This window comes from Lutra lutra, chromosome 16 (assembly GCF_902655055.1).
Source record: "Lutra lutra chromosome 16, mLutLut1.2, whole genome shotgun sequence".
NCBI classification, from domain to species: Eukaryota; Metazoa; Chordata; class Mammalia; order Carnivora; family Mustelidae; genus Lutra; species Lutra lutra.
Genome location: NC_062293.1, coordinates 37,069,506 through 37,310,681, shown reverse-complemented (window position 1 = coordinate 37,310,681; position 241,176 = coordinate 37,069,506). Strand labels below are relative to the sequence as shown.

Sequence of the window (241,176 nt, the reverse complement as noted above, 5' to 3'; positions counted from 1 at the left end):
GATGTTCCTAATGTAAAGTCCCAGGTGGGGTTGGAGAGCCCGTTGTTTATAGAAGGTCCACATCTCTTCTGTATTTTCATCTCTTAACCTGCTTCAGAATCCACATGTAATGGGTATCAGAGTGATGGTCTGCTTCAGAGCTCTGGGAAAGAGGTAGGCAAAAAGGCTACAAAGAAAATTCACCAAGCTCAGACCTCATCTTGGCCAAACTTCCTTCCCATCTGTGAAGCTCTCTGACAACGTTCCTGACCACGGGTAAGCCAGTCTTCATGCTTGAACCTCTGCAGTGACAAAGAGCTACCCACCTCCCCAGTAACAACACCAGTAGTAACCACGAGCCACTTGGAGTGAGTCCTCTCCACGTGCCTGGAGCTCTTCTCAGCCCTTTACATGTATTGACTCACCGCAAGTCCGCTCGATCCAAATTTGGACAGATCTGTCTGCAGAAAGTTCAGATGGGGCTCCCCAGTTTCCCTCTGATCCTCATGAAGTCTCTTAACTGAGGGGGAATGAGGAGTTCCACGTTGGAACAGGTTGCCACGGAGACCGCAGGGGAAGACAGATGGGTGTGCAATGGGCTTCATGCTTATCGTCGTAAGCCCAGTCTATCCCGGGCTCTCAAGTCATGGCAGTAGTCATAGTAATAGTTAACAGTTATTGAAGCACGTGCTTGCTTTACATGCATTTGCCTCATTTAATCCATAGAACAACCCTCTTTTTCTACAGATGGGCCAACCAATGCTTTGAAATGTTAAGTCACCTTCTGAAGGCCCCAGAGCTGGTTGCTAGCGTTCTAGCCCCGGCTGTCTGGCCAGAGGCCGGGCTGTTAGCTATACCCGTCGGTACAAGTTTTCAAAGTTAATGTGTTTCTGAGAAGAGTGTGATAGAAAAATCGCTGAACAATGTGAGAAGGCTGGGGCTCTGCTCCCCCTTCTGCTACCACTCTGTGAGCCTGAGCAAACTGCTCTCCCCTGTTCCTTCAGTATGAAACATGCGAGCGGTGTCAGATGACCCTGAAAGCCAGGCCTCACTCTGATAATCTGTGTTCTAAACTGTAGGTGTCTACAGTTCTTTTCCGTCGGGAGTGTGTCCTGAGACACACTCTAGTTAACTAATGTCTAGTTAACATATGGAGATGAGGAGGAAGAGACGTGTGAATGAATGAATGAGTGGTCAGATGGAGTAGAATCTAGCATTTTCCTTTGCAGAAGGCTGTTCCTGGTCAGCTGATCCTGGAGAAAAAAAAAAAAAAAGAGGGTCCTGATCTCACTTTTCAGTTTCATTGCTTTTCTCCAGTCAGCTTCAAATCTTGGCTGATGAATAAAGCCCGCTTCAAACCCAGGGCTTTCTCTCAAGGCCCAGCTGTAGACTAGAAGCAGAAAGTGAATATGCACAGAGTCGCCAATTAGTTCACTCACTGCCCTCATGACCTCTGACCCCTGCTGGGCCACCCCATCCATTAGCTGTCCTCTTCCCCTCTGCCCTCCTCTCTCCCAGTTTGAGCGGTTGTCGGGCCATTCTCTTTCAGCAAAGAAACATGCTCAGGCATTCAGCCAGCCGTTTCCACTTGTTGTTCCTTTGTCTCCTCCCTCTGTTGCCCTTGTTGCTAACCTGGTCACCACTCCTTGACCCTTGGCTGGGCTCTCGCCCCTCCTGGGTACAGGGAGGGGCAGTATTGCAAGGCAGGGCTCGCTGGGAAGAAGAAGGCAAGTCCTTGCTTTTCTTTTTTGGATTTCATTCCACATGCTTGAGGTTTTTTGTTTTGTTGTTTTAAAGAATTTATTTATTTATTTGACAGACAGAGATCACAAGCAGGCAGAGAGGCAGGCAGAGACAGAGAAGCAGTCTCCCTGCCGAGCAGAGAGCCCGACTCAGGACTCAATCCCAGGACCCTGGGATCATGACCCGAGCCGAAGGCAGAGGCTTTAACCTACTAAGCCACCCAGACACCCTCACATGCTTGAGTTTTAATCCTAGTCCTCCTCACAAGAGAATCCCTGTAATGCTTTCCCTGGGATGATGGTTTCTTTTAAAGGTAAGTGTTTTGAAGGTTTCTGTGAGTTGGGAAGTCAGCAGTATGTTCCTTTGAGATGCTGGCTATTCTATGAGTTTGGGGGAAAAAAAAACTATATTAAATACACACACACACACACACACACACACACACATATATAAAATTTATGTGTATATGCATATATATAGATATGACATATATATAGTTGATTAGGACAGGAAAGCCTAGTTCAAGATTATGGGTGTGTGAATACCTATTTGTGAAATAAGGTAAAGCAGTCATCAAAAGAGGAATATAAACCCATTTTATTGCACTTGAGAAAAGCCTTCTAAATGTTCATTGCATCTGTTAATTCTTTAGAATTCTAGCTCAGACAGCGAGGGAGCTGGTAGTGAGTTTATTAGAAAAGCCCAAGGTTGGGGGAGTCCAACTCATTGCATTTAAATCCAGGTCCTGCCACTTGTCATCTGGGTGACTTTTGGTGAAAAATAGTGGCTTTCAATTTTCTGAGAGCATCCCATGTGCCAAGCTCTTCACATCCATCATCTCCTTTAATCCTCATAATATAAGCAGTGGGACGGATGTTCGAAGTCACCATTGTCATCACTGCACAAACAAAGAAATGAAGGCTAAGAAAAATGAAATGATTTGCCTCAGGGTTGTCTACATCGTAAATGGCAGGAAAAGAATGTGAGAGAGCAGGGCCATACTTCCTCCCCATTATAATGCAGCTAAGTTATCGAAGCTTCATGAGCTTTGGTTTCCTCACCTGTGAAGCACCTAACAGTAATGACGAACTACTCCCAAATGCTTCTTATTATATTCCAGGCACTTTTTTTTTTTTAAGATTTTATTTATTTATCAGAGAGAGAGAGAGGAGAGAGAGCGAGCACAGGCAGACAGAATAGCAGGCAGAGGGAGAAGCAGGCTCCCTGCAGAGCAAGGAGCCTGATGTGGGACTCGATCCCAGGACACCGGGATCATGACCTGAGCTGAAGGCAGCTGCTTAACCAACTGAGCCACCCAGGCGTCCCTCCAGGCACTTTTCTAAATAGCGATACGCCGTATCTCGTTTCATCGTCACAAAGTTCTAAACATAGGAACTAGTTTTATTCCCATTTTACAGAGGAGGTAAGTGAGTCTTAGAGAGGTTGAGAAACTAACCCAGATTGCACGCGGCTGATAAGTCGTGGAGCCAGGATTCTATTTTGAGCCCGTTTGGCTCCAAGCCCAGGCTCTTTCTACTTTCTGCCCTAGGATGGTGACCTCCAAAAGGCCTGCTGATGGAGATACGGTATGTACGCAAAGAGAGGATGACAGGAATGTGAGGGAGGAGGAAACGAATTCCAACCGAGAGGAACACAGATGGCTTTATGGAGAATGTAGAGGAGAATCGCTGGATGGAAATTGACTTTAATGAGGTAGGGCTCAGAAGTCCATCTGTTTTACAAAGGGAGGCACACCCTCATTATGGACCAGTGTTTATGCTAAGGGCTGGACAGAGTCCTTGCCATAGACATGTCTAATAAATACTAAGACAGGTCCTGTATCTTATCCATCTCGGTCCTACGTCCCCCCTCCTTCCCACCTCCCCACCCCAATAGCATCTAGCATGGGTGCTTGGACTGTAGTACATACTACACAGTGGAGATGTCCTTGTCCGTATCTACATTCCCTAAATGAATAAATGAATAACCTCAGGAAGGATTTGGTTGGGAGCAAGTGGCTCTCCCGGTTTGGGGGACGCTGCCGCCCCACAGTGGGAAGACCCTATCCCTCTTCTCTTTCTTCCTGTAGCTCCTCTGACAAGAAGCCTACAGGCTGAATGATAGGGGCTCACTGCACCAGAGATGATTTACAGTTCTTTGTTCTACTAACCCTTTCACATTCCTCTCCATCCTCTTTTTGCAACCAATTCATCATGACATTTAAATGAAACTTTGGATGGGGAACTATGGCTCAGTCCTGAGATAATTGTTCAAGACACCTGATCAACAATAGGTCTAGCATTTGAATCTATAAAAGATCACTTCTCCATTGGGATTATCTTAGACTTCCCTGCTTTCCCCAAGGACCCAGGGAAATGCCTTTCTTTCTATCCTAAAGAATCCCAGGTACTCAATCTGGACAGTGAAAAGAAAGGGGCGACATGGAGCTAAGTGGCTGTCGAAGGCAAGATTCTATAGTTTCTCCATAATTAGAATAAAGGAGGCCCCAAGGAAGATCTCAGTCTGGGCTGCAGAATAGCTTTGCAAAGATGCTTCGGAGTTCTTTTACTCAGTGCTCTGGGAACCCCAGGCTTGTTGGGTCAATCTGCCATCAAAATGACGATGGCCCAGTGAAGCGAAACTTCCTTGGTTCTTCATGCTATTAATACACTCTGATGTCACACTAATCAAAGTAAACCCGTTATCATGGCTCTAGGAGTGATCTAACAGTGAGCATTTCGCTCCTCTGTCATTTGGCATACGTCAGTCACATCATTCATGGGATACCCAAGTCTAGTGTTACTTTGACTATGTCAGCATAGTCAGAATCAAGAGTTAAATTATTGAGCAAAAAAACCCACATATACTGAGTTTAATAGAAAAATCATTGTAAAAATGGGCATTTAAAATTTTATTGATTGTTTCATATCATTGCCTTATTGTGAAAAGAACTATGATGGTTAGAGACTAAGATCCTAACATGATTTTTTATAACACAGATGAGTAGGTGATGCCTTCTAATTTTTTACTGCGTGATGCTCAACTCTTCTTCTCTGTGTCTCATTTTCTCTTTTTTGTACACAATTAGGAGACAAATGTTTGCTTCCTGTCCTCCTCAAGACGAAACTCAAATGCAATGCAAACAAGATATTTTCTATAATAATGTGTTCAAAAAAGTTAAAATACATCTTAAGTTCAGGGAACCACATCAGACTTTAAATGCACCAAGGAATGTCAGGGCACCTGGGTGGCTCAGTTGGTTAAGTGTCTGCCTTCAGCTCAGGTCATGATCCCGGGTCCCAGAATCAAGCCGCGCCCCGCCCACCCACCCCCACTCCCGGTGCACCCTCCTAGCCCCAACTGTCAGGCTCAGCAGGGAGTCTGCTTCTCCCTTTCCCTCTGCCCCTCCCCCTGCTCATGCGCAGGTGCACTCTTAAATAAATAAATAAATAAATAAATAAAATCTTTTTTAAAAATATAAGTAAAGGGGCGCCTGGGTGGCTCAGTGGGTTGGGGCCTCTGCCTTCGGCTCGGGTCATGATCCCAGGGTCCTGGGATCGAGCCCCGCATCGGGCTCTCTGCTTGGCAGGGAGCCTGCTTCCTCCTCTCTCTCTGCCTGCCTCTGCCTACTTGTGATCTCTCTCTCTGTCAAATAAATAAATAAAATGTTTAAAAAAAATAAAAATAAAAATATAAGTAAATAAATGAATAAAAATCCTAACTTCATATACAATTTGTTAACATTCACACTAAGTAATATAAAATATGAGAACTGGGTTTTATTTTTCCTCAAGAGTTTTGTCCCTCAAAATAATTGTCCCTGAAAATAATTCTGTGTTAGAGCCATAGTTCTCAAACTGTGTCCCAAGGCACCACAGGGTACCATAGCAGCAAGCCTATGGAGGAAGATATAATATTTTATTTATTTATTTTTATTTTTAAAAAATAATATAGTTAACATACAGTGTTATATTTGTTTCATATGTACAATATAGCAATTCAATAATTCCATAGATAAGCCAGTGCTCATCATGACAAGTACACTCCTTGATTTCTATCACCTATTTCACCCATCCCTCTACCCACTTCCTCTCTGGTAATCAACAATTTGTTCTCTATAGTTAAGAGTCTATTTCTATTTGCTCATTTGTTTTGTTTCTTAAATTCCACATATGAGTGAAATCATATGGTATTTGACTTTCTCTTATGGACTTATTTCACTTAGCATTATATTCTCTAGTTCCATCCATGTTGTTGCAAATGTCAAGATTTCATTCTTTTTCATGGGTGCATAATATTCCATTGCATTTGTAACCATCCCGGCATCTTTATCCATTCATCTATCAATGGACAGCTGAGCTGCTCCCATATTTTGGCTGTTGTAAATAATGCTCCTATAATCATAGAGGTGTATGTATCTCTTTGAATTAATGTTTTTGTATTTGGGGGGTAAATACTCAGTAGTGTGATTACAGGATTTTAGGGTAGGTAATTCTATTTTAATTTTTTGAGGAACCCCCATACTATTTTCCAGAGTGGCTGCACCAGTTTGCCTTCCCACCAACAGTGCAAGAAGGTTCTTTTTTCTCCACATTCTCACCAACACTTGTTTTGGTTTTGATTTTAGCCATTCTGACAGGTGTGAGGTGATATCTCACTGTGGTTTTGATTTGCATTTCCCCAATGATGAGTGACATTGAACATCTTTTCACATGTCTGTTGGCCATCTGGATGTCTTCTTTGGAGAAATGTCTATTCATGTCTTCTGCCCATTTCTTATTTGGATTCCTTGTTTTTCAGGTGTTGAGTTGTATAAGTTCTTTATATATTTTAGATACTAATCTTTTATTGGATATGTCATTTGCCTCGGAGACATATCTAGAAAAATGTTGCTACAACCAATATCAGAGACATTACTGCCTGTGCACTCTTCTAGGGTTTTTATGGTTTCAGGTCTCACATGTAGATCTTTAATCCATTTTTAGTTTATTTTTGCGCATGGTGTAAGAAAGTGGTCTAGTTCCATTCTTTTGCATGCTGCTGATCAGTTTTCCCAACACCATTTGTTGAAGAGACTATCTTTTCCCATTGGATATTCTTTCCTGCTTTGTCAAAGATTAATTGATCATATAATTGTAGGTTTATTTCTGGGCTTTCTATTCCACTGATCTATGTGTCCATTTTTGTATCATTACCATACTGTACTGATTACTACCACTTTGTAATATAAGTTGGACGTCTAGAATTGTGATACCTCTGGCTTTGCTTTTTTTTTTTTTAAACTGCTTTGGCTATTCAGGGTCTTTTGTGGTTCCCCACAAATTTTAGGATTGTTAGTTCTAGTTCTGTGAAAAATGTGTTGGTGTTTCATAGGGATTACATTAAATCTGTAGATTGCCTTGGGTAGTATAGACATTTTAACTATACGTGTTCTTCCAGTCCATAAGCATGGAATAGCTTTCCATTTCTTTGTGTCATCTTCAGGTTTTTTTCACCAATGTTTTATAGGTTTCAGAATACAGGTCTTTCACCTCTTTGGTTAGGTATATTCCTAGGTATCTTATTATTTTTGGTGCAAGTGTAAATGGGATTGTTTTCTTAATTTCTCTTTCTGCTGCTTCATTATTAGTGTATAGAATATGCAACAGATTTCTGTACATTGATTTTATTTTTTTATAAGTTAAAAAAAATTTTTATAAACCTATAATGTATTATTAGCCCCAGGGGTACAGGTCTGTGAATCGCCAGGTTTACACAGTTCACAGCACTCACCATAGCATACCCTCCCCAATGTCCATAACCCCACCACCCTCTCCCTACCCCCCTCCCCTGGCAACCCTCAGTTTGTTTTGTGAGATTAATAGTCTCTTATGATTTGTCTCCCTCCCGATCCCATCTTGTTTCATTTATTCTTTTCCTACCCCCCAAGCCCCCCACGTTGCATCTCAACTTCCTCATATCAGGGAGATCATATGATAGTTGCTTTCTCTGATTGACTTATTTCGCTAAGCATAATACCTTCTAGTTCCACCCACGTTGTCAAAAATGGCAAGATTTCATTTCTTTTGATAGCTACATAGTATTCCATTGTATATATATACCATATCTTCTTTATCCATTCATCTGTTGATGGACATCTAGGTTCTTTCCATAGTTTGGCTATTGTGGGCATTGCTGCTATAAACATTCGGTGCAGGTGTGCCTTCGGATCACTATGTTTGTATCTTTAGGGTAAATACCCAGTAGTGCAATTGCTAGGTCGTAGGGTAAGCTCTATTTTCAACTTTTTGAGGAACCTCCATGCTGTTTTCCAGAGTGGCTGCACCAGCTTGCATTCCCACCAACAGTGTAGGAGGGTTCCCCTTTCTCTGCATCCTCGCCAGCATCTGTCATTTCCTGACTTGTTAATTTTAGCCATTCTGATTGGTGTGAGGTGGTATCTCATTGTGGTTTTGATTTGTATTTCCCTGATGCCAAGTGATGTGGAGCTCTTTTTCATGTGTCTGTTGGCCATCTGGATGTCTTCTTTGCAGAAATATCTGTTCCTGTCCTCTGCCCATTTCTTGATTGGATTATTTGTTCTTTGGGTGTTGAGTTTGCTAAGCTCTTTATAGATTTTGGATACTAGCCCTTTATCTGATATGTCATTTGCAAATATCTTCTCCCATTCTGTCAGTTGTCTTTTGGTTTTGTTGACTGTTTCCTTTGCTGTGCAAAAGGTTTTGATCTTGATGAAGTTCCAATAGTTCATTTTTGCCCTTGCTTCCCTTGCCTTTGGCGATGTTCCTAATAAAAAGTTGCTGCAGCTGAGGTCGAAGAGGTTGCTGCCTGTGTTCTCCTCCAGGATTTTGATGGATTCCTTTCTCACATTGAGGTCCTTCATCCATTTTGAGTCTATTTTCGTTTGTGGTGTAAGGAAATGGTCCAATTTCATTTTTCTGCATGTGGTTGTCCAATTTTCCAAACACCATTTGTTGAAGAGGCTGTCTTTTTTCCACTGGACATTATTTCCTACTTTGTCAAAAATTAGTTGACCATAGAATTGAGGGCCTATTTCTGGGCTCTCTATTCTGTTCCATTGATCTATGTACATTGATTTTATATCCTATGGCTTTACTGAATTCACTTATCAGTTCTAGTAGCTTTTTGGTGGAGTCTTCTGGGGTTTCCTATGTATAGTATCATGTCATCTGCAAATAGTGAAAGTTTTACTTCTTCCTTACCTGTTTGGATGCCTTTTATTTCTTTTTGTCATCTGACTGCTGTGGCTAGGACTTCTAGTATATTCCGAATAACAGTGGTGAGAGTGGACATCCTTGTCTTGTTCCTGATCTTTGGGGGAAAGCTCTCAGGTGTTTCCCCATTGAGTATGATATTTATTGGGGTTTTTCATAGATGTCCTTTATTAGAAACATAGAATATTTTAAAATTTTAAGGGCATCACAGTGAAACTCAACATCTGTTAGAAATTATGTGAACTTATGGGGTGGGGTGCCTGGGTCTTACAGTCAGTTGGAGGTCCAACTCTTGGCTTTGGCTCAGTTCCTGATCTTGAGATTGTGAGATTGTGCCCCATGTTGGGCTCTGTGCTCAGCATAGAGTCTGCCTAAGACTCTCTCTCCTCTGTCCCTGGCCCCCACTCTCTCTCTCTCTCTCAAATAAATAAATCTTTCTTTTTAAGATTTATTCATTTGAAAGAAACAGAGAGAGAGAGAGAGAGAGAGAGCACACAAGCAGGGAGGCAGCAGGCAGAGGCAGAGGGAGAAGAAGTCTCCCCACTGAGCAGGGAGCCCAATGTGGGGCTCGATCCCAGGACCCTGGGATCATGACCAGAGCTGAAGGCAGATGCTTAATTGACTGAGCCACCCAGGCACCCCAATAAATAAATCTTTTTTTTTAATTATGTGAACTTCTTTAATAAAAAAGAGTTTAAAAAAGGGGGGGGGTGTGCCCAGCTGGCTTAGTCAGTAAGAGCATATGACTCCTGATCTTGGGGTTGTAAATTCAAGCCCCACATTGGGTGTAGAGATTACTTAAAAATAAAATCTTTAAAAAAAAAAAGAAATTATGTCACCTTCTAGTATGAGGTGGATCATGGTTTTGGTGTCATATCTTTGCAAAGCTGGGTTCCCTGCAGTTGCTCTGATGAAATCAAGAACTGCATGCATATCGGGACAGAGCAGGAAATGAGAGTGACACTGTCTAATCTGAGCTCTGAAGCTGTGCAGCAGGCTCACATACCCCATTAGCAAGTAATTTGATTATTTAAAAATGAAATACTATTTGCTCTTTTAGCTTGTATTTTTAATGGCTACTAAATCGTGAAATCATAATTATATGTTAAGATATTTGGATCTAACAGGGCACCTGGGTGGCTCAGTTGGTTGAACAACCAACTCTTGATTTCAGCTCAGGTCATGATCTCAGGGTTCTGAGATCAAGCCCTGTGACGGACTCCTCGCCGAGCATGGAGCCTGCTTGAGATTCTATCTCTCCTTCTCTCACTATCCCTTCTCCGGCTTGCACATGCTCTCTCTCAAAAAAAAAAAAAAAGTTATTTGGATCTAACAATGTATGAATGAAATTATTAAGTATTTCTTTTGGTGTCAATTACCATGAAAAAATTGCTGAGCCACTAAGACCACAGTGAATCAAGAAAGTTTGAGAACCTTGATTTTCTCAACTGTACATGGAGTCTAATAACAGTATCTACTACACAGGGTCACAGTGAGATTAAATGGATTAATATACGCAAATCACAAATAGAATTTAGAATATAGAATAGACTATAGAATTTAGAATAGTATCTGGTGGGGATGCCAGGCTGGCTTAGTTGATAAAACATGCAGCTCTTGATCTCAGGGTTGTGAGTTGAAACCCCACGTTGGATGTAGAGATTACTTAAAAAAACAATAAAATCTTTTTTTTTTAAGATTTTATTTACTTATTTGACAGAGACACAGAGAGAAAGAGAGGGAACAGAAGCAGGGGGAGTGGGAGAGGGAGAAGCAGGCTTCCCGCTAAGCAGGGAGCCCAATGCGGGGCTCAATCCCAGGAGGCTGGGATCATGACCTGAGCCAAAGGCAGATGCTTAATGACTGAGCCACCCAGGTGCCCCGAAAAAACAAACAAACAAACAATAAAATCTTAAAAAAAAAAAAGAAGAAGAAGAAGAATATCTAGCAAGTTGTCACAGTAGTATTAGTACCTCATTACCAAGTTACCAAGATGGTTCTCTTTTTCTTTTCTTTCTTTCTTTCCTTTTTTCTTTTTTTTTTTTTTACGTTCACATCTTTTCATCTATTATCAGCATTTAAAAACAAGGAGGCTTGAGGCACCTGAGTGGCTCAGTTGGTTAAGTGTCTGTCTTTGGCTCAGGTCATGATCACAGGGTCCTAGGATCAAGCCCCACATCAGGCTCCCTGCTTGGTGAGGAGCCTGCTTCTCCCTCTCCCTCGCCCCTCCACCTGCTTGTGCTCTCTCACTCTCTCTCAAATAAATAAAATCTTAAGAACAAACAAAAACCAAGGAGGCTTAAAACAAAACAAAAACCAACAAGGAGGCTTAATAAACATAAGCAGAGAAACTATTTTCTGTTCTTTCTCAAACCCCCAAGACATAAGGAATAAGGCCTAATGGGTCCCTCATCCCAGCAAGTCTAGGATCACTCAGACAGGCAACCCTACACAAAGCACAATGATGAAGCATATGAACAGAAGCCATGAGTATATTTTTCTGTCACCTTTTCTTAGGGTGTCAATGCATTTCAAGAATCTCCTGTTTTCCTTGCAATGATTCGAAATCCCTAGAAGACAAATGGACATTTGCAGCAAAAATGTGCTCCATGTGCCAAGCTTCCACACTATGTCCCTTTTTTTATTTTTTCAACCTCAGAGCTTGCCAATGCAAGAACCTTGTCTCCAGAGCCAAGGTCTGGAGAGACTTTCTCAAACTGGCTGAGTAGAGCACCTGCATTCGCTGACAAGAAGGCCTCGTCATCTGCACTCAGCTTCCCTCCACGTGTCCTGAGAGCTGTTAGTATCTCCCCTTTCTGTTGAGAGTAGAGGCCTCTTTCCATCTTTACCACCACGAGATCTCTATCCATTTCTGCTAACCTTGTCTGAAGCTGACCTGTTTGTTTCTTTCAAGTAATCTGATGACCTCTGGGGTTTAAAAGGCCTGGCTCATAGAGGCCTGGTTAACCAGTTGCATTCAGGTTGGCTCATCTCCCAAAGTCATATTTCCAGGCATAATTTTCTTCAGTAAATCATTAAATTCACTTAGTTGCTGCAGTTTCCTTTTTGGTTTCTTCATAGTCATCTGTATCAAGTTTCTCTCTGCATTTCCGCCAAATTTTGTAATTGCTGTCCAACTATTCTTCTAAATTCTCCTTTAATTTGCTTGTGTCTGTCTGTCCTCTGGAAGCCATTTGGATCTCTTGTCTCCTAGCACTTTGAACTCTGCACAGTGTTGACTGGTCCCAAAGTGCGTAAACCTCCGACTGTTGAAGTTTCGAGTGTCATAAACCTGAGGAAAGTGAAATTGTTCTTCAAGACTACAAGAGGCTCAAAGTTCAAACCGTTTGGAAGTGCAGTTGCCTCCCCAGGCCCTCAGGGTCCCCTGTCCCAGGAAAGTTCTTTTTAATGATCTTATATTTACTAATATGTAATAGAATAATATGTAATAGAAAAAAAAATAGAAAAAAAAACAGTTTGGGAGTATGTCTATACATCAGTCACATGAAGACTTTATAACTGCCATAATAATCATAAATTTCTATTTAAATTTACCATGTTGGAGGAGAACAGAAATTACTCCATTCCTTTACTGTTTGATATCTTTGATTTTTAGGTCTCCTGGGATTGAAGTCTTCATCCAACTGTTTTTTTTTTTTTAATAACTAGAAATAAATTTGTGCCTGGTACATAACAGGGAGTTTTAAAAATTGCTATCAAAAACTCTTTTCCAACAGACTTACATCTTTTTAAAAACAAAATATTTTTAAGGACGCCGGGCTGGCTCAGTCAATAGACCATGCAACTCTTGATCTCGGGGTTGTAATTTCAACCCATGTTAGGTGTAGGTAGAGGCTACTTAAAAAATATAGTAAAAATATAAAATATATTAAAAATATAAAATATAAAATATAGGGCGCCTGGGTGGCTCAGTGGGTTAAGCCGCTGCCTTCGGCTCAGGTCATGATCTCAGGGTCCTGGGATCGAGTCCCGCATCGGGCTCTCTGCTCAGCAGGGAGCCTGCTTCCCTTCCTCTCTCTCTGCCTGCCTCTCTGTCTGCTTGTGATCTCTCTCTCTCTCTGTCAAATAAATAAATAAAATCTTTAAAAAAATATATATATATATTTATATAATATATTTATATAATATATACTATATATTTAAATATAAATTTATATTTATATTATATATTATATATTATATTATTATATATTATATATTATTTATATTATTTATATATAATATAATATATATATTTATATAAAATATAAAATATATTTTTAAAATATAGTAAAAACTTTTTTAAAAAGAAAAAAATTTTAATTTTGTTCAGGAAACATCTAATAGGGTTTTTGACCTCGCACTACTCCCTTCCCCCCAAATGATGGCTTTTCATAAGCTATTCTGCTAAGGAGGCAGGCAGAATCAACTCACTATACATCGATGACAGTTTTGTCTTGGGTAGCTTAGGAAACTCCTTAAAAACCACTTCTTTTTAATTTTTAATTTTTATATAATTAAAAATTTTATAGGGACGCCTGGGTGGCTCAGTTGGTTAAGCAGCTGCCTTCGGCTCAGGTCATGATCCCAGCATCCTGGGATCGAGTCCTGCATCGGGCTCCTTGCTCGGTGGGGAGCCTGCTTCTCCCTCTGCCTCTGCCTGCCATTCTGTCTGCCTGTGCTCACTCTCTCTCCCTCTCTCTCTCTGACAAATAAATAAATAAAATCTTTAAAAAAAAAATTTTATATAATCTCAAACTTAGCAAAAATTGTAAAAATAGCACAAAAGTATTCTTGTACACCTCTCCCCAAGATTTCCCATTCATATTTGACCACTGTATAATTTACTACTTTTCTCTTTGTTATTAATAAATATCTTGTGAGAACATACTTTGTGACTATGTATATATCCTGTTTCTCACCCAAATTTCACCCACTAGCTTGGCAAAGCTAAAAATCATCCAGTAATGATTCAATTATTACAATGATAGTTGCCAAATCATGATTTTCTTTTTTAAAAAATATTTTGTTTATTTATTTGACAGAGAGTGAGAGACACAGCGAGAAAGGGAACACAAGCAGAGGAATGGGAGTGGGAGAAGCAGATTTCCTGCCAAGCAGGGAGCACGATACGGGGCTCAATCCCAGGCCCCTAGGATCATGACCTTAGCTTAAGGCAGAAGCTTAACAACTGAGCCACCCAGGCACTCTGCCAAATAGTGATTTTCTAATCCCATCATTCCTTATACATTTATTAGCTGACATTCTAGTGCTCGCTTCGGCAGCACATATATTAGCTGACATTCTACTGTAAAGACTTAATTTCCCTTCTCACACATTTCTTATTTATTTGTTTATATATTTTTATTTTATTCCATGGGTTATAATGCATTACTATCACTTTTATTTTTATGCTTAATTGTCCCAGATTAGGCTGGTAGGAGACTTTCAGTATGACTCTTTTTTTTTTTAATTTTATTTATTTATTTGATAGACAGAAATCACAAGTAGGTGGCGGGGTGGTGGGGGGAGCAGGCTCCCTGCTGAGCTGAAAGCCTGATGCTGAGCTTGATCCCAGGACCCTGGGATCATGACCTGAGCCAAAGGCAGAGGCTTTAACCCACTGAGCCGCCCAGGAGCCCCTCAGTATGACTCTTTATCATCTGGATATATCCCACCATTCTTCGAGCATTTGCTAACTTAGTAGCTTAATATGAGGCATAATATGACATTAAACTTATTCTTTTCCAGCTCTAGCTCTGGAATCAGCCAATTCACCAAAGAGCAAATGAAATTTAGAAACCATGTTCTGGGCGCTAGGTATGCTTATTGCTCCTGGGGTATCATTGCTTCTGCGCTTTCTCAGTAGACAGAACTAAAAATTATATGCATATATACACACACCCATATCTATATATATATTAAAAGCCACAAGTTCAGGGGCACTTGGGTGGCTCAGTGGGTTAAAACCTCTGCCTTCAGCTCAGGTCATGATCCCAGGGTCCTGGGATCGAGCCCCGCATTGGGCTCTCTGCTCAGCGAGGAGCCTGCCTCCCCCTCTCCCTCTGCCTGCCTCTCTGCCTACTTGTGATCTCTCTCTCTGTCAAATAAATAGATAAAATCTTTTTTAAAAAAGCCATGAGTTCATACTGTCTTGTCCAATTCTAATCCAGTACTATAGGATATATTCCACTCTTCTCTCTCTTCCTATTTGTACCTCTTTTCTTTCAGTGAGAAGTTTGAATCCCATATTATATATTTTATTTAATATATATATTTAATTTAATATATATAATTTAATATATATATTAAATCCCATTTATCCCATAATCCCAATATTTTTACTTATTTACCCAACCCCAGAATACACAGAAAGTAGTTTTAGAATTGCTACCAAAAACAAAGACAAAAAACAACCATTGTTGATTTTATAGTTCTTTTTTTTTCCTTTAGTTTGAGAGTATATAGTTTAAAAAAATTATATTCTCAAGTTATTTGGATTGAGTTAGCTCCCCTTCCCTCCCACCACACCTGCATTTCAGTGTGATTATATTATTCATTCAAAACTTAGGTTGATTTTTTCATATTCCATTATTAGGATTTTCCCCTAGTTGTGTGTGTATATGTGTTTTTTTTTAATATATGCATCATTAATATGGCTCTAAAAGATAGAACTGTACAAAAAGTAACATGCAGGAAAAACATCACTTTCCAACTTCTGCTCAGTACCCACCCCCTTCACACTTTCAGCCACATTCCCACCCACCTCCTGTAAATAACCAGTCTCTTACTCTCTGGTTTATCTTTCCTGTTTTCCTTTTTGGTCAAAAAGCAAGCTCATGTGTACTTTCTCACTTCCCTTCCCCCAAACCTTTTTTTCCTTACAGAAAAGGTAGCATACTATATTCTTCTGTTCTTTGCTTTTTTCATTAAACAGTATATCCCTGGAAATCATTCCATATCAGTTTGCAGACATGTATCTCATTCTTTCTCACATTGGTGCTCGGCTATGTGCTTGTACCAAAGTTGATTCAACCACTCTCTTCTACATGGGCATTTAGATGGTCCCCAATATTTTGCAAATACAAACAATGTAGCAATAATTGACCTTGTGCCCATGTATTTCCATATTGTTGGAGGTATAAATTTAGGGTGAATTCTTAGAAGTAGGATTACTAGGCCAAAAGTAAACATTTTTGAAGTTTTTAGATAGCTAATAAGTTTTTAATGTAGAGATTTAAAGTCATTTTTGTGATAATATTCATTATGTACTTATCCATATAGATATTCTTATGTTAGATTCTGGGCTACTAGACTTTTATGCCCTTTATGCTGCACAATTATATCTTAACAAAGATATCTTAACAAAGAACACTCTGGTGATTATAAGCAATTGAATGACAACATTCTTCTTAAGTAGTATTAGATTTTGTATGTGTGTATTTAATTAGACTTTTAGCACCAAGGGTAGTATCAAAAATAATCAAGGAAAAAATCCCTTAGATCTGAAAAACAATAGGTATATAAGGATAGATCATATTCTGTCGATGGGGGTGACAATATTTTTACATCACTAAGGAGGAGGGGTTTCCTCCCAGCAGAGTTGATGATCTGAAGTCACTGGGAACATGATGAATCGCGAGGGGAGCCAGTTTGCTGGTGCTGCAAGGCTGGTTAATTACACTGTAAATCATGCAAACACCGACATTTCGAACAAAAAGCTCTCCAGACACCATTTCCTTCTCACTAGAAGAATAGTTCTTTTAAAAGTAGGCAGATTGGTAATTATCTTAGACTGAGAATATACAAAATGTGGACATGAATGCTTTGAGATGCAGAGAAGCTTTACGGCTTTGAAGTCTGTAAGGCATTTTAAAAATGCTTTATAAATATGATTTGATACTCTTGATTAAGCACTGTAAAAGTCAGGACAACCAACTCCCACCTCTGTAGTCTATGGTCAGTATAAAACCATTATTCTGGAGTTTTATTATTTATGTCTTTCTTTTGGGAGTCTTCCTTTATATAGAGTCTAGGATTCCCCAATAATTCTCTACCCCTTAAAAAGGTAAATGTTTCATTTGGAAACCTTTGTGGGATCTGAGCTTTCACAGATGAAGATCAAAGATAGAAATTAGTCCTCTGCTCCACTGCTGACTGATGTCAACAAATCCTCCCTTGTCCCCCCTCTTTTTTTCCACTATAAAAGGAAAAGAATTTCTTTATGGCACAAAAGAAATCTTTACCACATTTGCTGAATCATTTATACTTTTATGGTTTTGTTGACGTAGTGTCCACAAGGATTCTCCACAGTAAATTTATCGTTTGTCTTTTTGTAATTAATAAGTACTTTGTGGGACACACGTGTGACTCTAAATATCCTTGTATGTTTCTCATATGTGGGGAAGAGTTTCACGAAGAGGCTTCAGATTCACAACAGGGGTCCTCACCAGACCCCCTTAAATAAGGTATTCCTGAAATCACCTCATGCCAAACATCTATACCCAAAGAAAACCACGTTTCATTTGTTATTGCTCTTATCTTGGCATCACTAAGATGAAGGAATGCAGACTTGCTTAAAGAGCTCAGGTTTTGGAATCACACAGATTGGGTTCAGATCTGGCTGCATACTATCTATAAAATTTCAGATGCCAACCGCTTAATGTCTTCGAGCCTCAGTTTCTTCTTCAGAAAAACAAGAATAATTATTAATCTCATAGGGTTGTTGTGAGGCTTCAGTGAGCTCTTCTAATATGAAAAGTACCAGAACTGTGTGCAGCCTACAATAGGCACGGATCAATGGTAGCTATTTAAAACGGATAATGTGGATATTATTTTGCTTTGTCGTAAGGTCTGATGGAATTTCTGTTTTTGATGGCTACCTTCTGCTACAAGGTAGCAGATTCAACCTGCTATTGATTCAACCTCTGGTCAGAGCTGATTTAAAACCAGAAAAGCAGGGGTGCCTGGATGGCTCAGTCTGCCTTTGGCTCAGGTCATGAACACAGGGTTCTGGGGTCAGACTCCCTGCTCAGTGGGGAGTCTGCTTCTCCTTTGCACCACCCCTCGATCGTGCTCTCTCTCTCTCTCTTTCAATTACTCTCTTTCTCTCAAATAAATAAAATCTTAAAATCAGAAAAGCATATCCTCCCCTGTAAATTCTCCCCAGGAAGTTTGACTGGGGAGTCTATGGACCTAGTGTTTATGCCAACTCTTGACTTCAGTGGGGACTGTCCATTTACATGTTAGTGACGTGATTCCAGAGGCCTTTATTCTGATAAGTCTGGAGTGCCACCGTGAGGTCAGCTTTGGTCCTGGTGATATTTACTTGAATTCTGTCCTGCTTACAAGAATATTTGAGTGGTTGCATTTACATCGCATTATACTTGCATTAAAGACTGAAAAGTCACTCCGTTGACCCTTGATGGTAAAAAAAAAAAAAAGTACAAAAAGTATAAAAATTTGGATTTCTTACAGTACTTGATTTGGATTTCCTTCCTTCCTTCCTCTTCCTCCCTCCTTCTCTCCCTCCCTCCGTTCCTTCCTCCCTTCCTTCCTTTCAACTAGGCTTCAGTCCCAGCTTGGGGTTTGAACTCACAGCCCTGAGGTCCATGCTCTACCAAGTGAACCAGCCAGGTACCCCCTTGATTTGGATCTCTAACCTGCTATAGTATTGTTGAATCTTGAGAATTGGACATTGAAAATTTAGCTCCAGCGAAAGTGAGATTTTCATCTAAGTGTGAGTGGCTGCTGATTTGTTATCTTTGTCCAATCACCATCTCCCTAACTTTTATTTTATTTTTTTCTCCCCCCACCCCAACTTATGTTTTAATTAAGACCCTGAAGCTGTGATTTAGAAGTCTCTAGTTCCCTTTGCAAAGAAATAATTCCCATTTCCACATGACCTTTAGAAACTCCACTCAGGTATCCCACAAAAATCTCAAACTCAGCCTACTCAAAATTAAACTGATTATATTGTCCTTACACAAACCTAGCCCTCCAATGAATATTTCCACAAACAGAACCATCCTCACTCAGTCACAGAAGTTTGAGACATGGAAGTTATCTTAGGTTTTTCCCTCTACCCATCTTCCTACATCCAGTCACTAAGGGATTCCTATCAATGTTACCCTCTTATTGTCCCTTAGTTCTGCCCCTTTAACCTCTTCCCTTTTGCTACTGCGTTAGCCCTTCACTAGACTAACTATAGCAATATTCTTCTGGTCTCCGACTTCAGATTTGCCTCCCTTCCGTGTTGCTGCTGGAGTGATCTTGTAAAATTAAAAATCATTTATATCACTTGCTTAACATCCTTTAATGGCTCAGTGGCTACAAGATCAAGTCAACACTCCTTGGTATCCTATAATGGGTATGGAACCAAGTCCTTACCCACCATCCAACTCCATCTTTTGCTGCATTATCTGCTTCCACCTTTTTTACTTAAATTAATACAAATGCATGCAAATTATTCATATGAACTTCTTCATTATTAGAATTTATAGCCTCATGTCAATAAGTGACATATGTCATGTGTCTTTCCATCCAGAAGTAGGGCAATTTAATATATTTTATATTGATAGCAAAAAAGACTTGTTATTTGTTTTATTTTGGTCCCAACTATGAAATTTCTGTGAAGGATGTAAAGAATGAAACGACTTCTAGGATAGCCCTACACTTGAGGTTCATGGGAAGAGGAGTATTAGAAAGTAAGAGGCTGATCACTTTCTTCTGTTTGACAAACACTAGATCTCTGCACTAAGCTTCTATTTTTTATTCCAGTATAATTAACATACAGTGTTATATTAATTTCAGGTATACAATATAATGATTCAACAACTTTATATGTTACTCAATGCTCATTATGATAGTGTAGTCCTCCCATTCACCCATCCCCCAACCCACCTCCCCTCAGGCAACCACTAGTTTGTTCACTGTTTTTTATTCACTTCTGGCTTTGTTGAACCACTAGCAGATCCCCAAACACAACAGGCTTTTTTTTTTCATACCTCTTTATATTTGTTGCTTCTGTTCCCCTTACTTAAAATAACTTGACCTGTCTTGTCTAAGGGTAAGCCAACTTTATCTCCTCTATAAACCTTTCCTAACTTTCCAGAAAACCCATCCCATCCTGCCACAACAGAGAGGCTATTCCCTTACCTGCTATAACTTACACTACTGTACCTACAGAATCTTCTTGCTTTGTCTGAAAAGAGCTCTCTACCCTTAGCAGACTTGAAGCTACTGGAGAGCAAGGACTGTGTCCAATCCTTCTGTGTATTATAAGCCCTCGTACATGCCAAGCACATTGAAAACAACAACCACAAAGTTTGGGGGTATGATAGGTGGGGAGTGGAGAAGAAAAAAAATATTTTTAAAAACATAATTTTAAGGCATGGTGTGATCACGCTGTTCATAAAAACAAGATATCCCAAGTAGCTCCCACTATAGTGCTGTCCAGACTTCATGTTCTCACTTGCTACAGTTGAGAAACCATGTGTGTCTACCAGTCAGACCATACTGGTTTTTGGAGAAATTCCAGTTATACAAAACATGATTCAATTTCCTTGCCACTTTTATTGACAATGGTTCTAAATTGCTTTGTTTTGTTTTTTTCCCAAGAGGAAATGGTCCCTTAATGAGTCACCTGGACATGTCAAGATCAGAATTGATAGAAGTCCAACAATTTCCATTTGACTTTATTTATTCAACCCCAATTTATTACGAAGCACCAAGCAAAAGACATAGGTCCACTCGTAAATCCACAAGGTTGGCAATTTCAGGGATGTTTGTCTGTTTTATTTCATCTCATTAACTCAACAAGATTTATTGGGTACTTACTATGAAATAGGCTGCATGCCAAGCAAACATAATATGAGAATAACTGAGATACAGGCCCAGTCCCCCCAAAAGCTTAAAGTCTGGTGTGGGATAGATGTGGAAGCATAACTACAATGCAACAAGAAAAGAGCTAAAATAGAGGTATTTATGAAGTAGCATGAGAACTTCTGGAAAGAAGATAGACTATGTCAAGGAGGGGACATTCAGGGTAAGCTTCACAGAGGGGAGGAGATATAAAAGTGAGTTTTGTTTTAGATATAAAACAAAGAGTTTGTCAGGGAGGAAAAGGAGAGAGGACATTCCAAAAGGAAAGAAAAAATATGTACAAAGGTTCTGAGTTAGAAGAAGCAAAGCCAAAATAAGAAGATAAAGTTAAAACTTAGAGAGGATAACTTGCCTAAGGACATATTGCTGGTAAGTAAAGGGGGGGGAGGGAGGGAGCTGAACCCAAGCTGAAATTATTTATGGGAGTGTGTCCTATTTCTTGAGAGTATGGAGAAGCATTGCTCAGGGCCTGGCATACAAGTTACAGGAGTACAGACTACATTCAGTAGACAATGGGCAATTATGAGAGGTTTTTAAGCGGAGAAACAACATGGTTGGGGCACTTGGGTGGCTCAGGTTATGATCTCAGGGTCCTGGGATTGAGCCCTCCATCAGGCTTCCTGATTGGCGGGGAGTCTGCTTGTCCCTCTCCCTCTGCCCTTCCACCTGCTCATGCTCGCTCTCTCAAACAAACAAATAAATAAATAAATAAAATCTTAAAAAATAAAAGGAAACAACATGGTCCCATTTGGGCTTCAAGAAGATAATTCTAGCAGTGATTATTTTTTCAAACATTAAATGTAAATTTATTCATTAATTTTTTTGAACAGTGCTATTATGAACTTGCATGTACATGTATATATTTGAGTAGCTGTTTGAGTACCTGTTTTCAGTTACTTTAGCTATGTATCTAGGGGTAGGACTTCTGGGTCATATGGTAATTCTATGTTTAGTGTTTGGAGGAACCAACAAATTTTTTTCCACAGTGGCTGAATCATTTTTATGTTTTTATCTTTAAGATTTTATTTATTTATTTGACAGAGAGAGAGAGATCACAAGCAGGCAGAGAGGCAGGCAAGCGGGGGTGGGGGGTGGGAAACAGCCTCCCCACTGAGCAGAGAACCCAATGCGGGACTCAATCCCAGGACCCTGAGATCATGACCTGAGCCGAAGGCAGAGGTTTAACCCACTGAGCCACCCAGTCGCCCCCATTTTTATGTTTTTAACACAAATTCCTATATTTTCAACACAGTGCATGAGAGTTCCTATTTCTCCACGTTCACTAGTTTGGCAAATACATACTGATTACTTTAAATGTTCGGAATAAAGTGTGGGGCTATAAAGAGAAAAGAAGTGGAACTGGTATTTTAAGACATAATGAGACCAGATGTTATCTACTTGATTGAATTATGAATATATAAGGTATTCGATTATATTACATATATTAATATTTCTTTAGATATTTTAATATATGTTACACATAAATATATATATATTAAATTCTTCACATCTCATGATTTTAAAAAAATCTCTTGAAAATAGTTGACACGCAATGTTATGTTAGTTTCAGGTATAAAACATAGTGATTCCACAAATTTATGTGTTACCCTGTGCTCACCACAAGAGAATCTGCCGTCTGTCATCATACAGCACTGTTACAGTATCATTGATTATATTCCCTATGCTGTACATTTTATTCCCATGACTTATTCATTCCATAACTGTAAGCCTGTATCTCCCACCTCCTTTCATGCCTTGTGCCCATTCCCTCCACCCCAGCAATGAGTCTTAACCCTGACTGCAATTAGAATCATTTGAGGAGAGGGGAACCTGGGTTGCTCAGTGGGTTAAGCCTTTGCCTTTGGCTCAGGTCATGATCTTAGGGTCCTGGGATCAAGCCCCGCATCGGGCTCTCTGCTCAGCCGGGAGCCTGCTTAACCCCCCACCTTTCTCTGCCTGCCTCTCTGCCTACTTGTGATCTCTCTCTCTCTCTCTAACAACAACAACAAAAAAAATCACTTGAGAAACTTTCAGAGATTATAGACCTGCTATACTAAAACAATTAAACCAGAACTTCTGGGACCTAGTTTTCTTTTGTTTTTCCTTTTCCTTCTTTTTTTTTTTTTTTTTTAAGTAGGCTCCCAGTGAAGCCCATTGTGGGGCTTGAACTCATCACTCCAAGAACAAAAGTCCAATGTTCAACCAACTGAGGCACCCAGGCACCCCATCATTTTTTTTGTTTTTTAAGTCCCTCAGTGGATTCTAATGTGCAGTGAGGGTCAAGAGCTACTCAACTAGGAGAATGGGCCAAAAGATGGGAAAGAACTAATATTTAATACTAAACACCTACTGTATATGAGATTTTGTTCCAAATGCTTTATTCAATGGCTATAATCTCTCTATATTAGGAAATGTATATATACAGAATCCTGACCCACTTCTACCATTTTGAGCCCTGTGTGGTGAACAGTCATATTATTCCTAGCCTTCAAGGTAGATATTATAATTGTATAATCCCTATTTTACCAATGAGGAAACTGAGGCACAGACCAGTGAAATAACTTGTCTAAGATTATCACATCAGTAGGTACAACTGGATTCACCTATAAGTCTTTCTGATACTCCCAGTTCATGCTCTTTGCACTATACACCATTGCCTAGTAGCCTAGCTTAATTCTAAAATAATCCTGAAGTAAGTCTCATGATCCTCATTTAACAGATGAGGAAATGAGTTCTGGACAGGTTAATTTGAATAAGTCACAGCTATTAGGTGGAGAGGCGGGGAGGTCTTTAAACTCAGACTTGTTTAACACCAACTACATGCTCATGAAAGTAAAATATATAGCATACACTCAACATTCAATACAATTCTTTGCTCTGCAAGAACAGAGGTGTGAAGGATTATTAATATAATCCAGAATAATATTCTTTTTAAAAAAAGATTTATTTGTTTGTTTGTTTGATAGAGAGAGGGACAAAGAGAATGGGGGAGGAGCAGAGGGAGAGAGAGTCTTAAGCAGACTCTGGTTGTGGACCTTGACACTGGGCGTGATCCTACGACCCTAGATCATGACCTGAGCGGAAACTGAGAGTTGGAGGCTTAATGATTGAGCCACCCAGGTGCCCTCAGCTAAACCTTTGTAAAGAGTTGGCTTCATCACAGTCTCCCCCCACCACCGTTATCAATTCAATCATCTCCATCAACCATGCCATTAAAACTGATATTATCAGGGTCACTAGTAACCTTCTCAGCCTCTCAACAGTGTTTGAAACACCTTATCACTACCTTCTTCCTGAAATTTCTTCTGGCTTTGGTAACACAATATTCCTTGTCTTCTGTCGCTGATTCCTTCTTCTCAGACTTTTGTTTTATAGGTTTATCCTCCTCTACCTAATCTCTAAATATTGGAGTACTCTTTTTTTTTTTTAAAGATTTTATTTATTTATTTGACAGACAGAGATCACAAGTAGGCAGAGAGGCAGGCAGAGAGAGAGGAAGGGAAGCAGGCTCCCTGCTGAGCAGAGAGCCCGATGTGGGACTCGATCCCAGGACCCTGAGATCATGACCTGAGCCGAAGGCAGCGGCTTAACCCACTGAGCCACCCAGGCGCCCATATTGGAGTACTCTTAAGGGTCAGTCCTGAGTCCCTTCCTCTTCTCTATTCACACCGTCTCTCTAAGTGATTGCCTTTTCATGATTATGCTTTTTTATGTTTTATTTTATTTTTTCATCATGACAAGTTTACTCTTTAATCCCCATCCCCTATTTGTGCCATCCCCCTCAACCAACTCCCCTGTGGTAACATCAGTTTGTTCTCTATAGTTAAGAGTCTGTTGGGGTGCCTGACTGGCTCAGTTGGTAGAGCATGCAACTCTTTTTAATTAAAAAAATATACCCCCAAATTTAAAATAATAGAGTCTGTTTCCTGGCTTATCTCTCTGATTTTTTTTCCTTTGCTCATTTGCTTTTTAAAATCTAGCATATAAGTGAGATCATATAGTATTTGTCTTTCTCTGACTGACTTATTTTGCTCAGCATTATACTCCCTAGCTCCATCCATGTTGTTGTAAATGGCAAGATTTTTTTATGCCTGAATAATATTCCTGTCTGTGCGTGTGTGGTGTGTGTGTGTGTGTGTGTGTGTGTATCCACATCTTCTTTATCCATTCTTCTATCAATGGACACTCAGACTGCTTCCATACTTTGGCTATTGTAAGGGGGTTTTTAAAAGATTTTATTTATTTGACAGACTGAGATCACAAGTAGGCAGAGAGGCAGGTGGGGGGAGGGGATATAGGCTCCCTTCTGAGCAGAGAGCCCCATGCGGGGCTTGATACCAGGACCCTGGGATCATGACCTGACCTGAAGGCAGAGGCTTTAACCCACTGAGCCACCCAGGCACCCCAATACTTTATCTATTGTAAATAATGCTGCTATAAACAGGTGCGTGTATCCCTTTGAGTTAGTGTTTTTGTATTTTGGGGGTCAATACCCAGTAGTGTATTCCTGGATCATAGGGTAGTTCTATTTTTAATTTTTTGAGGAACCTCCATACAGTTTTCCACAATGACTGCACCAATTTGCATTTCTACCAAAAGTGCAAGAGGGTTCCTTTTTCTCCACATCCTTACCAACACTTCATTTCTTGTGTTTTCTATTTTAGGCATTCTGACAGGTATAAGGTAGTATCTCACTGTAGTTTTGATTTGCATATCCCTGATGATGAGTGATGTTGAGCATCTTTTCATGTGTCCGTTGGCCACATGACCATGCTTTTAGATATGTCACCACTGACATAGGGATTGGGTTCCGAAGTCAGCGCATAAAGAGAAGAAAACTCATGAAGCAGAATTATTCTTGGAAATTCCTTAAATCACCTACAAAGTCTGGTAGTTGTGGTTTCAAACATGTTGATTTTATACATGATTGTGGCCATATTTATGTGCTGAACTGCCAACACTTCATCTCCTAATAAGCTTTAAGTCAATTCTTTTCCTCTCATGTTGAGATAAGCTGTTTTTATGAAGCAACGGGTGAAGTACTTGGGGCTTTCACTTAGGGACTGTGTCTCATGAAAAATACTTATTCTTCAAGAGTGGACACAAACGGAACAGCAAGATTCTCCCAGTAGGAGAGGGAATCAGGAGTTGAATCCATCTGAGAATACAAGAGATTTACATTTCCCATCCTGTGCTTACTCCAAACTTTTCTTGAATGTAAAGGAATTACACACACTATTTAGAGTATTTCTAAATTAAATGCTTTTTAGATCGTATTCCATTGTACCATTTATATTTTGACAGCTCCTAAATTTATTTCTCCAGACTTGACGTTTTCCCTTGGGATTCAGACTTATAGAACAAACTGCCTCCTTGGACTTCTCCATATAACATCAGCTAGGCATCTTCACATGTCCAAAACATAGCAATCGATTCCTCACCACCACCATCACCACTCCCGTGCCTCATCCTTACCAAAAAGCTGTTCTTCCATGATGGTTCCTAGCGCAGTAAATGGCATACCATCTACCCAGAGTTTTAAGCAAAAAACCTAGGAGCAGTCTGTGTGATTCCTGCCTTTCCCTCACCTCCACTTAAAATCAATCTGGTGCATTTAGCTCTACCTCCAAATATTATCCCAAATCCATCCCTTCATTTCCATCAGCACAGAGACCCACCCTAATCCAAGCCAACATCATAATTTTCTACTTTGACTAGCTTCCCTCTTTCCGCTCTTAGCCTTTCTATGATTCATAGCCTTTCTACGATTCATTCTCCAAATAGCCAGAGTAAACTTTTATAAAACATTCTCTCATTCAGTCACCAAATACTTATGGAAGAGTGCACAGAAACTGGGAATACAGCAGTGAAGCAAATTAGATCCCTGTGCTCATAAACTTTCATTCTAGAATGGGGAAAGGCGATGCCTAAGTGAATAATTTTTTACAGTTACAAATACAATGAAGAAAATAAGTATATAGTGATATGCTAAATCATGTTGTTCTCTCAGTACAAAAAAAATTAATACCTTCATAGTGAGCTTAGATTAAAATCCAAATTCCTTACCATGACCTTGTTATTAGATTCTATGAGATCTGATTTCTATTTGCCCCTTCCACCTTATCTGTACCACACTTCCTCATTAGAACTTGGCTCCGGTAACCTTGGCCTTCTTTCTATTTTCTCACTGTTCCAAACTTTTCCCCCTCTTATGTGTTTCCTCTTTGTGGAATGCCATTTCCCAGATCTGGGAAAGGCTGCCTTCTCTTAGCTCAAATATCACTTCTCCAGAATGAACCTGACTAATCAACCTCAAAGTGGATCCCCATCCTTTCTCTATCAATAACACCGTTATTTGTTTCAAAGCGCTTTCCACTTTCAGAAATGATCTTGCTTATTTAACAGTATCTTTGTCTCCACTAAAATGTTAAGTTTCCTCAGGCGAGGAATCTTAAGGTGTTGTTCACCGCAGTACCAGTCCAGAATAGTGCCGGGCATAAGAGGATCTTGATAAATATTTCTTGAAAGAACAAATAACAACAGGGTAAAACCATCCGGTTTCTCACAGCCGCCAGACTCCGCCCCCCAGAACCACTTCCGCCCACGGTCCCGCCCCAGACCTTCTGGGGGAGGAAGTCCTCTGCGCAGGCGCCGTGGGACCGCGGTGTTTTCTGGGTAAAAATGGATGCTCACGATCTCTTTCGCCGGCTTGGCGTGGGGGCCAAATTCGACGTGAAACGTTTCTCTGCGGACGCCGCGCGATTCCAGGTACTGTACGTAGGAAGTCAGAAGCCCGAGTAACTGCGAGGCGCAGGAGCCAGAGAATGACTCGGCTACGGGGAGAGCCGGCACTGGGAGACTGTGGCCTAGTCGTGGGACATGTTCCTCTGCGGTTGGGCTCGTGCGCAGACCTACCATACCAAGTCCTGCCCTGCCTTTGAACTGAGCAATTATCTTGTTTTGTAGACTTCGGTGGGCCTAGCACAGAAATTCTTCTCCCTGCCCGCTTTTTAGTTTATTCAAAGCACAGTTAGAATTCTTTCGAAAAGTGCCTTTTTCTCCGAAACAGGTAGGAAGGAATCTCGAAAACAGAATGAACCCAAAATGAAGAGAACAGATTCTTTCACTGTAGTGTACCCAGGTTGGCTTGGCATATACATATACCTTTAGTGGGCATAGGTCTTTTTATTCCTGTAACTTCCTGACATATTAAGTAACCAATGAGAAGAGCGACTTAGAAATGGGGACTCTTATATAGGAAAATAGTGGGTGAATGATAAATCGGGAGTAGTTGGGGCCCAGTTATGGAAAAATCTTCAATATCAACCCTGATACTGAGCAACACATCTGTTTCTCCTTTCTCTGGCGGTAGGTATAGTTAAGAGTCTGAACTCTGGAGCCGGATTATTTGGGTCCAAATACTGGGTCTGTCAGTTACAACTTTGGAGACCTTAGACAAGTTATTTGACCTTCTAATGCCTTGATTTTTTTCATCTGTAATATCCCTTTTTTTTTTTTACTTTTTTTTTGAAATTTTTTTTTCAGTGTTCCAAGTTTCATTGTTTATGTACCACACCCAGTGCCCCATGCAATGCTAACCCACCACCAGGCTCACCCAACCACCCCCCCCACCCCCCCACCCCCCACCACCGCCCAAAATCCTCAGTTTGTTTCTCAGAGTACACAGCCTCTCATGGTTCCTCTCCCCCTCTGATTTCCCCTAACTCACTTCTCTCCTTCTCCCAATGTCCTCCGTGTAATATCGCTATTTACCCCTTACCACTGTTGAAGGACGAAGTAATTAAGTATATATAAGCAAGCTTAGAAGTCTGCCTGACAGCTTGTAGGTGTTACGCTAATAAGCATATCGATGGTAATTGCTTTCATGATTATTACTACTTTGAAAGGGTCAGAAAAGTTGTCGTCTTGTATTTCATTTACTCAAACACACTTGGCAGTTCAACAAATACTTGGTGAAAGGGTTAAAAAAAAGGTGAGGAGTTATTAGATCCATGCCCTTACTGCCAGTACTGCTTGCGTAAAAGCAATGTCAGTCTGTCAGTAGATTGCATTTTAAATTTTTTGGGTTTTTAGGTAGGAAAAAGGAAACATGATTTTGATTCTTCAGAGATTCTGCAGGGACTGGACTTCTTTGGAAACAAGAAGTCTGTCCCAGGTGAGTGTGGATTATCAAGCACTCATCAGGAGCTTCAAGATGAAGAGAAAAAAGAAGAGAGTCTAACTGAAAAGAAGAGGGAACAGAACAAGAAAAAGAGGAAAATGATGTTATCAGGTTTGTTCTTGGTTTTTTTTTCCTTTTTATTTCTTTTTCAATTACAAAAATAATACAGGCTTAAGGTTACAAATCAGACAGTATTCTGTCATTCATTAGTTAATGGCATTCAGATTGTTTCTAGATATTTGCCATTACAAATATAGCTACAATAAAGATATTTGTGTATATATCCTTTTGTACAGGTCCTCTTATTTCTGTAATTAGCATCCCCAAAGTGGAATCACTGGGTGAAAGGGTATGCACACTTCTGTCTTTGAACAGATAATGAAAAATGACTTCCCACGCCTGTCAATGCTGGATAGTACTGGTCTTAAATTCTTCGTCAACCTAATGAATGAAACTAATTTTTGTTTATATTTTCTTGATAACTGGTGAGGTTGAGCATGTTTTCATATGCTTTAGTGGATATTTACATCTCAGCATTTGTGAATTGTATATTCTTACTCTTTACCTATTTTTCACAGGATTTTTTTTCTGTACTTTAGGGATATTGATCTTTTACTTTGTTTTATCTATTAAGTTTCCATTTACCATTTTCAGTAAAGTAAATACTTACACCTGGTTTTTAAGTTATAAAGTGGTGAAAAGCAAGTTTTCTTCCTACTACTTCTAGTCCCTTTTTTCTCCAGAGGCTACTGCTGTTAATCATTTTCTTAAATATTTTTAGAAAGATACCTATTCACGTATTTATACCTCCCTTAAAAATCCTGAACAATAGCATACTGTATGTGTTGTTCTATTCTGAACCTTCCCTCCTCCTCCACTACACACACACACACACACACACACACACTCACACATACACATACATATACCTTGGAGATTGTTTGGAATCAGTAGGCAGTGCCCTGCCTTTTTCATCTTAACGCAAAATATATCCCATTATACATTCCATAATGGATTTAACAAGTTCCTTTGTGATGGACATTTAGTTTGTTTCCTCACTTTTGCTATTACAGTGTTGCAGTAAATGCCATTCCATTTATCTTTGTGTGTATGAGGGGTATACCTGATAAATTCTTAGAAATGGAATTTCAGAGTTAACCAATAAGTTTATTTTAAGTTTAGGTATTTTAGAACTGTCCATCAGGAACATTGTATCAGTAGGAAGTCCAGTGCTTTTTTCATTGAATCATAGTGTAGTATACCATTACACATTATAGAAATGTTCTGTAATTGACTTGACAAGTCCATGTGTTATGGACATTGACTTCAGTTCCACACTTTTGCTGTTACAGTGTTTCACATTTTACTTCCCTGACTTTGATAAAGCCTTCCACCAAGATTAGGAAAAACAAAACAAAACAAAAACCTGCCACAAACTCGGGAAAAGGATTCAACTGTTGGGCAACCAGAAACACAGATATGTACTATAATATAGCACATATGTGGCATAGAACAGAGTAATGTGGCATACCATGTTTTGATTGGTCAACTTTTCTCTCTAACGTGATCTATAGAATCAGTGCAAATCAAACTCAATTAAAATTCCAGAGGCTTTCAGAGTAGAAATTGACAAAGGATTTTTTTTTAAGTTAAGACATACACCTACCATAAAACCCATGTATTCCATAAGAATGTACCTAAGAGAAAGGAAAACCTGTGTCCTCACAAAGACTTCTACACAGGTGTTCATAGCAGCTTTATTCTCAGTAGCAAAAACTGGAAATGACCCAAATGTCCTTCAGTAGGTGAAGGGTAAACAATGTATATATCCATACAGTAGAATACTACCTTTAAATTAAAAGTTAACTATTGATACATGGTCCAACATGGATGAATCTCAAAATAGTTATTCTGAGTGAAAGAAGCCAAACTTAATTTAGTACATACTACATGATTCCATTTATATAAAATTCCAGAAAAAGCGAATTGATCTACAGTGACAAAAAGCAGATAGGTGGTTGCTTAGGGATGGAGAAGTGCATTACAAGGGGCCACAAGGAGATTTTGGGTGGTGATGATATAATAGATGTGTACATACGTCAAAATTCCTCAAGCTGTATGCTTTAAATAAATGCAGTATATTGTATATCAGGGGTACCTCCATGAAGTGAAAGAAAATTTAAAGAAATACCAGAAGTGGTCTTGCTTATTGCTCTTCTTAGAATTTTTAAGGTTATTCTTACATATTTACTTTGCTGCTTGAACTTTATTTTTTTTTTATTTTTTTTTTTTAAAGATTTTATTTATTTATTTGACGGAGAGAGATCACAAGTAGGCAGAGAGGCAGGCAGAGAGAGAGAAAGGGAAGCAGGCTTCCTGCTGAGCAGCGAGCCCGATGCGGGACTCGATCCCAGGACCCTGGGATCATGACCTGAGCCGAAGGCAGCGGCCTAACCCACTGAGCCACCCAGGCGCCCTGAACTTTATTTTTTTTTTAAGATTTTATTTTACCCATTTTAGAGAGAGAGGAAAAAAGAGAGAAAAGTGTGAGTGGGGAGGGGCAAAGGGAGAGGGACAAAGAACCTGAAGCAGACTCCATACTGAGTGCGGAGCCTAACTTGGGTTTCAGTCCCACAACCGTGATATCATGATCTGAGCTAAGACCAAGAGTTGGATGCTCAACCGACTGAGCCACCCAGGCACCCACTCCATGTGTACTTTTCAAGTCAGCTAGTCTGGTTTCCAAAACAATCCTGCCATGACTTTTCATTGAACTAATTTTATAGCTTAGTGAAAATTGCTATCTTTATATTAGTGACTAGTCCTTAAGTACTGTGCTATGTTTATCACTATTATAAGTGATATATATTCTTTCATCATATTTATTTTATAACTGGTTGAGTATAGAAAAGCCAACTGTCTTATTGAAATCTATTAAGTATTTTCAATTTAATCTGTTACTGTTTTCAAGTACACAGTCATCTATCTACATATCACACAGCTGAAATAACGGACGAAAAGAAGAGAATGAGCTTCAGAGCTTTGATTTTACCAACAGGGAACTTGCCTCTCCTTTTCCAATTGTTATTCCTCCTATTATTTTCTTTTCTGTGTTGTATTAGTTAGTACTTTACTTTTGTTTAGTGTGATGATATGGCCTGTTTGCTACTCTCAAGAATGTTGCACTTAAAAATCTTTTAATTTTTTAATATATATTTTAGAAACTACTTCTCAAGAAGAAGGTTCTACTATACAGTGGATATCATCTGTGGAAGCAAAGATTGAAGATAAAAAAATTAAGAGAGAAAAGAAGCTAACTTCAGGAAAGTTGGAGAATCTTAGAAAAGAAAAGGTTAGAAAAATGTCTTAGCCCCAGTTGCTTTTCTGACCTACTGAATTTTTCCTTGTCCTTTGGCTATTCTTTTGGTAAAAGTGAATATAGTTTTGTGAAGATAGAAGATTAATTAATTAGTTTAGATATCACTTTAATGAAAAATTAGGTATTTGTGCTGTAGCTAAAAATTTTTAAGTTTAAAAAATTTTTTCTTAAAGATTACTTATTTATTTGAGAGAGTGAGTGAGAGAGAGAGCACAGGAGTCGGGGCAGAGAGAGAGGGAGAAGCAGACTCCCCTGCTTAGCAGGGAGCCCAATGCGGGGCTCAATCCTAGGACCAGGATCATGACCTGAGCCGAAGGCAGATGCTTAACCAACTGAGGCACCCCTAAAGTTTAAAGTTCTTGAAAGTATCTTAAAACTTGAACAGGCCAAAAGAGATGTGTGTGTGTATATGCACACAATTCTCATATACTATATATTGTGAATTTTTGACCTGTTCAAATTCCAAGATTGATGATTTACTTGGAATGAAATTTTTAAAATAATCATATCCTCTTTGATAAACATAAAATTTGCCCCTTTTCTCCTCTTTGTTAAGCTCACTTGTTCATTTATTTATTTTTTTAAACAATTTTATTTATTTGACAGCACAGGCAGTGGGAGCAGCAGCACAGAGAGAAGGAGAAGCAGGCTCCCTGCTGAGCAGGTTGCTTATTGGTTTAGAAAGATTTCCTCTGACAGGGATTTGAGAGTTAGAATTCTTTTTTTTTTTTTTCTTTAAAGATTTTAATTATTTATTTGAGAGAGCGGGAGCAGAAGCCAGGTAGAGGGGGAAAGGGAGAAACAGACTCCCTGTTGATCAAGGAGCCTGACTCTGGGCTCCATCCCAGGACCCGGAGATCATGACCTAAGCCAAAGGCAGATGCTTAATAGACTGAGCCACCCAGGTGCCCCAAGACTTACAATTCTTAAGAAATCTATGTTATACCTTGGGGGAGTAGAATACAGAAGAAATAACAAACACATCATTGTCATGTCTGCTGCACACCTGCTGTGTTGCAGATGGAAAGTATTGTTCAGCTCACTTCAGTAACCCTGAATCCAGAATTTGGCTGTCATTCACACAGAATGGGAAAACAAACCATATCAGCAGCACTTGACTCTGCTTTCGGCCCTCAATTTTATTTTATTTTTTTTTTTTTTTTTTTTTTTAAAGATTTTATTTATTTATTTGGCAGACAGAGATCACAAGTAGGTAGAGAGGCAGGCAGAGAGAGAGGAAGGGAAGCAGGCTCCACGCTGAGCAGAGAGCCCGATGCGGGACTCGATCCCAGGACCCTGAGATCATGACCTGAGCCGAAGGCAGCGGCTTAACCCACTGAGCCACCCAGGCGCCCCTCGGCCCTCAATTTTAATAAACAGAGTGTAGAGTAAATCATCAAAGAGTTTTGGCACTTGTGTGCTAAGTGTCATATAAAGAAAAAAACCAGATGGATTCAATGTCTGCCTTGTAGAAACTTATATAAAATTCTAAGTTATGATTATCATCGTGGCACATTAATATAAATAACCATTACTCGTGTTATTAACACATTAATACAAGAAAGTGGATAGATAGGTTTTATTGTTATGAAGGTCTTCTGTCTATGAAAGGGCATGAAGTGTATCTAATATCTGTACCTTTTAGGGCTTAGAATTTAACCAGAAAGTGTCATGTTATGAAAGCTTATCCTAGAAACTGCTACTTTTACCTTATAACATCTGACAATGTATGTGACCATATTTATGGTGACCTCTTAATCTCACTTTTCAGATAAACTTCTTCCGGAATAAACATAAAATTCACGTCCAAGGAACTGATCTTCCTGACCCAATTGCTACGTTTCAGCAACTTGACCAAGAATATAAAATCAGTTCTCGACTGCTTCAGAACATTCTGGATGCAGGCTTCCAGATGCCTACACCAATCCAAATGCAAGCCATTCCAGTTATGCTGCATGTGAGTATGAAGGTCTAGAATGCCTCTAACGTTCCTTCCTCTGTGGAGGAAGTTCCTTCTTTAGCTCATTCTCTTCCCTGTTTATGAAGTCTTCTTTTTTACCTTATCTCTCCCTATTGAAACCATTCTTTGCTTTTAAGGTCCATCTCAAATGCCTGGGGCCCCATATCACTACAATTAGATGTGATCTTTTTCTTTTACTAACATTCTTTTCTCTACTACCAGTTCTCCAAGGTATTTAGTGTGTTCCTTTGTTTGCAACATTTATCTAACACTTTGTACTACTGTGTAGTTAGACTAGTTGTGTTTACCTTTTAAATTTTACTAGCGTGTAAACCCTCTGAGGATAGGGACTATGTTCTGTTTATTCATCCGTGATTTAGCTTATTATTCCTAGGAACTATTTCAGAAATACAGAATTTTTGCACATAGCCTGACTTCCCCCTCCCAGTACTGTTTGTAATTGAAGTATGCCTTATATACAGTGAAATGCATAGAATGTAAGTTCACAGTTCAGTGAATTCCAGCAGTGCATACCCTATATAACCATCCCGCCAAAGGAGACATGTTACATTTCTGTCACCCCAGAATTCTGTTGTGCCCTTTCCATTCAGTCCTTACCTCACCCCTGTCCAGAGGAAACTGCTGGTCTGATTTCTATTGCCATACGTTAGTTTTGCCTTTTCTATAGAATGTCATGTAAGTGGTATCATCCATTATTTATTTTTTAATTTGTGGTTTCTCTCACACTGTGTATTTTTTTTGAGATTCATACATTTATAGTAGTTTGTCAGTGAGTAATATTCTCTTGTTTGAAAATACCAGAGTTTATCTACTGTTGGTAGAGGCATGGGTTAACTTAGAGTTTTTAGGCAAATATGAGAAAAGTTAGACAAGCAATGAGAATATGAAAGGTTACATTCATTATGATTATTTTGTTATTTCTGTGGCTTGTTGCATTACTTGACCAGGCTCTGAAAAGTTTAGGTACTTACCTTATACTTAACATACCTTGTTTTTAGGGTCGAGAACTTCTGGCTTCTGCTCCTACCGGATCTGGAAAGACTTTGGCTTTTAGTATTCCCATTTTGATGCAACTAAAACAACCCACAAATAAAGGCTTTAGAGCTCTGATTATATCACCAACACGAGAACTTGCCAACCAGGTATGACATGTAGCTTCGAAAAAGGAAGTATTTGATGTTTGCTTTAGTCATTTCTTATTTGAGGGTAGTAAAAGTGTCTCAAAAAGAGTAAGGCCCATGTATGGCCTAGGCAAATATTCTGTACTGTATCTTACTCTGTTCTGTAACTTACTGCACGTGGGCAAGTTTTTTGAATCATTTTATAGTTTCCAAAACAATGATTTAAACTTTAACGATGCTTCTTTGGCAAATGCTCTAAGATCTTTTAAGTTGAGGCTACTGAGGCTCCCGGAATATATAGTCCCTCTCTAAAGCATAACCTTATCTCAGTTTTTGAGAAAGAAGAACTAACACAGTGACTTACTCCACACTTCCAACGTGCTTAATAGAAAATACATGCCAAGCCTGAGACGGTTTTCTAATAGCACTGTATTCAAAAAACAGTATGTAACAGATTGCAAAATGCTGAGATTCCAGGTTAGTGCACATGGTATTATAGGTTTAATTTCAGTTATTCATGGGTTGGTAATAGGTTTATTTTAATAACGTAAACAAGATTATGCATCTTTTCTAAGTATCTTAGCAGCTAATATTTTTATCATTTGCCATTTTAGATTCACAGAGAGTTAGTAAAAATCTCAGAGGGAACAGGATTCAGGATACACATGATCCACAAAGCAGCAGTGGCAGCCAAGAAATTTGGACCTAAATCATCTAAGAAGTTTGGTAAGGGATTCATGCTTGACATACAGAGCATGTAAGGGATTTGCAAATTACAAGTATCCTTAACTGCCACCTAGGAGTTGTTAAAAGTGTAGTCATACACACAACTAATTTGGTTTTTAGAGAAACTGAAAGAGATCTCTCCACTCCCACTCAATACTTATTTAAATATATACCAGTGATTCTCATCCAGAGGCAGTTTTGCCCCCACCTCACTTACACCCCAGGGACATTTAGCAATATCTGGAGATACTTGAAGTTAGCAAAACTGGGGTGCTACTAGCCTGTGGTAGGAAGAGGTAACAGCATCCCACAATGCGCAAAACAGTTTGCTACAGCAAAATGTTATCTAGACCAAAATGGCGGTACTGCTAAGGCTGAGAAACCCTGCTTTATACTGTTGATTTTTAATCTGCCATGGAAATACTCTGCAGATAAGAATGGCTTACATCACTACCCTTATATCAATTAGGAAATCAGCTTTTACCTTTCATTTTGAGTTTCTGAGTAAAATTTCATTTAAAGAAAGTATTTCCCCCTCCCCAAAACTAAATACTTGAAAGTAACACTGTTGTATTATAATCTTCTTGCCTCTTAGAAGTTGAGAAGACAGATCAAACATAATAAAAAGAGAGTAAGCATATAGTAGTTTGTGCTATGATGGATTAAAAAATATGTACATATATTATGGGGCGCCTGGGTGGCTCAGTGGGTTAAGCCGCTGCCTTCGGCTCAGGTCATGATCCCAGGTCCTGGGTTCAAGCCCCACATCGGGCTTTCTGCTCAGCGGGGAGCCTGCTTCCTCCTCTCTCTCTGCCTGCCTCTCTGCTTACTTGTGATTTCTCTCTGTCAAATAAATAAATAAAATCTTAAAAAAAAAATATGTACATATATTAGCTTATGAATAAGAAAGAACTTTTGTGGGGTTGGTCTAGTAAAATAGCAAGTATATGACCTCCCCCTCCTCTCCCCTCTTCAGGTTCTTCACTGACATTCAGGAATTAATACCTTAATTCCCTTGTTTAAGAGAGATGAACCTTGCTTTTGCAATGTGTACCATTTGTTTTTCCTATAGATATTCTTGTGACTACTCCGAATCGACTAATCTATTTATTAAAGCAAGATCCTCCAGGAATAGATTTAACAAGGTACAGATAATATTTTAATCTCTTCTTTGTGTATTTTCATTTACTTGGTTCTGTTTTGTCCTTGACTGCTTGTGTTATGGCCCATTGCAGCTTGCTATCTGCCAGCTTTCAGTCAGTGTTGCTGCTAAGAATAATGGTTTTCATCAAATTCATAGGAATGTTACCATCTGGTCGGAAGAAAGTTACAGATTCTGATAAGCAGTTAGTACAGAATTCCCCTAGATGTTTTCATTTCTTTCAACAATGGTGATGGAGTTTATAAGGTTTATGTGAAACTGTTGTTGCTAATGGAACCTCATCTCTTTGAGGCTAAAGGAATAGAACATTGCCTTATGTTTATCTTGTTTTTACCTTTTCCTGCTGATTTTTCTTTTACCTTTTTCTGGTATAATGTGTAGATCTCAGAAGTAGCATAATGGTTTGACTACTACTTCATGTGTCTCCACAGTTCAGTGAAGTGTCTTGGGTCTTCCAGTTCAGTACCCACAAGTTGTTATGTTATTTCTCAGTGTAGAGTGGCTGGTAGTAGATGAATCAGACAAACTGTTTGAAGATGGCAAAACTGGGTTCAGAGACCAGCTGGCTTCCATTTTCCTGGCCTGCACATCCCATAAGGTCAGAAGAGCTATGTTCAGTGCAACTTTTGCATATGATGTTGAGCAGTGGTGCAAGCTCAACCTGGACAATGTCATTACGGTATCCATTGGAGCAAGGTAATTGTTCTTCTCTGTTATCCCCGATATTTTTTAATACAAGTCTTTTTTTTTTTTTTTTTAAACACTTAAGGAGATAGGTTGTTTTGGCCTTAGATTAATAACAGGGAAAGTTTTACTGAAAGACATGTATTCTTTAAAGTCACGATTGAGTAAGGATTTTCCATTTTATTTATTTTTTTTTAGAGAGGGAGAGAGAGAGAAAGGTGAGGGGGAAGGGCAGAGGGAGAGGGTGAATCTTAAGTAGGCTCCTTGCCCACAGCAGAGCCTGACCTGGGGCTCGATCTTACAACCTTGAGATCATCACTTGAGCTGAAATTAAGCGTTGGACACTTAACTGAGCCACGCAGGCACCCTAAGGATTTTCTATTTTAGAATAATCCAAAGGGAGATTTCTCAAATTGTCATGTTAGTATTTTTGTCATTATGTTTTCACCTGATTTTTCCCATCTATCCACAAAGTGACGTGAACTCTATAGCCACCCAGAAGATTTAGTTTCTTTGATGGCTTAATTAAGTAGGACCATAGAGGAAGAAGCTTATGTTACTGAGCCAGTTGATTTATAATCCTTTTTAAAAATTTTGGGGGAAGCATTTTATACTAAATGAATGTGCACTAGTAGAATAGTGTGTTAGGAAAGTATAATATAGCCACATGACAGAATAATATGAGACCCATGAAATGATAAGTATGACGACTATAGCTATATGAAAAAGTGCTTGTGGGCACCTGAGTGGCTCAGTCAGTTAAGTGTCTTCCTTTGTCTCAGGTCATGATCCCAGGGTCCTGGAATTGAGCTCCCTACTCAGCAGGGAGCCTGCTTCTCCCTCTCCCTCTGTGCTCCCTCTCTCTCTTTTCCTATCTCTCTCAAATAAATAATTTCTTTTTAAAAAGTGCTAGAAATACCATATTAAATTAAAAAAGAAGCCAAATGGAACAATAAAAAATACTTTAAACTCTTTAAACTTAAAACTCCTGTTTATAAACGGAAAGAACAAATACACCATAAATATGAAGACAGAAGGGAAAAAAATATTTATGGTACAGCGTGATGTACTATAACAACTTTTTTTTTTTAAGGATTTTGTTTATTTGAGACAGCACAAACGGGGTTTATTTGAGACAGAAAGCACAAACGGGGAGGAGGATCAGAGGGAGAGGGAGAAGCAGATGCCCTGCTGAGCAGGGAGCCTGACATGGGGCTCAAGCTCAGGACCCTGATATCATGACCTGAGCTGAAGACAGATGCTTAATTGACTGAGCCACCCAGGCACCCCTGTACTACAGCATCTTATTAGTGTTTATAAAAGCTCTTAAGGCTCACCCCCAACTGTCTATTAAAAAAAACTCTTATTAATCATTAAGAAAAACTCAGACCTGTAATAACCTTAAAAATATTCTCATTTTTTTATCCAGTAATTTTATTTTTAGAAACTTTTAAGTAAATAATTAGATACAGGAAAATGTATGACTTAGACTACAACAAAACATCACAATTTATTCTAAAATGGTAGAATTATGGACAACTTGCTTTACTATTTACATTTTTCCATATTTTTCAAATTTTCTTTAGATAGCGTTTTTATAATTAGAATAAAACATTTAAAAATAACTTTGGGGGGCACTTGGGTGGCTTAGTCAGTTGGGCATCTGATTCTTAGTTTCAGGTTGGGTCGTGGTCTCAGGGTTGTGGGGTCAAGCCCTGAGTCAGGCTCCTTGCGGAGTCTGCTTGTCCCTTTCCCTTTGTTCCTCCCCTTGCGCATGCGTGCACGTTCTCTCTCAGACAAATCTTTTTAAAAACAAATAAAAAATAAAAATAACTTTGGGGTGTCAGCCTGGCTCAGTCAGAATATGCGACTCTTCATCTCAGGGTGATGCGTTCAAGCCCCATGTTGGGTGTAGAGATTACTTAAATAAATTCAACTTTAAAATAAAGAAGTAACTTTGTCTTCATATTGAAGTATAAATGATTAAATGCTTATAATGACAATGGAAAACTTGATTCTGTTGGGGTTTTGTGTAAATTTTTTCATTTATTTAGAATTGGGGAGGAAAAGCAAAAATTGGCCCTTGCAATCTGCAAAGTATGTTTTCTTTTCAGGAATTCTGCAGTAGAAACTGTAGAACAAGAGCTTCTCTTTGTTGGGTCTGAGACTGGGAAACTTCTGGCCATGAGAGAACTTGTTAAAAAGGTATATTTGGGCTATCTTCTTAAATTTTGATGACGTTCATTAAATCTTATGTGACTGGTAGGAGGCTGAGCACTATTCCTATAGCATATGTAGTAATCTAGAGGTAAATTCTTGAAAACATTGAGTCATCTGTTGTCACAAGTGGAGAGACTCACCACTTAGATTATGGTAAGTTTTCTGTTCCAGCTCAGGGTAGGCTAGGAAAAAACCTACCTGATGCCCTAAAAGCCTCCTTTTTCCACATCTCCATCTGTATTGGTTCCCTTCGTCTCCCCCAATCCCTCTGCTGCTTTCTTTTAGAACTCTAGGAGCATTGTAGAGTAATTAGGACACCGAGTGTGGTTTTCTGGTTTTTTTATCCCTTAGGTGAATACTGAGTAGAAGCCATAATCAAAAAAGTTAACTGTGAGGGGTTAGGGCAGGGGAAAATAAAACAAATAGAAATCTTAAGCCCTGCCCCTAGAATTTAGTCTTTTTTAGGGGATAAAAGAAATAGACTTGTGTTAACATAGTTTTCAGTGACGTGTCATAAGAGGCTATAGAGTATTTCTCTTAAGCACCCACGTAGCGTAAGTTAATCGGTTGGGGAAAGCCTTCCGGAGGAGATGCTACTAATCTGGGCCTTGGAAGAATCTGTGGGAAGTTGATAGTTGGAGGAGCAGCTGGAATATTCCAGGCAGTAGAGGGAAACACAGTGGGTTTAGAGACTCATGAAGAGGTTACCTATCTAAGGCAAAGAGTTTATGGTGAGTTAAAGAAGATCAGGTTGGACAGGAAAGTTGGGGTCACGTTAAGAGAAACCACTGGACATCCGAAGAATTTTAAGGAAAATTACATAAAAAAATAAAATGTAATGGCAAGAGACTGAAAGTAAAGAAGCCAGTCAGTAGGTTGTCAAATTAGGCTGGTTAGAGATGAAGAGGAAATAAAAGAAATGAGGGTGACAGCCTCAATGGTGGAATGTTAAGAATATTTGGAGGATGAAAGGAAAAGGTGTTTGCAAGTACCTGGTGACTACAGAAGTGGTTAAGAGCTTGAACTTTGGAGCCAGACAACGTGTGTTGGAATTCTAGCTTCAGGCAAATTAACCTCATAGCTTCTCCTCATCTGTAAAATGGAAATAATATCTCTCTCATAGAATTGTTTTAGTATTAATGATTAATACAGACATAGTACTTAGAATAGTGCTTGGCACACAATGTCATGTACATTTGTTTCATTAATAGTCTTTTTTTTTTTTAAGATTTTATTTATTTACTTGACAGACAGAGATGACAAGTAGGCAGAGAAGCAGGCAGAGAGAGAGAGAGGAGGAAGCAGGCTCCCTGCTGAGCAGAGAGCCCGATGCGGGGCTCGATCCCAGGACCCTGGGATCATAACCTGAGCCGAGGCCAGAGGCTTTAACCCACTGAGCCACCCAGGCACCTTTGTTTCATTAATATTCTTAAAGGTGTCATTTGGCACTAGCAAATTTTAAGGCTTTTCACATGGATACTCACATGGAGATTATACATCAGGGATTTCTATCTAGCTTTAGGAGGTCTGTGAACCCTCTGAAGTTGTGTGTTAGATTTTGTGTGAATGAATGGTTGCCTATTAGGAAGCTTCACAGCTTTATTAGATTTCAAAAGGGGAGCTTGTGAACCAAGATTAAAAAGGTTAAACCCTAATAGAGCAGTTGAAAATAGAGAAAGCCCGTTTGAGGAAAAGGTGGGGTTTGATGATAGAAATGTAAAAATCATCTGCTTGGAGAGGGTAGTTGATAACTGAGATTATATTTAAAATATTAAGATAATGACTATATTGAGAGAACGGAGAACCAAAGACTAAGCTTTGGTGGAATATCCACAGTTAGGATAAACAGTGAATTAATAAAAGTTACTGCATTTTAGCGGAATGTAAAAATCTCAGGCACAGAAGCCAAGAGATGATTGTTCTAGGGACTGAGCATCTGTCATTATAGAAAGGTAAAGGGGATTAACTAGACATGGTTGTTGGAATTAGCAAGGTGGAAATTAGAGTCAAGTTGTGTAGAGAATGGATGGTGAAGAAGATGGAGGCAGATGTAGACCACTGAGAAATTTGGCAATAAAGATACACTAAATTGAATTGGGTTCTTTTATGAACTAAAATCATATGAAATACTGTGATTATATTCTTGATTATGGGTTATATGTGCTGATTTTTGCCTTCTTTCTTGTAGGGTTTCAATCCACCTGTTCTTGTTTTTGTTCAGTCCATCGAAAGGGCTAAAGAACTTTTTCATGAGCTCATATATGAAGGTATTAATGTAGATGTTATTCATGCAGACAGAACACAGCAACAGGTAAAGTCAAGTGTATATTTTCAAAGTGATAAAGAACTATTAAACTTTAAAATATTGGCATGGGATTTATGAAGTACTTGTTTTCTGTTCCCAGAGTAGTACTAAAATATTTAACATGTGTTTTATTAACCAGAGAGATAACACAGTCCACAGCTTCCGAGCTGGAAAAATCTGGGTTCTTATTTGTACAGCCTTGCTGGCCCGTGGGATTGATTTTAAAGGTGTGAACTTGGTGATCAACTATGATTTTCCAACCAGCTCAGTGGAATACATCCACAGGATAGGTGAGTTGTCTCTCCTGCTGCTTACCCCTCTGCCCGCTGACACCCCGGCACTACTCGTCTGTCTTGCACTTATTCCTTCCCTCCATACATGCTCATTTTGTAGTGCTCATTTTAGTGAGAAGCCAGTGACTTTTATGTGAATCTTGATGTTCCCTTTCCCCAGAAAAGTGTTTTTTATGGTCTGGGTTTTTTTTAGGTCGAACTGGAAGAGCAGGGCATAAAGGAAAAGCTGTTACATTTTTCACTGAAGATGATAAACCATTATTAAGAAGGTAAATTAGGGGGCACCTGGGTGGCTCAGGTCATGATCCTAGGTTCCTGGGATCGAGCCCCACACAGGCTTCCTGCTCAGCAGGATGCCTGCTTCCTCTTTCACACCCCTGGCTTGTGTTCCTCTCTCGCTGTCTCTCTCTCTCTCTCTAATAAATAAAATCTTTAAAAAAAAAAAAAAAAGGTAAATTAGGAAAAATAACTTAGCATTAAGATGGCAAGACCACTTCATGTTCTTGTATGCACACACAGTTAAAATGGACAAGTTCCAAATACTCTTACACCATTAGTCAACCAGATTTTAGCTGTGACGAAAGGAAAAATCAGAGGGCTTTGTTTTTGCCCTTTCATTACTAGAATTTGGAAGTATTCATAATGGAATGTTCATTATTAAATTTCAGACTCACAGGATTCTCCCAATAGCCATTGGTTAATATTACTCGCAGTGTAATAGTGAAGTTTTTGGATTGGTGAATAAAGTTAACCCGAGTCTCTTCAGCCCAGTCAAAATTACCCCTCACCGTGGTGCATCATTCTCTTTACTCTTTTGGGCAGATGGAGTTTTATATTTAGTTCTAGGAAATCTGTTTCAGTAACACACTCCCCATATTATTCAGTTGTAGCTCTTTGAAGCCTGGGTAACACATGCACTTTTAGAATCTTGGGTCTTAATTTAGCCCAGCATCATAGATCTTAAAATAAAAGCTGAGTTTCCTACATTTTGGCTGCCTACAGTAATTTTAAACTGGTGATAATTTATAGTACTTTGCATTTCTAACAAATGAAATTGAGTTATGGTCAAAGGCTGTTTGATGTGTTTATCAGTTTTGGCAAAGACTTTGATTTGTGCCTTCTGAACCTTGGCTTTGTCATCAGCCTTGGGTATCCTTTCAGCAGACTTTTACACGTTCATGTGTAGGGGAGTCTATTCCAAAAGCCTAGATTCACTTCCGTCTCCTCAGTAACTCCAAGCATGTGAATATGATGACCTCCATGTCAACATAACCATTACTCTCATGGTTTTTCCATCTGGGCAAGGGGGATAAGGATAGTATTTCATTAGTGAAGGGTTTTTGAGTGGATCGAGTAAGTCACTACACATAAAAAGCCTAAGACAGTGCCAGGTGCATAGTAAGCACTATCATCTAATAATTTCTGATCAGTGTCCTCATCCAAAATTGGGTTAGCTTTTCAGGGCTTGGTAAATGTTGAGCAGAAATAGCTGCTAGGTAAAATTACTCATCAGCAGGCACATCAATTTCAGTCTGGCAGACAGTCCTCTCAGCAATCCAGTGTTCTTACATCTGGTGATCATTTATAGCAGAACACTATACTGGATTACTTTCTCATATGTGTAGTTTTCATTCCTCTCGAATTTTACAGAGGGTTTAAGTGTGTAAACATCAATTTGATCAGATACAAATTGATGTTTATGGGTTCCTTTTCCAGTGTTGCCAATGTTATACAGCAGGCCGGATGTCCTGTGCCAGAATACATAAAAGGTTTCCAGAAACTACTAAGGTATAATCTTTAATTTATTTAGATCTCCCCCTCTCTTTCTCTCCCTTTCCCCCCACATATGTTTTCTTGCTTTCACACTCTTAAACTTACAGTTCTAGCAATACCACTACTTTTAGAAATTCTAAGATAAAAATTTTCCTTTTTAAATACTTGTGAATATGTCTTCCTTGTCAGTTTTTTCATTCTTGAAATGTTTAGTATTCAGATTTTTTAAAAAATTACTCAATATAAGTGAAATAAGCTTAGAATTTATTTTAGTTCATAAAACTGATAAAAAGCCGTTAACTGCCCCAAATCAAACCTTAATGCTTGTTGGCACAGGAGATAAGGGTGATACAGGACATATTTTAATTATAATTAATACTTTTTTTAAAAATTGATCAAATTTATAATCCCCTGGGGTTATCTCTAAATGCTATTGGGTAATCAGCATTTTAAAGTGGTTGTAGGGTCACCTAATTTTGTGATCAACACTCAAAACTAGTTTTAGCTTACACTCTTTTCAGGTAAGTTCTACTGAATTTCATTCTTTTCTCTTTTTATAACTTTCAGCAAACAAAAGAAAAAGATGATTAAGAAGCCATTGGAAAGGGAGAGCATTAGTACAACTCCAAAATATTTCTTAGAAAAGGCTAAGAATAAACGGTAGGTATATACAAGAAAAGTGACTGTTGACTCTGTCATATGATTATAGTAGGCTTTATTTCTCCTTAGGATGAATTTTTTGAGGTAGAATTGATAGGTTCAGTCAGTTATAGAATATAATAAAAGTAATATATTTTAGGTTGCTTGTGATTTGGGATCTTGTAATGATCTGTTTTTTTCCATCTTTGAAAGAATGATTTCAGTTCCTTTGAATTAATATTGCACTCCCCACCACCTCTACACAGCCTACATCAGGACATACTGCTGAGATGGTGAGGGCTCTTAACTCACATTGATGGAATCTTCCCTGAAGCACATTGTAATACCTCTAGAAAGTATGACTTGAGTAAATTTGTAGTTGTTTAGCTGAGTTTTAGGAGGATGTTAAAGCATTGATTTCTTTTTTTCTTTTTAGCATACACACAGGACTATCTTTTAATAGAGGTAATCAAGACCATGCTAACCTATACTGCTCTTTTACACTATTTAAGGAAAATAACACTCTTCAAATTCTACCAGTACCAGTTTGTATATAATATATATAAAATGTAGGCATTTACCAAGTACCTTTTCTCCTACCAGGTGCTTTGGTATGTGAATGAATCTAAAATGAGACCCCTTTAAAGTCAGGGAAAGGAGATTAGTATACATTAAAAAACATGAGAGAATAATTTTTAAATAAAAAATAAGTTTGGAGAGGACAAATATTCTGAATTGGTATAGTTACAAAAAGCTTCAAGGAGCTAGAACGATCTTTAAGTACAGGTAAATTTAGGCATATGGAGGGGACACAGTGAAGAAAGTCATGAAAACTGGCATGCACTTTCCTTCTAAGTGGAACAAGAGTCTTATTTGACATTTTGTATTGACTATGAGAAGTAACGTTTAGTTCAAGGATATAGAGTGTACACACTGTCCCAAAGTTTTAGTGCAGTTTTAAGCTTTAATAACTTGGGAAGAATAAATGCAACAGGCTTAAAAAATATCATTTGAAAGCTTAATTTTAATTGTGTCTATACATACTCATTTTTGTTAGTTCTTAATATTAAGAACATTCTTTATTTGAATTTTTTTGTGTGGCAACGGTTTCTGGCTGACACTTAAATCAGTAGATTGTTAAGAGATGGTCACCCTGCTTGGACACCTGATCTTTCTCATTAGACTTTTTCTTGTGGCTGTATCAGAACTGTTGTGTATTCATCAGAACCTTATTATGTGTGTGATCTTGAAGCTAGAATTGGAAGTATAATCTCCTCAGGCACTGACCAGCAGCTGATGAAAGTTTTAACAAAAAATCAGAAATCTTCTATAGTATTAAGATGGGGCTATGTTGAATTTTAATAAAAACAATATTTTAAAGAATTATACTTTGGATGTTGATTTTTATAAGTTTGTAGTATTTACACTTGAGGTGTTAAAACTTAGCTGCACTTAGACTTTGAAGACACTTGATATAAATCTTGTGACTTCAGCCCCCCACTTAAAATGCTGTGGTCATCTCCATTGTTTCACATTTAAAAGCCAGCCTTCTCAGGGCACATGGGTGGCTCAGTGGGTTAAGGCCCTGCCCTCAGCTCAGGTCGTGATCCCAGGGTCCTGGAATTGAGCCCCACATTGGCCTCTGCTCAGCAGGGGGCCTGCTTCCTCCTCCCTCTCTGCCTGCCTGTGATCTCTCTCTATCAAATTAAAAAAAAGCCAGCCTTCTCTATAGAGCACGTAAACAACACTTGATCCAACTCCAGCTTACTTTTTAACTCTAGATGGTCCTTTAATGGTCCTACCCATACCTTGCTGAGAACTCTGATGTCCATATGTCCAGGCCCGGCTTTCCATATAAACCTGAATCCTGTTGCCTGGTGGACCTCACATCAGTCACTTCAAACTCAGCTTGGTAGAATGGAGGGAAATATTGGATTTGAAGTCAGAAGGATTGGCTTTCATACCACCTTTTCCTGTGTGACTTTGGACAGGTCATTTCCCCTTGTGTGTAATAGAAATAAGTACATAAATCATGCCAACTCTGCTACCTGAAGGTTGGTTGAGGGTTAAATAAGTTAGTATACATCCAGGAACTTTGCCTTACTAAATTGTAGAACGCAAACATTATTTTCTCCCAACATTATTCCTTTTCCTCCGTTAACTTAATTAATGGCATTCACTAAACTCTAAAATCATACCGTTAGGGTTCATATCTCACATTTATTATCAGTGTGTGATGATCAGCAAGTTATTCAACTGCTCTGCCTCATTTTCCTCATCTGTCAAATAAGGGTAATGTTAGAATCTTCTCCCTAAGTTGGGAAGATTATCTGAGCTGATACATACGAAGCACTTATAACGGTATCTAGCACTTAATCAATGTGAGCTCTTACTATTAGTAATGTCAGAGTCAGACTCCATCTTTTATACCAGGTTGTAGTGAGTTTATGGTGATGTTTCTGTCTCACTTAGGTAATTGTGGTTTCCTAAAGGGCAGAAACCATGTCTAATGCATCCTCATGTTCCTAGTGCCTCATATACTTGATTAGACAGGTTTCAGGAAATGTTTTTTAAACTGGCAGAGCTTTAGAAAGTACATATATCTAGAATTTTGGATTCAACTTTCTTTAATTTTCTTGTCACAGGAAAAAGGTCCCTGGTCAGAACAGCAAGAAGAAAGTAGCTCTTGAAGACAAAAGTTAAAAGCAGACTTTTTAAAAGACTATATCAGAAATGGAACTTCATGACCCCAGCATGAATGTTGTTTTCATGAAATACTTGAAATCCTGTAATCACCTGTAACATTTGAAATCAACTACAAGAAAGTGGGACTGATGAAAAATGATTCTAAACTATCAATGCATCATGTCAAATTTTAATTTATAGGTGACTTTTAAATGATGACACAATGGAAATAACATTCATTCACATTTCTGTGGTGTGAATGCGAAGAGATACTTCTTATAGAAGAACAAAAGCTTATGCTAAAATTAACAACAGCCAAATGTGGTGAGCTCTGAAGGATTTTTCCCTTCAGTGTGAAGGAAGGTGTGATGTATGCTGTGGGGAGGCATCTGGAACCAAATTTTAAAATAAAGCCTTGAGATTAAATGCCCCTTTTCACCACCACCCTCACTTTTTTTTTTTTTTTTTTTTTTTTGAATGGACAAGAAGCAGCACAGGCTGTCTACCAAGAAGATACCTATTGCTCTCTTTATTTTACTATTTCTCAATTTGTTGATGGCCTTTTGTGGTATGAGTCACAACAAAGCCTCTTCTGTGGCTGGTTACTCAAATTCCCTAGGATTTTAAATTCTTTGGTCTATTAAATATCCTTAAACCTCATCGGTAAAAGAGCTCATCTCATACCCTACCTGTCCTAATGTTGCAGCTACAAGATTATGGTCAGCCTTTCCCTTTCTTACTTCCATTTTCCATCATTTAATCATGCTCTTTCCTGTCTCTTTCCATTCAAGATGACTTTGCTCAAAAACCGATAAACACTTTATCCTGATAAGAAAGAATGTTCCTGTTACTTGATACACCTGAGGCTGCATTCTCTTACAGCTTTTCTTTCCTGAGGCTTTATGGCCCTGCATCCATTTAGTAAACAGGTCTCTGCCAAAGGTAAAGAGTTACGCTTACACAGTGATGGAGACTATTCACTGTTAGCAGATTGTTCTTAGTTGCTAGTTTTTATACAGTTGGAATAAAAAATTGACTTGTGGGACACAGGGGTGGCTCAGTCAGTTAAGTGGCTGCCTTCAGCTCAGGTCATGATCCCAGCATCCTGGGACTGAGTCCCATATCGGTCTCCTTGCTCAGTGGGGAACCTGCTTCTCCCTCTGCCTCTGCCTGCCACTCTGCCTGCCTGTACTCGCTCGCTCTCTCTCTGACAAATAAGTAAAATCTTTAAAAAAAAAAAAAAAAGCCTGCCTTAAAAAAAAAAAAGTTTACTTCATACATGTAAGGTATTTAGAATGGCACCTGACATGAATGGTAGTTATTATCAATACTATTACAATACTGGGATATAAATCTTAGTTGCGTTTGAATTAAAACATATTAATTTCCTTTATTCTCATCCTTTTGTTCTAATGTCAAGGCAGATGGACTCCAACTTGAATATTTTAAATGAGACACATTGTTCATCTTCAGAATTTATGTAAAAGGAGACCGTTTGCTACATGGTGCAAAAAAACAAATACAAGCATGTGATTTTTTTTTGTTCTTGCAAACAGATCCTTGACTCTGTATATCCTGGAGGTAGTTGTGATGGTGCCACCTCTTGCAAGCTGTATGACTTTGAATAGGTTCTTTAACTTCTCAGAGCTTCTGTTTTTTCATGTGTGAGATTGGGAGTAATACCAACTATGTCCCAGTATCAGACGTGCCAACTCTGTGCCTGCCATGTTATAAATTAATGCCAAATATTCCTTAAACAAACATGATGTATTTGGTTAGGAATACAAGGCTTAATAACATAATCTGTGCCCTTAGAGCGTAGTGGTGGGTATAGAGTAAAGGAAAAAAGTGTGGCAGGCAAATGCTGTGTTAGACATAATGCCAAGATTTTGAAGCATCAGAGGACGGCACCTAACACCATGGAAGGCTGACCTCCTGTGCTGAGTCTAGCAGATGTAGGAATCCACAAGCAAAGGAGAACAAAGTATCATGACAGAAACGAGATCGCATCTTCTGTGATCCTGATAAAATATTCCCTTCATTTGACTTTATTTCTTTTGAGTATTTTCTCCTGTGTCACTACCCATCCTTAAATAACAGTGGCTATATACACCAGTATTAACTTGCCTTGTCAATGGATTAATACTGAATTTAGCACTTTTATATCAGTTGGGACTATATGCTACAGAAATTTCAGTTTCACCTAAAGAAATGAAATTAGTAGACTGTTGTGAAAAGAGAATACATAATAATTGAATTATTCACTAGCAGCTGCACTAGTGAAATGAGTAAGGACTTTTATGTGAAACACCTGCGTTTGAATCCTGGTGCTGCTGCTTTGCAACTCTATGACCCGAGCAAATTACAACTTCTTTTAACCTTGGTTTCCTCATCCGCAAAATGCCAATACTCACTCTTAGGGACACTGAAGATTTGAAAAAATTCGGTATGGCTCCTGACTAGTGATTTGTGCCCAATAAAAGATAACTATTATTACAAATGGTTTCCGTGTAAAAAGCCTTGGGGCAAGAGTGAAAGATAAAACTAATTATAATTAATCCACTACTCGCTAATAAGCAAACTGCTTGAAGGCTTGAAAAGGTTAACCTTGGACTTTTGTATTTTACTTACAGTAGTTCGAGTAAGGGAAGAAAGTAAAAATGTGCGCAGATTTTATATATATTATATGTGACATAATATATTGAGATAATATATATCGAGATAAGTTCAGAGTAATGAACTGTTTTCCAAACACCATTTTGCCCCTGCTTGCAAATATAGGAAAAGCAGGGATTACTGGGTAGCGTGGTGGCAGAACCAAACACATGAACGGTGCACGTTGAAGGTTTTGTATACGGGCTATAGGTTTACTTGAGCTAGGCTGCTTTACCGAATTTTAAACACCTTCATCTTCTGGGGTGGGTGCCGAGAGGAAGCTGCCGAGTTCTCGGGAAAAAGGTGATCACGGATCAGCTCTGTGAAGCTATCAAAGGAGGGTCCAGGATCCACCTATTCTTTACGTGTATAAAGAATAAATATCATTACATCATTCCAGTTTAAAAAGCAGGATTCGATCTCCTCTTTCCACCAGCCAACATGACGGTTTTTCAAACCGAAGGACATCGCTTTGCCGCTCGGCCCCCAGCCGGTCCCTCCGAGACCCTTGCCAGAGAATGAATCAGCTCTCCTGGGCCACCCGGGCAACCCCAGAACTAGAATCGCTCTCACAGTACCCTCGGCGGCGGTCGGGCCACGTGACGAGGGCGCGCCACTTTACCCCTCCCCGGGGCGCGGAGGGTCACGTGGGCGCACGGCTCCGCCCCGTCGCCCAGTCCGCGGCGTGGAGGGGCTGGCATTCGCCCCGGAAGTGGCTGTCTAAAGCTGACAGCTGCTTGTAAGGTGGCGGCGGCCGGCTCGGAGCAAGATGGCGCTGCGGCCGGGAGCGGGAGCTGGCGGCGGTGGGGCCTCGGGAGCCGGGGCTGGGGCCGCCGGGGGAGGCAGGTGAGTATCAAGAGCCGGGCCGGGCCCCAGGGCAGGCCCCGCGGGGCCGAGGGTTGTGTGAGGGTTATGGCGGTTTTCGCCCGCTTCGACCCCTTTTCGTTTGGTACTGGGTTACAGAAGAAGGGGGTCCTCCGGGGACCTAGGCCGAGGGGGTGGGGGAAACCCGGCGCCCGACTCCTGTCTCCCAGGCTCAGGGGCACTGGTGCGGGGACCGAGCAGCAAGCGAGAGCGTCCCAGTGCGGGGAGGAGAGGGTCCGCTTGGCTAGGCTGGCACCCGGCCGGGGCTGGGGAAAGCGACCTCTCGCTTCTAGCCCGAGCGACCAGACTTCCCTTTCCCAGGGCTTGACCAGGGTTAGGGTAGTGAAGGCTCTGAAAAATCTGGCCACAAAACTGAACAGCCGTCTGCAAGGTGTGTGTGTTTGTGTGTGTGCACTATTTGTCTTCCCCCGTTTAGAATGTCCTGTCCTTTTTATCACCTCAGCAACACAAAAGAAACAGCAGGAAAAGCTAGAGACCTTTGAATTAATAAAGTTCTTGTAGACGTAACTCTTAAGGCTTGTCACCTTATTAAAATCAAATCACTGTTAAACAACAATTACGCAGTTATTAGAACAAAGCTTCCAGACTTTTACTTAGTCCTTAAATGAATCTGTCCTCTGTCGTATAAAAATTGCCGTTGTTCTCATATCCAGAATGATAAAGAAGAACGTCTGCAACTTGGCAAGTTCATCATTTAAGGAAATCCTTTAGTCAGGGAAGTTTTCACCCCACTCCTGTAATGACCTAGTCTGCGTTTGTTTTGTTAACCAACACATAGTACATACACATTTGAAGATAAAATTAGCTTTTCATCTTAAGCATCCTAAATTATTTTTGGAAAGCAAAGTGATGGTGTTTCCATAGGCAGTGTTTTAATTTTGGAGTCAGGAACACTAAGAAGTGTAAAGTCTTTAAAGTTACCACCTCCTGCAAGTGCTTATATATATGCTAGGAAAAAAAGGGCTGTGGCTGTTGAATGAACCACCTGTGTGCTGCCCCATTTCCTTGACACATCTTTTACTTTAGATTTAAAACTTGTGTTTTCTAATCTACACTGTCTCATTAGAGTCTTTCACGAATACTTGATATAAGTCAATTTCTGGCTGCAGAAGACAAATATGTAATCTCTTTTCTCTATGTGATGACAGTTTCTAAAATGTTCTTGAGTGGCATTAATTTGATCAAGTATATGGTTAATTATGGCACTAAGTTCTGAAAAAATATAAATTTGGTATTTTAGGCCTGTGGATTTTCTTTCGGTGGTTTGGTTTGGTTTCTGTTTTTTGTGCGTGGGGAGGACCTCATGTGCAGAAGGTTGAGTGGATCTTTCCCCTTAGTTTATAGTGTTTTAATGTCACCAGTCCATGAACATTCTTTTTTTTTTTAAATAAGTGTGGCCTGAATTGTGATAGAAGTTAGAATGATTGATTTTAAAATTTCTTTCATCTATAAAAGTTGGTTGGAGTAACATCAAATTCTCAAACTCTAGAGGATAGGGACACCTGGGTGGTTCAGTAGGTTGGTAGCTGTCTTGGTCTTTGGTCATGATCCTGGGGTCCAGTCCTGCATTGGGCTACCCTCTCTGCAGGAGCCTACTTCTCCCTCTGCCTGCCGCTCCCCCTGCTTGTGTGCTTGCTCACTTGTGCTTTGACAAATAAGTAAAATCTTTAAAAAATAAATAAATAAAACTCTAGAGGATATACGGGAGAGAAGAGTGGTTTAAATGTTCCTTACCTTGCAAAATGTATGGTAAATGTTACATATATTGGAAACTTTCTGAGGCTGAAAAGCTGTATACTCAATACAGAAAGAATATTACAGTTTTTAGAGAGCAGTGGTGAGGGCCAAGGTTATTTTATAAGGAAGTTAACATTATGATAGCCTGGATATATTTTAAGGGAAGAGAAAGAAAGCCAGGCAACCTTTCTCAGTGTTTAATGGAGAAAATCCAGGAACTGTAAGTTACCATATTTCTTAGATACTGTTCCTGTTCTAAGAGACTAAACAAAAAGCAATGGCTTTTTCCAGCTTCATTAACATTAGCCTACTTTTGATTGATATCCTGGTTGGGCTACTTTCGAATAAATGATAGAGTTATATAAAGAATAAAATTTACCCAAGAGATGAGAAGTATAATTTTTTTTTTTGAGACAAGTACTGCAGAGAAGAGAGAATTGGAAGATCTTGATTAGTCTCTATCCTTCTGGGATATTCTCATTTGTGAGCTTGTCTATGTTTTTCCTTCTCTTTTCTAAGCTCCTGAGGACTTCCTCATCTTTGCCTCTCCCACTGCTTCTAGTACATTGTAACATAGAAAACATTCTATAAATATTTGTGGCTTTAAGCTATATTGAAAGCAAAGGAGGTATTTCAGCTAGGTCTCAGCTGAGAAGAGGAAGGGGTGAAGGGACTGTCATAAGAAATGTGAAGGCCTGCTGAACATTAAGGGAACAGTAGGTAAGGCCAGATGGATCGTGGCACTAAGTGGGAGATGAGTTTTGTGAGCCTAAACTGAGAAAGTTGTGCTAAAACTGGAGGGGGCCTTGGATATAAAGTAAGGCAATTCAACTTAAGGGGAAATCACTAAATAGTTTTAATACCAGGAGTGCCGTATCAGATGGGCCTTTAGGGGTGCCTGGGTGGCTCAGTGGGTTAAGCCTCTGCCTTCGGCTCAGGTCATGGTCTTAGGGTCCTGGGATTGAGCCCCTTATCAGGCTCTCTACTCAGCAGGGGGCCTACTCCCCACCCACTGACCCTCCGCACCTACTTGTGATCTCTGTCAAATTAATAAATAAATAAATCTTTAAAAAAAAAAAGACAAATGGTCCTTTAGGAAGACACACCTCACCTGTACTCTAATGAGCTATATTAGGAGTTTGAGAGTCTGGAGGAGGAAGATGCTTTAGATTTTGTTGGAGTCCATGCCTGCGAAGGGAAGTGTTAGCAAAGGTAACTGAAAGGGAAGGATGAACCAGATAGACGTGACAAGTAGACCTCCCGGTTCTGCTTTCATGCTCGCATATTGGTAATAAATAGTGGTTAAACCTTTGAAATTAAAGTATTGGTCGTCTTGCTGTCCAGTGTTTGGGTTTGGGGTTTTTTGTTTTGTTTTGTTTTTTGCCAAACTTTTGCTGTCTTAGCAGTGTCTAGCTGATTGTTGATGTTAGTTGTCTAAACATTCCGGAGAATCATATGAATGGTGCATAGGTCACTAGTTTGGGTTGCTTGCTGGAATAAATCATGTTTGTCAGCAGTGTTCTTAATTTAGTTTTTATTGGTTTTCAAGGTAGCCTTTATACATCCTATACATTTATTCTTGTCTATTTGGTTATCTTAGTTGGGACCTTGGCAAACTTACAGTTCTGTATCATTTGACAGAGGGGAAAATAGGACAGGGTAGTGAAGGGGTTTGCATAGAACTTTACACTTAATTTATGGCTGAACTGGAAAAAGAGAAAATATAACTTGAGTTTCTAGTTTTTATTTAGTCACCAAGCCATATTGGTAATTGTAATCTTTAAGACTATTTGGAGAAGTCTTGACAAGTTGATACATTGTGTGTGACTGGCTTTTTAAAAAATTGATACTACCAAATTTCAACTTGCAGTTTAAACATCTTATCCAGGTAACACAGCTTAGCTAATACATCTTGTGTGCAGTTCAGAAAAGCTCTTCATTATTGAAGCCTCTCTTTGGGTATGGGCCTCCTTGTCAGCAGTAGAATTGCTAATAGTTCAAATCCTCTACAGAGCTATAAATCACATATAACTAGATAGATATCCAACTAGAACTTTGTAAACCACCTTACACAGTTTTGTTTTGTTTTGGTTTTTTAATTAAAAATATTTCAGGGGCGCCTGGGTGGCTCTGGGTTAAGCCTCTGCCTTCGTCTCAGGTCATGATCTCAGGGTCCTGGGATCGAGCCCCGCATCGGGCTCTCTGCTCAGCGGGGAGCCTGCTTCCTTCCTCTCTCTCTGCCTGCCTCTCTGCCTGCTTGTGATCTCTCTCTGTCAAATAAATAAATAAAATCTTTAAAAAAAAAATAAAAAATAAAAATATTTCAGAGCTAAAAGACTCTAAAGTTTGGTTTTTAGCCTTTTTCCTGGGAAGGGGATATTAGGCAATAGAAAAATGCAAGAGCACATAAGTTTGGCATATAATTCCTGGATTTCACTAGATTCTTTAAAGATTATCCGAAACCCCCTTCAGATACTTACCTCCCAAGTTGAGTCTTTCCCACTCAGACTTTTTCTTCCTTGAATTGTCCCATTTTCTTTCCCTCCAGGCTCATAAAAAGAAGTCCCTCTTTTCAACGCAGATCCTTTTTGCTTCCCTCCTTTGTTAATCTCATTCCCTCAAAAACTTTGTTTTATCAATTACTAAGTATATCTTTTTTTTTTTTAAAGTAGGCAGAGAAGCAAGCGGGGGGGGGGGGGGGAAGCAGGCTCCCCGCTGAGCGGAGAGCCTGATGTGGGGCTCGATCCCAGGACCCTGGGATCATGACCTGAGCCGAAGGCAGAGGCTTTAACCCCCTGAGCCACCCAGGCGCCCTGGTAAGTATATCTTTTTTATCCTAAACCTTTCTCCCTGCAGAGTCCAAGAGCTTCTCTTCCTCTTGGCATTGTTTACTCAAAGATCAGCATTTCCGGGAAACAGCTTTTTTGTTAATCCTCATTCTGATCACCTTTTCTAAAGCATTAGATACTGATAACTACTTACTTCTTTCTGAAATGTGGTCCTTTCTTAGTTAGCAGTCAATTATTACTAACTCCCTTGGTTTTCAGTGGCCATTCCTTACTCAGTTTGCATCCTAAGAATTCTCCAAGTTGCCTTTTGGTGTCTTCTCCCTAAATATGCAAATTCCCTTAGCTATTTCATTCACAACCAGGGCATAATTTTATTATTATTATTTTTTAACCTTTGTTTAGAAGAACCTAGCTAGGGGCACCTGGGTGGCTCAGTCGGTTAAGTGTCTGCCTTTGGTTTCGGTCATCATCACAGGGATCCTGGATTGAGCACCACATAGGGCTCCCTGCTCAGCAGGGAGCCTGCTTCAGTCTCTTCTTCTGCCTGCCGTTCCTCCTGCTTGTACTCTCTCTTACAATAAATAAAACCTTTAAAAAAATAAAATCTTGGCTAGATTGATCTAAACCCTTCTCCTGAGCTTGAGTTACTTTTTTTTTTTTTAAGATTTTATTTATTTATTTGACAGAGAGATCACAAGCAGGCAGAGAGGCAGGCAGAGAGAGAGGAGGAAGCAGGCTCCCCGCTGAGCAGAGAGCCCGATGCGGGGCTCGATCCCAGGACTCCGAGATCATGACCTGAGCCGGAGGCAGCGGCTCAACCCACTGAGCCACCCAGGCGCCCCATTGAGTTACTTTTTTGATTGCCTGCTACATTGCTCCTCAAAGAGGTACTCACGCCTGCCTCCTTTCTCGCCAAACCTACTCAACAGTTCCTTCTTTTAGGAAACAATATCACCATCCTTGCCATTGCTCAGCCTCCAAATTCTCAGCATCATCTTCAGCTCTGTCTGCTTCTTCTCTTCTTTTCTCCATCCTGGCAATTGCCAAGTCCTCTTGTTTCTTCCTTTCAAATAGCTTTCATTCGCCACTTCTTTTCTAATCCCACCACTCTGGTTATGGCCGTTTTCCTCTTACTAAGTTTATTGTGGTAGTTTCTTAACTGATTCTTTTTGCTTCAAATCTTCTCTGCTTTGCCCTGATTCCTTGAAAAACCTAAACCACATTTCTGATGATTTCACTTAGAAATGATCCCTACTTGGAACCTCTGACATCAGGGAAATGCAGATCAAATGACGGTGAGCTAATACTTCATACTCCTTAGCATAACTATCGTTTTTAAAAAAATCCCACAAAATAACAAGTGTTGGTGAATATGTGGAGAAATTGGAGCCCCATGCATTGCCCGTGAGAATGTAAAATGGTGCCCCAGGTGTGGAAAACAGTTTGGCAGTTTCTCAGAAAATAAAAACACAATTACTGTATGACCCAGCAATTCCACCCCTAGGGGTGTGAGTGTGTGTGTGTGTGTATGTATGTGTGTATCCCCAAAAGAATTGAGGGGGGGCTCAAACAGATACTTGTAAACCAATGTTCATAGCATCATTATTCACAATAGCCAAAAGGTAGAAACAATGCCAGTGTCCATCAACAGATGAGTGGATTAACAAAATGTGGTATGTACATACAATGGAGTATTTATTATTCAGCCATAAAAAAGAAAGAAATGCTGACACCTGCTACAACTTGGATGAACCTTGAAAACATGTTAAGTGAAATAAGCCATATACAGAAAGGACAGGTATGGGACTCCTGGGTGGCTCAGTTGGTTGGGCATCTGCCTTCAGCTCGGGTCATTATCCCGGGGTCCTGGAATCGAGTCCTACATTGGGCTCCTTGCTCAGCCGGGAGCCTGCTTCTCCCTCTGCCTGCTCTGCCTGTTCTGCTCACAGCTCTCTGTGCTTCTGCTCTCTCTCTGACAAATAAATAAATAAAATCTTAAAAAAAATAGGACAGGCGTATTGGGGCGCCTGGGAGGCTCAGTCATTAAGCTTCTGCCTTTGGCTCAGGTCATGATCCCAGGGTCCTGGGTTGGAGCCTCACATGTGGCTCCCTGCTCAGCCAGGGAACCTGCTTCTCCCTCTCCCACTCCCCATTTGTGTTCCCTCTCTCACTGTCTCTCTCTCCCTCTCTATCCAATAAACAAGTAAAATTCTGGAAAAAATGGACAGAGTACCCTATGATTCTACTTAATCTGAGGTAGCTAAAAATAGGCAAATTCAAGACAAAAAGTAGTGACCACCAAGAGTTGAGGGAGGGAGTGATGGGGACTTATTCTTTAACGGGTATAGAGTCTTTATTAGGGATGATAAAAAAAAGTTTTGGAAATGGATAATGGTGATAGTTGTACAACATCGTGAGTGAACTTAATGCTACAAACTGTACACTTAAAAGTTAAAGTGGTAAAATTTGGGGATGTGTATTTTTCCACAGTTAATAATCTCTGCCTTCAGGGGAGGTGAACCATGAGAGACTATGGACTCTGAAAAACAATTTGAGGGGTTTGAAGGGGCAGGGGTGGGAGGTTGGAGGAACGAGGTGGTGGGTATTAGGGCACGGATTGAATGGAGCACTGGGTGTGGTGCAAAAACAATGAATACTGTTACGCTGAAAATAAACTTAAAAAATGATTTAAAAAATAATAATCTCTGCCTTCATAGAGTATTCAAAGGAAAATAAAAGGTCCTCCATAGTCTGCTTCTCTAATTCTATATCTTATAGTCAACCTTAAATCATTTCTCTAGACAGACAGCTCTGGCCTCAGCTTTTGCTCAAACTGCAGTGTGACTTTGAGGTTCAGCCTAAAAGATGCCTTCACAAAACTCCCTGAGCTATTGCCTTCCTTCTGGAAGGAAAAAGATTAATTTGATTATCAAATTAATCTTTTTCTTTTCATCTCTGTTAGTATTTTGGACTTCTCCCAGCACTTAGCATGTTCTCTCTGACATTAGAGTTAGTCGCCTACAAGCATGTCTTCAACAAGACCATAAGCTGATTCAATTCCTCCATGTAGGAGGTACTCAATAAATGTTTGCTGAATTGAATCTAATCTAGCCTTCTCATATTATGGATGCAGAAATTGGAATCTAGAGAAGCCACACAATGACAGGACTAGGACCAGTTTCAAGGTCTTCTGTTTTCTAGTTCAAAAATGTTCTCCCTGTGCATGCATGTGTCTTACAGATGTTCATTCTGTGTTGACACTCACTATCTTCTATAGAACAAATGGCAGGACCTTGTTTACATTTCTTTTGTTTATTTAAAAAATTACGTTTTATTTGAAATCCCTGTACATATTAAAATCCTGATATTTTTCTTCTGTTTTCAGCTTCATGTTTCCTGTTGCAGGTGGAATGAGACCCCCTCAAGGTATGTGAAAGCTGAAGTTTTAAACTTTGCACTGTCATGTTTCTGAACTTGGGAATAAAGTGGATAAAAAAGTCTTGTTGCTGCCAAATAGAGTAAAATTTTCCTACAGTTTTGAAAAAAAAAATATATATATGTGTGTGTGTGTATGTGTGTGTGTGTGTGTATATATATATATATATATTTGCTATTCTTAAAATTTCTAAAAAATTACCCCAAAATACAAAAAAAAAAAATTCTCAAAAATTGTGTAATTCTAGGGGCACCTGGGTGGCTCAGTGGGTTAAAGCCTCTGCCTTCGCCTCAGCGAACCTGCTTCCTCCTCTCTTTCTGCCTGCCTCTCTGCCCACTTGTCATCTCTGTCTGTCAAATAAATAAAATCTTAAAAAAAAAAAAAAATTATGTAATTCTAGATTGTTAGCTCCATAGGGCAGAAGCTTTGTCTGCCTTATGCTCATCAGTATCTGCAGCTCCCAACATACTGATAGAAGATTATAGGGTTTCTGTGGGTGTTTATTGAATAACTAAATGAACCCCTTTAATTATTTTATATTACCGTGTTTTCTCAATATGAATTTGGTCTTATGTTTGTAAGAAATCATATGTTCTGGTGCAGTATAAATTCTTTTTTTTTTTTAAGATATTATTTGTTTATTTGACAGAGCGAGAGATCACAAGTAGGCAGAGAGGTAGGCAGAGAGAGAAGCAGTCTCCCTGCTGAGCAGCCAGCCCGATGCGGGGCTCCATCCCAGGACCCTCAGACCATGACCTGAGCCGAAGGCAGAGGCTTTAACCCACTGAGCTACCCAGGCGTGCCAGTATAAATTATTTCTTAAGCCTCAGTTTTAGTCTTTTCAATTTCTTTACTGGGTCTATCCCTTCTCTCTGTTTCAGACAAGGGCCTACCAGTATCAATTCTAGCTGTATCTTTAGGGCAACTGTAGTGAAGTGATACAGTCTTGATTCATGCAGCTGTGCCATTGGGACACAGCACTGAAGAAAGAATATGTCTGCCTTTCTCTTCTTTCTGCTCACACCCTCTTCATTGTACCCCCGACACATACCAGTCTGCTTCTAACAACCGTCCCTTCTCACAAAGCCAGTGTTGATTGCTTATGGTAGAATTGCTAGAGAAACAGAGACTCCCAGGTCACCAATAGAGATGAAAGATAAAGAGCAGCTCAGTAGCAGGTGGTCAGTGGCTCATACTGACTTTGTCTCCATTCGGAATCAATGATGGAGGTTGAGTTTCAGGTAAATTTTTCCAAGGGTCAGTTGTATTATTTTCATTGTGCTGACATTTATGCATTATTTAAGCTATCTGTAATTAGATGTGTCCCAGATTTAGAGCGAGTGGTTTGAGAGCTTTTGTTCTTTAGGAGGGTGTTACAGAGTTATTCATTATTGTGGCTCAAGATTTTGCATTTTTATAAAACTTTCAAGTAAAAATCTTCATATGGAGCAAGAAGAGAGCCCAAAAGCTTGCCTAATATTTTTTCCTCTGGAATTTGGAATTGCTTTTGAGATTTTTTTCTTTGTACAAAGTATGTTAGCGTGGACTTTTTGATCATTAGAAGCCTTTAAATTATGCATGGATTAACTCTGAAAGCATATACAAGAAGCTGACAGCAAGATTAGCCACAAGATCATGAGTAGGAGGTGAACAGGAGACAAGAGAGAGACAAGAGTTTTCACTGTGCATACTTTCATGCCTTTAAATGTTGTACCAGATACCTGAGTTACCCATTGAAAAATTAAATAAAACTAATCCAGATGAACAAAGCTTTAGGTGCAAAGGGGCAAGAGGGAAAACATGTAAGTTCCATGAGGGTAAGGACCTGGTTTGTCCTAGAATGGTGCCTGATGAGGATTCGGCCCTCAAATCTTTGAATAAATGATTGAATGAATAAGTGAATGCTACTTCTAATGTACTTGTAAATATGGATGTTCATGCTTATGAGATTAAACTGTGTTTAAATAACCTTTAAGGTTCCCAGAACTCACAAGGTAAATGCAGTATACTTTACCGGACTTTTAATTTTTTAAAATCAAAATTTGATTTAAAGCTCCTTGTAGTAGAACCAACATAAATGTAACAAAGTGCAAAATTAGATTGAAATTTGTATTCGGGCCATGTAGGGATTTTGTTTTGTTCACATTTGTATACCAACTCTCTAGAACTGTGCCTAAAATATACTATATTTACTATAGCATTCAGTTTAACATTCAGTATTATTTATTAAATTATATACTTTCCATCCTGATGGTTATTTTGTGGTAAATGTTATATTAACTATTCATGTAAGGAAAGAGAAGAGGAATATCATTTCTTTAAGAATGTTAGGTGTTAAACAGCTTTCCAGATAGGAAACTGAGGCATGAAGTTAAGCATGTCCCAAAGGTACTAAGTGACATTTCTCATTGGCATCCACAATTCGTGCTATTAGTATATATGTTATTGTATAGTTATATGCTGCTGCATAAAAAAATACTCCAAAACTTTAAAAATACAAATTTTATTATTTCACATTGTATCCATTTATCAGGTATCTGGGAATGGCTTCACTGGGTGGTTTTGGCTCCAGACCAGAGAGATTGCAGTGAAGATGTCAACCATGTCTGCAAGCATCTTAAAGTTTGTTAGGGCTGGGTGATCTCCAAGATGGCTCGCTCATATAGATGACAAGTTTGTGCTGCCTTTTGGCAAGAGGTTTCAGTTCCATGCCACATGGATTCTTTATAGGACTGCTTGAGTATTCTTATGATGTGGCAGTAGCTTTGCCCAGAGCAAGTGATGGAAGAGAGCAAGGAGGAAGCTGCAGTGGCTTTTAAGAACCAGCCTTGGGGAGTGCCTGGGTGGCTCAGTGGGCTAAGCCTCTGCCTTCGGCTCTGGTCATGGTCTCAGGGTCCTGGGATTGAGCCCCTCATCAGGCTCTCTGCTCAGGGGGGAGCCTTCTTCCTCCTCTTTCTCTGCTTGCCTCTCTGCCTACCTGTGATATCTCTCTCTCTCTCTGTCAAATAAATAAATAAAGTCTTAAAGAAAAAAGAAAAGAAACCAGCCTTGGAAGTTACAAATGCTCATTTAACCATATCCTGTTGGTTGTACTGGTCAGCCCTATTCAGTATGGGAGGAATGACAAGGGAATGAGAACCAAAAGGCAGAAATTGCTGGGGTCCTTCTTGAAGGCCAAATACCACAATTAGGCCACCCTGTCCATTTTTTAAGTATGCACAAAAATTCTGTAAAAAGATTATTATCTTCACTTTACAGATGAAGTTTTACAACTTGCCCAAGATTGCATAGCTAACTAAATGATGGAACTGGAATTTGTTCTCAAGTCTGTCTCACGCCACAGCCTGTGCTTTTTCCACTAAACTGTGCTACCTCCCAAGTAACAAGTCCTTCATGTACTTACGGTTTTAAGAAAATAAACTTTAAGATACATTAACTTTACTGGCACCTGGGTGGCTCAATTGGTTAAGCATCTGATTCTTGATTACACCTCAGGTCGTGATCTTGGGCTCATCTGATCAAGCTCCGTGTTGGGCTTTGCACTGTGTGTGGAGCCCGCTTGGGATTCTCTCTCTCCCTCTGCCCCTGCCAAGAGCGTGTGCATGCGCACACTCTTTCTCAAAAAAAAAAAAAAAAAAAAAGTTTTTAAGTAAAAAATAAATACATTGACTTTAATGACACCTTTGTTTTTCAGCAGGACTGATGCCGATGCAGCAGCAAGGATTCCCTATGGTCTCTGTCATGCAGCCTAATATGCAAGGCATGATAGGAATGAATTATAGTTCTCAAATGTCCCAAGGACCAATTGCCATGCAGGTACTTGCCTCTTTAACCAATTGTTTACAAAGTTATTATTTGTTGTTATGTGTTACGTACTAACTACATACTAGGAGCTTAATGTTATATTTGGAAATAAATGGCTGCATCTCAGGTGGCTTCCTTCAAAATAAAATAAAGATATGTTCATAGGAGTTGAGGGAAAAAAACAAGATAAGTCATGTAAGGAAAATCTGGTGCCTACTTTATTTGATTACTGGCTTAGAAGAATTTTAGAATGACATTTTAGAATTTTAGAATGACATCTGATGCCATGAAGAAGCATTGTTAGAAATAACATTGTTCTCATGAAAAGGAGCAGTGTCATTGTTTGGAAGGCTTAGAGCCTTCTTTATATATTATGTAATCCTCATAATTTTTTAAAGAGGTGGTGTCTTCATTTTTCTGAGAAGGAATCTATAGGTTTGTGAAGATGCTCACAGAGCATCGGAAGCCAGAATTTGAACCTAAGTCTTGAGTAAGTCTGTTTTATACAAATTCTACATTGAATTCTCTCTCAGTTGAATAGTTTAAAGCAGTGGAATGATACAATCAGATTTGTATTTCAGAAAGGTTATCCTGACTACGGACTAGAGAAGGATTGGAGGGAGAGAGGAGGGCAAAAGTAGATAGAAGGAGAATCATTAGAGGGCTGATGAGTGAGAGCAGGTGAGATGTTGACTGATTAAAGCAAATAATGTTACATTTTAATTTTAGAATTGGTGAATGAAATTGATAATATCAGGATTTAGTAAGCACTAAGATAAGATGGGCTTCTTCCATTTTGGATCTCTCTTTGTAAATTATCTTCTCTAGCTACGATATCCATTTAAACCAAGTAGCCAAATAAACTGAATCCAGGAGTCAGGTCTTTGAATGGCTGAATCCAAAGTGCTACAGTATTTTTTTTTTTTTTTAATAAACATATTGGGGGCATCTTGGTGTCACAGTTGGTTAAGTGTCCAACACGGTTTCTGCTCAGGTTGTGATCTCAGAGTCGTGGAATCAAGCCCTGTATTGAGCTCCATGCTCAACATGGAGTGTGCTTAAGACTCTCTCTCCCCCTCTGCCTCTCTCCCCACGCTGGCTCTTTAGAATAAATGAATAAATCCTTAAAATAAATGTGTTCCTTCACAAATAAGCCAGAACCAAAAATGTTTGCTTACTGTTAATAAATATTATAATGGCATATATTTTGTTTTTGCCAATTATTTAGAATTTCCTATGACGATATTTATGTATACAGTATATTAGTACAGTAACACATTGTATTTGCAAAAATGCATATAATTTATAAATAAGTAATATTCAGCATTTATGATCAGAATTTAAGTTGAAACTATTGTCGTGTTGAAGTCATATAAGCAAATAAAGCTTCTGTTCTGTATGTAAAAATTGGAGAGAACTTCTGGAATCATTCTTCATTCATCTCCAGTAAAAGATTTGGGACTAAATTGAGCTTTTGTAGGTTTTAAATCCACGTTACCCAGCTTTTGCTAGGTTATGTTACATAACAGCAATCCCAAAATCTCTGCCTTAAGAAAAACAGTTTATTTTTCATTTGTGATGGGTGTCCTTTGTGGTTTGGCTGTGGCTCCAATCCATGTTCTCTTTATCCTGAGACCCTGAGATCCTAGGATGTCCCAGACCCTTGACATAGGGAAAAGAGATGGCCAGACCCTGTTACAATGTTTAGAGCGTCCTCTCAGAAGTGGCATTTATCAGTTACTTCTATTCACCTAAGTAATGTGTCCAAAACAAACAGCAGGGGAAGAATATACCAGGAAGAATATACTAGGGATGTATATCTTAGAGTAAAGACAGCAAATAGCTGGAAAGAATCTACCATAGAATGCAGTGTTGTTGTTTATTGACGTATAGTTAACACACAGTGTTATATTAGTTTTAGGTGTGCAATATAGTGTTTAACCAATTGTATACATTACCCAGTCCTTACCAAGATAAGTGTACTCTTTCCTTTTTTTTTTTTTTAAGATTTTATTTATTATTTGAGAGAGAGAGCACACGCAGGTAGGGAGAGAGAGCAGCAGGCAGAGGGAGAGGGAGGAAGCAGGCTCCCTGCTGAGCAGGGAGCCTTATGCGGGCTGGATCCCAGAACGCAGGGATCATGACCTGAGCTTGATGACTGAGCCACCCAATTGCCCTGATAAGTATACTCTTGGTCCCCTTTTTTTTCATCCACCTCCATCTGCACATGCTAGATCTCTTAAGAGTCTGTTTTTTGGTTTCTCTCTCTCTCTCTCTCTTTCTCTCTTTTTTTTTTTTCATTTGTTCCCTTATTTTGTTTCTTAAATTCCACATATGGGTGAAATCATACAGTATTTGTCTTTCTCTGAGTGACTTATTTCACTTAGAATTGTACTTATACATTATATATATATATAAATAAGTATTATTATAAGTATAATGAGTATTATATGTACTTATACATTATACACTTATACATTATACTCTCTAGGGTCTGTCTGTGTCATGGCAGATGGCAAGATCTCATTCTTTTTTATGGCTGAATCATAGTCCATTATGTATGTGTGTGTGTATATATATATATGGAGTACATTCATCTTTGGGTAGACACTTGGTTTGCTGCCATATCTTGGCTATTATAAATAATGCAGCAATAAACATAGGGGTGCATAGTGTTTTCATTTTCCTTTTTTTGTTGTTAAAGATTTTATTTGTTTATTTGAGAGATACCGCGAGAGAGACAGCATGGGCACAAGTTGGGGGCAGAGGGAGAGGGAGAAGCAGACTCCCTGCTGAGCGGGGGCCTGATGCGGATCTTGATCTCAGGACCCCAGGATGCTGACCTGAGCCAAAGGCAGACACTTAACTGACTGAACCACCCAGGTGCCCCATGTTTTCATCTTGTTCGGGTAAATACCCAGTAGTGGAATTACTGAATCATAATGAAATTCTATTTTTAATTTTTTGAGGAACCTCTATACTGTTTTCCACAGTAACTGTAGCAATTTTAATTCCACCAAAGATGCATGAGGGTTCCTTTTTCTCTACATCCTCACCCACACTTGTTATTTCTTGAGTTTTTTATTTTAGCCATTCTGACCAGTGTGAGGTGATAACATTGTAATATTGATTTCCATTTCCCTGATGATGAGTGATGTTGAGCATCTTTTCATGTGTCAATGGCCATCTGATGTCTTCCTTGTAAAAATGTCTATTCAGTTCCCATTTTTAATCGCCTTGTTTGTGTTTTGGTGTTACATTATATATACTGAATAGATACTGAATTATTTTGGATATTAACCCCTTGTCAGATATTATTTGCAAATACCTTCTCCCATTCAGTAGGTTGCCTCTTCATTTTGTTGATGATTTGCTTTGCTGTGCACGAGCTTTTTATTTTGGTGTAGTCCCAATAGTTTAATTTTGCTTTTGCTTCCCTTGTCTGAGGCAACATATCTAGAAAAATATTTCTATGGCCAGTGTCAAATTACAGCCTGTTTGTTTTCTTCTGGGAGTTTTATAATTTCAGGTCTCACATTTAGGTCTTTAATCCATTTTGAGTTTATTTTCGTGTATGGTGTAAGAAAGTGGCCCAGTTTCATTATTTTGCATGTAGTTGTCCAGTTATCCTAGCACCGTTAGTTAAAGAGGCTGTCTTCTCCCCCATTGTATGTTCTTGCCTTTTTATTGTAGGTTAATTGACCATATTTGCATGGATTTATTTCTAGGCTCTCTGTCCTGTTCCATTGATCTGGTTTTGTGCCAGTACATATTATTATTATTGTTGCTGCTGTTGTTGTTTTAGATTTTTATTTATTTATTAGAGAGAAAGAGAGCATGAGCAGGGGGAGGGGCAGAGGAAGAGGAAGAAGCAGACTCCCCACTGATCTGGGAGCCCAATGCCAGGCTCAATCCCAGGACCCTGAGATCATGACCTGAGCAGAAGGCAAACACTCAACCAACTGAGCCACCCAGATGCCCCAGTACCATATTGTTTTGATTACTACAGCTTTGTAGTATATCTTGAAATCTGGGGTTGTATACCACCAGCTTTCTGAAGGTTGCTTTGGCTATTCAAGCTCTTTTGTGGTTCCATACAAATTTTAGTATTATTTGTTCTAGTTCTGTGAAAAATGTTGTTAGTATTTCGATAGGGATTGCATTGAATATGTAGGTTGCTTTGGGTAGTATGAGTATTTTAACAATATTTTTCCAGTCCGTGAGCTGTCTTTCCATTTGTTTGTGTCATCTTCAGTCCCCTTCATCAATATCTTATAGTTTTCAGAGTATAGGTCTTCTGGCTCCATCATTCAGTTTATTCCTAGGTATTCTATGACTTTTGGTGTAATTGTAAATGGGATTTTTTTCTTAATCTCTGTTTCTGCTACTTCCATTACTAGTGTAGAGAAATACTACAGAGTTCTGTATATTAATTTTGTATCCTGAAACTTTACTGATTCATTTGTCAATTCTGACAGTCTTTTGGTTGAATCTTTAGGGTTTCCTATTTATAATATCATGTCATCTGCAAATACAGACAGTTTTACTTCTTCCTTATCATTTAGGATGCCTTTTATTTCTTTTTCTTGTCTGATGGCTGTGGCTGAGACTTAGAGTACATGGAATGTTGAAATGTTGAAAAAAAGTGGTGAGAATGGATGTCCTTGTCTTGTTCCTAGTGTTAGAGAAAAAGCTCTCGGTTTTTCACTATTGAGTATGTTAGTTGTGGGTTTTTAATATATGGATTTTACTGTATTGAGGTATGTTCCCTCTAAACCCATTTTGTTGAGTTTTTAATCATGAATGGATATTGTATTTTGTCAAATGATTTGTCCACATCTACTGAAATTATTACACAGTTTTTGTCCTTTCTCTTGTTAATGTGATTTATCAATGCTGATTGCAAATATTGAGCCACCCACTCTTGCATCCCTGAAATAAATCCCACTTGACCATGGTGAATGATTTTTTTAATGTATAGTTGGATTTGATTTGCTAATATTTTGTTGAGGATTTTTACGTCTATGTATCTCGGAGATTTTGGCCTATAGTTTTATTTTTTTGTAGTGTCTGTCTGGTTTTGGTATCAGGGTATGATGGCCTTGTGGAATGAATTTGGAAGCTTTCATTCCTGTTCTGTTTTTTGAACTAGTTTGAGAAGACTAGGCATTAACTTTTCCTTAAATGTTTGGTAAAATTCACCTGTGAAAGCATCTGGTCCTGGACTTCTGTTTTGGGGGAATTTTTTTGATTATTGATTCAATTTCATTGCTAGTAATCAGTGTGTATAAATTTTCTGTTTCTTCTTCATTCAGTTTTAGAATGTTACATATTCCTGGGAATTTATCCATTTTTTCTAGGTTGTCCAATTTGTTGGTATATAATTTTTCATTGTATTCTCTTAGAATCATTTGTATTTCTATGGTATTTGTTGTTATTTCTCCTTATTCATTTCTGGTTTTATTTATTTGAGTCCTTTTTTTCTTGACGGGTCTGGCTAAAGGTTTATCAATTTTGTTTTTCTTTACAAAGAACCAACTCCTGGTGTCATTGGGCTTTTTTTTTCCCCCAAGTTCCTTCAGGTGTAAGATTAGGTTCTTTATTTGAGATTTTTCTGAGATAGGACTGTATTGCTGTAATCTTCCCTCTTAGAACAACTTTTGCTGCATCTCAAAGATTTTGGACATTGTGTTTTCATTTTCATTTGGCTCCATGTATTTTGAGATTTCCTCTTTGATTTCTTGGTTGACCCATTCATTGTTTAGTATCATGTTATTTGTGTTCTTTCCAGATATTTTCTTTGGCTGATTTCTAGTTTCATACTGTTGTGGTTGAAAAAAATGCATAATACGATTTCAGTTTTCTTTAATTTGTTGAGACTTGTGGACTAAGATGTCATCCATCCTGGAGAATGTTGGATGTGCACTTGAAAAGAATGTGTAGTCGACGGTTTTGGGATGGAATTGTCTGAATATATCTGTTGGGTCCATCTGGTCTAAGTGTCATTCAAATATCTCTCCATTGATGTAAGTGGAGTGTTAAAGTCTTACTATTATTGTATTACTGTCAGTTTTTCTCTTTATGTCTATTAATGTTTGTTTTATGTATGTATCCTATGTTGGGTGTATAGATACTGATAATTTTTATATCCTCTTGTCCTTTTGTCTCTTGTTAGAGTCTGTTTTAATGTCTGATGTAAGTATTGCTACCCTGGCTTTCTTTTCACTTCCATTTGCATGGTAAATGTTTTTATATCCCTTACTACCTTTTTTTTTTTTAAGATTTTATTTATTTATTTGACAGAGAGAGAGAGATCACAAGCAGACAGAGAGGGGGAAGCAGGCTCCCCGCTGAGCAGAGAGCCGGATACGGGGCTCAGTCCCAGGACCCTGAGATCACGACCTGAGCTGAAGGCAGTAGCTTAACCCTCTGAGCCACCCAGGCACCCCTCCCTTATTACTTTCAATCTGCATGTGTCTTTAGCTCCAAAGAGAGTCTTTTGTAGGCAGCATATAGGTTGTGGGTCTTGTTTTTAATCCATTCAGTCACCCTATGTCTTATGATTTGAACATTTAGTCTATTTACATTTAAAGTAATTATGAAGGGACACCTGGCTGGCTCAGTCCTTAAAACATGTGACTCTTGATCGCCGGGTCATGAGTTCGAGCCCCACTTTGGGCATAGAGCTTACTTTTAAAAAAGTAAAAGAAAATAAATCTCTTAAATAAAGTAATTATTGATAATCGTGTTCTTTTTTCTTCTTTAAGATTTTATTTATTTGACAGATAGAGATCACAATTAGGCAGAGAAGCAGGCAAAGAGAGAGGAAGGGAAGCAGGCTCCCCGCTGAGCAGAGAGCCTGATGCTGGGCTTGATCCCAGGACCCTGGGACTACGACCTGAGCCGATGGCAGAGGCTTTAACCCACTGAACCACGCAGGTGCCCTGATAATCGTGTTCTTATTGCCATTTTGTTACTTCTTTATGGTTGTTTTTGTCATTATTTTTTGTTCCTTCTTGTCTTGCTGTCTTTCCTTGTGGTTTGATGGCTTCCTTTAGCATTATGTTTGAATTCCTCTCTCTTTATTTTTTTGTATCTATTACAGGTTTTTTTTTTAATTTTTTTATTTTTTCAGCATAACAGTATTCATTATTTTTGCACCACACCCAGTGCTCCATGCAATCCGTGCCCTCTACAATACCCACCACCTGGTGCCCCCAACCTCCCACCCCCCACCCCTTCAAAATTCTCAGATCGTTTTTCAGAGTCCATAGTCTCTCATGGTTCACCTCCCCTTCCAATTTCCCTCAACTCCCTTCTCCTCTCCATCTCCCCTTGTCCTCCATACTATTTGTTATGCTCCACAAATAAGTGAAACCATATGATAATTGACTCTCTCTGCTTGACTTATTTCACTCAGCATAATATCTTCAGTCCCGTCCATGTTGCTACAAAACTTGGGTATTCATCCTTTCTTTTTTCTTTTTACTTTTTATTTTTACAGCTTTATAAACATATATTTTTATCCCCAGGGGTACAGGTCTGCGAATCACCAGGTTTACACACTTCACAACACTCACCATAGCACATACCCTCCCCAATATCCATAACCCCACCCCCCTCTCCCAACCCCCTCCCCCCATCAACCCTCAGTTTGTTTTGTGAGATTAAGAGTCACTTATGGTTTGTCTCCCTCCCAATCCCATCTTGTTTCATTTACTCTTCTCCTACCCCCTCAACCCCCCATGTTGCATCTCCTCTCCCTCATATCAGGGAGATCATATGATAGTTGTCTTTCTCCGATTGACTTATTTCACTAAGCATGATACCCTCTAGTTCCATCCACGTCGTCGCAAATGGCAAGATTTCATTTCTTTTGATGGCTGCATAGTATTCCATTGTGTATATATACCACATCTTCTTTATCCATTCGTCTGTAGATGGACATCTAGGTTCTTTCCATAGTTTGGCTATTGTAGACATTGCTGCTATAAACATTTGGGTGCACATGCCCCTTCGGATCACTACGTTTGTATCTTTAGGGTAAATACCCAGCAGTGCAATTGCAGGGTCATAGGGTAGTTCTATTTTCAACATTTTGAGGAACCTCCATGCTGTTTTCCAGAGTGGTTGCACCAGCTTGCATTCCCACCAACAGTGTAGGAGGGTTCCCCTTTCTCCACATCCTCGCCAGCATCTGTCATTTCCTGACTTGTTAATTTTAGCCATTCTGACTGGTGTGAGGTGATATCTCATGGTGGTTTTGATTTGTATTTCCCTGATGCCGAGTGATATGGAGCACTTTTTCATGTGTCTGTTGGCCATCTGGATGTCTTCTTTGCAGAAATGTCTGTTCATGTCCTCTGCCCATTTCTTGATCGGATTATTTGTTCTTTGGGTGTTGAGTTTGCTAAGTTCTTTATAGATTTTGGACACTAGCCCTTTATCTGATATGTCATTTGCAAATATCTTCTCCCATTCTGTCAGTTGTCTTTTGGTTTTGTTCACTGTTTCCTTTGCTGTGCAAAAGCTTTTGATCTTGATAAAATCCCAAAAGTTCATTTTTGCCCTTGCTTCCCTTGCCTTTGGTGATGTTCCTAGGAAGATGTTGCTGCGGCTGAGGTCGAAGAGGTTGCTGCCTGTGTTCTCCTCGAGGATTTTGATGGATTCCTTTCTCACATTGAGATCCTTCATCCATTTTGAGTCTATTTTCGTGTGTGGTGTAAGGAAATGATCCAATTTCATTTTTCTGCATGTGGCTGTCCAATTTTCCCAACACCATTTATTGAAGAGGCTGTCTTTTTTCCATTGGACATTCTTTCCTGCTTTGTCGAGGATGAGTTGACCATAGAGTTGAGGGTCCATTTCTGGGCTCTCTATTCTGTTCCATTGATCTATGTGTCTGTTTTTGTGCCAGTACCATGCTCTCTTGATGATGACAGTTTTGTAATAGAGCTTGAAGTCCGGAATTGTGATGCCACCAACTTTGGCTTTCTTTTTCAATATTCCTTTGGCTATTCGAGGTCTTTTCTGGTTCCATATAAATTTGAGGATTATTTGTTCCATTTCTTTGAAAAAAATGGATGGTACTTTGATAGGAATTGCATTAAATGTGTAGATTGCTTTAGGTAGCATAGACATTTTCACAATATTTATTCTTCCAATCCAGGAGCATGGAACATTTTTCCATTTCTTTGTGTCTTCCTCAATTTCTTTCATGAGTACTTTATAGTTTTCTGAGTATAGATTCTTAGTCTCTTTGGTTAGGTTTATTCCTAGGTATCTTATAGTTTTGGGTGCAATTGTAAATGGGATGGACTCCTTAATTTCTCTTTCTTCTGTCTTGTTGTTGGTGTAGAGAAATGCAACTGATTTCTGTGCATTGATTTTATATCCTGACACTTTACTGAATTCCTGTACAAGTTCTAGCAGTTTTGGAGTGGAGTCTTTTGGGTTTTCCACATAGAGTATCATATCATCTGCAAAGAGTGATAGTTTGACTTCTTCTTTGCCGATTTGGATGCCTTTAATTTCCTTTTGTTGTCTGATTGCTGAGGCTAGGACTTCTAGTACTATGTTGAATAGCAGTGGTGATAACGGACATCCCTGCCGCATTCCTGACCTTAGCGGAAAAGCTTTCAGTTTTTCTCCATTGAGAATGATATTTGCGGTGGGTTTTTCATAGATGGCTTTGATAATATTGAGGTATGTGCCGTCTATCCCTACACTTTGGAGAGTTTTGATCAGGAAGGGATGCTGTACTTTGTCAAATGCTTTTTCAGCATCTATGGAGAGTATCCTATGGTTCTTGTTCTTTCTTTTATTAATGTGTTGTATCACATTGATTGATTTGCGGATGTTGAACCTACCTTGCAGCCCTGGAATAAATCCCACTTGGTCGTGGTGAATAATCCTTTTAACGTACTGTTGAATCCTATTGGCTAGTATTTTGGCGAGAATTTTTGCATCTGTGTTCATCAAGGATATTGGTCTGTAGTTCTCTTTTTTGTTGGGATCCTTGTCTGGTTTTGGGATCAAGGTGATGCTGGCCTCATAAAATGAGTTTGGAAGTTTTCCTTCTATTTCTATTTTTTGGAACAGTTTCAGGAGAATAGGAATTAGTTCTTCTTTAAATGTTTGGTAGAATTCCCCCGGGAAGCCGTCTGGCCCTGGGCTTTTGTTTGTTTGGAGATTTTTGATGACTGTTTCAATCTCCTTACTGGTTATGGGTCTGTTCAGGCTTTCTATTTCTTCCTGGTTCAGTTGTGGTAGTTTATATGTCTCTAGGAATGCATCCATTTCTTCCAGATTGTCAAATTTGTTGGCGTAGAGTTGCTCATAGTATGTTCTTATAATTGTCTGTATTTCTTTGGTGTTCGTTGTGATCTCTCCTCTTTCATTCATGATTTTATTTATTTGGGTCCTTTCTCTTTTCTTTTTGATAAGTCTGGCCAGGGGTTTATCAATCTTATTAATTCTTTCAAAGAACCAGCTCCTAGTTTTGTTGATTTGTTCTATTGTTTTTTGGTTTCTATTTCATTGATTTCTGCTCTAATCTTTATGATTTCTCTTCTCCTGCTGGGTTTAGGGTTTCTTTCTTGTTCTTTCTCCAGCTCCTTTAGGTGTAGGGTTAGGTTGTGTACCTGAGACCTTTCTTGTTTCTTGAGAAAGGCTTGTACCGCTATATATTTTCCTTTCAGGACTGCCTTTGTTGTGTCCCACAGATTCTGAACCGTTGTGTTTTCATTATCATTTGTTTCCATAAATTTTTTCAATTCTTCTTTAATTTCCTGGTTGACCCATTCATTCTTTAGAAGGATGCTGTTTAGTCTCCATGTATTTGGGTTCTTTCCAAATTTCCTCTTGTTATTGAGTTCTAGCTTTAGAGCATTGTGGTCTGAAAATATGCAGGGAATGATCCCAATCTTTTGATACCGGTTGAGACTTGATTTAGGACCAAGAATGTGATCTATTCTGGAGAACGTTCCATGTGCACTAGAGAAGAATGTGTATTCTGTTGCTTTGGGATGAAATGTTCTGAATATATCTGTGATGTCCATCTGGTCCAGTGTGTCATTTAAGGCCTTGATTTCCTTGTTGATCTTTTGCTTGGATGATCTGTCCATTTCAGTGAGGGGAGTGTTAAAATCCCCTACTATTATTGTATTCTTGTCGATGTGTTTCTTTGATTTTGTTATTAATTGGTTTATATAGTTGGCTGCTCCCACGTTAGGGGCATAGATATTTAAAATTGTTAGATCTTCTTGTTGGACAGTTCCTTTGAGTATGATATAGTGTCCTTCCTCATCTCTTATTATAGTCTTTGGCTTAAAATCTAATTGATCTGATATAAGGATTGCCACTCCTGCTTTCTTCTGATGTCCATTAGCATGGTAAATTCTTTTCAACCTCCTCACTTTAAACCTGGAGGTGTCTTCGGGTTTAAGATGAGTTTCTTGTAGGCAACATATAGATGGGTTTTGTTTTTTTATCCATTCTGATACCCTGTGTCTTTTGATTGGGGCATTTAGCCCATTAACATTCAGGGTAAGTATTGAGAGATATGAATTTAGTGCCATTGTCTTGCCTGTAAGGTGACTGTTATTGTATATTGTCTCTGTTTCTTTCCGATCTACTACTTTTAGGGTCTCTCTTTGCTTAGAGGACCCTTTTCAATATTTCCTGTAGAGCTGGTTTGGTATTTGCAAATTCTTTCAGTTTTTGTTTGTCCTAGAAGCTTTTAATCTCTCCTTCTATTTTCAATGATAGCCTAGCTGGATATAGTATTCTTGGCTGCATGTTTTTCTCATTTAGTACTCTGAATATATCATGCCAGCTGTTTCTGGCCTGCCAGGTCTCTGTGGATAAGTCTGCTGCCAATCTAATATTTTTACCATTGTACGTTACAGACTTCTTTTCCCGGGCTGCTTTCAGGATCTTTTCTTTGTCACTAAGACTTGTAAATTTTACTATTAGGTGACGGGGTGTGGACCTATTCTTATTGATTTTGAGGGGGGTTCTCTGAACCTCTTGAATTTTGATGCTTGTTCCCTTTGCCATATTGGGGAAATTCTCTCCAATAATTCTCTCCAATATACCTTCTGCTCCCCTCTCTGTTTCCTCTTCTTCTGGAATCCCAATTATTCTAATGTTGTTTCGTCTTATGGTGTCACTTATCTCTCGAATTGTCCCCTCGTGGTCCAGTAGATGTTTGTCCCTCTTCTGCTCAGCTTCTTTATTCTCTGTCATTTGGTCTTCTATATTGCTAATTCTTTCTTCTGCCTCATTTATCCTAGCAGTGAGAGCGTCCATTTTTGATTGCACCTCATTAATAGCTTTTTTGATTTCAACTTGGTTAGATTTTAGTTCTTTTATTTCTCCAGAAAGGGCTTTTATATCTCCCGAGAGGGTTGCTTTAATATCTTCCATGCCTTTTTCAAGCCCGGCTAGAACCTTGAGAATCGTCATTCTGAACTCTATATCTGACATATTACCAATGTCTGTATTGATTAGGTCCCTAGCCTTTGGTACTGCCTCTTGTTCTTTTTTTTGTTGTGAATTTTTCCGCCTTGTCATTTTGTCCAGATAAGAGTTTATGAAGGAGCAAGTAAAATACTAAAAGGGTGGCAACAACCCCAGGAAAATATGCTTTAGCCAAATCAGAAGAGATCCCAAATTGTGAGGGGGGAGAAAGGGGATAAAAAGGGGTTCAAAAAGAAAAAAAAAAAGAAACTATTTAAAAAAAGAAAGCCGATAAAGAAAAAATATAAAAAGAGGAAAAATATATATATATATTAGATAAACTATTTAAAAAACTTTAAAAAAGAAAACGGTAAAAGTTAAAATTTAGCAGAAGAAGAGAAAAAGAAAAAAAAATTGAAAAAGAAAAAAAAATTAAATTAACTGCAAGGCTAAAAAATCATGGGGAGAAAGCCATGAGTTCCGTGCTTTGCTTTCTTCTCCTCTGGAATTCCGCCGCTCTCCTTGGTATTGAAACTGCACTCCTCGGTAGGTGAACTTGGTCCTGGCTGGGTTTCCCGTTGATCTTCTGGGGGAGGGGCCTGTTGTAGTGATTCTCAAGTGTCTTTGCCCCAGGCGGAGTTGGACCGCCCTTACCCGGGCCGCGCTGAGTAATCCGCTAGGGTTTGCTTTCGGGAGCTTTTGTTCCCTGAGCGCTTTCCGTTGAGTTCCGGAGGACGGGAATGAAGATGGCGGCCTTCGGTCTCTGGCCCGGAGGAGCCGAGAGCCCGGGGCCCCACTCCTCAGTGCGCCCTCAGAGAACAGCGCCCAATGACTCCCGTCACCCTGGCCTCCGTCCGCGCTCCGAGCTGACCAAGCCTGTGACCGGTTCAAGGCAACCCCGAGCTGAGAGTCACTCCTCGGCTCTGTCTCTGTAGCCAGCTTCCCCGCTCCAATACCGGTAAGCTCTGCAACACTCAGACACCCCCGATCCTTCTGCGACCCTGCGGGACCTGAGGCCGCGCTGACCCCGCCTGGGCTTCACCCCAGTTAAGCCTCTGGAGCGTGTTCCTCAGCGGAACAGACTTTTAAAAGTCCTGATTTTGCTCCGTTGCTCCGCCGCTCGCTGGGAGCCGGCCCCTCCCCCCGCAGTCTATCTTCCAGTCGCTTTGGATTCACTTCTCCGCCAGTCCTACCTTTCAGATAGTGGTTGATTTTCTGTTTCTAGAATTGCTGTTCTTCTTCTCTTCAATCTCCCGTTGGATTTGTAGGTGTTTGCAATCTTTAGATAAGCTATTTGGCTGATCTCCCGCTACCCGAAGTAGTCTCAGCCTGCTACGACTCCGCCATCTTGACTCCTCCCTATTACAGGTTTTTTATTTGTAGTTACCATTAGGTTCATATATAATGTCTTATGCCTGTAGCAGTCTATTAAGTTGATAGTCACTTAAGTTTGAACTCGTTCTAATAGCACTAAATTTTTACTTCCTGCTCCCATATTTTATGTATATGATGTCATACTTTACATCCTTCTGTTTTGCAAATCCCTTGGCTAATTTTTATAGATATAATTGGTTTTACTGCTTTTGTGCTTTAACCTCCATGCTGGTTTTCTAAGTGACTAATCAACTACTTTTAATATATGTTTGCATTTTACCTGTGAGATTTTTTTTCCTTTCATCATTTTCTTATTCCTGATTGTGGCCTTTTCTTGCCAAAGAATTCCCTTTAACATTTCTTATAAGGCTGGTTTAGTGATGAACTCCTTTAACTTTTGTACATTTGGGAAATTCTTTATCTCTCCTATTATGAATGATAACCTTACAGGGTAGAGTATTCTTGTTTGCAGGATTTTTACTTTTAGCACTTTGAATATATCATGCCACTGCCTTCTGGCCTGCAGTCTCTCCTGAAAAGTCAGCTGATACCTTGTATCAGCTGTCCCTTGTACAAGGGAAATCCCATAAAGCTATCAGCTGACTTTTCTTCTTTCTTGCTGCTTTTAAAATTCTCTCTTTATCACTACTTCTTATTTATTGTATGTCTTGATATGGACTTCCTTGGGTTTATCTTGTTGGGGGCTCTCTGATTCCTGGATCTGGATGTCTGTTTCCTTCCCCAGATTAGGAAGTTTTCAGCTATTATTTCTTCAAATAAGTTTTCTGCTCCCTTCTCTCTCTCTTCTTCTGGGATCCCTATAAAATGAATATTGTTATGTTTGATGCTATTGCAGAGTTATCTTAACCTGTTCTCATTTATTATTATTCTTTTTGTTGTTGTTGCTGTTCAGGTTGGTTGCATTTCATTAAGCTGGCTTCCAGATTGCTGATCCATTCTTCTGCTTCCTCTAATCTGTTGTTGATTACACCTAGTGTATTTTTAAATTTTAGTTATTGAATTCTTTAGCCTTGCCTGGTTCTTTTTAATATTTTCTCTTTGTTGATGGTCTCACTGAGATCCTCCACTGTTTTCTCAAGTCCAGTGAGTATCTTTGTGACCATTACTGACCATGCCTGAACTCTTTATCAGGCATATTGCTTATCTCCATTTCATTTAGCTCCCCTCCCACACTTTCTGATGTGGGCTTTTCTCTGTAATTAGCTGTGGAAGGTCTATTCTGCCAGTCTTCAGGTTGTTTTCAGAGTTAGTCACATAGATGTAATTCCTTTCTCAGTGTGTCCATGGGAGGAGATGAGCTCAGGATCCTCCTACTCTGCCATCTTCCCCAGACTACCCTCATTCTGTTTTTTGTTTTTGCTTTTGTTCTCTTAAGTAGGCTGTACACCCAACATGGAGCTTGAACTCATGACCTGAGATCAAAAGTTGCATGCTCTAGCTCTACCAATTGAGCCAGCCAGGTGCCCCCTGTTTTTTTGGTAGTAGCTGTTTCAGTGGGTGTGAGGTAGTGTCTCATTGTAGTTTTGATTTACATATCTTCAAAATATGATGTTGAGTATCTTCTCATGTGGTTATTGGCCATTTATATATCTTTTTTAGAGAAATGTTTATTGAGGTCTGTTGTCAATTTTTGAATTTTTTGTTGTTGAATTGTAAGACTTCTCTATATATTTTAGATATTAATCCCTTATCAGATGTGTGATTTGCAAATATTGTCTTCCATTCTGTGGGCTCCTTTTTCTCTGTGGATAGTGTTTCTTGATTTAAGGTTTTCATGGAGTCAAGTTGTTTATTATTATTATTTTTTAATGTTTGTTAGAATTTACCAGCAAAGCCATCAGATCCAGGACTTTTCTTGTTGGGTGATTTTGATTACTCATTAAATCTCTGTGACTATATGATAAGCCTTCTCAAAATTATTTTAGCTATTCTAGTTCTTCTATCTTTCCATTCATGTTTTAGGATAATGTTGTCTGTATCTATGAAAAGTCTTCTTGGAGTTTTGATAGGAATTATGGTAAACCTTTTTTATCAATTTGGGGGAGATTGACATCTTTAATATGTGGATTCTTGCATTATATGAGCAGTATATTGTCTTTATTCAGGTCTTTGATTTCTGTCATCAGCATTGTATAGTTTTCACCATATAAATTCTTTTAATGTTTTGTTAGATTTACATCTAGGCATTTCATTCTTTTGAGTAATTATAAATGGCATTGTGTTTTTATTTCAGTGTCCTATTCAAGGCTAATATATAGAAATTATTGATTTGGGTATGTTCGTTTTGTAAAAATTAGAGGAATTTTTTTGTAGATTCCTCAGGGTTTTCTATGAAGATAGTCATATCCTTTTATCAAATTTTAACATACCATATTTGCCTTATATTTTTTTAAAGAATTGAACAAAACAGTTATAATTCCATTCTTCTACTTCCCCAGAGATGGTTATCACTATCAAAAATTCAATGCTTGGGGCGCCTGGGTGGCTCAGTGGGTTGGGGCCTCTGCCTTCGGCTCAGGTCAGGATCCCAGGGTGCTGGGATCGGGCCCCACATTGGGCTTTCTGCTCAGCGGGGAGTCTGCTTCCCTTCCTCTCTCTCTGCCTGCCTCTCTGCCTAGTTGTGGTTTCTGTCTGTCAAATAAAAAAACCTTAAAAAAAAAATTTCAATGCTTATTGTTTTCGTATGTATTCTTATACTTCTACTATTTTACATGTTTGAATATTCATGGACATTATATATTTTCTAGGTTTTGTGCCCTTCTGCATTTGATTTTTTTAATTGGACATTGTTTCTCCCCTAGATTTATCCCTGTTACAGAGTGAAGCCAAGTTTGTTCATATAGCTGCTGTATAGTATTCCAGTGCATGAGTATATATACTTCGGTTGATGGACATTTAAGTTGCTTCCAATTTTTTGCTATTTGTTCTAGTTTTATTGATTTCTAAGAGTTCATTGTATATTCTGGATTCTTGCCTTTGTGGTTATTTGTGTTGCTACTATCTCCTCCTATACTTTGGTTTGTCTTTTAATTTTGGTGGTAGTGTCCTGTGTTGTAAAAGTTAAGACAGATGGATAAATCATTTCTTTTATGGTTTTGAGTTTTATGTCTCATTAGATATAGTCCTACTCTGAGATCATAATATTATTCTCCTATATTTTCTTATTAAACCTATCTGGAGTTGATCTTTGGTATCAGTGTGAGTCTAAAGTTCTAATTTTATTATTTTCCGTTTGAGTAGACAGTTGTCTTCAAATCACTTATCAATAGCCCATTCTTTACTCATTGATTTCTTTTTTTTTTTTTAAAGATTTTTATTTATTTGTTTGACAGAGATCACAAGTAGGCAGAGAGGCAGGCAGAGAGGGAGAGAGAGAGAGAGGAGGAAGCAGGCTCCCTGCTTAAGCAGAGAGCCCGATGCGGGGCTCGATCCCAGGACTCCGAGATCATGACCTGAGCCGAAGGCAGAGGCTTTAACCCACTGAGCCACCCAGGCGCCCCTACTCATTGATTTCTAAGATTACTCCTATACTATCCAATTTCTTTATATGCTTTGGGTTAGTTTCTGAGCTCTTCTGTTTATCCCATTGCTATCTCTGTCTATCCCTGTGTCAGTAACTTAGTCTCCTAATTTTTCTAGCCCAAGATAAGCCTTAATAACTGCTTGTGTGGATCTTCTTTTATTTTATTTTTTTTAAAGATTTTATTTATTTATTTGACAGAGAGAAATCACAAGTAGGCAGAGAGGCAGGCAGAGAGAGAGGAGGAAGCAGGCTCCCTGCTGAGCAGAAAGCCCGATGTGGGGCTTGAACCCAGGACCTGGGATCATGACCTGAGCCGAAGGCAGCGGCTTAACCCACTGAGCCACCCAGGCGCCCCTGGATCTTCTTTTAAAGAATTTTAGCTATTCATATTTCTTTTCTCTTAAGTATGAATTTTAAAGATAATCTTGTGCAATTCCACATAAAATCTGTCGGGATTTTGATTGAAGTTGATATTTTTACTTTTTTAGTCTGTCCTGTCTCTCCAGTTACTCAAGTCTTCAGTAGCCTTCAGTATTCTACATCTATGAGTGAACTTCTTTATCTTTAGTGTTTTTAGCAGTTTTTTGGATATATCTCAGATTTCTGAGTTATTTCTTTTGTCATGTGATCCACCCAGTATATAACTAAAGTTTAGTATTTTTTAACCTTTTGGTATATCTAGATTTCAAAAGAATGAATTAAGAAACTGTATAAATGTATAAAGTAACTTTTCAGTACTAGGAGAAAGACAAAATATCATTTAGCAAGCTTGAATCTTCTTGAAGAACAGAATTTTGTAAATAGGAAGGCAATGTGCAAGAAAATGCCTTCTTTCATTCTTTATTATTTTTGTGGAATATCTGGTCTTTTGGCCTGTATGAGTTGAGTGGGGTTTTTGTGTGGGGGGGTTGCTTTTTATGTGCCTTGAGTAAACTAAGTCCATTTCTTTTTAAGATTTTTATTTATTTATTTGACAGACAGAGATCACAAATAGGCAGAGAGGCAGGGAGAGGGAGGGAAGCAAGCTCCCCGCTGAGCAGAGAGCCTGATGCAGGGCTCGATCCCAGGACCCTGGCATCATGACCTGAGCCGAAGGCAGAGGCCTTAGCCACTGAGCCACCCAGGCGCCCCAAACTAATGTCAATTTAAAAAGGAACTTAATTCCTCATCGCAAGAAAGAAATGATGAGGGGTGCCTGCGTGGCTCATTGAGTTAAGCCTCTATCTTCAGCTCAGGTCATGATCTCAGGGTCCTGGGATCAAGCCCCGCATCAGGCTCTCTGCTAGGCAGGGAGCCTGCTGCCCGCCCCCACTCTCTCTCTGCCTGCCTTTCTGCCTACTTGTGATCTCTGTCTGTCAAATAAATAAATAAAATCTTAAAAAAAAAAAAAGAAGAAAAATGGTGGTTATGTGACATGATGGAGGTGTTAATACTGCAGTGGTAATTATTTTGCAGTATGTAAGTGTATCACATCAACAGGTTGCATACCTTATAATTACACAGTGTTATGTCAGCGACATCTCAGTAAAGCTGGAAAAAATAGGGAATTGATTTAGTTATTATACTTAAGTAGATCTGGAAAAAAAAAATAAATGTAATCCTAGGACTACAGTGCTAATTTTTAGCAGCAAGAGAACCACACCATGACTAAAAGTAAGTATACATTGCCACCCCCACCCAAGATTTAGAATAGACAGTGTTAGTAATTTCAATATGAATTATTTGTAACTCCCATTGTAAGGTCCTAAAACCATTCATAAGCCTTCCAAGCTGCTACTCTTCATTGAGCAAGTATATGACTGATCATATGAATAAACACACAACAGAACACATTAAAATTGTTTTTAAGTCTAAATCTGTGGTAGCTAGTAATTGGAGAGGCAGCATGGCCTAATGGTGGAGAACATGGACTTTGGAACCAGACACTTCCTCGTTCTAATACTGGCTCTACCACTTAACCACAGTAAATAAGGTAGTTAACTATTTTGTACTTCAATTTCCTCATCTATAAAATGAGAATAATAGTAGCACCTACCGCCTCGTTTTGTTACAAGAATTAAGTGTATTAATATATGTAAAGCCCTTAGAAAAGTCCCTGGGACATATGAGGAGCTTTATAAGTGTTAATATTAAGGTATCCTTGTTGATTGTTATCAGAAATATCTCTAAGGATCTTACATATATTGAGAATAGTGTATGTAAGTGCCTACTTCTATAACTGGCATATGGCATGAACACAATAAAATGATACATATATTATAACTATGAAGTGTTCATTTTTCTTATTTAGTTGCTTTGACTTTGTGTTTGCCTGCAGAACCCTACTTTGTTCCAGAAAAAAAAATGGGGTCATCATTGTTTTTGAGAGTGTATTACTTCATCAGTATAATTATACTTCGTCAGTATAGTTTTTAATAATTATAATAACGGCTATTTACTCATATATGCCACACAGTGTTCTAGGTGCTTTACCCACATTATATTATTTCTAGGCCTTAAAACAATCCCCTACTGTTTCAATGAGATGCACTTTTTTCAAAGTTCAGAATGAGGGGATATTTTTGATAATTTCTAAAAGGAGTACTTTGAGGAAAACACTAACATGATTTCTTCAACAAAAAGATCAAGATCTTAAATCTTGATCTAAAATCAAGATCTTAGTGTTGTTTAAAAAAAAACAAAAACCCAGGTGGCTCAGTTGGTTAAGCGACTGCCTTTGGCTCAGGTCATGATCCTGGAGTCCCAGGATGGAGTCGCCCATCGGGCTCCCTGCTTGGTGGGGAGTCTGCATCTCCCTCTGACCCTCTCCCCTCTCATTATCTCTCCCTTTTCTCATTCTCTCTCAAATAAATAAATAAAATCTTTTAAGAAAAAAACATTAAAAATGGGGCACCCAGCTGGCTCAGTCAGCGGAGCATGTGACTTTTGATCTCGGGGTTGAGTTCTAGCCTCTTGGGTGTAGAGATTACTTAAAAGTAAAGACTCTTTGGGGCGCCTGGATGGCTCAGTCATTAAGTGTCTGCCTTTGGCTCAGTCATGATCCCAAGGTCCTGGGATGGAGCCCCGCATTGGACTCCCTGTTTGGCAAGAAGCCTGCTTCTACCTCTCCCAGTTCCTCTGCTCATGTTCCTACTCTCACTGTATCTCTTTCTGTCAAATAAATAAATAAAATCTTTTTAAAAAAAAGTAAAGAATCTTTTTAAAAAAATGAAGTGATAAAAATCTGACTATATTAATTCCCATAGTGTGAAAATAATCTTAACCTTAAAGTAATTTAAATTTTGGTAGTTTACATTAACCAAGTTTGTGTAAGTAGGGGAGTTAACTGTTATTACAAACACATCCTTCATCCACTATAACTGAAAGTAGCCATCCTGAAATTAACAGACTGGGCAATTTGGGTGACTAAAGTAGCTAGATGCATGTATTTTGGTTTTTGAAGGAAGAGAGGATAAAAGGGTTAGAAGAAGCAAGGAGAAATATTTCCCTTATTTACAGGAAATGTGGAAGAGAAGCAGCAGTCTCCAAATGAGAGAGCGCTTCCAGGGATAGCTAGGTTTCCATTAGGGAAGAGAAGGGAAGCCTGTCAGGGAGAATGCTGAGAAGTAGAATTTCCACTCAGTGTAAAATAAGCCATTATCATCATTATCAGTGTCATCATCATCATTATTAACATTAGATTTTGTGATTAGCTATTGTGTAATACTATTCTTACTACTGGATGCTTGAATAAACTTTATACTGTGGTATTGCTATATCACTTATTGCTGATTGAATATATTTTGTTTTCTGTGGAAGTTTGACTACCAGGCCTGTGATAGTAAACATCAGAATATTTATTATCCTATCATACTTACTGGGAAAGCATGTTTAATCTCATCTTTGGAATAACTACCATATGGCAAGCTCTAATCTGTTGCTGGAAATACGAAGACTTGTAAGATATGATACCTCTTCTCAAAGAATATGGGTTAGTGAACTGACCAGAATATACCCGTGTGCTTCCAAGCACACACGCCCTTAGACTGTTAGCAGTGGGCACCTCTGAGACAAGGAAATGAAAGGGATGAGATAGTAAGGGGAGCTTTCCATTTTTAGCCTGTGTATTTTGACTATTATTTAAAAGAAAATCATATGGTTCATTAATAAAAACACTAAGTAAGAATTTATGGAAGTCATTGTTTTTCTGTGTAATAATTAAAAGGAGGAATTGTGTTTTTCAAGCCTTTGTTTCTTTCAGGCAGGAATACCAATGGGCCCAATGCCAGCAGCAGGGATGCCTTACCTGGGACAAACGCCTTTCCTGGGAATGCGTCCTCCGGGCCCACAGTACACTCCAGACATCCAGAAGCAGTTTGCTGAAGAGCAACAGTAAGAGATTTCAGGAATCAAGCATAAAGACGCATGATAGCTGCTATTTTAAGAACAGTTCTTTAATGCAGATTTGAAACCAGTACAGTCGTGTCGCATTTAAGATACTTGCAATACATTCTTATATATAAGTTTTAAGCAAGAACAGGCCTTATGGATCCTCTAATTCAACCCTATGATTTTACATCTAGGGAAAATGCAGTTCAGAGGATGCAGTTTCTTGTCAGCCTCCATCACATAGTTACTAGCAAAGCCTGGACCCGAATGTAGGCCTCCTGATGCCCCAAGCATTCCTCTTTCTCCTGTACAACACTGCCTTCCCAAGTCAGAGTTTCTTTTTTGTCTACCTCCCTGTTTTTTGAGATTATTTTTGAATGCAAAAGATTGTCCCTTTCTTTTGCAAATTAGACAAGAAATAAATTCATATCTATAACTTAGGTAAATCATTTTGGGGACTCATTTTGTATATTTCAGAATTAATGGGGAAATAGCATTGTCTTAAGAAAATCAGATATAATTAGCAGTGAGGGTTTTCATTCTAGAAGTATAAAGTGATATTGCTGAAACTATTAGAAGTATGAATATAACACAGTTGATAATCTCTGAAGCTAGTTCTTTACTAGATTGTTTTTCCTTCAGAAAACGATTTGAACAGCAACAGAAGCTCTTAGAAGAAGAAAGGAAAAGACGCCAGTTTGAAGAGCAGAAGCAGAAGCTCAGACTTCTAAGTAGTGTGAAACCGAAGGTAATATATTCCACCACCGCAGCCCGCATCCGCCCTGTGTGTGCCTCTCACTCATTCAGGGGATTCTGTCGCCTGGGCACCAGCCCAAGCTCAGACTGTGGTTGATTCATTTGGGTCTAAAAGTGAAGAATTCTTCTTTTCCTGTAAGACACTATTATTGAACGGAATGGGATATCAACCATCATCATCTCAGGTCTTTTTTACTACCACTGGAATGTTCGTGATCTTTTCTTGGGAAGATTAATAATTTATTTTAATATTAATATAGGATACTTAATATTATTTGTGTCCTGAAGTATTTATAAATGAACCCTTTAATATTTTTGTGTTTTATATAGATTGTCATTTTATGCATTTCATATACTTACACACTTGTCAGTGTTTTTCTGACTTGGAGAATTCCCTATCAGAAGTCTGTGGTAAAAATATTGAAAACAGACAAATATCTGTACTTTCAGTTTGGGAGGATCTAGGATGAAGTGAGCCGTAAGTGAAGATATATGCATATATCTATTGTCTCTTAGGCAGGAGAGAAGAGTAGAGATGATGCTTTGGAAGCCATAAAAGGAAACTTGGATGGATTTTCCAGAGATGCTAAGATGCACCCTACTCCAGCATCACACCCTAAGAAACCAGGTAATTTTAATTTAAAATTTTCCTTTTATTGGAAGGTGATTTCCTGTGTGTTTAATTGACTATTATGTGTGTGTGGAGAGTCAGTGCTCATCTCATCCTTCAAGCTGAATAAAGATTTGGATGTTTTAAAATGTATAGGGTGTTAAGAATAGCATATCTTTGGGGCGCCTGGGTGGCTCAGCGGGTTAAGCCGCTGCCTTCGGCTCAGGTCATGATCTCAGAGTCCTGGGATCGAGTCCCGCATCAGGCTCTCTGCTCAGCAGGGAGCCTGCTTCCTCCTGTCTCTCTGCCTGTCTCTCTGCCTGCCTCTCTGCCTGCTTGTGATCTCTCTCTGTCAAATAAATAAATAAAATCTTTAAAAAAAAAAAAAAAAAAGGCTTAAAAAAAAAAAAAAAAAAGAATAGCATATCTTTAATAGATGAAGAGTTGTTGAATCATTCAGCCAACCAAGTGCTCTTTTCTGCTGGCATATATTACATTGATAAATTTTCCTTAGACCCTTATATTGTAGTACCTTTTACAGGTGATATCAATAGGGAATAATATAATATTGGCACAGTTACCGGTTCTTTCTGGGACAGCTTTAACTCTGTCTTATTAAATTCACTTGATAGATTATATACTCAGATTCTCATTCCAGATGTGCCCCCAAAGTAAGATACATAGCAAGCTTGAAAAGAGAATGGATATAGCAGTCAGAATGAGTTCAGAAAGGAAAAATGTAAATAAAAATGAAAATTATAAGCTAAATAATTACTTAGGAAGTAATTGAAAAATAAATATTAGAATGCTTAAAACTGGAACCTGCGTGGAACTTAGAAGAAGGAGAAGGCGGAGATGAATGGTCATTGTTAGGGCAAACACTGTTCTGTCCATATAGAACACCCTCTTTCGACAACTAGGTGTAGTTTGACAACCTCATTGTTAAATAATAAATTGTTTTGACGTTTAAGAGGTCTCAGGAGTTGAGTCAACATGCGTGCAGTTAGCTGTTTCTAGTTAACTGCTCTGTGCTTATCTAGAAAAAGATTTTTGAAGCAAGCTCAAGAAGTTTCCAGAGCTTCTCCAGTTAGGGCCTTAACATAAAGTACATTAAAAAAGTTTTCAACCTTTTACCCACCAAAGACATCTATTAATACCCCTGCCCCCACTGACTGTTTACCTTAAGATATGGAATATACACCACTGCCTTCGGCTCAGGTCATGATCCCAGAGTCTTGGGATTGAGCCCCGCATTGGGCTCTCTGCTCAGCAGGGAGCCTGCTTCCCTTCCTCTCTCTCTCTGCCTGCCTCTCTGCCTACTTGTGATTTCTGTCAAATAAATAAATAAAATCTTTAAAAAAAAAAAGATATGGAATATACAAACAATCACATAATTTTATACGTCTTCTTAATCATATATATCAGAGAGTTTATAAGCCAAAATATATTGACACATAGATTAACATAATTCCAGTCAAATGCAAAGAAACATTGGTTTAACATTTGCAGACTTACTACTGGTAAATAGGGTCCATTTAAAAAATACTCAGAGCTGGGGCGCCTGGGTGACTCAGTGGGTTAAGCCACTGCCTTCGGCTTAGGTCATGATCTCAAGGTCCTGGGATCAAGCCCCGCATCGGGCTCTCTGCTCAGTGGGGAGCCTGCTTCTCCCTCTCTCTCTGCCTGCCTCTCTGCCTACTTGTGATCTCTGTCTGTCAAATGAATAAATAAAATCTTTAAAAAAAAAAATTTTTTTTTAATTAAAAAAAAATACTCAGAGTAGCTCTCGGTTTTCCATTATTACCATTTTCTATCAGTGCTGGTCTGAGAACCCAAATTAAGAACTTAAACCCATACTCGTGTAACCATTTTTAGGAGGGGTTGGAGTTCATTGGGTCATGGCTTTTTGGTTTTTTTTTTGTTTTTTGTTTTTTGTTTTTAAAGATTTTATTTATTGGACAGACAGAGATCACAAGTAGGCAGAGAGGCAGGCAGAGAGACAGAGGAGGAAGCAGGTTACCTGCTGAGCCGAGAGCCCGACGCAGGGCTCAGTCCCAGGATCCTGGGATCATGACCCAAGCTGAAGGCAGAGGCTTTAACCCACTGAGCACCCAGGCACCCCAGCTTTTTGTTTTTTTAAACAAAAATAAGACAGCAGTTTTGAATATTCATTTTGCATCTTTCATAAAACCTGGAAGCATTGAAGATTCTGTTTTATGAATCCAAAAGAGAAGTGTCCAGAAGAGAAGCACGTGGTGTCCCCATTTTTCAGATGAGAGCCTTTTTTAAAAAAGACTGCTCCTGTAGCATTAGACTTTAGTAAATATTAAAGCAATTTAAAGTAGTTAAAAATGTGAAGAAGCTTTACATGTAGAAAACCCTAAAGACCACCAAAAAAATGTTAGAACTAGTAAATTAATTCAGTGAAGTTATAGAATATAAAATCAGTATGTAAAAACCTGTTGCACTTCTATACACTAACAGCAAACTATCAGAAAAAGAAATTAAGAAAACGATTTCATTTACACTTGCATCAAGTAGAATAAAAAACCTAGGAATAAATTTAACCAGGAGCTGAAAGATCTGTATACTGAAAACTTGAAGACATCGATGAAAGTAATTGAGGAAGACACACACAAAAAGGGAAAGATACTTTGTGCTCATGGATTGGAAGAATGAGTAAAATGTCCATGTTACCCAAAGCAATCTACAGATTTCAGGACAATTCCTATCAATATTCTAGTGGCATTTTTCACAAAAATAGAACAATCCTAAAATTTGTGTAGAACCACAAAAGACCTCAGATAGCCAAAGTGGTCTTAAGAAAGAAGAAAGCTGGGGCACCTGGGTGGCTCAGTGGGTTAAAGCCTCTGCCTTTGGCTTGGGTCATGATCCCAGGGTCCTGGGATCGAGCCCGGCATTGGGCTCTCTGCTCAGCAGGCAGCCTGCTTCCCTCCACAACCACCTGCCTCTCTGCCTATTTGTGATCTCTCTCTCTGTCAAATAAATAAATTTTTTTTAAAAATCTAAAAAAAAGAAGAAAGAAGAAAGCTAAAGGTATGTCATACCCTGATTTTCAAAGTATATCACAAAGCTGTAGTAATCAAAACAATATGATACTGGCATAGAAACAGAAACATAGATCAGTGGAACAGAATGGAGAGTCCAAAAATAAATCCAAACATAAATGGTCAATTAATTTATGACAAAGGAAACAAGAGTACACAGTGGGAAAAAGACAGTCTGTTCAATAAATGGTGTTGGGAAAACTGAACAGCCACATGCAAAAGAATGAAACTAGATTACTGTCTTATACTATACACAAAAATTAACTCAAAATGGATTGAAGACTTGAATGTAAGACCTGAAACCATAAGACTCTTAGAAGAAAACATAGGTGGTAAACTTTCAACTTTAGTTTTGGCAGTGATTTTTTTTGGATCTGATTCCAAAATCAAAGGCAACAAAAGAAAAATAAACAAGTGTAACAACATCAAGCTAAAAAGTTTCTGCATAGCAGAGGAAACTATCAACAAAATGAAAAGGCAACCAACTGAATGGGAGAAAATATTTGCAAATCATATATCCATAAGGGTTGATATTGAAAATATGCAAAGAACTCATACAGCTCAATAGCAAAAAAAAAAAAAAAAAAAAATCTGATGAGAAAAAATGGGCAGAGGGTCTGAATAGACATTTTGCCTAAGAAGACATACAAAATGGTCCACAGGCACATGAAAAGATGCTCAACATCACTAATCATTAGGGAAATGCAAATCACATTGCAAACTATAATGAGATGCCACCTAACACCTGTTAGAATGACTATCATAAAAAAGACAAGAAACAATGATGTTGGCAAGGATGTGGGAAAAAGAGAACCCTCATGTCTTGTTGGTGGGAATGTAGGTTGGTACAGCCACTGTGGAAAACTGTGAAGATTCCTCAAAAAATTTAAAATAGAGCTACCATATGATCCAGCAATTCCACTACTGGGTGTTTATCCAAAGAAAATAAGAACACTAACTCAGAAAATATATACACACCCCATGTTCATGGTAGCATTATTTACAATAGCCAAGGTATGGAAGCAACCTAAGTGTGCATTGATGGATGAATTGGTAAAGAAGATATGGTGTATGTATACAACAGACTACTACTCTGCCATAAAGAAGAATGGAATCTTGCCATTGGCAACAACATGGATGGACCTTGAGGGTATTAGGCTAAGTGAAATAAGTCAGAGAAAGACAAATACCATATGATTTCACTTGTACCTGGAACCTGAAAAATAAAATGAAAGAAGGAGTAAGCAGAATGGTAATTGACAGAGGAAAGTGAGAGGTGCGTGAAATTGGTGAAGGTGGTCAAGAAGTTCAAACTTCTAGTTATAAAGTAAATGTCATGAGCTTGTAATATACAGCATGAGGACTATAGTCAATATGTAGTGCATATTTGGGGCGCCTGGGTGGCTCAGTGGGTTAAGCCGCTGCCTTCGGTTCAGGTCATGATCCCAGGTCCTGGGTTCGAGCCCCACATCGGGCTTTCTGCTCAGCAGGGAGCCTGCTTCCTCCTCTCTCTCTGCCTGCCTCTCTGCTTACTTGTGATTTCTCTCTGTCAAATAAATAAATAAAATCTTTAAAAAAAAAAAATATGTAGTGCATATTTGAAAGTTGGCTTAAAGTTCTCATTAAGAGGGGCCTGGGTGGCTCAGTGGGTTAAAGCCTCTGCCTTCAGCTCAGGTCATGATCCCAGGGTCCCGGGATTGAGCCCCACATCGGGCTCTCTGCTCAGCGGGGAGCCTGCTTCCTCCCCTCTCTCTGGCTGCCTCTCTGCCTACTGTCTGTCAAATAAATAATGAAAAATAAAATCTTTTTTTAAAAAAAGTTCTCATTAAGAGAGAAAAAAATTTTTTTGTAACTTTGATAACAAATGGTAATTGGACTTATTGTGGTGATCATCTCACAGTGTATATACTATTATGGAATCACTGTGTTGTACACCTGAAACTATGTAACTATATAGTTAAAACTACATGTATAACTATGTAGTTATATGTTAACTATGTTAACTATGTAGTTATATATGTAGTTATAACTATACAGTTATAAACTATATAATATATATTGGCCATACCTCAACAACAACAAAAAAGGCAGGTTGAGAGGCGCGTGGTTCAGTTTGAAGCTGGCTGCAGATGATGGATGGGCAGAGCTAGAGATAGTCAGGGCTGATGTTGCCTTCATCTGTATATCTGTGTGTGACTCTAGTTTTTAAAAGTTGATTTATTTAAAATAAATTTTTTGGATTTTGAAAAAAGAATGTGAAGAAGCAAAAACAATATTATTAAATGAAGTCCCTATAGGCAAGGCTTATTACATAAGTAAATCTCACATTTAACAGTAAAGAGCTGCAATGATGTATAGACTTTAGAGCCAAAGATCTTTTAAACATAGTCATCAGTGGGAGTTTATTATCTTAAATTGACCTTTGAGTTGTTTGACTTAGCACTTTATGGTGTCCTGATTTTGTTGCTTTTTATAGTACCACCTCAGTATTTTGTTTACAATGTTCTTTTGTAATTTTCATTCCTCAAGTGGTAACTTCACTGACGTGAACTATGTATGCAAAGTATATGGGTTAAGCATGGTATATTTAAGATGACAAGAATGTATTATGCATTGTTTCTAACTGGCATAATGAAATTTAATCATCAGAGTACGTATCTGTCCAGAATGTATTCAGCAGCATGGAGGAGGTAGGTTTTCTAAAATGTGGCACATACTGGTGTGAGAGGATATTATCCAAACAACTGACTTGGGTGTCAAAAGTCATCACCACTTTGATGTAAACTGTTAGTGGTCTTGGGGACAAAACTGGTATGAACCTAATAAAAGAAGGAAGGGGGGGCACCTGGGTGGCTCAGTGGGTTAAAGCCTCTGCCTTCGGCTCAGGTCGTGATCCCAGGGTCCTGGGATCGAGCCCCGTATCGGGCTCTCTGCTCAGTGGGGAGCCTGCTTCCTCCTCTCTCTCTCTCTCTGCCTGCCTCTCCACCTACTTGTGATCTCTCTCTCTCTCTGTCAAATAAATAAAATCTTTAAAAAAAAAAAAAAAAAAAAAAAAAAAAGAAGGAAGGGAATTTTGAGTTTAAATTTTTTTGTTTTGAACAAAATGTAAAATACCTATAAAATTGCTTTTTGAAAAAAAAATTGTGTGTAAATAGACATCGAAGTGTTTTTCATTCATTAAATAATTCCATTTGACTCTTGTTGCATGTTAGTTCTTGTTCACCTCTGCTATTCATGTTTCAGTATATTCTTTTGGAATTGTACTACATCTTAATTTCTTTTTTCCTTATTGATTTTCATTTCCATGTGTTTCATTGCCATTTTCCATTTTGCAGATTACCCCACATCATCTCATTCTACTAAAACTGTCTCCCCATCATCTGCCTTTCTTGATGAAGAAGAATTCAGTGACTTTATGCAGGGGCCTGTTGAAGTGCCCACATGTGGTCCTTCTTCCACTTCCCAGCCTTTTCAGTCTTTCCATCCCTCCACCCCACTTGGCCAGTTGCATACACAGAAGGCTGGAGCACAGCCTCTCCTTCCAGGTCAGATTCCAATGTCTTTTGCCTTACATGGTGTCCCTGGGCAAATTCCTTCTTTCTCTACTGCTGCAGCCTCATACAATGTAAAGAAAGCAGGTAACTCCTAGAATATTAATGAAACCATTCTTAAGATAATCTTGAATAATTTATTTCTCTTATATAAGTAAAATTATACACTGTTGTTGGTAAAGAAACATGTACCTGAATGTATGACTACTACTCAAATTCACTAAAATAAGAATCTAGATTTTTTAATTCTGGGGGCCTCACATTCTAGAAAAATGTTTTAAAACTCTTGCTCCTAAATAAGGAGCTATTAAACCATCTTTGAACTTTAAAAACAAACTGATTTCTACAGAGTATACTTGTTTGAGAAAATCGCCAATATTGAGAAAATCACCAATATTAGAATATTTCACTTTCTAAAGTGAAAGTGAAGTTACTTTCACTTTAGAAAGTACTCTCTCTGGTTCAGTGGTAGAGCACTTGGGGGTCAGAAACCTGGGTTCCCTATTTATTGTCAGTGTGTCCTTGGACAAATCTTTAAACCGTACCTTAGTTTAGCATTTGTGAAAAGATGGGGAGGTAGGGACAGTTAAACCTTCATTTCTGAGACATAGATCCTAGCAGACATACACTTAGTCCAAACTTCCTCAATAGGCAGATGTAGAAACACACCCAGAGATGACATGACTGGCCAGGGGCCCCCCAGTAGTGAGTAGAAGTGTCTCTATCTTGTGTAGGTCTCCAGAAGTAGCACCCCTTCCACTTTCCCATTCTACCTGCCGGCCCATAGAATTCTTGAGAACCGAAGTAGGTAATGATATTTAAGTTCTCTAAAAAGCTCTAAAGTCTTTCAGGTCCTATACAAGTGTGTAGTGATTGAATTATTTCAAAATTTACACTATGTGTGGCAGGGCCTACCCTTGAGAATCTGGGGATGGAAATGGATGGTTGAAAACAGAAATTTGCAATTATATACAAATTAACCCTTCATGCTGTTTGTTTAGGCCCTTCCTTGGAGGAGAAGCTCCTTGTATCTTGTGATATAAGTACGTCTGGGCAGGAACAAATTAAATTAAATACCTCTGAAGTTGGGCACAAAGCCCTAGGCCCAGGTTCCAGTAAGAACCATCCCAGTTTAACGACCAAAAACGGGGGTGCTGTAGATGGACGTGTAAGTGGTACCACCACTGCAGAGGCAGAAAAGACTTCAGACCAAAACCTGTCCATTGAAGAGAGTGGTGAGCTCATGAAATATTCAGCAAAAAGTTGATTTAACCAAATATCGCTCAAATGCTAACAACTTAAGCATAAATTTTCAAATGAATGCTGCTTGATTTTGCTAATCAGTATTTTGCTTAAAATACTTCTAATGCATTCCTTTCTCCAATTAACCTCTACGATTTTGCTCTGAATTCTTTCGGCACAGTTATTCCTTTTAAAAATTTTGTGATAACCAGTTTTTAAAAATCAGAATCCTTCCTCATTTTAAATTTCTTTTCCTTTTATTTTATAAAAACTCTTTTTCCCATCTTACACTTTCTGTTCTTCCATAAAGGTTGAAAGTTAAAATTTAACTGGAAAAGTCACCAATGAGAAATAGTTTTGTTTCTCTGAAATAAATCATGCACACTGCTGCCTAAAAATATCCACGTTTTTATAAACTCAGCTTCCAGAGATGAATTAGAATTTGCATGGCCTAGGAGACAAACTTTTAGAGGATTTTTCTGAACAAAATAAAAATTAAAAGTCCTGTACATCTAAGGCAGCAGTGTCGTATTCAGGTAAAAAAAATGCAAAGAAATATTATTAAAAGCTGCAAGGAAAGCTTGAGCAATTACATTTTTTTCACGTGTGTAATTTTTAAACTACCAGATGTTATGTTTTCTCCTATAATTTGTAATACATGTGAAATGTTGCAAGCCTCCTGTGATTCAGAGTATTGATTTGGTACATCTTAGTTTTTTTCGCTTTCTCTGTAGGATGTAGTTAACGTACAAGAGTTGTTTAGAAACCAAATCTTTTAATCGTATTGGTGACTTTTTTTTAGTATCTTCGGCCAGGGCTCTTCTTATATAAAAGGATGACTCAGTGCAATTTCCCCATCTTCTGCATGGATTGTTACATACGTTAAATAACGTCTCTTATCTCCTAGGTGTGGGAGTATTTCCCTCACAGGATCCCGTTCAGCCCAGAATGCCTCCTTGGATTTGCAATGAGAGTTTGGTTCCAGGTAAAAAAGCTGCTTTGTCCGTCATTCCCATCTGGATATTTTACTTTAAGTGTTGAAAACAGAGTTGTGGATATTTACTATTGTGGTTACAAAATATGCAGAAGGAATTTTAACTTTTTTCTTGTTTATTTTTTTCTGAAAGAGTACAGAAAATTTAAAAGATCTGATGTTTAAGACAGCCTTATATGTAAAATAGCTGTATAAATGTGGGAGAAATGTTTTGCTTTAATGTTTTATTGACCATCATAGACTTTTATTTCTAAAAGCTTTGCTTAGATTTATCATGCTTTAAAAGATATTTTTATTTCATAGATTATTAATAACTTCTCAAGAATAGTACCGATACAGGCACCTGGGTGGCCCAGTTGGTTAAGCGTCTGCCTTCGGCTTAAGTCATGATCCCAGGGTCCTGGGACTGAGTTCCACGTCAGGCTCAGTGTTCAGTGGGGAGGCTGCTGTTTCCTCTCTTTTGCTGCTCCCCCTGCTTGTGCTCTCTTTGTCTCTCAAATAAATATATAAAATCTTAAAAAAAAAAAAAAGTACTAATACATTTAATGTAATTTTCTGAACTCGTGGTGATTTTTATATTTTAAAGTATATTTGTCTTATGACTTATAATATTATATGAAGGGGCGCCTGGGTAGCTTAGTTGTTAAGCGTCTGCCTTTGGCTCAGATCATGATCCCAGGGTCCTGGGGTAGAGCCCCGCATCAGGCTCCCCTGCTCAGCAGGGGGCCTACTTCTTCCTCTCCCATCCCACTCCCCCTGCTTGTGTTCCCTCTCTCGCTGTTGCATCTCTGTGTCAAATAAATAATCTTTTTTTAAAAATTGAACTAAAAGACCAAGTGGCATCTTTTTCAACATTGGAAGATGGTGTTTACTTTTTACTTTAGGTATATTTTTACTGCTGAGCCAAAAAAAAAAATCCCTTAGGTGCATATGTTGTGATTGCATTCAGTTGCTACGAGGAAATAACTCTATTGAGCTGTGGCTGATGCGCCCACAGTAATGACAATTATAGCAGCACGTGTTAATGGGTCTTAATATATTGTAACATGTGTGATTTGCTCTATTTTGCCAATCCCTGGAAAACTGTAGCTGAACTTCTTTTGGGGGAAAAGCCAGTAATGTCTACTTTACATCATAATCATATACCCACCAATTAAAAGGCTAATTTCCCCAAGTCCTGTGGGACTTCATTTATACATAAAAGTAGGTTTTCTTCCAAGTGCCCATTAGACAATTTGCATCTTCTTCCTCTCTGTCTTCAAGCCAAACAGAACCCAGATCCAGTATATTTTGAGTTCCTTCCATTTTCTGCCAGCTTGTCTTTCTTTCTCCCTCCTTCCAAACATACATGCACACATTATTTCCTAGCCAAAATATGTGTTTTTATAGCCAGCCTACTAACTTATAATCCATTTTTAAGTCCTGGATGTAAATTTTTTGCTTTAAACATTTTTTTTTTCTGTCTGCCTTAGCCCTACCCACTGTCATCCTCCAAAATGCCTCTTAAGTAGGGTTGCCAGATTTAGCAAATAATCATATACAACATCCATTCAATTTTGAATTTCAGATAAATACTAAATAACTGTTTAGTATAAAGGTATGTCCCGAGTGATATTAACATCCTCTATTTTATATGGCAGCCTCGTCTCTAAGAACCTTTCTCATTTTGTCCTTTGGAAACCCCATTTGTTGTGGAAAAATTCCTCAGCAATCCCTTCCCTTTTTTCTTTTTTATTTATTTTTTTTTAAAGATTTATTTATTTATTTGACAGATAGGTATCACAAATAGGCAGAGAGAGAGGAAGAAGCAGGATCCCCGCTGAGCAGAGAGCTGAAGCTGGACTGGATCCCAGGACCTCCAGACCACGACCCGAGCCAAAGGCAGAGGCCCCAACCCACTGAGCCACCCAGGCGCCCCTCCCATCCCTTTTTCAAACATGTATTCTGCTCTGTCAACTTGACTGAAAGTTGCTTTCTCTGAAGGCTCTATTCCCATAGCACCTTACCCAGTGCTGTTTTTGCTCAGAGCCTCTAACCCACTGGGGGAGGAGATAGGTGGTACTGGTACAGTTCTCGCCTCCCCACTGCTATTTTCAGACTCTTCCCGCCACCATTACTCTACAGCTCTGTTGATACTGCCTCTGTCTTAGTATCGTTGCTGTCTTCTCTTGAGCACTAAGACGTTCTCTGACTGTTAGCCCCAAATCTTCATCTTTGGGACCAAGTTCCAACCTGTCTTCTAAGCTACAGACTCTCTTTTTATGTTGGATATTTCCGCTTGAATAATCTTTACAGCAGTTCAAACCCTGACATGGCTTCGGTTCTGTTAAAGCAGTTTGACTAAGGATTATTCTTGTGCCAGCAACGAGGGCAACCAAGAGCAGTCACCTTTAATATGTTTACATTTGTAATCTGGTCTTTCCCTTGATAGATGCCTATAAGAAAATTTTAGAAATCACAATGACTCCAACTGGAATAGATACTGCTAAACTTTATCCCATTCTGATGTCGTCTGGACTTCCCAGGGAAACTCTTGGACAGATATGGGCCTTAGCTAATCGAACTACACCTGGCAGACTGACTAAGGAAGAGCTTTATACTGTTCTCGCCATGATAGCGGTAACACAGGTAGACGTTGTTTCTTACGTTAGAGCAAATAACTTTTCAATATAAATCCTATTGACTACAATGTTGAAGAACTTCTTGTATGTCAAAATTTAGATTATTTTTAGGATACAGTACTTTAAAAATGTACAGTTTTATATGCTGCCCATTCTAGCAGAATATTCCTTTGTTTAAAGACTGTTTAGTGTATTAACATTCTCTGATCTAATTGTACCCTTTCTGAACTTGAAAGTTTTTCAGTAATAAATGAAATTACTCTTCCTGTTTTTGAAGCCCTTGCTTAAAATTCCTTAAATATAAAGTATTCTTGGTCTGGTAGCAGTTTTTCTCATAACTCAAAACCATTTTAAATGATTCAATTAGAATGAATCAGCCGAACTTGTCAGAGAGTACAGTGTCACCATTGAGCTGTGTTAACCATTTCTTTGCCTGATACTAGGTTTACATGAACCTTGTAAGTTATTTTCTTGTATCAAATTCACGAGTTTTGGAGCTCCTGGTTGGAAAGCTATCAGGACTACTTGTATATTTAGGTCTCCCTTTGCTGAATTTAGATTGTATGTGGTTTGCAGTCCCCTAAAATGTTCCCATTTTCCTTCTATTCTGTATAGAGGGGTGTTCCTGCCATGAGTCCTGATGCTTTAAGTCAATTTCCAGCCGCTCCAATTCCAACTTTAAGTGGCTTTCCTATGACTTTGCCTACTGCGGTGAGTCAGCCAACTGGGATGTCTTCAGGCCCTGCAGGCTCCATACCCCTCAACCTCGGACAGCCAGTTATGGGCATTAACCTTGTTGGACCAGTTGGGGGAGCTGCAGCCCAGGCTTCTAGTGGCTTCATGTCAACTTACCCTGCAAATCAGGTAAGTGGAGAAGCTGTGTATATTCCACATAATCCCTGAAGGTGAATCTGGACAGCTTTTTTTCCAAGGATGCAGAGAAGATTGTTGTATTATAATGGACACTGGAAGTGAAAATTAAACAATAGTAAAACAATACAAAATTTAATTTCTCATTGTTTTAAAAAAATGAAGAAATTTCTTGCACCTTAAGGGATTTAAATTTTGGCTAAGTTTATATAGTTCTTTATAGTATATTCAATTTTAAACATCAAGCTTAATGAGGTTAACTAAATTCCTAGACTGTGTCTTTTGGAAGAGCTACTAAACCTGAAATTAAATGTTTCCATTTATTTTTCACTTCCCAGATTAGCAAAAAGTTTAGAAAACATAATAGTGTCAGGGAAAATGTAAGGAAAATGGTTTGCTGGTACAGCCTTCTTGGAAGGCAGGTTTGGCAATAGCTACCCAAATTATAAATGTCTGTATTTTCTGACCTAGCAGTCACACTATTAGGAATCAATCCCATAGAAATAGTAACTCAGATGAACAAAAATATGCAAGGATATTTTTCATAGCATTGTTTGTTAGAGTAAAAAGTTAGAAATAGCTAAATGTCCCTCAGAGGAAGGAAGGTTAAATAAATTTGGCTTCATCCATATAGTGGTAAACTATTTGATCATTAAAATGAATGAACTACTACATGTACAACATGCAAAAGATGTCCACTTTATAATTGCATCTTTTTTTTCAAGTGCAGAACAACGTAGTATAAGCTCATTTTTCTATAAAACAAGTGAACTGTTCACAGTTCTTAACTTTCAGAGCATGTGATTAGGAGTCAGTGTTCATTGTTGATTTTATGCATATATTAATGGATTATAACAAGCTTGTATCACTTTTGTAATTCACATCATGTATAAAATGTTTTTTAAAGATGGCAGGTTCTCAGTAATAAATGTGATGCAGCTGTTTTATAATTTTTTATTTTTTTTATTAACATATAATGTATTATTAGCCCCAGGGGTACAGGTCTTTGAATCACCAGGTTTACACACTTCATAGCACATATGATTCAGCTGTTTTAAAATTGTGTAGATTAGTTCTTTTGCCAGAAAGATAGTTCTTGTATCTAAAAATACAGGACAGGGGTACCTGGGTGGCTTAGTCGATTAAGCTTCTGACTCGATTTTGGCTCAGGTCGTGATTTCATGGTGGTGAGATTGAGCCATGTGTCAGGCTCCACGCTGGGGGTGAAGTCTGCTTAAGATTCTCTCTCTCTCCCTCTCCCTTTGACTCTCCCACCACCCCATCCTGCCCCCGCAATAAAAAAGTACAAGACAGATTCTTGCTTTGGATAGTGGAGTTGGTGTTATATCTAAAGTGTGTTCTTCTAAAATTAGATAGTCATGCTTACCTAATTTAGGTACCTAAACTGGGAGATTTAAAAGGTAGTTTTTGAGTTTGACAGTTGTAAATTTGTTATTTACTCTTGTATCAATTCGATCTCTCTATTTAAATGCCCTCTATAAACCTAGGTCGTAAAACCAGAAGAAGACGACTTCCAGGATTTTCAAGATGCTTCTAAGTCAGGCTCCCTTGATGACTCATTCACTGATTTCCAAGAGTTGCCTGCTTCTTCAAAAACAAGTAATTCCCAGCATGGAAACAGGTAGAAAACAGTTGGATATAGTTAACATTGTGTTTAATAATTGAGAAAGGGGCATCTATAGTGAGAAGCCTACATAAGAAAGTTAAGACTTCTTACTCTCATGCTTTCCTTGATTATTCTCTTTATTATTGTTTTACCCTTGAAACTTGTCTCCCCATTGTCCACCCAAAAATTTAGCACTACCATTTCCTCCCAGTACACACCGCTTGCCAATATTTTTTCTTTGCCTGTGCTATAAGCCTGATTACAGGGGCACCTGCCTTCAGCTCAGGTCATGATCTCAGGGTCCTGGGATTGAGCCCTGCATCACATCGGGCTCTCTGCTCAGAGGGAAGCCTGCTTCCTCCTCTCTCTCTCTGCCTGCCTCTCTGCCTACTTGTGATCTCTGTCTTTCAAATAAATAAATAAAATCTTTAAAAAAAGTAAAATTTAATTAAAAAAATAAACCTGATTATAGCCGAGTGTACCTATGGTGATGACTTCATGTTCTCTTATCAGAAGCAAGTCGTTGGCTATTGAAAAGTTTTTTAGACAGGGGCACATAATATATTTTTGCAGTATAACGTGCTGTTGATTTTCCACAGAAATAATAATTCAGAAATCTAAATGTGATTATTTATTCATTTCTCCTTTATGTTTGATATCAGTGACTTTTAGGCCTTCAGATTTCTGTTCATTTTTTGGTATAGATAGTTACATAACTGTTTCTGTAATGCTTGTGTACTAGCTTCACTTTTAGGTTATGGTAAATGACTCAGTATCTTGCCAGCACCTTTTTAAAAAGTTTTTAGGGGTGCCTGGGTGGCATTGAGCTCCCTGCTCAGCAGGATGTCTGCTTCTTCTCCCTCTCGCCCTCCTTGTTCTCTCTCTCTTTCTCTCAAATATATAAAACCTTAAAAAAAATAAGTTTTTAGATACTACTTCTTCCATAGAGTGGAACATACCAGATTTTGAGCAAGCAGTTAGGAATTTTTCTGGTTATTTTTGGAACTTGTTTCTGTTTGGATACGTTTACCATTTCTCTTACGTTCCTGTTTATGCAGTATCATTCATCTTTTCCATTTTAACCAATTGATTATCTCTTAATGCTTCCTGCATATACACTGTAACAAGAACTAAGGGATAGGCTTTGTAGGTAACTACAAATTAAGAAAAGAGGGGTGCCCGGGTGGCTCAGCCCTACATCAGGCTCCTTGCTCAACGGGAAGCCTGCTTCTCCCTCTTCTACTCCCCCTGCTTGTGTTTCCGCCTCTGGCTGTCTCTCTCTCTCTCTCTTTCTGTCAAATAAATAAATAATATCTTTTTAAAAAATTTAAAAAACAGATTAGGAAAAGAATTATTATCCTGATTTTAAGAATTTGTCAGGTAACCATAAGTGCCACAGAGGAGAAACATTTGAAGGGTGGGACTATAAAATAATAGTGATTTCCAAGCCCACTACAGTGGCACACAGTTAACCAATAGATACATAATAATACTTCTTTCTCCGGTCTCTTCCTTCAAACAAAATATATATGTTCTACTCTCTAGAACATATCTGAATGACCCAGGGCATCTGCAGTTACCTGCATAACATTAGATTCAGTGTTTTCCTACTCAAAGCTAAATAAAAATGTGTTAAATCACTGTTCCCTTCCTTGGTGAATCATGTCACCATATCCAGTCACCAAATCAGAAACATGTCCTTTATCTTTGGTTCCGTGCTCTCTCCTTTACCACCACCAACTCTGTCAGCTCTGCTTGGCGTAGAAAAAGGCTGGATGTGCCCTTGCCCCTGCCTGTCCTCTCGACCGTTGCTCTTCCCCCACAGCTTATGCTCCAGCCGTGCCATGAGAATTCTGCACTGATCGTACTTTTTCAGGTTTCTGATCTTTACCCTTCTTCAATCTGAAATTCTCTCAAGAGTTCATTCTAGTTCTACTTCAGAAATCAGTTTAACAGGGCGCCTGGGTGGCTCAGTGGGTTAAGCCTCTGCCTTCGGCTCAGGTCATGATCTCAGGGTCCTGGGATCGAGCCCCGCATCGGGCTCTCTGCTCAGCAGGGAGCCTGCTTCCTCCCCTCCCTCTCTCTGCCTGCCTCTCTGCCTACTTGTGATCTCTGTCAAATAAATAAATAAAATCTTTAAAAAACAAAAAATCAGTTTAACATACGAAGTGTTTACTAACCCCTCTGCATCAGTTGGCACCTCAAAGATGAGGGCCCTCCCTCTTTACTGCCCTGGTGCCTCAAAGGTGTCTGGGCCCTGATGACTAGTTTATCTGTTTCCCTTACGAGGCTGTTGTACTTGATGAAGGTCTTTCCTGGCAATATTTGTAGTCCCTAGCAATATTATGTAATTAATAAAGGATTATTGAATGAACGTGTTGCAGTATCCAGGTTATAAACCAAACTAGTGGTTTACTCCTCCGGGGAAAGAAAAAAACTCTTAGTGGGTGAAATTGAAGTTTGGGCATAGAAAGCTTTAAGATGTTGGCCTGATCCAAGATTCATTGGATATTAGCAATTTTGTGTGGCATTATCTCCACATAATAGTTTACTTTCATACACAGTCATACTCTGTAGGCTTTTTTTTTTTTCAATTCTGACTTGATTACTTCCATGCTTACATGAAAACATTTTGCTCATGTCTAAGAATCCACACTCATTGTTTATTTACACATTGAAAAACATTTACTTACCATCTGCTATATGCCAGACATTGGGGTAGGCACCAGAATTATAAAAGCAGAAAATGCAGTTCCTGCTATAAAGAAGCTTAGTTTTATCTGGGTATTTATCATATCTGATAAAAATTCTCTTAGAATTGGTCCTTCAGTCTTTTTGTGTGTGTTTGTACCTGTATAATGAATTCCCTAGTTTATGATTTATATTCCATATTATGAGTTTATTTTAAAGGGTTGTTTGTTAACGGATGATATAAATGACTAAGACTAGGTGAGCATTTTTTTTTTTTTAACAGGCTCCATACCCAGTGTGGAGCCCATCACAGGACTTGATCTCAGGACCCTGAGACCAAGACCTGAGCTAAGACCAAGACTCGGACTCTTAAAGGATTGAACTACCCAGACACCTATTGAGCAGCACTTTTAAGCAAAAAATGGGCATTATTTGTCCGAGAAGATGAAAAGCCAAGTAAGATGTTAGAAGTAGGCTGGGGTGGAGACTCCTGTTAGTCTGTGGAAAAAAAAATCTCAGTTAAGGGCAGCACCAATGTGGGATGGCTTATGATTTGTGACATAATCTGTAAATATTTTAGAGATAAGTGGCCTGAGGAAAGGGATCCCGGCTACTGTGTGGGGTAAATTCAGCTGCCATAGTAATCCTGTGATGAGATGATGAGAGTACTCTGGGTTTAGAGTCAGGCACTGAAAAGTGTGCGTTTGAGAAATTGGTCAGACTCAGTGTTGAACTGAGTGTGAGAGGAGAAATAGCACTTGAGTCAGCATGAAAGGGGATGTGGAAGTCAGCAGTGTCATTCATTTATCCATTCCTAAAATACTTAACTGTGAGCCAGCACTGGGGAGCCTGGAACAGGAAACACCACAGACGAGGGGTACCGAGGATAAAAGAGTTCAAAAAGGATTAAGGTGGAGGGGTTTTGAATTGGTTAGCCTCATTTTACTCTTTAAGTGACAGTATTTAGTGTGGTGTCTGTCCGATCAGATCGGGGATGAGGGGTCCCCAAATGTGAGGTGATGATCAGGTGGAGGCCAATGTGCGGGCGGTGAAAGGATTCCCCCCAGGCAGAACAAAGGAAATAGAAGTTTATTAAATACACTGCAAGGGAGCAGCAGGCTGGACTGCAAAGGAGAGACCACCTGGCAATGGATGGGAGCTGTTTTTATTTATGGTTTTTTTTTTTATTTTTAATTTTTTTAAAGATTTTTATTTATTTATTTATTTGACAGAGATCACAAGTAGGCAGAGAGGCAGGCAGAGAGAGAGGAGGAACAGGCTCTCCGCTGAGCAGAGAGCCTGACTCGGCGGGGAAGGGTGGGGGCTCTATCCCAGGACTCTGGGATCACCACCAGAGCCGAAGGCAGAGGCTTTAAACCACTGAGCCACCCAGGCGCCCCATGGGAGCTGTTTTTGAAGGGGGAAGATGGGGTAGTGTAGCCACAAATGGAATTTTTCCTATTTAGTGATGTTGCCAAATAGCCCATTGGTCTGTTAGGGCCTGTGGATGTTTTGAGCAGAGGGCTTGTCTCTACTCGGCCAGGTGGTCACTGTGGGCCCTTTTGCCTTGATTAAGTTTCCATGACTCAAGCCTGTTTAGCAGGCTTGCATTTAACAGGGTAAGCAACTCAGTAAAATCATCTATGACAGCCACATGGAGTGAGTGTAAAACAAATGGACACACTGAGCAAAAGCAAAAATTTTTTTTTTTTTTTTGGTGGCCAAATTCTAAGTCTTATCTTTCAACAGAATGCCTGGTCTTAAATTTTAAAAGACTGTACCTCTCTCACTGAGTATCTTTCACTAGTATTAAAGAGTAGAAATAACAGTTTTCATATTTGGAATAGATAAATACTTTATGTAACTGGCCTAAACACTGTCATGGTGATTACAGTTCCCCCCCCCCCAAGAATTTCAGAGAAATTCTTCAATCAGTATTTCATTACCTTGAAGGTCCTCTATTTTTTTTTCAATCCTGAAAATAATTTTAAAATTAATAAAAATCAATTATATGTCATATTTAGTAGATTTTACCAGTGGGATTTACAAGGCTGTAACTGAAGTTGGCAGTTCAGGAAAAACAAATAGGTTGTTCAACTTTGTGATTTTTTTCCCCCTCAAGCATTAATTACTTTTATTTATATGTAACATTCTGCTCAATGAGTTGTAGTTTAATTGTTTATGGAGCTTAAAAAATCCACCTATAATGTATAGATGATGACCTGTTTGTCAAGATCAAATACATTGCAGCTGTTTGGTAGTGGTGTGAAATTATAATATTTCATAGCACTAAGTCCTATAGCACTGTGGACCTCCATTAGCATGCATGGGCGGGAGCTGGGTTTTTTACCTTGCTTGTAGGCCGCTGATAAGACGATTTAAATGACTGTGGAAGATTTTTGCTTCAGGGCAAAGAACTCAATAGAAATCCATTTATATAACTTGTGTGTGTGGTATTGAATGACACAAACTAGTGGTAGAACGTAGTCATTCATATGTAAAGTTGTTCTTCCAGGGAGCTGCCTGGGTGTGATAAGAAAAAAGGGGGGGCAGTGCTTTTATAGTGTGTGTTTAAGCCATCCAAGAATTACCCACACAGATAGTACTCATTACACTATTTTTCCATCCAGCGAGAAATATGTCCACAGGCAAAAGTATCTTTATCTAATTTTGAAGTGATTGTTGTTTTGCTACAAAGATAGCTTCTGGAAACGCTGATGTGATCCTTGTAAAAATGTAAATTGTATTAACTCTACTGCTGCTTATCAGATGTGTGAACTTCTGCCAGTAAGCAATGCAGTAAGATCAAATAAGAACAATTTACATCTTGGCCTGAACAGCATTTCATAAACAGATGTTTATCTTAACTATTCTACCTCTGCAGTCTGAACCCATTTCAAAGAATAATTTATATTAAGGTTAACAGAATTTACTCTAAAATATTGGGTGTACATATTTGGAACAGTTCACTTTTGCCACTTTACGGACCTTAAGTTACAATTCTAGGAGGTCATCATTCTATGAGAATCTATTCCCAGTGCCATTCCAACTGTTTTTGTGGCTTGCAGAGATGATTAGGTGGTCAGTGTAGGTCTGACCCCTCTTCAGATAATCAAGCAAAGAGTTATCACATGGGTGGTGTGTCAGTATATTTTTCCAAGAAAAAAGGATGTTTAAAAAAAAAAAAGTGTTCTCCCTTCTGTGAATATAAATAGTTTCTAACTTTTAAAGCAGGGAGCCATGAATTTTAACCAGGTAGTACCTATTTACCATTTCAATTCTAAGCTTCTACTTGATGATAAGGGAAGGATTCAGTGTTCTTGTCATTAAGAAACATTTCATTTTCCCTTATAGTGCCCCTTCTTTGTTGATGCCACTTCCTGGAACTAAAGCATCAGCTTCGATGGATAAATATGCTGTGTTTAAAGGAATTGCAGCTGAGAAGTCCTCTGAAAATACTGTTCCATTTGGAGGTAAAAACACATTGTCAATTCATAAACCTATGAATGTAAACCATTTTAGTGGTGACCTTTTGTGAGAAATGTATTAAAATGCTTACACCACTTGTCAAGTATGTATGATTAATCCAATCTGCCTTACTTACTTCCTTGAGTTTTAATATCAAGATTCCTAAACTTTTTTTTTTTTTTAAGATTCCTAAACTTAATGGACTTTCTGTCTTTTCATCATAGAGCCTGGTGATAAATACAGTGCTTTCAGAGAACTCGAACAGACAGCAGAGAGTAAATCTTCAGGTAAGTTTTTGATTCCTTAAATGGATAAATTACTTCTGTTTTTTAAAAATTTATTTATTTTCAGTAATCTCTACACAGATTACAAGTAATCTCTACATGGGGCTCGAACTCATGGCCCCAAGATCAAGAGTTACATGTTCCTCTAAGCCAGCCAGGTACCCCTTGTTTTTTAATAAAAGATATTTTTAAATTATTTTTATTAACATATAATGTATTATTTGCCCCAGGGGTACAGGTGTGTGAATCATGGTTCTTTCAGTGATACTTCTGAACATGTCTTTGTTAATATTGTGTGTAAGAGGATTTTTTGGCTTTGTGCCTCTGGAAATTATAAGGAAGCAAAATGTGGTTCAGCTATTGGAAATTATTTTCTAAAATTAAGGGCAAACCCCCAATTGAGGCAATTTCTTTTTTCTTTTTTTTTTTTTCCAAGATTTTATTTATTTATTTGACAGACAGAGATCACAAGTATCACAAGTAGGCAGAGGGGCAGGCAGAGAGAAGAGGAGGCAGACCCCCCCCCACTGAGCAAGGACCCTATGAGGAGCTCCATTTGGGGCTCAATCCCCTGACCCTGGGATCATGACCTGAGCCACAGGCAGAGGCTTTAACCCACTGAGCCACCCAGGCGCCCCCAGGCAATTTCTTTTGAATCTAGTGTATTCTCTTTCACTGGAAGCCTTCAAGCCAAGTTAGACTTCTGTATCAAATGGAGGACTCTGACTGGTCTCCGTTATTTTAATATTTAACAAGAACTTGAACTGTTTTTTCAGTCTGTGGACTATGCAAAAGGTAGCAACCAGTCTTTTTAAGATTTTCAGAATTGGCTATAATTTAATAAGATAGGAATTTATAGAAGGGCTTAGAGTAGAAGGGAATATAGAATGATAGTTTGAGAGCCATATGTATAAAGACTGGAAGTTATATTTGTGGTTAAATCCTAGCCTGATATGTAGGGTTTAGATAATCCATAGGTCAAATTATGTCCTTCCAAGTTTAGCTGCACATGCTATGATATCTGTATACTCTCAGGAGGATTTCTTCCTGAGTACAGTGCCATCCATATTCTACTTTTGTGTATTGAGTGCTCAAATTTGGAACATTCTTTGACAATCATTTGTTCTCACCCTTCTGTCCAAGAGGGTGGGAGTGGGCAGGGGAAGTGAGAGGAGATAATAGGAAAGGTAATATATGTGTGAAAGTTCAAGGAATAAGTGTACTGCTTAGGGTGCCTGTAGATCAGTCTTTTAAGTGTCTGCCTTCTGCCCAGGTCATGGTCCCAGGGTGCTGGGATGGAGCCCTGCATCAGGTTCCTTGCTCTGCAGGGAGCCTGCTCCTCCCTCTCCCTCTACTGTCCCCTGCCTCACTTGTGCACTCTCTGTCTCTCTCCCTCTCTGTTGCAAAAATAAATCTTTTTTTTTTTTTAAGATTTTATTTATTTATTTGACAGACAGAGATCACAAGTAGGCAGAGAGAGAGAAGAGTAAGCAGGCTCCCCTTGGAGCAGAAAACCCTATACGGGGCTCGATCCCAGGACCCTGGGATCATGACCTGAGCTGAAGGCAAAGGCTTTAACCCCTGAGCCACCCAGGCGCCCACAAAAATAAATCTTTAAAAAAAAATTTTTAAGTGTACTATTTAAGTATCTCTAAAAAGAGAAACCCACCAATTCTAAAAATATTCTCTCTCTTATAGCTGTTAGGTTCCAGAAGTGTTTCCTTGTTTCATTCAAGCCTTTAGGATGTAATAACTTTTTTCCTCAGTGCCTGTGTTAAGCACTATGAGTACAAAGATAAACCTTAGAGGAAACTTGGGGCACCTGGGTGGTTCAGTCTGTTGAGGGCCAACTCTTGATTTTGGCTCAGGTCACAATCTCTGTCCTGGGGTTGCCCTCAGCCGGGAGTCTACTTCAGGATTCTGTCTCCCTCCCTGCCTGCTCACTCACATGCTCTCTTTCTCTAAAATAATAAATCTTTAAAAACAAGCAAAAAAAAAAAAAAAAAAATCCACAAAACCCTAGAGGCACTTGGGCTTGTTAGTTGGGTTTGAGTGCCAGAAGTGCTTTCCTCACCTACCTCTCAGGCCAAGGTGAGTTTGGAGTAAAGAGCATGGTTTAATATCAGAGTTCTTTGCTTAGGGTGGTAGTAAAGATCTTATCATAGGTGTACTATTCCTGGGAAAGACAGTGGTGCCATCAGAATGGAAGCAGTACCTTTGTGCTGCTCTTGGAGAACTGTAGTAACAGAACCCCATACCGTTACTGCCATGTATGCTGTCTTGCTTTCATTCCTGTATTAACTTTAACTCAGAGTTAAAGAGTTCCAGTTAGAGCTGCCAACTCTGTTCATTTTAGGAGAATATATTTTATTCTGTTCTCATTAAAAATACATTGGCCCAGGGGAGCCTGGGTGGCTCAGTGGGTTAAGCCTCTGCCTTGGGCTCAGGTCATGATCTCAAGGTCCTGGGATCAAGCCCCATGTCAGGCACTCTGCTTAGCAGAGAGCCTGCTTCCCCCTCTCTGCCTGTCTCTCTGCCTACTTGTAATTTCTCTCTTTCTGTCAAATACATACATACATACATACATACATACATACAGTGGCCTAAATGCATCAAGTATGTTAGTGTCTTAGAATTTATGAAAAATCATGTAGTATTGTGTTCAGAACTGTGGTTTTTGTAGGTTACTAAGTGACAGAGATTAATGTTATTTCCTTTTTTCCTACTCCTATAGTTTAAACTGTAAATTTAAAGAGATGAGGAAAATACTCTATATGGAGAAGTGACCCTTCTTACTGAAGTTTTAGCAACAAGTGACCTCTTTTGAAATGTTTTCAGGGCCTAAAAATTGACAAGTAGAGAGAAGAATTTATGAGGATTCAGAGGATTAATGTATCCTCTGATATGCAAGTTTCCAATGACTGCAACTAATTTATTTGCCCCAAAGTTCCCTTTGTTTTTGAGCTTGTAAACCCACCCGTTTTTCTTTCTTTTTGAACCTTTCACCCAGCTTACATTGCTAATGAAAACATATACAATTCATCAGTAAGTTTAGTTTGCTGTGGTGATTTCTTTTTAAAAATAACAAAGCAAGGGGCGCCTGGGTGGCTCAGTGGGTTAGGCCGCTGCCTTCGGCTCAGGTCTTGATCTCAGAGTCCTGGGATCGAGCCCCACATTGGGCTCTCTGCTCAGCAGGGAGCCTGCTTCCTCCTCTCTCTCTGCCTGCCTCTCTGCCTGCTTGTGATCTCTCTGTCAAATAAATAAAATTAAAAAAAAATAAATAAATAAAAATAACAAAGCAAAACTTGTCAATTTCACAGATATTTCAAAGCAGCACATCAAAAATTTAGACTGTGACAAAAGTGGCTGCTTGTTACATTTTCATTTACAAAAACGATACAAATATTATCGGTAACATACTTATCCAAAATTGTGGGTGATTTTTTTTTTAAAGTTTTCATATGCTTCTCCCGTCAATTTGTGAAATTGACTTTAGTTTTATTAGTTGTATGTCTTAAAAACATAAAATACAGAAATTTTGAATGCTGTTCCTCCCTTTCTAAAATGTCCCTGATAATATTAAGTAGATTTCTTTTGTTGGTGAATTATGCTGATTAAATCAGCTTCCATTGTTTTTCCATGCTTTCTTATGATATATCAAAGCATATATCATGTTACAAACACAATATATTTAAAGCTTGTTTTATTTTAATGACAGTTTTAAGAATTAGATTTTGGTTTGAAATATACTTTTTTTTTTTTTAAGATTTTATTTATTTGACAGAGAGAGATCACAAGTAGGCAGAGAGGCAGGTGGAGGGGATGAGGGAGAAGCAGGCTCCCCGCCAAGCAGAGAGCCCGAAGCGGGGCTCAATCCCAGGACCCCGGGATCATCACCCGAGCTGAAGGCAGAGGCTTTAACCCACTGAGCCACCCAGGCGCCCCTGAAGTATACTTTAATAGCTCATTTGTTTCTATATCTCATTTTTAGGGACAAACAATTTTAAAACTGGACAAAGAAATTAAAGCCTATATTTTAGTTTATAACTCTCCAGAAATAGCACTCACGTTTTCAAATAAGTGATGTTGGTATAGCTATATTTATATTTGGTTTATCTTTTGGTTTTCATTATTTGGTAAAACCTAGTGGATTTTATGGAAGACCTTTATACACCACTAGAAAAACTAAGATCCTCTGCCTCCTAACCTCATACTTATGAATGATAATGTTACTCTAATAATAAAGGAACTCTATTTAGAATCATGGGTCTAGGGGCACCTGGGTGGCTCAGTTGGTTAAGCGACTGTCTTCAGCTCAGGTAATGATCCTGGGCTCCTGGGGTAAGTCCCACATCGAGCTCCCTGCTTATCAGGCGGCTTGCTTCTTCTCCCTCTTCCTCTGCTGCTTCCACTGCTAGTGCCCTCCTGCTCTCTCATTCTGTCAAATAAGTAAATAAAATCTTAAAAAAAAAAAAAGATAGAATCATGGGCCTAGATTTTTATCAGCATCCTAATTGAGTCTATTTAATTTTTTATTGAAAATTCATTGTACTTGTTTTCTCTAAAAAATGATAACAAAAAAGTTTTCAATAAATCCTTCCTCAGAGTAGCACAATATAAGGTTTAAATCCTATCTTTTGACATTTTTAATAATGCAGTTGGTACTTATTTAAATGCCTCTAAATTTTAATAAATAAGAAGAAGCACTCATTGGTTTAGTGGGATGGCTGATTTTGAGAACAGCCCAAGTACTTAGAATTTTTTTTTTCCATGAGGTCAGCTTATTTGTTGTAGGGTGTAGAAAAACCACCACTTTAAAATGTGTCCTTAAATAAATAAAATCTTTAAAAAAAAAAATAAAATAAAATGTGTCCTTAGCAGGGGATACCAAGGTGGTACAGTCAGTTGAGTGTCCAATTCTTGGCCTGGGCTGGGGTCTGATCTCAGGGTTGTGAGATCCAGCCCTGTATCAGGCTCCCTGCTCGGGGCAGTCTGCTTGAGCTTCTCTGCCCCTCCCGCTTACGTTCACATGAACACACATGCTCGCTGGCTCGCTCACTCGCTTGCTTTCTCTCTCCCTCTCTCAAATAAATAAATCTTTTTTTTTTAATAAATAAATCTTTTTAAAAAAGTGTCTTTAGCTAGAATGCTTTGCAAGTAAGTAGATACCTTTTGAAAAATTTTTGTTGAAGTTCCCTTCCAATTAATGCCTCCATATACTGGAGGAATACCAGTGATACCTAAGAATATGCTTAAAGTGCCTAGATGAACAAAGGGTTTCACATTCTGAATATTAGATGCAGGATTTTTCGTAATACTTCATTGGTATCTGTGACATTTTTTGCCTTGATGGATCACCATGTAAAGCATTTTATCTTTAAGGGATCATTATTTCAACGTGTCTCTCTTCAGGAACCTCGAGCACCTCTTTCTTCTTCCCTTGTGTGCTGGGCTGGCTAGCTGTAATGAGCAGAAGCCCCGAGAGCTGCCCTTTTGGCCAGCTGAAGGACCTGGCCCTAGGAGACCCAGCACACTTAGATGAGCAAATAAAACTGCGGCTGTTAGGTGCTCTCGGTTTGATTCGTATTTCTTTTGGTATCACTAGCCTTCAGTGTGGAAACAGATGTGTAGTTTCCAAAGACATGTTTTGGTAGGGTTTACAGCATGTTTAAATAATGTCAAGCCAGTGAGGGAAAAGTCTCTAAAAGTATGCTTGTAATTTAATATGCTGTGCACCATGTGGTTTTCAGCTCAGCATTCTTATTTATTTGGCTGTGTTGTGTTTTTTTGTTCTTTCAGGGGAAAACTTTGCAGAATTCAGATCTGCAGGCACAGATGATGGCTTCACAGATTTTAAAACTGCCGACAGTCTATCACCACTAGAACCACCAACAAAAGACCAAACTTTTCCAGCGGCCTTCCCCTCAGGAGCTATACAACAGAAACAACAAACACAAGTGAAAAACCCTCTGAACTTAGCAGATCTAGACATGTTTTCCTCAGTTAACTGCAGCAGCGAGAAACCCTTGTCTTTTCCAGCTGCGTTGAGCGCATCCAAAGCCGTTTCCACACGACCACAGCCAGCAGTGCCCGCTACAGCCACGACAGCATTGGCAGCCACGAAGATGTCTAGTTTGGCTGATGATTTTGGAGAATTCAACCTTTTTGGAGAATATTCTAGCCCAGCATCTGTTGGGGAGCAGGATGACTTTGCAGATTTTATGGCTTTCAGTAACAGCTCTGTTTCAGCTGAGCAAAAGGCCGATGACAAATACGATGCCCTTAAAGAGGAAGCTAGTCCTGTTCGTCTGCCTGGCAGCTCGAGCAGTGCAGTGAAGATGGGACAAGGCTCAGCTGCCGCGTCCACCAAATACGATGTCTTCAAACAACTTTCTCTGGAAGGATCTGGACTAGGTATTGAAGAACTGAAAGATAACACTCCTTCAGGAAAAGGTGACGATGATTTTGCTGACTTCCACTCCAGTAAATTTTCTTCCATGAACTCAGACAAATCCCTGAGCGAGAAATCCGTGGCTTTCAGACATGCCAAAGAAGACTCTGCTTCGGTGAAGTCCTTGGATCTCCCTTCCATTGGTGGCAGCAGTGTTGGCAAGGAGGACTCTGAAGACGCACTCTCTGTTCAGTTTGACATGAAACTGGCTGATGTGGGAGGAGATCTTAAGCATGTCATGTCTGATAGCTCTTTGGATTTACCAACAGTTAGTGGCCAGCATCCTCCTGCTGCAGGTGAGGAATTGGTGAGATTACTCTGGTGATGGTGATGTAGATTTCAAAGATGGTGTGGTGGGCGCCGATTTCCAGTAGAGTGAGGCTCTGGCTCTTAACCTTTATGAGTTTCTAATAACCTCTTCATTGCCAATCCCATTAAAGCAGTGTTAAAGTTGATTCTATAGATATTTGGATATATGGATCCCCTGAATATCGTGGAACTTAGATTGGATCGATTAATTTCCTTTCGAAATCAAACACCAACTTGGTGTTAGAGGCACATAAAAATCCACTGCTGAATGAACCCTACATCACCAGGACTTTTTATAAAGACTTCTGCAGTGTCAGTAATGTTCCTCTATTTCTGTGAGTGAGGTCGGTGTTTCCCTCTCCTTCTCTCTTCTCTTGGGTCTCTTTGGCAGCTGCCAATATATTACTCTGTTCGGTTTACAGAAACTGACCCTTGGTAGGCCAAGAAAGTAAAAATGTCTAGCCGGTTGTACTGCAGTTTGCCATGTCTCCACAAGGGAGGAGGGAAAGAGCTTGTCTGGATGTCGTGTGTGCCAGAGTCTGGCAAGGAGGAGGGCACGAGTTGTAGTGGAATTCAGGTACAGTGTTTGGTGTGAACTCTATTGCTGGAAGTATTAAATTGTAATTGTAACAGATCTGTAGACGGTAGAATAGGGTAACTACTAACTTTCTCATAAAATGTTCGAAAACATCTTATAAGGGAGCCCTCTCTAAATTCTGTATGGATTTACTTGTAGCGGTTTATTCTATAGTCCAGCTTCCTGTCATAAAAACTAGATTCCCAAGTGTCCTCGTTTTATTTTGTTTTGTTATTTGATATGTTATATAGAAAGATAAACCCATTTTGTGGCCTTTAATAATGAGAACTATCTCAGTATTACTGTATTATTCTAGAAAACATATTATACATTTGAAGGGTTTGTTGTGTTTTAACTAGAGAGGGACATACAAGACATTTCCAAGTTTACAGATTGTGGCAGAAATGTCAAAGTATTATGGCTTTTGCATATATCAAAATGGGAAGTCAAAGAACAAAACCTCCTCCATCCTTTGGCTGCTGGAGTAGTCAGAGATATTCTTTAACAGTGTGCTTGCTGGATCAGGAGCAGGTTCTCAGAGACAAGACACATGTCACATGGCGGCTGGCTGGCTAGGGCATTGTCTGAGGGTCGCAGACTCTGCATAACTCCTTGCGCCCGACTATCTACTTCCTTTTTTTTGTATTTTTTCCTCAGATGGTTTCCTTTTTTTTTTTTTTTTTTTGCTGCTGTTTGTTTGGTAGAGTGATTTTGTTTCTCTTTTTTGTATGAGCTGCTTGAGCCACAGTAGTCGGTCGCAAAGTGCTCCGTTTTTTGAAAAATATCTGATTTTTATTTAAAAATCTCATGACATGTATACTACCTTTTGGACTCTGAAGTTATGAATTAGAAGCTATTTTTTTGAAAGTGAATCTATATTCTTTCATAGTGCCAAGCTAGATGTCTTTATGAGAGATGACTCTAAATCAGGTTTGGGATATCTTTTTCTTTTCCTTCCTTTAAAATTGTTTCATTTTATTTGGGGAGGGGCAGGTTCTTGTGACCAAGCTTGTTCTGACTGACCTGTTAAAATAATCTTCTGTGCTCATGTTCTTTTATGTATGTTTGGAACATTCCCAGCTTGGAACCTGTAATGTTCAAGCCAAGTCTCTTAAGTTCGCGGATATTCTTAAAAGCAGATTGTTTCTTCTTTTTGATCTGTAAACCGCCTGTCAGAAAGGAGCAGTATCCCTTTAGAGCGGTTGGTAAAAGGGGTTGATGCCTGACCTGTGAGCTATATTGTTGTTGAGCAAAACTGCTGCTTATATGTACTGTCGGAGGTAAATGGCAGGGACCTCTTCAGTGCACTCTGGTTTGACTTTAACCTCACGTTGACCACAGTATCTCTTGCTCTCTTAGTTTGAGGGTTAAAGGTACTTCTTGTTGGAGAAATAACAAGTGAGCCGATGAAAAGAGAATAAACTAGTAGATTGCTCTCTCTGGTCCTTAATCTTGTTTAGAAACCCCAACTTAACTCTGAAGGGGATACTGTCTCTTTTAACTCTTGCTATAATTCTTTGTATGGAAGGTAGATAATACTAATAACATTGCCTGATTTCTCTGCATACTATTACATTTAACCCTTTGAGCCCTTGTTGCATATAATTTCAACTAGGCTGCTTTCGTCCCCACCACCAAATTTAATCTCTCTGGCACGGAACCATCTTGATGTGCAGTCTTTACGATCATCTGGTTTTGTTGGCAGCAAGAGCTTACCCTCATTTGTGACACTCTCAAAGGGTTAGCAAGACTTCTGTAGCTAGCTACCTACCTACCTGTAAAGTAGCTCTTCTTTGACATTGAAAATCGTTGTATTTTAATCAGCGCCTTATTATTAGTTTTTTTTTTTTTTGGCTGCTTTTCTGATGTCTTTTTTTTTTTTTTCAATTTAGACATTTTCTGTGTGAATGTGCCTTTTCGAACTTGCTTTGGTATATTCCTCTGCAAATACTGATCTGCATGCTTATTCTGATGACTTCTTTTCCAGCTCTTCTGTACCACTCTCTTTTGTGATCTGTAAGTCCTATGTTAATAAATAATTCTTTGGCATATTTTGAAAGTGTGGGGATGTGTGTATTTGTACTACTTAAGGGTTAGACCAGAGAAATATCTGGTCCGTATCAAGTGTAAAGCTGTAGCATCTCCTGTGATTAAAGGGCCTTTCCCTTTTGTTGTTTTCTTCAAATACCTTTCTCCTAAGAAAGTATTGGCTTAGCCTTTCCCCCTTATAATTCCATTGATAGAAATTTTCAACATGGCACTGAATTAAGATGTAATTTTAACCTTACACTATGTAATAGGAAAAGTTTACTCCTTTCTTCTGGTGAAAAAAACAGAGTAGGTCTTACCGCTTAGTAAACATGACAGAGCCTGTCTCCACTAGAAGTTACGGTGTGAAGAGAAGGAGCGGCTGAGGGAATAGATCGAAGAGTTGAGTATTGGGGACAGGGGATACATCTGTTAATAACTAGATACCTGTAAGTTTAACTTAAATCATGGAATAGTATTGAGATGGACTTCTGAGCACTGTGCATGCAAACTGAGCTTAAATTGATAATCTCTGTAATGGAGTGTTCATTGTTAATACCAAAATGTCTTCAGGACTGAATTCACTGTGGGTCTGAAATGGGCACTCGGGCTCTAATTGTAGAGCACGTTATCTTTCCAGCTTCAGAATGTATTTTGAAGCCACCCTGAGTCTTTTGGTTTTTTTGTTTGTTTGTTTGTTTGTTTCATTTTGTTTTTTTAACTCAGAGTCCATAAAGCAAGTTCTTTTTTAGAGAGAGTTTTTTTTTTTTTTTAAAGATTTTATTTATTTGTCAGAGAGAGAGAGGGAGAGAGAGCAAGCACAGGCAGACAGAATGGCAGGCAGAGGCAGAGGGAGAAGCAGGCTCCCTGATGAGCAAGGAGCCCGATGTGGGACTCGATCCCAGGACACTGGGATCATGACCTGAGCCAAAGGCAGCTGCTTAACCAACTGAGCCACCCAGGCGTCCCCATAAAGCAAGTTCTTAAAACAATTTTAGGGGAGGTCCTCAAAGTAAGCTTTAAGCCACTTTCCTTTTTAAGAAAATCCTAGAAAGACATACAAAAATTAGCAATAAGAGAATGCTAAGTTTGGAAAATATTTGTTTCATTTTAGAATGTATTAATAGCAAAAAAAACCTTGGGAATATTACTGTTTTTTAGATTACAAACCCAAGACCAACAAAAATCTTGGGAAAAAAGGATTATTTCCACGGTTGACATTTTTTTTCTTATATTTTGAGATTTTAGTTCTTTTTTCTTTAAAATTGTGAGATAGACAGGAAATTAAACCATTGAAGATGAGGATTTTGAATAGGATTCCAGAGAGATCACTCACAGTATCTGAAATAGGCCATTTGAGAAGGAAAAAAGTTGCATATTGGGGTTTGGATTAATTCAAAGAAAAGCTGAGTCTACCATTCAAACTACTGTGTTTGGGTAAATAGATTACGTTTTAATTATGTGTTCTGTTTACTCCTATGCCAAGTAAAATAATAGAGTTAGTGCTTGATGTCATACGTCAGTGCCTGAGAAATTATACAAGTGTATTCATATTCTGCAATCACTCTGTTGTTCACATGAAAATCTCTGCTGATTTTTAAAAGTCGCAAATGAACATGAAGGGGACACTGACAGTATCGGTGAAACTGGGCTAAATCCTAATATATCAAAATCAAATTATTTTTTTAAAGAACTTCTTCTAGCTTTGTTTTTCCATCAGTTGAATTCTTTTGATAATGTTGTTTTGGAAAGCATTGGCCCAATGACTTTGAGAGCATTATAAGGTCATGGGCATAGGAGGGTCTTCCGGGTGTTGCCCTCTCCCTTGCATGGCCAAAAGGCCCCACCTACAGCTCATCTGGTGGGTTTTTTAATGAGATTTGATTTTTCGTGATGACAATGAGCAGTCCCCCTGTATGGTTGACCCTTGACATTGACCTAGTGATGTCCAAAAATCCACATACAGCTTTTGACTAATAGCCTACTACTTACTTTGACAATAAGCCTACAGAAGCCTTACTGATAAAATAAAGTCCGTTAACTCCCATTTTGTATGTTAGATGTATTATGTATTATAAAGTAAGCTAGCAAAAAGAAAATGTTACCAGGAAAATCACAAGGTAGAGAAAATACATTTACAGTACTAAACTCTATTTGTTTTTTTAAATCCATATATAAATGGACCTGTGCAATTCAAACCCATACCATTCAAGAGTCAGCCGTAAAGCCTGACACCATTCCTTGACCTTCCAGCCTCTTCGGACTTCACATATCTCCAGAATAGCTGATTTTCTCTGTTGAACTTTAAAGTACTGGCGCAGAAATCTGGGGGTGCTTACAGATAGTGTGGGTATCATTTAAACCATAGATTTCTGTGAGTCAGGACAAAGGAAGAATGGGAGGTTTCTAGACAGATTAGGGAACACTGGAAGGCAGTTAGACTGCAGCATTTTGTAGCCTGTCAGACTCACAGTGTGGTCACTTTCATTCTCTTTTCTTAACTATCCAAGCGTTTGAGACTTCCAGGCAACAGCCCAGGTTCTATAGTTAATAGAGCATGTGAAGGTCGAATAGTGTCAGGGGTGGAAAGAAGTTGAGATGTATCAATATTTTGTGGTTTGCTTTGGTAAGTGAAGTTTGGATTAAATCAGTATTGGAAATTAAAAGAGATTTCTTCCTTAGTCCCCTGAACATTTTTATTGCTGTACAAAACCCTGAAGAATGGTAGACTTTATGCGTGTATCCTTTTCTTCTTTGTCTAAGCTCCCTTCTCAAAAGCCAGGAACTTAATCACCTGGGCATATGCTTACTGCTTTAGCAAACTTCCGTGGAAATCAGTATTGCCTTCGCGTCATGTAATGGCAGCTCACGTTCTTTGTTCCAAGAAATACCTTGTTGTCTTCACATCTGTTCCAGGGGGATTTGAATAGAGGTTATGGAAGAGACTGCTAGGGTTACTTGCCAGCATAAGCGAGAAATCCATGTCTTGATTTGAGCTCCATGATGGAAAGGAGCTCACCTAGTTCATTCCCCTGGCCTTTGTAATAGGACATTCCTGGTTGCCAACAAACACCTGTATTACAGCACACAATTTGGCCTATTATCTGTGTGCAATTGCTGTTCAACCTAGCACAGCCACAGAGCTCTTCGGGAGAACTAGAAATGCAATAGTGATTCTCTCTTCATTTTATTGCATCCATTCTGTTTTCTTTTTCCTGTTTCTCCCGCAATTGTCAGAATTCAGCTATTGAATGGAAAACCCATCTATAGAAACTTCAGTGATTACAAAATGTGGGTTATTCCACATCATTTTTTCCAGACAGGGCTTCTATCACTGATGTTGTAGGTCTCACAGCATCTTTAATATTTTGAAAACCATCATACAGTAATACATGTAATTTAACTGCTTAGAAAATGTAGAATTGTTAACATGGGAAATGAGAACTTTTCTTGGTTTAACCTACCCTCCGTGAACTGATTTACCATGTTTTTCTTAGAAAATGGTTTACTAAATATTCCCCACTCCAGGAAATACTACTCAGTTTTTATATTACTTATAAATGCAAAGATTTAGAAAGACAGTGTTCTCATCTTCCTTACCTAAGTCAGTTAGTACTTCCTTTTGTGTTCAGATGCATTGCACTTCAGTAAATTTTTTTTATACTCTAGTAGGCAATGAATAAGCAAACGTAAAATTTTAAAATCAACCTCGAGGCTGGATTTTGGCATATCTTGTATATTTACTCATTTTTTTATAGATTTTATTTATTTATTTGACAGAGATCACAAGTAGGCAGAGAGGCAGGCAGAGAGAGAGGAGGAAGCAGGCTCCCGGCTGAGCAGAGAGCCCGATGTGGGGCTCGATCCCAGGACCCTGAGATCATGACCAGAGCCGAAGGCAGAGGCCTAACCCACTGAGCCACCCAGGCGTCCCATCATCTTTTTTTTTTTTATTATAAATTTGTTTAATCTTTCATTTGGTGATTTCCATGAGTTACTCCAAAAGGCAAAATGCTATGCCTCTCATTTTTAATAAAAGTAAGGTTTGTTGAAGATCTGTAGTATTATAAGAATATTTAAAAGCTTTTCAGCTAAGGTCATCCCTTATTGCTTATAATGCTTTTTACCTGATTATAATACAATCATTTCTGGTTGTTGTTTTTTTTTAACCCCTGTTTTTTTCTTACTGCAGAATTGCACAAAGGGTCTTTTTATTACCATAACAACTGGGTTGTGGTTTTTGAACTAGAGCTTAAGTTTTCATTAAATTTGCCTTTGGTCTTTAGGAAGATTGCTAAAATTGCTACCCTTGTAGTAAATGAGATTCTTGGAGTAGTTCATAATACAGTTTCCCCAAAAAAGCTTTCTAATAGCATCTAACAATAACAAATACCCATGTTGTAAGACTTTTTTTTGCATGTACCCCTTGAAGACGACTGTCCTAACGGCACCTGCCTCAGGGCAGTTCCCCTCTCTGAGTCAGGGCACCTCCTGATCCCTTTCATTCTTTGGCAGGGGGCGGAGGGGGGGGCAGTGCTGGGAGGGACAAAGCACTGCAGCCAGACATCAAAAAAGCATTTTGCCTGAAGCCTTGTTTTAATCATTCTAAACTGTACATTTCTCATCTGAATATTTTGCCCCCTCCTGTTTGACAAGCCAAATTTGAAGAGTACCATTTACACCACAGAGGTTTAACATACATGTTTCTGTGGAAGTTAATCTACTTTTTGCTGGTTTGCCTTTTGTGTAATCCAGGATTTTCCACTCCTGTTACTAATTTAGTGCCCTTTTGCTAGTAGAGTTAAAGGAGAAAGCGAGACAGGTTTGGAGTATACCCTTCGAAGAGCTGTGAAAATGTCAGGAATCCCTTAACCAAAAGACACAGTGATCTAGTGTGGGTCACCTATCGACTTAGGGAAACCTGGGTCCCAGAACTGTGGAGCGTTTGCCTTGTCAGCCATGTCTACCATTGTGAGAGAGAGGAAGCCTTGCACCTGGCTGTGCGGCCGGGCCACCGAGACTAAGATGACACTTGGCCAGACTGAACGGCCGGCATGCTGGCGGGGGGGCTCCGCACACCAGCGGTTTTCAGCCTCTGCGGCTTTTGGCCTTTGAAAGCGAGCAAGAAACTTCCCCTAGTTAGGACCATTACAATGAGGAGTTGACATTTCATCTGTACTACGAAATAATTCCATTTTAGGCCCTAAAGCAGCAACTAAATGTCCGGTGGAGGCTGGCGGCAACGATGCTGTGCCAATCCGGCCCTCATGGGTTGCTCACCAGGCGCTGAGCCGGGTCCTTTGCACGTGTTACCTCCAGCGCCACACCATAGCCCTTCCCAGGCCATGGCCTTAGCTTACAGAGAAGCAAACCAAGGTTGTAAGAACTGTCAAATAACTTGCGTTGTGTCACACAAGCAGTAGGTGGCACCATTGAGTTGAACCGCGATCTGTCTAAATCAAAAACCTACATTCTTGGGCCACCTGGGTGCCTTGGTCGGTTAAGGGTCGGGCAACTGATCTCAGCACAGGTCTTGATCTCAAGGTCATGAGCTCCAGCCCCACACTGGGCTCCACACTGGGCAATGGAGCCTACTTAAAACCTTACATTCTCTCTCTACGTGTTAAATTATTTTTAAACGTATATTAAGAATGCTTGTAAAATGAGTCTTCTGCCCCAGCATTTCTTTCTTTTCCTTGTTTCTTTTCTCTTCTTTTTTTTTTAATGAGGGGCTGATACATAGTTGAAGGAGAAATAGGCACCCACCCAGGACCCAGACCTTTGATTCTATTTTTTTAGAGGCTAAAGTAGATTAGATTAATTTTTCCCCCCTCATACTCCATCACAGCAGTGTGGCGTCCATATTGACAATAATAATTAGGTAAGTAACTGCTTCATTAAAATCTTACCTTTGATCTTGCCTGAGACAGAGACTCCTAAGAACTGGTTAAAAGTTAGGTAACATTATTTTTGCCTTACTTTACTTTTGAGAAATTGTCAGTTTTCAAGTAGTTTGTCATGTACATTTCATAACGTCCATGTGTTAAAGGAACATTTCCCAACCAAGTCAAGATGAAAGGGCCCGGTTTTAGGCAGGGAGTATTGTAAGTACATTTTAAAGTTTATAAGTGAACAGTTTATTAAGTGACCCGAACCATGTCATACATTGGTAGATGATACTCCTGTCTTTTTATAGTAATCTTTACATGCAAAACAAAACAAAACAAAAAAAAACCTCTTTGTAACTAAATATAAATGCCAGCTCAAAGCTAATGTGGGTTTTTAAAGATCAGATCTTACAGCCCAATTCCTTTAATTTTAGTACAAGCTCTAAATTTAGTTAACTCCAACATAACATAAAACTAATCAAATATGCTAGACATTTTACTTCTGCAGAGTTTAGGGGATTTTACCTAAATCATGAGCTTGCCTCTAATTGTGGGGTCTTATTTCCCTTTCAGATATAGAGGACTTAAAATATGCTGCTTTTGGAACCTACAGTAGCAATTTTGCAGTGAGCGCACTTACGAGCTATGACTGGTCAGACAGGGATGATGCGTCTCAGGGCAGAAAACTCTCTCCATTTGTCCTCTCAGCAGGAAGCGGGTCCTCCTCAGCTGCCTCAGTTCTTCAAAAGAAAGAGACATCATTTGGCAGTTCCGAAAACCTCACCATGACCTCTCTTTCCAAAGTAACAACCTTCGCAAGTGAAGATGCTCTTCCAGAGACCACTTTCCCAGCTTTTGCCAGTTTTAAAGATGTCATTCCTCAGGCCAGTGACCAAAAGGAGTATGAAAGCGGGGACTATAAAGATTTCACAAGACAGGACTTGCCAACAGCGGAACGGAGCCAAGAAGCCACCTGCCCAAGCCCAGCTTCCAGCAGCACTTCTCACGACACCCCCAAAGAGTGTTCAGATGACTTTGGAGAGTTTCAAAGTGAAAAGCCCAAAATCAGCAAATTTGACTTTTTGGTTGCCAATTCACAGAGCAAAATGAAATCTAGTGAAGAAATGATCAAAAGTGAGCTGGCAACCTTTGACCTCTCGGTTCAAGGTGAGTAGCTTTCAGTGGCCATCATTGTACTGTGGTGTTTTCTTACACTAAGGCAATAAATGTTCTTTCATACGAATAAAAAGTTGGTCTCTGGTTTAGGAGAAAGTAGATTTTGCAGCCTCTGAAGTCAGGGTTGATTATAGATAGCTATAAAAAAGGTTTGCAACAAGACTGAAGTCAAGCCAGTGTCCCTCAGATAATTGCTTTTGGGGCTAACAACAAACATAGCACAGAGTCTCTTGTTCATTAGCGTGTTGGCTAGAGGGGAGCTGTGTTCAAAGAGCCAGGGCAGGGGAACCTAGGTGACTCAGTCGGTTGGGCCTCTGCCTTCAGCTCAGGTCATGATTCCAGGGTCCTAGGATCGAGCCCCACATCAGGCTCTCTGCTCGGCAGGGAGTCTGCTTCTCCCTCTCTCTCTGCCTACTTGTGATCTCTGTCTGTCCAATAAATAAATAAAAATCTTAAAAAAAAAAAAGCCAGGGAAATGGATTTGATCCACTTGTGGGCAAGTTAGCTCCGCTCTTACTTCCTGGCTGTGGACTGTATTTTTTAGTTCAGAGACTGCAATGTGGTAGCCATGGATCTGCATCTGGTCTGCAGACCTGTTTTGATTGGTCCGCACAGAATGTTTTTTAATGGGTGGAACAGTTGCCAGTAGATAAGAATCGTGAGATTTCACAATCTGGATTTCTAGCTTTTCTTGAAAAGTTGTCATATCTGGCACTACTAGGCCTGTATCTCCCCATCTGACAATCTGGTGCGCTGAGTAGCACTGAGCAGCACTCTGACAGAGGGGACGTGCTGGCCCAGTGTCACAGGCTCACCACCTCTTGTCTCTGGCTGACCTACTTCAGTCATTTACTTGACCTGCCTGCCCTCTGAAGGCATTTAAGCGTGCCCCTTCTACTTTTACTTAAGCCCATCCTGACTGAAGGTATCATTGATTTCTGTTGGATTGGGAGTAGGGAGGAGCTCGGTGCAAACCCATGACTATTGACTGGAAAAGAACCCAATTCTTATGCACTGATCTTTAAAATGCTATTTATTACACACTTACCAGATGGCAATGTAGGGTAAACATCACTGTTACATGCACTGGGAAACCGAAAAAAATTCATTTGACTCTCTTTATTGCAATACTTGCTTTATTGACATGGTCTGGAGCCAAACACACACTGTCTCCGAGATACACCTGGATAGCTTGCCAGAGAAGAATGAACGAGGACTGTGTTTCTGAATGCTTTGTGACATAAGCACCTACAGAAAAGGGTCTCGTAGCAAGGAAAAGCCTTGGCTTGAATTAAGCTGAGTATTGAGAACCTTTGACTGTGCTGTCCACTTTTCCAGGATCACACAAAAGGAGTTTGAGCCTTGGCGATAAAGAAATAAGCCGTTCTTCTCCCTCTCCGGCTCTGGAGCAGCCTTTCAGAGACCGCTCCAACACTCTAAGTGAGAAGCCGGCCCTGCCTGTCATCCGTGACAAGTACAAAGATCTGACAGGAGAGGTGGAGGTGAGTCGGGGAGTTTCCTCCAGGGGGCAAGTCTAAGACCAGCCAGGCACTGAGGGCCTCAAGAAAAAATGCTTGTGGGGAAGTGAGGGCAGAAGGTCACAAGGAACCAGACATAAAATATTTAATTAGAGGGAGAGAATGACAGCATTAGCCCTGGATAAAATTACTTCGCAGGTGCAACATCTGCTGAAAGTTTTCAGCGACCCTAAAATTGAAATGATTCATGAGACTTCACAAGGAGGGAAGTGTTTGAAGGAACTTTTCTTTGGGCACTTGGAATTTATCATTTTGGACTTAGCGAATGTTAAAACATCAAAATAGAGGTGGGGGGGACTTTCTGGATCTTTGTTGGCTGCCTCTTAGTCCCACGCTGTCTTTCTCCTATAGCCAATGCTCTTAACTCTCCGCCCTTCCCCTCCTTGTCGTTCATCCTGGTGCATAGCAGCCTAGCGGTGGGGGCTGCCGGTGGGTTACTGTTTCCTCTTGTACAAAACATCTGTGTGGTTAGCACCTTTGAAGCAGTTTCCACTATTACTAGAACAAATGAGGCAACATTTATAGAGGGAAGCTGCTACAAAACATACCTCTCAGATTCGCAAGTCCAGGGCTCAGAAGTTACACATATCAGTAATTTTGAATAGTCATTAGTGATTTCAAAAGATAAACTGTGCTTGAAGTAGAGTGGTTTTAATAAAAAGGAAAGTCTTCCAGTGCTCTTTAAATGGACAGAAATCACAGAGGATTCCAGGCTTCCCAGTTTAACCAGTTCTTGTTAAAATTTCACAGGAGAATGAGAGATACGCATATGAATGGCAGAGATGTCTGGGGAGTGCCCTAGATGTGAGTATGTCATTTTTATGGTGCTCACATGCATGTAAGTGCTGTCTTGTGCCATTTCGCCTTCTTTCTGTGGTTCATTTGAAAGGACAGAGGAAAACCTGAGGAGAACCCTCCCTCGATGGCCTTATGCAAAGGGAAGCTCTATGGAAAGTCACACATCCTAAGGGAGGCTTCTTTCACGTTTATGATAGCAAACACTGGCTCATTTGTCACTTGTGCCCTCACCTGTCACTGTGTTTAAAAAAATAGCAAAATGATATCATTAATGCTGCCTAAATTAAAATAGCATTTAAACTTAAGAACCTCTCTCTTTTCCAAAGAAACGGAGAATTGTTTCTTTAAGGTTAAAATTAAGTTCTCAGATTTGGGTTTGTGGAGTCATATACATCTATCAGCCCATCATGCTTTTTCAGCCCACTGGCTTCTCTGTTGGGTTTTCTACTAACAGAAAATTGATTTGTGGTGACTATTCTCCATTATATGAGGTGGTGTGATTTTGTTTCTTATAGGTCATTAAGAAGGCAAATGATACTTTAAATGGAATCAGTAGTAGTTGTGTGTGCACAGAAGTAATCCAGTCAGCTCAAGGCATGGAGTATTTATTAGGTATGTTCTTTTGTGTTTTACTTATTCAGAATCTTGAACTTCAGTTTTCCCTTATGTTAAGTGTTTTAATGTAGATCTTTCAAGCTACATATGACTTTCTAGGTAAGATGCTTGAGTCACAGAAACAACTGTTCAATTTAAGGTACCTATGGCAAAGTTTCTCAGTCCTTACACACATCCCAGTGTAAAATTGGGTCTGTGTTACTGGTTTATCAAAGAATCTGACCCAGATGAGGCATTAGCCTGAAACCCTTGCAGGGGCGCCTAAGTGGCTCCGTCGGTAAAGCATCCAACTCTTTTTTTCTTTTTTTAAAGATTTTATTTATTTATTTGACAGAGAGATCACAAGCAGGCAGAGAGGCAGGCAGAGAGAGAGAGAGAGAGAGGAGAGAGGGAAGCAGGCTCCCTGCCGAGCAGAGAGCCCGATGCGGGGCTCGATCCCAGGACTCTGAGATCATGACCCGAGCCGAAGGCAGCGGCTTAACCCACTGAGCCACCCAGGCGCCCCAAAGCATCCAACTCTTAATCGCAGTGAAATTCTTGGGCCCCCAATTAATGCCTTACCTTGACCATGCTCTGCAGTTCTTCCCTCTCTGCCCTGTTAATGACATCACAGATTCCTTACCTTTCTGCCTGTCTTCAGCTATTAAATGTCTCAGTCCAGCTTGGGACCCCAGCCTCTGTCCAGTTCAGTATTGCTCTCCTCCTGAAGTTTACACTTGGCCCATGTCCAGAGCCACTGGTCTTGGACCCTAGTTGTTTTCAGATCTCTGCTCAGGTGTCACCTTCTGAGTAAGGTCTTCCCTGGCCTCCCTTTCTCAGAACTGTGCCCCCACCCCACCCTGGCACCTTCCTGCCCTTCTTCTGGGGAAGGAAGAGGAAAAGCAGAGCTCTGTACCCCCGCTGATGATGCCCTAATCTGAGGACCACCTGGAGTTCCTCCAGTCCTCTCTTCTAGAGGCTCGGAGGAAAGTTGGGGATGTGTCTGGTGGCTGTCCTTAGAAAGTGAAGATGCTTGGCACCTTTCATCCTGGCTGGAAGAATTCAGCCACAATTCAGAGACCATAGGAGAAGCGCATGCGCTGTTCTGCTAAGTAGATATAAAAGATGAATGAAGCCACAGAGTTTGTAAATCATTGGGCATTCAGAGAAGTAAGATATTTCTTAATTACTTTGTGATGATATTGACAATCAGATTCTTTTAGGCTTTTGATGTTCCCATTTTAAATGGGAAACATTGAATGTTTAATCCCAGTTTAATGGAATTTCCCAAACTTAAACAGATGAACTTATAAAGAAGCCAGGAAAAATGAGCTAATACTTGCATCGTATCTCTTTTTCTGCAGGCACTGCTCTAAGCCTTTTACAGTATTAACCCATGTATTTCTCCTTGGGGAAGTGGTTTTATCCCCATTTTACAGATGAAGAAAATGAGGTCCAGAGAGGTTATGTGACTTGCCCAGAGTGACACAGCTAGGAAGTGGCAGAGCTGGGATTTGAACCCAGGTATTGTAGCTGTGGTCCGTGCTCTTACCAGGAAGTTACACTGCAACACTGTGTAGACTGGTCCCAAGGAGTAGTCCGTTCACTTCTGTGCAGATACAGTCCGCGTTTCCCACAAAGACACCAGCAGGTGGTAGTGCGACCCTGTGCTATCCATCATCTCTGCACTCCCCATCATCTCTGCACTCCCCGCTCTCACCCTCCAGGTGTCGTTGAGGTGTACAGGGTGACCAAGCGCGTGGAGCTGGGCATAAAGGCCACTGCAGTGTGCAGTGAGAAACTCCAGCAGCTGCTGAAGGACATCGATAAAGTATGGAATAACCTCATTGGCTTCATGTCCCTGGCCACGCTCACGGTAAGGCCACTCGGTGCTCAGCACTTGCTTTCCTTGCCAGAAACCTCAGCAGTAAAGTGACGTGTACGCCCCTGTGGCGGCACCTTCTGCAGGGTGAAGGTGAGGCGCCTCCTGGATTGTGGGACATTCAAGGAAGGAGATCCGTGTACAGTTAGCCAAAGGCCCCAGCTCGGCTCCTCGACAGCCCCTGGACTGGCAGTGCCTGCATAAATCCAGAGCATAGGAAAACATTCACTCTGGCAACATCCTGGGGCTGCTCCTCTTTTCAAATTTTATTTATTTAATAAATAACCTCTCCACCCAACATGGGGCTCAGACTTACACCCCCGAGATCAAGAGTCGCACGCTCTCCTGCCGGAGCCAGCCGGGAGCCCTGCCAGCATCCCTCCATCCGCACCTGTCACATACGTAGACCCTCATTTTGCAGAGTGTCGCTGTGTGTTCCTCTGCTTGTTCCTCTAGTTCCCTATGGCCCCATGTGTGTGCTTTTAAAACGCTGGGCAACACATCTCGCTGCCATCCTGTGGTTCATTTAGTCTTTTTACTTTCGTAGGCCCTTGGATTATTTCCACTTCTTCCTGTTATGAATGGTTCCATTCTGAATATCATTAAGCAAATGATTATTTACCCTTCCAGGGATATAGTTCCTCCAAGTGAACTTAAAAGGTCGGAATGTGTGTTTGCACACGCGCTTGTGTTCGTATATATATTATTGTATGGCTTTCTAGAGAGTTTGGGCTAGTGGGCAGTGCTTCCAACAACATAGAAGTATACTTTTCTTTATACTATGTTCCAGCTTTGTTTGTCTGCTACTTCATTTAGCAAGTGCATAGTGAGTCCCTAAAGGTGTTCTGTTTTGTTTTTAAAGACTTTATTTTTAAGTAATCTCTACACCCATTGTGGGGCTTGAACTCAAAACCCTGAGATCAAGAGTCACACTCTACTGACTAAGCCAGCCAGGCACCCCCCCCATAGGTATTTTTATATTTCGTTCATTTTGTAGAGGCTGTGCAGTATTCCTAATGATAATTTACTCTATTTTCTTTATGTGTAAATTGATCATATATCTGCTTTGACTATTTGACCATCTATTCGGTGAAATATGTTATTGACCTTATATATTTCATATTTGTAATAGATTTATATATACACACAGATGTAGACTGGCAAGTTTATATCTATTATTTTCGTCATCTATTTTCCCTTCGTTTTCCATTTCATTGGGCAAAACTATTTTATTTTTATATATTCATGCCTATTCAGTTTGTCTCTGATAATATCCTTTATTTCACAATAGTCAGAAATTTATCTTCCTTCCACAGCTGGAATAAATATGCTATTCCATTTTCTTCTTTTCTTCCCCCCCACCCCACATGTAAGTGTATGACCCATCTGAGCGGGCCCGCAGTCATGGGGTAGGAAGCAGTCCTTCCTCTGCTGTGCTGATAGGCAGGTGGATACCAGCTCTCCCAACAACATGCCTTCAACAGCAGATCTTCTCACCATTGTTATTTTGCTTCTGATTTGTAATATTAAGTTCTTAAAGAGTTTAAATCATTTCCAAAATCTCTATTTTGTTCCCTTGGACTATTTTTCAATTTATAACATAAAATCATGCAGTTTAGGTAATTATTTTTTTAAAAAAATACAGTTCTGGTCAGTATAATAAGAAATAAAGTATAAATATTTGAAAGGAAGAGATAAATTATGTTTATTTGGTGATATGAAATACTTATAGAAATCTGAATTCAAGAGGTTAAATCTATTGAGTTTGGCAAATAAAAATCATAGCATTCTTACATATTTTTTTAAATGTATTAAATCACTCCAGTCCTTATCACTTCTGACCACATAGCTAGAGTTGCTGGTTCATTTTGTTACCCCAATCAATCTGTTCTGGACACCCTTGAAGCCCGTTCTTTCTGAAATTCAAGTCTGGTTATGTCATTTAAATTCCATTTAAAATCCTGCAGTGGGCTCTCCATAGTCTTCAGGATCAAGTGTTAACTCCTCAGCTCAGTATTTAAGGCCTTTCCCATCCCTTGGGCTACCTTTGCCTCTTTCTATGTTAGACTGCTTTTCCCTCTGGACTCTGTATCGCTTCTCCCAGAAGTATCCCACAGAGCCCTTCAGTCTGAATTCGATGCCCTTCCTGTATGTGTCCAAAGCACATTCTCTCTTTCTGAGCACTTAACACGCCTGTTGATAATTGTGTGTTTGCTTGGTTTTTGCTGGCTAGGTTGTTTGCTTCTTAAAAGCCAGACCGTGTTGTTTCTTTCTTTGTGTTCTAATGCAGTATTTGGTGGGACTTTGTACTTTCTGTTTTATACCCTTTTGAACCTTCCAGTTTTTTTCAAACTAGATACACATTTTTATACCTCATAATGTTAATAACTGGTTTCAATTTTCTAAGTAAGTGGATAAGAAAAATGAAACAGGGAAAAAAGAAGGGAGATAAGATAAAGCCAGGAATGAAGTTAAGTATACAAAAGTGTGTGCTTTTAAAGTGCTTGCATTCGCTAGTGGTGAGCTGTAGTTAGTTGACTTTACCCTAGGAATTGACATAAAGAAGACATGATGAGTTCCGTGATTCACTGTGGTCATAATATAAAAATAAATCCACTGTTGGGAGATGCATAATTTTTCTGGTACTGATACCAGAAAACATTTCTTTTGTGGGCTTTTGTAAAGAGGAAACTAATATAACCTATGTTATTTTCATCCTCCTTTCAGCAAATAAAGCAGTAGGTTTCACGGAGTCGTTTCTTCTGAAATCTCTCAGTATAGGCCAAATGGCTTAGCTCCAAGTACAAGTTAGTGAAAGTCAATCTGAGTGTGGGAAAACAGACTGAACAGGAACTGGGAAGTAGCCCAGCAGGGCACATGGATGGTTGGCTCATGTCTTTGCTCTGTAAAGAAAACCAGCGAGTAGATGTGAACTAGAACAGCATCCCGGTAAAATCTGAGCAACACCATAAAGTGATTCATGAAAGGGAGGCACTGCTAATGAGTAAACATTAATTCAGACCCAAGCAAGATTTCATTTTCTACCTATTAATAAACCCAGATTTTGTTCGGTTTGCCTATTGGAATCTTAATGGGGTCGGTGTGGTAAAATGGGAACTCTTCCTTAGGGAATTTATTAGGAACTATAAATTGGTATCACCAATATACTTTCCCCTCCGTCTGTGAACTCCTTGAGGACAAGGACCAAGACCATGTTTTGTTTGTTTTCTGTTCTCTATCTAAGCACAGTGCCAGGCACTGCAGTAACACCCAGTAAAAGGCAAGTGAATGGAAGGACTTACATTCCGAGTAGTTTGGCTCAGCAGTTTCACTTACAGGAAAACTTCCCAAGGCAATGGTTCTGTTCCCTCTCTCACTGTGTCTTTCTCTGTCAAATAAATAAATAAAATCCTAAAAAAAAAAAAAAAAGAAGAAGAAGAAGTGAGTTAAATGCACAAGTTGTTCTTTGTAAAAGTCTAGAGGATCTGTCAAGTCAATTGTGTGAATCTTCATACTATGATGCTCTGCTCTGAAAAAAGAGCCCCAGGGGCGCCTGGGTGGCTCAATGGGTTAAAGCCTCTGCCTTCGGCTCAGGTCATGATCTCAGAGTCCTGGGATCGAGCCCCACATCGGGCTCTCTGCTCAGCGGGGAGCCTGCTTCCTCCTCTCTCTCTGCCTGCCTCTCTGCCTACTTGTAATCTCGGTCAAATAAATAAATAAAATCTTTAAAAATTTTTTTTTAAATAAAAATAAAAAAGGAGCCCCAAGTTTGAAATAACACAGAACTGTCACTCCAGGGCTGGAAGGAAATAAGCTACAACAGCACGAGGGTTGTGTTTGGGTGATGAAACCCTGGGTTTTCTAATGTTTCTAAGCACCAGCTACAAACCAAGTGAGTTGGCTGATGACATATTCAGGGTTGGCTATGGGAAGGAAAGGACATGTTACTGGTTGTTTATCCTGGAGTTCATTGTAATGTTACCTCTGCTTCATCTGAGCCTCTCTCACCAGTCTTAAAGAAGTCTTACATCAAAACTCATTTATGGCATGTTTTATAGCAACAAGATGTCTAAGACCAAACATTAACAATCTAGAGATCAGTATGCATCTGGGTCTGTCCTAATTCGCCATCTTTTGCTTCCTAACATTATGCTTATGTAAACCAGATGAAGCGGGAATATCTTCTTCATCATCAGCCAACTTTTACTGAGCGCTGACCATGTACTGTACCCTGTTCTTAACTCTTAACTTTTTAATGTACTTAATGTACTTACAGAACTTTCAAGGGTAGATACTGTTATTCTCTCCCCTTCACAGGTGAAAAACTGAGGCACCAAGATATCACCTGGGTTCAGTCTCAAAATCAAAAGTCTGCTTTTCAGCCACTATACTCTGTTGCCTCCTTGAAATGGGCAAACTGGACGGGGAAAACCAGAGATGTGCAGAAGCCTTTCTGGGGAAAGACGGTTGTTACTTAGCATCTGAGTTAATGAGGTGAAACACCAGGCGTCTGTCCTAGCAGCAACTTGATAGAAAAAGTCAAGTTCTTTCCTGTACATTTTCCCCCATTTGTAGCCCAGGACTAGTTTGTGGGACACCTGGGTGGCTCAGTTAAGCCGCTGCCTTTGGCTCAGGTCATGATCCCAGAGTCCTGGGAGTGAGCCCCTCATCAGGCTCTCTGCTCAGCAGAGAGTCAACTTCTCCCTCTCCCTTCTCACTGCTCATTTTCTCTTTCTTTCTTTCTCACTCTCCCTCTTAAATAAAATCTTAAAAAAAACTCACCCTTTCCATTTAGATTATAACATTCTTTGTTTTGATGGCAGTCAGTTTCTCATTTTAATGTTCTGAAAACTAGATTTCTATACAAACCCTCCGATCAGGGGCACCTGGGTGGCCCAGTCATTTGAGAGTCTGGCTCTTGGTTTCTGCTCAGGTCATGATCTTTGGGTCATGAGATGAAGCCCTGCATTGGGCTCCGTGCTGGGCATGGAGCTTGCTTAAGATCCTCTCTCTCCCTTAAAATCTTTATTAACCACCCCCCCACACACGCACACACCTCAAATCAGCTACTCATCTCTTCTCTCCTGGTGTTGGTAGAAAAAGATGGCTGTGATACAAAGCATCTGTCCTTGTCCTGAGCTCTTTGCAGAAAAATTATCACGGGAGACCAAGTGCCTTAACCAAGCTCCTTACATATTCATCCTTTCAGTTTGGTGCCAGGGATATTCGAGGCAAACCCCGGCGTGGGTTGCTATCACGTAGTGACTTCTTGAGGTCACCACTGTCACTGGGTGAGGTGGAAGCCACTTTCATCCTTGTACATCTTTTCAGACTTCTAGACTCCCCCAGTGCTACAGCTGCTGCTTGTGAGAAAGGCTTGCCTTCTGGACAGCTTCTTCAGGCTTTCCTGCCTGCCTTCCTCTAGTAAATACAAAAATCTGTTATAGCATTCAATAAGTTGTGTTACTTAAACCATTGAGGAACTTACACAAGTGCATACCCCAAATAACTAATGCCCCTGTAAAGATACAGGATATCCCATCATTCTAAAAGGTTTCCTTGTGCTCATTCTTTGTCATCATCCTTTTCAGAAATTGTAATCCCTATTCTGATTTTTTTTATACCAAGGATTAATTTTGTTCAGACCTTTCTAGAGAAGCCATAGAGGGGCACCTGGCTGGCTCAGTTGGTAGAGTATGCGTCTCTCTCTCTCTCTCTCTTTTTTTTTTTTTTTCATTTTTTTCTTTTTTTTAAAGATTTATTTATTTTAGAAAGCATGTACACATGTGAGTCAGGGGGAGGGACAAAGGGACAGAATCTTCAAAAAGACTCCCTGCTGAGCATGGAGCCCAATGTGGGGCTTGATCCCTGGACCCTGAGACCTGAGCCAAAACTAAGAGTCAGATGCCCAACCCACTGGACCACCCAGGCACCCCGAGCTCGTGACTGTTAATCTTGGGGTTGTAGATTGGAGCTTTACGTTGGGTGTAGAGATTACTTTAAAAAAAGCTATAGAATTTGCTGTTGTGATCTCAAAGAACACTTGTTGGGTCTGGTTACCCATCTAACCTGGGAAATGTTGCCCTGTTCACATGTGATGATTCTAAATCCGTCAGTGTGGCAAAAAGTGAGGTAATGGGAAGAGTTGCCAGTCACTCATGTCCTCTCATCAAGCTCCCGTGAGGAACCTCCATATCCACCATCCATGTCTAGTGAGTAATGTTATCTAACTTTTTTTTAGACACGGGCTAACTGTATAGGGATTAATTAGTCTGCAGCTAGAGAACCCAGGAATGCATGCGGATTGTACATGAACTCAACTGAGTCTTCATTTCCTCTAATTACTCATGCTTTCCCAGTTGTGCCTTTTTCACCAAGTTAGGTGTGAGAGAAAAACAGTCCTCCTCTGCTTGGCTATTATTCCTGATTATACCATGTCATTTCCTTTTGGTGACTAGTAGGTCTTTGGTCTGTAAAACTGCATAAAGAATAGTATGCATTCTCCAGAGGAAGGATGAGTTTAGGACTTGTCGCAAAGGAACTTTTACTCTAAAAATAGATATGCGAATGTAAATGACCCAAACCAACATCTGTATAGTTTAGTTGGAACAAAACTCTGCAAACTCCCAGGACTCTGGCTGGGAGACAGCGCAGAAAGATCATTACTAGAGAGAAGCAGGACTGAGGTTGTATAGGAAGCTTTTAACTCTTCATAGTTGCTTCATTTTAGGTAGAATTTAAAGTTCCTTAATGAACCAAATTGCCATAGTCCTATTTGATTCCAGTAATATAATAGTTTATTTTGTACCTAGAATCTGTCAGGCATCGTGCTGTATGCTTTACATTCATTCTCATTTAACCCTTGTACAGTCCTGTGAGGTCAGTAATATCATCCCCATTTGCAGCTGAAGAAATTAAGGCTCAGAGATGAACCTTGCCTGAAACTGACAAATCAGGGACTTGAATGAACATCCTAGCTTTATTTTATTTTATTTTATTTTTAAGATTTATTTGCAGGGGGGGCCTGGGCATCTTAGTGGGTTAAGCATCCAACTCTAGGTTGGACTCAGGTCATGATCTCAGGGTCATAAGATCAGGCCCCACATCAGACTCCGTGCTCAGTGCAGTCTGCTTGAGACTCTTTCTTCCTCCCCACTGTTCGTGTGCGCTTTCTCTTTCTCTCTCTCTCTCTCAAGTAAATGTTTTTTTAAAAAATAAAGGTTTACTTATTTGAGAGAAAGAGCACCAGTGGAGGGTGGGGGGCAAAGGGAGAGGGAGGAGGAGGAAGCAGACTCTGCCCTGAGTGCGGAGCCCCCATACGGGGCTCGATCTCACAACCCTGAGATCATGAGTGTCAAAAGTCCGTTCTTCTTACTGTGTCCATGCCGGCTTCCAGGATGCTTTAAAAAAAAAAAAAATGTTTCTTCCACGAAGACATCATGAAACTCTTCCCATAAAGAAGCAGCTGCACTACCTTTCTTGAGGGAAAAGGGCCTAGCGTGTTAGGGCTCCATCACAGTAGTGGTGCTTGGGCTGAGGAAAGCAAAGCACACGACCACTGCGGCTCCCTGGCATTTACTGAAGCTGCAGTTCTCCCGTCAAGCTTCGGTGTGCTCCTTGTGCACGGATTAGAGCTCCCTCTTGTGGTGGGAGCGCGCGCGTCTCCGCGCACAAACCGAAGGCGCTGGGTGTTTCACAGGAGGTAAAAATCCCTGCTTTCCAGTGAGCTGAGTGAATTGTTACCTTAAAGTTGAAGTGCAGTAGGTTTGGAACAAAGAAAGACTCAGCCCTGGAAATCAAAATGGATCCATGTTGCCATATAAAATCTACGGAAAGAGACCGGCCATTATTCAGCTAACCTCCAGTCAGCTGAAAATCCCACAGGCTTTGATTCCACTGTCACCCTCGGTAGAGAGCAGGTTCTTGTGGGCTTCCTTTCAGTGTGGCATACGCAGTTTATTTCCGAGTTCTTACTTCCCGTTGCTGTGGCAACGGAAGTTGCCAACTATTATTTTTTTATATGGCAACTATCATTTTTAATAGTGGTAGCATTTTGTCATCTTGGCAGTGCACACGTTGTTTTTTAAAGATTTTATTTATTTATTTGACAGAGATCACAAGTAGGTAGAGAGGCAGGCAGAGAGAGAGGGGGAAGCAGGCTCCCTGCTGAGCAAAGAGCCCAATGTGGGACTCGATCCCAGGATCCTGAGATCATGACCTGAGCCAAAGGCAGAGGCTTAACCCACTGAGCCACCCAAGCACCCCTTCACACATTGTTTTAGAGATCGAATCTTCATTATGTTTCTACATGGCTATCCTCAGTTGACGTTAGGGGAGAGGGTAGATGGAATAAGGCACACACACAGCCCCAAAGATGACCATGTCCTAATCCCCGGAACCTGTGAATTTATTGCCTTATGTGGTAGAAGGGACTTGACAGATGTGATTAAGTTAAGGGTCTTTAAATGGGGAATTTAATCAGGCGTAGAGTGAGCATGAGAAAAGCCAATATGACAGTTGAACCAAAGAGAAAGATCAGCAGATTCTGTGCTGTTGGCTTTGAAGATAGAAGGTGGGACCATGATTCAAGGAATATACAGGTGGTCTCTAGAAACTAGACAAAGGAACAGATTCTCCCCTAGAATTTCCAGAAAGAATGCTGTGTTGCTGGCTTACTTTAGAATTCTGACCTCCGGAACTATAAGAGAATACACTTATGTTGTTTTGTTTCTTTTTTAAAGATTTTCATTTGTTTGACAGAGAGTGCACATGCACAAGTAGGGGGAGTAGGAGGGAGAGGAAGAAGCAGGCTCCCCACAGAGCAGATGGAGCCCGATGTGGGACTCTTATCGCAGGACCCCAGGATCATGACCCGAGCCGAAGGCAGTTGTGTAACCAACTGGGCCACCCAGCACCCCAGCTTAGGTTTTAAACAACTAAATTTTTGCTCCTTTATTAGGGCAGCAGTAGGAAAAATTAGACAAAACAGTGAAACTGAGAATCAAAATGGTTACATTATAATCCAAGCCAAAAGGCTAGAATTACTTGTGAACTGTGTTTAGATCATTTTTTTTATATTAGCCAAACTAGGCCGGGTTTATTCTATGGGAACAGCTCCCCCCACTGTCTTAGTCATGTAAAACCACAGAGCTGTGTTGCTTCTGCCACATGTCCATCTCAAGTCGGAGGGGTCCTTGTGGAAGGTCCTTCTCATTCAGGGACCTAGGGTGACAAAGTCTCCACCACATGGAACATAGCTGATTACTGTGAGAGGATCAAGGGAACATGACAAGCAGCATATCAGTCTTAAAGACTTCCTCCCAGAGGTGACTCGTGTGGCTTACGATCACAGTCTGTTCCCTCGGCTTGCTGTATGGCTGTGCATCATTTCAGGGACTAGGAAATGCCCATCCTGCCATTTGTCCAGAAGAATTATAATGAGGATATTTGGAAAGAACACTAATTACTACCAAATTCTCCTTTGATAATGATTTTCTTGGACACCATTTTAGCTGTTTATTATTGACTAAAGACTCAGGATTATATATCACAGTCTCATTTTGGGACTTACTGTATGTAGGTCATTTATACTGTAACTACTTTTTTAAATCTTTACTAAATACATGAAACACTTGCCAGTAAATGTAGATGATGTTCAATTTAAAATGGCCTGCAGGGGCGCCTGGGTGGCTCAGTGGGTTAAAGCCTCTGCCTTCGGCTCAGGTCATGATCCCAGGGTCCTGGGATCGAGCCCCGCATCGGGCTCTCTGCCGGGCGGGGAGCCTGCTTCCCCTTGCACCCTGCCTGCCTCTCTGCCTACTTGTGGTCTCTGTCTGTCAAATAAATAAATAAAAATCTAAAAAAAAAAATGGCCTGCAGAGGGCATACCTTCTTAAACAATTACGGCCACGGATCCGTGTCACACTGCTGCTAAGTACAACAACCCCCCCTGCTTATAGTTGTGTACTTATAAAGGTTAATGTTATCATTTGAAAGATTAATTTGACCACAGGGTAATTTATGAAGAGCCTTATGATTTCTCACAGGAGATTGCAATATGACCTTTTCATTCGCTTTCTTTATGCCTTTGGTAAGCAGATATTAAAGGGCTTTTCTTAATTGGATTGATTTCAAGATTGGGTTTTCCCAGATTCTAATTATTTCTCAAATAGCCCTTGTGTAGTAACATGGTAAGTATCTATAATGTGGATTACAGAAGGGCTACTGTATTTTTAACCTCTTAAAAAAGCTTATTAGATTTTGTCAAAATAAATAATAATCATTTAGAGCACTTCAGAGAACTTCTTATATATCTCTGAGGGTCCCAGCAGCCACTGAGAAAGGAAGGTAGGACAAGTGAAATTGTTAATCACTTTATAGATGACAGAACTGGACAGCAAACAAATAATAGTACAACCTGCTTCTGAATTTTTTTTTTTTAGATTTTATTTATTTGACAGAGAGAGATCACAGGTAGGCAGAGAGGCAGGCAGAGAGAGATGGTGGAGTAGCAGACTCCCCACTGAGCAGAGAGCCTGATGCGGTACTCAATCCCAGGACCCTGGGATCATGACCTGAGCTGAAGGCAGAGGCTTAAAGCACTGAGCCACCCAGGCACCCACAACCTGCTTCTAGATTTGACCAGAGTTGGCCATGATTACACTAGAAAAAAGAAATTACTGGGGCTCCTGGGTGGTTCAGTCAGTCTGCCTTCATCTCAGGTCCTGATCCCAGGGTCCTGGGATCAAGTTCTGCATTGGGCTCCCTGCTCAGCAGGGAACCTGCTTCTCCCTTTCCCTTTCCACCTGCTTGTGCACTCTTGCTGTCCGTGTGTGTGTGTGTGTGTGTGTGTGTGTGTGTGTGTGTAATAAACAACAAAAAAAGTTATTATCTAGCTTGGCTAACGCCATGTAGGTTCACTTCAAGGTCAGAGTCCTCATGCACATCTGTGAAATGTCTGCCTCCCCTTTTCTTTGAGAACTGCCTGTCCTTCTTGCCCTAGGTGTGATTGGAATGGATTCAGCTCAGGTTAGTTTGAGAAAGGTTTGTGAAGCTAATACATAGTTTATGATTTCAAATTAGAAAGGGATGAGAGGGCCGCCTGGGTGGCTCAGTTGGTTGAGCATCTGCCTTCGGCTCAGGTCACAATCCCGGAGACCTGGGACATCAGGCTCCCTGCTCAGGCAGGGAGTCTGCTTCTCCCTTTGCCTCTGCCCCTCCTCCCTGCTCCTGCATGCGCACTCTCTCTCAAATAAATAAAATCTTTTTTAAAAGCGGGAGGGATGGGCGCCTGGGTGGCTCAGTGGGTTAAGCAACTGCCTTTGGCTCAGGTCATGATCTCAGGGTCTTGGAATCGAGCCCCACATTGGGCTCTCTGCTCAGCGGGGAGCCTGCTTCCCCTTCTCTCTCTCTGCCTGCTTGTGATCTCTCTCTCTCTCTCTCTCTCTCTCTGTGTGTGTGTGTGTCAAATAAATAAATCTTTTTTTTTTTAAGATTTTATTTATTTATTTGACAGAGAGAAATCACAAGTAAGCAGAGAGGCAGGCAGAGAGAGAGGAGGAAGCAGGCTCCCTGCTGAGCAGAAAGCCCGATGTGGGGCTCGAACCCAGGACCTGGGATCATGACCTGAGCCGAAGGCAGCGGCTTAACCCACTGAGCCACCCAGGCGCCCTTCAAATAAATAAATCTTTAAAAAAGGTGGGAGAGTGGGGTGCCTGGGTGGCTCAGCGGGTTAAAGCCTCTGCCTTTGGCTCAGGTCATGATCTCAGGGTCCTGGGATCGAGCCCCACATCGGGCTCTCTGCTCAGCAGGGAGCCTGCTTCCCTTCCTCTCTCTGCCTGCCTCTCTGCCTGCCTGTGATCTCTGTCTGTCAAATAAATAAATAAAATCTTTAAAAAAAAAAAAAAAAAGTGGGAGAGATGAGGAAGCATCATATATAATCTATACATTTTTCTAGGGAGAAGCCATTTTTTTCCCCTTGGGAAGAATAATAGTTTTTCAGATATAAAAACAGTACACTAACTTCCCAGTGGTTCCGCTTAAACTAATGGCAAAATATGTAACTATTATTTTGCCATCATCCTGGGTCACCCCAGTATCCACTAGACCAACCAACATGCCAGGCTCCCAGATCCTTGACCACTGGACTCAGGGACCCTTGTCTCCATGGTACTTCGGCCACCCCCTCACATGAGCATCTCAGACTGTAATACCTGCGCCATCTTAAATTCCGGCCTCTTTCTGAGCCCAAATTCACAATCCTCTAACTTGCTCACACTTCCACAGTTCTTGTTTTGGGTTCTCAGGATGGGACAGTTGTTTGATCCTTTTACTGGGTTGTCATCAACTCCCAGCCTCACTGTTTGCTCCCACCCACTTGGTTCTTAGCTTTTGAGGTTCTTTATGTCCACTCTTGGACAGCCACTGACCCCAGTTCACTTAGGACTGAGGGATTTCCTGAGAGCTGAAAGTAGAACAGGAGGTTGGGCACCCTGGTCTGTGACATCCATATGTAGAAGCGCTATAAGGTGATGTCGCAGGCCTCTCCTGCCAGCAGCACATTCAGTGACATCACCTCGGTACCCTGAAATCTGCCACAGTGGGAGTATTTATACCGTGGGAATCCACAGATGCTGTGTTGTGAACAGATGAGAAGCTGAGGCAGTGTTCTCCAGTATTTGAGAACCATTACCCGATTCAGCAGAGTCCTTCACGTATTTGACAGATATGAGAGACATTTGAGACATGTCTGCTGTCTCACCGCAGTCTCAGTCCTTCACGGAGAAACACCAGTCAGCACTCACAGCGCCCGTGTTCTGGGGAGCGCAAGCATAGGCTCACTGTGGGCCCAAGAGGTGGGCAAACACTTTCGGAGAAAGCACTGTGAGAATCAAGTGACTCTGGAATTTGTAGCAGAGATGATTGTCTGCTATATTTTTGGTAAACTGTGTGCTTCACAGTCTTTATATAATAAGATCATGCATGTGTGTGTTTCTATGTGTATACGTATTTGTATGGATGTGTGCATTTTTTTTTTCTCTTTGGAAAGTCCTTTTTTTTTTTTTTTTAAGATTTTATTTATTTATTTGACAGACAGAGATCACAATCAGGCAGAGAGGCAGGCGGGGGGGTGGGGAGCAGACTCTCCACTGGGCAGAGAGCCTGACGCAGGGCTCGATCACAGGACCCTGGGATCACGACCCGAGCCGAAGGCAGAGGCTCCAACCCACTGACCCACCCAGGCACCCTGGAAAGTCCATTTTTTTTTTTTTAAAGATTTTATTTATTGGGGCGCCTGGGTGGTTTGGTGGGTTAAGCCGCTGCCTTCGGCTCAGGTCATGATCTCAGGGTCCTGGGATCGAGTCCCACATCGGGCTCTCTGCTCGGCGGGGAGCCTGCTTCTCTCTCTCTCTGCCTGCCTCTCTGTCTACTCGTGATCTCTCTCTGTCAAATAAATAAACAAAATCTTTAAAAAAAAAATAAAAAAAAATAAAGATTTTATTTATTTATTTGACAGAGAGATCACAAGTAGACGGAGAGGCAGGCAGAGAGAGAAGGAAGCAGGCTCCCCGCCGAGCAGAGAGCCCGATGCGGGACTCGATCCCAGGACCCTGAGATCATGACCTGAGCCGAAGGCAGCGGCTTAACCCACCAAACCACCCAGGCGCCCCCGGAAAGTCCATTCTTAATGGTGGAAGAGGGGGGCAATTTTGCCCCCAAATTGGCCAGGGATCCTGTTTAGCACCCTCCAGTGCAGAAGATAGGCCCCACAATAAAGAATGATCCAGCTTAAAATGTCAGTAGTGCCAAGTTGAGAAATCTCTGCCGGGGCACAGAAAATCAAAATAAATTGGTTTAGGCATATCTAAAACTTCTTCACATTAAGAATACAGCTTTTCGGGGCGCCTGGATGGCTCAGTGGGTTAAGCCTTTGCCTTTGGCTCAGGTCATGATCTCAGGTCCTGGGATCGAGCCCCGCATCAGGCTCTCTGCTTGGCAGGGAGCCTGCCTCCCCCTCTCTCTCTGCCTGCTTCTTTGTCTACTTGTGATCTCTCTCTCTCCTTGTCAAATAAATAAATAAAATCTTTAAAAAGAAAAAAAAGAATACAGCTTTTCAGGGCGCCTGGGTGGCTCAGTGGGTTAAAGTCTCTGCCTTCAGCTCAGGTCATGATCCCAGGGTCCTAGGATCGAGCCCCACATCAGGCTCTCTGCTCAGCAGGGAGCCTGCTTCCCTTCCTCTCTCTCTGTCTGCCTCTCTGCCTCCTTGTAATCTCTGTCAAATAAATAAATAAAATCTTTTAAAAAAAAAAAAAAAAAGAAAAGAATACAGCTTTTCAGGGGGCCCTGGCTGTCTCACTCAGTATGGCATGCGACTCTTGATCTCAGGGTTGTGAGTTCAAACCCCACACTGGATGTAGAAATTACTTTAAAATCTTTAAAAAAAAAAAAAAAAGTACAACTCTTCCGAAACTTTTTTTTCTTTTTGCTTGTTTTGTTTTGGTTTTATAATTCAATTTTTTTTTAAATTGAAGGATAACTTAGTGAAATGCACAGATCTTAAATACATAGTCGAATTGGTTTCGACAAATGCATTTAGCCATGTAAGCCCACACCCCCTCCATATACGCAGTGTTTTCATCACCTTTTAAAGTTCTCTCTTACCATGATCTGATTCCAGAAATAACCACTGATCTATTTTCCAAAGACTTCTATCACCATAGAGTTGCCTGTTCTAGAACTTTATATAGAATTACATAGTATATATGTGTTCTTGTGTCTGGCTTCTTAGCATGTTTTAAAAATTCATCTGCATTGTTGTGTTTATCAATTTGATCCCTTTTATCAGCAAGTACTATTCCATTGTGTTGATATACCATGGATTTTTAATCCATTTTTTTACTTATAGAAACATGCGATTTACAGTTTGGCTAACGTGAATAGAGTTACTGTGAACACTTTTTGTGCAAGACTTGGTTCACATGTTTTCATTTCTCTTGGATAAATATCAAGGAGTGGGATTGCATAAAAGTTCATATATTAGATATGTATTTTAACTTTTAAGAAATGAAGAACTTTGGGGTGCCCGGGTCGCTCATTCGGATAAGTGACCAACTCTTGATTTCCGCTCAGATCTTTGTCTGAGGGTTGTGAGTTCGAGCCCCGCACTGGGCAGCATGGAACCTACTTTAAAAATAGAAAGAGAGAGAGAGAAAGAGAGAAAGGAAGGAAAGTGAAGAGCATTCCAGGACCACCTGGCTGGCTCAGTAGGTAGAGCATGTGACTCTTGATTTTGGGGTTATGAGTTCAAGCCCCCTGTTGGGTGTAGATATTACTTAAGTAAATAAAATTTTTTACAGAAAAGGGGTAACTCCTTTGGGTCCCCTTCCTCCCCGGGAGCTTTGTACTATCACTTTGCTGTCCCTCAATAAATCTTACTTTGCTGCCCACAAAAAAATATATATTTGAAGGAAGGAAGAAAAGAGAAAAATTAATAGCTTTCCAAAGTTGGGACCTGCCCTATTAAGCATTGGGCTATACGCCATACTTCATAGATTTGTTGTAAGGAAGAAATTAGATAATGCATGTGAAGAGCTTAGTGTGGTATGTAGCAAGTAAGGGCTTGACTGATAATAGCTGTCTTTATATTTACTCTCTCTAGCTGGTAACTTCTAAATCTCACAGTCTTGAGTGCTAGAACTATGTATGTGTCTTACTGCTTATGTAACATCAGAACTTGGCTGCCCCACAGGCAGTTCTAAGTCAGCATATACAAAACTGAACTTTTTTTTTTTTTTTAAGATTTTATGTATTCATTTGACAGCACAAGCAGGCAGAGAGGCAGCAGAGGGAGAGGGAGAAGCAGGCTCCCTGCTGAGTAAGGAGCCCATTGTGGGACTTGATTCCAGGACCCTGAGATCATGATCTGAGCCAAAGGCAGGTGCTTAACCAGCTAAGCCAGCCAGATGCCCCACCAAACTGAACTCCTATCCCCAGCCCCAAATGTGGGTCTCCTCTCATGTGCCTTATTGTAAATCCTGTTGGCTGCCCGGGGCCTCTCCCCCCCTTGCACATCTCACACATCACCCAGGCTTCTTCACGTGACCATATGTCTCTGTCCCCCCACTGTCGCTTCCCCAGTTCTAACTTGCTTCACTAGCTGTCTCCTGGATCACTTAAAACAGTGCATAACTGAGGCCCATACCTTGAGGATTGCCATCCACAGTTCATTGCTTAACACTGCAATCAGAGGGATCTGTCCATGATACAGACCTGATCCTGTCATGGTCCAGTTGGACCCCTTAGTGGCTTCCCAAGGTAAAGTCTCTTCTCTTCCTTCCAAGGCCTTCATGCTGGAGTTCGATCTCCCACCTCCTTTCATAAGCTTGGCTCCCACCCCCTAGATTTCTTCTCATAGCCAATCTCCTCCTTAGAGGCCTTTGCCTGTGCTGCTTGTTCTATCTACACTGAATAAATACTGTCGCCCCTCTTACCTCCCCCCTCCCATCCCCTTCACCTAGCCTATACCTCTTGAAACTCAGCCAGGGTGTTTCTGAGAGCTAGGAAGCATCCTCTGCCATCGGGCTCTTTTTCCCTTGGGTTGGAGGAAGTGCCCCCCCAGCCCATGTGCCTTAGTGTGGCTATTGTGGCACTGTGTTGCCTGGTACCCACCCGGCCCCCACCCTAGACTGTGAGTTCTCAGAGGACAGGAACTGTTTTTCGCTCATGCTAGCATCCCTAACACCTAGAACAGAGCAGGTACCCAGTAAATGTTCGGGAAATGGAATAATTGTATTGTTGGTATCAAAATTGACTTAATTTGCTGCTAGACCTGTTGGGGATGAGTGATTGGGAGTGAAGCCAGCAGCATTTGGAATTGCTGTTTCCTTATTCGTTTGTCCTGTCCTCACAGCCCGATGAAAATTCACTGGATTTCTCCTCTTGTATGCTACGGCCTGGGATTAAAAATGCTCAGGAACTTGCATGCGGGGTGTGTCTTTTAAACGTGGACTCCAGAAGCCGGGTAAGTGACATGCCTTCCCCTACAGCTGGCAAAGCGTTTCCCTCACATGACCTCTGGGGACCCCTTCCCATCTGGCCCCCTCCCCTGCCGGGGCTGTGACCCCAGGCAGGCATTTTGATGAAGCCCTGAAATCTGACCACAGAAGGACATTGGTTCTACAAAAGGGCAGTGGGGGGAGAGGTTGTGTGAAGGGGGGAGGTCTTCCCTTCCCGGCAATGCAATGCTGTCTGCCCTGTGCCCGCGGTGCCCCGAGCACAGGCAGGTGGGGAAGAGAGGAGGTTAAACCTGGAAGGCTTTGTTTGGAGGCATGAGGCCCTGCTCTGGGAATTTTGTTGACCTTATGGTTTCAACATTATTTCAGAAAGAAGAGAAGCCTGCAGAAGAACATCCTAAAAAAGTATGAACCAGTCACACATTATCTTAGCATCTCCATCTCAATTTTGAGTGTGGAAAGCAAATCCGATGATTCCACTGTCATCCTGAACTGTTCTGATCGTGAATCCTTTCCCGAGTCATGTCTGTTCCCATAATGTTTGATTTAACCAACTAGTGCGTCTGTGTGGGTCTGCTTGTGTCTTGTTTGCACGCTTGTAGCTCATAATTGGCTTCTGGTGTTGCAGGCATTTTTCCCTGTGATGAACAAGGTAACAGATTGAGCAGTTTCTGGAAGACTGGAAGTTGTGACACAGAGAATGAGATCAAAGAGCAGCAGGATTTGGCAGTTATCAGACAAAAACAAATAGGGATTCAGAGTTTTGTTTATTTGTAGCACTTTAGAAAAACCCCCAAGGAGTCGAGGTTAGGACTGGCTGAGTGGGACTTACCTGTAAGCATTAGTCGTCTGGGAATAATTCTTATGTGCTTTAATATCTCTTTTTTACAAACCCTGTACCTGGTTGACTTTTTAATTATGTTGATTCAGTTATCAGGTCCCAGTGGCCTTAGTCCATGAGAGTTTTCGGTCTTTTGTTTTTTCCATGAGAGGACTGTAATCAGTCCCAGAAATGTGGGGATCGCAAGTATAGTTAAAGGCCAGCCTAGGGGAAGGCTTCCTTCGGCACAGTGAGGGATAAAAATCAGCCACAGCCTTGGCTATTTTAGTTCCCATATAATGAACACCTCCCCCCGTCCAGCCTTTGTCTGCCTTGTCTGTGAAAGATTTGGCCTTCTTGTGCTGAAACTGGGTTTAGTGGTAAAGATTTTTTTAGACCTTTAATTAGCAGCAAAGAACTTTCTCACTTGAATTCCTGTAGCTCCCTGCTCAGGCTCTGTGTGTGCCACGCGGCCTCAGCCTGTGGCCTGGAGCGGTGTTCGTGCAGGTCGCTGAGCCGCACTTAGATGGGGACACAGCCTGACTCGCCCCACATCTCTGCTTATTTTTGGCAGGCATTCAACTCAGAAACCGACAGTTTCAAGCTGGCATATGGAGGACACCAGTATCACGCCAGCTGTGCCAACTTCTGGATCAACTGTGTTGAACCAAAACCTCCTGGCCTCATCCTGCCTGATCTTCTCTGAAAAGTTCCTCAACAAAGGACCCACTGGGTTTTGTTTTTTTTCCCATCACACTCCGTGAGGTGACAGGGAGCTAGAAGCAGAAGGCAGGTACTGTGCAGTGCTCCTCCATGAAGCTATACGAAGATTCCCCAAGCCATAGCGGGGACAGAGGAGCTGCCGGGTTCCCAGTCCTTCCTACAGACAACCTTTGTCCCCCGGGGTCCCGCAGCCAGTTTTGGGGGTTTGAGGTAAAATCACCTTGCCCAGACTGCACGTGGTACCAGAAGTTTGCTAACTTACCTTTAGTTCTGGTAAGATGTTTGAAGACACGGACCGCAGTTTTCTTTCTCTGAGGAATAACTTGCTGCTGCAGTATTGAAACTGTGAAGAACTGATGTTTGAAGAAAAGTCAGTTGTTGTTATAGGACTAGAATTGGCGAGCATGTGTTGAGCCAGTGCTTACTTACATCTAGAACACTGTTGCCCTGTGTGGTAGAAGGCACTTACCCACATTTAGTTTGTTGATAACTGAGATGAATAAAAAGGGGAAATTGTGATGCAGCTGTTCTTTTTATAGAAAAATTGCTCGTCTCCGTGGGACAAGGGCAGGTAGGTGAGGGTGGATTCACCAGCTTTACTCTCACAACTGAACCAGTTTCTGCTTTTGTTCATTTGTAACACTCTAAACTTTCAAGACGGCGTTTCCTCCAAACATGCCGGGGCACTTTGCAGTGGACTGAATGTTTGTTTTGACAGAGGCCCAAATTCTCGTCTGTCGGATGAATAGCCTTCCCCTTAAGAGCCTCCACAGAAAACTTTGGTTTACCTCAAAGACTGTGAACATGGTACTTTTGTTCAGACGAGATTTGGAAAGGCAGCTGGATGAAACCTCCTTGCAGTGGCCTTTGTCCAGATTTCCAGAAACCATGGCACAGGGACCATTGCTGCCTGGGACTTGGCAGTATCTATGTGAGGGACCTGAAAATTAGTTCGGTTAGAAGCTGGAGCTCGTGGCCTACTGAAGCAGGCAGTGAGATGGCTGTTTACAGCGGAGGTACAGGACATAGAAGCAGTGGAAGAAAAGGGTTCTAAAATAGATGGAATTCTAGAAGGAAGAGGCTCATGCTCGCTATCTGGTGTGGGGAATTTTCTTTGCCACTTAAACTGAATGGATAAAATCAACGGGGAGAGAAAAAAAAGCCAAATCGTTAAGGATTTTGAAGTCCTGGGAAGAACAGGCCAAGCTAGGACATATCTTCCTCTGAATCGTGAAATATGTGCTTTATGAAGAGATTCTGAGTTTTGTATTTCACATTGTAGGCTCTCTGACCTCAGTTAATTTTATTTATAAACCGGACAAGTTAGTTTTGTCTACAAAATTGCTGCTTTACATCACTAGATTGTTTTTCCTTCTCGGGACAAAACTTTAGAAGGGATTCTGTTCTGTTCCATCTTACCCTTTTTAGCCTCCATCTCCTCCAAGAGAGGTACAGAATGTTCTCGTTGAACAGCTCCTATTGACGCTTCTGCTTTCCTTTGCTGTGCCCGAGTGCAGACAAGTGAGGAGGTGGATCTGCTTTTCTCTTTTTCTCCACATTCATCTCCAGCTCTCACAGCTGTCTAAGTTACTACCCTCAAGGCCGTTGTCCTCCACGGGGCTCGAAGAGTGGCAGTAACCACAGGAGGGGGCCGCTTCCCCAGGCTTCCCTGAGGCCTCTGTGCTCCGCATCAGCCTGAGCAGCACCCGGTCTCCTCATGGCACCAGGATTCAAGCAGGCCACTAACCTGTCTTTACCTCCGTAAGAGGCCAGGCTGACAGACTGCTTGCAGTGCCTTCCAGTTAGACTTTACATTGCTGAGACAGTTTGGGGGAATGCCATATGGACTGTCATCGCAGTGGCCTGTGTCAATGACATTTTAAAAAGTATGTTCACCTGCTGACTTAGAATGGTTCCATTCCTAGATTCCATAATGTCAGTCATTGCTGCTGGCCTTACCAAGTATGAGGGGTGTAGTCGCCCCACGGGCGGTGCAGGAGGAGACAGCCGACGTCACCAGGAAGCCTTGGCCGTGGAAGCTGTCCCGGCTCGGAGCAGCTGGTTTAGCGACGGCAGTGCGCGCTCGCGTGCCGCCAGTAAGGATGTGGGGAGCGTGGGATAGTAGGCGCTGTGTGCACAGCTTTATTCCCATGGCTCCACCTTGCGTTCCGCTTCACCTCGCCTCTGATTAGCCAAGAGTCCAGTGTCCTTGGAAACAGTAACCAAGGTTACTTACTTCCGCAGTGCGAATGTGCAGGCGGCTTCAGCCCCACCGCTTGAGTGGCGATTAGTCAGCGCTCTTCTCTTTGGTATTGTATTTTGCTTTTCACCATTCTAGGGCTGTGTGTAATTTAATTTTTGTCTGGACACACTTGAGGTGGAGGCACAGGGTGTGCTACTGGCCCTGCTTTATTTTTTCTGTGGCTCCTAGTTAGCACTATGGGCTTCATCTTTTAAATTATTTGAATGTTTTGTATGCACGTACATATTTGTGTTGGTTAAGGATGCCTTCTCCTTTTATTTGATGACTCGTGTGATCTCAAGCTTTGGGAAGATTATAGGACCTTCACAATAGAGAAATTTGCAATGCTGGCTTGGCGCTGGGGATCGCTACAGAAATCCCCCATCACCCTCTAGGTCACACGCCTCCCTTTGGGAGCAGCTAATAAGCTCTGACATTCAGATTACAAAGGTGTTAGGCTTCTTAAGTACTAAGAATGCTTAGTTAACGTCCCAGTCATGGTGTTGGCCAGATTTCTGCAGGAAATTTTCCTACCAAGAACATCTGTCACCAAGTGTTCCCTTCCTCTAGTACAGTGGTTATTTTTGGACTCTCGTCCACAGAGTACAAGCCTTACAGTTTGCCTTCATGCTAGGGAAGCCACAGCCTCCACAGCCATGGATTGTTTTGTCTTTTGACTGATGTTTGACGATGTGCTGATGTAGCATTTATGGGGTCCTCTGATTTTCCCATCAAACTATTAACTTCATTTGAATTTTCTTAGACAATGGTGCATCTTTATAAAAGTAAATGGTATAAAACAAGGTAGAATTTGGATGGAAACCATTGCTACAGACCACGTAAGATCCAGAATATATATGTAAACATGTAACCACAGGCATTACATTTATGGCTTCTTGCCAAAATCGGCCAAAAATCTAGAAAATTATTCCACGAATAAGCAAACTGCCACCTACCCGGCTACTGAAGTAAAAGCAGCATCGTGACCAAGCGTGGGCAGCTGGCTGGCTCCCAGGAGTTTGTCAGGAGCGTGGAATAGGGGCAAACCGAGTAAAGGGCCACCAAGTCCCTGACGAGGTATGTTGTCATATTTATTAGGAGCAGTGAACTGGGTGTCATTTTTAAATTACAACAAAGGAAGCCACTGTTATTTGCTTAGCACTTGAGGTTTGGCTTAGGGCATTTTGTGTTCGTTAAGAGTCCAGCAGAGGCACAGCTTTTGTTCGGCAAGGTCTTTGATGGAGGACTCACGGCTTTGGTGCATTCCAGTTACCGAGAGACCACTGAAAATGGTACGTTTTATCAGAGTGTACACTCTATGCTGTTTTGCCACTGTTCTGGCACTGTGAAGGGTATTAATAATCTGTCCATCTGTAGAGAGGTCAAACATTGACAGTTCAGCTGGGAGATCTAGCTTAAGTAGCATTCATAGTTGTCACAGGAACCGTATTTTAATGTAGTGGAGAGCAACTTTCTTCCAGCATCAACACACACATACACATACACACCCTGACATTCTTAGTAAAAATTCTAATATGTTATGCAGATATATTTATTAAAAATAATGCTAATATAGTCCTGGGGCACAATGATTCCAAGAGAGTGTTTGCAGATTTCATTATAATTACTTAACAACTAGATAATAAAGGTTTAGCTTTTTAACTTAACAGAGTCACTAAATAATAGGAAAGGAAAGAGTAGGGCTAATCCAGTAGAGACTGAAGCTGGTATCAATCCTCCCTAAGCATTTGTTTGGTCGGCAGCCTTGGGCAAAGCTGGTCTCTAGAAGGTTAATCAGGACCCAAAGTGATTTTTGCACTGAGCTCCTCCCGCACCTGCCATGAGGCCTAAAGGCATGGGATTCTGAATACAGCAGAACCAAACAGTTTATTCAACTGTTCAAATTGTTAAAAATGATTAAAAGCCAGTTAAAGATTTTCATAAACACTATTCCAAAATGTTGGTTTTAAAAATGTTACTAGCAATGTATGCATTCCCCTTATGTTCTTCCCCTCCCGCCCTATCTTTTAAAATAAACGAACACCCAGTGTAAAAAACACTTTAGGGAGAACCAAAAGTCAATCATTTGAAAAGAAGGTGAAAAGGGGAACAGATGGTGTGTAGCAGATGCTGGTACTGCTCAAGGGGCTGCTGATGCAGGCTTTGGTGGCATTATAGCCCCCAGTAAGGCATCAGGTGTCGGGACTCTTTCTCATAAACGTCTGGAACTATGCCATAAGGCGTCTGTACCATTTTAACTGTCGACTTCCCAAAGAGCTGGCGCTCGTAGTCTATCAGCTGCCTCCAGAAACCTACGTTGGGTCTGATGACAGGCCTGCGGGCCTTCACCCAGTTGTAGGCCTCCAGCAGGCACACACTGTGGCATTTCATCAGGTAAGCAATGCAGAGAGTGGCCGAGCGGCTCACCCCTGCGGCACAGTGCACCAGCGTGGCCCCGTGCTTCCTGCTCACGCTGTGGATCTTGTCGGCCACCGTGTCAAAGTACAGTCCAATGGGGGCATGAGGCATGTCGGCCAGAGGCACTTTAACATACTCAAACTGGGGCCAGTTGAAGTTGGGGATCTCGATGGTAGCATTAACGATGCAGGTGATGCCACGAGCCTGAAGGAGGTGCCGGTTGGAGGCCACACTGCCTCTGCCCAGGAAGAGAGAGGAGGTAATTTGAGCGATGCCTCCTACGTCGCCCTCAGAAATCATCCGAGGGGCCATGAGAGTCCGTGGAAGTGTGCTGTGACCTCTGGAGCTCATGAAGATGCCAGCGATCACACTTGCATCGTTGGAAGCAAGACCAGAGGGTTGAGTTTTCCTCCACCAAGGAATCCGAATCACCTTCTCCTTCCTGAAAAACACAGGGATCTGTCAGTCAGTACTTTTAATGCTCCCGATTCTGGACTCATCACGGCCCTCTCTAGTTTTATGGAAGGGGAAAGTAAAAGGATTAGAAATGCTTCATTTCTATAATAGAGTTCTTTCAAGGATGTAAACGAAATCATTTTCTATTGATTAACAAGAAGAGTAACCTGAGACTTCAACATATAAAATCAATGTTAAAACTTAGTTCCCTATTAAAAAAAGCAGGGGTGTAAATGGAAATAGTCATTCTATTTTAGAGATAATTCTAAACTCAGAAACATGCCCAACTGGTTCCTGAACAACAATGTTGCAGGGCCTTGCTCTTATTGAAGGGGGAGTGTGCTCCTTGGTAATTAGGAAGAAATCAGAAAAGCTGATCGCTTCTAGAGCCATGTTCTTTCATATACCTGTTGGCTACTTCAATAGCTATGATCACTACGTTTTCCTAAACCTAATTCTAGACATAGAGATCTTACAAAGGTATAAAAATGATACCAGATTAGGTAACATATTCAAGGAGCTGCCTTTATAAACTGAAAAGATAGTGAATTCAGAATGAGTTAGAGAAAAGCTAAGAAATACGATCACCTTAGCCCTTTATTTTTTTAAGATTTTATTTATTTGAGAGAAATCACAAGCAGGCAGAGAGAGAGGAGGAAGCAGACTCCCTTCTGAGCAGGGAGCCCGATGTGGGGCTTGATCCCAGGACCCTGATATCATGTCCTGAGCCATCCAGGTGCCCAGCCCTTTATTATTTAAAAAAAAAAAAAAAATAGCTAAGGGGTGCCTAAAGGGCTCAGTTGAGCATCTGACTCTTGGTTTTGGCTCAGATTGTGATCTCAGGATCCTAAGACTGAGCTCTGCTTCAAGCTCTGTGCTTGGTGTGGAGCCTACTTAAGATTCTACCTCTAGGGGCGCCTGGGTGGCTCAGTGGGTTAAAGCCTCTGCCTTCGGCTCAGGTCGTGGTCCCAGGGTCCTGGGATCGAGCGGGGAGCCTGCTTCCTCCTCTCTCTCTCTGCCTGCCTCTCTGCCTACTTGTGATCTCTGTCAAATAAATAAAATCTTAAAAAAAAAAAAAAAGATTCTACCTCTACACACTGCCCCCTCCACTGGCCCCATACTCTCATGCTCTGCAATACATCATTCATAAATCAGTCAATTGATAAATAGTAATGTGCTGTGGCATTTCCATGGCAATAATCCCAGGTACTTTGAAGGTCATGATCTTACATTAGTCTACTGGGCACCTGGCTGGCTCAATCAGTAGAGCATGTGAGTCTTGATCTCAGGGTTGTGAGTTTGAACCCCACAATGGCTGCAGAGATTAATTTTTTTTTAAAGACTTTATTTATTTATTTGTCAGAGAGAGAGAGGAAGAACACAGGCAGAGCAGCAGGCAGAGGCAGAGAGAGAAGCAGGCTCCCCACTGAGCAAGGAGCCCGATGCGGGACTCGATCCCAGGACCCTGGGATCATGACCTGAGCCGAAGGCAGAGGCTTTACCAACTGAGCCACCCAGGCGTCCCCAGAGATTAATTTTTTAAAAAATATATTAGTCTTGGGGCGCCTGGGTGGCGCAGTGGGTTAAGCCGCTGCCTTCAGCTCAGGTCATGATCTCAGAGTCCTGGGATCGAGCCCCGCATCGGGCTCTCTGCTCAGCAGGGAGCCTGCTTCCTCCTCTCTCTCTGCCTGCCTCTCTGCCTGCTTGTGATCTCTCTGTCAAATAAAAAAATAAAATCTTTAAAAAAAAAAAAAAATATATATATATATATATATATATATATTAGTCTAGGGGCACCTGGATGGCGCAGTCAAGCATCTGCTTTCAGTTCAAGTCATGATCCCAGGGTCTCCTGTTTAGCAAGAAGCCTACTTCTCCCTCTGCCCCTCCCTCCACTCATACATACATGCTCTTGCTAATAAAATCTAATAAATCTAATTTACTTTATTAATAAATAATAAAATCTTTAAAAATACATTAGTCTAAGTTCATGAGCATTTTAGTTAACCTGGGTGTGGTTAAACGAAACCATTACCTTCCTCATGAAATTCTCAGTTCAGGACAAATTCCATTAGCTTCAGATGCATGTTGGAATTAAAATTCAATTTAATATTTGAAGATCTATCTTTAATAATGTCTATATAGGACACCAGTAACAAAATAGAAAATACTGGTTTCCTGAGATTTTAGACCAATCACTTCCTCACACTGTTGCACAGTCTGGGCCTGCTGGGCAATGTGGTCCTTCCCACCCAGGGTGCCGTAGGGGCCCCCTAAATGACTGCAGTTGGACAAGAACACCCTCAGTGCCACAGACAAAGGTGGTGCAGGAGCCAACTCACTTGTGAGGAATCTGGTTACTCCGCAGTCCTGGGTCAGGATCTGGAAAGTCCTAATTGGGAGTGCTGATCACAGTGGCTACAAATCAGATCTGCAGAAAGACAAGGAGGCAACAATGTGGGCAATCAGGAAATTCTAAAGCATTCCTCCTGGGTTTTATTACTAAACTGCATTTGACTGGAATAAAACTAGCAAGTGGAAAGCAGGCTAACTAAAGAATGTGCCAGTAAGCAGTATCAACCTGAGTCTCATCTTTGTGTTAACTCATAGTGTAACAACTCTAAGTACAGTTCTGGCCATAAGAAAGACACATTTTTCAAAGGAAATGCAGTAAGACACTGCTCACAGAGCCCGAGAAGGATGCAGAACAAGCTAGAGTGTCTTCCAGGTGCCCTCAGTCCACCCAGCAGGGTGGACGGCCCTGCAGCAGGACAGATGGCTCAGGAGGCTCAGCGGCCAGACACAGGGGGAGCTCCACGGGCGCCAACTACCAGAGCGGCGGCGGACGGCACTCAGGGAGTGCATCCTCCTTCCACACGGGATCTCTTAGCTTTTTGTTTATGTAAGCGTCCGAAAATGTGTTCCTCCCCTACCCACCCCTCCGCTTCTCCCAGGTAACCATCACACTCAAACACACAGATTTTTTACAGGCCTGGTGAGACGTGACTGACGTAGGAGCTCATACACCACCTGACCAAACGTCCGTCTTGATGAGTGTTGAATTATGCGCATGCGCTCGACACACAGTGACTCGACATGATAAATCTATCCCTCCCCACCTCCGGATTTCCTCATGCTCCTTTAATTCATCCCTCCCTCACCTTCTAGCCCCACTGCCAAGCAACCATTGATGTTCTGTCATATTTTTACATTTCCTAGACTTTCTACATCGGAATCCTCACATAGGAATTTGGTTTGGGCCCGGCTCTCACTGAGCATAATTATTCTGACACTGCCCTGTGCTGCTGCACACAGCCACTAGTCGGCTCCTTTTCGTTGCTGAGTACTACTCCCTGGCCCACATCCACCACGGGTTATTCACTTCCTGATGGAAATCGGGCTGCTTGTAGTTTAAGGCCATTACTGGGAAAGCTGATGCATAACATGACGGAAAGCATTCATGTATAGTATCTGTGTGGACACACACCTTCCTTTCTCTTGGTTAAATACCTAGGAGTGGAAGGGCTGGATCCTAGGGCATGTTCATATTTAACATTTATTAAAAGCTTTAAAAATAGTTCTAGTATGGGGCCTGAGGGGCAGGCTTCGAACTAAACACACAGGGATGTAAGCATCCACTGCAGTCCTCTCCAGAAAGCCAGTATTTCCCAGAGTGGAGCTTCCCCATGTGTCTGTGCCCTGGTTTTGGTGGCTGCCACCCAGGGCCCACCCACTGACTGTCAGCCCTGGGGGTCAGCAAGGCTGGTGTCCCAGGGCACATGAGACTAACAAATGAAGAGACTGTTCTCACTGGCTACCACCCCAAGGGCACTGCACAGCCAGCCAACTGAAACAGACCTTTTCTGTGAAAAAGACTACTGCTTGTCCTGGAGCTTTAGCATCAGGGGCACGCTTCTGCCTTGGCACACGTCTGGGGGCCCACTTAGGTTCACTCCAGGGACCAAAGCCAGGGGATGCCATCTTTGTGCTTTCCCTCTGTCCCACTCCAAGTCTCCAGTAGCTCCTGGAAAGGAAATTGTGCACCCATCTGGTATCCTGATTTTTACGACTGCTGCCCAGGAGACACCTCTAGATGACCAGGCTCTGCTGGCCAATGAGACTCACACTTGCAGCCCCACAGGACTGTTTATGTGCATATGTTAAAAGCTGCTAAGTGAGATCCTCACTGACAGGCCTTGTCACATGTGAAACAACTGGAAGCCATTAAAAATAGGCTGCTTGGACAGTCACAAAGTTTCTAGAGAAAACCAAAACAAAGGCAGTACTGAACAATAAGGTTCATCTTCTACCTGAGGCCACTCCTTCAAGACTGGGAGAGGTGGCTGTTTTGTCTAATGCACAGAAACCAACACCAAGTAGAGGAAGATGAAGAAACAGAAAAACGTGTTCCAAATGAAAGAGCAAGATAAAATCTCAGAAGTCCTTAAACGGAGATAAGTGATTTACCTGAGGAGTTCAAAATAATGGTCATAAAGATGCTCACTGAACTTGGGAGAAGGGTGAATACAGTGAGAGCTTCAACAGATAGAAAATATAAGAAAGTACCAAAGAAATCAGAGAGCTAAAGAACACACTAACTGAACTGAAAAATCAACTAGAGGGTTTCAGCAAAACTACCTGACACAATAAAAGAACAACAGAACAACAAAAGAATAACGTGAAGACAGCTTAAGGTACTTACGGGACATCAAAAGGACCAACATTCACATTAAAGAGGTCCCAGGAGGAGAGGAGAAAGGATGGCTGAAAGCTTCCCTAACCTGGCTGGCAAAGGAAACAGACACCCAGGGAAGCTCAGAGAGTTCCAAATAAGATGAACCTGAAGGGACCCACACTAAAACACATCATAATTAAACTGTTAAAATGTTAAAAGACAAAGAGAGACTCTTGGAAGCAGCAAGAGAAAAATAACTTGTTACGTACAAGGGAACCCTCCCTCCCCCACATAAAACTACCCGATTTTTGAGGAGTGACTCTGCAGGCCCACAGGGAGCGGCACAACATATTCAAGGCAGTGAAAGAAAACACTTCGAAGAACACTCCACCCAGCAAAGCCATCATGCAGGAGTGAAGGAGAAAGAGTTTTAAACTACAGGAGTTCATCAGCACTAAACTGGCCTTGCAAAAAATGTTAAAGGCATTTCTTGAAGCTGAAAAGAAAGGGTGCTAATTAGTAACAGGAAAACACACAAAAGGATAATCTCACTGGTTAAAGTAAATATAGTCAAATTTAGAATATAAAAAGGTGATAGATTAATCACTTATAAAGCTACCAGAGGGATGCCTGGTGGCCCAATTAAGGGGGTGTCTTCAGCTCAGGTCAGGATCCCAGGGTCCTGGGATAGAGTCCTGCATTGGGCTCCTTGCTCAGCAGGGAGTCTGCTTCTCTCTCCCCCCATGCCCTTACCCCTGCTCGTGCTCTGACAAATAAAATCTTTTTTTTTTTTTTTTAAGATTTTATTTATTTGACAGAGAAAGACACAGCAAGAGAGGGAACACAAGCAGGGGGAATAGGAGAGGGAGAGGCAGGCTCCCTGCTGAGCCTGGAGCCTGATGTGGGGCTCAATCCCAGGATCGTGGGATCATGACCCGAGCAGAAGGCAGATGCTTAATGACTGAGCCACCCAGGTGCCCCGACAACTAAAATCTTAAAAGGCAGAAGTAATAAAAATAACTATAACTACAATAACTAGTCAAGGGATATACAAGACAAAAAGATGTAAAATAGGATATCAAAAGGGCACCTGCGTGGCTTAATCCATTAAGCACATGACTCTTGGTCTCAGCTCAGGTCATGGTCTCAAGGTTTTGAGATCAAGCTCTGAGTTGGACTCCACACTCATTAGGGAGTATGCTTCTCCTCTCCCCCTCACCACACTCACACATGCACTCTCTAAAAAGTAACTTAATAGGGCGCCTGGATGGCTTGCTCAGTTAAGTGTCTGCTTTTGCTTCAGGTTACGATCAAGCCCTGAATCTGGTTCCCTGCTCAGTGGGGAGCCTGATTCTTCCTCTCCTTCTGCCCTCCCTCCCCTGCCCCCACTCTACTTACTCCCTCTCAAATAAATAAAATCTTAAAAAAATGGGACATCAGAAACAAAATCAGGGATGTATGTAAAACTATAGAGCTTTAGAATATATTCAAACTTAGGTTACCAACTTAAAATAGATTCTTATAGGGCGCCTGGGTGGCTCAGTGGGTTGGGGCGCTGCCTTCGGCTCAGGTCATGATCTCGGAGTCCTGGGATCGAGTCCCGCATCGGGCTCTCTGCTCAGCAGGGAGCCTGCTTCCTCCTGTCTCTCTGCCTGCCTCTCTGCCTGCTTGTGATCTCTCTCTGTCAAATAAATAAATAAAATCTTTAAAAAAAAAAAAAGATTCTTATAACTTGTTACATGTAAACCTCAAGGTAACCACAAAGCAAAAGCCTACAATAGGTACACAGAAGATAAAGGAATCTAAGCGTACCACAAAATCAAATCACAGAGCAAGAGAAGAAAGCAAGAGGAATTACAAAACTGCCAGAAAACAATGAAAAAATGGCAATAAGTATGTACCTATCACTAATTACTTTAAATGTAAATGGACTAAATGCTTCGAACTAACAATAAAATGGCTGAATGAAAGAAGACCCATCTATATGTTGCCTACAAGAGACTCACTTCAGATGTAAGGACACACGCAGACCGAAAGTGATGGTACAGAGGAAGATATTACATGTAAATGGAAACCAGAAGAAAGCTGGAGTAACTATATTTACATCAGACAAAAAAGACTTTAAAATGAAGACTAATAAGAGACAAGGCAGGCATGACATAACGATAAATGGCTCAATTTAACAAGAGGATATAACATTTGCAAATAATTATGAGCCAAACAGGTGCCTGGCTGGCTCAGTCGGCAGAGTGACTCTTGATCTCAGGGTAGTGAGTTCAAGCCCCACGCTGGTGTAGAGATTACTTAAAAATATTTTTACACGGTGACTAGGTGGATCAGTATGTCAAGCTGCTGCCTTCGGCTCAGGTCATGATCCCAGGGTCTTGGGATGGAGCCCTGCATTGTGGGGGCGGGCAGGGGGGGGGGGGTCCTTACCCAGCAGGGAGCCTCCTTCTCCCTCTCCCTGACGCCCGTCCTGCTTGTACTCTGTGTCAAATATGTAAATAAAATCTTTTAATAAACAAAACTTTTTAAAAAAATTATGCACCCAGCATCAGGGCACCTAAATATATAAAGCAATATTAACAGACCTAAAGGAAGAAATAGAGAGCGATACAGTAATAATAGGGGACTTTAACACCAGCAATGGAAAGATCATCCAAGTCAGAAAATCAATAAGGAAACATCGGTCTTAAACAACACCTTAGACCAGATGGACTTAACATACAAAACATTCCATCTAGAAGCAAGAGAATACATATTCTCAAGCGTACATGGAACATTCTCCAGGACAGATTATAAGGCCACAAAACAAGTCTTAATAAATTTAAGAAGACTGAGGTGATACCTGAAGTTAGATACCTAGCATCTTTTCCAACCATAGTGGTATGAAACCAGAAATCAATTACAGGAAGAAAACTGGAAAATTAACAAGTATGTGGAGGTTAAACAATATGCTACTGAACAACCAGTGACTCAGAGAAGAAATCAAAAACTACCTTGAGACAAAGGAAAATGGAAATAGAGTATACCAAAACTCACGGGATGCAGCAAGAGTGGTTCTGAGAAGGAAAGCTACAATCATAAATGTCTACAACAAGAATCAAGAAAGCTCTCAAGGGGCGCCTGGGTGGCTGAGTCGTTAAGCATCTGCCTTTGGCTCAGGTCATGATTCCAGCGTCCTGGGATCGAGCCCCACATCGGGCTCCCTGCTTGGCGGGAAGCCTGCTTCTCCCTCTCCCACTCCCCCTGCTTGTGTTCCCTCTCCCACTGTGTCTCTGTCAAATAAATAAAATCTTACAAAAAAAAAAAAAAAAGCCTCTCAAAGGATTTAACTTTAAACCTTAAGGAAATAGAAAAAGAAACAAATGAAGCAAAGTTAGAAGGAAGGAGATAACAAAGGTCAAAGTAAAAATAAATAAAATAGAGACTAAAAACACACTAGGAAAGATCAATGAAACTAGGAGTTGGTTCTCTGAAAAGATAAAATTGACAACCTTTGGCTAGGCTTACCAAGGGAAAAAAAAGGACTCAAATTAATAAAAGCAGAAATGCAAGAAGAGAAGTCATGACCAATACCACAAAGAAATACCAAGGATAAGAGACTACTATAAACAATTATATACCAACAAATGTGACAAAAGAAATGGACAAATTCCTAGAAACATACAATCTGCCAAGAATGAATCATGAAGAAATAGAACAGACCAACAACTAGTAAGAACACTGCATCAGAAATCAAAAACCTTCCAACAAACAAAAATCCAGGACCACTCAGCTTCACTGGTGAATTCTACCAGACATTTAAAGAAGAATTAATACTACCTTTCTAAAGTCTTCAAGAACATAAAAAAGGAGGGAACACTTCCAAACTCATTTCACACGGTCAGGATTCTGTTGATACTAAAACCAGACAAGGACACAAGAAAATTACAGGTCAGTATCCCTGATGAACATTACGCAAAAATCCTCAACAAAACATTAGCAAATTCGACAATACATCAAAAGATGCATACATTACAATCAAGTGGGATTTGTTCCAGGGATGCAGGAATGGTTCAACATCTTTAAAGAATTTTTTTTCTTTTTTTTTAAAGATTTTTTTTTATTTATTTGACAGACAGATCACAAGTAGGCAGAGAGGCAGGCAGAGAGAGAGAGGAGGAGGAGGCAGGCTCCCAGTGAGCAGAAAGCCCGATGCGGGACTCGATCCCAGGACCCCAAGATTACAACCCGAGCCGAAGGCAGAGGCTTTAACCACTGAGCCACCCAGGCGCCCCAGTTCAACATCTTTAAATCAGTGCATTACACCACAGTGAGATATCACTGTATACCTGTTACAACAACTGTTACAAAAAGACAAGAAATAACAACAACTGTTGGCAAGACTGTGGAGAAAAAGAAACCCCCCTGCACTGCTGGCAGCAATGGAAACTGGTGCAGCCGCTGCTGAAAAGAATATGGAGGTTGCTCAAGAAATTAAAAATAGAACTACCAGGGGTGCCTGGCTGGCTCAGTTGGTAGTACATGTAACTTTTGATCTTGGAGTCAGGAGTTCAAGCCCCACACTGAGGGTAGAGATTACTGAAAACAAAACAAAACCCTACCACCATATGATCCAGCAATGCACAGCCCTGTACTTATCTGAAGAAAACAAAAACACTAACTTGAAAAAAAAAATGCACCCCCATGTTCACTGCCAAAACATGGAAACACCTAAGGGCCACTGATAGATGGAACAGATAAGAAAATGTGCATATAAACACAATGGAATGTTATTCAGTCATAAAGAAAATCTTACATTGAGATAACATGAACAGATCTTGAGGGCATTTTTCTAAGTGAAATAAGTCAGAGAGAAAAAGACAAAAATATTCTATCAGTTATGTGTGGAATCTAAAAAGAAAATGAAAATGAGCTCACCAATACAGAGAACAAACTGGCAGTTGCCAGAGGTGGTGGAGCGGGCACTAAAAGGGCAAACGAGGTCAAAAGACACAAACTTACAGTCGTAAAATAAATCACAGGGATGTAATGTACAAGTTAATATTACTGTATTGCATATCTGAAAGCTGCTAAGAAAATATATTAGAAGTTCTCATTACAAAAAACATTGGTAATTATATAGTGATGGATATTACTGGACTTATTGTGATGATCATTTCGTGTTAATGTAAGTATCAGATCATTATGTTGTATACCTGAAACATGTTATACATCAACTACACCTCAATAAAAAAATAAATGAAACAGTAATAGCTTCATAATGCAGTGGTTCTCAAACTTTAGCATGCATCAGAGTCTTGTTAAAACAAATTTCTGAACCACACCCTAAGAGTTTCAGAGCGGAACTCAAGAACTGGCATTTCTGAGGTGATGCTGCCAGAGGACACACTTTGAGAATCACTGAAGAGGTCGATGCTAGGGTGAGCCACCAGTTCCCTGCTTCAAGACTGAGGCACTCAGAGTCCTCCCCAGAGTCGGCCCTTGTCTGAGGGGTGCTGCCTCACCCAAGGCTAGAGCCTTCTCTGGGGACCTGCATCGGACAGCTGCACACCACAGTATCTAGGTGAAATCGCACCAGGAAGAGGAAGAGGAAGCGGTCACCTAAGGAGATGTGTGCAGATGTGTGTGTTAGATGGAAGTGGAAATGGGCAGAACTTATAGAGGAGAACATCCGGTCCTGCCGCAGAGCACAGTCTCATGCCACTTCCAAGTCTTTCCCTGGCACAATCCTAGTGATTTTAAAAGCAAAGTCACTGATAGGGGTGCCTGGGTGGCTCAGTGGGTTAAAGCCTCTGCCTTTAGCTCAGGTCATGATCTCAGGGTCCTGGGATCGAGCCCCGCATCGGGCTCTCTGCTCAGCAGGGAGCCTGCTTCCCTCCCTCTCTCTGCCTGCCTCTCTGCCTACTTGTGATCTCTCTCTGTCAGATAAATAAAGTCTTAAAAAAAAAAAAAAAAGGCAAAGTCACTGATAAACACAAAATTGGGCTCTCAAACTGCTGGTGAGAACTCCCTCCTTACTGGAAAATCTGGAAGATGCTGATCAAATTTCTAACCAGGTTGGGATGCCTGCGTGGCTCAGTTGGTTAAGCAGCTGCCTTCGGCTCGGGTCATGATCCCGGTATCCTGGGACCGAGTCCCACATCGGGCTCCTTGCTTGGAGGGGAGCCTGCTTCTCCCTCTGCCTCTGCCTGCCACTCTGTCTGCCTGTGCTCACTCTCGCTCCTCTCTGACAAATAAATAAATAAAATCTTAAAAAAAAAAAAAAAAAGAAATTTCCAACCAGGTTATTGAGTCACTGTCTAACTAATAGTATAACTCAGCCTTGTGGTCTCCCAAATTATCTTTCTGTCTGGGAGGCCACTTGCCCTCCTGAGGTGAAGGTCCCAAACTCATTGGTCTTTGAAGCCGAAGTGTCTTCATCAGGGGTGACTAACGGATGGCCCGGAAGCCTAACTTACTCTGCTAACTCTCCTCTGTTGGGCAGTGATAAGGTACTTGGTACTGCAGAGAAAACAGACTGTGAGTCCTCAGGGCAGAATCCAAGTGAGACAGACATGATGCTCCCTCCCTGCTGCTGCTAGTCAGTCTCGTGCCAACAATCCTGCTGCAAATTGTCGGAGCTGGCTCCGCGGCTTCGAACTACAGCGTCTGCCAGAGAGCACGCAGAGGGCACAGATATTAGCGATGCTCCTCTGACAAACACTCCTGACCCCTTTTACAGATCAGAAACTATAAGGTTCAGAAAGAGTGAGATGATTTCCACTCAGAGAAGATCTGTGACAGAACCAGAAAAAGACCCAAGGTGTCTGGGCTCCTAGCTCAAGCCCACACGCTGCTTTTCAGCATGACTGTGGGGACTGGCTGTGTCCTCACTGCCTGCCTTGCGGCACTGTGACACCAGCAGCCAGCACCTTCAGTGCGGGAAAGGGCTCTTCAATCTGCCAAGAAACATGGGGCTGAATGCTGCTTAAAGAAAAGCCCAAATGGGCTCAGCTACTCAGTTTCTCCTGTCGCCCAGAATAGGGAAATATTGCCACAGACCTGTATACCATCCAGGACACAGGCCCCCCTAAGAGCAGAGGGACCTCAGCAAGGGGTGGTTCCACGGTAGGCACAAGAAGCCCTAGTGTGCTCCAGTGCCAGGACCAGGAGATTCTGATCATAAAGAAGGAAAGAATACATGTGTATGACCTCCCAGGTGCATCAAATCGTCTTAGTCAATGTGTACTAGAGGACAGAAGAGGGGACTGTATTAGCGGAGTAAAAGACTGAGGCATGTTTGAGGGCTCCAAGACAGCAAAGTACTCTCTGAGTGAACTTGCCACTCCCAGGGCAGCACATGTGTCTCCGAGATGACCAGAGGCAGCGCCAAGGAAAGTTCATGTCGCTGTCCATGGTGGTCAACTCAGTTCTTCCAAGCTGCTCTGGCAGCTGCATTTACTACTTGGAGGGAAAAACACTTTCCTGGCCAGGAGAATGGAGATGGGATGGGGTGGGCTGCAAGACAAAAAGGAGGAGCTGGCCTAAACCAACCCCAGAGAGGTACTTTTTTCCCCCAAGTTCTAAGAAACATCTTGCAGATGATGAAAGTGCTAAGGAAAAATGCAGGATTAGTGTCCGTCCAGGTGGCCCGTAATCTCGATGCAGAAGCTGGTAACACATGACTGCTCCCTGCACTGCAGAAGCCCTGGGATGTGGACACCGGCTTTGAGTTAGCACTGGCATCCGTACGGGAGCAGCCTTGGAACTGCTAGCTGGTGTCACGATGCCCTCAGAGCATCCATCCCAGTGCCATGGAGGCTAGTTTTCTTTTTTTTTTAATCATAGCAAATGACCACTAAAAATAGACAGTTTGAAACTGAAATTCTACCTACTGCTTTCTCTCTTCTCACACTGAATATGCAGAAAATGGCCATAACGATGCTAGACATGACCGTGTAAAATGACCTAAATTATTTTTAGCTGTAGCAATTTCAGAAGGACACAGTATATACTTGAGGCCTACACTGTTATTTTTTTAATACCTGAAAAGCCTATATAATCACATTTTCTCTTCCCGTTAAATAAGGTTTTTCTTAAGAACTAGATAAAGTCACCCTTTTTAAAATAGAAGCATGTTAGGGGCGCCTGGATGGCTCAGTGGGTTAAAATAGAAGCATGTTAGCCTACATTGCCATAAATAAATGATACTTTTCTCATTAATTTTCATTATTAAATCAGAAATATGTTCCATTGGGGAAAAAATTAAAACACTCTTAAAAATAAAACTCATAGGGACACCTGAGTGGCTCAGTCAGTTGGGCATCTGCCTTCAGCTCGGGTTGGGATCTCAGGGTCCTGGGATCGAGTCCCAGGGCTCCTTGCTCAGCAGGGAGTCTGTTTCACCTTCTACCTCTACCTGCAGCTCCCCCTGCTTATGCCCTCTCTCTCTGAACAAATAAAATCTTAAAAAAAAAAATTCAAACAAATGTTGAGTTATATTTGTATTAAAATGAAAAGATGCAAATTGTTCTTGCTTTTCTGGAAAGCTTTAAAATTTGGCTAAAACACCTCAACATCTTACTTCTGTAGGAGGGGTTGTTGTTGCTTTTCCCACCACATAAGTGAACTGATATGAAGAGGTCCTGGGATGAGGATAAACACACATAATACAAATAAAGCTAAGGACAGAGTCACCATTCTGGTCTGGCCACAGATATTCCACATGGTGACACACAACATGCTGTACAGCAACTGCCTGTGTAGTTGTGACCGGACTGGTCCTCAGTGTCCTCATGTGCACCACCATCCCATCAGCTGAGCCTAACAAAGTACAGTCATTTTAAGACTAACGAGCTGTGGGATGAAGAACACCTCACAGTCCAAAGAATGACACGGGCAGTCCACCTGATGAGAGCAAGGAACAAAGTATGGCCCTATGGTGACATATATAGAAGCATAGACTTCAACAAGTTTACTTCCATATAATAAGTTCAGAGATTCCCATGTTGGAAATAGAATGAGTAGAATACTGAGAAGAGACTGTTAATAACTCTAAAAGGTGAAAGCACATATTTATTTGGGTATCAGGGGGTAATCTGTTCATATCTGGAACTGTATTTTTTAATTTGGTCCTCACCCACCTAGGTACTAAAACTACTGGCCACTCATTCACACAACAGTCTTCACTGAGTTCATGCCATGTGTTCAACACTACTCTAAGTGATGTGGGGATTGTGGGAAAAGGTCTTCGCCACAAATGACCACAATATCTCCCATCCCACTTGACCTTACAATGTGACCAACTCCACCAAAGAGTACAGCAGAAATAATGCTTCTGAGGCTAGATTATAAACATGTCACACACTTCTACCTTGCTGTCTTGGGACTTACTCTTAGAGCCCGGCTGCTATGCTGTGAGGAAGTTCAACAGAGTTACCATGGGGTGAGGTCAGATGCAGGTGCTCCAGAGAGCAGCCCAGCTGAGGCCCCAGTGGGTAGCCAGGATCAACTACAAAATATGTGAGTAAAGACAAATAGATGATTCTAGCTCCCAGCCATCAAGTCACCTACAGTCTTTGACTGTCCCACCACTGGCCCCAGACATTGTGGAGCAAAGACAAGTTGTCCCCACTACATTAGGTCCAAATTCCTGACCTCTACAGGAATCTGTGAGCAAAATAAAAATGGTTATTTTTACACCACTGAGTTTGGAATGGTGTGCTATGCAGTAATAGCTAGAACAGGGCTCTAAAGGTAGAACATAAACCATCACCCTGTGCTAGCATTTTATCACCCTAAATTGATAACAAGATACACTATACAAAAGCTGAATAACAAATAACAATGGGAGATCGACTAACATTAAGTGACTCAAATGAGTGGTGCAAACAGTGGGTACATTAGCAATTCAGAGAAAGCACAGGCTAGAAGCAAAGTAAAACAGTCAATGGGGCTGAAAAACAGAGCTGTCTGTTTCTCAGGGAGGAGTCTCATAGATGATACTATCATGCTTTTTCTCCAGTGCATTTAAAACATACTGCCATTTATGGGAGGCTCAGTCAATTAACTGTCTGTCTTCAGCTCAGGTCATGGGATTGAGCCCCTTGTGGGACTCCCTGCGGGGAGTCTATTTCTCTCTCTTCCTCTGCCATGCCCCCTCTGCAAATAAATAAATAAATAAATAAATAAAATCTTTATTAAAAATTTTTAAATAATAAATGTCTCAAATAAATAAAATCTTTATTAAAAATTTTTAAGGGCAAAAAAAATTTTTTTTTAAAAAGTCATACTGTAGGGGTGCCTGGGTGGCTCAGTAGGTTAAAGCCTCTGCCTTCGGCTCGGGTCATGATCCCAGGGTCCTGGGATCGAGCCCCGCATCGGGCTCTCTGCCCAGCAGGGAGCCTGCTTCCCATCCTCTCTCTCTCTGCCTGCCTCTCTGCCTGCTTGTGATCTCTGTCAAATAAATAAAATCTTTAAAAAAAAAAAAAAAAAAAGACATACTGTCATTCTTGACATTCAAGAGCTTTCTGACTTTCAGATTCCAAATAGAGAACACAAACCGTTTTCTATAACCCCTCACTACTCCCAGTGTGATCCAAGACGCAGCAGCATCAACCCGGAGCTTGAAAGAAATGCATTATCTCGGGCCCCATCCCAGACCTATGGAATAGGATTCCACAGTGAACAACATTGCAGGAAAGTGGAGAAGCATCGCTATCAATTAGCCTTGTTCTGTCCCACTGGACTTGCTGGAAAAAACAAAAACAAAAACAAAAACTCGAGTGCCTATTTTGCTGAAGCTCCATGAGCACACTCAGCCTCACGTGGATCAGTACTGCTCTGCTGTCATGGTCCCAGGATGAGCAATCAGAGGTAACAGAGGTGAAGAGGCCTTCCCAGTCTCTACATAGAAAAAAAAGTAGGAACCCCACTGGGACCAGAACCCCTTTTCCATGAGTTGTACATTTGTTGATTAGTCATACAATCTGACCACGACAGGTCAACTCATCGAAAAACTACCAAAATGTCCCCATTTCATTGAGGAAGAAAACAAAAATTGCAAAGAAAAGAAATTAAGGCACACAAGGTCAATCTCATTGTGCTTTATCTATAATGGGGATAGGAATCTAAAAACTCCTAAACTGCTATGTGGTATGAGATGGTCTTAGGGAATGAAAAATCTGATAAGCCTAAACCAAGAAAATGCTGGCAAAATCCCACAATCACATTTGAATTTGTTTGGTGACAACTAAAAACCAATTTGTGCCAGAGCCTATGTAAATACTTCAAAATCTTCAAGGAGTGGTAAAAATTAAATATGAATCATAGATTCTTGGTTAAGCAGTGAACTTTGATTTATATAGGTCAGAACATCAAGAGGCGGAGTACTTTAAAAACCACACACAACAATTAAACCCAAAATAGATAAAAAATGTGCCTCAAAACTGCCAAAGTCACTACCACCCTCTGAGAGGCAAGACTATGAAATCTCAGAAAATGCAGATTTTTTAAATAAATGAGATCTCTTAAAAGTTCGTTATGACTTTATAAATTCCTTTTTGTCTTCCTTAAAGTTCAGAGGACTAAGAGCTCAACAGTGATTAGCTGACAACCTTCAATCGCTTACTCTACTGTCTGCGCGCGTCCACACCCATAAACCCCAGTGAGCCTCAACCTTCTCCTACAAGGATTTCTGTATCATACCCATGACCCAATTCCACATTTTTGGTGATTTCATAGCAAAGTAACTTCATTTATAAAGTATTGATAAATTAATTTCCCATTTGTCTTTATAAATCAAAAACATCTAATTACCCATGAAAGTTTCTGAGCAGAGTAAGATAACCAGGTGAGTCTCCTGAATTAACTAGAAAGAGGGACCCTGACGAAGCTCCGTGCCCTTTCCCTGCTGGGACAGCAGCCCTACCATGCTCTGAGGCCAACTGGGCGCCTGGGCCCCCCAAAGCAAAGGGAGGAATCAAGTTTTTAACTAAATGGCAGTGCAAAGGCAGAGATTCCTGAAGTTATTCCCTTGTCTTTCACTGTCTCCTGAAGAAATAGTCTAATACAATAAGACAATACACATAATTCTTTATGACAATTCTTTATGTTACTATATTAGCATAATTTATACAGATTGTATCACTGTTACTCACATGCTGTGAGAAAATGTGGTCGTAGCCAGCAAACCTCACTCTACCCTGGTACACATCAGGGGCTGGCAAACCACGGTAGGCACACATGTCTAGCCCGCCACGTGTTTTCATACAGCCCATGAGCTTGGAATGGCTAAAAATTAAATCACAAGAACAGTACACTTCATGGCATATAAAAACTGTATGGAATTAAAATGACAGTGTTCCTGAACGAAGCTCTATTGTAACACACAGCTGCATTCACTGGTTACACATTAATGATGGCTACTTTCTTGCTGTGAAGGTAGTTAAGTAGTCCCGGCAGAAACTGTTTGGCCCCAGAGCCTAAAATATTTACTACCTGGCCCTTTACAGAAAACATATGGTTGAAATTATGTTCCAAAGCCATCATCCTATGGCAAAGGAATATTTTCAAAGTGTGGACCTAATAACCACTGCATGAGAATCACACGAGCTGCTGGTTAAGATGCACATTCCTAGGGGCGCCTGGGTGGCTCAGTGGGTTAAGCCTCTGCCTTCGGCTCAGGTCATGATCTCAGGGTCCTGGGATCGAGCCCCGCATCGGGCTCTCTGCTCAGCGGGGAGCCCTGCTTCCTCCTCTCTCTCTACCTGCCTCTCTGCCTACTTGTGATCTCTCTCTGTCAAATAAATAAATAAAATCTTTAAAAAAAAAAAAAAGATGCACATTCCTAGGCCCCACCTCGGACCTAATAATCAGGATTTCCGGGGACAAAGGCCCAAGAATTTATATTTCTAGCAAGCATCTCTGCAAAAGGAATTTAAAATAATATTAAGGGGCACCTGGACAGCTAAGATAGTTAAGTGTCCGACTCTTGATTTCAGCTCAGGTCTTGATCTCAGGGTCCTGAGTTCAAGTCACATGCTGGGCATGGGGCCTACTTTAAAAAATAAGATTAAGCTACTGTGGAAAAGATAAATATTATTTACTGTAATTTGTAGGAGAATAAGTGAAAAACTCCACAAATATACATTTTTAAAAATTATTTTTAAACAAAATAATACAGTAGTTTCTTAGACTTAAGACATAATCCAGTACTGGGGCACCTGCATGGCTCAGTCAGTTAGGCATCCGACTCTTGATCTCAGCTTAAGTCTTGATCTCAGGATTGTGAGTTCAAGCCCCATACTGGGCTCCATTTAAAAAAAAAAAAAAAGCAAACAAACAAACAAAAAGACATAAACCAGGAATGGGTTAAGCCTCTGCCTTTGGGTCAGGTCATGGTCTCAGGGTCCTCGCACTGAGCCCCGCATCGGGCTCTCTGCTTGGCGAGGAGCCTGCTTCCCCCTCTCTGCCTGCCCCTTTGCCTACTTGTGATCTCTGTCAAATAAATAAAATCTTTAAAAAAAATAAGACATAATCCAATATGAAAACAAGTTTCACTTAATTTACATTTTGGATCATCTTTATCTGAAAGTTTAAACCAGGTATTTGAAACTCTGTAAAACATTAAATACTTCTGTTTTTAGCAAGAATCATGTGAAATGATGTACGACCTCTAACCCTGGAAGAGTTCCATCCCCTAAATACAACATATTTATATAACAGTGCAAATTAAAGGCTATTAAAGATTTGTGTCCTTCTGACATTCATCAAAAATGCACAATAAACAGATATTTAAATAAATCAAGTGGGCTGGAGAGAAACCTATCAAATTCATGAGGCATGGTTGTCTCAGTAGGGAAGGAAGGGGAGGGGCCCAAGGAAGATTCAACTTTATAATCCTCACCCTGCTTTTTTTAAATAAAAGAGAGAAAGTATCACCAGTTTGGGGTGGTAATGATAAAAATTTGTTCTTTGTAACTTACTTCTTTTTAAAGATTTTATTTATTTATTTGACAGAGATAGAGCAGAGGGAGAGGGAGAAGCAGGCTCTCTATCAAGCAGAGAGCCCGATGCAGGGCTCGACCCCAGGACTCTGGGATCATGACCCGAGCCGAAGACAGAGGCTTAATCCACTGAGCCACCCAGGCGCCCCTGTTCTTTGTAATTTCCTATGTGACTGCAATTTATTTATTTATTCATTTATTATTATTTTTTAGAGACAGAAAGAGAGAGGGAGGGAGAAAGAGCACGAGCAGGGGAAGAGGGGGAGGGAGAGAGAATCTCAAGCAGGCTCCATGCCTAGCATGGAGCCCAGCATGGGGCTCAATATCACAACCCTGTGATCATGACCTGAGCCGAAATCAAGAGTTGGACACTTAACAGACTAAATCACCCAGGCAGCGCCCCAGTATATGATTGAAATTTCTAAAAATAAAAATTATTTGGAATAGAAGAAAATTAACTACAACAAATGGCTGTCAACACAAACGCCCCCTCCAGGCTCTGGCCTGCACCTGCTCCTCACATGGGAGCCAGACTCACAGCTGATTTGGTAAGAGAACTTGGCAAGGACACCAGAGCAGCACAAGAGCTAAATGAGTGAAATTCTTAATTATAAATTTTGATTTCAAATTTGTGTGTAACTTGCAATGCTGACAGTCCTCTCCTGGATTTTATTTTTACCAGTAGTACTTCCTCAAAACTTCAAGCAAGCTCACCTCATGGGTGTCTCTCTTCAGTGGAGGAAGACTGGTGCTTCACGTGCTCTTATCTGCCACAAAAATGTTTACCAGTTCAACAGAAGCAGCATGCTCCACCTAGAGAGTCCTCTGTGTTACCCACACGCTCAAAGAACTAAAGAGTCAAGAAGACCCGCTGCCCTAGGCTTTTGATACTGAAACTATTCTGGGACAGAGACAGAAGTTAAGACCAGCAGTTGCATGTGAATTTCAAAAGGGCCTCTTTGTCCACAGAGACTTCGAGAAGACAGGGGGAAAAGCTGGCCAAACTGTCAGTGCCATAGTAGAGGTGGCTAAAACTGGGTCAGTGCTAAGAGCGAGGACGGCAAGTGGCAAGGTGGGAGGGCCGTGGGCGTATGTGACATTGTGTGGCCAGTATGGCCACGACCTCAGCACCCACACTTTGCCCCCTTCCTGGTAACAGGTGGAATACGGAGCTCTTCCACCAACTACTACTGCCCACCACAAGGGATACCAGAGAACACAAATACGACTTCTCCCTGCAATCACTCAGATTAAGAGGCTCTGATCCTCCTTTTGATCCTTTCTTTAAACTTTTAATTTATATATACGTAGGTTTTAAAGTTATGACTATTTTAGAGAATCTGAAGAAAACTTTAACATAAAAGTGAGAAAGTACTCATGATTTATGGAAAGCCGGAAAACAGAGCATATAACCATTTTCTAGGATGCCTTACAGAAGAAATTAAAAAAGAACTACAAATCTCACATTCTTTGGATTATTCTTCCTTTACCCCTCCAACTAAGAAAAGGGATAGCCCTGAGGGTATTTTCTAAACCTACAGAACTGCAGAACATTCTACCACAAGGATAGAAGCAAACTGTTAGCAAATAATACCAGGCACTGTAGGTACTCAGCCAATACCTGTCCTGACATAACCTCGCCACCTCTGCCTCTCCTATCTCCCTTCCCTCTCTCCCCTCCTCCCACCTGTCTCTCCCCGCACACACTCCATACACACCTAGCTTTAAATCCAGCTACAACACCACACACAGGCAATTAAAGTTAACCTGGCAACTGCCTCCTCAAAAGCAGAAATTCTGTTTCAAACCCAGTTTTAACTCCCTCTACTATGGTACACTAAGGAAAATTGGGGGGAAAGTATGTTTTAAAGATTGTAAAAGAGTACTTTATTCCCATAGCGAAGAAGCTGTGGTTCCTTTGGAAAAGCCAGGGAAAGAGGAGCCTTCTTGGTCTGTGCTCAGCGCCTCCTCAAGGACCCGCACGTGCACACAGGTGTTCTCGGAGGGTCCTCCGAGGGTCCTCTAACAAGGATTGGCCTGGGTTCCTGTACACAGCACACACTCAAATTTGCACTGCCGGCCTACACATTCAGGGCTGGGCACACGGCAGGCATTCACCAGCACAACACAAATCACCACATCAAGGCATCAAGCGGCCCCAGAAGTAGGATTCACCCAAAACCTTTAAGAGGCTTTAGGTAGGGGCATCTGGCTGGAAGACTGCGCAGCTCTTGATGCTGGCGTGAGTACATGCCTGATGCTGGGGGTAAAGATTACTAAAAAAGAAAAAAAAAAAAAAGCTTTGAAAAAAAAATCCTCCCCCCCCCAAAAAAAATCCTTTAAAAAAAATAAGACTTCTAGGTAACTAGACACTTTTATTCTTCACTTTGCATATTTAAATTTTCCTATAACTACACATTTGTTTGAAAAAAAAAAAAAAGAATTTTTCTTGAATATTTGTCAACCCAATAGAGTGGAAAACCATCTCTGCCCTTTGGGTAGTATGTTGGTCCAACCCATACAATTAAACCTGTAAGTATATATAAATACACTGGTACATAAAGGCCCAGGGATCAGACCACTTCATTCATTCACACTGTGGTTATCCAAACATACTGTGATATCCAAACATACTATGGTTCAACAACAAATACAGTGGATTATAAATTCAAGGCTGACACCACGGGAGGAATGTAAATTGGTACCAACCACTCTGGAAATGAGGCATCAGCTAGTAAAGCTGTAGATAAACACACCTGTAGGCCCTGTTCTTAACTGCCCCAGACCAGAAACGACCCAGCTATCCATCAGCAGATGATGGGTAATTTGTGCTAGGTTCATACAAGAACGAACTAATTACAGTCACAAATAACAACATGAATGAATCTTTAAAAAATACCGTGCTGCAAGAATTTTAAAAAACTGTGTGTATGTATATACATTCCTATATACACACATGTATACACACACACTTATACGTTGTTGACTCCCCCCCAAAAAAGTATTTAAAAGGATACCTACTTTGATTCCATGTGCATAAAGGTGAAAACAGACAAAATGAAACTTGTTTAGATATTAATATTTAGGGGGAAAACCAGGGATAAGAAAAGAAGCGATTTCCACAAAAATGAAGCTAGGTTACTTCTGGGGTGAGAGGAGAGGCTGTCCTTGGAAAAGTATGTTAGGAAGGTGCTTCTTGTTATATGCTTTCCTGTGTGTTACAATTCACAATAAAGAAGTAAGTAAAATGTTGACGTCCAGGAATTCAGAACCATTACAGTTCTGGCCAATGTGGGGAAAGAACACTTCCTCTCTAAATGTCACTATTAGCTTATCAGTTTCATCAGTTTTCAGGGACCTTATCTGCCTTCCCTGCCAATATTCAACACTGGGCCTTCAGCATGGCAAAAGTCCTCTAATACATAAACTCTTGATGTGAATTCTGTTTGAACTCACGTGTCTCCTAAAAGTACTGATTTGAACTGCGCCCACATTAACACTTCCCTGTTTCTCACAGCAGCTTTCATAAATAAAGCTACTACCTTAAATGCTCACCCTGTAAGTTTATACCCAGGTGCTGTTGCTTTAGCAACTCTCCCTGCCTTCTGCTCCCACTTATGCTTCCTTATAAGATGAAGACACTAGTAGTCCTAGATATTTTTTTAAATGGAAAAGTTTTCATTTTTAACCGAGAGTAACGCCTAGGATCTTAATGATTGAAGTGCTCTGAGGCTGTTTAAGAAGGGGTCATTTGCCCATCATCTTGAGAAATACTACTATGCAACAGAGGTAATGAACCTTTACAACCAGCTGTACTTAAAACGCATGCTACCTGTTCTAAACAGAAGCCAAATCTCTACGAACAGGACTGGTTAATTTTATAATTAATTTCAATTAAAAAATCACTTTGTGCAGACATTATAAAAATGCTTAGAAAAGTCTAAGAGGATACACACGAATCGATAAAGATACACACAGCAGTTACTTTTGGAAAAGAAAGTAAAAAGAAGGCTTTAACATTATCTGTAAAGTTCTAAGTTTTACAGAGAATTATTAATGAGCATTTTCAATCCACCCAAATCCCAAATACAAAGGAATTCCCCAAACACACATTCCTCTCTAAAGACCATCATTTAAAAATGTTAAGGTTTTTAAAAAAAAAAAAAGTTAAGGTTTTCATGCTAAAGTTTTAAGGGACTTCCTGGATTTATACACCTGACCAGTATATTTTATATGAATACACATTTATGCTGTTCTATTAGGGAATATTACAGAAATCATACCTGTATTCAACCAATATGAAAGATTTCAGATGAGAACTCAGCACAGACACGTTTGACACTGACGTTAAAACGACTTGGAATGAAGGAAACCGTCTCCTGTTTTATGGGGGAAAGCCAAAAATATCAAGCAACTACCTTCTCCTCCCCCAAGCGTCAGAAGATGAGTCAGAGCTGGAGGCAGGAATAGGGCCCATGTGTCAAGCCGCCTGTGCAGGGCGCCTTCCTACCTCCACCCAACAACCCTCTTCCCCCACCCAGGGTCAGGGTCCCTGCCTCAGCCTGTCCCTGACGTGAATTCTCAGGTGTCCCTAGGAAAGAAGAGACAGTTATTCATTCCGGGGGCACCTCATTCTCTGCATTTCTAAAGGGAGCCCAAGAATGGGTGCCTTTATGGGTCCACAACAACTAACAATCACCAAATGCAGCTCAAGGGAGTGGAGCTTCCAGACACACACACACAACTTTGCAAAGAAGACAGCACCTTTGTTCCCCTCATTTTAAACAACAGGAAACATGGAGGGAGCAGCTGTGACTTGTCCAGAATCACTTAACTTTGTGACAGAGCTGACAGTCTCAAGCACAGGGCTGCTGACACCTGGCCCCAGCCTCTTTGACTTTTAACTGATCTGTACCACCTCAGGGAAGATGTTCCAACATTCCATTTTACTTCTGTAAATGTAAGGAATCAGGACCTGGTTCTTTGCCCCTGTTTTTACATCTGTAAAACGGGACGGCAATGCTCTCTGGCTACCCCTCCTATAAAACTACAAAGAACGGCTAGGTAACACTTGCCAAATGCCTTGAGGTCCTGCTGGATGAAAAGTACAAGGTAGTTTGTTTGTTTCTTTTTTAATCCCTAGACAGTAAAACTGCAACTGTAAGTCACTCCTCCTTCCCTTGCCTCTGGGACGCCCAGTTACCATAACACTGGCTGGTACCAATGGCAACATCTACCTAAATAAAATATAGTTATACAATCCACTAAGGCAGCTCCAGCAGGCGACTCCTCTCACACACAACTCAACTTGCTTTGAAGCGAGGGTACTTAGGAGAAATAGAGAGACACGTTAGCACTGTGCACCCCAATCTACCACCGCAGAGAAACACTCAAGTTGAATACTTGGCATTGCTGAAAGTCAAGTTGCTTCTATCAATGCACCAGAAATCTATGAAAGATGCAAAGGGCCGCCGACAGCTCGAGAGGCTCGGAGCTAGTGGATGAGGACGGCCGGCGAGGAGGTGGAGAGACCGTGGCGCGGCCGGAGTGCAGAGGGTCAGGAAGAAGGAGGAGGGGAGGGGAGGGGAGGGGAGCCCACAGGACGCCGGCCAAGGAGCCCAAGGGCCCGTACGCGGGGCCGGAACGTCGGTCGCACCAGGGCGCAGTCGGGGGGCGCGCACCCACAGCCGGCGAGGCGGGGGGTCGGGCGGCGAGGAGGGGGCGCTGCGGAGTGCCCCGGGCCTCGCCCCACCCGGCCGCCCAGAGGATGCGAGAACCTCCGGAGAGCAGGTGTGGGGGCCGGCATAAAGTTTCCAGAGACGAGGGTCGCGCGGGGCCCCGGCCGCCGGGTCCCGCCAGTGTCCCCCCCCCCAGAGTCGCGTCAGAGCCAAGTCCCGCCCGCTCCGCCCCCCGCCCAGGTCCTCGCCGCGGCCCGCGGCCCCCTACCGGCTCGGCCCCGCGGCGGCTGGCACTCCGTCCTCCTGCGCGGCTCCCAGCTTCTGCGGGCTGCCCGCCGCGCGTGCCCCTCCTTCTCCCCCCGCCCGCGCCCGGGGCGGGCCGCGCGCACGCTCCCTGCGCCCCACCGCCCTCTCCCGAGCGGGGGGCGGGCCGCTCGGGGCGGGGGAGGGGCTTCCGCGCAAGAGGAGCGCTGCGCTGGGGGGGGGAGCTGGCGGGGGACGCGCGGAGCGACGGGCGTAGCGCGTGCGCACTGCTCCGTTCACCGCCGAGCGAAGCCGCGGGGCGCGCCCCCTACGCTTCTGGGCGCCCCTCGGGCCGGCGCCCCTGGAGTCTCCTCATGTGTTTCACAATATACGACCCCTCTCGTCGCCACTTCAGCGTTGGGGCTGAGGCGCAGGGGTGACGTACTAGGGTACTTTCTGGACGCGAGAGGGTTAAAGGCAAGGCGACAATACAAATATAAAAGGTGTGAAGACTGCAGTAAGTGACTAATCACCGCCTCTCACCCCACCCCCACCTTATATCCAGCACGGGAGAGCCCAGGAGTTGGGACCAAAGAGTAAAGGGAAAATAAACCTCATGGCAACTGTTGGGTGAATTTGCTTGGGCAGTGTACAGGCAGTTTCTAGTAACTCTGGGAGGCTAGTTCGTCCGAGACTCCACAAAGTAGCTACAGATATGGCCATCTTCTGCCGGCCCCGAGACCGCCGACCCACCACGCTACCCCGCAGGTGCCCTCGGACTTTCAAAACACCGGATCCACAAACCGTGCCTCCCAGGTAGAGCTGCAGCGTGTCCGAAGCCCAGGCTGAACCCATGGATTCGTGGAGGGCTTATTTGCTGTGTCACTGTGAGGGGCTTTTCAATTTTAGGTTTGCCCATCTGTAACATGAGTAGATGCGAACGGACTTTTTCAGTACGACCTGCCCTGGCAGGTGAGGGGAGGTATACAGGACTTCCTCTGCAGTGAGTCAGACACCTAGGAGTCCTGACCACGCCCAGCCCCTTTACTCACCAGCCCCGGCTCCCCGCTCCTCACCGTTGTAAATCGTTGGCATCGAACTGCTGAACAGTCTAAACAGTAGTCCTAGGTTTGGGGGGAGGGGGTGGGACGCGGTGGGAGCGGGTGGAAAGGCTTTACATCTCCCCAGTATCTTCAACCAAAAGCTTCGAGGCTTTTTCATGCTCTTCCTGATCTCTGACGGGATTCAGAGTCATCCCGTGGGTGCAGGAATGTCTAAAAGTTCTGTTTCCCAGACAAAAATATAACATGAAGGCATTTTAGTGTTAATCGTATGGGAGCTAAAAAGGCCTGGACTGGAGAGATTTATTTTTGCTTTCATTAAAGAGGAGAGTTAAAGCCTTAAAATTCGGCAAAATTAATCTTTCGGCAAGGAAACAAAAGAGAATCCGATTCAAGAAAAAACACTAGTTCCAATCTTGCTGGGAAAGGCATTTTTCCAGCGCTAAATTGCTCCACCATCAATTTGTCTAGTGACTTATTTTGACATGTGAACACCGAAATAGCAAAATCTCTAATAGAAACGATCGTATGCAGCTTCGTTTCTCCCCCCACAGACTTTCCTTCAGTCAATTCAATGACTCAGCAACACAAATAGATACATTCCTCTTCGGATTCAAGCTTGTTTGTTACACAAGGCAGGTTTCCAGTATAGCTCTGGTTAGTAACAAGGAGTTGGGCATTTTCACGCATTATAGGAACTAAGAATCATTATCCTTATCAGTGAAAAGGAGGGAGGGAGGAAGGCTAAAATAGAGTTTGTGTTGAGTGTGATGTATGTGCAAAGATCTAGAGATGGAAAGTAGAAAGAAGTGCTAAAGTCAGTAAGACCATTTAGTGATTACAGATATGCCTGTGGGCAGGATGTGCTTTACACCTTTAAGTGCAGGCTGACCTATGCCTCTACAAAAATGCAATTTGAAAGTGTTACCTTCTAGACTGTCCAGTAGAACTTGGGGTGATAGAAATGTTCTGTATCTGCACTGTCCCACACAGTAGCCACTAGCCTCACGTGGCGTCTGAGCACTTGAAATGTGGCTCTAGTGCATCTGAGACACTGGATTTTTTATTTAATTTTAATAAATTTAAATAGCCACATGAGGCTAGTGACTGCCTTACTGGACAGCACATTACTAGACTGTACACAGATATTTTTATGAAACTATGTTATATGTAGATACATCTTAGAGGCCATCTGCTACAAAAGTAGGACTTGTCTATGCCCAGCGAAGGGGTGGTTGATCCTGACTACATCTGAATGAATAAGCAGTGCCTGACAGCGGTGGAGCTTGGGTGCAGAATGAGAGCTGATCTGATTAGATGCAGTAAGTAGAGGGTAGAAACTTCTACTCTGCTTGGCTTCTGAAGTCTGCTTTTCCAAAAATGTTCTCCCTAATTGCCTGGGCAATGCCTTAGATTAGGCTAATCAGACCTTTATGAGTCCCTTAGAACAGTTGCATCTTCCATTCGTATCATTGCCTCTGGTTAACAAATTGGCAACAGCTTTCATGTATCTGTCAGCACCGGGGAACAGCTGTGATCAAGGCTCCCCTGATCTACAGAAGTTTGCAGAAGTCTGATTTCCGGATGCCATCAGGTCCCAAGGCTCACAGATGTTTCGAACACCTGCTTGCTAATGCTCCTAATTCCAGAGTATATACTACTGATTACTATAAAAATGCAAATCCCCTAAAGAAGTAAATCTTTATTGTCCTTTGACATGTTGGAGAAGAGCAGTGGACACCAGGTATCTGGGGAAAAAAAAAAAAACACTATAAATAAGGATAAGATTAAGAAGATTAAGATTAAGAACTAGGAGGATGGATGACCCAGAACACACATTTTCTTGGGGGCACCTGGGTGGCTCAGTCGGTTTTGAGTCTGCCTTCAGTTCAGGTCATGATCCCAGGGTCCTGGGATCGAGTTCCGCATCAGGCTTTCTGCTCTGTGGGGAGCCTGCTTCTCCCTCTGCTGCTCCCCCTGCTTGTGCTCTCTTGCTCTTTCTCTGTCAAATAAATAGAATCTTTAAACACACACACACACACAATTTTATCTACTACAGAACTTGCTGAAGGCTTGTGTTATTTTGTAAGATGTAAGATACCACCTTATATGGCTATCATAAGGATTAACTAATTGTATTACATGTAGAATATTCCAAGCTTCTTTTTTTAGTTTTCATCATTCTCATAAAATATTATTTTTCCATTAATAAGGAAATGCCACATTACCAAAAAAAAAGAAAGCATCACCCATAATTTTACAACCTTACCAAAACAACAGTTAGCAACTTTTCTTTCTGGTCTTTTTTCTATACATGATTTTTTAGTTTTATTTATATAGTTACAATAGTTCATGTACAGTTTTGTAACCTGACTTCAAGCTTCTTGAGGTAGGCATTATATAAGGGAACATTACAACATACCCATGATAACTAGGTCATTTAATATCTGTGTCTGAAGTTTTCTGCCCTTAATTCAGCCCAGGGGCAGTGACAATGATGCACAGTGATGAGAATTCCAAAGAAACGTCCTTGAAAAAGACACATTTGCCTGTTTTAATATTTGCTCTTTGTCCTTGAGGTCTTACTGTCCCTCTGTGAGACTTTAGCATAGCATGAATTGTGTGGTAATGGAAAATCAAACGCTGTTCATATCTGCCTGGAGTTGCATGAAAATATCAAAGGTTTGATGGGAAGGAAAAAAGAAAGGAGGTGCCAGGTGTGTTATCCCACTTCTTTTTCATCACACTAAGTCAGGTAGGTATTATCAACCACACGTTAGACATGAGGGATTAAGAAACTTGCCCAAGGTTGCATTATTATTAAGTAGCAGAACAAGAATTAGCACTCAGGTCTTTCTAACACACTGGGGCAGGTAACAAGAAAGCATGTAAATGTAAGAAAGGAAAAGAAAGGAGTTTTAGCAACTTTTTAAAAAGATGTATATATTTATTTGAAAGCATGCACACATGAGTGGGGGAGGGGCAAAAGGCGAAGAAGAGAGGGACAGGGAATCCAGCAGACTCCTTGATGGGTGTGGAGCCTGATGTGGGACTCCATTTCAGAACCCTGAGATCATGACCCAAACTGAAATTAAGAGCCGGGGATGCTTAACTGACTGAGCCACCCAGGTGCCCCGAGGGGTTTAAAAATTTTTTTACAACCAGAATATATTCATATAGTTCTTTTTTTTTTTTTAAAGGATTTTATTTATTTATTTGAGAGAGAGAGAGAGCATGAGAAGGGGGAGGGTCAGAGGGAGAAGCAGACTCCTGCCGAGCAGGGAGCCCAATGTGGGACTCGATCCCAAGACTCCAGGATCATGACCTGAGCCAAAGGCAGTTGCTTAACCAACTGAGCCACCCAGGTGCCCCATTCATATAGTTCTTTAAGAATTTTTTGTTTTTAAAGAAAACTTTAAGGAAGGGTAAATGAAGAAATAAGATATTTCCCCCCAAGAGTGAGTTAATCACCTCTGGTAGTAAAAATACCAGAACTGCTAAGAGATCCACTTTTTTTTTTTTAGATATTTTATTTTTTTTATTATGTTATATTGGGCAGTATATAGTACATCATTTTTTGGTGTAGTGTTCAGTGATTCATCAGTTGTGTATAACACCCAGTGCTCATCACCACACGTGCCCTCCTGAATGCCCATCACCTGGTTACCCCATCCCCCTCCCTTCTGTAACCCTGAGTTTGGTTCGAGTCCAGAGTCTCTCATGGTTTGTCTCCCTCTCCAATTTCTTCCCATTTTTCCCTCCCTTCCCCTGTGTCCTCCACACTGTTCCTTATGTTCCATATATGAGTGAAACCATATGATAATTGTCTTTCTTTACTTATTTCACTTACATCACTCACATCACATTGCTATTTCTAATCCTCTCCAGTTCCATTCATGTCGATGCAAATGGTGGGTATTTATCCTTTCATGGCTGAGTAATATTCCCTTGTATATATGAACCACATCTTCTCTATCCACTCATCTGTTGAAGGGCATGTCAGTTCCTTCAACAGCTTGGCTATCATGGACATTGCTGCTATGAACATTGGAGTGCATGTACATCCGGGGGTAACGAATGCCATTCTGCATAATTACTACAACATCAAAGACAAAAAAAACCTGATCCCACTCAAGGGGAGTAAACATCCATGTCAACTCAAGAGCTTGAAGACTTCCCCTCTAGTTATAAATTGGTACTTAGGCCGAGCCTTTGACTTTGTAAATGAAAGAGTGGAATGTGAATGGGGCAGGGGGGAGCAGAGGTTCCCAGATTGGTTAAAAGGCGCTATCTAGGGGCACCTGGATGGCTCAGTGGGTTAAAGCCTCTGCTTTCAGCTCAGGTCATGATCCCAGGGTCCTGGGATCGAGCCCCACATCGGGCTCTCTGCTTGGCGGGGAGCCTGCTTCCTCCTCTCTCTCTCTCTGCCTGCCTCTCTGCCTCCTTGTGATCTCTGTCTGTCAAAAAAAAAAAAAAAAAAAAAAAAAAAGGCGCTATCTAACCTACTATGTTGTTCACCAGCTCTCTGCTTTGTCAAATAGTAGCAAATCTCTGTTATAGGAAGTTGGACGCCTCAATTCTTCACCAGACCTAAGATACACACACTATAGTTGCAAACATATCTTGACAGCAAAGTGTGTCCCTAGAGCCCTGGAGCAATGTGTGGTTACATCCTGGATGCAAATCAGGGGTATCCCCTTTCACTGGAAAGCCTCTAAGCTCCAACGCCTATATCCACCCCATCTTGCCACATCTGCTGGAAATCCATGGCTTGCTTTTATCCCTCTCCTAGTTTCCATGGAGACCCAACAGTTTACTTTTCCCCCCAACTCTAAGCCATGGTTATTTTTAACTGTAAAACTCTGAGCCAGGTCACAGCTGGGATCTGGAAGATGCAATGACGTCTATAGCCACCCTTCTCTCCCACAGATGCCTTCTTTTCTGCAGTTGCTGGGGGCGGAGGCACTCCTGGGAGATTTTGCTCTCAAAAGCAGTTTGCTTTGCATCATGAAGTTCAACCTATGCTGACTTCGATCTGACAGGTGTCCTGAATCTTGAAACCATGCATGCCCAACAAGGCAAAGATTTTCGTGGGGTTGGGGAGGAGGGCTGCCAGGTAAGCTTGACGTTGCTGTCACAAATCTGTGGCTAAAGCTTAGGTAAATACCCTCGTAAAAATCTATCAGAGTGCTCTCCTCTGGGGAAAAATAAGGGCTCTGGTTCCTGTCCCCAGTAGAATGGCTTTTTCTGCTGCGGCCTGCCCCTGGTTAAAAAGAGGCTCCTGAACAGGATACTGTATGGAAAAAGAGTTCTACCTCTCCAAAGCAGGCAGCAAATTCCCATGGGGACAGGGTTGCAACCCTGCTGCTCCCTCCCCCTCTATGGAGAATTCAGATCAGTCCATCCACTCCTCAGGCCCCTGGTACTTGGAAGCTAGTGTCTTCATGGCATTTCTGAACTCTTCAATCCTTTTCAGTATTTTTTTGGGGGGAAAGCTATTAAATGGCCCTGGAAATTACCCTTCTCATCTTAGACAACATTCTAAGATTGAAATTGGGCATAAAACGTAAGACACTTAGCCCCAATTCAGTATGTTTTTTTTTTTTTTTTTTAAGATTTTATTTATTTGACGGAGATCACAAGTAGGCAGAGCAGCAGGCGGGGGAGGGGAGGCAGGCTCCCTGCTGAGCAGAGAGCCGCGAGGGGCTCTGGATCCCAGGACCCTGAGATCATGACCTGAACCTGAAGGCAGAGGCCCAACCCACTGAGCCACCCAGGTACCCCCCCAATTCAGTATGTTTCCTCACAGGACACACTGACTGGGAACATTAAAAAATTAAGCACCAGAGCACCTGGGTGGCTCAGTCGGTTAGCGTCTGCCTTCGGCTCAGGCCATGATTCTGGCTGGGGTCCTGGAATCAAGTCCCACATTAGGTTCCTGCTTAGCAGGGAGTCTGCTTCTCCCTCTCCTCTCTTTGTCAGATAAGTAAATAAAATCTTTAAAATTAAGCTTCCCAGTGCAGGTTCCATTAATTTTTTATTTCTTAAAATAATACATTTTTATGTTTTTAAGGAATTCCCTAAATGAGAGGTGATCCTAGGGGAAAATCCAAATCAGGAGTTATCTATTGTTTAATTGGAGAAAAGAGAAGGTTAGGTCATTGCAAACAATTTCAGAAACAGAGTATATACTTGGCAGATAGCTCTCCAAGGAGAAGAGAGAGACGCATTGGAAGTGTGATGACTTGGCACTTGGCTGTCAGTTCACTGAAGAAGGGTGATAAGATGACAGCATTTCAACATTTTTACTTTGATTAATAAAGTGCTGGTTTCTTTTTTTTTTTTTTAAGATTTTATTTATTTGTCACAGAGAGAATGAGAGAGAGAGCAAAGCAAGGGGAGTGGGAGAGGGAGAAGCAGACTCCCTGCTGAGCAGAGGGCCCAATGCAGGCCTCGATCCTAGGACCCTGGGATCATGACCTCAGCCAAAGGCAGATGCTTAACCCACTGAGCCCCTCAGGTGCCCCTAAAGCCCTGGTTTCTTAAAACAACTATGAGGTCTCCTCCTTTCCATATTTCCTAAGATGCTACTTCTGTTGAACACAACTCTGGCCCAGGGCAGGATTATTAGCAAGCTTCCACTTGGAGGCTTTCTACTATGGAAGACCTCAGGGGAAACCAGAACAAGCCAGAAAAAGTGTTGCTTGGTTAAGAATGAGAGATTAATTCAACCAAATAATTAGTGTGGTGCCACAGAAATCCACCTCCTGTGCTCCAAAGTAGAAAATAAGTGCCTCAGCCTTAATTATACAGTCCTGAAAGACACTGAACAAGTCTGGGCTGGCAAAGGTTAACTATAGGGCTTGCAAAAAAGACAAAGGGAAGTACATCTATTAAAAAAAAAAAAGTTTTTTTGTAACTCTGTTTTGGGTTTAAACCTTCTGATGGTCACTTTCTGGATTCTTATCTCAACTTCATTATTCCTGCTCCTAACAGGAAAGAGGGCCCAGTACACAATACATACCAAGCAAGTAACTCATCGTGACAAAGGACTTTTAATGTCAGATGTAAGACAGTCACCCTTCCCTTAAATACCTGTCTCTTGACTTGTAAGCCTGGTCAGTCAAATCAAAGAGCAGTTGACACTCTTATCATGGCACATCTCAACTGACAGAAGCTGAGGCAACTGGCAAAACTGAACCAAAAAAAAAAAAAAAAAAAAAATTCCCATTAGTTTTAGAAACTGGCCTTCCCAGCTTGTCTGAAATGATTCACCTGTCCCCACCTCCCTCCCAGCTCCCAACACCTCAAAAGCAGGAAACTAAGTTCTGGTGCATACTTCATGGATAGGCCACTTAGGTTCCAAAATACTCATTAAATACTCAAGTACTGTTCTCGCAAACTAAGTGCCTATGTCGGCATGCCCATTACTATCCTATCCAGGCTGCTTTGACCCTGTTGGGCAATCAGAGATCCTGCTCCATCTCACATCGCACTCAGAAGAGGTGGTTATTGGGTCTGATTGAAGAGGAAGTCTTTGTTTTTACACAAGTCTACAGGAATGGCTGTGTCCCTTTCTGGGAGGTCAGGGAGAAGTGAACCACATCTGGCTAGGCACACTGGAAAGGAAAGCAAACTTCGAGATCAGTACTTCCAGAACCAAACTTTAATTTTTAGATAAATTCAGACAAATGAAAAAGCAGGTACATAGGCGTTATGGGAAAGCCTTTTTTGTTAACAGTAATACAGTGTGTATCTGGAAGGTACTGACAAAGACATCGTTCAAAATGGACGGGCAATATTCCAGGATGCTGTCTAGAACCGGTACCACTCTCTCGCCCAGAGTTAAGTGGAAGAGTGTTCCAGATGAGTTTTTCCAAGCTTCTTTACGACTTGGGTCTCTGATCCTTTACACTGGAGATTTTAGTTCTCTTATTACCTATCTGCATAGTTCCTAAAGCTGGAATGACTCACCAACTGGAATTTTGTTGTTGATCAATGTCATTGGTCTTCGCTCCTTTCTGGCTAACCACAAGCTGGTTTCATGACTCAAAACTAGGAAACCTGTCCTCACCTCTCAGCAAGGACTGGTTAGCTGAGTTTACATTTAATTGGGGGGGGGTGCAGAGGGGGTATTGTAAACAAGAAAAGGATGAAAACTGGAACCCAAAAAGAGATAAACCATGGAGTTAGCTGGTCTCCACACAGTCTAGATCTTTGAGCATGGAAAGGGTCATGACATGGGAAGAAATTTGATCTCTATTTCCCACCCCTGGCAGAGAAGGACATACCTAAAATCCCAGTAGAAACCTTTAATTTTAAATTGCAATAAAATTCCTGACAGCAAAAAGTACTCAAGTCACTGAATTTGAGTAAATGCCCCCTCTTCAGAATATGGACTAAAAGAGACCTCGATTATTTAATATAGGTGGTTAATAGTGAACTCTGTCTAGCAGCAAAGGGGAAGGATGGAATATACTTGTAAGGCCCTTGCTAGCTCTGAATTTTGAGTAACAAGATGGGCCTCCTTTGGTGGTAAGAACACGGAAAGAAATAATGTACTTATACCAGCCACGTCAAGTATCAGCAAGTGATTTTCTATTTTAAGTGCAAAAAGATGGCAACTCAGTGAATGAAGAGTATCCCTTACCCAAAATATGACCTGATCTCTGAGAAACCTACCAGGGAGTCTAGGTCATAAATTTCGTACAGTTGAGCTTGCTACAATAATAATTCTACTTCCTAAAATCTAGTCATTTGAAATTACAGCCTTATTTTTTTTAAAGATTTTATTTATTTAAATGTCAGAGAGAGAGAGCTTGAGAGGGAATACAAGCAGGGGGAGGGGCAGAGGGAGAGGGAGAAGCAGGCCTCCCACTGAGCACGGAGCCCGTTGTGGGACTCGATGCCAGGACCCTGGGATCATGACCTGAGCCGAAGGCAGACGCTTAACGACTGAGCCAACCAGGCGCCCCCTACAGCCTTATTTTTCTCTGTTTTCAACCATGCCATTTTCCTCATCAAATCTAGATCCCCAGCCCCATCAGTTTTTTCGGAGTTTGGGTGGTTCCAAGGTTTCTATCAGACTGTCCTCCCATCCTCCCACTCCTAACTACCCCAGCTGCCCTCTGTGTCCTCGCCAACTAAACCTTTTGGCATCGTTTTCCTCACTCCCACTGCTGCCTCCACATCATCCTCCACCCACTATGTCTGCAACAGTCTCCCACTTCCATCTGCCACTTTCTCTCTCTCTCCTCTCAATCCTTTCATTGCCTAAAGAGCTCACCTCTCCCAGGGAGCCTTCCTTAATCAAGACTAAGGACTTTGGGGACTATCAGAGACACCACCTAACCTTGGTGTCTAATGCAGTCCCGATTTTTAGAACAGCAATTACCTTTCAGGAACAAGAGGCAATTCCTTTATAACCAAGTAGGGGTGATGGTGATGGCAGAGCCCGTTTTCTGAGAGATATAACAATGCAAAGAGAAGACAGAATTTCCACAAGCCACCTCTTTTCTTTTTTTAGAAATAATTTTTTTTTTTTAAGATTTTATTTATTCATTTTACAGACAGAGATCACAAGTAGGCAGAGAGGCAGGCAGAGAGAGAGAGGAAGCAGGCTCCCTGCTGAGCAGAGAGCCCGACGCGGGGCTCGATCCCAGGACCCTGGGACCACGACCCGAGCCGAAGGCAGAGGCTTTAACCCACTGAGCCACCCAGGCGCCCCAAGCCACCTCTTTTCAAGGTTGAAGTCTTTTATTCTAATTCCCTCGGATCCTAAGAGTTTCCTTTTCATCTGCAACTGCCAGATAAGCATGCATATTTACAGGAGTCAAAAAGTTTGAGCAAATACTTCCAACAAAGCATCTGATACTTGAATTAGATATGTTGGATGCTGAAAGAACTGAAGAATCATTCAGCTACTGGAGGCAATTTGTTGCAGATTCTGACGTTATTTCTACAAACAACTTTGCTTCTAACAGAAATGGGATAATCATGACTCCACGTTTGGCTTCTTGTTTTGTGGAAAGGTTTGAGGATCAAGTTTCAGATGTGGTGGGGTTACTCACCCTCGTACCTAGTGAGTCCCATATACGAAACTGCTTTACTTTTGTTTTAAAAGTAGCTTTTATTGAAGGCTAGCCTGTCACCACTGAGAAATTAGGGTTCAGGTCTCAATCCAAGCAAAGCCGAAGTTAGCTGTGTCATCTCCATCCTCAGGGGCCTGGAATCCTGGGAAACTCAGGGCAAGAACAGGGTGACGCCAGGACACACATGTTAGTAGAGACAGTGCAGCGTGATGAGGCGGGCATTCAACACCCTAAGTGTGCTTTAGTTACCAGAATACTTGACACACCCACAAATTAAGTAGCAAAACATTTTAATCCATTAATTCTAAAAATAACAGAGACATTTTATATCCGGTGCCATCTCCTCAAAAGTCTACTGCACATTAGACAGACTGCAAAGTACAAAGCCAGACATTAAAAGGGAAAGACGTAGTTTGGGACAAGACCATCACGGAGAGATTTTTTCCTCCCATTTGCTCATAAACGTTAAGTCGTCAGCTTAAAAAATCCTCAGAAGGGAAGAGAAAGCTTTCTCATGCTCTATAACCTTTCTCTTTATTTTAGATCTTTCTGTAATGTTTGAAAGCAAAACATAATCAGAAAACCAGCCTCCCAAGTACAAAGATCTGAGCTGGACTCCTGGGACCACAGCCTGGTTCAGTTCTATTTCCACCGACACTCTGATGGGAGGTACTATGGTTCTTGTTTTAGTTACAAGAGGTGTTGGGAATAAAGGCCCACTCACATTTAATAATAGCTTATCTAGCACATAACTCTGCAGCACAACACCAACAACAGGAGTGTTTTAAAGCAGGGTGGAGAAGAAAGGAGATATTAATACAACGTAAGGTTCCCTTTGTCCTCCTCTCTTTTTACAATGAGAATTCAGCTCAGCAACGAAACGCTCCAGAGCGCCCGTGCTGTCCTTCGGCCCTCGGCATTCCAAACTTGTGATTTCTGATCCCAGGCCCTCAGAGCCTCAGGCTTTAGTGATGTATCCTTCTCGGATGAGGAAATCATAGATTTTTCGGGTTTTGTTCACATCTATCTTGATGAGTGCTCTTGCCTGCGCCAGTCTCAAGCCTCCTTGCTTGTTACATTCGTTCAACAGAGCAGATTTGTATTCTAAATAGGCTCCTGGGACCAACCTCACCATCTGACAGAGCTGCAAGACACGGCAAATTTAATAAACATTAACATCTGTCATTCTCGTAATTTAATCCAGTAGGTATAGCCAAAATAAAATTTCAAAAAAGTGACATCAACCTCCAACTATTTATAGGAGCTGCTGGGTGGCTGGACCACATTCCATTTAGTCTCTTCCTTGGAGAGAATCCTCCCTCACGACAGACACTTAGGAAGAGAAAGCTAGTCTAATGCTGGGAGCGACTTCAGCACGTGTCAGCCGGCTCACCTGGGTCTGTCAAGGAGCACAAGTATGTGTCCTGAGGAGCAGCCTGGGTCCACACAGCTCTCGGCCCAGCACATTCCAACACAGCCAGTCAGGGAAGAGCCATAGGGCACAGTAGGGGCGGGGGTACAGATACTTGGATTCCCAAGCGTGAATCACATTATTTTTAGTATCAGCATAAAGCACTGGTCCCTGATTTTGTGATTACATTTCCTACTTTGAAGGAGGAGACAGAGACCTTGCAAAGAGGCTACTTCAGCTGCTAAAAATCTAGAAAGCTGGCTCAGTCCCAGCTCCCCTGCCGTGGCACCCCACAGCAATGAGCAGTGAGAGGTCACTGCCTGTGGGTAGGGATAAAACTGATTGAAACTCCAGGCCATTCAATACTTGACTCAGAAAGGCCTGTGACCTTCTTCAGCAACGCTGAACTAGTACATACACTCCTCTCCATTCCCAAACTAATCTTTACTGTTCCTGTGGCTGAAATCAAAGACTAACAAGCCTACTCCAAGACTCCCCTTACTGTCTGACCTGAATTAATGATATGGAGTGGCAGATGGGGAGACTGATCTTGGGAACGGTAAAAGGAGTGCATGAGGAACAGAAGATGGTTCTCCTTTTGGAATGGACTTCATAGCTAGGCACATTTTTTTGAAAATGCTTGAGGATGACTCCTTTGAGGCTGGCTTTAAATTTTTGAGACAGCCGAAAGTAATATTAAGATAAGTCTGATGATTTTAGTGGAAAAGAAAAGTAGGTCATGGCATTTTTAATCAAAATTAGTCTTTGACTCTATGTGATGATGAAGTCCCTCCTTTATGGCTACATACATGCTATGGGGACAATCTTTTATGTGATGGTTATAGTGATGGAGTAAGTGTAGAGTAGAGCTCATCAAAGTGGCCATTCCAACAGGAAATAACCATTTTCATATATGAGTTGAGTTATTTGAGGTTTATAAACAATTTCATTCATATGAAGCCCTCAGTACAGTATCTGATACATGGTAATGCTCAGTAAATGACAGCTGCCGTTACTAGGATTTATGTATCATCAATCCCACTCTTTCTCCTCTAGCTCTCTGTCATTTTGTTACCTCCTTTTCTTTTTCATTCAGCTTCTCTGTGCCAGGAAGGCCAGTGAGGTTCAAGGGTGGTGCACTTCGTCGACCTACAGACAGAGAAAAAGGTGTGCATTTCATAGGAGTGACAATTCCTCAGGTATGGAGTAACACAGTCCACTGCGGCCAGGTCAGTGAGATACAAGGTCATGATGTCCAGCTCTAAGAAATTTCTACCCGTCACCTCAGGCCTCAACCAGCTGGCAACGTGGGCACCCCAATGTTCACCTGAAAATACAAGTGGTAATTCCCGTGCCCTTTGCTCTGCTAAAATATACAATCACACATACCCTAGCAACCCAGGTGCTACTCTTTCCAACCCAGTAAGATGCTAAATTCTAAAGCCCAGATGTCACCCAGTGAAGAAAGGTCATATGCTGCCCGCCCCGACGGCTGATGAATGGAAATAACAACTCCACAGGCCTCAGCACTCTGCCAGGAGCTCGAGGCAAACACGGTAATTAACCAAGTACCATTTGCCTTTAGATCAAAGGCAGATTGTTAGGCCAGCAAAAGGCCCTTCTTATTTATTATGTGAGGGAATATCTGTTCCTTCCAAAGAAGCCCTGTTTACCTGAAAGACCCGCACAAAGGAACAATGAGCCATTATAGGGCAAACCAGAAGCTGGGGTGAACTCACATACTGAGAAAGAAACCCAAGTATGAGGTCACTACCTAGGATGGAAAGTTTCATGTGCAAAATTTTTTGCTTTTGTTTTGAATACATAATTGGAATTAATGTCCAGTTGGGAGATAAGTGGGCTAAGTTAGGCAAAAGAAAATGTGGGATAACATATCAACAAGTTTTAAGGGGGCTGCCTTTTAGGAGGTGGGGAGAAATAGGGGCTGTTATAGGCCGCTCTGAGAGAAAACAGGCTTCTCTGCAGTTTCGACAAGGGGATAAGAGCCTCTCCATAAACAACAGGCTTAGCCTTCCCCTAAATGCTCAAAAAGGGAGACTAAAATCATTTGGTACCTCACCAAAGTTACTGCAGGCTAGGTTGAAATTAATGATCCAGGCTTTCTACTTTGCACTGCCTTAGGAGCAATGGAGAGCATGAAGAGGAACAAGGGGTCTCCCAACCTAAATACAGGGAGTGAGGAAGCCTAACACCAGCCTAGGAAGCAACAAAGAATAACTGAGTACAGGTGGTTCAAAATCGCAAATACCAAATTATTATCAAAAATAAAAAATTATTTTTATTATTTGTATTCTGTATTTAGATTCAGAGGGCAGGCTTAGAAGTAAGAAATTTGTAAAATAAAATTTGGATTTAGCTATCCTGACTACTCTCTAAAAGACTCTCTTTTCTCTTTTAAGTGTTAAGAAATAATCACCTGAAACAAAGGAATCAATTTTTTTTAGAAAAGTAGCCCTAAAGAAGCCTTTTCTACGCTCTATCTAGGTCCTGAATCTGAGAGATTTTATTTTATTTTATTTATTTATTTTTTTTAAGATTTTATTTATTTATTTGACAGAGAGATCACAAGCAGGCAGAGAGGCAGGCAGAGAGAGAGGAGGAAGCAGGCTCCCCGCCGAGCAGAGAGCCCGATGCGGGGCTCGATCCCAGGACTCCGAGATCATGACCCGAGCCGAAGGTAGCGGCTTAACCCACTGAGCCACCCAGGCGCCCCTGAATCCGAGAGATTTTAAATGGGACCACAAGGTCTATTGTTTCAAGCTTCCGAAGAATGGTAAAACTGCAAACGGGTCATCTTTTTCACTAGTCCAGTCTCTACAGGGGCATGGTCTGTATGTTCTGATACAGGAATGCGGCTGATGGAGCAGGGGTGAATAATAACAAGAGAACTGGCAAAAAAACACCACAATTTGGATCGGAGCTCTATAAATCATATCACCTCAAAGTGCACTGAGGATTAGCAGATAACATATGACTTAAGCTTGCTCTGAAAACTAACCTCAAAATAGAGGACATACCCAAAGAGGTAAAGATAACAGAAATACCTCTTATCTCCAATTTATAAAGAAATCCTTGTGTTTCTGCTCAGGATACAAAGACTTTAACTGATCTGTGAGAGAGATCTCAAAATCGTGGTAAAGTAATTGCTCGTGAACACTGGTAAATACAGAAATCACCCCTCTGGAGCTCCTTCTTTCCCCGCTCTGTACTCAAACCCAGAAGATAATCCCTATCTGGCTATGAAGATTCTGAAAGCTTGATGTTTATAAATTGGGATAACACTTACTTACCTCTCTTCCTAAGCACCCTGCTTCCACAAGGGGTAAGAGACTACTGCGTGAATCCCTAGAATGAAAACTTCACAATCAAGACTTGCTCCAGCCTGAAAAAGAATTACCTGAATTTGAAGCCATCGGAATAGAAGGGCTCAGGCCAGAATCACTAAAACAAAGAAGAGGAATTTAACTTAAGTCACACCAAAGAAGGCAATTTTCAAAAGCCCGTGTGGGCCTGGGTGCCATTTATCAGGTTGGTTATTTATTTAAAAAAATTTTTTTTTAATATTTGAGGGTCATCTGGGTGGTTCAGTCAGTTAAGCAGCTGCCTTCGGCTCAGGTCATGATCCCAGGGTCCTGGGACCAAGTCCTGCTTGGGGCTATCTGCTTGGCCAGGAGCCTGCTTCTCCCTCTCCCTCTGCTATGTGCTCTCTTTCCCTTTTTTTTTTAAAAGATTGTATTTATTTATCTGACAGAGAGAGAGGTTACAAGTAGGCAGGGAAGCAGGCAGAGAAAAAGGGGGAAGCAGGCTCCCTGCTGAGCAGAGAGCCCGATGACCTGAGCTGAAGGCAGAGGCTTAACCCACTGAGCCACCCAGGCACCCCATGCTCTCTCTCTTTGAAAGATAAAGTTTAAAAAAAAAAAAGTTTTGTTTTTTTTTTTAAATTTGAGAGAGAGCACAAGAACAAGCATGAGCAGGGGGAGAAGCAGATAGAGAGGGAGAGGCAGACTTCCCTGCTGAGCAAGGAGGCCAATGTGGGACTCGATCCCAGGACCCTGGGATCATAACCGGAGCCAAAGGTAGCCACTTAACTGACTGAGCCACCCAGGCGCCTCAGGTTGGTTACTTTAAAGGGATGTAGAGAAAGACGGTACTGTTTTATAGCATATCCCACTATACTAACCAGGAAGGGTGATCTGTTCTATGGGGTGTAAGAAATCGCCTGGATTTGTTAAGAAGAGTTCTTAGTCTGGAACATCATGAAGACTAATCATGGGGAAAGGACAGGGACATGATTTGCCAATGGAAATCATTCCAATAGACAATGGGGTGGAAAGAAGAGGCATGGTAGAGGAATTTACTATTTTTAAAAAGAAGATCAAAGTAGCAAAGTAGGATTCTAGGAGGCCAGCTATGTTTCTCAAAACTATCAGTATTGCAGTGTTTCTGAGACAGATGGCTAAGATTAGAATTCTGAGTTTTTCTAGCTACCCAATTATTACTACTTTGCCACGTGGGTAGGGTACCCATGGAAATATCTGAAACTACACATAAAAGCCAGAGCACCCGAGAAGCTGCTCCTGCTCTCTGGACTCAGCACTCACATGTCGGCTTGCCGACGGAGCCACTGCTGGCAAGCACTGCTGTCCTGGATGTACTGGAGCACCTCAGAGAGCATGGTGCGCTTAAGGCGCTCTTCCTCCCGCGTCTTCTTGAGGTGGTCATAGGTTCGGGCACCTAAAGGTGGAGAAAAGAACGTGACTGCAATAACAACGCAGCAGAACTAACTGAAAGGCTTTCTAACCAACCAGCAAACAGTTCGCCATTTTGGGGTTTCTTTTGCAAAACTGCTTCCAGGGCGCCTGGGTGGCTCAGTCGGTTGAGCATCTGACTCTTGGTTCTGGCTCAGGTTATGATCTCAGGGCTGCGAGCAAGCCCTGTGTGGGGCTCTGCACTCCGTGGGGAGTCCGCTTGAGAGTCTCTCCCTCTCCCGTAGCAGCCCCCCAAAATAAAATTTTAAGAAAAAAAAATACAAGATTGCTTCCACAATTATTCTTTTTTAAAAGATTTATTTATGTATGTATGTGTTTATTTATTTTTAAAGATTTATTTGAGAGTGTGTGCTAGCAAGAGAGAGAAGGAACAGGGGGAGCAGCAGGCAGAGGGAGAAGCAGGCTCCCCGCTGAGCAGGGAACCTGACGTGGGGCTCGATCCCAGGGCTCTGAAGGCAGACACTTAACCAACTGAGCCACCTAGAGGTCCCTACTTATTTGTTTTTTAAAAGATTTCTTTATTTAAGAGAAAGAGAGAGAGAGAGTGAGTGAGCATGAGCAGGGAGAGGAGCAGAGGGAGAGATCTCAAGCAGACTCCACACTGAGCACAGAAGGACACCAGGCTTGATCCCAAGACTATAAGATCATGACCTGGGCCGAAACCAAGAGTTGGACCTTAACTGACTAAACCACCCAAGTACCCCTATTTATTTATTTCAGAGAGAGGGAGAGATCATGGACGGGGCAGCAGTGGGGAGAAAGAATCTCAAGCAGAGTCTGTGCTGAGCAGGGAGCCCGACACAGGGCTCGATCTCATGACTCTGAGATCATGATCCAAGCCAAAGCCAAAAGTTGGATACTCAACTGAGCCACCCAGGTGCTCCCCACAATTATTATTATTTTTTTTAAACATTTTTTATTTATTTATTTGAGAGAGAGACAGTGAGAGAGAGCATGAGCGAGGAGAAGGTCAGAGGGAGAAGCAGACTCCCCACGGAGCTGGGAGCCTGATGCGGGACTCGATCCCGGGACTCCAGGATCATGACCTGAGCCAAAGGCAGTCGCTTAACCAACTGAGCCACCCAGGCGCCCCCCACAATTATTTTTTTTAAGAACAACGTGATTTCCTTTAGTTTGAAATCACTTTTTTGCCAATAAATAATTAATATTTTTATTCTCTTCCTAGCTTTAAGAAATTTGGAGGCATGGGGCGCCTGGGTGGCTCAGTGGGTTAAAGCCTCTGCCTTCGGCTCGGGTCATGATCTCGGGGTCCTGGGATCAAGCCCCGCATCGGGTTCTCTGCTCAGCAGGGAGCCTGCTTCCTCTCTCTCTGCCTGCCTCTCTGCCTGCTTGTGATCTCTGTCAAATAAATAAATAAAATCTTAAAAAAAAAAAAAAGAAAGAAAGAAAGAAAGAAAGAAATTTGGAGGCAAAATCTCCCCAAACAGAAAAATACAAAGAAAGTAAGAGTCACTTATGTTTCCACCTCCGCAAAGATAACTAACTTCAATATGGTCATATTTGCTTCCTGTTCTTTTTTCTACATTTTTTCAAAGTTACAAGTGCTATACGCATACACTCTTCTTTAAAAACCAATTAAAATGATGAACAAAGGTAAGTCCTCATTGACTAGTGCAATTCCTTTCTCCTCTTTCCCAGATGCAATCAATAGCAGGTAATCAAAACCTGGTATCAGTGTCTTGTTAAACAAAGGTTGTATGGTGTTTTCTACACGTTAACAAAGATGTACAGATTCCAAAGTAACTACAGCAGTGAGTTTTAAGCCATGTTCATAAAGCTCCAGGATTCCATGAAAATATCTCAAGGGTTCCTGTGAAGAGCAAAGATATCACCATGTACACCAGGTGGTCCTGGGTTCTATATGGGACCTGCACCAACAGGCTTCAAAGTAGTTCCACTTTCCTCTTATTTACAGACCAGGGCTCTACATAAAATTTCATTTTAAAATGGTTTCCATCATTAAAAATAAAGAACCATTACGCTAGGCTGAACTTACACCCCACAAGACTACTTCTCATGGGTAGTGGGTGATAGCTTTCAAGCAACAGGAGGGAATGTTCAAGATCTTTCCAATAAAACAAAAGAAACTGTCATTTATTGAGCATTTACTGTGGGCCAGGTACTGGGCTGTTTTCATGCATTATCTCTAATTTAATCTTCTTAACTAACTCTAAGAGACGTGGAAAATTGAAACCCAAACAGAATTACAAATGTGATAAACAGGAGAGCCAGAATCCAAACCCAACCTGCGCAAGTTTAGACCTCAAGCTCTTAACTACTGTAACACACTGCCTTCCCTTATGTCCTGGCTCTATTATACGTATCTCTTCAACCATATCAAACCTTATTTCTTCATTATATGGAAATAACACTAAGTTTGTTATGAGAATCCAGTGATACCATCCATGTGAAGTGCTTGGCATAGGGCCTGGTGTATGGTAAACTGCTGCTATTTCGAGGCTGGCTGTTATTAATTATTATTACTACCTCAAGTAACTGGGATGTAAGCACGTAGAGCCATTTGAAGCTTGGTTAATACAAATGATCAGACCACGCACCACAAAATTTTGGAAGGCTGATGCTAAAAATTAGAATACAAAAATCCTTTTTTTTAGAGGCCACAGCAGATTCTCGAATCTAAAGCAGCACCTCTCTCTCTTGTGTCATCACTTTTATTATCATGGCATTTACAAGGATTAAACAGACAAGACTTCACTGGAAAGATCAAACACTCACTCCAAAAAGGGAAAGCTTGTTTAAAAAAAATCCACATGGTCTCAAACAGAGACTTCCTCTATGTGTTTAGAAGACACCTGCCCCCTGATACGATGTGTAGCTTAAGCATACTTACTACAAAAATTGGTAATGCCTGCTGTCCTGTATTCTTGGAGCCTCTTGATTTCCCTTCGGAGTTCAAATTCCACTGTTTATCCCAAGAAGAAATGAAGGAGAAAAGTTGGGAAAACAAAATAATCATCAATGAGCACTCTGCTATTGAATATTTTCAGTAATTCTGTCTTATATAAAAGACTGGGCAATTCCATTTGGAGGAATCCTGTATATTTGTAATGTCTCATTAGAAATTTTACCCAAGAGCTGAGAAAAACAAGCTAGCCATCTTTTGGCTGCCATCCCCAACTGGAAAAAGCAGCTGGAACTGTCTCCCAGAAAACATAAAGTGAACCAGCTGAGTTCATTTAGCTACAGAAGTAACAAATATAATTTTTTTAAACAACTAAGTTTCCCCACTCTTTTTATCCTCTATTAACAGGTCTATCCACATAACCAAATTCTTTTATAAAACCTGCCTCTGCTATTATTTGATGTGGTCCTTTTAGAAGCAAAGGACAAAAGCTCTGTGCTCAAGTCCCAGATAGTTTCTTTACAGCTTTTCTCCTATAGGAACAAAAGAGCATTGTTTTCTGTAAACCAAAGATTTCTGCCTCCTCTGAGCACATAGCTCAGGTTGCAACTGCTTGAGTTATTATGTGATAGAACATTCAAATTTGAGTGCTTTGAAAAAAAGGATGAAGGAGGAGCCTGAACAATCCATGGGGTGTAGTTCTTTGGAATGACACATAAACCAAGGATGGCACAAACTGGAACAGGAAGTAAAAGATCAGTCACCAGTACAAACCACATGAAGAATGCCAACCAAACAGGGTGCTTGATTAGGACAACCAACCTGGCTCAGAGAAATGCCTACAATGCCATGCAAGAAATATTTGCATGATGAGAACAGGGTGAGAGCCTTGGTAAAGCATCTTCCCAGAACTAAATTTGAGGGTCAAGTACATAAAACTTGTGATGAAAGGTGTAACTTAAGCTATCCAGTCCAGATTACTGTAAAGTGTAGGCCTCACTGCCTTAACAACTTCAATTTTTTTGTTGTGAAAAATCAAATGGTAACTGGGTAGAGGTCTCTCAGAAAGCCAGGCAAAAGAATGGTGGAAGTACTGGGGAGCCTGGCTGGCTTGGTCCATAGAGCATGGGACTCTTGATTGTGGGGTCGTGAGTTCAAGCCCCACACTGGGACGTCTTGAATTTAATTCCTTAATTCCTTTAACTCCTTAAGGAATTAAAAATATACATATTTAAAAAAAAAGAGAGAGAGAGAGAGAATGATGGGGGCACCTGGGTGGCTCAGATGGTTGAGCATCTGACTTCCGCTCAGGTCATGATCTCCAGGTCCTGGAACTGAGTCCCACATCAGGTTCCTAACTCAGCAGGGAGTCTGCTTTTCCCTCTCCCTCTGCCCCTCCCCACTGCGTGTGCATTCTCTCTCTCAAATGAATATATACAATCTTTTAAAAAAAATTAAAATTAAAAAAAAAAAAGAGAGAGTCATCCAAATCTGTCCCCATTTTAAAAACTAGTTTTAATACTAAAATATTTATGAACAAAATTATCTGATGTCTGGGATTTGCTTCAAAATAATCCAGCTGAGGGTGAGAGAAGAGGGGGTGATAAAAATGAAGTAGGATTGGCTATGTGTTAATTGATGAAGCTGGGTGATGGATACACGGGGGTTCATTATACTATTATCTCCATCTTTGTATATATTTGAAAACTCCTATAATTTACATATAAAGCGGGGGAAGAAACTACTAAACTACTGCTTTGGTGGGAAAAAAGAAAGCTACTAGCCTTTTTAGCCTCTTCTGTCCACCTCCAAACTCCCAAATCTAGTTCATTGTAATAAAGGGGAAGAAAAGATAAAAATATCCATTTATTTATTTATAGAACCTCACCCAAAACATACCATTATCCTTCCTATTTACATGAACACACACACACAAATACTTGCGCAAGGCTTAAAAAGCACCTACGTGCATGGCTTTCAATGAACTTGTCATGCTCCACTGGCCCCACTATCCTCGCAAATCGCCTCATTGTTTCGTAAAGGTCTTGGACTTCCTTGGGATACCGCCGTTCCATTACTACAGTGAAAACAAAGCACAACCATGCCATGGAGAATATAAAAATCTTTAAGTTCTCTACCCTTCTTTTATAAGAAGTAAATTGGAAGGAACCATTCCTAACCTCACATGACTGATTTACCCATGACAGGAAGCAAACAGGAAAGCCAAGAATGCAAAACACTAATCCTAAAGATAAAGAGTATCACAGTGACTATCACATAGGGATGTTGTTCTCCCTGGAGAACGGAAGACCGTCTGCATCACCAAGCACGATGGTGATGATAATATAATCACCTCCACACCTCAGGCTTATCATCTGTACAGGGGCAGGGACTGTTGGCAGTTAACGGGAAAGACGATTAAAGGCAGATCATGTATTCTTAGGAACAGTGTTGGGCAAAATTTCTAGTATTAACTTCTGCAGGAAAACAAGGAAAATGCAGACACAATAATCCATCTAGAAGAGGTAGACACCTGGAATTTGTGGAATAGAAAAAATAGCCTAGAAAGTAATGTGTGATAGCTTTCATGCCCCACGAGAAATGTCCCTACCAACAGAGCCTCAAGTGAGGCATTTACTTCTTCACTTTCTATCAGGGCCATTTTGCCTTCCTCCAAACTAAGTATCACAACTAAATTTACTACTAATGGAGTTATATTTGGATAACTATCATCCATCTAAATGGTCACATACACAGGGTAGCCACAGTCAGTAACTCTGAGGATTACTAATGACCCAATTTCTACTAAAAAGTGGCATTGGCAAAGGAGATAAGGAGTAAAACCTGCCAACAGTACGTGGTAGGCTGGAGTAGCCAGAACTGCTACTTGGTCATTTCAGTAAGATGGACTAGGCTGAAACTAGGTGAGTAGACGAGCTAAAGTAACTAAGCCAGCTCTGCTCACTTCTGGACTATAGATACAAGCTTTGCATTATGACAGCTATTTAAATTAAGTCCTCTTGGGCGCCTGGGTGGCTCAGTGGGTTAAAGCCTCTGCCTTCGGCTCGGGTCATCATCCCAAGGTCCTAGGATCGAGCCCCACGTCGGGCTCTCTGCTCAGCGGGGAGCTTGCTTCCCTTCTCTCTGCCTGCCTCTGCCTACTTGTGATCTCTGTCAAATAAATAAATAAAATCTTTTTAAAAATTAATTAATTAATTAATTAATTAAGTCCTCTCTTCAGCTCAATCTCCTCCCTTGAGGGAGACATTCTTATCCACAAATTCCAGGTGCTGACCTGACGGGCAGCCACAGATTCATTATTTTCGCTACCAGCACCCCCAAAAACCAAACCAAAACAAAAACACCCTACATGGATAGTACAGAAGAATTAGGAGTAAAAACTTTAAATTTGGTGTAAAAAACCCCTCTGCCTACAATATTAAGGTCACATACACTCAGTATAATGGCAATTAAAACCTCTGACACCACACTATGAAGCAAAAGGGCCTCCTCTCAGCTCTTACACACAAAATACAATTAAAGTAATCAGGCTAAACTCACTTCTGTTTACCAGCTGAGAACAGAATTTATATGAGTCAGGGTCTACTATGAGTAAAGGTCAAAACACTACTGACCGGGGCACCTGGGTGGCTCAGTGGTTAGGCCTCTACCTTCAGCTCAGGTCACATGATCTCAGGGTCCTGGGATCGAGTCCCACATCGGGCTCTCTGCTCTGCGGGGAGCCTGCTTCCTCCTCTCTCTCTCTCTCTCTGCTTACCTGTCTGCCCACTTGTGATCTCTCTCTGTCAGATAAATAAAATCTTTAAAAAAAAAAAAAGAAAACACTACTGACCAATTACTGAAAGCCCAGGCATTCAGACACAGGAACCCACTACTGTGGCTACCAGAATATGACCAATAATTGTCTATAGAAAGGGCAATGGAAATCTGATCCTAAGTTATTTTCGCAAACCCATAGTCCTCAATGAAGGATGAGGTTAAACACGCAATCTCATCCATTGCTAAAAGGAATATATAAATTTATACAACCATCTTTTGGAAAACAATCTGGCAGTGCAGGTCAAGCATTTTTATTTTTATTTTTATTTTTTTTAAAGATTTTATTTATTTGACAGACCGAGATCACAAGTAGGCAGAGAGGCAGGCAGAGAGAGAGGGGGAAGCAGGCTGCCCGCCAAGCAGAGAGCCAGATGCGGGGCTCGATCCCAGGACCCCGGGACCACGACCCGAGCTGAAGGCAGAGGCTTTAACCCACTGAGCCACCCAGGCGCCCCAGGTCAAGCATTTTTAATGATCACATTCTTTGACCTATTAACTCCACTTCTGGGAACCTACCTTAAAAAAAATTCTAAATATATATAAAGATTTATTCACAAACTCATCACAGGATTATGATTCAAAAAATAAAAATAAGCTAAATAATAAAAGTTTAGCATATTATATACTTATTCACATACATACAACATACTACGTAACTATTAAGAGGGACATCTTCAAAACACCACAATCACTTGAAAAAGAGTATCAGAAAGTGAAAAAAATATGTAACATACTTATTTATGATCATAACCGTATTAAAAAACACTTAACCCGTGACTGGCTGAAATGAACCCTACAATGGCACAGTGTCAAGCTCTATAAGATTCTATCAACTAGGAGGAGAAGCACATGTGATATACAAGTATTGTAACATTTCTATATAAATATTGTAATCATTATGAGATCATCATTCTTATCTGCTGAATAAACTCTACATCACAGAAGAAGAAAAAGTACAGGGCCTTTTTCTGCTCAGCCCAGGTATCTCCAATATTTAAAATAGTAAGGTCAAAGTGTGCATTCACTTAGAAGTCATTACAGTTTTACTATCACCATCATACAATACTAGATGTCTTATGCAAAACAATGGTTGCTTTTCCCATAAAAATGTTTAACAACCTGATGATCAAGGTTATGTTAACATATAGTTCCTACCCAGTTCCAGAAAATGATCCATTAATATTCATGCTGCAATTACTATACTACTTTAAAAAAAAGGAATTATCATATAAGTGCTGATGATACATTAATGGTTCTGAACTCTTACTATGTAACAAGATTGCCTTGAAGATTTTCTAAAAATGCTCTTGCACTAACTCTCAGAGATTCTGACTTTATTAGTCTCGGGTGATACCCAGGCCATCAGAATTTTTTTAAAGCTTCCAATATGATATGCTGGTGCACCAAGCTGGCTCAGTTGGTGGAGCATGTGACTCCTGATCTCAGGTTCATGTGTTCAAGCCCCGCACTGTGTGTGGAGATTACCAAAAAAAAGAAAAGAAAAGAAAAGAAAGCTACCTATGTGAATGTTAATACACAACTTGGATTAAGAACTACTGCCATAAATGATTTGTTGAAGACTGTTTAATAATGCTGGAAGAAATTTTAAAATAAAGAAAGCAGCTAATACTTACACTGAAACTTTCTAAGGTTGATTAATCCATGGTCTCTTATAATTCTAGGATGAAAACCACAATAATGTATATTATAATTAGTTCCACATCTAATAATGTCTCCCACATGCAGCTTTTATTACACATCTGAAACACTATGAGGCAGAATACTAAGGTTCAAAGACATCACTCCCCACAAAGTTCTAGAGGGTAGAGTCTGCTAACACAATTTTAGGCTTTCAAAGATCATTTATTTTTCCTCCCCTTAAACATGGCTCCCAGTAACTATTTGCTGGATGAATGAATGAGCACTCAAAAATACTGAAAACATGTCTATATCTTGGAAGGAAACAGAAGGGAATCTGTGTCCGTGTCATAAGAATTAATCTGTTCAATTCAGGGAACTGATATTTGAAAACAGTTTTTTAAGGGAAACGGCTAAACCATACAAGGGCGCCATGATCACACATCCAATATTTACAACTGTACCTGTGTACCTTCACAGAACGCTTTACTGTGCCTGTTTAACACAAGGGCCTCAACATAAGATCTAACAGCATCCTCAACCCCTGAGTTCCACGATAATATCTAGCTCGAATTATGTGTTTTACACAAAAACAGAATTTAGGTAAACCATGCAGAGTTGTGTCTGGAACCTTTGCTCTTACACTGCAGGTATGCATGACGAGTGATGACGCCCCTCACAGGGGCAGCTGAGTGATCCTCTCCAGCACTTCTCCAAAGCTAACTCTAGGCACGCTTTACTTTAGGTGACATCTTGGCCCCTCAAGAGTGCCTCCCAAGTCCTATTCCTCTCTTCTTGCTGTGATGCCACTGTGTTTCTAGTCTGTAACACCGTGATAACACACACACATGCGCATACATCCTGAATACCCTTCCCTGAACTGTTAACAGTCTCTGTACTCTAGATGGGGTCTGGGATCCATAATTTCTCAGTCTGAAGATATGTTTTTTGTTCTGCTGCAAAGAGAAGGAGTAACTGAGACTGTCTGAAACTTGTTCAGAATTTCTTTGAAATCCTTTTAGATAAGACTTCTCATTAAAAAATGAGCAGTTAGAATGAAAGCATTAAAAAAAGCTTAACGATTTGATAACACCTTGAATTTATTTTGTTCCTTTTCTCCTTAAAACAGTGCGCCCATATTATCAATGGTCATCATAACATCAAGAAAGGGTAAGAAAAGAGGAAGTAAAAAACAAAACAAAACAAAAAAGGACAAGTATTATCATCTGCATTTAACAGATGGAAAAATTAAGGACCAAGGAAGTTAAGTGTCTTTCTCAAGATCACAAGACGAGCCACAAGTAAAATGTTCCTTATGGGCTATATGTGGTCGATAGTCCATACCTGAAAGAAGGCTGGATGGTTCTCTGTACTTACTTTTTTCGCCTTTGTCTCTCCTTTAACCTGGAATGATAGATATCTACAACAGCCATCTTCAGAGCTATAAACAAACACACACAAACAGATATAAAGCCTAGACAAAAATAAATCTCTTACCCAAACTATCTTAAACTTTGAACCTCATATTGCTAACTATTCCACACTCACTGGTCTAGGCAATTTGTCTCTTGGAAACAAAAATATCCTAGGATACTGAATTTCTTTGACAGTAAATTAGAGAGATCTTTTTTCCTATGTATATATTTATATGGCATTACCCTAAAGGTAACAATTTCTGTTTTCTACTGAACACCTCTTTTGACCATGCCTTGTTACGCATATTACCAGGTTTCATATAATGGGAGTCTGAACTTTGGTCATACACGGGCTAGAAACTGCACCTATTAGAGTAGTCATAAAAATGAATATTGACTGGGGTTATAACCTTATCGGAGTAAGTTCAGGAGACATTATCAAAAAAGACTGAAGTGAATTAGGGGCAGCAGAGACATTTTCCCAGAGGAGCACTGTGCAGTCGGGGAGCAACAAGTATTTAGGGGATGGTCTTGCATTCAGTAGCGAAAAGTTCCACTAACTGGCCTAACAACCCCAAAGCTATGCTCTGCTTTGTTGCCCATGTCCCAGTCCTTTCCTGGCTTTAGCTTCATGTTAAAGACACGGGGAATTAGGAGAAAACAGCAGACAGCAAAAGGTTTCATCAATACAATAGTTCTGGTTCTCTTTCTTTCCCTGGCCAATTTTTCCAGCTTCAGAGTTCCTCAGGGTTCTGTTCTCACCTTTCTTTTTACCCCTCACCTTATTCCTATAATCTCATCCACTCCTATGGTTCCAAGTACCATCAAAATATATAATCTCAAACCCACATATTTATTTTAAGCTCCAGACCCTACCTGGCTATCTCTACTCACACGGTCCTCAGTTACAAACTTGTACTCTACCTCTTTCCCAAAACTGTTGTCCAAGACAGAAATCAGCCGGAAGGGGCGCCTGGGTAGCTCAGTTGTTAAGTGTCGGCCTTCAGCTCAGGTCATGATCCCAGGGTCCTGGGATCGAGCCCCCCATTGGGCTCCCTGCTTGGTGGGAAGCCTGCTTCTCCCTCTCCCACTCCCTGTGCTGTGTTCCCTCTCTCGCTGTGTCTCTCTCTGTCAAATAAATAAAATCTTTAAAAAAAAAAAAATCAGTTTGACGCTCCCTCCCCTTCTTCCATATCCAGTCAGTCAGTGAGTCTTACCTATACTGAATGCTTCAATCTGTCTTGAATTCATCTCTTCCTCTTTGTTCCTAACCCTATTCCTTAGCTCAGGTATCCTCTCTCACCAGATCACTGAGTGTACTTTTTTAGTAACTCCAGGAATAAGGTAGGCCTTATTCTAATTCAAGCCTTCAAATGGTACCAGGGTAATGTTTTTAAGCATAATCCGATGGTGTATTTCCCCTGCTGATAATTTTTCAGTGGCTTCCCATCCACTTATGGGAGTTCAAACCCTCGCATATTATACAAAACCCCTACTGCCTTCAGTCTCCCTATCTTCCCAGTCTTGTTTCCTACCATTCCTTCACATGCTCTATACACCATGCGCATGAAACAATCTGCCCTCACTCACACAGCTGCTAAGTACAGAACAGGGATCCAAACCCAGTCTGGTTCTAGAGCCTTGGAGTAGGAAAGACACTAAAATTGCACAACATGTTTACTTTTTCTGTGAGTAGAGAAATCTGGCTTAACTAAAAATGAAATGAGTGTTTAAATTTAGAAAACAAACAAACAAACAAACAAACTCATAAGTAAACAACTCCCACGGGCTTTTTATAATCTGAAGCCCCTCTAAAGTTAAGAAATAAAGACCTACCATTAACAGCTCCAGAAGAAACTATGAAGACTACTTGACTTGGCACTGGGCTACCCAAACCATTCTTAACTGTAATCCACGGATTCTGAAGGAATCTATTTTTTTTAAAGATTTTATTTATTCATTTGAGAGAAAGAGAGGGAGGGAGAGAGAGTACAAGTCGGGGAGGGGGCAGAGGGAGAGAGAAAAGCAGATTCCTGGCCAAGTGGGGAGCCCAATGCGGGGCTCAACCCCAGGACCCCGAGATCATGACCTGAGCCAAAGGCAGATGCCCAACAGACTGAGCCACCCAGGCAACCTGGATTCTGATGGAATCTTAAAATTTTATGATTTCAGTAGATTCTGCAACTACTCAATAACTTCTTATCTCCTTAGGCTTTGTGTAAGTTGAGAGTTTAACTTTTTCTTTTTTTTTTTTTTTTAAAGATTTTATTTATTTACTTGACAGACAGAGATCACAAGTAGACAGAGAGGCAGGCAGAGAGAGAGGGGGAAGCAGGCTCACCGCCAAGCAGGAGCCTGACGTGGGGCTCGATCCCAGGACCCTGGGATCATGACCCAAGCCGAAGGCAGAGGCTTTAACCCACTGAGCCCCCCAGGCACCCCTGACGGGTTTTGTTTTAATTACTGAATGTATTCACAGAAGAAACAGGCTCTAGAGCACAACATAATGACCTGACACGTGTCCTTTGAAAAACTAAAATATGCTATTCAGATGTTAGGTAATAAAATTTAACACACCAACCGTGCAGCAAGAACTTTATTTTGTATGACAATCACGTCTTCCAAAATAGTGAGCTTCACTGAATCAAAATAAGAGCCTAGAGCCTCTGTAATACTGATAAACAAAAAAGGCAATATAATCTCATTGCTCAAAAGAAAGATGTGAGATACAAATTCAAGTTTAACCCATGGGGGCAATGAGTCAACACAGATTTGCATGTTCTCCTACAGTAACTTTCAAACATTATTTTCAAATATGTTCTTATTTGAAATAGACAAGTTAGATCCGCTTTAGCTGAACCTCTTCTCTCCATTCTACCTCCAGCTACCTTTCCCAGTAGTATTGCCTGAGGGTACCACCACGGAACAGTTTGAAACCCACACTTTTGCTTCCTGAAACTAGATTTTAAGGCAGGAAAAAAATGCAACCTATCAAGTAAGAGAACAGTACACAATCGCTCATTACAATCATGAATTTCTTTCACTATATAAAAGCAACAGAACTTGAGCAACATACAACTCTGAGGCACTATCAGTATGGTATCACTGACAAGATAATAGAAATAAATTCTGGACACTCCATGCTGACTCATTACTGTGCGTCTCCCTGCCGCCTGCCCTCGGGATAGTCTCAGATTAGAAGGAAGGAACACCAAAACCTAACACGCGGGGCTATGAGGAGACACACTATATATGTACTTAACTTCAATTCCTGGGAAATGACCAGGAATACTTAATCTAGGCCATTCTGCCTTGAGTCTGAGATAAAAATAACATAAATTCTAACTGAACAAATTGAAGAGGTAAATGGACGCATTATTTTTTAAAGTTTAAGTATAAAGGAAAAAGTATTAGTTACTATAGGTTTTCTTTGTTCATTTCTAATAAATTCAAAATTTTATTTATTTAGGGGTACCTGGGTGGCTCAGCCACTTAAGTATCTGCCTTCATTTCAGGTCATGATCCTGGGGTCCTGGGCTTAAGTGGGGGGCTTCTTGCTCAGCAGGGAGCCTGGGGTTCTCCCTCTCCCCACCCTCTACTCCTGCTCTCTCACTATTGCTCTCTCAAATAAATAAATACAATTTATTTTTACTAAGTCATTAATAATGAGAGAGATACAGAGCACACAAGCACGGGGGAGCAAGAGAGGGAAAAGCAGGCTTCCTGCTGAGTAAGAAGCCTAATGTGGGACTTGATCCCAGGACGCTGGGATCATGACTTGAGCCAAAGGCACACACACCTAACTGGCTGAGCCACCCAGGCGATCCAGTAAGTTCAAAAAGTTAAACAACACTGCTTTATTTTTCCTCACAACTGTCCACAACTAAAAATAATTCAAGAATATCAGATTCAAGATCTAAGGCAACGGTTTTCAAACATTTTTTTAGGTAGCAGAGCACTTTCTATAAGTCAGTGCTTTCTTTTTTTTTTTTTTTTTAAAGATTTTATTTATTTGTCAGAGAGAGAGAGAGAGCACGCACAAGCAGGCAGAGGCGGAGAGAGAAGCAGGCTCCCTGTGGGGCAAGGAGCCCGATTTGGGACTTGATCCCAGAACCCTGGGATCATGACCTGAGCCGAAGATAGCGGCCCAACCGACTGAGCCACCCAGGCATCCCAAGTCAGTGCTTTCTCGATGTATGTGGTTGTTCCATAGAAAAGGCCAGGTACCATGAAATGCCCCCACTGCTTTCTAATACCCCGCTGTGGGATGATAAGCTCTAGATTGCTGTGCTGGTAGAGATGCACTTGAAATGTCTATGTGGTTGGACAGGCAGGTATGAACAGGGAGGATAGGATATGTCTCTAACCAAACACAAGTTTTACAGTGGAATCTAATTCTATTTCAGATGAGTAACAGGATTAGGTAGTCAACAGTTTAAGGCAGGAGAAGCCAAAAAAGAAGGGGTGGGGGGAAACTACATAAACAGCTAATACAAGCTAAGTACTTATCATGTTCCAAGCTCTTTGTGGGTCTTATCTTATTTACCTAACCAATAACAAGATGAGTTCAACAGGGGAAAAAAAATGACTTGCAGATCCAGTGGAAATTACTGCTAATTCTAAAACATATTTCTGTAATTTTTCTAAGATATTAACTTATCAGGTTGTTTCCTGATATTTGCCTGGGAATGACTTCACACAAGAAAAAAAAACTGAAGAGACTACAAAAAAAATCAATAAATACTGGTTCCACTGCTTGATCATTTCAATAGTCTGAACTGTGCAACTGGCTCTGGAGAACAAAGGGAAGGAAAGGCACACACAGAAACAAATGGAAGAACTGGAATTCTCCCAGAGGAAAATGCATATTTGAAGCTGTCTCTTTTCTTTATAAAGCACACTCAGATAGCAGCAACTGATTATAAAATCTTAACTGCATGAATAACCCAGGGAGGACCACAGCACAGCAGGCAGAACAGAAATGAGAAGGCAGACACTGAAAGAACGAGAATCACTGGCTCACATTCTACTTAAAGTGACTGGAAGTTCCAGGAAAGCGGGCAAACAAAGAACCAGAAATCATTAAAAACAAACAAACCAAACCACCCATAACCTATTCACTCCTGAAATCTCAGCTTCGGGGGGAGAATTGTCTCCGTGTGATTACACTGGGGACTAATCACAAAGTTTCTAAACGGCTGGCCTTAAAATATTTCAAGAAGTGGGCAGAAGTCAGAGGCAGTTCCTTCCCACTGCAGTGTATTTCTAACATTGTTCAAAATAGCTGGCAACATGTCTCTGTTTTCCTGACAGAAGGCACTTACTGCTCACTTGGCAAGAAAACCAACTAACTCAGAGACCTTAACTGCAGGGAAGCCAATCAAACCCCCTACTGCAAACACACAAGCACAAACCTGTGACTCAGGTATTCCCCAGAAGCAAAGCTTTTTAAAAGTCATTTCTCCCAAAAGCTTTTGGTCAAGATGTACACAATTAATTCTGGGAAGGAGAGAAGATGATGTGACCTAATGGTTAAAGTTAGCAAGTAGCAACCCATAGTCACTTAAGCCCTCTGTGTGCTTCCCTGAATGTAAAATGGGAAAATATCTACCCCTACTTCTCGCAGTGTGCTTAAGCTGTAGAGGATAACATGTGACATCTCACAAACACACCAAAAAACCCAGCAGTAAAAATGCAAGGCTGTAAAGATGATTGATATTGTACAGTATTAACAACACAGATTCTGGAGACGGCTCTGTCACTAGCAGGTTATATGACCTTAGGCAAGGTACTTGATATTTCCATTCTTCAGTTTCCTCATCTATAAAATGTGGAGATGGATGATGAGGATGATGATGATGACAATAATGCCGAACTCAAAGAGTTCTGTGAGGAATAAATGAGGTCACACATGTGAAGGGCATAGAATGGTACCTGGCAAACAGTAAGGGCTGTAAGTATCAGCTATTATTACTAATAGCATTTATGTCTAAAATGTCCTAAGCAGGGGTGCCTGGGTGCCTCAGTGGGTTAAAGCCTCTGCCTTCAGCTCAGGTCACGATCCCAGGGTCCTGGGATCAAGCCCCGCATCGGGTTCTCTGCTTGGAGGGGAGCCTGCTTCCCCCTCTCTCTCTGCCTGCCTCTCTGCCTACTTGTGATCTCTGTCTGTCAAATAAATAAATAAAATCTTTAAAAAAAAAATAAATAAAATGTCCTAAGCATAAAACTTTACATGCTTTACATGCCTTTACAGGGAAGGTATTGCCAATGGGTACCTAAGTATACACAGTGACAATGCCAGACCTCTCATCTACTAACCGTTCAATCATCTAAAGACTGACAATATGAGCCAAAGAAGTTTAAAAAGAAAAAAAAAAAAAAAAAAGTTGGGGGAGTATCCATGACTGGCCAAGAAATTGTGCTAAAATTAGCTTTCCAAATAGAGGAAGAGTAATCTGTCCTAATGGGCAACCCCATAAAGTGTTGAAAACACCAACCCAACACATAGGAAGGAGCACACAATGCCTATTGCTTGCCTAGGTTATAGAATAGTGATGATTAGAAAATGCTATACTCAGGGTTTTAGAACCTGTGAAACTCTGGGAAAGGGGGTCCCACAAATCTACGAGTGATTCTCCCAAATGAAAGCACACTGGGGAGGGATGGCCCACAGGAAAAAGGAACACCACTGTGCATCTACACTGAGATCCCAAATATACTAGGACACAAGAGAATGCTAAGTTATGAGTCTTCTGCATCACTCTTTCTGAACCAGTAATTTCTGCTTATTTCAATAAATACACAGTGGTGTCATTTAAGGATCCCAGAACTTCCTTATTTTCTTCCTCAGACACTGCTTCACTTGCAGTATCCTTTCCAGGCCCATTCTGGAAGCCTCTAGTATGGCTGGAATGCAATCAATTATCCCTCCACTGTATCCCAGGCCTCTATAATGGACTATTCAAACCCCTCATATTAGACAAATTCCATGAATCATAGCAAAACTTTTGGGTGAGGAAAAGAGTTTGGTGGCTTCAGCCCTAGGACAGAATATAAAACCAGCCAAAGAGTTTGTTTCCTTGCAGTAGTTATATAAAGTGAGGGAACATAAAAGGAATGTTATTAACACCCAGTAATATTAAGAGTATAATGGTGTAATGGAATGGTAATAACACCAATCTCAATTACATATCATCTTTCATTGGAGACATTCACATTCTGACTAATCAACCCCTTCTTTACTGGCAGTGGACACACACAGGAAAAAAAAAAAAAAAAACAAAAAAAAAAACCCAGCAAGCAAGATTGCAAGGACTTGCCCAAGATCACACAGTGACTCAGAAGCCTGAAGTAGAATCAGTGTCCTAATTTGCACAAAATATGTGTCCCTCTCTGTTCTAGGTGTGCTCAGAAAGCTCCTCATTCCTTCCTGAGTGTCTCTGGCAAGAAAAACTCTTGCCACTGGGAGTGGGCTCCCAGGCCCTCCCCCTCACTGAGTATTCTGGGAGAAAGTGCTCAGCTCAGGAACCATACACGTGGCACACTGGACAGTGGGTCATGCCACGAGAGGAGCTACATAAGAACTCTAGACGGTAACAAAGCCTCCTTTTGTGGCACCAGCAAGTCAGCCCTTTGATCTTAAGCATGGTGATATCTCTTGCAAATGTTAACATCTTTTAAAAAGCACCCACCTGAACATCTTACAGTCTGCCACTAAGACTGAGAGGGAAAAGGGAGGCAGGGCTTACTATTCACATTCTGTTAAAGCTGCTTGCTGTAACAGTAACTGATGCTTGATTCTAGTTCAAACTAGAATCAAGCAACTTACAAGGCTGTAGAAATTGTAGGAAGCACACAAACTGAAGTATGGTCTAGGTTTGAAACACTAAGTGAAACAAAAACTGCTAATCAATAGCTTCTTTCTGATTTTTTCCTGTTGCTCCTACTTAGTTACAGAAAGGACCGCAGTGTACCAGAAGAAACTGCAACTCTTGCTTCTACAAAGAATGAAGAGTGAAATAAAATATCAACCATTACCACCGTTTTCTTGATAATGTTGAGGCTGAAGGATGAAGACCTTGGGAAGAAGTGATTTCAGCAAGTTGCTGACATGGCTGGGAGCCATTACGGACATGAAAAATCCTGACTTTCAAAAGTTGGTACTTTCGAACAGTATCTAAAAGAGTGATATTTATGGAGCTACTTTTTTTTTCTTTTTGCATTCTGAATAAGAAAGCTACAAGTCAGGAAACAATAGCATTTTAATTAAAGCTGGTGCGCTGACAGATACCAAGCAGCAATCTGCACACTGCAGTCAAGGAACTGCCCTCAGAGAGGAGAAGGACCAGCACGTGAGTTACTGGGCTGGAAAAGAGGAGGCTGATGTGGAAAACTGAACAAATACAGTCTATCTAGTGAATGCTCAAGTAGTTTGCTTTCAAGCTTTCCTCTTTTAGTAGCATCTGCGTCACTTCCACTTTCCTTAAAGTTGTGTGGGAGAAAAGGGGAGGAATGAAATTTTGTGAAGAAAACGGCTCAAGAAATATGTAGACAGAAAATCCTAAAGGTAAAATTTTAATGAGGACTCTTTCTCAGTCCCATATCCGGTGTAACAAATACCTAAAGAAAGAGCTCTTACACGGAGAGAACAATCAAGTGCCCTTCTTAGTGACAGAATATCGGTTAATGCAATACAGAAACTTGACTTACAATTCCACAAGGATTCTACATGCTTTTCCTGCCTGGGATACAGGTTTTAGAGAAACAACAAAGATGCTGTTTGGAAATACGGGAGAATCCAAGGAGGTATTATTCACCTATTGTATCACATTCGATTCTAGACTAAAACGAAAGGTGATCAGGGATTTTAAATAGGTAGTTCAATGTAAATGGAAAGAGGAGGAAAATAAGAGATTCAATGGAAGTCTAACCTCCCAGTTGTAAGAGCTCTGCTGGCATTAACTACTTATGTTATAACACAAGAATGGACATAAATCCTTAGAGGGCTAATCTTAGGTGAGAATTCAGAAATGCCAAGAATTCAACAGTACTGAGAAAGAAGAAATATCCAGTCTTGGTCTAAAAGCCCTTGAAGAACTTCCATTCTATTTCTCTTCTAAGAGAAATTTGGGTTAACAAATTATGGTGAACATCTAGCATGAAAATCTAGCATCATCAGTTGCTACTGAAGTTCCAAGGCATTTGCACGGACTCTCTTCTTTCTAAGGAGGCAGAGAGAGGCATTCGACCAACTACTTCAGTGTAGGCTTATCCCAGCCAAAAGAAAGATCACACAGTCCAAGACCAGGATACCAACTACCATTACATGATCCACATTCTCACCCTCATCACAAATGACCTTTTTCATTGTGGTCAAAACACAACAACAGGTAAATGCAGCAACTTATCCCACCAGGTTTTGAGTCCCCTAAGAGCAGAAAACATATTTTACTCATCCTTTCATTCATTCCTAGCACCCAACACAATGTCACTACACACTTTACAATCAATAAAAACACGTGCTAAAATAAAATCTTACCATGTAAAATGTCAGAGTCATCTTCAACAAAATCGATGTCTCTCAAGTCCCATTCTGCATAATTGTCAAACTCCTGTTTGGGGAAAAAAATTACCACGCCAAATTCATCAGCTTTGAATAATGCCTTCACAGTAGCCATGCTTTAGAACCAAACAGAAAAGAAACAAATGAACAAACGCTTGTTAAAAAGCACTGAATGGAGTAGTACATGGTCAGGATATTACTACAAGAAAGAAGTCATCATCAGAAAAAGTTTGAGAGGTTTTCAGGCAGTAGAGACAGCAAAAATATGAGAAAGTTATGAGTCTAAACCTAGTGTTCTAAAAATTAAAAGTAATCTGTTCATAAAATCTAACCTGAGAAATCTCTGAATAGGCCATCAAGTATTTTGATAAGAACACTGCCAACATTAATTAATTTACCTTTTTACTACCTTTTGAGGGTTCTATTTGATATTTATTTGATATTGCTTGTATAGTTCAATAGGTAGATTTGTTCATATTCAATGCAGTACAATTTACAGGAGCACCGTCTATGGGGTAGCTCTACAGTATAAGCTGCCAGAAACAAAATACGACCTGCCTGTGGCTTTCAAAATTATTTGTAGTTTGCTACACTTTCAAATTATCTCCAGGAGCATTGTGATTGTGGATCCAATGATAAATCAAGAGACTTAACAATTACTTTCCACATGGTTTTTAACTCCATGGATGAACAAGGAACATAGAGTTTTTATACACATCCATCCTGCTTTATATATTTCTGAATACAGAACAGGGATCAGCAAACTACAGCCTATGGACAGGTTTCAGCCCACTGCTTGTTTTTATAAATAAAACTTTATTGGAGCACAGGGATGTTCATTTGTTTACACATTATTTATGTTACTTTTGCACAGTAATGGTAAAGTTTAGTTGCAACAGAGACTTTTTACGGTCTACAAAAAATATTTACTATCTGGTCCTTAATGGAAAAAGTTTGCCAACCCGATATTGTACAACTTTGAAATACCTGAGGGGTGAAATGAGAACCAGACTGCAGAAACCCCATATCTATTGAGGAAGTGAGAGCCAACATCTTTGCAACTTAAGAAACAGGTTCTTGGTAAGGAAAACTTCTATATTTTATATATGAAAATGCTATGAATGAGAAAAGGCACTCAAATAGAAGGAAATGTGGCTGCTGAAGGCCCTATAAACCACAGTGCTTCAAAAATGTCCTTTTAGCAGTATGGAAGCTACAGGTAAAAGATATGAGTCTCATGTGAAACAAAAACAAGTTTCTCCTACCTCAATGAAATCTGCTCGAGCTGGCATGTATCCTGCCATGTCCCGAGAAAGCAAGGAGTCAAAAGTAGGTCGCGGAGGGTCATCTGTAGCTGGAAGAATTTAGGTTCTTAGTTAGTTAATAAAATACTGGCATGAAAAAGTGACAGAGAAATAGTCCTCATTTATACTCTGAAATATTTGTGTTTGAAAAAAAAAAAAAACAGTGTCTGAGAGAATAAATAAAATTCAAAACATTTTTATAAAGAGAAAAGTGAGAAAAATAAAGTATTATGGAAACAGACTGATTTCTTAAGGAAACTAAGACTGAGGGAATTCTCTAAATAAAATGGGGAAATTCCTTCTAATTTGTGCTTTCTTAACATAAGAAAACCAAGTATCTTCTCTTTAATATTATAGAGAACATAAGCATGTACCCTGTCTGCTTCAGTTTCCTTACCCCTTAGGACCAATATCAATTTACAAGTCTCACGCAACTGAAAAACAAAAACAAAAACAAAAAAAAACCCTCGGGATTTGGAAGTTAGCTGGAATTGGGTCCCAGCTCCAATATTCTCTAGTCCCATGAGACACAAATTATTTAACTTTTCTGAATCTGTTTCCTCATGTATAAAGCAAAAGCACTTCTTCTGCCTGTATCACTGTGTTGCTATGAGGAACAAATGATCTAATGGATTTGAAAACAAAATGCTACCATCCAAAGTGTTTTCCAAATAGGTATCATCAGGCTTTGAGTTAATCAGCTCTGAAACTGTTTCTACAGAGTCTGAGTAAAGGGGCGGGGAGGGGAGGGTGGCCTGAAGAAAACATTCGTTATCTCATTATTTGTGCTCTGGGAGTCATTCAGCGAAGATGTCCATTTATAATTCATCATGGTTTTAGTTACGTTTTGTTAGAAGACCCACGAGTTGCTTAGCCGCAGGAGATTAAAAAAAAAAAAAAAAAAAAAAAGGCTCGCTATTACTACCAAAACTAAGTAACTAAATTGCTTTGAACTAAAATAACAAATTGCTTCTTGGGCTCAACACCGGGATGATTAATAATAGTGAATCAAATACTGGACTCTCTTAAGTAACTCATATCTACAATCGTAAACCCTCCAAAGCATGGAAGTTTGGTTCAATCTGGACATCTTATCCACAGAAGCATTAATGAACACTGGTATGTTCCTCACTGGTAAGCCTCAGAGTGGGTGGGACCACACCCACTCAGAGTGGGTGGGACCACACACCATTTCTGGGCACTGGGATTTCCGGTATGGAACTCTGACCGTTCTCTGCCCCATTATAGCCCTGACTCTCAGTAACTGCCATGCCAACTCCTCCCATCTTCCATAAGCTCTTCAGTTGCCCAGACCACTGTTTACCTGCTCCTGCAACAGGGCCTGAAGATGAGCTAAGCATCTCTCAGCAATACAGGGAGGCACTTACAATGAAATGGAATGGCTGTGTCAGTAGTTTTTGCCTCCTCCGCCTGCTTCAGGTTCAGCAGGGTAGATGCAAACAGAGGGTTATTGATGAAATGCTTCATATAGTGCTTCTCACACTCTTCCTTGGTCTTGGTGCACATCTGATTGGCTACATCCTGCCTAGGATCGTGAGCAAAAGAGAGAGCTCTGACCATTTATACAAAGAGGTCAGAACATGGTTTATTCTTTCCATATTTTAGGTCCCATCTAAACAAATATCTGGAATTTGATGCCTCCGACCAGTCTCATGGAGGTATCAGCTGAACAATGAGAGAAACAGAAGACTAACATTGGTGTAATCTGGTGTGCCAGATCCTGCTATTCCAAGATATAGAAATGATATCCAAACAGTGCTTTCCTTTCACTAAAACAAGGAACATCACTAAAAAAAAATCTGTAAATTTCCATGTGAGCTAGGCCTCAGGGAAAGAATTGCTATAATAAACCACTTCAGAACACTCAAAATGTACATAAGTACAGTTTTATATTAGCATAATGTTTTATAGTTTACAGAACACTTCACATGGACAAACATATCTTTACCAGAGTGCCAATGACAGGCCAAGCACTAAGCCAGAAACATTCACAACATGGTGTAAGTTAATCCTAGTATTATCCACGTAGTTTCACAGTTTCACAGATGAAAAAAAGAGGCCCAAGGAGACTATGAAACTTGCTTGAGAAAATAAAACACGTAAGTGCACAAAGCCAGAATCTGTACTTCAGATCTCTGAGTCCTAAGGCCCGGGGATGGAGGAGTGGAAGAGGAAGCTCGCCAAGTTCCCTCTTGAGCTCTCTCCTCTCCAGTACTTAACTTGCCCATCTCCTAAGGCATGATTATGCTCTGCTTCATGTACTCCAATCATCCCTATATATATTTTGATTTCCCTAATGGATTAAAAGCTTCTTGAGGGCAGGATACATGTCATAATTTTTAGCTCTACCACCCTCACCACCAAGTTTAGTGTCTTACTCACAGTTGACAGACAAGTAGTCTCTTTTTTTTGTGGTCTTTACCAACGGGGAAGGGGAACAGGGAGGATTTGTCCATTTTAGAACATCAGAACGGCAAGCAAAAGATGAAAAACTAGGCCTAAGATGATTAGCAAGCTCCTCACAAGTGATCACTTTTTCTGTCTTCTTTAGTATTCCCTATAGTACACAATATTTTATGATGGTTACTAAATGCTGAATAAATACAAGCATATGTGAACTGAACTCAAGCTTCCTCCTTCAGGACCCTGGACACAATGGAGGTAGCACAGTATATTCTATGACTACCAGGAGAGATTACTTATACTAGGAAGTCAGGACAGAGAGAATCTAGCTAGGAATCCTTCACTAATAAGCTATATGATCATGAAAAATGATCTTAACTCCCTAAGCTTCAGATTCTTCATGAAAGAAATGTAATTTAATAATGTCCCCCCTACTATCTATTTCACAAAATGAAATCATCAGTGTGAAAGTATTCCCAAAAAGTAAAAGTGAAAGTGGTAACATTATTATTAAGTGGCACTTCCTCTAGGGAAACAGCAATGAGTGCTGTTCAGTTCTGCCAGGCTTGGATTTATCTACAAGCTAAAAACAGGGAATGCGAAGAACAGGTCTCCCAAACTCAAGTCTCAAGTAAGCTATGGCCATCTACCTAAAGTCTGACTCACTTAAATGGTGAGGGTATCCACAGTCAAGAAAAATTCCTAAACTCAGAAAGGAGCAATAACTATTTAACTCTAAACTTCCCCAGTATTCAGAAAGATATAATCAACCTTCCGTGTGCTGATGTGTCCAAAGTGGTCTTTTAGAACTGCCCAGTCATGGACAATGAAACATACCATATCTGTGAGGCATTTCGGCCATGGAAAATAATATGCAGAATGGAAGAGGACAAATCTCTAAGTCATGGGTCAACAGAGAAGTAACATATGCGTCCCCCGCCAACCCAAACTCCTCTTTCTGAAGCTCTTCACTTTACCCTTCAACAGCACCTTCTTCTCTGAGCCCCCTAAGGGCTCGACAAACCTTAACACCAAGCTCTTACCAATTTCCAAAGCCACAGTCCATCACAGCTTCTAAAAGAGCCATTTCTTCTTGAGCAGTCCAGCTGGGGTCAAGAACAGGAAAATCTGAGGTCTAAGGAGGAAAAAGTTTTGCCTAAGAACAGATGTAGAAATGGAACCCAGCAACCTGAAATGCAGTGCTAATTCATACTCAAATGACTGTCATTCTCACTTTTTTTTTTTTTAAGATTTTATTTATTTGAGAAAGAGAAAGAGTACAGCAAAAGAAGAGAGAGCTTGAGTGGGAGTGAGGGGCAGAGGGAAAAGGAGAAGCAGGCTCCCCACTGAGAAGACAGCCTGATGCGGGGCTCGATCCCAGGATCCTGGGATCATGACCTGAGCCGAAATGAAGAGTTGGACACTTAACTGAGTGATCTAGGTACCCCAAAATATTTTTTAAACTTAGCACAAAGGTAGAGATAATATTATAGTATGTTCCCACTAAGCTAAAAAACAAGGCAATATAAATATGTGTATATTTATGTTTTCTTAAACGGAAGAATAAACGATATATTTAAAGAAGTGGTTAGCTATGGGGAAGGGAGGGATAGAATCTAAACCTCTCTGAATATTCCTTGTTTTGTAGATCTGACTTTGAAATATAAATATTGTACATTAACTACTAAATTTAAAATCCTAAGAGTCAAAAGCAAAATGTAACAAACCTATAAATTAATTTTAAGGCATAATCACAGAAAGAAAATATCCCACATGACTTTAAAACAGTGATTTGAAGGGCGCCTGGTGGCTCACTCATTGAGCATCTGCCTTTGGCTTGGGTCATGATCCCAGGGTCCTGGGTTCGATCCCTACATTGGGCTCCTTGCTCGGCAGGAAGCCTACTTCTCCCTCTCCCATTCCCCCTGCTTGTGTTCCCTTTCTCACTGTGTCTCTATCAAATAAATAAAATCTTAAAAAAGAAAAACAAACAGTGATTTGATTATATATCTCTAGTAGAATACACCTTTGAATTAAAAACTGCCAAAAAACAAAAATCTTACACTGTTTTCAGGAGTGTTGGTATAGTTATTCTGAGGTCATTGTATGCAGATGTGTTATGGGATAAAGCAAATAAGCAATCTTGCTGGTGTCACTGGGCAGTGGGATTTCTGGCCTGGAGTTTAGAAAGATACAGGTATAACATCTATGATTATGTAAAAACTGTATAGTCTTATATTTGAATTGAAAGTCTTAGTAGGAACTTACAATGTATTTTGTCTCAAAAGAATTATTTCCTAACACTGTTTGATGAAAAAGTCTAGAAATAATGACCAACCCAGTAGCAATGAACACTTCTAATGCCCAGTATGCAGTCACTAAACACTATCTCCCAGGGCTCTTTGAAGAAAAATCTGATTCGGGGCACCTGGGTGGCTCAGTGGGTTAAAGCCTCTGCCTTTGGCTCAGGTCATGATCCCAAGGTCCTGGGATCCAGCCCTGCATCGGGCTCTCTGCTCAGCAGGGAACCTGCTTCCTCCTCTCTCTCTGCCTGCTTCTCTGCCTACTTGTGATCTTGTGATCTCTGTCTGTCAAATGAAAATTAAAAAAAAAAAAAAAAAAAAAAAGACCTGATTCTAGGTTCGAGTCAGAAAATGTACCAGATGAGACTAGAACATTTTGTCATAATGGAAAGCAGAGAGGCTCTCAAAGCCTGTACGGGTCATGTCAAAAGGATGCAGAGGCCAATTTGTAGAGGCTCCCACTAACCAAAGATGGAACATTTTGAGCATTAACAAGGATAATAATTGCAAAGAACTGAAATACATAAAATCTTCTAAATATCTAGAGGACACCAGGGAACCAACTCATATTTTCAAAATTAGTAAATAAAGGGAAATAATCAGGTATTTATCCTGGCTTTCCTGTACAAACTTTACCTCAGGGTGACCACAGAAATGAGACATTTCTTTTTATAGAATTATTTTAATTCATAAAGAGTTCTGGGGGGCCCTTGGGTGGCTCAGTCGCTTAAGCAACTGACTCTTGATTTGACTCACGACCTCAGGGTCATGGGATAGAGCCCTGTGTCGAACTCTGCGCCGAGCATGGAGTCTGCTTAAGATTCTCTCTTTCCCTCTCTTTCCACCCCTCTTCCCTCCCTGCCTCCCTATTGTGCATGTACTCTCTTAAAAAAATAAATAAAGAGTGCTAGTGCTAAGGTTAGAAAATAACTATTTTGCAATCCCCGATGAACAGATCTATACAATGATCATAAATGAATCTGAGATAGCTGTTATATGTAACTACCAACTTACAGGAAACATAGAAGACCGAAGAACATGTTAACAGCAAAATTCACACTGTACTAATATCTGTAAGACAGAGAACTTATGTTTTTTAAAAATCAAATAAACTATAAGAAACAAGAGAAAGAGTGAGGGAAGGGGGATAGGTAGAGAGGAACACCCACAGAACAGAAAACACGTAAGAAGCAACCAATTGGAATGTATGGACCTTATTTGTATCCCAATTAAATTGTAAAAGTTAAAAAAAAATTATGATACCACTACACACTCATGAAACCCATAAGAATAGCTAAAATGAAGAAATCAACAATATCAAAAGTTTGCAAGCATGGGGAACAATCAGAACTCTCATTCATTGCTGGCAGCGGTGTAAAATACTACAACCACTTAGGAAACTCTGACACTTCCTTAAAAGTTAAATAGGAGTAATCACTTATTCTATGACCAAGCAATTCCACTCTTAAGTATTTATCCAAGGACAAAAAACATTATGTCCACAGAAAGCCTTATACAGGAAAGTTCATAACAGCTTTATTCATAATAGCATAAAAACAAAGAAAAACCCAGGTATCCAATCAACAGAATGAATACTATCATATTCATACCACAGAATATTATTCAGTAACAAAAAGGAATCAACTACTATACACAACATGAATCTCAAAAGTATGCTGAAAGAAACCAGAAATAAGAGTACATACAGTATAAATCCATTTATATGCAGTTCTAGAATATGCAAAACAGATCTATGGTGATAAAAATCAGAACAGTAATTATTTTCAGGGGTAGAGAAGGGAGCAGAGATATTTTTAAAAAGCTCTTATGACACGACTGGGGAATAATGAAAAAAGTGACTTGAATTAAATTTTTGAGAGATCTAGTAAAACATTTATAGAAAAAATAAAATGTCTGGGGGATTTGCTTCAAAATAATCTGGAGAAGTGGGGGTTTAGATGAAACAAGATAGGCTATGAGTTGATAATTTTAAGAGCTAGTAACAAGTATATGGGACTTCATTATACTGTATTATAAGTAGTAGTTGGATTACAATGGTAGCTCCCCATTAACTTCCAGAATCATCCTGGTGCAGTCCCGTTCCATTTGATATGGGCTGGACCTGTGACTTGCTTAAGGCCTGGCAGCTTCCATTTTTGTGGTTTTGGGAGATCTGAATGACCATGTCAGAAAGCTAACCTCCTTGCCAGAGAGACTATGTGGAACAGCCTTAGGGAGAGGGAGAAGGGCTAAGGCTACCTGGAGAAGAACCAGACAGTTAAAATATTCCCACTGGGGGTGCCTGGATGGCTCAATTGGTTAAGTGGCCAACTCTTGGTTTCAGCTCAGCTTACCATATCAGGGTTGTGAGATCAAGCCCCACATTGGGCTCTCAACTCTGAGCGTGGAGTCTGCATCAGATGCCCTCTCCCTCTGCCCCCAGCTTGTAGGCTTTCTATCAAATAAATAACATCTTTAAAAAAAAAAAGAAAGAAAGAAAAAAGAAAAATTCCAGCTGTCTCCCAACCAATTCAAGCCGTTCTGAGGTACCAGAAGTATGAAAAAGGCTCGGTGGACTTCTAGCCTCAGCACATCATGTGGACGTGAAAGCCACCCTCACTGTGCCCAATCGGAATTCTGACCCGCAGAACTATGGGAGACAATAAAATAGTTGGTATTTTAAGCCACAATGTTTTGAAGTAGCTATTAGGTAGCAACAGATAACTAAAACATATTCTATTTTAGTGTATACATAAAATTTTGGTTTTTTGAAATTTTCTACAAGTTATTTTAAAAAGGAGACAGGAGAGACCTTCAGATTACACAGTCATTTAGCAATTGTTATACCTTTGGTTGATGACAAAAGAAAAAAAATGTCCATGATTTGTGAAATTATACTGCTAATAAGCAACACATTTTTATCTGACCACATACTATGAATATGACCAGCACATGAGGTATGATGAGATCCAAAAGAGAAGTCTATGTCATATATTCTAAGTCTATATTCATAATAATCTGGTAAATAGCATAAATACAAATAATATAAAAACTCGTAGTTGAAAGGCCTATGTTATCTCTAAGACTGTACTTTGGGAAATTAATTAGTCCTCACTAACTTTACTGTGAGGTAAGTAAGAAAGACCTCCTACAAGGGCACCTGGGTGGCTCAGTGGGTTAAAGCCTCTGCCTTCGGCTCAGGTCATGATCCCGGGGTCCTGGGATGGAGCCCCGAGTCAGGTTCTCTGCTCAGCAGGGGACCTGCTTCCTCCTCTCTCTCTGCCTGCCTCTCTGCCTGCTTGTGATCTCTGTCTGTCAAACAAATAAATAAAATCTTTAAGATTTTTTTTTTTATTTGACAGATCATGCCTGCTTGTGATCTCTGTCTGTCAAACAAATAAATAAAATCTTTAAGATTTTTTTTTTTTATTTGACAGATCATGAGTAGGCAGAGAGGCAGGCAGAGAGAGAGGAGGAGGCAGGCTCCCTGCTGTGAGTAGAGAACCTGACGCGGGGCTCGATCCCAGGACCCCGAGATCATGACCTGAGCCGAAGGCAGAGGCTTAACCCACTGAGCCACCCAGGTGCCCCAATAAATAAAATCTTTAAAAAAAAAAGAAAGAAAGAAAGACTTTCTACACCAAAAAATAAATGGGCATAAGGGAGTTTTTCTTAAAGTTAAATCAGTGTTGTTCAATTCCTGGCCCCAATCTTAGCCTTACTAACCAGAATCTCCAGGAGTAAGGACCAGGAATCTATAATTTTAAGAAGCTCCCGGGTGATTCTTAGGCACTAAAGTTTAAAATCACGGGTATAAAGGGTGTGGCAGAAAGAGGTGCCTTGACTTGTTCAAGGTTCTAAGAATTATAAGACAAAAAAAGGCGGAGAACTCAAGAATTCTTGATTAATGCACCACCCACCACAGCATGAGTAGCTTCCAAAAATACAGCACTGTGAGAGGACACAAGTACAAAAACCCATTTAAAGTTTTCTGTGGCTTCATATGCAAAAAAAAGAAAAAAAAAAAGAAAAATCAAGTTTCTAGTGGCTTCATGTGTAGAAAGCTAAAATTTCGTCATCATTCCTACAGAAGGAAGGATTCTTCTTTCCCTTATCTGGGAATAGATAAGATTGGCAGGAAAAAAGAGAGTATTAGTAACCTCCAAAAACTCCCCAAAGGACAGAATTCTGAAATGTGCTCATATGGGTGTTGAGTATGTGCGAAAAAGATGATGTAATCAGAAGACTTAATTGGCCTTGGAGTGAAACTTAGTGCCTTCAGGATTATGCGGAAGGCATGGCGCCCAGAACAGCTAGAGAGAGCACAGTTTTCCTATAGTGGCTAACCATCAATCTACCCAGCCTATACTGAATTAGCCGAAGGAATTGGGAAAACAATTCAAAGGAAAAAAATCTGTGTTCTGGTTCTAGACATTTTTGCATGAATTTGGGAAGAATCTTCAGTTTTCTGAAGATCTGATATGTTGGTGAAATGAACTCAAAGTCATACATAACTTGACCACATTTCCCCAACCCTTCATTCATTTTGCAATTGACAAAAGAGAAAAAAATATTAATATGAAAAGATATTTCACATCCTAACAGAGAAATGTCAACCAAAATGAAGAGATGCCACTACATGCCTATTAGAATGGCCAAAATGCAGAACACTGATCTCAATGCTGTGAAGATGTGGAGCAACAAGAACTCTCATTTGTTGCCGGTGGGAATGCAAAGTGGTACAGCCACTTTGGAAGACAAGTTTGGCAGTTTCTTGCAGAACTAAACAACCTCACCATGTGATCAGCAACTGGACTCCTTAGTTTTTACCCAAAGGAGCTGAAAACTTATGTCCACAGAAAAACCTGCACATGGATGCTTGTAACAGCTTTATTCTTAATTCCCAAAACTTGGGAGCCAACCAAGACGTCTTTTAGTAGGTGGACAGATAAATATAAACTGTGATATGTCCAAATAATGGAATATTAATTAGTGTTAAAAACAAATGATCGATCAAGCCATGAAAAGACATGGAGGAAACTTTAATAAATAGTACGAAGTGAAAAAGGCAATCTGAAAAGACTATATACTGCATGATTCCAATTATATGACATTCTGGGAAAAGCAAAACTATGGAGACTGTAAAAAGATCAGTGGTTGCCAGAGGGTGGGGGGCGGCGGGATGGATGAACAGGCAAGGCACAGAGGATTTTTAGGGCCATGAAACTATTCTGTAGGATACTATAATGGTGGATACATGACATTACATATTTGTATAAACCTACAGAATATACAACACCAAGAGTAAATTCTGATGTAAATGGGAACTCTGGATGATAATGAGGTGTCAATGTAGGTTCATTAGTTAAAACAAACATACCACTCTCATGAGGGATGTTGTTAATGGGAGAGACTATACATGTGTTGGAGCAGGAGATATATAGGAAATTTGACTTTCTACTCAATTCTGCTGCAAACCTATAATTGCTCTCTAAAACAAAGTCTAATATAAAAAATCTTATTCCAAATCTTATAATTAGTGGAGAAACTATAAGACTGAAGGTGTTTAGAGAGAAGGAGGGGAAGGCTAGTCATTGGATGCCCAGAACTCTAACTAAGGAGCATTTTCTTTAATTATGGACCAGGATCTGACTCTCAGCATTACAGGCCCAGAAACTCATTTTAAACAGAACCCCACAAGTAATCAGACTCAGAGATGCTAATTCACCCTTTCTAAACGTCTAACAGACTGAAGTAGATATATTATGGCACTGTGCTAGGCAGAATTTCAAAAATGCACCCCTTTACCCCCAAGATTCCTGTCCCCTGATTATTCAATCAAATAGTAACTAGATATTACTATGAGGGGAGGCTGCTGATGGGATTAAGGCACTAATCAGCTGATCTTAAAATAGGGATACCTGCCTAGATTAATTTGTGTGGGTCCAATGAAATTACACAAGGCTTTAAAAGTAGAAAAGGGAGGTAAGAGAGGGGAATTTGTCTGGCTTAGTCAGAAGAACATGTGACTCTTGATCTCAGAGTCATGAGTTTGAGCCCCATGCTGGGTGAGAGATTACTTATATAAAATTTCCTTTACTTTTTAAAAGATATTTATTTATTTGACACACACAGAGAGGGCACAAGTAGGCAGAGTGGTATGCAGAGGGAGAGGGAGAAGCAGGCTCCCCAATGAACAGACAGCCTGATGTAGGGCTTGATCCCAGGATCCCACAGGATCATGACCCAAGCCACAAGCAGACACTTAACCAACTGAGCCACCCAGGCACTCCAATAAAACTTCCTTTAAAGAAGAAGGGGGGCACTTGGATAGCTCAGTCAGTTAAGTGTCTGCCTTTGGCTCAGGTTGTGGTCTCAGGGTCCTGGGAATCAAGCCTCAGCAAGGAGCCTGCTTCTCCCTCTCTCTCTGCCCGCCACTCCCCTGCTTGTGCTCTATCAAATCAATGAATAGTCTTTGAAAAAGTAAAAAAGAAGAAAGGAGGCAGGAGATTCAGCACAAAGGAAGCAAGAGAGAACAGAAAGACTCCAGGCATTTTTCGTCAATCACCCTCAAGAACTCCTGATCCCTGCTAGCTTTGAGGATGAAGAAAGGTCTCTAGAGGTTGAGAGCAAGCCCTGGCCATCAGCCAATAAAGGAAGAGTGGCATCAGTCCTACAACCTCAAGGTAGGGAATTCTGTCAACAACCTGAATGAGAACAGAAGCAGATTGGAATCAGACTCTCTCCCAGGACCTCTAGCTAAAAGCCCAGGCAGGCAACACCTTCATTTTTGACATTATAGGAACTGCAGCAAAGCAGGTGAGCCTAATGGTCTTCTGACCTACAGAATTGTGAGACGAGAAATCTGCGTAATCTTACACCACTTAATTTTTGATAATTTGTTATGGGAGCAACAGAAAACTAACACAAGTATAAGTGGATTAACTCACAATGTGAAATTATTATTGTTAAAATGCCCAGCCAATATTTTTTCCTGAAAAAAAAAAAAAAAAACAAAAAACAAACTGAATGGGAGGCCAAATGTAAGAAAATTACTTGGTGCCTTGTTATTTTCTGTAACCGACAAAACTATCTTTAAGAAGATATATACAGGGCGCCTGGGTGGCTCAGTGGGTTAAGCCGCTGCCTTCGGCTCAGATCATGATCTCGGAGTCCTGGGATCGAGCCCCGCATCGAGCCCCGCATCGGGCTCTCTGCTCAGCAGGGAGCCTGCTTCCTCCTCTCTCTCTGCCTGCCTCTCTGCCTGCTTGTGATCTCTCTGTCAAATAAATAAATAAAATCTTAAAAAAAAAAAAAGATATATACACCTGCCAAGCAGACCAGACATTCATTTTGGCTTATTAAAGTGCCCATTTGGAATGTCTGGGTGACTCAGTCAGTTAAGCGTCTGCCTTTGGCTCAGGTCATGGTCTCAGGGTCCTGGGAGTCCAACAGTGGGCTCCCTGCTCCATGGGGATCCTGCTTCTCCCTTTCCCTACCCGCCTCTCCCCTGCCCTCTGTTCCTGGTCTCTCTCAATCCCTCAAATAAATAAAATCTTTAAATAAATAAATAAAGTGCCCATTCCTCTGACTAGAGCTTGGAAGGGATACTATCAACACCTGCCTCTCATTCCTTCTTTAGAGGCGGCAGTACAATCAATCAGGTTCCAATCAAGTCTTTTTTTTCTTTTTTTTTTTTTAAAGATTTTATTCATTTATTTGACAGATAGAGATCATAAGTAGGCAGGCAGGCAGGCAGAGAGAGAGGAGGAAGCAGGCTCCCTGCTGAGCAGAGAGCCTGATGCGGGGCTCGATCCCAGAACCCTGAGATCATGACCTGAGCCAAAGGCAGAGGCTTAATCCACTGAGCCACCCAGGTGCCTGCCAGTCAAGTCTTATTCTGGCCTATAAGCCAGTCTGTCGTATCATACACTCAATGTCATTTTATAACTTCACCCTCAGAGGGTAACTAATTTCCCCAAGGCAGGAGGAGGGAGTGCAGATGTAAACTTCACCACTGCCCACATGAACCACATAATAATATCATCAGCCAAAACACTGCAACAACACATTTACTGTATGTTTATCAGTGAACCTAAAATGCAGTGTACCTCTTATCGTTATATCAGTAAATTTCAACAAGTACTTTTTTTTTAACCTTTAAATTTTTTTAAAGGAAACTCTACCCCCAACATGGGGATTGAACTCACAACCCCGAAGTCAAGAGTCACATACTCTGACTGAACCAGCCAGGCACCCCTCAATAAGTACTTTCAAATTCCTTCCAAGTTTGAAATAAAAATCTGAGTATATATTGGGGCGCGGGGGTGGCTCAGTGGGTTAAAGCCTCTGCTTTTGGCTCTGGTCATGATCCCAGGATCCTGGGATCGAGCCTCGCATGGGGCTCTCTGCTCCGCGGGGAGCCTGCTTCCTCTTCTCTCTCTGCCTGCCTCTCTGCCTACTTGTGATCTCTGTCAAATAAATAAATAAAATCTTTGGGAAAAAAAAAATCTGAGTATATAAAATGATTTTTGGACTTAATGACTTAGTAGGTCCATAAAACCCTAGAACACTTACTAGGAAATGATTACCTAATCAGAAGAGGAAGAAAGAAAAGGGAAGGAGATACTTGGAGATGAAGAAAAAGATATTCCCAATACAATACTTGACAAATGAATGGAAATTCCCTTCAACTTCACCATTACCATGATCTCATAAGTATGATCACTTTGATGTTTCTTGTACTCAAATCCTCGAGTGAAACACTGCAAAAGAAAGGAAAAGTAAGTTACCAAAAAGCTACTTTCTGTAACGCTTTCTTATAGGATGAAAGATGGTTTGGAGGTACTCTACTCTTAGGATGAGTTTGTAAGAATTCACTTAATCTTGTCTGCAGCCACAAGCGGATGGTTACATACCTGATCACAGCTCTTCAGTGGCCCTCACAGAGGAAAAAGTAATCTGAAAAGCTGACTTTTTCCTAGAACATTTCCTCTTTTGATGAGAGCATAAGCCCTGGGGCGCCTGGGTGGCTCAGTGGGTTAAAGCAGGGTCCTGGGATTGAGCCCCACATTGGGCTCTCTGCTCGATGGGGAGCCTGCTTCCTCCTCTCTCTGCCTGCTTCTCTGCCTACTTGTGATCTCTGTCTGTCAAATAAATAAATTAAATCTTTAAAAAAAAAAAAGAGCATAAGCCCTGGAATCAGACTAAGAGTAAATTTGAAACCTGGTTCCAAACTTAAAGTATTTAGGCAAATCTAAGACATGTATTTTTTCATATTTTATAAACTCTATAATGAGGCTTCATCTTATAATAAAAAGGGTATTACAATTTCCATCAGCCATTTGTCATTTTTAAAACTGGGATGCTTCTTATAATCAATAGCATCTTGGATCTAATAAAATATGGTATTTGCTCTGTGACCTTGAGCAAATTATTTAAACTCTCTTTGCCTGAGTTCTCTCTATAAAATGGGGATGCTAATCATACCTACTTCATAGGGTTATAGTGATGAACTAAAGGTTAATTTACGCAAATTACTCAAAAGAGTGCTCGACAACAAAGTTAGTACTTTTAATTAGTATTATTACTATCATCATCCACAGAATGACTTGCTCCCTTGTCACCTGCCCAAAGATCACTCTTCAGTAACAGTGTCATTGGTGCTATCAAAAGGAATAATCCTCCAATTCTGTTTCCCGGAGTCCCAATACTTTATTTTTATTTTTTTAAAAGGTTTTTATTTATTTATTTGACAGAGAGTGAGAGAGCACAAGCAGGGGAGTGGGAGAGGGAGAAGCAGGCTGCTCGCTGAGCAGGGAGCCTTACGTAGGGCTCAATCCCAGGACACCGAGATCATGACCAAAGGCAGACACCCAACCAACTGAGCCAACCTGCAGTCCCTTTAGTCTCAATACTTTAATTCTCCTGGCAAAAGCAATGTTGAGCATTAAGCTGATATAGAGATGTAGAATATTCAACAGTCTATGTCATCCAACTGCTCTGTTCCCCAACTTTTCACTGGTGAACTATGTAATGGAAAAGTTACCTGTAAGCACAGGAAAAAAGGAGGTGGCCCACATTCAGCACACTTGATATAAGGCTCCATGAGGTAGGAGGAGCAGCCTCGGCAAGGTGGCTTATCAGAGGGATCATCTAGAACAGAAAGAAAAACATGTTATGATTACCAAACGGTAAGAAGGTGAAAATCTGCAAATAACTACATAGGTGGTGAGCTCTGCAGAAGATTCAGCTTGTCTTGGAGACAAGATGAGCTCATTCTAAATAAGAAAAAACAAAAATTACGTTTTTCTTTCAAGGCAGCTTTGTTCCTTCCTGTAGTAGGATCTACTACTATAAATGGCATTTAAGTAGATAGGACCCCTGCAGAGAAATTTACAAACATAAGATTTCCCTCCTAGTTATTTTTCCAGGAGAGAAAATGTCACATACTTACACAACACACACATATATTTTTAGATAAATCAAATGTGACAAATGTTAATGATTGTTGAATGTAGGTAGTGGCCAACCATACTGTTCTTTCGACTTTTCTGTAAGTTTGCAAATTTTCATAATAAAAAGTTGGGGTGAGGGCGCCTGGGTGGCTCAGTGGGTTAAGCCGCTGCCTTCGGCTCAAGTCATGATCTCGGGGTCCTGGGATCGAGGCCCGCGTCGGGCTCTCTGCTCAGCAGGGAGCCTGCTTCCCTCTCTCTCTCTCTGCCTGCCTCTCCGTCTGCTTGTGATCTCTCTCTGTCAAATAAATAAATAAAATCTTAAAAAAAAAAAAAAAAAAAGTTGGGGTGAAAAACTCCTTTAAGTATCTGTTTGCGATATACTACTATATATCTGAGTTGAGACTTAAACCCAGGAAAGCTCCCTTTCTCTCATGGTAAGTAGAGAGTTTAGCTCACCTTCCTATAGTTTCAATGATTGTTATTATATTGTCTCTAAAATATTAAGGCAAGAAGTAAAATCTAAATTGTCGAAAGTGATTAAAAAAAAAAAAAAAGCAGATACTGTGTATCCCTGGTTGCCCTAAACTCTGCCTCTCTAGAGCCAAGGCAACCTAGAGAAGTTGCTCAGGAGGAGTTAGGCTCCTGAACAGCAGGAGTCTAAGAAAACACAGGCTTTGAAAGTAGATGAAAGAATTTAATCTGCTTGGCCTGAGGCAGGATTTCTCACATTCTGTAATAGCACTTTCCTTCCTAAAGCCCAAGAAATACTTTTCAAGGCACCTTTCCCCTTCAAGTGATGATTATTGTTCTTTTCATTTGTTTCCTTTTTTAAAAATTTCTTTTCATTTGTTTCTAAATGAAGACCTGGAGGAAGACAACAGGGGAAAGAAACATAATCCTGGCAATAGCTTCAAAATAAGTATATAGAACAGCAACTACCCCGCTTCTCCCATTTTAAATTTTGACATGGAAGAACAAAGTTGTTTTAAATTAAATGTCAGATGACAATTTTTACCAAATTACCTTCTTCCTTACATCCTTTTAATGATATAAGCTGTTTTTCTTTCCTCAAGAAAAAAATCTGTCACTGACCAAAGCAAAGAGCTTTTAAACCCTTACATCAAGAAGTAATTATTTTGTAAAAGTAACCCAATTTATAGTTTTAAGAATTTTAGACAACAAAAGCATAAAGTCATCCTTATTAATGTTTTGAGTTCCAGCCTTTCTTCAATGGATGCGTATGTACGTATTTTAACAAAAGTGATACTATATACGATGTTTTGTAGGCTTTTTCACTTGATGATATACTGTCAATATCCTTCACGACCTTACGTGTACATCTTCCTTGTTCCTTTTAATGTATGAATAATATTCCATTGTACCCATCAGCTAACCTAATAGTTTTCAACTGTCCGCTAGGAAGGCATTTTGGAAATCTGAGGAAATGCTTTTTTTGTTGCCACAAGGACTAGAGAGTACTACTGGCATTTAGCAGGTGAGGACCAGGGATGCTAGATGCCCTACATGGCTCAATACATTCCTATACAATGGGGAGCCTGGGTGGCTCAGTGGGTTAAAGCCTCTGCCTTAGGCTTGGGTCATGATCCCCGAGTCCTGGGATCGAGCCCCGCATCGGGCTCTCTGCTCAGCAGGGAGCCTGCTTCCCTGTCTTTCTCTGCCTGCCTCTCTGCCTACTTGTGATCTCTGTCGAATAAATAAATAAAATCTTAAAAAAAAAAAAAAAAAAGACATTCCTACACAACAAAGAAGTGATCCATGTCCTGTACAACTTTCAAATATCCTACCAGACATTCAAAGCTGGTGAGAAACCTGTTCATAATTACATAACCTAGAACCCAATTCCATGTTACCTATAAAACAAAATGTTTGTTTTTTTTTTTTAAGATTTTATTTATTTATTTGACAGAGAGAAATCACAAGTAAGCAGAGAGGCAGGCAGAGAGAGAGGAGGAAGCAGGCTCCCTGCTGAGCAGAAAGCCCGATGTGGGGCTCGAACCCAGGACCTGGGATCATGACCTGAGCCGAAGGCAGCGACTTAACCCACTGAGCCACCCAGGCGCCCCTAAAACAAAATGTTTTTGACAGTTTTAATATATATTGAATTTTCCAGGAAGGCAACTGCATCTACTTCTACAGGAGATTATATCTTGTTTTGTTCAGAACTTTACCAAGAGTTATTCAAGCTTGTGGGATTTCTGAGTCACCAATACAACACACATGAATCACTGTGCTTTTGTAGTTGTAAGATTCACAGTGATTCAACATATGGGTGCAAGCATCTGACTACTTAAGTCATTATGTCTTCTACTGAAATAGTGTCTAAACATATTGAGATGCATATTACTTTATAATAAATTACATTAGTTCATTATTCTCTTTTGTTTATCCTTTGTATTATAGTTAGGGCATTATTATTTCTGTTTCTTTGACATCATGGGTATAGATGTGTTATATTATCTGGGCATTTCGTTTCCAAAGAGTAAATGGGCTCTAAAAATATTATAAAAGGAAAACATGGGGTCTTGTATGGTTGAGAACAACTAAATCAAATCTCTTCTCTACTGGTGGGCATTTATGTTGTTTCTAATTTTTTGCTATTTTTGAAAAATGCTGTTGTGTTCCTTGGAATATGTATTTTTCTAGAACTAGAACTGTTGAACATACATATTGATACACACAGTCAAACTATCCTTCACAAAGATATTCTAGAACTCTTCTATAACCTAAGAGTAAGGAAAGGCTTTTTAAAAAAATCATCATTCAAAATCTAAAGGCAATGAAAAATTAATAAATTTGATTATACAACACAAGCAAAAAACTTCCTTGGCAAAAAAACACCATATGCAAGATAAAAGGGCAAATAAGCTATAAGAAAATATTTGAAAGCATATTACAGATAAAGGGCTAAAGTTCCCAATATACAATGATAAAAACTTAAAAACTGAGGGGAGAAAAAAAGAACAAAAATCCTATTGCAAAAGAAATGAAGAGATAATTAGAAAAAAAGAGAAAGACAAAAAAATGGCCCTTAAACATATGAAAAGACACTCAATTTCACTCATAAGAGAGAGTTACACAGAGATATAACTTGTCACCCATCAGACTGGCAAAAACTCCAAGTCTTAATAATACTTTCTGTAGGAATGGAGAGAAAGAAGCATTCTCATATACTGCTGATGGGAATGCATTAGAACACTATCTGGCATTTAAAAAGACTACCTAGATATATCCAAGCCCTGGAGAGTAGTTGAACAAACTATGGAGTACCCCCACAATGGAGTACTACGCGACTATTAAAAAAAAAGGAATGAGAACAACCTTTACAAACTAAAACAGTATTTCCAGAAGATTCTTTCAAGTGAAAAAAATTTTTTTTCAAAAAAAGCGCACATAGCATGCTATCTTTCCTGTACAAAATGGGGGAAAAAACCCCAAACATATGTGTGTCCAATTATCTTTGCAAAAAGAAATAGAGGACAGTTAAACTAGAGAACAATGAAGTTGGATACCTACAAGGGTTTGGGAGAGAGGGAATGGAATGGAGTGAAAGAGACATAGGAAGGAGTAACAATTTTCCAAATATATATTTTACTACAGTTTTGGCTTTTGGAAGTGTAGTTATGTTCCTTGAATTTAAAAAATTGAATTAGTAAATATAGAAAGGGAAAATTGAAAGCAGTATTAACAGATGAACCTAACAGTATTTCAAAAGAATACTATAACCACACTAAAAAGGAAAAAAAAAATCTAAACAGCTTATGGACATTTAACAATATAACTTCAGTCTTCGATGATGCTAACAAATCCTGAACTTGTTGAAGGAGGTCTGTTTCATGTAATGGTATGTGAAAAGCAACTCTGACACAATTTTGGATGTATGAGAAGACTGTGCTGATGTTGGGTGCCAAGGTTCTCACCAAGGAAAAGACACACAAATAAGGAATGGGGCAAAATAAGAAAAAAGCTTATGAAGATGAACTGGAGGTATCAATGGGAACTCACTATTTCTTAAAAGTGTATGTATGGGGGACGCCTGGGTGGCTCAGTTGGTTAAGCAGCTGCCTTCGGCTCAGGTCATGATCCCAGTGTCCTGGGATCGAGTCCCGCATCGGGCTCCTTGCTTGGCGGGGAGCCTGCTTCTCCCTCTGCCTCTGCCTGCCATTCTGTCTGCCTGTGCTCGCTCGCTCTCCTCTCTCTCTGACAAATAAATAAAAATCTTAAAAAAAAAAAAAAAGTGTATGTATGGGTAAATATGTATGTATGTTGGTGTATATGTACATAGCATGTATCACAGATATTTCACAGCTCTGTAGGTCTAAGAGCCAAGATACAAAACATGCTAGTAGCAATAACCAGATCTTGGTCTCTAATATTAGTCCTCCTTAAAATGAACCAGGGCAGGGCGCCTGGATGCCTCAGTCATGTAAGCGTCTGACTTTGGCTTGCCTGGTGATCCCGGGGTCCTAGGATCGAGCCCTGCATCAGACTCCCTAACTCAGCAGGTAGCCTGCTTCTCCCTCTCCCTCTGCCTGCAGGTCCCCCTATGCCTATTTGTGTGCTCTCTCTCTCTGTCAAATAAATAAATAAAAATCTAAAAAAAAAAAAATGGAACCAAGGCTCCTCAGGGGAGTGGCTGATTCCAGGGCTGGGGCAAGAAACATAAGAGATGCACCCAGAACATGCGGCCAAAAGGTAAGGAGATGCTCAAAAAAGTGATGAGTGTTACTAAGGACGTAGGAGCCAGAATAAAGGAGATTACAGAGGTCAAACTGGGACAATCTGAGAACCAAAATAGTATAATAATGAATTATAAACCCTTGAAAAAATAGGAATTCGCATGTCCACGCTTACAATAAATACATCAATGAAATAAGGGAGACAGGTCTCTTGATTATATAATCAAGAAATTATATAATATGTATTATATATATTACACATAATACATATAGCTGTATAACATATATAATTCTATAAGTGCTAAGCAGCAAATGTGGAGAGTGCTGGATTTGAAAAAAATCATCATTTTGCATGACAGTAAAGACTGGATTAAGGAAAAATCATAATGGATATTAAATCCAGGGAGAAATTCTGATGAGGAATGCAATACTTTATGGCCTGAAAGTGTATCCTTATGGGTTATTATACCCAAGGGAAAAATACAAATTATACAGTGAAGAACTCAGAGACACCATAACTGGGTTTTCAAGATGATTATCACCAATGAGGTGTAGAACAAGACCAAACAAACCTCAATAAAACAACAAAAAAACAAGAAACTTCAATTTAAAAAAGGGGGAGAGAGGAAGAGCTTGTTTTCTTCAAAAGTGTGAATGTCACTAAAGACAAAGGCTGTGGAAATGTTTCAGTTTAAAGGAAGCTACAGAGGGCGCCTGGGTGGCTCAGTTGGTTTAAAGCCGCTGCCTTCGGCTCAAGTCGTCCTGCATCAGGCTTCCAGCTCTGTAGGGAGTCTGCTTCTCCCTCTGACCTTCTCTCCTCTCATGCTCTCTCTCTCTCTCTCTCAAATAAATAAATAAAATATTTAAAGAAAAAAAGAAGACTAAAGAAACACAGGAACTTAAGGTAAGACCTGACTCCTGACTATGTCCTGTATTAGAAGAAAAAAAACACCATAAAGAACATTGCTGAGTCAACTTACAAAACTGAATGAACTAGATGGCAAATCGGATAAAACTATTTCATGGATGTTAAATTTACTAGTTCATAACCCTACTGAAGTTAAAAAAATATCCCTATTCTCAGGAAATAAACACTACAATGCTTAGGGGTAAAGGGCCATGATATATGTCCCTTACCATTAAAAGATTCTGGAAAAAAAAGGGGGGTATCCATATCTACTTACACATAAAAGAACATATAAATATGTATTATATACAGTATATATATTTACAGAGAAACAAAACACACAAATGGAGTAAGAAATTAACAAAGGGCCTATGAGGATTTTTTGTATGATTGTTATTCTTCCAACTTTCTTGTAAATTTGAAATTATTTCCAAATAAAAAGTTTAAAAATAATTTATTTATTTTTTTTAGTATTTTTAAAAAGGGAATGGGAGTGGTTTCAGTTTACATTTTTTTTTTTTAAAGATTTTATTTATTTATTTGACAGAGAGAGATCACAAGCAGGCAGAGAGGCAGGCAGAGAGAGAGGAGGAAGCAGGCTCCCTGCTGAGCAGAGAGCCCGATGGGGGACTCAACCCCAGGACTCTGAGATCATGACCTGAGCCGAAGGCAGTGGCTTAACCCACTGAGCCACCCAGGCGCCCTACAGTTTACATTTTTTAGCATCAGGAAAATTCATTTAGGTTTTCTCCATGTGTAAAATGAGAGATTTGAACTAGATGTTTTGAAGACTTCATTCTGTCCTAACTTTATATAGATAGGTGTGATGAGAGAGTAAATATGAGGTTAAGAAATTGGTGAAAAGGAAACAATACCCTAAAAAGTGGCTTTCTGTTTCTTCTCATTGGAACACTACTAACATCTAACAATAGAATTTCTATTTCTGCCAAATCTCTTATCATCAGAAACAAAAAAAAGGCAGTGTATTTTTTTCTCCAGAGCTATGGCTGCCTGAATTTATTTCACACACATAGCATAATTTTCTGCATTATTATTATAATACTGTGGTTCACTCTTAGAGCACAAATTCCCCCTAAAAGGGAAGGGGTAGAGAAGCATGTCTTTTGTTCTACCACTGACTTAATTTTTTATCAAGGCATCTAAAATATGTTATTGGTTCTAAAGAGAAATCCAACTGCTTTCTTAAATTAAACCGTAGGTTAATCATATTACGCCTGAGCATAGTTTTCTTACAAGACCTAGGGTTATATGTTTGTGTCATGTGTTTAGTGGGCAATCAATTAAGTATTGGTTAATTTTATTTTGATTTGATATTCTTATTCCTTTAGGATCAGATTCACAGGGCTTTAACTTCAAAGTGCTTATTTTTCTTCTTTGATTAATTTCCACTTGAGTTTGCTCTTAATATTCACCTGGGACTTGTTCCCACTATACTTACTGCTAAAGGAACCCAAACGGTCCATTCCCTAAAATTTGCAAACAGTCTTTTGATCTTCCTCAATGCAGCGCTCCTTCAAGGAGATGTCAAAACTGGCCAACACATACACCAAAGTTTGATGACCCCTATGAACAAACAAAAGTGGTATATGGATCAGAAAATAATTCAAAGGGACAAGATGCAAAGAAGACAATGCAACGTATTCAGTGCTACCACATCCTAGCTTTGTAATGCTAAGCAAATTATTTTATCTTTTTTAAAATTTTGTCTTAGGGTTTTTTTTTTAAGATATACTTATTTTAAAGAGAGAGAGAGAGAAAGTGCATGTGAGAGCAGCAGGAGGGGCAGAGGGAGAGAGAAAATCTCAAGTAGACTCCCCACTGATCACAGAGCCCGACACAGGGCTTGATCCCAGGACCCCAAGATCATGACCTGAGCCCAAATCAAGAGTCAGACACTTCTGCCTTCGACTCAGGTCATGATCCCAGAGTCCTGGGATCAAGCCCTGCATTGGGCTCCCTGCTTGGCAGGAAGCCTGCTTCTCTCTCTCCCACTCCCCCTGCTGTGTTCCCTCTTTCGCTGTCTCGCTGTCTCTCTCTCTCTCTCTCTCTCTCTGTGTCAAAAATAAATAAATAAATAAAATCTTAAAAAGAAAAAAAAAGTCAGACACTTAAGTCAACTGAGCCACCCAGGTGCCCCTGTTTTAAGTAATCTCTACACCCAATGTGGAGTTAGAACCCATGACTCTGAGATCAAGAGTTACACGCTCTTCTGACTGAGCCAGCTAGGCTCCCCAATTATTATTGTCTTTATAAACCTTGTGTCCCCCCTGTAAAATGGGGATGAAAAATAGTATCTATGTTCTTATTAAGATTAAATACCAAAATCCACATAAATAAGACACAGTAGTACCTGGCTCTCTATAAAGGTTACATACCTCTAATAAACAACTATTGTTTTTCTCTATGCATTATCACTTCTCTCCTTAACCCTCTTTCCCTTGAGAAACTGACTCACCCACATTTCATATGGTTCTGGTGGGTACTGTATACCTCACCTTTATAGCTAAAGTAGCCAGATCTCCTGTGAAAATCTTAATCTTGGGGCGCCTAGGTGGCTCAGTCGTTAAGCATATGCTTCCACTCAGGTCATGATCCCAGGGTCCTGGGATCGCCCCGCATCGGGCTCTCTGCTCAACGGGAAGCCTGCTTCTCCCTCTTCCACTCCCCCCCCTGCTTATGTTCCCTCTCCCGCTGTGTCTCTGTCAAATAAATAAATTAAATCTTAAAAAAAAAAAGATTTTCTTTTTTTTTTTAAGATTTATTTATTTGACAGAGATCACAAGCAGGCAAAGAGGCAGGCAGAGGGGGCGGCAGGGGGGAAGCAGGCTGCCCCTGCAAGCAGAGAGCCCGATGCAGGGCTGGATCCCAGGACCCTGGATCTTGACCCAAGCCCAAGGCAGAGGCTTTAACCCACTGAGCCACCGAGGCGCCCCAATAAAAGAAAAATCTTAATCTTGTGTAAGACATACAAGGACAGAAGTCAAGTGGAACCCAGTCATTCATTAATCAAAGAATTTGGTCCATGAGCTCTGGCTATTGAGATCCTCATCCCCAAGGACGGCCCAACTGTTTGGATTTTTTTCCCATTTCTTTATCTTTCTAATAATACTTTAATACGAATGACTTTCTATTACTAGAAACCAAGGAACCCTATGACGACAAACGTTTGGTCACTTACTCTTTGAACAAATACTTAATGTTTGAACAACAGTATAAAGTATTTTCTTGAAGGCAGAAATGAAGTCATACTTCACCCTAAGTCAAGAAAACATTTCTCCTTCTATGGTCCCACAGCTTCTTGGCTTTCTCTTTTCTGGCATCCCATTCTACTTTGTGAGGATTACTTCTGAATGCATATTTTTTCCCATATCTAGACTAAATGAAAGCAGGGACTACTATCCAATACACATCTGTACACTTCAAAGTGCCAAACACAGAGAAAGAACTCAATAAAGAAAACGTAATGGACAAATGTTAGTTTTACAAAAGGTGAATTCATCTTTAGTTCTCCTGGAGTGACTTCTTCCACCTGGTACTCTGAGCTTGGGGTATAATTCATCCTTAAGGCTATATGACATTCAGATAACATGGCTATCAATGAACTCGTCTTTTCTTAAGTGGGCTGGGATAGGAATGGTTCTCCCCCTGCTCTAGTCCCAGGAAAAGTTAGTCTCTGAAGAAAAATGGGTTTAGCAAAAGGTATGATGCGCTCTGTAATTAAAAAAAAAAAAAAATGGCCAAAATTTACTGAACTTTTCTCATATGCCAGGTACTCTGGTACTGTTCACTGTATGTGGATTATCTCCAATTCCTCACAACCTTCAGGCATGCTGCTTTTTTAAAGAAGAAGTGAAGCTCTGAAAGACTACTTGCACATGTCTTAAAAGTAGTGAGCAGCAGCGACACTTCAACAAAGGTTAAAAGAGATGGTTAAGGGGCACCTGGGTGACTTAGTTGGTTAAGCAACTGCCTTCAGCTCAGGTCATGATCCCAGCGCCCTAGAATCGACTCCCACGTCGGGCTCTCAGCTCCATGGGGAGTTTGCTTCTCCCTCTGACCTTCTCCCCTCTCATGCTATCTCTCGTACCCTCTCTCAAATAAATAAATAAAATCATTAAAAAAAAAGAGATGGTTAAGTAAAAAACGCATAAACATTCCACGTCATAAACACATTATTCCAATAAGCAGATTCTTCTTCCTCTCCTTTCCTCTCACGAGAGGCATTTCTGACACTGACGTTCATGAAAGGATGGGTGGTAGCTCCAAATTAACATCTGCCAAATTCAGAGCCACTGGGAGGAGGAAGACTGGCATTCGCTGTGATGCAGGGGACAGGTGCAGGGTTTGGAGTTTTGCAGACAAAGCGGAGCTCCTCATCTCGTTCCTTAAGCTGTATGATCTTGGGCAAGTCATTTTACCTGAGTCTCAGTTCGGCCTCAGCTCCAAAATGGAGGTGAACTACCTAGTGTGCAAGGCCGACTTGAAAACTCGGAAAGTAACGTCGGTCAGGTGCAAAGACACCAGGGCGTCTGTTCCCAGCGTAATTAGGCGCGCCACCGCAGAGACAGGAATCCCGGGGCTGGGGCCGCGCGAGGCCGCGCAGGGCCGCCCAGGGGGTGGGGCGCGCTAGGCACGCCGCAGGGCGGGACCGACGGGTCAGGCCGAGCCCGCGCCGCCCTCCCCCAAACGCGGCGTGGCCCAGCTCTGCCAGCCAGCCCGCCCGCCCGCCGCGTTTTCCCCCGAGCCCGGGTCCCGCAGCCCGCCCCTGTCGCCACCGCTCCTCGCCGTCCACGCCACCCCCTCCGCCGCTAGAGGGGCTCGCGCCCCGTCCCCACCCGCCCCACAGCGCCTCGTGCCTCACCTCGCCGCGTCCCCCTCCTCCGCGCCGAGGAGCCGCCAGCCGCGCGCGCCCCCGGGGGTGCGTGCTCGCTCTCGAGCGGCCCAGGCGCGAGCGCGCCGCCGCCCCTCCCTGGCCCTCGCGGCCCCGCACTGCCGCCCCCTCGGCCCTCGGCCCTAGGCCTGTGCTCCGGCCTCGCCGCGCGCCCGCCGCTGTTCTCTGGTGGAGGCCCAGGGAGTAGGGCGGACGGAGCAGCCTGCCTGACTTGAGTCCGGGCAGCAGTCCCTTTGGCGTGAGGCGCGTTGCCGGTCGCCAGAGGCTTGCCAGTGCGTGGCGCCGCCGTTCGATCCGCTCCAGAGCGCGGTGAGGTGGAGCGGGCCGGTACCGTCCTGCTTTTGTGTTTCTAACATTCCCACCCTCCCTGCCCGCCCCTGTGGCCGCGAAGGCAGCCGAGGCCGAGCGGGTCTTGCAGTGCTGCTCGTGGATTAACCAGACTGAACGGTGTGAGGGTAAACAGGGTACGTTTTATTCAGACGCTTCTGGAACGTGGAAACTCTCTTCTTTGGGAAGAACCATCCCCTCTTTGGGCTTCAGGGGCCCAGACTGAGGCGCAATGATGAGAGGATGTGGTGGTCCACTCTGATGTCAATCTTGAGGGCTAGGTATGTCCCAGCATCTATTATTACTACTACTAATTACTATAATAGCTACCATTTGTCGAGTATTTATTGCATGCCAGGCATTGTTACATAGGAGGTGACATCCATGGTATCATTGAATCTTCAAAAACAACCTATGGAGGTAGGCACTATTATTGTCCCCATTTTCCAGGTGAAGACATTTCGGCTGGCTTATGAGTGACTTGGGAACACACGGCTGGGAAGTGTGGGGAAGAGGATTCAAGCTGTGGTTATCTTCCCCATTAGGCTCCTACATCTATTTAGAAGTCTGTCTTTCATAAATTTTGCCCAACCTCTCTTTAAATTCATTTGCATTTTCTGCTGGTGTGGCCTCTTGATTGATCTGTTAGTATATGAAGGCTACAAATTCGTTCTGAAAAATAATCAGAAAATTCACACAAGCGAAAATTCACCCCAGCTCCCACTGTGTTGAATAAACAGTTAACGTTTTGGTATACTCTTCCAGACATTTTACTATGCATCATGTCAGTAGCTCTGTTATAGCGTAGTTTTACATTTGCTGTATCCC

The 241,176-nt window shown here is 40.8% G+C and overlaps 4 protein-coding genes, 1 long non-coding RNA gene and 1 pseudogene across 30 annotated transcripts; 3 read left to right on the top strand and 3 right to left on the bottom strand.

Annotated features, from left to right (window-relative positions):
• Window positions 1-11,584: 11,584 nt before the first annotated feature.
• LOC125086685 (protein LZIC-like) lies at window positions 11,585-12,159 on the bottom strand (annotated as a pseudogene).
• Window positions 12,160-27,471: 15,312 nt separating this feature from the next.
• On the top strand, window positions 27,472-49,383 carry DDX52 (DExD-box helicase 52). The gene is made up of 15 exons (XM_047708326.1): window positions 27,472-27,608; window positions 28,935-29,133; window positions 32,244-32,374; window positions 34,173-34,358; window positions 35,381-35,524; window positions 36,118-36,229; window positions 37,302-37,374; window positions 37,884-38,087; window positions 40,190-40,280; window positions 42,484-42,606; window positions 42,740-42,890; window positions 43,087-43,162; window positions 44,610-44,681; window positions 45,234-45,326; window positions 47,951-49,383. The coding sequence occupies exons 1-15, from the start codon at window positions 27,522-27,524 to the stop codon at window positions 48,006-48,008; spliced, it is 1,800 nt and encodes a 599-aa protein (XP_047564282.1). The 5' UTR covers window positions 27,472-27,521; the 3' UTR covers window positions 48,009-49,383.
• Window positions 49,384-51,299: 1,916 nt separating this feature from the next.
• Window positions 51,300-147,139, top strand: SYNRG (synergin gamma). 19 transcript variants are annotated; one of them, XM_047708314.1, is made up of 23 exons: window positions 51,301-51,491; window positions 59,442-59,482; window positions 63,187-63,308; window positions 84,917-85,047; window positions 85,687-85,792; window positions 86,317-86,428; window positions 92,814-93,116; window positions 94,031-94,264; window positions 95,179-95,256; window positions 97,697-97,893; window positions 98,502-98,750; window positions 100,265-100,398; window positions 106,429-106,547; window positions 106,767-106,829; window positions 112,626-113,573; window positions 122,791-123,246; window positions 124,594-124,757; window positions 125,544-125,597; window positions 126,107-126,203; window positions 127,913-128,061; window positions 144,977-145,087; window positions 145,449-145,484; window positions 146,474-147,139. In XM_047708314.1, exons 1-23 carry the CDS (start codon window positions 51,415-51,417, stop codon window positions 146,603-146,605), a joined length of 4,113 nt encoding a protein of 1,370 aa, XP_047564270.1. In that variant the 5' UTR covers window positions 51,301-51,414; the 3' UTR covers window positions 146,606-147,139. The 19 variants fall into 19 exon arrangements, with proteins under 19 accessions (XP_047564271.1, XP_047564270.1, XP_047564269.1 ...); XM_047708313.1 differs by having other exon boundaries at window positions 122,788-123,246; XM_047708311.1 differs by having other exon boundaries at window positions 51,302-51,491; window positions 63,190-63,308; window positions 92,814-93,023; window positions 122,653-123,246.
• A 3,261-nt stretch (window positions 147,140-150,400) lies between these two features.
• Window positions 150,401-177,215, bottom strand: DUSP14 (dual specificity phosphatase 14). Of its 4 annotated transcripts, none has more exons than XM_047708334.1 (3): window positions 177,130-177,215; window positions 154,081-154,169; window positions 150,401-151,724 (listed from the first exon to the last, which is right to left on the bottom strand). In XM_047708334.1, the coding sequence occupies exon 3, from the start codon at window positions 151,631-151,633 to the stop codon at window positions 151,037-151,039; it is 597 nt and encodes a 198-aa protein (XP_047564290.1). In that variant the 5' UTR covers window positions 151,634-151,724; window positions 154,081-154,169; window positions 177,130-177,215; the 3' UTR covers window positions 150,401-151,036. The 4 variants fall into 4 exon arrangements, with proteins under 4 accessions (XP_047564290.1, XP_047564289.1, XP_047564291.1 ...); XM_047708333.1 differs by lacking the exon at window positions 177,130-177,215 and adding an exon at window positions 176,351-176,484; XM_047708335.1 differs by lacking the exon at window positions 177,130-177,215 and adding an exon at window positions 174,688-174,711.
• On the top strand, window positions 176,632-191,130 carry LOC125087721 (uncharacterized). Of its 2 annotated transcripts, none has more exons than XR_007123498.1 (5): window positions 176,632-176,828; window positions 179,966-180,141; window positions 188,739-188,892; window positions 189,985-190,055; window positions 191,031-191,130. It is a non-coding gene; the product is annotated as an uncharacterized LOC125087721 (long non-coding RNA). The 2 variants fall into 2 exon arrangements; XR_007123497.1 differs by having other exon boundaries at window positions 176,632-176,842.
• On the bottom strand, window positions 187,751-240,130 carry TADA2A (transcriptional adaptor 2A). Of its 4 annotated transcripts, none has more exons than XM_047708327.1 (16): window positions 239,992-240,130; window positions 236,569-236,693; window positions 229,097-229,203; window positions 227,754-227,813; window positions 217,789-217,880; window positions 215,710-215,867; window positions 214,283-214,371; window positions 212,994-213,066; window positions 203,418-203,481; window positions 202,037-202,080; window positions 198,529-198,639; window positions 196,551-196,622; window positions 193,511-193,643; window positions 192,307-192,350; window positions 189,964-190,037; window positions 187,751-188,621 (listed from the first exon to the last, which is right to left on the bottom strand). In XM_047708327.1, exons 2-16 carry the CDS (start codon window positions 236,591-236,593, stop codon window positions 188,436-188,438), a joined length of 1,332 nt encoding a protein of 443 aa, XP_047564283.1. In that variant the 5' UTR covers window positions 236,594-236,693; window positions 239,992-240,130; the 3' UTR covers window positions 187,751-188,435. The 4 variants fall into 4 exon arrangements, with proteins under 4 accessions (XP_047564283.1, XP_047564284.1, XP_047564285.1 ...); XM_047708328.1 differs by lacking the exon at window positions 239,992-240,130 and adding an exon at window positions 239,508-239,712; XM_047708329.1 differs by lacking the exon at window positions 239,992-240,130 and adding an exon at window positions 239,549-239,712.
• Window positions 240,131-241,176: the final 1,046 nt, after the last annotated feature.

What these genes read in the sequence shown, in the direction of transcription:
- DDX52 (XM_047708326.1), top strand. Translation starts at nt 27,522, where the DNA reads ATGGATGCTCACGATCTCTTTCGCCGGCTTGGCGTGGGGGCCAAATTC. An exon ending in CAGACAGAACACAGCAACAG is followed by an intron (nt 42,607 to 42,739) that starts GTAAAGTCAAGT and finishes TTTATTAACCAG; the next exon opens with AGAGATAACACAGTCCACAG. An exon ending in GGAATACATCCACAGGATAG is followed by an intron (nt 42,891 to 43,086) that starts GTGAGTTGTCTC and finishes GGTTTTTTTTAG; the next exon opens with GTCGAACTGGAAGAGCAGGG.
- SYNRG (XM_047708307.1), top strand. Translation starts at nt 51,415, where the DNA reads ATGGCGCTGCGGCCGGGAGCGGGAGCTGGCGGCGGTGGGGCCTCGGGA. An exon ending in AGCAGAGAGTAAATCTTCAG is followed by an intron (nt 106,830 to 112,625) that starts GTAAGTTTTTGA and finishes TTGTTCTTTCAG; the next exon opens with GGGAAAACTTTGCAGAATTC. An exon ending in ACGTGGACTCCAGAAGCCGG is followed by an intron (nt 145,088 to 145,448) that starts GTAAGTGACATG and finishes ACATTATTTCAG; the next exon opens with AAAGAAGAGAAGCCTGCAGA.
- DUSP14 (XM_047708334.1), bottom strand. Translation starts at nt 151,633, where the DNA reads ATGAGCTCCAGAGGTCACAGCACACTTCCACGGACTCTCATGGCCCCT.
- TADA2A (XM_047708327.1), bottom strand. Translation starts at nt 236,593, where the DNA reads ATGGACCGTTTGGGTTCCTTTAGCA. An exon ending in CTTTTTTCCTGTGCTTACAG is followed by an intron (nt 227,814 to 229,096) that starts GTAACTTTTCCA and finishes TTTCTTTTGCAG; the next exon opens with TGTTTCACTCGAGGATTTGA. An exon ending in CAACCTTAGAAAGTTTCAGT is followed by an intron (nt 198,640 to 202,036) that starts GTAAGTATTAGC and finishes TTTTCACTGTAG; the next exon opens with TAATGGAACGGCGGTATCCC.